This window comes from Manihot esculenta, chromosome 15, assembly GCF_001659605.2.
Source record: "Manihot esculenta cultivar AM560-2 chromosome 15, M.esculenta_v8, whole genome shotgun sequence".
NCBI lineage: Eukaryota > Viridiplantae > Streptophyta > Magnoliopsida > Malpighiales > Euphorbiaceae > Manihot > Manihot esculenta.
Window position 1 is genome coordinate 2,037,131 of NC_035175.2, and position 236,082 is coordinate 2,273,212.

The 236,082-nt window shown below is 34.5% G+C and overlaps 27 protein-coding genes and 1 long non-coding RNA gene across 56 annotated transcripts; 15 read left to right on the forward strand and 13 right to left on the reverse strand.

Annotated features, from left to right (window-relative positions):
• The first annotated feature begins 3,995 nt into the window (after nt 1–3,995).
• On the forward strand, nt 3,996–5,555 carry LOC110602638 (putative F-box protein At3g16210). The gene is made up of 2 exons (XM_021740209.2): nt 3,996–4,209; nt 4,351–5,555. Exons 1-2 carry the CDS (start codon nt 4,124–4,126, stop codon nt 5,285–5,287), a joined length of 1,023 nt encoding a protein of 340 aa, XP_021595901.1. The 5' UTR covers nt 3,996–4,123; the 3' UTR covers nt 5,288–5,555.
• A 1,719-nt stretch (nt 5,556–7,274) lies between these two features.
• Nucleotides 7,275–22,094, forward strand: LOC110602637 (probable ATP-dependent DNA helicase CHR12). Of its 3 annotated transcripts, none has more exons than XM_043950923.1 (12): nt 7,275–7,702; nt 8,801–8,960; nt 9,179–9,261; nt 9,723–9,911; nt 10,215–10,364; nt 16,447–16,842; nt 18,101–18,366; nt 18,480–18,698; nt 19,532–19,739; nt 19,825–19,978; nt 20,160–20,762; nt 20,974–22,094. In XM_043950923.1, exons 1-12 carry the CDS (start codon nt 7,478–7,480, stop codon nt 21,699–21,701), a joined length of 3,381 nt encoding a protein of 1,126 aa, XP_043806858.1. In that variant the 5' UTR covers nt 7,275–7,477; the 3' UTR covers nt 21,702–22,094. The 3 variants fall into 3 exon arrangements, with proteins under 3 accessions (XP_043806858.1, XP_021595898.1, XP_021595899.1); XM_021740206.2 differs by having other exon boundaries at nt 9,197–9,261; XM_021740207.2 differs by lacking the exon at nt 7,275–7,702 and having other exon boundaries at nt 8,884–8,960; nt 9,197–9,261; nt 9,707–9,911.
• A 1,097-nt stretch (nt 22,095–23,191) lies between these two features.
• Nucleotides 23,192–26,290, reverse strand: LOC110602213 (RAN GTPase-activating protein 2). Of its 7 annotated transcripts, none has more exons than XM_021739672.2 (2): nt 26,110–26,290; nt 23,192–25,114 (listed from the first exon to the last, which is right to left on the reverse strand). In XM_021739672.2, exon 2 carries the CDS (start codon nt 25,097–25,099, stop codon nt 23,474–23,476), a length of 1,626 nt encoding a protein of 541 aa, XP_021595364.1. In that variant the 5' UTR covers nt 25,100–25,114; nt 26,110–26,290; the 3' UTR covers nt 23,192–23,473. The 7 variants fall into 7 exon arrangements, with proteins under 7 accessions (XP_021595364.1, XP_021595363.1, XP_021595362.1 ...); XM_021739671.2 differs by having other exon boundaries at nt 23,192–25,126; XM_021739670.2 differs by lacking the exon at nt 26,110–26,290 and adding an exon at nt 25,666–26,103.
• A 4,837-nt stretch (nt 26,291–31,127) lies between these two features.
• Nucleotides 31,128–33,230, reverse strand: LOC110600815 (2-hydroxyisoflavanone dehydratase). The gene has a single exon (XM_043951062.1). It carries the CDS (start codon nt 32,342–32,344, stop codon nt 31,370–31,372), a length of 975 nt encoding a protein of 324 aa, XP_043806997.1. The 5' UTR covers nt 32,345–33,230; the 3' UTR covers nt 31,128–31,369.
• Nucleotides 33,231–33,737: 507 nt separating this feature from the next.
• Nucleotides 33,738–40,476, reverse strand: LOC110601826 (ARM REPEAT PROTEIN INTERACTING WITH ABF2). Of its 7 annotated transcripts, none has more exons than XM_021739161.2 (19): nt 39,883–40,475; nt 39,569–39,726; nt 38,829–39,001; nt 38,624–38,744; nt 38,474–38,548; nt 38,284–38,378; nt 38,008–38,086; nt 37,597–37,704; nt 36,974–37,102; nt 36,792–36,860; nt 36,510–36,569; nt 36,215–36,338; nt 35,944–36,083; nt 35,494–35,557; nt 35,293–35,372; nt 34,876–34,940; nt 34,679–34,796; nt 34,465–34,589; nt 33,738–34,008 (listed from the first exon to the last, which is right to left on the reverse strand). In XM_021739161.2, the coding sequence occupies exons 1-19, from the start codon at nt 40,130–40,132 to the stop codon at nt 33,879–33,881; spliced, it is 2,163 nt and encodes a 720-aa protein (XP_021594853.1). In that variant the 5' UTR covers nt 40,133–40,475; the 3' UTR covers nt 33,738–33,878. The 7 variants fall into 7 exon arrangements, 6 of the variants coding, with proteins under 6 accessions (XP_021594853.1, XP_021594854.1, XP_021594855.1 ...); XM_021739162.2 differs by having other exon boundaries at nt 38,008–38,083; nt 39,883–40,474; XM_021739163.2 differs by having other exon boundaries at nt 33,738–34,149; nt 39,883–40,473.
• A 16,227-nt stretch (nt 40,477–56,703) lies between these two features.
• On the forward strand, nt 56,704–63,890 carry LOC110601705 (protein TIME FOR COFFEE). 4 transcript variants are annotated; one of them, XM_021738947.2, is made up of 12 exons: nt 56,704–57,089; nt 57,179–57,664; nt 57,795–57,982; nt 58,099–58,411; nt 58,628–59,045; nt 59,165–59,225; nt 59,316–59,408; nt 59,498–59,786; nt 59,895–59,961; nt 60,075–60,141; nt 60,247–60,606; nt 60,700–63,890. In XM_021738947.2, the coding sequence occupies exons 1-12, from the start codon at nt 56,990–56,992 to the stop codon at nt 63,100–63,102; spliced, it is 4,845 nt and encodes a 1,614-aa protein (XP_021594639.1). In that variant the 5' UTR covers nt 56,704–56,989; the 3' UTR covers nt 63,103–63,890. The 4 variants fall into 4 exon arrangements, with proteins under 4 accessions (XP_021594639.1, XP_021594638.1, XP_021594640.1 ...); XM_021738946.2 differs by having other exon boundaries at nt 56,705–57,089; nt 58,096–58,411; XM_021738948.2 differs by having other exon boundaries at nt 56,705–57,089; nt 58,096–58,411; nt 59,513–59,786.
• A 3,626-nt stretch (nt 63,891–67,516) lies between these two features.
• On the forward strand, nt 67,517–73,436 carry LOC110601247 (leucine-rich repeat receptor-like serine/threonine-protein kinase At2g14510). The gene is made up of 9 exons (XM_021738313.2): nt 67,517–67,810; nt 67,894–68,440; nt 68,532–68,992; nt 69,158–69,293; nt 69,398–69,469; nt 69,549–69,617; nt 70,045–70,116; nt 72,837–72,908; nt 73,011–73,436. Exons 1-9 carry the CDS (start codon nt 67,732–67,734, stop codon nt 73,051–73,053), a joined length of 1,551 nt encoding a protein of 516 aa, XP_021594005.1. The 5' UTR covers nt 67,517–67,731; the 3' UTR covers nt 73,054–73,436.
• A 630-nt stretch (nt 73,437–74,066) lies between these two features.
• LOC110602704 (histone acetyltransferase KAT6B) lies at nt 74,067–75,118 on the reverse strand. The gene has a single exon (XM_021740292.2). The coding sequence runs from the start codon at nt 74,892–74,894 to the stop codon at nt 74,193–74,195; it is 702 nt and encodes a 233-aa protein (XP_021595984.1). The 5' UTR covers nt 74,895–75,118; the 3' UTR covers nt 74,067–74,192.
• An 11,455-nt stretch (nt 75,119–86,573) lies between these two features.
• LOC110601405 (probable membrane-associated kinase regulator 1) lies at nt 86,574–88,236 on the reverse strand. Its single transcript, XM_021738526.2, has one exon. The coding sequence runs from the start codon at nt 88,159–88,161 to the stop codon at nt 87,139–87,141; it is 1,023 nt and encodes a 340-aa protein (XP_021594218.1). The 5' UTR covers nt 88,162–88,236; the 3' UTR covers nt 86,574–87,138.
• Nucleotides 88,237–90,754: 2,518 nt separating this feature from the next.
• On the forward strand, nt 90,755–103,032 carry LOC110602582 (long chain acyl-CoA synthetase 6, peroxisomal). Its single transcript, XM_021740137.2, has 23 exons — nt 90,755–91,091; nt 91,633–91,693; nt 91,778–91,855; nt 91,993–92,064; nt 92,143–92,224; nt 92,314–92,419; nt 92,511–92,587; nt 93,324–93,368; nt 93,477–93,563; nt 94,800–94,889; nt 95,008–95,087; nt 95,183–95,276; nt 95,434–95,522; nt 95,613–95,701; nt 96,395–96,524; nt 100,898–101,016; nt 101,125–101,248; nt 101,331–101,417; nt 101,854–101,957; nt 102,033–102,118; nt 102,275–102,361; nt 102,456–102,542; nt 102,634–103,032. Exons 1-23 carry the CDS (start codon nt 90,983–90,985, stop codon nt 102,730–102,732), a joined length of 2,082 nt encoding a protein of 693 aa, XP_021595829.1. The 5' UTR covers nt 90,755–90,982; the 3' UTR covers nt 102,733–103,032.
• Nucleotides 103,033–103,825: 793 nt separating this feature from the next.
• On the forward strand, nt 103,826–111,005 carry LOC110601838 (chloride channel protein CLC-d). Of its 7 annotated transcripts, none has more exons than XM_021739187.2 (24): nt 103,833–104,130; nt 104,246–104,464; nt 104,552–104,624; nt 105,244–105,465; nt 105,564–105,610; nt 105,684–105,782; nt 105,887–105,961; nt 106,225–106,313; nt 106,570–106,734; nt 106,826–106,896; nt 106,995–107,074; nt 107,205–107,354; nt 107,550–107,609; nt 107,709–107,783; nt 108,068–108,219; nt 108,519–108,654; nt 108,729–108,860; nt 109,125–109,202; nt 109,280–109,335; nt 109,445–109,531; nt 109,624–109,780; nt 109,885–109,986; nt 110,069–110,115; nt 110,559–111,005. In XM_021739187.2, exons 2-24 carry the CDS (start codon nt 104,288–104,290, stop codon nt 110,653–110,655), a joined length of 2,427 nt encoding a protein of 808 aa, XP_021594879.1. In that variant the 5' UTR covers nt 103,833–104,130; nt 104,246–104,287; the 3' UTR covers nt 110,656–111,005. The 7 variants fall into 7 exon arrangements, 4 of the variants coding, with proteins under 4 accessions (XP_021594879.1, XP_021594878.1, XP_021594881.1 ...); XM_021739186.2 differs by having other exon boundaries at nt 103,835–104,130; nt 104,239–104,464; XM_021739189.2 differs by having other exon boundaries at nt 103,835–104,130; nt 104,239–104,464; nt 110,069–110,110.
• Nucleotides 111,006–112,162: 1,157 nt separating this feature from the next.
• Nucleotides 112,163–114,558, forward strand: LOC110602746 (sugar transport protein 8). Its single transcript, XM_043950825.1, has 3 exons — nt 112,163–113,120; nt 113,225–113,851; nt 113,955–114,558. Exons 1-3 carry the CDS (start codon nt 112,584–112,586, stop codon nt 114,420–114,422), a joined length of 1,632 nt encoding a protein of 543 aa, XP_043806760.1. The 5' UTR covers nt 112,163–112,583; the 3' UTR covers nt 114,423–114,558.
• A 715-nt stretch (nt 114,559–115,273) lies between these two features.
• Nucleotides 115,274–117,552, reverse strand: LOC110601382 (mavicyanin). Its single transcript, XM_021738494.2, has 2 exons — nt 117,262–117,552; nt 115,274–115,787 (listed from the first exon to the last, which is right to left on the reverse strand). Exons 1-2 carry the CDS (start codon nt 117,428–117,430, stop codon nt 115,405–115,407), a joined length of 552 nt encoding a protein of 183 aa, XP_021594186.1. The 5' UTR covers nt 117,431–117,552; the 3' UTR covers nt 115,274–115,404.
• Nucleotides 117,553–118,272: 720 nt separating this feature from the next.
• Nucleotides 118,273–122,738, reverse strand: LOC110602760 (sugar transport protein 13). The gene is made up of 5 exons (XM_021740358.2): nt 122,516–122,738; nt 121,724–122,046; nt 120,191–120,315; nt 119,277–119,568; nt 118,273–119,155 (listed from the first exon to the last, which is right to left on the reverse strand). The coding sequence occupies exons 1-5, from the start codon at nt 122,649–122,651 to the stop codon at nt 118,436–118,438; spliced, it is 1,596 nt and encodes a 531-aa protein (XP_021596050.1). The 5' UTR covers nt 122,652–122,738; the 3' UTR covers nt 118,273–118,435.
• Nucleotides 122,739–134,646: 11,908 nt separating this feature from the next.
• Nucleotides 134,647–142,076, forward strand: LOC110601494 (protein TIME FOR COFFEE). Of its 5 annotated transcripts, none has more exons than XM_043951526.1 (12): nt 134,647–135,039; nt 135,129–135,614; nt 135,744–135,931; nt 136,030–136,348; nt 136,564–136,981; nt 137,088–137,148; nt 137,239–137,331; nt 137,410–137,698; nt 137,805–137,871; nt 137,980–138,046; nt 138,171–138,530; nt 138,621–142,076. In XM_043951526.1, the coding sequence occupies exons 1-12, from the start codon at nt 134,940–134,942 to the stop codon at nt 141,033–141,035; spliced, it is 4,863 nt and encodes a 1,620-aa protein (XP_043807461.1). In that variant the 5' UTR covers nt 134,647–134,939; the 3' UTR covers nt 141,036–142,076. The 5 variants fall into 5 exon arrangements, with proteins under 5 accessions (XP_043807461.1, XP_021594335.1, XP_043807462.1 ...); XM_021738643.2 differs by having other exon boundaries at nt 137,425–137,698; XM_043951527.1 differs by having other exon boundaries at nt 136,033–136,348.
• A 3,178-nt stretch (nt 142,077–145,254) lies between these two features.
• LOC110601637 (vacuole membrane protein KMS1) lies at nt 145,255–150,542 on the reverse strand. Its single transcript, XM_021738850.2, has 8 exons — nt 150,134–150,542; nt 149,176–149,387; nt 148,814–148,892; nt 147,727–148,026; nt 146,719–146,876; nt 146,356–146,472; nt 145,894–146,073; nt 145,255–145,762 (listed from the first exon to the last, which is right to left on the reverse strand). The coding sequence occupies exons 1-8, from the start codon at nt 150,189–150,191 to the stop codon at nt 145,586–145,588; spliced, it is 1,281 nt and encodes a 426-aa protein (XP_021594542.1). The 5' UTR covers nt 150,192–150,542; the 3' UTR covers nt 145,255–145,585.
• Nucleotides 150,543–151,687: 1,145 nt separating this feature from the next.
• LOC110601639 (60S acidic ribosomal protein P1) lies at nt 151,688–153,128 on the forward strand. The gene is made up of 4 exons (XM_021738851.2): nt 151,688–151,890; nt 152,066–152,142; nt 152,526–152,741; nt 152,825–153,128. Exons 2-4 carry the CDS (start codon nt 152,074–152,076, stop codon nt 152,876–152,878), a joined length of 339 nt encoding a protein of 112 aa, XP_021594543.1. The 5' UTR covers nt 151,688–151,890; nt 152,066–152,073; the 3' UTR covers nt 152,879–153,128.
• Nucleotides 153,129–160,706: 7,578 nt separating this feature from the next.
• On the forward strand, nt 160,707–164,914 carry LOC110601518 (probable linoleate 9S-lipoxygenase 5). Its single transcript, XM_021738673.2, has 9 exons — nt 160,707–161,346; nt 161,468–161,757; nt 162,142–162,382; nt 162,479–162,817; nt 162,898–162,983; nt 163,068–163,175; nt 163,282–163,586; nt 163,678–163,941; nt 164,038–164,914. The coding sequence occupies exons 1-9, from the start codon at nt 161,130–161,132 to the stop codon at nt 164,804–164,806; spliced, it is 2,619 nt and encodes an 872-aa protein (XP_021594365.2). The 5' UTR covers nt 160,707–161,129; the 3' UTR covers nt 164,807–164,914.
• A 1,171-nt stretch (nt 164,915–166,085) lies between these two features.
• Nucleotides 166,086–166,914, forward strand: LOC110602112 (photosystem I reaction center subunit II, chloroplastic). The gene has a single exon (XM_021739535.2). The coding sequence runs from the start codon at nt 166,174–166,176 to the stop codon at nt 166,789–166,791; it is 618 nt and encodes a 205-aa protein (XP_021595227.1). The 5' UTR covers nt 166,086–166,173; the 3' UTR covers nt 166,792–166,914.
• Nucleotides 166,915–168,045: 1,131 nt separating this feature from the next.
• On the reverse strand, nt 168,046–169,734 carry LOC110602111 (uncharacterized protein C24B11.05). The gene is made up of 7 exons (XM_021739534.2): nt 169,557–169,734; nt 169,393–169,458; nt 169,194–169,291; nt 169,049–169,086; nt 168,859–168,946; nt 168,564–168,773; nt 168,046–168,436 (listed from the first exon to the last, which is right to left on the reverse strand). Exons 1-7 carry the CDS (start codon nt 169,603–169,605, stop codon nt 168,197–168,199), a joined length of 789 nt encoding a protein of 262 aa, XP_021595226.1. The 5' UTR covers nt 169,606–169,734; the 3' UTR covers nt 168,046–168,196.
• A 430-nt stretch (nt 169,735–170,164) lies between these two features.
• On the reverse strand, nt 170,165–173,266 carry LOC110601323 (thermospermine synthase ACAULIS5). The gene is made up of 10 exons (XM_021738417.2): nt 172,896–173,266; nt 172,225–172,291; nt 172,026–172,120; nt 171,786–171,888; nt 171,313–171,401; nt 171,066–171,222; nt 170,910–170,985; nt 170,764–170,822; nt 170,536–170,672; nt 170,165–170,457 (listed from the first exon to the last, which is right to left on the reverse strand). Exons 1-10 carry the CDS (start codon nt 173,039–173,041, stop codon nt 170,370–170,372), a joined length of 1,017 nt encoding a protein of 338 aa, XP_021594109.1. The 5' UTR covers nt 173,042–173,266; the 3' UTR covers nt 170,165–170,369.
• Nucleotides 173,267–183,133: 9,867 nt separating this feature from the next.
• On the forward strand, nt 183,134–185,807 carry LOC110601188 (primary amine oxidase). Its single transcript, XM_021738234.2, has 4 exons — nt 183,134–183,936; nt 184,153–184,537; nt 184,620–184,733; nt 184,808–185,807. Exons 1-4 carry the CDS (start codon nt 183,155–183,157, stop codon nt 185,549–185,551), a joined length of 2,025 nt encoding a protein of 674 aa, XP_021593926.1. The 5' UTR covers nt 183,134–183,154; the 3' UTR covers nt 185,552–185,807.
• A 1,829-nt stretch (nt 185,808–187,636) lies between these two features.
• Nucleotides 187,637–190,424, reverse strand: LOC110602601 (primary amine oxidase). Its single transcript, XM_021740157.2, has 5 exons — nt 189,490–190,424; nt 189,000–189,384; nt 188,807–188,920; nt 188,179–188,717; nt 187,637–188,082 (listed from the first exon to the last, which is right to left on the reverse strand). Exons 1-5 carry the CDS (start codon nt 190,305–190,307, stop codon nt 187,878–187,880), a joined length of 2,061 nt encoding a protein of 686 aa, XP_021595849.1. The 5' UTR covers nt 190,308–190,424; the 3' UTR covers nt 187,637–187,877.
• Nucleotides 190,425–191,184: 760 nt separating this feature from the next.
• On the forward strand, nt 191,185–195,182 carry LOC110600777 (heat shock 70 kDa protein 8). The gene is made up of 2 exons (XM_021737643.2): nt 191,185–191,389; nt 193,267–195,182. The coding sequence occupies exon 2, from the start codon at nt 193,269–193,271 to the stop codon at nt 194,985–194,987; it is 1,719 nt and encodes a 572-aa protein (XP_021593335.1). The 5' UTR covers nt 191,185–191,389; nt 193,267–193,268; the 3' UTR covers nt 194,988–195,182.
• A 2,138-nt stretch (nt 195,183–197,320) lies between these two features.
• Nucleotides 197,321–200,646, reverse strand: LOC110601167. Its single transcript, XM_021738204.2, has 7 exons — nt 200,389–200,646; nt 199,987–200,104; nt 199,578–199,666; nt 199,431–199,477; nt 199,244–199,332; nt 198,595–198,728; nt 197,321–198,213 (listed from the first exon to the last, which is right to left on the reverse strand). The coding sequence occupies exons 1-7, from the start codon at nt 200,491–200,493 to the stop codon at nt 197,518–197,520; spliced, it is 1,278 nt and encodes a 425-aa protein (XP_021593896.1). The 5' UTR covers nt 200,494–200,646; the 3' UTR covers nt 197,321–197,517.
• A 9,480-nt stretch (nt 200,647–210,126) lies between these two features.
• LOC122721940 lies at nt 210,127–211,205 on the forward strand. The gene is made up of 2 exons (XR_006348788.1): nt 210,127–210,326; nt 210,515–211,205. It is a non-coding gene; the product is annotated as an uncharacterized LOC122721940 (long non-coding RNA).
• LOC110602188 (5'-nucleotidase SurE) lies at nt 210,566–217,111 on the reverse strand. 2 transcript variants are annotated; one of them, XR_002485930.2, is made up of 10 exons: nt 216,764–217,111; nt 216,403–216,497; nt 215,675–215,739; nt 215,224–215,267; nt 214,856–214,933; nt 214,544–214,697; nt 213,769–213,945; nt 213,116–213,175; nt 212,827–213,028; nt 210,566–211,782 (listed from the first exon to the last, which is right to left on the reverse strand). XR_002485930.2 is itself a non-coding variant. In XM_021739643.2 (10 exons), the coding sequence occupies exons 1-9, from the start codon at nt 216,910–216,912 to the stop codon at nt 212,918–212,920; spliced, it is 933 nt and encodes a 310-aa protein (XP_021595335.1). In that variant the 5' UTR covers nt 216,913–217,108; the 3' UTR covers nt 210,566–211,782; nt 212,899–212,917. The 2 variants fall into 2 exon arrangements, 1 of the variants encoding a protein (XP_021595335.1); XM_021739643.2 differs by having other exon boundaries at nt 212,899–213,028; nt 216,764–217,108.
• A 12,093-nt stretch (nt 217,112–229,204) lies between these two features.
• Nucleotides 229,205–232,422, forward strand: LOC110602247 (probable serine/threonine-protein kinase WNK9). The gene is made up of 7 exons (XM_021739716.2): nt 229,205–229,403; nt 229,515–229,552; nt 229,690–229,917; nt 230,036–230,256; nt 230,358–230,515; nt 230,601–231,036; nt 231,141–232,422. The coding sequence occupies exons 1-7, from the start codon at nt 229,329–229,331 to the stop codon at nt 232,172–232,174; spliced, it is 2,190 nt and encodes a 729-aa protein (XP_021595408.1). The 5' UTR covers nt 229,205–229,328; the 3' UTR covers nt 232,175–232,422.
• Nucleotides 232,423–236,082: the final 3,660 nt, after the last annotated feature.

A 236,082-nucleotide genomic window follows, 5' to 3' on the forward strand; every position in this document is an offset into this window, starting at 1 on the left:
AACCATTTCATGTATTATTAACCCTTAACCCCTTCTTAAAACTTATTTAAAACATAGGAAAAGCAAAGATCTAAACTTACCTCTTGGAGATTTAAAGGTAGCAGCAACCCAAACTTGGAGATGAGAGAAAATTGATCTCCGGAGGTCTCTAAGGTTTAAAACTTAGATTCAAACTCAAATCTTCAAAAACAAAAGAAAACTCATGAATTTTCTGAAAAATTTGAAGGAATTTCAACAAGAGCATCAAAGGGAGGGCATGGACCTTTCTCTCCATTTTCGGGCTGAAGGCCTCTTATAGGTAGCAGGAGAAACCACCTTCGGCGGCCGAACAAGAAGGTCCAGCGGCAGCATGGAGGAACCACCTTTGACGGCCGAACTTGAAGGTCGGCGGCCGAACCTGGGGTTTGCTTGAAAATTTTCCTTTTTCTTTTCTCAAGATTAAAATTAAAAATTCAAATTCATTTTATGAAAACCTTAATTTTACCCTTCTAAGAGATTCTAGTTTCGAGATTCTGGATTCCAACGGGGATTCTGTCGGAAAGTTGAAATTTCGACGCCGGAATTTAGCTGGGTATTACAAGTTAGATGCTTTACAAGTAAAATGTTAGACAAGTAACTAGCTTGGCACATCTTGTAGACAACACACATAAAAATAATCTAAGCATGGGAATATAAATAAAATTTAAATAGAAAGGGAAAAGAAAAGCAAACAAATGGAAATAGCAAAAAAACTCTAAACTTTATTAATTCAACTAGTTATTGGAGTGGATTACAAAAGCAACAAGGGAAGGGGGAGCAGAACTGACTAGATCATTTACAAGGTTATTATTTATAGAATCACCCTCCAGCAATCTAGAGGGCAAAAGAGGAGAGTTCTTAGGCAAGGGGTTGTCATCCTCTCCATAGCGGACCTCCTCACCATCATAGTCGAGTTCAGGGGCTCCCAGATCTGCCAATAGAGTGGAGGGGGTATCTCGAGCTGCTTTAAGACCCTGGTTGAAGCCTAAAGCGAACATGTGGAAGGCCTCTTTGTATACCCTCTCCTTTAGCTCCACTGAGGACTTATACTCCTTTAGTTGCACTTCACAGGCTTGCTGGATTTTGTTCTTCAACTCTGTAGAATCCCTGTACTCTTGCAACCGCTCCTCACAGGCCCGTTGGACCCTGTCCTCGACAGCCGGGCATCTCTTAGCAAAGAAGTACACCTCTCCTCTAGGGCAGAAATCTATTGGCGGAGTTGTTGCTGCTGAAGTCGAGACTCCTCCGCTGTAGAAGTCATGCCCCTCAGCTCCTCAATATACTTATTGAGCTCTTGCTGGAAGACAACAACACGAGCCAAAGCCCTGTCGCGCTGGGCCCAACCTCATCGTGCTGACGATGGGTCTCCTCCAAGGTGGACAGTTGTTCAAAGGCTTCATCTCGCTTAGACTCCGCCGTAGAAGCTCGTTGGGAAGCCCTAGTAACCTCCTCCCTCATGTCTCCCAGTTGCTTGGTGAGGTCCTCGATTTGCTCTTGGAACTCGATAATATACCCGCGAGCCTCACCAGTGGTGACTATATTCTCGTCTTGCCGTTCCTCAGTGATACGCTATTCCATCGAGCTTTGAAAGGATCAGTTCCAGGCGTTGATTTCCATGAACACGCCAAAAGCCTACCATAGAAAAGCAAAAGCAAGGTTAAGAAAGCTAAAAGATTAAAAATACTCTCAAGAGGGCAGATAACTTACTATGAGGAACATCTCCTTCACACTGTCCCCAAGGTCTTCTGGGGAGCGCAAGCTGAAGACTGCCTGTTACTTGGTGGAGCTAGCCAGATGGCTAGGACACCCCTGAACATCCTCTTGCACAACATCCTGGCGATAGAGGCCGGTGTGGACTCAACAGTTGCCTCAGTGGCGTTCAATAACTCATTATCTGGGGCATATGATAGATGCTCCATTGCCTTTTGGCCTTTATCGACAGGGGGAGAAGGAGCTTCCTCGGTAGGTTCAGAGGTCCGAGCACGCTTAGCAACCTTGCCCTCAGTTGTAGGTTCGAAAATCTAGGCCCGCTTGGCAGTCCCGCCCCTGATTACGATAACTCCCACAACTTATATAGGTGGGACATCTAGGGGAGCAATCCTGGTGCCCTCTTCCGAGCTACTCTCAGTTGACTCGCTAAGCGTGATAGGCTCTATAAGGGTTTCCTTAGGAGCAGGAGAAGTCTTGGTAGAAGCCGACGCTTTAGAGGGAACCAACGTCCTCGAGGGAGCAGAGCGAGAGCCCCCTGCCGCGGGCACCAAAGCCAAAAAAGGCATTGGGGCAGTGGCAGAGTGACAAATGACCTCCCTAGTCACCTCGGCTACAGTCTTGTTGGCCTTAAAAGCGGCTAGAGTCGCCTTCATGCTCTTTCAGGACAAGATGAAATTCTTGGGGAGCTTGATGGTGTTCTTTATACTGCATAAGCTGAAAAGAAAATACCAATTCAGTTAGAACCCAAAATAACAAAAAAAAAATAAAGGAAAAGAAAACCATAAAAGAATACCAGCTTCTCGGCAGTGCTGCATGTTGCATATAAACATGCACTTCTCGATATCATACTTCTTTTTTACAGAGGTCAGTCAGAGAAAGCAAACTTGGTCCACTAGGCTTAATCCAGGAAAGTCATTACAGCTCTGGGGGACCTCCCCCCAGGTGAGTTCAACATCCTAATTGATCTCTAAGCTCTCTTTTAGCTCAACAACAACGAAAGCCTCAGCCCAGCCTTTTATTGAGTCCTTATACCAAGCAAATATAGACAACTCAGTTCGAGGACCAAAGTAGTAGAACCAATGGATAGACCTAATGAGTCGGAAAAAGGAGCAAAAAACTCAATAGAAAGGGCAAAACCCTAGCATAGGCAAGCGAAATCAAAACAACTCATGAATAAGATGGAATTAAGGACAACATCCGATGAGTCACCCTAAAATGACGAAAGACCTCAATGAAGAAAGGGGTAAAAGGGAATGTCAGCCTAAAATCATGCTGTTTAACAAAAAAGACTAGATTGTGCCCTTACTGGGCGTCTATCAAACCCGCCTGCGGTGGGTAGGGGAGAACAATCCTTTTATTAGGTAGGGGTGCCCTAATCCTATATATGATGGTGTCAGAATAGTCGTTGGAAAAGTAATGAGAAAGAGAGGAAGGGGTGATAGAGGACACCAAACCCACTACATTAAAAATTCTAGCAGAAGCTATGAAAAGAGTAAGATGTACTTCAAATCAGAAAGGCAAGAATTATATGGAAGAGAAAGGGTAAGATAGCAGAAGCAGCGCAAGAGGCAGAGCAGCAAGTGAAATCAAAAGTGTAAGTTTGAAATGGGTAAAGGTGAAGAGGAGATGTTTTGACAAGAACTCTACTAGAGCCATGCAATAATAATTGGAGTTTCAGGATTTACCTCTCATTAATCATGAAATAATTAATGAGTAGGTAAATGAGCTCTTGATAATAATCGGCCCCTAAACACCCCGACTCAGGCTGGCCCGTGTTGGAAAGGCCAAGCCTCAACCTCATTAAGGCCTAGCAATTAGGCCTGTCTCACGTATAAGTCCAGAACTCGCTTTGATGGCTGGACCGAGCTCAAACTTACGCATGAGAGGCCTGACTCTACTTATCTCTTTTGTCCCGTAAGACAACAAATTCTGTGACGCTTGAATCGTATTCAGATAGAGCCGGATGAAATTAAATAGTCGTTTGACGATGAAAAAAGACACAATACGTTCATACGTATAGCCAACATAATTGTGGCAGAAGGGTACAAACGCAAAACAGCGGTTACACATCTGTAAAAGATAAAAAAGAATAAAGAAAGTAAGGGAACACACCATATCAAACTTATTAAAATACATTTTAAACCTATTATTTATTGAATTTCAGAGTAATAATAATAATAATTATTATTATTATTATTATTATTATTATTATTGAAATGGTGAATGCAATTGGATGATCGCTAATTTATGGAATTTAACATGGCTTGTTTGTTTACACGGTAACTCCACATGACATCTGATGCTGCTTCTTTGAGACTTGTCCCCCCGAGTTTCCGACACTGTTTTAATCCTCGACAACGCCTAGCAATAGCCTCATCCTTCTGATCGATCAGACATGACGGTGGCAGCCAAATATCTTCCCGCTGATCTCGTCTCTGACATCCTCTCTAGGCTGCCGCTAAAATCTCTGGTCCGATTCAGGTGTGTATCGAATCCTTGGCTTCACTTTATCACCCACCCTAGCTTCCCTTACCGGCTCCTTTATCGCCATCTCGACTGCGATCCTCTTTCACCTTGCCCCCACAACCAGAGCAATCTCATTCTCTCTTATAACAATCGCAGAGAAACTGAAGGATCGGAATCTAAATTGTATTCTTTCGGTGGTGGGCATCAAGAAGATTCTTTCAGAGTTGCTGTGGCGATTGATTGTCCTCTGATCAGAGGAAAACCTTTCGAGATCAAAACTGGTTGCTGCCATGGCATGCTCTGTTTATCCATTGAAGATAACATCCTTGTTTTATGGAATCCATCTATTGGGGACTGTAGGACAATACCCCTCCCTGAGGAGATTGGCGTCTGCGGGGGAGTATGCGGGCTCGGTTTCGATCCGAGCATCGATGATTATAAAGTGGTGAGTTTCTGCGAAAAACAAGTTTTTATTTTTTCAATGAAAACGAGCTTATGGAGAAATCTTGGTGAGTTACCTTACTCTCTTTTCTATGAGGGGGTTCCTGCAAATGGATGTCTTTACTGGGCTGCTAGCAAGTCCCACACATTCGCAGATCGAATTATATGTCTGAATCTATCAGACGAAACATTTAGGGAGGTTTCTCCTCCTCCTTTTGATCCATCCATTTCTCGGCCTATTTGGTTTCAGGAAGAGGATGAATTTGTTGTAGTGGCTGAATTGAACTTACTTCTTTGGGGGGATTCGGTTTGTGTATTTCGCCAATATGAACAAACACTGTGGGTAATGAAGGAGGAGAAGGAAGAAAATGGTGGGGTGAGAGTGATTTGGACAAAAATGATGACCATCCCCAAAATCTCAAATCAAGAATCTCGTTTTCGAATTTATTATCATTTGCATCCAAAATGCTTCACCAAGAGTGGTAAACTTGTAGTCTCTGTGATGCGCAAGTGGTTTGTGATGTATGACGGACAAAGATATCATGACCTTCATATTGAAGGCCTCGGAGATGGCCACTATCAGAAGGCTATTGTCTACACTGAAAGCCTAATTTCACCTAACAGCATTCGTGGGATGAATGATATAGACTGAGCTCCTTTGTCTTAGGCAACTATATGAGTTTTATTATGTTTTCTTTTGACCAAGTATTTGAAGATGTAGAACTTGCTGTTACTGCTGAAAGATGTAATAGGATTTTGGATGTTTCATCTTCATCTGCACCTTACATTTTCAATGCAAGAGTCTGCTGTAGCTACTGCCTGCCTGTATCTTGCTCTGTATGTAGCTTCTATAATCTGTATGCTATAAGCATCTGCCTTTTCTTTTTCAAAAAAAAAAGCCCCCTAAATTTATTAGAAGATTAATGTTGCATTCTGGGGAACATCCTATTAAGCAGGAGACTTTGATTTTACTGCTTAGTAGTAAGATCTTGTTTCTTTCCCTTTTTGCATATCATCTGTGCATATGCAAATTTTAGTGTCATGTGTATATACATGTACATTGAACATCAATAAAATTTTAAACCCAATTAATTTTAAATTAAATATCATAAAAACATATTTTTGTTAATTTGTTTTTAATCGTAAATGCAAATTGCATTAAAGTCAAAGTTTGCAGTAACATAATAAGGAATGAGCCCACCCTAGAAATAGAGCTCAAATTTTAGCGCCGTCCTCCTAACTAATAATCCTAGATCTTTATCCCAAATACCTGCAACTGAAATGAAATTATACATCCGAAATAACGTTAAGAAGACATGATTCTAAGAAGACATGATTCTAAGTGGGTACTTGACATATTCTCCCTCTTCTAGGTCCAACAAAGCAATCTTATTACCAACTGCTTAAAACGCCATCCTACAAGTTAAACTGGTGTTTGCAAAGCAAAACTGAAGCTGTCAATGTTGTTGCTGCCGGCTGCAGGTATATCAAACTAAAACTATTAGAAGAGAAACACAATTTGTGCTAAACATACATTGCATGGCTGAGTAAATCAGACGCAAACCTATAAGAACTCCACAAATCACATTAAAACCAATGTTTTCAATTATTTTCAGGGGACTCAAAGAGATCAAATGCCAGCTACTAGTTGAGGGAAAGAGCTGACTAACTTGTAACGCTTAGTAAGCACTAACAAATCAATATCACCAACATAGACAAATATTTTGAACCAGCTCTCAGCATAAACCCTTGTAAGGACGAGATAGATCAAAACACAAACCATCTTCAACTAAATTTCGACATCGATGTCTCCAGCTATAGGAGAAAAGAATCATAGGCTCTCTCTAATCTTGAATAGGTCTCCTGTAATCACTGATTAGTCTCGCTGTTGTTGTATGAATCTTTAAAATGTAACATTTGAGCAAGTGATTCAATGATTATTTGAGCACACTAATAAATCAGCCTTACTTTTCAAGTTAAAAGTTTTAGTTGATAGGGCAAGCTATTAGCTTAATTTTCATATTATTAAAATTAAATTCTTATGTTTTCAAAAAAAAAAGTTTATTATAAAAATAATTTAGTATAATATTAGTCACTGATTCTAAGAGGAGGAGTTTCAATCTGGAGCGTTAATTTCAAAATTAGTCATAATTGTCATGTCTCATAATTAATCTCACAAAAATAAAAGTTAAAAAAATCGTGTAAATCTTACCATATTTAATTATATTACGTCAAAATTGGTTCATAGATATTATTTGCTTATTTATTATGGCATAAATTTTGTTATGTTAATATTTACATATTTGTAAATACGTTTTTTTTAATATAGAAACTGTAATGATTTTTTAATTATAATTAGGAATAAAACCTTCATAGAGAAAATTATAGATAAACGTTTTTAATAATAATACATTTGCTGAATAATATAATACTATAATCCTAATAAATTATTGTCGAGAAATTTGTATTTTTTTCCGAATTAGAAGACGGTGTGTGCCTATGTATGCTGGATTTGCCGGAATAAAGTAAAAACATAGGGGGCATAATGGCTATAAAAATATACCAGCAGGGGCAAATTTGTCAATTAAAAAAACATAAAGACGTGTTTGGTCAAAACAGATATAAAGAAATAATAGCCCACCGTAACTCGGCCTCAATCTCTCCTCCCCCTAACACAAAACCAAAAGAGAGAAAACGCCGAAGGGAAGGTTTTTTTGCCAAACCCAAAGATAGAAGCGAATTATAGAGGGCGAGCCAACCAGTGTAGTCTAATGTTTTACATCCTTTAATCCTATTCATAACAAATACCGTTAAAAAAACGACCGTTGAAATCATTCCCGCCATGGTGGCTCAGCTTGACCACCCCCCACATCAACACCTCCAGGAGCCACAACTCTCTTCAGACTACTTGGAGAAGACAAAGTCTCTGATCTGTGCTTTGAACTTTGTCTCTCGGGACCTCCCTCTTCCTCCCGACCTCTTCAACACCGTCTATTCCATCTATTCCGGTCCCCAAAATGTAGACAATGGTACTCTGGACGGTGTGACTCACGATGAGGACGAATCGGTACGTGTTCTTGACATACTATTTTGTTCTTTTGGTCTGGATTTGTCTATTGAAGGGGTTTATAAGGTTTAGTTTGGATTCAATTGTGAATTTGAGGGGTTTGGCGGCGTTATTCGGATATCCTTTTCTGAATTGTGTGTGTCGCTATCCGGATTCTGTGTCCTTGGAGAGAAATTTAAGATTTTAGCACTAGAATTTTCTACTATATGAGGAATATTTTGAGTTTAGGGTTGTTCAGGGATGATGGATTCTTGTGAACTGTGGATTGAGTTTTGTCTGTGCCTCAGTTCTTGTTATCTATGGTTGTTTTATGGTACGATTGTGATGATTTTAGGGATTTTTTTACTTAAGTTACACCCGTTCCTAACCCTTGCCGCCATAATTTTCTCAATTGAATTTGGGCGGGGAAGAGGCTTTATGAAATTTTGGGTTTCTTTCTGGTTGAAGTGAAATTTTAAGTTTCTTTGTGCTTGATAGCTTTTATTTGTTGTCTGTAATTGATAACTACCTCTATGTATCTCAGGTGCTACATTTGATTCTAAATTTCTACTGTTTGTAATTGTATAGTTATTAAGCTTGTAAAGCTTGAATTTTTTTTGGTCCCTCTATACTATATTTGTACGGAAGGATTCAATAAGAGATCTGTTTAATGTCTTTCTTTTTTGCTAAAAGTTTGGTGTCAATTATTTGAATAAAAGTTGAATTTGTGATTAGATTTATGGATAAATATTTCATCTTTTATGTAGTTCAGAACTTGTTTGAAGTGGAAGTAACACCTTAGTGAACATTTTGAAGCCAGGCTCAAATATTGTTTTTATTTTAAATTTCTTTTTATCATCTGTGGGCTTAATCAATAATTCATGACTGTTAAGAAATTATAAAAATACCTGTACATTATCAAATTTATATCTCACATTTCAAATTTCTACATCCAAATGCAAAGCTAATTCTTTTTATGTAAGAGTTCCTTTCTTTCGCTTTTTTCTTCCTTAATTATCTTCTTGCTATTATATAGTTTGAATTTCATGTTGAAGTTGGTATCCATTTGTAGATGTCACTCTGATTTGTTTTTGGAATTTCAATTTAACATTTTTGCAGCAAGATGACCCTGGGAATCCTATGGAAGGAGATTTGATTACTGAACTGGAGGATGCAATAGTAAAGCAAAGGCCTAACTGCATGTCAGGTTTTGTATTGGGGGAATCGAGGGAAAAACGATATCAAGGCCGTATTCTGCATCGCTTACATGAACTTGAAGGTAGTAGTCTTGTAATGATGGGAAATTTTAATTCATTCTTTCTGCTTTTTCATAAAGCAATAATAAGATAATGCTTGCTTGTTGAAAGATTCACATGTCGGTGGCTGCTTTTGTGTTAATAGTAGTGTTCTAATGGTTTTATTATGATAATTTTTTATGTATCTTTGTACATTAATTTACATTGTGGTTGACAACCTCTGGAAATAATTATTTAAAAGATTTATGTTTTGTGTCAGAACTGCCTTCAACCAGAGGGGAGGACCTGCAGACCAAGTGCTTACTTGAACTTTATGGACTAAAGGTAAACTTGATTTGTTAAAGTTGCTGGTATAAAGTGTATTCAAGTTTCCTCTTGCTCATAAGTTTTTGTTTGAGAGAGTAAAATCTGTCACCTGAATTGATTATAAGAACTGCATTTGGTTGTTTTCTGGTGGAATGAAATTTGTTCAAGAAACTAGTTGTTTGAGAATTCAATTTAGAGTCTAAATGTAGGTTCCTGTTTTCTCCTCTTTCTAGAAACATGATAAACTTTATTTCTGATTCTTGGGAATGGTCTCATGTAGAAGTCTTTGAGAAACCTAAAACCAAACTAACTTTAGCTAACTATAAGTGACTGATTTCTTTTTTTGGTATTTTGCTAGATTTACTGCTAAAGAAGCTTTCTGATTGATGTGTTAGTAGAAAATTATGTATATTTATTTTCTTTGGTGGTTTGAAGCATGACATTTGTTTTGTCCTTGAGCAAGGACTTTTTTCTGGCAGCTAGCAGAGTTGCAAAGGAAAGTACGAACTGAAGTGAGTTCAGAGTATTGGCTTCGCTTGAATTGTGCATCTCCTGATAAGCAGTTATTTGACTGGGGTATGATGAGATTGCGTCGACCTTTATATGGCATAGGAGATGCTTTTGCCACAGAAGCTGATGATCAGTTCAGGAAGAAACGGGATGTGGAGGTTATTATGCTTTCTTCTATTCTTCTTGTCTTTTTTTCCCTTCTTCCGCTCTTGCTCATAGTCACACAAACATATGCACACTTCTTTTCCTGAATTAGACTCACATCTAAAGGGGGAGCTTGTGAATCAGGTTATTCTAGACGGTAGATAGTACTAGGAGTGTGCTGCTCCCTATTCTGGCAATCTAGGAGCTTTGGATAAAAAGATACATCAAATGACTAAGGATAAAAAATAATGCTATTGAGTGTCAAGCGTGGAGTTACATGCTGTGTGATGCCTGATGTAATGAAAAAATTGATGCAGAGGCTATCAAGGTTAGAAGAAGAAGAGAGGAACCATATAGAGACGAGAAAAAGAAAATTTTTTGCAGAAATACTTAATGCAGTTCGAGAGTTCCAATTGCAAGTTCAGGCATCTTTTAAGCGCAGGAAGCAAAGGAATGATGGGGTCCAGGTATGTTGTTGCCTCTATTCTTTTGTTCTTTATGTTATTTTTTTCACACTTATATATCTAAAGAATTTTGGAGAATTTTAGAGTATTCTTATATTTCACTCTTAATCTTTACAATTGGTTTACATTACTATTTATACACAAAAAATTATAACTAAATAGGAAGCAAATAATCAAATAATAATTACAGAGATAATTAAGAATCCTAATCAAATCAAATCATATCCTTAGAATCAACAAATAAGTCAACACTCCCCCTCAAGTTGGTACAAAAATATTGCACATGTCCGACTTGCAAAACAGATTATGGTAGATCTTATTATTAAGCTCTTTAGTAAACACATTTACAAATTGCCCTGTAGAAGTCACGTGAATTAAGTTCAAGGTACCGTCAGTTAATTTTTCTTTAATGAAGTGCTGATCAATCTTAATGTGTTTCATGCGGTCATGTTGGACTGGATTTTATGTTATACTGATTGCAACTTTGTTGTCATAATACAAAGTTATCTTGTCTCTCTCGGGCAATCATAAAGTTTACACATACCTTGGACCATTGCTCTGTATGCTACTTCAGCACTTGATCGAGTAACAATACTTTGTTTTTTGCCCCTCCAGATGACAAGATTCCTTTCCACAATTGTGCAGTAGCTAGAGGTGGATCTCCTGTCATCAAGAGATCCGCCTAATTTGCATTTATAAAAGCTTCAATTCGGAGGTGACATATTTGGAGTAAGGAAACTCTTTCCTTGGCACAGACTTTAGATATTTCAAGATGCGAAGTATAGCCTGCATATGAGTCTCGTGAGGGTCATGCATGAATTGGCTGGCTAAGCTAACAACATAGGCTATATTCGGTCGAGTATGTGAGAGATAAATCATCCTCTACCAATCTCTAGTATCTTCTAATATCCACGGACTCACCAGTTCCTGCTTGCATCTTGTGATTACTTTGAATGGGAGATTCTACTGGTTTACATCCCAACATACTAGTTTCTTCCAAAAGATTCAGAATGTGCTTATTTTTTTTTCTGATCTAGCCATCTCAATACCTAGAAAATATTGTAGTTTTTCTAGATTTTTGATTTCGAATTCTTGAGTCAACAATTTTTTTAGTTAAGTCATTTTCCCTTTGTCATTACCTGTCACCACTATATCATCAACATATACAATAAAAAGACAATAAGAAGGGTGATCTTATCCTTGTGATATTTAATAAACAGAGTGTGATCAGCATTGCTCTGTTAGTAACCAAAGGACATTATGGCTCTGCTAAACTTGTCAAATCAAGCTCTAGGAGATTGTTTTAGCCCATACAAAGCCTTTTTTAAACTATACTCCTTTCTTTGTGTCTTCTCATCAACTAACCCAAGAGGGATCTCCATGAACACTTCTTTCTCTAATCTCCATAGAGGAAAATATTCTTCATATCAAACTACTATAAGTCCAAGTCTAAATTGGCTGGACAAGATAATAAAACTCTGATTGAGTTCATTTTTGCAACTAAGGTAAATGTCTCTTGATAATCCACTCCATAGGTTTGGGTGAATCCTTTAGCAACCAATCTGGCCTTAAATCGTTCAATTGTACTATCAGCTTTGTGTTTCACTGTGAACACCTATTTACAGCCAATAAGTTATTCCCAGGTGGGAGAGTGACAATTTCTCGGGTCTTATTTTTGCCAATACTTTCATTTCTTCAATCGTTGCTCCCTTCTATTTAGGATCTGTAAGAACTTCCTTCCAATCCTGTGGAATAGACACAGAGGAAATAGATAAGGCAAAGGCTCTATAGGAGGGAGACAAGGATTCATAAGAAATAAAGTTAGAAATAGGGTATTTAGTACAAGATCTGATCCATTTTCTTTATGCAGTAGGTTTATTTAAGTCATTGGAGCATGTAACTCATCAGAAGAAGATTTTTGACTCTGAGTAGACTGCATAATGGCTTCTTCTGCCTTGTCTCTCCTCGAATACCTCTTTAAATCTGGCTTGTCCAAACGTCCAATTCTCTCCCCTTGATTAAACATCTCCCCTTCTCTACTAGAACTTGAACTCTCTTGTTGAACCATATCATTCAAAATCACAGAATTCGGGATCATCTCCTTTGCTCATTATTCTCCTTATGAAGAGGTGAGAGGATGGTACTGAAGTAGGATTCAGTTTCTTAGAAGGTAACATCCATACTGACAAAGTATTTTCTAGATGGAGGGTGATAACAACTATATCTCTTCTGTGTCGGAGAATACCCAACAAACACACACTTAAGGGCCTTGGAGTCCAACTTTCCCGCTATAATACGATAAGGAATAATTGGACAATTTCAATATATTTCTCCATTGAAGTAAGTGTGTATATATGCAGATTACAAAACCTTGTTAAGGCAACTCCTAAGAATCCTCTATCAATCAATTAGCCTATGATTATGTAATCTCCTATGATTATGTACAGATTATGTTCACACTCTAACACTGCCCCTCAAGTTGGATCATAGATGTTTATCATGCCCAACTTGTTAGAAAGATATTCTATTCGAGGCTCATTTAAAGATTTGGTGAGTAGATCACCTAGTTGCTCTCCTGTCTTCAGATAACTGGTGGAGATTAAATTTTTTTGAATCTTTTCATGGATGAAATGACAATTAACTTTAATATGCTTAATCCATTCGTGGTATACTAGACTGGAAGCAATATGAAGAGCAGCCTGATTATCACACCAAAGTTTCACGGGTGACGCAACATCCATACCAACTTCCTTCAGCAGATGATTTATCCACATAATCTCACAAGTGGATTGAGCCATGACCCTATATTCTGACTCGGCACTGAATCTGGATATCACATTTTGCTTTTTACTTTTCCAAGACACTAGGTTTCCTCCAATAAATACACAGTAGCCTCTAGTCGACCTTCTATCACTTTTGGATCCCATTCAGTCAACATCAGAAAAACACTCAAGTGCAGTATGCCCATGATCACTATAGAGTATATGGAGTCTAGGAGTTCCGTTTAGATAACATAGAATTTGTTTTAGAGTGGTCCAATGTTTCATCGTAGGTGCAGACATAAACTGGCTTACAACGCTTACTGCAAAAGCAATATCTGGCCGAGTCATCACCATAAGGTAGTTCAGCTTTCCAACCAATCTCCTGTACCTCTCTGGATCACCATAAGCCAAAACCCTATATTCCTATACCTTCAAACGAATTAAAGAAATATAACAAAACCTAACCTAGTGAACAGTAGCCATCGTGAACAGTACCCAGCGTGAACAGTATCAAATATGCCACCACCCAACACCCAAGCAGCAAACGAATCACAGATCTGATAAGGGGACTACAAGGCGACTCTGGCGTCCTCCCTAGGTGGGCAAGGAGAGACAAATATTACCCTAAATGGGTAACCCCAAAAGAACAGGAGCCTTAAGTCTCCAAAAAAAATTTAAAACTCAACGGGAGAGGAAAAAAAAATTAGGTCTCTACTTGAATGGCTCTGATACCATGTAATAAGATAAGGAATAATTGGGCAATTTCAGTATATTTTTCCATTGAAGTAAGTATGTGTATATATACAGATTACAAGACCTTGTTAAGGCAACTCTTAAGAATTCTCTATCAATCAATTAGCCTATGACTATGTAATCTCCTATGATTATGTACAGATTATGTTTACACTCTAACACCCACTGTACTAGTATGGACAAAGCAAACACATTTAAATACTTTTGGTAGAATAATGTATAAATTTTTCCCTTGTAGAACCTCCAAAGGACTCATAAAGTCAAGGGCCTTGAGGGACATTATATTGATAAGATAGGCAAATATAAGGACTGCATCTCCCCAATATGCTTTGGGAAGGTTCATGGTGAACATAAGAGATCAAGTTACCTCCAATAGATGCTTGTTTTTCTTTTCAGCACTGCCATTTTGAGTACAAGTATAAGGACAACTGGTCTGGCAACTGGTTTGGTGTACTATCCCATTATTCTCCCAATAAGCAAAAAAACTACAATTCATGTATTCTCTTCCATTGTCGGTTCTCAAACTTTTCACCTTAGTATCAAATTGAGTACAAATTATTTTATGAAAGGATTGAAAATAAGAAAAGATATTACTTTTAGCTTTAATCAAATAGACCCAAGTTATTCGAATGTAATAATCAATAAAGGTGACAAACCATCGATTATCAGATAAGAAGACAGTTTGAATAGGCGCCCAAACATCAGAATGAATAGTCACAAAAGGAATTTGGCTTTTATTATAACTCAAAGGATAAGAGTTTCTAGTGTGCTTAGCATACTCACAAGTATCACAAAATAAAGAATCAAAATGAGTTCTAGCAAACAAACTAGAATAAAATTTTTCTAAGACAAAAAATGATGGATGCCTTAACTTCTTGTGCCACTATATTATTTCCTGATTGACATCTTTATTTTCTCCAATACAGGCCTAAGATATCGGAGAATCTAGATCATCTTCTAATATGTATAAGCTATCATGCAGCCTACCATTGCCAATCCTCTTACCTATGAGAAGATTTTTAATAACATAATGATCAAGAAAGAATTCAATTTTACAATTAAAAGTATTGGTGATAGCACTGACAGATAAAAGGTTGACAGGAAAACGGGGAACATGAAAGACAAATGATAATTTAACATTGAGTGTGCAAATAACAAAATTTGTTTCAAATATGGGAGTAAAAGAGTCATCTTCTTATTACCAGTGACATAGTCCTGGAGTCCTCTAGCCTTGATAAACAACGAACAAGGCCTTGACCAAGCAAGATAATTGATTCCATCAGGTTTTACGGGACTAATTTGCGAGGAAGGATTATTAGGGTTAGGAATCGAGACCTTTTTACCTTTTGCCGTGGTAAAGATAAATGAACTGTGAAAGAATAGTACCCAAGGTTGGACACACAAGAGAGCCCAACCGAATCACCAAAAGACCGGGTAGTGGCACAGGAAGGCCAGAAAGATGGTCGAAATCATCGCCAGAGTGATTAGAGAGGTGAAGCAGTGTCAAACAATGTCTCATGTGCCGGGAAGGGAGGGCGTGTGAGCCTCACGCGCGGGTTTTCCTGCGTCGAAGCTGAGCAGTCGAGCCGGCGACGGTCCGGCGATTCTCCTGGTGCCGGCGGTGAGAGGTGGGAAGGTTCTTAGGTGGGTTAGTACCAAAAAGGTAGATCTAGAATTTTGAAACCTAAAGAGGAAAAATTGAATTTAAACTTTAAAATTAGGAAAAAACTCTGATACCGTAAAGAATTTCGGAGAATTTTAGAGTATTCTTGTATTTCACTCTTAATATTTACAGTTGGTTTATATGACTATTTATAGACAAAAAATTATGACTAGACAATAAGCAAATAATCAAATAATAATTACATAAATAATTAAAGAGAAATGATTAAAGATCCTAATTAAATCAAATCATATCCCTAAAATCAGCAAATGAGTCAACAATATCTTTACATTTGAGTGAAGAGAATGCTTAACATGGCAGATGGATGTCAAAACAGTTAGATGCCCCATTAGCTTGAAAAACAATAACTAAAAGGAAAGGATTAATAATCACGTGCTACTTTAAAGCATTCTTGACTAATACCAGTATTCCCTCTTGTCTCATAAAGATTGGCATACTTCTGTTTTCACATAGTTTAAGAAGATATAGTTAATATAATTGAAACAATAAATTTTGTTTAATCTTTCCTAATATGGCACTTATCTTGCTCCTTTAAAAAGTAAAAGATTTTTTGTTACTATATTCTAGGAACTAATTAATTTTAATTTTAGAAATTAAAAGATTTATATGTTACTCTATTGCTCCTTTAGTGAATTAGTAAATAAATTACTATTTAAAAAGAAATTGGCCTATACATAGTAATTAGTAAATAAAACTACCTTCTCAAAGAGAAAGTGGCCTACAATTTGAGACATATTAAAAAGAGAAAGTTAGTCTATTTAAGTTGATTCTTTCTACGCATCACTTACAATATGGAATTATATAGTAGTAAATTTTGTAGGTGTAAGGTATAATATCTTGATTGATCATTATTTTTCTTAATGTAACTTATAAATGTCTATTGTAGGCATGGCATGGAAGGCAAAGGCAGCGTGCTACTCGAGCTGAAAAACTGAGGTTCCAAGCCCTGAAAGCAGATGATCAAGAAGCTTATATGAAATTAGTAAAGGAGAGCAAGAATGAGCGACTTACAATGCTTCTTGAAGAAACGAATAAACTCCTTGTTAATTTGGGGGCTGCAGTTCAGCGCCAGAAAGACGGAAAACATGCAGATGGCATTGAACCCTTAAAAGACTCAGAATCTGATTCTCCTGAATTGGACCCTTCAAGGAATGAAAGCCAAGGAGATACACCTCCTGAGGAAGATGCTAACATCATTGATTCTGATAGGAATGATGACAGTAGTGATTTACTTGAAGGTCAGCGACAGTATAACTCAGCCATTCATTCAATTCAGGAGAAGGTAAACAAGAAAGCCTTACTCTCTGCACCATTTCAACTCAACTTTTTCTATGCAGGTCTTCTTTAGTTGATTTCCATGGTCTAAAGTTGGTAGTTTGATATTTCTCTTCAATAACTGAACCTCTTGTCATAGTATTTAGTGTGCAAAAAAAAGCCTTGTGAGAGTGAGATATTGCAAGTGCTTGCAAAAACTTTTTTGGATCAAACCCTATATTGGCAGTTCCATAGTAACAGTTTCTTTAAGGTTATCTTGGCCAATCAGTCAACCTTTAAAATGGTTTAACTCATTGGAATTTCTAGACACAGGTGCCTGGTTTCAATTGTAACAGAAACTAATGTGCATTAGGGTTATGTCCTCGTAGTCCTTTCTGAGATCATGTTTAAGTGAGTTCGATCTTGAATAGCAGCCTTCCCCCCTTTACTAGAGATTAACACATTATTTACTTGTATGGATCATTTTTCCAGTTGGACAAATTTTCGTTATTTTGACAAGTAGTCATGATGAGCTAGTTAATTCCAGCCTTGAGTGCTGTCAAGTTGGAGAGCTAGTTAATTCCAGCCTTGAGTGCTGTCAAGTTGGAGGTATGTGAATAATGTGAGGATTGATTAGGGAATCTGGGCTTTCCTTGTAATAGGCTTGGGTTTTAGATGAGGTATCTAAGGTTCTACAGTGATTTGGAGTGGTAGGGCTTGCAAAAATAAAGTTGTGCAAAAATCTGATGAATTGAAGAAGGCCATGGTGCATGTTTTATATTCAGCAACTAAATATTGAGAATGTAGGGCCAGTTTTGAGAGGTTTGATCAGTGGAGAAAGAGGGATAAAAATGGATACTTTTAGATGTTGATTTAGAGTGATTAACGAAGGAAAATTGGAGGTTGCCAGTGTGTTGTTAGTTTTTTGTATCTGGGTATCAGCTAAATCTAGAGAAAGAGAAAGAGAAAGAGAAAGAGAGAGAAAGAAATGTTAAACAAAATAAGAAAAAAGATGAACGGGATCATACGTGGCACTCATTCCTTCAAACACATACAAAAACTGCTTTGGTCTACTTCCCCACAAAGATATCATACTTGGCAGTTGGCATGCATGCCTTTGAACGCAAACAAGAGCTGCCTCAGCCTACTTTCCCATGTGGCCTAGCTAGAGCTGGGAGGGTCAACGTTATTTTGTTCTTATGTAAATATTTGATGTTGCGTAATGAAAATTGCAACTCGCAATTGTTGCTAATCTGAGCATCTAACTGATTTATATTGTAAATCAGGTAATGGAGCAACCATCCATGCTTCAAGGTGGACAATTAAGACCATACCAGTTAGAAGGACTTCAATGGATGCTCTCTCTGTTCAACAACAATTTAAATGGAATTTTAGCTGATGAGATGGGATTGGGGAAGACCATACAAACTATTTCATTGATTGCATATCTGAAGGAGAAAAAAGGTGTCTGTGGGCCATACTTGATAGTGGCTCCAAAGGCTGTCCTACCTAATTGGATCAATGAATTTTCAACATGGGTTCCTGAGGACGAGTATGTGGAAAGCATTTCTTGATTTTACAATGTCTTTCTTTGGATGCCAAAGCTGGTACATGCATGGCATGTACCGTTTGCTTTGAAATTGCTCACTTTTCTTCCTGGTCCAGGATTAAAGCTGTTCTTTATGATGGGCGTCTAGACGAGAGAAAGGCATTGAGAGAACAGTTGTCAAGAGATGGAAACTTTGATGTGTTGATCACACATTACGATCTAATCATGAGAGATAAAGCATTTTTGAAAAAAATTTACTGGGTTTACATGATTGTTGATGAAGGGCATCGATTAAAGAATCATGAGTGTGCTCTTGCACGAACTCTTCTGTCCGGGTACAGTGCTAGATCTACACAATCTTGCTTTATATTACATTTTAAAATTTGAAGTTGTCATGAAGAGCTCTCCTTTTGGTCTTTCAATAGTTTTAAATGGATCTCTTCCGAAGTTCTTTTCTTTGCCATGCACAACTGTACAATCTGTCTTAGCTTATGTTAGTGTGCTTTTTTTTCTTCGAATTATGGCATGTACTTAACCAGTTCAGTTTCCTCTTTATGTCAATTGTGATGCTTAATCATGTTACTGGCTGCCCAGCCTTGTGCTGAAGGTGGTTTTTGGATAGCAAAAAATGCATTTGGATTATAACGTGTTTTGCAATGAAATTTTGTTGGAGGAGCAATTATTTTTGCTTGTGGACTGCCTGAGGACAGAGGATCTATTCCAGTTCCACTTCTGACTGGCCGGATTTTCAGGCAGTATAAGGAATTTAGGTGGACTGTTCCCATTTCCTTTTTTTTTTTCTTTTGCTGTTCTTTTGTGGTTTTGACTGGCATTTCTGATCTTTTTTGTCCAAAATTGAAAATAAATATGAATAACATTCAAATTATGATCTACCCAGCAATATGATAATGCTTCCTATTTTACTTTGTGTGGTTGTTTTTTTCTTTTACCAATGTAGCTTTAAGGTCACTTGTGTCATTTTTTTTCAGGCCCTAATAACGTTCTATGTATATTTTTGTCAGAAATAAATATACTTTTGCAGAAATTAACAGCTTCCTGACTAATTCAATGACTTGTAACCTTATTTTTATCAGGCCAATATTGTTCTGTATGTATGTTTGGAAAAATATGATAAAAGCTTTCTGACTAAATTTTAACTTGTATGCAGCTACCAGATTCAACGTAGACTTCTACTAACTGGAACTCCAATTCAGAATAGCTTACAAGAATTATGGTCTCTGCTTAATTTTCTCCTCCCAAGTATTTTTAACTCAGTTCAGAACTTTGAGGAGTGGTTCAATGCTCCTTTCGCAGATAGAGGTGATGTGACGCTCACTGATGAGGAGCAGTTGTTGATCATTCGGCGTTTGCATCATGTAGGTGTTGCTTATGACTTTTTTGGAAGTCTTTAATATTCATTTAGGACATAATTAACCTTATTTATCTCCTGTTTTTTCTCAGGTTATTAGGCCATTTATATTGAGGAGGAAAAAAGATGAGGTGGAGAAATATCTCCCTGGGAAGTCCCAAGTTATACTGAAATGTGATATGTCTGCATGGCAGAAAGTTTATTATCAGCAAGTTACAGAAATGGGCAGAGTTGGTCTACATACTGGTTTGTATCTTTGTTTTCACCTCATTGTATGAAATTAAATTACACATTACACATTACACACACACACACACACACACACACACACAAAAAAAAACAACCTAAGCTTTGCTATCTATCATCAAGTGTCTTAGCACTTGCTAGTTCATGGAACATAACTTGCTATGTAAACAACAATTTGCAGGCTCTGGGAAATCAAAAAGTCTACAGAACTTATCCATGCAGCTCAGAAAGTGCTGTAACCACCCATACCTTTTTGTTGGAGAATATAATATATGGCGCAGGGAAGAAATCATGAGAGCTTCTGGAAAGTTTGAACTTCTTGATCGTTTACTCCCAAAACTTAGAGCAACAGACCATAGAGTGCTGCTTTTCTCACAAATGACCCGTCTCATGGACATCCTTGAAGTTTATTTGCAACTACGTGATTATAAGTATCTTAGACTTGATGGCTCCACAAAAACTGAGGAAAGAGGAACTTTACTAAAACAATTCAATGCGCCTGATTCTCCTTATTTCATGTTTCTCTTGAGCACACGTGCTGGAGGACTCGGTTTGAATTTACAAACAGCTGATACTGTAATAATATTTGATAGTGATTGGAATCCTCAAATGGACCAACAAGCAGAGGATCGTGCACATCGTATTGGACAAAAGAAGGAAGTTAGGGTCTTTGTGTTGGTTAGTGTGGGATCAATAGAAGAGGTAATCTTGGACCGTGCAAAACAGAAGATGGGAATTGATGCCAAAGTAATCCAGGCAGGACTTTTTAATACAACATCCACGGGTATGCTAATGTCATTCAATTAATTAGAAATATCCATCATATCTTACCTGTTTGTGGAATTAGTTACTTTCATACACTGTATGTTGTCAAAAGTATTCTTATCTGTTGCATGCTTAAGATTATGATATTTTACACAACCCTGCAAGGCCCTTTTCTTTTCTTTTGGATTAATGGAGCACTTGTTCACGATGATATGTAATTGACTGTGCAGCCCAGGACAGAAGGGAGATGTTGGAGGAGATAATGCGGAGAGGAACCAGCTCACTTGGAACAGATGTGCCAAGTGAGAGAGAAATTAACCGCCTTGCAGCACGATCACCAGAAGAGTTTCGGATCTTTGAGAGGATGGATAAGGAAAGAAGGCAGAAGGAGAACTATAGAGCTCGTCTCATGGAAGAGCATGAGGTGCCCGAATGGGCATATTCCAAACCTGATAAGGAAGACAAAGCCAAAGGGTTTGAGCAAAATAATATTGCTGTCTTGGGAAAGCGGAGAAGAAAGGATGTTACCTATGCTGATACATTAAGTGATTTACAGTGGGTGAAGGCTGTTGAAAGTGGACAAGATATATCGAAGCTATCAAGTAAAGGAAGGAGACGGGAATATCCTTCATCTGAGGGCAATGAATCAGCTATTAATAGTGCTGGAACAGAAAAAAGGGCTCTGGAATCGAGGAATGAATTCATGCCTACGGCAAGTGAGGGAACAAGTGAGGATACTATTGGCTCCACCCCAAAGAGATTCAAGCCTGACGGAGGAATTCATGAAAATCCTGAATATCAGGGGGTAGAAAATCAAGGAGTCAGAGGAAACAATTGGAGTGGGCATGTATTTACGTGGAATGCCCATAAGAAGAAGAGATCTAGCTATATCATACAGAGTTCATTTTCTGATTCCAGAAGGCAGAATTCCAATGGAAGGGGAAACAGCTGGGCCTGATTTAGCCTACAAAAAAAATCCAGTAATGGGGAATCCTGAAAGGTCCCCTGACCCTGGTTATCTTTTGTTATTGATGTGAACAAGCGAGGCTTGAACGGGTTTCAGTTGTGTCACATGTGGCTGGCTTGTGAAGTGACCTCTGTAACTGCTTGCCTGTTGATTATGCACAACTAGTCTCTGTTCCGTCGTCCTGCAACTCGGCTTGCGCAAAGCAGCCGCCAATGCGTTTGGCCAATTTAAGACTTCTGACCATCATTGGCTCTCTGTAGGATCTGCTTCAGACTAGATGGGAATGCAAAGCTTCTATTTATTTATGGGTACTTGTAACATTACGTATCAAGAAGAATGGTATGCTTCCCTCATTTGTCAAATATATCTTTTATTTTTATTGAAGAGCCCCATCTATTTGAAGTTGATGCCCATCTCGCAAGACTATACTGTGATATGCCCAGTATATGAGAGAGGGTTTTGTTAGGAATCTTTATAAATATAATAATTTGATTTCTAAAATAAGTTTACTCAAGAGTGAGAAGGACGATAATCATTTTTTTTATTTGTTTATTTTACTCTTATTATGTTATTATCTTAATTGATAAATAATTATATTTTTTAAAAGAATGTGACTTCTTAATTTCTATATCATAACAATAATAATAATAATGACAATAAGGATGAGCACTTTTGTCATTAATAACAATTAATATCAACATGTTAAATAAAATTAATTGGTTTTATTATTACACTAATTAGTATGTGCCTTGTGTGTGTATATATATATATATAAATCAATACCAAGTAAAATTACTATTAAAAAATAAATCTATCAAATTTTAATAGCAAAGAAAAAGCCTTCATAAATTTAATATAGATATTTACGAGATATTCTCTTAAAATTCACATTCTATACATTTTAGTCTAGGGCGACTGTGAAGGATCATTAAAGCAAAATTGATAAGAAATTGTGAATTAAGTAATTAAAATCAAAGTTTGTGACGAGATTCAAATTTCTGCATCTAATGTTTACAACTTCTGGTTCAAGTGAACGGTTTGCGTGGAGCCCCAGTATTGATTCTAATGGAAAGATATAAACCAGATTGAGTGGGAAAAAATTGGGCAAAATCCAACCATCTCAAATCAGATCTCCTATAAACGTGTGCTGAATGATAGGGAGGCACTACTGAAGACGATCTTTTACAACCATCTCCAAGCTTTAGAAGATGCAGAAACGAGATAGAAGTAGTTGAAAAATGATGGTAACCGCCATTCTGGAAAGTCGAAAGTATGATCTCAGCCAAGTCTAATTTCAAGTTTCAAACTTTCAGATTCTCGTTCATCCTTGATCGATAAGAACCAACGCGCCGCATCTTATGGATTGATGCTCAAAAATGTCTCTAAGTTTCGCACTCTCTCCTGTCGAGCCTCGAACATGCCATGAATATGTTAAAAAATCACATGGAAATTTTTTTTAAAAAAAATAGAAGCATATCATGTGAAAAATATAAAATGTCTATTAAGAAAAAGAAAAAGTCTAAGCATCATTAGCTAATCTACTACAGAATCTTGATATCCCACTAACCAAAATGAGATAAATGGCTAACGAAAAAGATGATGGAATGATCCCACTAATCTAATTGCAGCTCACAGCCACTGCTGTGGTCAGCATTCTAAGATTGCACAGAACAGTCGGTCCAAAATGCTGTCATCTTCTCCTTCATTAATTAGCTTCCAGGGACTTCTGCTAGAATAGAATCCCATGAGACTTATGAGAATCTTTAATCCTCTCTGTTAACTTCAAGATTACTCAGTTTCGATTCCAAGTCATGCTGATCACCATCATGCTCTCCATATTCTTCTTCTTCATCATCATCACCTCCTTCAGGACAATTATCATCCAAGGGCCCAAGCAAGTCCGGGGAATTCTTAAAAATCTTCTTGACCTCATCAATGCCTTCATCAGAGATGCAATTCGCATCTATATTCAGCAATTTAAACTTGGGCTTCTGCACCACCACTTGTGCCAAGACCCGAGCCCCAACCCTTCCTAAGGAATTGGTGTTCATATCAACTTCATTCAACTGAATATGACCTTCCAAGGCCTTGCTAATCTGGATAGCACCTTCATCCTTCAGCTCATTTTCAGACAAGTTCAACTTGCAAAGGTTCTGCTTCACTGCTATACAAGCGGACAGATCAGGAGCAGCTTCAGCTGTTATGTCATTTCCAGCCATGTCCAACACTTCAAGTAGGGGTGCCGATTCCTTGAGAGAATTGGCTATGGCAACAGCACCCTCATCTTCCAAATTCAGATAACTTAAATAAATCTCAGTCAGACCTGCATGCTTGGAAAGAGCTTTACACAGAGCGACTCCACCTTCCACACCAAACATGTTGTCTCGCAGGTCAAGCTTCTTCAAATGAGTGCAAGTCTCAAGTGCTTCTGCCAAGGCAATTCCTCCTTCTGTGCCTACTCTCGTAGAAGAGCATCGAAAATCTTCCAGTAAGGGAGAACGTTTCAGAACCTCAGAAATGGCAAGAGCCCCTGGATCTCCTGTCATATTATTATGGAAATGAAGGATCCTAAGCTTCTCTGTGGAAGGAATCAATTCACAAACTGCTCGTGCAGCTTCCTCTGAAATGCCATCATTCATTAGATAAAGCTCCTCCAAGCAACTCTGTGATTGAAGTAGTGCCCCAAAGGCCCTCACACCCTTTTCACCCAAGGCATTGTTTGAGAGGTCCAAAGACCTTAGAATGCTACCTTCCAGAGCAGAAGAAAATATATTCATAACCTCCAGAGCTTCCTCCTCTGGCCTTCCAGCAATGAAATCTGACAAATCAACTTCCTTCAATTGATCCTTCATGGAAATTAAAATGGGCTGAGCAACACGGGCAGCTTCCGGACCAAAGCTTCTGTTACTAAAGCATATCTTAGTATATGAATTTCCCGGTTCCTTTAATGGCCCTAGTATATTCTCAGCCTCCGATGCCTCAATAAAGGATCGTGGGCCTTTAGATATATCAAAAACTTTATTAAGGGATGCAGCAGGTTCCTCTGAAACCAGGACTTCTCTTTCCTCCTTTTTTGCAGGGCCTCTTTTAAGAACTTCCAAAATTAGCTTACTACACTCCTTTGCATATAGCTGCACGGCAGACCCTCCATCACCATCTGGCTCCATTTCATAATGTTGGTTTGCAGTGACAAAAGCAACATCTTCAATTTTTTTTGCATTTTCCTCAGCCTCCTCTTTGCTCAGAGTTCCATACTTCTGGGTGAAAATTGACTTTGTAGTGAGATTTCCTGTAATGCGCGTCACAAGCATTTGCCTTGTGTTTTGGCTAGGTGGCCATAATTTAATTGAAAATGGGCGGTGTTGCGGCTTCATTGTTGCAGCATCCATCGCAAAATAAAGAACCTACAGATGGGGCTGCAAAACATCAGCACTTTGCTCTTCAGTTGAGTCTTTTTAAAATATATATATATATATTCAACAAACCCAAGGAAATAAGGGAAAGTAAATAAAGGATAAAAATAGCTAAGGATACCCTAGACAAATAACCAAAGTCAGCCTTAATCCTAACAGTTGGGTCAGCTTCAGCTATTTGGATCCTGGTCCTGAACTGCGGTTGTGTGAAAATAAGTCCTCCATAAGGAGAGAGAGAGAGAGAGAGAGAGAGAGAGAGTGAAGGCAGCCAGTACCAGTATCCAAATGAGAGCCGCCTGAACTGAAGACCGCCAGAAACTCAATAGGGCTCAAAATGGTTGCTAAAGCAATAAGAAAAATGCAACAGGAAGTTATGAAAATATTTGAAAAACATAATTAATCAAATGTAAGGGTTGCTATAGGTTGAATTCCACCAACATTAAACCATTGGTCCAAGGAAAGGGATGCTAATAATTGTGCCCTATACTAAACAGGTAGAAATAATGGAAGACTCGGTATTTCTGTGAGTGCGAGTTATGTACCACTATTGATTTTACTTCATGCGCGGACAACTGTTTGTCCCAGAGATTTAGTTCCATTAAAATCTGATGCTCCTATCAACAAAATGTCGGAACACCAATACATGCGTAGAAACAAATTATCGAATCTCAACTGCAACTATTAACAAACAGCGTACGAAAAATTTGCACCAGAAATACAACACAAGAAACGAAAGGAAAACAATACAAACCAAGAAACCCTAGCTAAAGAGAGAGAATGTGAAGGAAGACCCAAGGAACTAAGAAATGTGGTGTTATTATCGTAAAAAGATCCCCAAAGGAAACAGATCTAAAAGTAAAGTCATACATTCCAAATATCGTAACTGTTAGCTAAAGGAAAACAAAAAGCACAAGGGGACCAAGAGCCGACCAAAACCCTAGATATTTCAGAAATGGAGCATTTGAGAGTGGGGGGAGTGAGAGTACCTGTGTGATTCTGTTTGGTTTGAGGAGGAAAAAAAAAGGGTTTTGAAATCTGAAATTAGAAAATGGGCTAAAAAGAGGGAACGGTCACTGACAAAATTATATATATATAGAGAGAGAGAGAGAGAGGGCAGTAGGGAAAAGGGGTTGCTTTTGGGAAAATAAATGCTCGCTGCTGAGTTCACACCAATTGCATATCTCCAATGAGCTATTCCTCAGCTGTTTAGTGAACGCGCTTATAATAGGAAAGTTCCGCGTTCATAAAAATTGAATAGTATCTTTAAAGAGAAGTGTGGATCACTTGGTTTGAGTAGTATTTGATTCAAATTAAAAAAATTAATTAGATCAAATTGATTTAAAATTTTAGTTCAATTTTTTATATATTTTAGTTCTGTTCGGTTTTTAATTTTAAAAATTTTAATTATTTCAGTTTGGTTCGGTTTTAATCAGAAAAAAATTAAAAAAATCAAATCGAATCGATTAGTGATAATTATATAGAAATTAAATCATATTAAAATTAAAATATTTTAATTAAATTTTAAAATATTAAAAATAAAGTGTAAAAAATAAAAAAAATTATTAAAAATTAAAACCGATCAAACCGAACAGAATCGAACCGAATCAGACCGGTTCGGTTCGATTTCTGACCAAAATCGGTTCGGTTCGGTTTTCATAAACATTAAAATTTCAGTTTTCGGTTTATTTGATTTGGTTCGGTTTTAAACTGAACCGACCGAATGATCACCCCTAATCACGCGGATAAATATTGGCTAGTCAAATTATTTGTTAATATTAATAATTAATAATTTTTATAGTAGTCGATTCTCTCAATTTTCACGTTTTGGTGTAATTAAATGTTAAATATTACGATCTACATTGTTTTTTGAAATTAAGAATACGAGGTAGCAAAGCTTTGTTGAATCATAAGAGACCAATTTAATTAGAAAAAGGTGATACTTTTATGTTTTCATGCTAAAATTATTGGGGTTCAAGGGAAATAATGATTATGAGATGTCATCCATGCAAAAAATCTATTCACTCTGAATAAGGGAGTCCTTTTCAAGCATTCAAAATTTTTCAAGTTTTTAAAGCCACCACGAGAAAAGTTTGTTATCTGGGAGCAGGGGTTGGGCTCCGACAGTAGGCGGACCACCATCCCCATCTTTATTCAACAACCACCAACCACAAAGGCAAAGCTGTCATGGAGTCACTATGTTATATGGTCTTGTGCTGCAATCCAGTACTCTCGGAACTTAACACAAAAATTTTATCCACTCATTACCGGATAACTTGTAAAATAAAACTGGAAGTTCAGGTAGATATCTTATTTTCTTCTTATAAATTAATCATTAGCTCTCAGTGGACAAAGATGTACCAGTTGCAAGAAGATCAAAGCAACTCAAACAAAAGGAAATGAAAAATCTCCCTTCACTTGACAAGAAAACAAGCCAAGCCCTTCATCAAGCTCTTGGCATTCTCAGTATAATTCAAAATATGGAAGGCATGATCCTCTCCCTCCTCTTCAATCAGCTCCACCTCTCCTTTCCACCCACTCTCCATCAGCTCATCCTTTTCAGCGACACTCACAAGCAAACGACAACCTCCAAGTCCTGCCAAGCTTGGAGCTCCTTCAACAACTGGATTTATCATTGGATTATCAATTCCACCAGGAGCGGATGGATGTAGAAATTATCCAACCCTGTGTAGCAAATTTTGCTCACGGTCTATACTAGATTCTGAGCCAACTGGTTTTGAACCCCAGAAGTAAAAATGGGCGAGATAAGTGCCCAAGATTTTAACATCACCATTCAGGCCTTCAATGCTAGCTCGCAAGGCCATGTTATTGCTATTGCAGACTTGCTATCACAAAAGAGTTCTGTGGATAGTACACTGAACCAAACACCTTGAGTTGTTTAGCACTTGGTTTAATACTTGTCCAAGCCTCGAATGGTGTTTTTCCTTGAACCGCAACACTAGGAAGTCCATTCTGAAGGTAAACTGAGGGTTAACAGCCTCACCCCATAATTCCTTTGGAAGATTTTTCTCATACAACATGCTTCGAGACATGTTTAACAGAGTTCTATTCTTCCTTTCACAAAAGCTGTTCTGTTGAGGCGAATAAGGAACAGTAAACTGATGGTGGATGCCTTCTTATTCACAAAACAGCTTGAATTCCTTAGAGGTGTATTTTTCCCATTGTCAGATCGCAAACTTTTAATTTTGCAGCTACTTTGGTTCTCCACCAGTGACTTAAACTTCTTAAACATCTCTAAAGCTTGAGATTTGTAAGCCATGAAACAACTCATGGTCATCCTAGACATATCATCAATAAATAGGATGAAATGCCTGTTTTGGCTCAAAGAAGGTGTCTCCATTGGCCCACAAATGTCAGAATGCACGAAACTGAGTTTTTCAGCAGCTCTCCATAATGAATAAGTTGGAAAATGGCCTTCTATGTAGTTTTCCAATTTGTCAGCTTTCGCAAACATCATTGCAAGTAGAGATTTCAGGCATATAAGTCACCAATCCTTGTTGAGACAATAATTTTAGTAACTTAAAATTTGCATGGCCATATTGTTTGTGCATGAGCCATGTTTGATCCACGGATACTTTGGAAGCCAACGAAGGAGTCGAGTTAAAATTGACAAGAAAGCTATTGTTGATCATTGGTACCTCCATGAGAAGATCACCATCAGGCTATGTGATTGCACAAGAATCTCCAGCAAATAGCAGAATATGGCCACATTTCATGAATTGTCCAACGGTGAGCAGATTTTGATCCAATTCTGTCACCAACAGAATGTCATGAATATGTTTGTCACCAGTCTCTGAAGCAGAATACTTCCATTGCCAAGCCTTAACGTTGTTTTGAAAGTTGGAATCACATTGCAGAAAATGGATGAATATGCAGTCATGTGATTATTACAACCACTGTCCAGCAACCATTCCTTTCCTGTGCTTAAAATACTTGCTTGAGCCATGTATAAATACTCTTCAGAAGTATTTTCATCAGTCATAAGAGCCTGCTGCTTATCATCTGGTGGCTTGACTTCTTGGTGTGTCAATTGTTGCTACCTTTGCACCTTCTTTCTGCAAAATTTGCTGATGCGCTCGATTCTGTTGCAGTTGCTGTACTTTGCAACTTTCCAGCATTTGGTCTCATGGTGATTTGACTTGTGACAATGTGAGTAAGGAGGATATTTCCTTTCTTGCTGGTGCTTATGGATTTGATTGTTTGAGGACTTCAAAGTTGCTGGTTTGAAGCTTGATTTAGATAAAAATGCACCCTCAACTTTTTTTTTCGTTCTAATGCATGCTTGCTGCTCTTGAACATGGAGTTTGCTGATCAGATCAGCAACAGATAGTTTGGTGACATTCTGAACTTCTTCAATGGCTGAAATTTTGGATTCAAATCTTGCTGGTATGCTGATTAAGATTTTCTCCACGATGCTACTCTACTCCACTTCTGCTCCAGTTAAATGCATTCGATTGACCACCTCAAGGACTCTTGTTGTGTAGTCCTTGCTTGTTTCAGTATCTTTCATCTTCATGTTTGCCATTTCTCGTTTTAAGGCTATTAACCTTACTGACTTGACACGTTCACTTGCCTCGTTCTCTGTCTGCAAATAATCCCAAATCTCATTTGGTGTTATAAAAGCCATTATGCTTGTGAAAATGTGGTCTACTACACTAGCATGGAGTATTGTCAGGGTTTTATCTTTCTTTGTTGCTTGTTCTTCATGCATCCGAATTTGGTTTACAGTGGGATTGTTTCTGAGAGGAGGACGATCTGGATCTTCTTCTACCGTAGCCCACAATGCAAGTAATCTCAGGTAAGCTTTCATTTTCACTTCCCAAACTTGATAGTTTTTTCCAGTAAATAAAAGAATGGAGAACGGTGAGGAAGAAGAGGCCATAACTGATTTTTTCCGCTTGCTTGACTTTGGCTTCTGTAGAATGTTTTAGATCGAAGATGAACACCTCTTAGATTTTGAAGGATTTAGGCTCTTGAGAGCTTAGAGTTTTATACCATTTGTTATGATAATAAGCTAAAGTGTTTGCAACAAATGTAAAGAGTGAGAAGGAAAGATTGATCTTTTAGCTTTGACCAGGGATGGCAATGTATCCAGTGTTTTTGGGTACCGATCCGACCGAAACCTAATAGAATATATTTGGATAGTTATAATTGGATTTGAGATAGGTTCGGATTTTAAAAATAATATCCGTTGCGAGTTCAGATCGGATTCGGTTTTATGTACAGATACCCACTATCTGAACCGGTTTATATAAATAATTAATTTAATATAAAAAATATATTTTATAATAATATTTATAAATTTTTTTATATATTTTTATTTAAAAATTTAAATTTAAATATTTTATATATTTTCATTTTCACTTCCCAAATATTTTTTAAAAGAAAATTATTAATGAAAAATATTTTTTATATAAATTATTAATTAAAATATATAAGATTAAACGGTTCAGATTTTATTCGGATAATAATAATCGAGTTTAGAACGGATTCGAATAATTTAAATTAATTTTTAATCAGATTCGAAACGGGTTCGAATATTATTAATATAAATTGGATTTGGATTCGGATAGTTTAATTTTCGCGGGTACCCCACGGCTTACATCCCTAGCTTTGACAAATCTGCATTTTTATAGTAGAGGTACAACTTGCTTATAAAATAAGGAAAATCAACTTTTTACCATACTTTCAATATTGTCATAACAACTACGACAAGAAATTAGATTTCCAATAAAACAGCCGATAATCTAAAAATAACAAAGTACAAAATTACATAATTTGGAATCTGAATAAGTTAACTATATCAGCTAACTGATTTGTATCTAAAAGCACCCAAAAGTTTCACTCCAAAGTCTCAATCTCTCATCACAAGCTCACCAGCTGCTTCCTTGCTAATTTGAAAGGTTATTTTATCAATCAATGTAAACCTTGTTTTCATAGATTGAACCTTTAACAGCGTAAGATTAAGCATTTTCATACAATTCTGTGAAATATAAATTTCAAGGCTTTAGAGATCTTATTTCCTGGTTTGAAAGGAGAACGATCGCAACATGAAACACATCCTAATAACTACTACACTAAATTTCAACCACAAACACAATCAGATTCCAAGCTGAAGAAGGGAGGGAATAACAGAAAAGGGCCACACATAATATAAAGAAACAGGAAATTGTCTAGCGTCTATGCTTATTTATTGACATACCCTGCATCCGAATAGCCAAGGATCTTTCACTTTAGCAAAAAAGAAGCCAAGCTTTTGATCAAATTCTTAGCACTCTCAGTCTCACAATTCAGAATATGAAAAGCATGACCTTCTCCCTCTGCCTCGTTGAATTCCACCTCTCCTTTCCATCCACTTTCCTTCACTGCTTCATAGTACAAAATACCCCTATCTCTCAGCAAATCCTTTTCAGCAACACTGATTAGCAACCGAGAACACCCAAGTCCAGCCAAGTTTGGGGCTCCTAAAGCAACTGGGTTCATCATTGGATTGTCAATGCCACCAGGAGCCGACGGATATACCAGAGCCCAAAGCAAGTTCGTTACCAGCTTCTCGCGTTCTTCTCTGCATTCTGAACCTACTGGTTCTGCGCCCCAGAAGTAAGGGTGGGTGAGATAAGCACCCAAAATCTTGACATCTCCAGGCAATGCTTCATTGCTAGCTCGCATGATTAAATTGTGAGCGATGTTGGCCCCTGCGCTATCACCACCGATATAAAGTCTCCCAAAATCACCATAATTTGATATCCACGGGTCTTTAGTATTAATCCCCTTATCGGCAAAGTGCGATGCCACCCATTGAAGGGCAGCCCAGCAGTCTTCATAAGCAGTAGGGAGAAGATGTTCGGGGGCTAACCTGTACTCTACTGAGATAGCAACGACTTCGGCTTGAGAAACCAAACGGTTCATGTATTTGGTTTCGTTTAAAGAGAAGGCAGAATCGATGCAGAAGCCTCCACCATGAAAGTAGACCAAAATAGGGAGCTTTTGTTGAGTGGGTTCAATGAGTTTTGGAAGGTAGAGTCTTGCTGAGATGGGAGGGTTCTGTGAGATGGTGACGTCTTTGGATGAGACACCGGTTTCTGGGTCTTGAGATGACGGAGGCACAATTGGAGCTCCCATTAGTCGTTCCACAGAGCCATCCTTGTAAACTCTGACAAAAGGGGCTATCTCAACCTCTACTTCCTTGTCAATGGAACTCATCGGTATGCCTGAGAAAGGTCTAAAAACAAAGGGCACGAGGATCGTTGATCGATTGAAATGTCTGCAATTTATAATTGCGCTCACCTCAAATTTCTGAGCGTCGTGAATATCAATGTTTTCACCATGAGACGAATCGTTAACCTGTCTATTAATCAGTTTCACTTATTTGAGCGGGCTAAAAAGCCATCCAACAAATTTTTTTTCCGAAAAAAAAAAACTATTTCTGGGGTGGAAAATAACAATTAAGCTTTGAACTAAACAGAACGCAATAAACCCGATAGTATAATGGAAATCTCCACTCTTGAGTGGGAGACAGACTTGTATAAAGTTTAAAAGTAGGATTATTACAGAAAAAAAAAATTGCTTTAATGATTAAAGCATTACCTAATCAGTCTCCGGTCAAAAAGAAGTGCTCTCTTTTCTCAGATTGCCACCTTTCTCATAGTACCTCCTCGTGATTGGCTTACCACCAAACAAATGCACTTAACATCTCATAATTAGCATATACTTCAACTCTCAGTAGTTTTAGTTGAACCTAAATTTATCGTAAACTGTATATATATTAATACTGCGTCTCAAAAAACACTACATTAGTCCTGGTTAAACCACATGTTAATGGAGTTTTCAGTTTTTATAAGGGTTATATGATTTGTGGCACATATGAGGGTGTACTGCAACGCGTCGGTCATCGTTGGAGGCTCTACGGGGCAGCCAAGATAAGACAATCTGTTATCAATAGACCAACTGCCATCCTACACATTTGCACGATCTATTAATTAATTTTTCTGGACGCAACACACCCGTTCATAGAGATGCCACGTTGATTCATACGATGACGAGTTTCCCTGTGGCAGTCCATTCTCTCTGAGTTGAAAAACTGGCGTAGATTGTCCCCCATGCCTTGTTCGCCGTTCAGGACAAAAATAAAATAAAATAAAATAAAATAATAACCTATGAAGAAGGAAAACTGGCAAATTTGTTTTTATTTGGAACCGATCTAGAAACCACTAGACGAAAATTCCGCGGGACGCTCCCATCACAGTTGATATTAGTTATATTTTTCAAAAAAATATATAAAGTATTTAAAATTAATTTACCATATATGAACGTATTCTGATTATAAGAATGTTAAAATAATAAAACAACTTCTTAATTTTTTAATTTTCTTTCAACGAACATATAAGATTATAGTTCTAAAACTTCTTTTTTCAATTGAAATTCAGTATCAAACAGATCTAAAACACCAAAAAATTTTGCTTCTGTAATGAAAAATGTTCAATCCAATTTGGGAATGGGAATGCTAGGGAACGTCACCTTCAAAAATAGTATTATTTAAAAAGTAAGGTTTTTTCTTTTCTTTTTGGGTGTGGCTATCTTCACACAAAGCTAGCACTAAACATATTAAACCACACGAGCCGTTAATGAGGTTTAGATTTTGGACCTGAAATTCTGCCCCAGAGAAATCAACTCTTACACAGAATACATAACAATACATGGCAACAATAATGTCGGTGAAGAACATGCCGATCAACATTCAAGAAAATGGAAACAATGTTACAATGTATACACGTGGAACAGCACTCTGGTATTGGGGAAGATTATGAGCCATATTAACCATCCTATAAGAACCTTCAAATGGCTTGACATCGATGAGATCTACCAATCTGTACAATGTTATCTAGTTAGAGATCAAGAATCAAATACCAGCAATCTACAACCGCAAGTTACGTGGGTTAATTTTGGTAAGTGCTTTGGCAAAGTAATTCCGAATCTCAGGTATAATACGCTGGATCAAATGGGAGTGCCTGCAAATTTCAGCACACAAAATAAATTTCCACCACCATAATTTCTCATTCTACAAAGGGAGTGAGATTTCTTTAGGATCTTACAGAACTATTGCACTGTTTCTCACTCAGAAATCTCACAAAGGATGTTAAAACCGTATAACTAGTGACGTAGAAGGAATGGTTGATCCTAAATTTTGTCATTTTTCATGTATGTATTAGGGGATTGCTAGCACTTAAGGTACCACTTGGCCTTAACATTAGTAGTACCAACTCACGGACAGGAAGGAGTATTAAAGAGAACAGGAAAATAATGGATTAAGAGGGACATGTTACCTGGGCTTAGCATTCAATTTATCAAAATGCTCCAAGATAAACAAAATGCATGTGTGCCTCAACGAAATAGCATGAAAAGCTTCTGAAAGTTCATACATGCTCGCAACATTTTCCAGTGATATATCCTGAGAGAGAGAGAGAAACAGTCATTAGATTTTCATTTTAAGTTCGGAAGCAGATCACATTCACACGTGGACAAGCCTTCAAAGCTCACCTGTGCTATTGTATATTCACAGAGTCTCTTAAGCCCCTCCAAAAGATACTGATCTGCAGCCCTTAGCAGATCTTGTGCAATATCTAATGAAATATCTATTGATCCTGTGTAAATGAATCTGTTGAAAATAAAACCTATTAAATAAACAATCTGAAGAGACTTGTTTAAGAAACCATGAAATTTGCAATTCATCAAACCTCATCATCAACTCAAAAACCTCCCATCTAATGTTTGGAATGTCAATATCCCTTGCATCCTTCTCCTGTGACACATGCCAAGAAAAATTTTTTCAGACAAAAAAAATGCATATAGCACATATGATATGAATGTCATCCCAACCATCTTCCTCCTCCTTCAAGTACTGCTTAAACAACAAAGTCATAAAGAAGACCAACTCTGGGGTTGGCAACAACTAAATGCATAGTAACCTCTGTAATTATCTGAAACAAAGGTCAGTCAGTATATTATCCCACTGGATTCAATTCAGACTCCAGAGTTGCAAGAAAATAAAAAAGCAACCATCTGTTGCCCCCTTTCTGGGCCTTGACCCTAAAAAAGGGCCCAAGGGGAATGTTTGATGAAATCACGACTGACATTCTGACAAGCTTACTCACCAGGTAGCCTCCATCAAACATTGCACGAAATGCATCTGAAGAAGCAAGCAGGCAAATTCTATGGGCACAGAACCGTCTACCTGCAGAGCACAAATAATATGATTTCGTAAGAGAGAGTTCATGCTAACAAATCTAATATACTAGCAGGCTACAAGACAAAAATTCACAGAAGGTAACTATCAAATAATTTTCATTTACAACCTTCGACCAGAAAGGTAACATCAGACAAAGTAGAATTGTTTACATACTGCTCCCCCAAATATACCTGCATGAAGAAAGATGTTATCATATGCATGACTTTCAAAATAACATAACAAAAAGGAAAAAAAGTATGCATCCTTGTCACATTTAGAAGTCAACACAGAACAAGCAAATAATACTAATAAATTGTTATACCAAATCTCCAACTGTTTTTATTTTTTGAAATTTCGTCCACCTATATCCTTGCCTAAAAACCTAAGGATGGAACAAAGTTCAAGGGATAATTATGATCACAAATAATAAATTGGTAAACCAAGGACCTTATTACAATAAATATCTGCTTTCTTCAAATATGTGGATTTATATATTAACATTCAACTTGAATTTATGATGTCACATCATAAAAAAACTGAATAAAATAAACCTAGTGGTGTTGGATAGCAAACTCGCCTGTGGTGTTGGAGAAGGTGGGGCTGCATCCACAGGGGAGAGAGACATTGCTTTATTTGCCAACCTGTAGAGAGCGACAGCGCCATCAATTTGTTGCTTTGGGCTTGTAGAGCCTAGGAGACCAAGCAGCAACTCCAATCCTGCATTAGAAAGATCAGCAATCGCTCACCAGCATGATCATCTTAAGTTGATAAACACTATTCCAATCCAATGATTTCATTTTTCTATTTTAAATTTGAAAACAGGGAGAACTAGGAAGAATATGGCATGCCATTGTTATCAATGAATATGGTTCTCTGATCATCTGGGGAACAAAGATGTGCAAGAGCTAAAGCAACACGTCGTTGGACAGCTTTCTCTGCTACACGCATTAGATATAACAAATGGTTTAGAACCTACAGAAGAAATGTATAGAACACAAATATAGGGTTAACCCTGATTTGGTAAAAGGAAAAACACCATGACAGTTTCAACAGACAAAATATAGTTAGAGATAATAAAAGAGGAGAGAGAGAGAGGACTAGATATTGCGAGAGCCAATAAAAGGATAAAGAGAGAAAACTCACTCGTCCGTGAATCTTCTCCTCTAATCTTTTCAAAGTCTTTGATACACAATCTTTTGTTGCCTGCAAGTGTGATTATTAATCGTTAATTGTTCGTGGAAGGTCCAGAAAAAGAGCATGAACTGGTAAACATCTAGGTTCCTGCATGAATTCATGCTTTCAAGCTACCATGTAGTTAAAGCAAAATAGAATCAGCAACATGGATTAGGCACATAAAGGAGACTAATCATAACAGCTATATTAAACTGTTGAGATTATAAACGATGAAATAATTAATGAACATACTTGAACAATAAATTCCCCATCCTGCAGCTTCTGGACACCTCCCACCCTAATAAAATCGGACACATTATCCTATAGGAAAAATGAATGAACAATAAGACTGTATCAAGTTAAAAGGCTAACTCTCAAATATATTCTGGGATTAGGGTCCTTGCATTCATCGGAACTCATAACCTATAGCTTACCTCATTGTCGGCAAGACCATATAGGGCAAATGCAGCATTATGTTGAAGAGATCCATTTTTTGAATCCAGAAGCTTCAGTAGTGGCACTAAACCACCATTATGAGCTATACCAGCTTGATTATGCGAGTCCTGCAAGCAAAAAAGAAAACTTCAAGCTAAAAAGAACCATCCAACCAGAATTCAGCTGAATTGGCCAATGTAGTGAGGAAGTACAGAAATGCACAATTTATGTGTAAAGCCTACATGGGTAAGCTAAAATGGCAAAGAAACATGCTTTTACATCTATGCAAAGCAAATATACAAAATACATTTTCTCAAATTTTTCCTTTTCAAAAATTAATATCTTTTATAATCAACAATAGCAACAATTAAGACTTAATCCCAAGCAAGTTGGGGTCAGCTAAATTGATCGTTCAGCTTTATTTGCGACCAATTGAATATCAATATTCAAAACTTGCAAAAAAAATATCCATACTACTTTCCTCCTCTGTGTCATTTCCATATCATTTATTCAGCTAAATAAATAAATATCCACAGGCAAGAAGGCTGTAGCTGTTTCATAATCTCATTAGGATCTCTAACCTTTGATGAAAATGAAGAATGCATCAGAGAGAGAATATAACCTGTGCCAACCTCCCCAGTGCAAAGGCTGACATTTCTCTCAGCTGTACATCTGGAGACTGAAGCATCTCTATCAAAGGTTGAACTGCACCCCTTTGTACAATGTGAACCTAAAAAACATCATGCTTTTAATCTAAAGCAGAAAAGGTGGTTGTTGTTGGTGGTGGTGTGTATGTTTTCTTCTTCTTCTTTTTTTTTTTTTTTCTGGCAGGGCAAGGGTGATTGAGTTATCAATCCATCCATCGATATAAAAAAGTAAACTCTTTTGTTTATAACATAAACTGCTGGAAACAAATACTTAGAAACTAGAAATAATGGATAGTATTTATTTCTTCATTCTTTTTTGTCAACAATAGCTGTAGAAAGTGCATAATTCCCTCAAGGAAAGGAAAACAAGGCAAGTTTAACTCTACCTTGCAATCGGAGTCTGTTGCAGCAAATTGTCCAAGTAACAAAGCAGCCTCCCTCTGGCTCTCAGAGCAGCAGGAACTGCTTCCGTGAAATAAATGATAAATTGCAAAATAAGTTTTTTTTAAAAAAAATCTTCAAATGAGGAAAATAATATAACTGGCATTAAAACATAAATATGCACAAAAAATTTAAAGAATGAACAATGTCCACGCGCGGTCAAAACAAATGGAAAGGCATTTCAAGGGTGCCAAAAAAAAAAAAAACAGGATTTGACAAACCTAAGTAAGCCAATAACAGGTTGCAGAGCACCAGCAGCAAGTACTTCTTTCTTTATACTTGGGGATGAATGCACCAGATTTCCTATCACACCAACCTGAAGAAATTGACGTTTTCGAATGAGATTGTTTTTTTCATGACAATAAAATTCCACATAAATGAAAAATTCAAAATTCACATCACATGACATACAGCTTCATAGTGTATAGCAGCATCCTCGGACCGTAGCATTAGAATGAGGGTGGGAAGAGCATTACATTCAACAATCTGCAGAATCAAAGTCTTGTTTACTGATACTAGACTCAACCTTATAAGTCCAACTTCCAAATCAAGGTTTATCACCTGCTTTTTATTCTCATCATTCTTGAAAGCCAGAGTGCGTAGTGCCCCAGCAGCAGCCCTTTGCACCTTTGTGTCAGTGAATTCAAGCAACTCAACCAGAGGAGGAATCCCACCTTCCACCCTGTAAGACCAATTATAATGAAGATAAGAAGAGAACAGTGTTCAATCAGAAATCGAAACAAAATTACCACCAGAATGAGCAAACCTAACACGTGTCTTAATGCTGCTGTTCTCATGAGCTAGATTGGTGATAGCATCAGCTGCCCTTCTAATTACACTATTTACTGCCCGAGAACTAGAACCATCCTTGTGCCTCTTCAACAGGTCCACAAGAAGTGACAGAGCGCCAGCATCAACTATGAGTTGCTGATGCTCTGGCTGTTGACAGGAAAGATGTAAAAGCAGAATTAGCGTTTAGTATGGAGGAAAAATAAAATTTTAATTAGATCACGTCCAGAGCATTTCTTAAAAAATATATATGCTTGATATGCCACCGTTGTTTGCATGTCTTAGCTTCATTTTTCAGATCACATTGTCATGGTTGTGCTTATAGGTGCATATTATTCATATAATATTCTTGCAAATGTTAAAAACAAGAGATGAACGCATACCACAGGCAACTAGAACTTTCATGCAACGGAACAATGGGAAGGATACTGACTGTTTTATTCAATAGAAGGCATATCAGATTTGTAGCCGCATCTAAAAAATTACAAAGACTATCCACAATATATCAAGTCCGCATGAAATTCTCTATGTAGAAAATTCTCTATTTAAATTTATATATATAACTAAGACCATAGCATAACTGTTGAAATGGAGGTAACTTCCAAGCATGATTGAACTTCGCTGGACAGGAACTGAAACCTCAAAACTAAAGATGCTACTAAAACATGTAAATCTTAAATATAAAAATAGGCAGGAAAAGAACATAGAAGTAGTGACCTTGACGGCAAGCAGTCCTAGAGCGAAAGCACTCCCCTTTTCCACCTCGTGCTCAAACGGTTTCGGATTACGGTCAGCTTCATTCGTGTAAGGCGCTTGAAGATGCTTGATAAGAGCTGGAACTGCACCTCCTTCAACAATTACGTTCACTAATTCCTCTGGAAAACAATGACCACCAAAAACAACACTTTTCAATCTATAAGCAACACATGCAAAAGAACACTAAAACATAAAGAGAGATCTTGATTTCAGAAAAGTACAGTCTGTCGGTTCAAGAAATGAAATATATAGGACGAGAGAGGTGGAGGAATTACCGTTTTTGGCGAACTCTGCAAGGACGTGAGTGGCGCGCTTGGCAGCTGCCCGATCGGCCTCGTTCCAAGAGAAGGTCGAGTTAAGGATATTTACCTGCGCAGTCACCTCGTATAAAAGTGCTTCACGCGCATCGCCGAAGGGGACCGCAGCTGAGATCTCTCGCTGCTTCTCTTCTATCTCTTCCTCCAGTTTCCGCTTCTGTCCCTTCCTCTCGGAGAGACTCTGATCTTGGCTCCTCTGCGGCTCCATCAACAGCTGGAACGCGCGGAGATTGAGATAGACCGACAGAAAGAGGCTAAACAGAAACGGGAATTTTGTCGAATAGATTGAAAGATTGAGAGACCGGGGGCATTATGGGAATTTAGGTGGGGGAAAAAAAAAGGCAAGCTGAAGAGTAACTTTCTCGATTTTCTTTTGTTTTCTTCTCCGGTGGGAAAATTGAATGTATCGGATTTTCTGGTTTTAGAACTGGAAGGGTGAAAACTGAAGCTACACCTACACGCCTCACCTGCTTTTCATTTGGGGGAAACGTCTAACTTACATTCCCGCCGGAAAAAATGTGGACAACTATGCGATATGCTAACACGCGCACTCTAAGGTGAGTGGATGCAAATTGAGGATTCTACTTTTTAAAATACATTAACCATAATTTAGATTCAAAAATTTTACTAGAGTTAAATTATATATTTCACCTATGCCACCACGCATTTTATTAATATATTTTTGTTTAATATACATAGAAAAATGTAAAATTAATTAAAATTTAAAAGATAAAAAATATTATAACTGAATGACATATTAAGAAAAGTAATATTAAATTTGCTATTTTAATTTTATTAACTATGTTTTTCTTAATTTTAAAAAAAAAGTAAGTATGCTTAATAGAATATTTTTATTTCCTTTGTCTTAAATAATATCATATGATATAAAGTTTATGAAAAAAAAAAGAAAAGACGACTGGTAATACCAATGTAGCATCTCCATAATTTGCTCATTAGTGTTTGCATAAATATTTTTTTTAATCAGATCATAATATTATTTGCTGGTAAAATATAAATAAATATTATTATTTTAAATGTATATAAGGAGACCTACGCTTTTTAAGGGGTAATAATTAAAAACCAGGCTTTTTTAGAATAACAACCGAGCTTTCAAATATGATGTAATCATGGTTTTCGTTGATCATGGTAAAAACCTGATATTTGAAGGCTTGAGCCATTTTTGAATTGCAATGTGTATGCTAAAATGACTGCATTGTGATTGACGGAATTGCAATTTATTTGAGATAGCCAATATATTAGTATCAACGTACCTCCTCCTGCGGTTCTATGGCAATTACTCGGCAGCTACTATAACGTCGAATAATTTTTCTAGTTAAGATTTTAATTTTAGGCTATTAGACTTATTTTCTAGCTAATTTTTTCGGTAATGGTGTTATGACTTTTTTTATATGAGTCTTGATGTTTTTTATGTTTATATTAAAGTCTAAAACTATTTATCACTTATAAAAATTTATTTTTTTAAATAAAATAACCTCCACTTCCACGACTTTTAGTTAAGATTATAATAAATTAATTAATAAAAATTATATATGAAGACAATCCAAGGTCTGTGTTAAAAAAGTTGGATTTAGTTCTATTTGAATTCAATGAATGAATCTACTCCATATACAAATCCTGAACTTGCTTGGTGCAGACCTACATATAATAGTCTTGTCACAAATAACTCATTAGTATTATGGGACAACAAATTCAATGATATTTGGATCATGTTCATATGACGTCAGATAAAATTAAATAGCGGCTTAATAATAGAAAATGATATAGTACGTTCGTGTGTATGATCGACGTGACTATTATACAAATGCACAATAGTAGTTACATATCATTAGAAAACAAAAGAGAAAAATGATAAAAAGAAATTAAGAAAGAGAGAAGGGATAAAAGGAAATTGAGAAAGAAATTAAACTTATCAAAATATACTCTAAACCTATTTTTATTGGATTTCGGGCATCAATATAAACTAATTTAATATTTTGTAATGCTTTTTTTTTAAATAAATATTTTATTGGAAAGAGTTTAAAACTGAAGTTACAAATTTTTTTTTTAAAAAAAAAAGAACAAATCTAAGCGTCGAAACCCATGCCCAGAAACTTAAGCCACAGAAAGAACTAACAACACCATCACAATTGTTGCCATCATCCTCACATATAAGCCATGTATAGCATATTAAGGATAAAGACTAACTATAACAATTTTATCTATTTTTAGTATTTGAGTTATAGCTGTATACTTATTTTTAGTATTTGAGTTATAGTTATATACTTATATTGTATTTAGTTAGTTGTAGACTTGTATTATATAAATTTCTGTAATACGTTCAGTAAATAATATAAAAACCCTTTTCTCTATATGGTATCAGAGCCGCAATATGCTCTCACGAGTTTTCTGATCCAATTTTCTTAAACTTTAATTAATGGCTTCGTCATCTATTACTGTTATTCAATTAAATGCTCAAACGCATTTTCCTATTAAACTTACTCAGGATAATTTTCCTGTTTGGAGAAAACAGATCCAATCAACCTTAATTGGTCTTGATTTACTTGATTTTATTGATGGTTCACGGGTTGCACCATCACAATTTCTTTCTGAAAAAGACAAAACAGCCAACCCAGCTTTCGCCTTATGGTTTCGATAAGATCAGATCTTGATCAGTGCTCTTTTAGGAAGTTGTTCCGATACTATTCAACCCTTGATTTCTTCAGCCAATACTGCCAAAGAAGCATGGGATCGGCTTCACCAAAGTTTTGCTAATGTTTCTCGTTCTAGAATTTTGTCCTTAAAGACTAAATTAGCACAGAACTCTAAGGGAACCAAACCGATTGCTGTTTTTCTCAATGAGATGAGGGCTATTGCAGATGAGCTTGCTCTTACCCAGAATCCGGTGAGTGATGATGATTTAATTGTTTATATGATCACGCGATTGGGAGATGATTACAGTCCCATAGTTGCTGCGTTAAAAGTTCGTGAAACCCCAATAACTTTTTCTGATCTCTTTGAAAAACTTACTGATCATGAACGATCCTTACAAGAAAAAGATTCCACAACTGTTTCAGCTACATCACAAGTGATTGCTACTGTCAATTACACTCAACGTTCTAGAGGGCATTCACAAAATCAGAATGGCAATTATAATCGATCTCCACAACACTACAATTATTCTGGAAATCGACGTGGTGGTCGTGGTTCTTACTCTGGTGGTCGAGGTCGAGGTTCTTATCGACCTAATGTGGTATGTCAATTTTGTGAATATACTGGGCATACTACTGCTGAATGTCGCAAATTGGCTCGTTTTCTTAAGGAGAATAATATGTCTTTGAAGACTGATACCTCTCATTCTTTAGCACCGATACCTGCAGTTAATGTTACTTTTGCTATGGCTGCTCCTTCTCCACAACAATGGTTGTTTGATAGCGGAGCTTCTCATCATGTTGTGTCGAATCCAGCTTCTTTGCAAAGCTATTCTGACTATGGAGGTCCTGAGGAAGTACAATTTGGTGATGGTAAAACGCTTGTTGTATCACATACTGGTTTTGTGCAAATTCCTGCTTACTCTAAGAATTTATCATTGCCTAATGTGTTATGTGTGCCTAATCTGCGCAAGAATTTGGTTTCAATTGCTAAGTTATGTCGCACTAATAATGTTTCTGTGGAATTTTTTCTATCTTATTGTAATACCCGGCTAGATTCAGACATCGGAATTCCTACCATCCGGGGGAGTTCGAGGATGTCAGAGGTCTCTGGAAGGGTAAGAGAAAGTTTTCTAAAATATGTGCAAGTGTTTTAAAGGTTTAGCGTAGAAAAGGATTGAGTTTTGAAGAGATATGGCCAAGGAGGCATTTTGCCATGTTCGGCCCCCTAAGGTTAAGTTCGGCCGCCTAAAGTGCCCAATGTTCGGTCCCCGAAGGTTATGTTCGGCCCCCGAAAGTTGCATAGTTTTGCATGCGATTCGGCAGCCGAACCTGAGGCGGTTGCTCATCTATAAGTGCACCGAGTGGCAGAAAAAGGAGGAGGTTTCTTCTCTCCTTCTGACCTAGGTGAGGTCTTGATCTCCTTAAAGTATTTTCATGGTTTTTCTTCACATCTTTCACGGTTTTAATGAGTTTTACCCTTGTTTTGAAGAGTTGTGAGCTTGAAACAAGGTTTTGGAGTTTGAAGCTTTTGAAGCTTGGTTTCTCCATATCTTTGAGTTTGGATCATCTCAGCCTTTGTTCTTCAAGAGGTAAGTGTTGATCCATGGTTCTTATGATGTTTTTATGAGTTTTGTAAAGGGAAAAGGGAGCTAGGCATGAGTTTGCATGAGATGTGCATCATAGGGTTTATGAATCCTTTATGTTTGATGTGTGTCTTGTGAGCTTGTTTGTTGGAGTTTAAAGTTATTTGAAGCTCCCTTAGGCTTGTTGAAGTGTTTATGCATGTTTTAGAAGGGTTAAATGCATGTGTTGAGGTCTGAACAGGTGATGGAGGGACTGGCAGGCGTCCTTGTGCACGAAACTGAGTTCTGGCTAAACTCAGGTTCGGCCCCCGAAAGTCCAAGTTAGGCCGCCGAACATGCCTGACTTTCGTCTCTGGAGGAGACATTCGGCCGCCGAAGGTGCTGCCGAAGGTGCCCTGTCCAGCCTTCCTTTGCTTGTTTTGCATGCATGTTTTGTGATGTTTTAGAGGGTTTTTGGAGAGATGTTCCTAGTTATGTTAGAGTATGTTTGGTACCTCATTTACGTCCATCTGTGTAGGATTGGACCGAGGAACCGAGGAGGCTCCAGAGTTAGAGTTGGCCCAGAGTTAGCCAGCATTGGCTAGAGGTGAGTGGAACTAAACTACATATTTTCTCTTGAGAAATGACACGATTCTAGCATGATCCATGCATCATAAACTGCCATGTTATGTATTAGGTTGTATTGCATTAGATTTCACGACGATGATGCATTGCATATACGTTGTTGTTTATGTGGATGAATGTTGGATGATCCTTAGCCCTTGACAGAGAGCAGATACAGATTTATGGCATGAGATAGCCATACCAGGTCGCCCCTGGATAGTCCAGGTCGCTCCTGGTACTATGAGTGAGACAGCTGGGCTGTCAAATCAGAGTTAAGTGTAGACCAGGTGAGACCTCGTCTCCTTGGCACAGTTGGTCATGTTATGATATCAGAGCGATAAGTGTAGACCAGGTGATGACATAGTCTCCTTGGCACAGTTGGCATTATTATAACATGTAGTTAAGGGTTATTGGTGACAAATTCATCCTTGAGATGATATGTTTGTGATGTGATGCATTTCATGAGAGCATGTAATGAATGAACTGTTTTTCTTGTTCCTCCTCACTGGGCTGTAGTAGCTCATCCCACTCCCTTAACCCCAGTTTTGCAGGTTCTGAGATAGCTATGGGAAGTTAAAGTCAGCAAGAGTACAGAGGGAAGATATGCATGAATGTATGGTTGTAATAAAGTAGTGGACATGATGTAACTCAAAGATTAGTGGTAATGTAATGTGTATAGATATGTACTGTTGTATACTGGATAGACTTGTGCTTTTCCTAGTATCCTTGCTATAGTGTGATGTATGATTAATCCCTTGTACATGAATCCTGTTTTACGTTTCTTGATGAGAAATGTGTGAGTTAGGCTTAATGTATGGCTTTGATGTGATACCAGTGGATTGTGTTACAGAGTAAAAGGGTTTCAATCCCTTGATCCACAGCAAATAGTAGTCCCTGGTATAGGCCCTGAGGGCCATTTCAGATTGCTATATCTGAGTAGCAGTAGTTAAGCCTACAAAGTTTTACAGGATTGTTGAGTATCTTTGTATCATGTATGGGATTTATCAGGTACACAGAGAGTATTGTCGACTTGCTACGGGTCCCGGCGGCCTTAAGCCGATCTGGATCCTAGTGCCAGTGATGGTTCGGACCGTTACTGAGTGGTACCGGTTTCCGGGTCGTTACAGATTGGTATCAGAGCATAGGGCCTCAAGAGTACGGTGTGTTGGGATATCCCACATCGGAAAGAGGTGTTGTCTTGTATAGGAAGGAAAGCACAATAAGTTAAAATCATGTCCACTAGGATAGTATGTGGAGTCCTGTCTTGCATGCTGATGTTTCGGACCGTTACTGAGTGGTACCGGTTTCCGGGTCGTTACACTTATTTTGTTGTGAAGGATCTGTACACGGAGGCGTCTCTGCTACGGGGAGAGAACATTGATGATATCTACTGTGCAAGTTTTTCCAGAGTTAATTCTCAACGTCCTCAGCTGAATGTTACTACTCGGTGTCTGTCTTTGCTTTCTGAATGGCATCACAAGCTTGGTCATCCCAACAATAAAGTCTTTTTGTTAGTACTTCGAAATATTGGTCTTCAGTCTATGTCTAACTATGTTTCTAGTTTTCATTGTACTTCCTGCTCTATGAGCAAGAGTCATAAATTACCGTTTTCTGAGAATTCTCTTATTAGTAATAAGTCTTTGCAACTTGTTTATTCCGATGTTTGGAGTCCTACACAAAAATCTATTGATGGCTATGAGTATTACGTTACATTTATTGATCACTATTCTAAGTATGTTTGGCTATATCCCATGAAGAAGAAATCTGATACTCATGATTTGTTTATCCACTTTTAGAAATTGGTTGAAAATTATTTTCACACTAAAATTGTTTCTGTGTTCACTGATAATGGTGGGGAGTATCAAAAGCTTAAGCATCATTTTTTGTCTTGTGGTATTTCACATTATACAACACCTCCACATACGTCAGAGCATAATGGTACTGCTGAACGTCGTCATCGCTCAATAGTTGAAACAGGTCTTGCTATGTTACAATTTTCGTCTTTACCTTCTAATTATTGGTCTCATGCTTTCCAGGCTGCTGTTTATTTGCTCAATCGATTGCCTTCGTCCGCTATTTCGTTTCAAACACCTTTCTCTAGATTGTTTGGTATGTCTCATAATTTTAAGAGATTGAAATCTTTTGGTTGTCTTTGTTTTCAATGGCTAAGGCCATATAATAATTCTAAACTTCAGTGTCGTTCATTGCCTTGTATTTTTCTTGGATATTCTCCAACTCAATCTGCATACAAATGTTACGATCCAAAGGCTAATCGTTTGTATTTGTCTCGTCATGTTCAATTTGTTGAGCATATTTTTCCATCTGAAACTTGCACTAGTTCTCATCAATTTACAGATTATTTTCGAGATGCTTCTTGTACAGGTTCGACACAACAACAAAATTCATCACCTGTTGCACCAACTGCAGTTGCTTCGGTTCCATTGGCAATTTCTATTCCAAGTGATTCTGATTTGTTGGTTTCGAGTACTGGTTCAGAATCTATTACAGCATTATCAGCAGAATCTGATCAATCTGCCATGCCATTAATTAGTACTGAGACTCAACAAGTTGAACCTTTGATGACTGAATCTTCTACTACTGATTTAGATTTGCCACTACTGATTGTTTCACAAGACTCAGTTCCAGCTCCTGTACAACGGCAGCAGCGACAAAGGAAGCCTAACTCAAAGTATTTTAATTCTTCTTTTGTTAATCTTACAACTAAATATCCTTTACAGGATACACTCGAGCCAAGAACAGTTAAACAAGCTCTGGCAAGTTCACTTTGGCGGCAGGCGATGGATTCAGAGTACAATGCTCTTTTGCAAAATAAAACTTGGGAGTTGGTTCCGAGAGACAAACATCATCTTATTAGTTGCAAATGGGTGTTTCAGATTAAGCGTAAACCGGATGGTACTATTGATAAGTACAAGGCACGTTTGGTTGCCAAAGGATTTCTTCAGGAACCTGGGCGTGATTATTTTGATACATTTAGTCCGGTTACAAAACCGGTCACAATTCGGGTAGTTCTTACTCTTGCAATTTCTAAAGGATGGCAGTTAAGGCAATTGGATGTAAATAATGCCTTTTTACATGGCACACTTTATGAAGATGTCTACATGCAACAACCTCCAGGATATGTGCAACCTGAGTTTTCTGATTATGTTTGCAAACTGAAGAAATCTCTTTATGGTTTGAAACAGGCTCCACGAGCTTGGTATCTTGAACTTACTTCTTTTTTGCTCAAACTTGGTTTTTGCAAATCAAATGCTGATGCGTCCTTGTTTATTTTTTCCTCCAATGGGATTACTGCATATTTTCTAGTATATGTTGATGATATTGTACTTACAGGTAATAACAATCATTTTCTGAATACCTGTGTACAGAAGCTATCTGCTCAGTTCTCTATCAAAGATTTGGGAATATTAAATCATTTTTTGGGGGTTGAAGTAATTTCTACAGCTGCAGGATTATTTCTTTCGCAACATCGACATATTGCTAATTTGTTAGACCGATTTGATATGGCTGGAGTTAAAGAGGTGAATACTCCTATGTCTACAGGAGACAAGCTGATCTTAAATGATGGTTCTAGTTCGACTGATTCCACCGTATATCGCCAAATTGTTGGATCTCTTCAATATTTGGCAATTACGCGTCCTGATGTTTCTTTTGCAGTGAATCGGCTGTCACAGTTTATGCATGCACCGACGCAAACTCATCTTCAAGCACTGAAACGTGTTTTGTGATATCTCAAAGGAACCATACATTATGGCTTATTTCTCAATCGAAATTCCACTCATACTCTGTCTGCCTTCTCTGATTCTGATTGGGGTGGTGTCCTTGATAATGGGCGGTCTACAACTGCTTATGTTCTATATCTTGGTTCTAATATTATCTCTTGGAAATCTAGTTGGCAAAAGATTGTCTCACGATCTTCTACAGAGGCTGAGTACAAAGCCTTAGCCAATGCTGCAGCAGAGGTATTTTGGGTTCAAAGTTTATTACAAGATTTAGGAGCACCAATATCACAACCACCAGTCCTTCATTGTGATAATCTTGGTGCGACTTACTTCTGCGCCAATCCAATCTATCATACTAGGATGAAGCATCTTGCACTGGATTACCATTTTGTTCGCGAGAAAATTAATGCTGGATAGTTAAGGGTTCTTCACATAAGTTTAAAAGATCAAGTTGCTGATGTGCTTACAAAGGCTTTGGAAAGAACTCAGTTTTGTTATTTTAGAACCAAGATTGGAGTTTCCAATGGCGCCTCAATCTTGCGGGGGCGTATTAAGGATAAAGACTAACTATAACAGTTTTATCTATTTTTAGTATTTGAGTTATAGCTGTATACTTATCTTGTATTTAGTTAGTTGTAGATATTAAGGATAAAGACTAACTATAACAGTTTTATCTATTTTTAGTATTTGAGTTATAGCTGTATACTTATTTTTAGTATTTGAGTTATAGTTATATACTTATCTTGTATTTAGTTAGTTGTAGACTTGTATTATATAAATTTCTGTAATACGTTCAGTAAATAATACAAAAACCCTTTTCTCTATATAGCGTACTCTAATTATATATATATATATAAGTGACCCACCCAGAAGAGAGGACAACCCACACAATGAGCAAGGAAAAAAGAAAAGTTCTGATGAGGCATAAAAAGGAGCTAAATAACATTGGACGTGGACTAAACTCATTAGAATTAAAAGATAATTTATCATGTACCTTATTCACAAAGAATTAAAAGCAGAGAAAGGAAAAAAAAAATTTGAAAGGGTAATCAATAACTATTTTGCAGTAAGCAAGCGGCCACCCAAACCCAATAGACTCGTGCACGTGACAAGTTTGAGTTCACGCGAGAGCTGCTACGGTCTTTCTCTAACTTCCCAATGTGCACATAGCCTCATACAATGGATAACATCAATGAGAATTGGACCCACCATATTGCAATAAATAAATACTATATGAGACTATTTAGAGAATAATCTGGCTGATAATTTTGATTTTAGGAGTGGAGAGCTGCATTTAGCTAGTATAAACATTTTTATTATATAAAATGTCAAACTCATTAGTATTTTCTATCCTATTGTGCCAGAAACTTTTCAAATTTCTAGCAATTTCTTGCGAGACAATTCCATAGCCTTGGTCTTCATGTGCTCATTAATTGAAATTTGACAAAGAAAGATCAGGGAAAATTTTTTGACAAAATATACACTTACAATATTTTACCATTTAAAATTAACTTATTCAACCCCTAGATTAGAATTCAAATATGAATAATTTTGTCATATTATGAAAATTTAATTAAAAATCATTAAAGTTAGAATCAGCCAGTAATTATTTTGGACTTTGTTAATTTTTTAAAATAATTCAGTGGCATTATTAATTTATATTTAATTATTATTATTATTTATTTTTATAAAATTAAGTGTTAATATATTATAATTTTAATTTAATTATCTAATAACTAAGCGTGAATGAGTTTATATTTAAAAAATGGGCTTTGAAGAGCCCAAACAAGTAGATCAGGAAATGTCGGTTACAAAAGTCCTACAAGCCTAAACCCATCTTCAGAACAGAATCCAAATAATAAACCCTAAATAACCAAATTAAGATAAAGAAAACGCCTTTCGTAACTGGACATATAAATTGGAGGAATGGAAAATCCCATCACCTCAAAGCACCAACCTACAATAAAATTGGATGGTTTTTTAGATCTCATGTCGGTTTATAGATAGGTATGTAAGCTTATATACCACCACTAATTAGTTTTATTAAAATTATCATGATTTTGATTTAAATTCAGTGGTTGCTATTTATATATGTGATTTTTATCCATATAAAAAAAAGTAATAACCTAAGGAGAATGCCGATGTGCATAATGTGGCATAAATATTGGGTTGAGATATTTCCGAGAACATGCTTCATGAGCTAATATTTTAGAATCCCACATCGATTATGGATGGGTGTATATCGGTTATGGATTTATATACCACCAAATAATTTTACCAAAATTGTCATAATTTTAATTTAAATTCAATGGTTACAATAAATCAATGGAAGAATCGATATGCATGATGTGACATGAATTTTTAACTTAAAATTTCAAGCTAACTGATATTTCGAAATTTAATATCAATTATAATTGAGAGATGAATATAATTAAAAAAATATATAACTTTCTTTGAACTGCATTGAGTTTTTAAAAACTCTCATAAATAATTTATTTATTTATTATTATTATTATTATTTGAATATTGTGATATCTCCAAGGAAATGTAAAAATGAGAAAGGTATGGTAAAAACGAAAAAAAAAAACAAAGGAAGGTGGGTTATGAAGCAAACTCATTTTATTGGCTGGTAAATTTTCAACATAAAATGACTAAATGAACTAAAATGGTTTCAGACAAAACTTGATTGACAAATCACATTAGCACAAACAGAATTTACCAATGAGTTTAACAAATTACAGGAAAAGATCTTTAGACATAACATATCTATAGATACTATATATAATGTTCCTTCACAGCTTCAAGCACCTTTAGATAGTTGGTGAGGGTGGAAAACATATCACCATCAATGCCACACTACCACTAGTCAATAAAATTCATAATTTTCTCAATTTGTTGCTTAAATTTTTTCTAGATGCCGATTGTTTTGCCCATACGTCAATGAGAGTCATCTGATTCGTCCATATACATCCTTTGGATTTTTTTTTTCAAAAAAAAAAAAACTAATTTCAGCAAGTATTTTATTAAAACATGCTATTAATCTTAAATTATAATATGGGAAAAAGAGCATAAATCTCATAATAATTGTATTATTAGTCTAATTAAAATTTTTTTATAGATATTTAAATATATAAATACTATACATTATAATACATATAAATATATGATATTAAAATGTGTTTAAAATTATATTTTTAACATGTGATTTATTTTTAAAATAAATTTGAGTTAAATTGAAAGTTAACTCCGAGCTACTTATATTTTCTCAATACTTCAAATTTTAATAAATTTTTTTTTCTGAATTTATTTTTAATAAAATAATATTTTGAGTTAAAAACAAAACTTGTTGGAAGCAATCGCTTTTGAATTGATTTCCAATATTTTAAATTTAAATGTTATTTTATTTTCCTTATAAAATATTATACAATAATAAATAATATATGGTTAGAAAAATAGTTAATCTCTAAAAGTAGACAATCTCCAAGAAAATTAAGGGTTAATTGGATCGAAAAATCCTTGAGCTATTGCTTAATCATTCATTCAAAAGACACAGAAAAAGAATTAGAAAGATAATTATTGTGAAAATGAAAATTTAACCAATCAGCACTTGACACGATCCCAAAACAAATCATGTAAGGCAGACGTGATAACAACCCAAAATACCACAACATTGCACTTTCTCTAGTGTTGCACGTGGTTTCAAATCCACGTGGCACATCCAACGTCCCTGATCCCTAATTTCTCCTTTTTCTACTTTAATATATGTTTAATACTTTTATTTTCCTTTGGAAAAAAAACAAATATTTTTATTTTCCAATAATATAAGCTTGGATCTAGTGATTTTACATACAACTATTAAATAACACGTCATCATGAAACAATCCATCATGAAAGTTAGGTTTGATGGTCACTGTATTTATAAACTGAATGTGAAAATTTGATATTTAATTTGGGATTAATTAATAATTTAGGTTTATTATATTCCATTAAATAAAATAATAATATTAGGTCAAAGAAATCCAATCTAATTCTGAGGATGGGCTTGTTTATAGCATAGATAAGATCGTTATTATAAGACAATACCATACTTTGATTATTATAAGAAAAAACACAAAGAAAATGTTGCCCAACTCATTGTATCATAACCACAACCTTTGTCTCACTTGCGATTTTAAAGTTTAGATGAAAATTCGGTTTTTTTTTCTAAATTTATTGAGATTAATTTAATTGGTAAAATTTAAAATTTTTATTTATTAATTAAACTTTAAAGGTTGCACTTTGAAACAAAAAAATGAATATTAAAATATTAAATTAAAGAAAAGTGGAAATTTTTCTAAAATATTTGTCTTTTTCTTTACTAACAAAGGTGTAAACAAGTGACGATATTTAAAAAGAAAAATAAATAAAAGAATGCAATGAAATGGAGAGTGGGTCCACATGACTTACATGCCAGCGTGTAACTACTTGGTGATCAATTTATTTAATTATTTTAAATCTCCCCCATTCAGGTATTTTTTTTAATAAATATAATATAATACACCCATAATTTTAGTTGTCATTATAATAATAATATATCTTACACATCTTTTTAAATTACATAGCAATACCGCATTAAACAAATAAACAATGTTCTATATAATAAACATTTCGTAGTTGTTTGCAAATTTTTATTAAGAAATGTTTCTCATATTTTATTCACCCGCTAATTAAATAGCAACTGACGACTCCACCCAGAAATAACATTAATATATACATAAATCTTTTATAATACATCATGCTTATTATTTTATGAGAAAATTATTGTTTATACCAAATTATAAAGTGAGAATCAAACTCATCAATTTTTATATATTAAATTATATATTTATATAAATTCAATTTAGATAATATTTTTTTATATTAATTAAAGTATTTTATTAATTAATAAATAAAATTTTTTATTCAATTATATATTAAATCGAGTATAATTTAAAATTAATTAATATATTCTTATATTAAAAAATTATATAAGTAAACCCTTGAGTATAATATAAATCACGTCATAGAATTGCAAGTTTTTATTTGAAACTCTTATTCGCTATCATGAAAAAACATTTATAGAAGACTTAAATAAATTTGTCTTCTTTATTTTAATTCATAAGAATTGACAATTATTAAAAATTATCGACATCTTTTATAAAAATTCAATTGGATATTGTATTAGATTTATAGACAATTTAATATAATTATCTATGGCCTTGTAAAAGTAGTAACATTATATGCTAGTTTGAACTTTTTGATATGAACTTTAAATTTTCATGTGTAATGTTCTTTTTTTTTTTTGAAATGATAATGTTCTTATAAGTTATATCCAAATGTTTTTTAGATTTTTTACTCAATACCTTGTAAAGACATATGGTGAATGTATTCGGGAGGCCTTTTGACTTTTGAGTTTATTATAATATAATTTGTTAAATTTTTTCTAAATGGTAATTAAAAAATTTTATGTTTAAAAAAATAAATAAAAAAAAAGACAATAAATGATTTTTCACGGGCGAGAAGACAGATAGCATCAGTGAATGCACAAAGGGCAAAATATTTCATGTGCCAAGAATTCTTGTAAGATGGGCAAGCATAATAATAGACAATAGGGACACCCTCATGGCAGCACTATGATAAATTTAATGCGATGGCGTTTTCCATAGTAATTTTTTACTTTAATTTTATAATAAAAAATTGTGCATAAATAAATTTTAATAATTAAATATAGACTTCCAAGCGTTTGACTGGATGATAAATAAGGCGCATAGATGGATTAATATATTTTATATTGAATATTTTATAGACCATATAATTATTAATTATTAGTCACTTAATCCTAAACCGGGTCTCCTTCTCATAGTGAAAAAAACTCGGGAATGGAGCGTACATTGACAGCTAGGGTTATATCTTACAGGGACTGCGATGACGTTGCATTGTGATTGTACACGTGGCATCTTTACAGGATTTCATGATAGTGGGAGTGCAAGGGCCCCACAATGGGTCCCAGTTGATAAAAAGCGACAAAGGAACGGGAGGGATCAATTATGGTGGGTCAACCCATTTTAATGTAGGGCTCTGTCTGACGTGGCCAGAAGTGTCTCACAAAAAATTATTTCCTTTCTCGCAGTTAGGGATAAAATAACAGCACTTTGTTGGAAAACTTGTTGCTACTGCCAACTCCACTAATCACATATTCCTGTTTTATCAAGAGTTAATATCACACTGCATGTAACTTTATCTTTACTGGCAAGTGAGAGCGAAAAGGACGAGAAGTTGAAGGAGAAGGTGGAGGAGTGATTAACAAGAACCAACGCTGTCGACGAATAAGTAAAAGAGTAGACGTGTACGTGTAGAATCTATAATAATGACACGTATCGAAAGCACGTCATCAGGCATTCTAAATTCAATTGATCCACCGTATTTCTATTTAAAAGTTAAATAAATCTAATTTTAAATTTTAAATTAATTAAATCCTTATATTATTATTCAAGAGCTAAATATATTTTTATTTAATATAATAATATTTTTAATAATAAAATATTTTTTATATGATAAAATTTAATTTATATTTTTAATAATTATTTATTATATTTATATATTTTTAAAATTTTTATAATAATTAAAATATTAAATTCTTTATTAGTATAAGGTTTATTTGAATTTATTTCTAAATTTTTAATGTATTAAGTGAACTCTGTCATGGGAGCGTTGCTGAAGCGAGAGCTTTAGAGTTTTGCCATTCAATTTAGAGGAAATAAAATATTATTTTTTAAAGAAACTAGACTCTTTTTTTTTTTCTTAAGAAGAAATTATACACTTATCATTGTTTTTCTTGTCTACAGATTTTGGGGAGGGAAGTGTTGACGGTTGCTCCATGTAAATACTTAATAAAGCATTATTTCAATAAACAATTTATATATAAATTAATTAACAATTTCTATGAACTATTTCAATTATTTGAATTATGTATAAATATTATTATTACAAGTTATAAAATAAACATACATATGATTGACTTTTGTAGGAAAATAGTGGGACCCGGCACACGTCAGCTATAAGTTGCCACCATCTCGCGAACGTGAAATTAAGGGCAATGGGAGGAAATATAATTTATGGATGAGAGGGGGGAGAGGGCAGCTAATGGGTGCGGGGCCCACGTGGAAGTTCCGTGACCGTGACTCGAGTTTCCAAACCGGGTCCTTTTTTTTTAATCCGTCGGATGGAATGCGATCGACGGTGAAGACTGCGCCAAAATGCACTGGAGCCTATTGGTTCGGTGCCAGCTCGGATTTGTTTGTTGGTTGGAACATGGGGTTTGGGATTTTATTTAAATGATGGCATGGCCATGTCAGATAGGGATCCAACGGCACAGATGCTTCATCTCACTCACTGTGCCAGATCGGATCCGTCCAATTCCCCAAATCTGGTTGCTTTCACGTGGACCCTCTTGTCTTTTTTGGAGATATATTGTAATTTAATCTTTATTAATAATTAAATCTGAGGATTAAAAAATAAGAAAGAAAAGAAAATAAAGAAACGTGGAACCGAAATAATGAATTTGACCGGTCGGAACGATATTTTCTGCGGTCACCTAGATTCCTTGTGAACGTTAAGTTGCTTTTACCAAGGTCTCGGTTACCGGCTATAGCCAGTCACGACATCACCTTGGGAAATTCAAGGGCTATAATTATTTTTTCTTTTGTTTCAACTTGATCGCGATTCGTGTAACCTTCTCACTGTTTGCATGGTATGGTAGGATTTTAATATTTAACTAATTTGGCAAGTAATTATTTTTTATTTATTGTCTCAACAAAATTCAGATGAGTTTCAAACCTTTAAATCGCTGAAGCATATCAAGTTAAATTATTCTTGTTATAATAATAATAATAATAATAATAATAAATAATCAAGTAGGCAGTATCGAGGGATGAACCTGGAAGCCTGAGGTTGGAGACAAAATATGACACGTGGCGATATTATGCAGAAAAGTTAATAGTGCACGGAGGCTAGATGTTGGAACGGTCCAGATTGTGCCATGCTGGTTTTGGTTAGTATCATCCGTTGGATTCAGCTTTCATCGAACGTCTCAGATGAATTTACATGTATTGTAGCAAACAATCGTGGCCGTCCAACTGGGGCGAGAGTGGGTTTGGCTGAAAGTGAAATAGCTGAAAAGATGAGAGAAGAAGATGTGAGCACAAAAAAAGGAGAGAGGAAGATTTGAAGAGAAAGAGAGAGGGGCAAGGGGCGTAGGGAGAGGATAAGTGAAAGCAAAAAATCTTTCAACTCTTATTTGTTGAATATCGTTTATTATACGGGGATAAGAAAGCTTAATACAGTTCTCAATCTGCAATTCCGGTGACCTACTTTATGTTTCCGGCTAACAATGCTTGGTTCCGGTGATGAGAGATCAAAATAATACCATTCTGTCAACAACGGATTTTTTCTTTCAAAAACTAAAACAGAGATGGAGAGAAATAGAGAAGCTAGAAGAGTAAGTATGGCCGCTACCAATGGTTTAGCACCTAGAAGACGACATAGAAGCGGCGGCATAAGAGATTCTCCAGGTTCAAAATTTTTATCAGATCTAGCTCTTTGATTAAGATGAAAAGCTGTCCTCTCAATTAACTTTTGCTGGGCTATTGTGTCATTGCAGAGAATGATGGGCCGGTGGAGTTGCAGGAAACGGCGAGGCTGCGAGATCGAGTGGCTGGGAAAAAGGATCGAGATCGGGATAGAGAGAGAGAGCGAGACCGAGACCGTGACCGTGACCGGGAACGTGACAGAGAGAGGGACAGGGACAGAGACAGGGACAGAGATCGGATGGGCAGTAGGGGCAAGAGAAGAAGAGGAGACAGGTTGATGCACGGGAGCAATAGGGAAGAAGGTGGCGATGAGAGCTCAGAGGAGAGTGTAAATGACGATGAGGACGATGAAGATGATGATGGAGGTGGTGTAGGTAGCTCCATGAGGATGCTTCCACCAAATCCTTCATCGCTATCTTCATCTTCTATGTCGAATCATCACCATCGGAAAAGCTTGCCACCGCCAGCGAAAGTTTTGAGAGCCGCGCCGGCGACGGCCCTATGGAAGGCACCCGATGAGATGATTGGCGTGTCGGTTCCTAGAAAAGCTCGGTCAGGTTGAGATATGGAAGAGATTTAAATAGAAAAAATGTTGATTTTAGTGGATGCGTAAATTTTCTATATTCTACCTTTTGATTGGTAGATTTAAGACTATTGAGGTGATTTTTCTGCTGTTTTATTTTGCAGCCTCTACTAAGAGGTCCCATGAATGGGCTTCAAGTTGTGGAGTAGGTACTGAGCAAATTCACCGGCAAGCTTCCACATCTCCGGTGAGATCCAGTGGACCAAGCGTTGCAGCGATGTTGGCTTCGGCGTCCGCCTCCCCTGCTCCAGTCTCGCCGTCTTCTTCTAATGCTTCGATTAAGAAGAAGATGGTGAGTCCTGGATATCTCATTATCTGGCATCTATGCTCTTGATGCCTGGATTTTGATTTTTTTTTTTCTTTCTTCTTCTTTTCAGTGAGTAACGATTATTTTTGCCATTGTAGAAGCCTAATGGGCCGAAGCAGAGACCACCAAAATCTTCTACCAAGTTTACTTCCTCAGCTCAGGAGGAGATTGAAATTGAGATCGCTGAGGTTTTGTATGGATTAATGAGGCAGCCTCAAGTACCTACAAAACAAGAGATTCTTGTAAATGATTCCATTAAGTTTGATTCAAGGGAAGTGAGCAACCATAAGTCAAACGGTGATGCCAAATCCAGAGTTTCATCACCGATCTCCAACTCACCTTCCACCGTACCTCATTCTTCTCCAATTCCCCCAACTAATTCTAGCTCATCTGCCACTCTCATGTCTGCAACAGGTAGAGTTGCTTCAGCGATTGAGCCATCCAAAGCTCAAGCTGACTCATTTTCTTGACTCTTCCTGCCAATGCTCTCATTAGTTGCTAAGAAACCGTAAAAGGGGAAAATTTAGAATCGGAGCAAGATTCAGTATTTAAATTTCGTCTTTCATGCAGCAATTTGGGACTTAGGGACTTCGCTGATTTTTTCGTATATTTTTTAACACAAATATGCAGCGCCAAGGAGAAAAAAGCCGCGACCAGTCAAGTACGACGACGAGAATCCATCGGTTTATCCTGCGCGGAATAGTTCCATTTCGTCGACAATCAAGGTAGATATCGACCAGCCTCCCAAAATCGAAACTTGTTCTCCCAACTTGGATAAGAATTCAGGATCGGCAGCTGAAAATGGCGTGATTCTGCATGATACCACAACTAGTCAAGCTGTGCCGGTTTCTACAGAATCACAGCCGCAGCAGCAGGAGCAAGTGATGCCTGAGAGTAATTCGTTGTTGGATTCGAAGCCCTCTGTGCAAGAATCGGAGAGTAGGGATTTAGCTGTAAGCAAAGAGAAGCCTCAATCGCCAAAGGGGGAATTTTCTCATGCTGGTCTTAGATTGGATGATGATCGTGAGAGAGTGACAGCGACTAAAGCGTGAGTGTCGAAAAATTAATGTCTTTGTTGTTAATTTCATTTTCTCAGTAATTTCGAAGGATGGGCTTTGATTTTTCTTTTTCTTTTATTTTTTTTTTGGGGGGGGGGTTTAATTTCAGGATTTTGACGGTTTCTGATATTGAAACCCAGCGAGAAGAGAAGTTCCAGATAGATCTGATGGTAGGAACTGTTTAAAATTCTCAGCATGAATTTTCTTTCTGTGCAATTCTGAAGGTCTTCTATGTTTTTCTTCTTGAATTTTGGTTACAGGCTCCACCTCCAGTAAGATCATCTCCAGAAAGGGACAGTGAGGTTGTTTCTGTGACTGTAGATCCTAAACCTGTAATCACAGATTTGGAAACGGTGAATTGGCCCCACCTTTTGTGTCTAATTTATCATTAAACAGTCCTGTTTGGTATGGTGGATTATGTGCCATTAATGGCGTTGATTAGTTGCTTCATGTGCAGGAAATGAAACCGGCGGTTAAAGGAGAAGATAAGGCAGTGAAAATGGGAAAAGATGTGATCGAGGAACTGGAGGAGAAAAAGACAAAAATATTAGCCGAAGAAATTGAATCACATAAGCCAAATGTTATTGTTAATAAAGAGAGGAATATTGATCTGCATCTTGATTTAGAGAAATCTGATAAAGATAATGGCGTCGTTGCCGGAAGTGGTAGCAAGGCCCACCAACTTGTTCAGAAACAACCGCAGCAGCAGCAACCAAGCACCAACAAAGCTGGTAATTGGTGTTTTGTTTAGATATTTTTTCCTTGTAGAGAATATTCTGTTCTCATGAAATATTTTCAAACTGGATTGCTGATCTAGTTTCTTTTTCTTCTTATCCCAGCTCAATCAAATTCTCTTCCTCTACCCATATCAATGGCTAACTGGCCGGGTGGGCTTCCTCATATGGGGTATGATCGGGTTTTTTTGGCTCTGCTTCTTTTGATCTTTTCCTCTTTCAGTTCCTACTCCATCAATGCTTTAGATTCTCTTCTCTGGGGATTGACACTTGTGAAATAAGCAGATATATGGCACCTCTACAAGGAGTAATATCCATGGATGGAAGCGCTGTAACTTCTGCAGCTATACAGGTAACACTCCTTGTTTCTTTTTACTGAAGTCTTGGGTTTTTTCTTTGAATCTTCTCACATATATGGTCTTTCTCAATTTTTTTTTCTCATCTACAAATTTTGTAGCCGCCACATTTGCTTTTTGGTCAACCAAGGCCGAAGAGGTGTGCAACACATTTCTACATTGCTAGGAATATTCATTATCACCAACAATTTACAAGGATGAATCCTTTCTGGCCAGCGGCAGCTGGTTCTGCTTTACAATTTGGGGCAAAGGCCTGCAATGTCAATGTGGTGCCATCAACAGATTTGCATGCCAGTAAGGGTATGAGTTCTGTGCAAGACAAGGGTAATAGTCTGGCAATCTTTCCTGGTCATACTGGGAAAGAGAAGAGCTCTCAAACTTCAAACGTTGTAGACACTGCACAGAGAAAGCAGATTTTGCTTCAGCAACCTCTAGCCCCAGGAGCACCTAGCAATATCTTGGTAAGCTTTCCTTTCTCAGTTGACATATTTTTAACAGAAGGGTTGAATTTTTTTTTTTTATAACTATCGCTTTACCTTTTTGTTGATTTTCAGCATGGGCCTGCCTTCATCTTCCCTTTGAACCAACAGCAGGCAGCAGCAGCTGCAGCTGTTTCTGTCCGTCCTGGGCCATTAAAGTCTCCGATGGCAGGTACCACAGCTTCATCAAGCGCCTCTAATTCTGCCTCTATCAGTGCTGCCACGACTGCTGTTGCTGGTGCCACAACAATGAGCTTCAACTACCCAAATATTTCAGGCAATGAACCCCAGTACTTGGCAATTTTGCAGAACAGTCCCTATCCAATCCCAATTCCTGCTCATGTAGGGGCGACGACAGCTTATAGAGGAACCGCTCCTCAGCCGATGCCTTTCTTCAATGGTTCTTTTTATTCCTCGCAAATGATCCATCCTCAGCTTCAGCAACAGCAGCCACCAATACCGCACTCTCAACAAGGCCAACAGGTTCATCAGAACTCTAGCATTTCTAGTGGTTCCTCATCATCACAGAAGCATTTGCAGAACCAGCAGCAGAGGCCACATGGTAGTGGCATTAATAGTGGTAGTGGAAATTTACAGGGCTTTCCCAATTTGAAAAACCAGCCACCGCAGTCATCCCAGATTCAACAGCGGCAGCAGATGCAGAACCAGAATGTCCCTCATCAAGCTCGTCAACTTGACAGTGAATTAGGTGGTGAAGATAGCCCTTCCACTGCTGATAGTCGAGTCTCTCGTGCGAACATGAGTATTTATGGTCAGAATTTCGGAATGCCCATGCACCCACCAAACTTTGCTTTAATGACTGCATCAACAGTGGGAGGTGCCACTGCAAGTGGCAATCCGGGTGAAAAGAAGCAGCAGCAGTCACAGCCTCAGAGTTCAAAGGTTGGGATTGAACCTTCTCAGGCTTTTGCCATGTCATTTGCCTCCATTAATGGAGCTGCTACTTCTTCCAGTCTTGATATTTCATCAACTGCACAAAATCACGCAATCCTGCAAAGTCTCCCGGAGGCTGCGAGGCATGGATATCACTTCATGGCAGCTGCTGCAGTTGCCCAAGCAGCACAGCAGAAGAAGAATTACCGTGTTTCTGAAGAAGGGAAAACCGGTGGAGCTGATGGTTCAAATGTGGAAGAGGAGAGAAAGGTCATACCTGGAGGAAAGGCTCAGTTGAATTCTGGGCAATCAATTGCCTTTACCCGGCCTGATTTAACAGATACATCTGGTTCCACAATTCCTGGAAATACTGTGATTGATAGCTCAGTGCGAACTCTTAATCTTGGGTCTGCTTCTGCACGGGCCACTGGTTCTGTCATGCCAAGCTCTATCAGCACTATAAGTGCTTCTAATGTGCAACAACTGCAACGGAATCAGCAGCAGCAACAGCAGCAAATGATTCAGCTTCAAAAGCACCAACAATTTGCCGCTGCAGCAGCTGCTTCTTCTCGGAGCAAAACACCAGCAACAGTTAATGGAAGTGTGTACACAGATCACATTTCTTCGTCTTCCTCAATGGCTGGCAAGTTCCCTAATTCATTATCCGGATTTCCTTCCATTCTTGTCCAGAGCGGCAGTAGTCCAGCTCATTCTCCGCAGTGGAAGAATTCTGTTAGGACCACCACTTCCCAAGTTCCTTCCCCATCTCTTTCCTCCACTTCATCATCCTTAAAAAACCTTCCCCAACAGCAAGGCCGTGTCCAGCAAGGCCATGCACAGATATCATTTGCATCCAACCCAAAACCATCAGCTGCCCCTCAAGGGCAATCAGCTCCAAGTAGTACCCAATCTCCTTCTCCTCCGGTGGTAGTTGGCTCTCCAACAACTTCCTCAATCTCTAAGAGTGCTGGCGGGAGCCCAAGGACAACATCCACTTCCACAACTAACAAAGGAGCGCAATCATCTACTCTGTCATCCCAGCAGGGCAAGAACTCATCAGGGCCCACACAAAAATCATCTCCCGTTGGTGGGAAAAATATTCCTTCAATTCTTGGCCATCCCCATAATTCCCCCTCTACAGCTAGCTCCGCTACCAAGTCTCAGTTGACACCGCAGCAGCAGCAGCAACTACATGCATTGCAGCAGACCCAGATGCTATACAATGGAAGTTATATGCAAGCCCAGGCTCAACATGCTGCAAATTCAACACATGCAACATCAGTAGCAAGTGGACATTATTTCCAAAGACATCGCAGTGATCAGCAGCAACAGCCACAGGTCTCATCAACTGGGATGTTGTGTTCTCCTGTGATAGTTCCCAACACCATCACTACTGATCCTGCAAAGGCAGTAGCTGCTGCAACTGCAGCGAGCAATATGAAAGGTGGTGGCTTACCTCCACAAGGTCTTCATTTTTCTGCTGCACAGTCCTCTGGGAAGCCACATCTTGTACCTGCTGGGTTCCCTTATGTTCATGCTGTTCAGGTGAAGCCAGCAGAGCAGAAACAACCTGCTGCAGAGTAGAATCGTGTCTCATGTATTTAACTTGGCAATCCCCAACACAGGAAGCTATGAGAGCAAGTGAAGCTGAACAATTGGTGGATGGGGATTGTGCACCACCCTGTGGTAATGAAAAGAAATGAGAGAAGTGATGAATGTTCAAGGAAGCATGCCTTCGGATTAGATCCACATTTTTGAGACAGTGGAAGGGGACACGCATCTCGCAAATTTGTGCCTTGCTTGAATGTCCAGAGATCTCCGTATGTTTGTGTTAATAGGCTGAAGTGGTTTAAGTCTTCAGCTTTCTAATGAAAATTCAATTTATTTGGTGGCAAAGGTTCTGGACAGTGAAACCAAGGGAAAGGTTTGCCAGCAAGTGTTTTTGTATGGTTCAAGAGGTAATATTCAGATGATTGTGAAGATTGAGAAGAAGGGTAAGAGAAAAAGGATCTATTACCTTTCTCCTTTTTGGGATAGCAATGGAGGATTTTTCACTCTTATTAGATTTTTCTCTTTTTCTGGGGCTCTGGGTCTAATTTTATTTTCCAGAAAGAACAGTAGACTATATCTTTGAACATATATATATATATATATATATATATGCAATGGAGGGGTGTGTATGTATATGTCTGGCACATATAAAGAGTAAACCCTCTCAGTTTTTTTTTTTTTAATTGAAAGAATATCTTTCTTTATTGGTTCTTTTGATGCCATCACCATGTATTTCTTTCCTCGTTCTGCCCAGTTCCAGTTTTAGTGGTGGGAAAGACTAAAGAGATGCAGAAATTAATAGCAAAAAGGGTTGGTTCCAACTTTGAGTCGTGGAATGGAGAATAGACTTTGAAGGGGCAGTAGTACTCCACTCAATTTTGCTAGGAATTTTTTTAAATAAAAATTATAATTATTATTTTTTTGTCCATGCGGGCCAATGCAAACTTCCCCACTTTGTTCTTTAGTGTGTAAATATATATACATGGAGATAGATACTGTCTCTCCTTTGACAAAAGTGGGTTGTTGAAAAGTGTCTTTATTTTCATATTTATACCTTCAATTTTTAATTTTAAATTAAAAAATTTATTTTTTAATTTTATTATAATTATAATAATTTTTTAAATTAATTTTAACCATATTTATATTTAAATTGAGTTATATAGGACATTCTATATAATTATTTTTATTGTATAAATAATTTAATCAATTTGAATTAAATTTTAATTAAAATTTTAAACTTTTAATTATCTAAATTTCTTAGTTAAAATTTTTATTGAAGTATGAAAAAATTGATATTTTTTACTTAAGATTTTTATTTAAGTATAAAAAAATTGAGTATATCAATTATATGATTAAGAAATTTTATATAATTAAGAATTTAAAATTTTAATTAAAATTTAATTTCAGCTAATTAAATTATTTATATGATAAAATAATGAGCTGTATAAAATTATAATAAATTTAAAAATTAAGATTTTTTTTTATTCAAAAAAAAAAAAGATTTTTTTAATTTAAAATTAAAAATTTAAATTATAAATATAAAACTTTGTAAAATTGGTGTTTTTTTTCTTAAAATGTGATCGCTTTATTTTTTACTATTTTATTTTTTATTATATATCCATGCTCTCTCTTTTTTTTTAGAGAGAAACTCTCTCATTTCTCTTTATTTTTCTATGTTTGAGGAATTGTTGGTGTGTTTTGCGCTCTCTAAATAAAGACAACTTTTTCTTTTTTTATATAGGGAAATTTACTTTTTAGTCCCTGAGGTTTAACGTAATTAACACTTCTGTCCCTCTATTTTGGCGACCCAACACTTTTGGTCAAAGAGTCAAAAGAAGAAGAAGAAGAAGAAGAAGAAGAAGAAGAAGTTGCAGAAAAAGGAGGAAGAAGAAGAAGTTGCAGAAAAAGGAGGAAGAAGAAGAAGTTGCAGAAAAAGGAGGAAGAAGAAGAAGTTGCAGAAAAAGGAGGAAGAAGAAGAAGTTGCAGAAAAAGGAGGAAGAAGAAGAAGTTGCAGAAAAAGGAGGAAGAAGAAGAAGTTGCAGAAAAAGGAGGAAGAAGAAGGTTAATTTTGTCAATTCACGTGTCCCAAACGGCTATTTTGGACGGAAGGTAAGTGTTGGGTCGCCAAAATAGAGGGACAGAAGTGTTAATTACGTTAAACCTCAGGGACTACAAAGTAATTTTCCCTTTTATATATATAAAAAAGTAGATTTGGTATTTTTCTACCTTTTTCTGGAATTTTTGTAAACAAATAATTATTGTTTTTATTAGTTCTTAACGTATCAATGCTTAGAGTGAGGATGCTTTTATGAATCTGCCTTCAGTTTTCTCTTATTCTCTGTTTGTCTTTTCTTTTTCATGCACTGTCTTCTATAGTTGAATTTGGAGTTTTCCTTAATCAATCGGATGCATTGAAAAATGGATTGTGTTGACTTAGATAACTTTCTTCCCTTCCAACACCCTCTATGCGTATTGAGTTTCTTCCTTTCTCACTCATTAGCTACCGGTGTATCTTAGGGCTCGTTAGCCTTTTCTCTCTCTTGCTAAACAACTGAACCTCGAAGTCAAAGGGTGTCAATGAGCTCTCTCCTCATCTCCTTTCCTAAGCTTAGCTAAAGATTCTCGACCATGTGCTTATTGTTTTAGCTGTTTTCTGAACTTCGTAATCTCTATGGAGCTCAAGAATGTGTGTCGATGACTTGGTATTTTTCCATCCGATATGATCTCAAGAGATAACAATAGTAAATTCTTTTAGAGATTCTCATGTTTGCCAGCTAAAGCTTCATTGTATCATAGACTGACCTTAGTTTTCTTGGTCTTGGGTTTTATCTTAGGTTTTTGAAGCATATAGTTTGTTGGGGTTGGATCTTTTTTTAGCCCAAGTGCTTAATGTATTTAATGAATTATTGGCTATTTTAATATATGATTATCTTTTGATAAAAAAATCTTTATTACAAAATAAATCCCTCTTATTATAAGATCTGCTCTTGGCATTTGTTTTTTCTTATTTTGGTGGTAGATCTAGTGAAATTTGGATGGTGTTCTTACAGAATTATTGCTTTTTTGCTAGAGTTCCTTAGGTTGTATTCTTTAAGGGTTGCGTATAGGTTTAGCAGTTCACTATTTATTTCAATAGATTAAGATTTGGAGGTAGTTGCTTACAAAAACTAGTTTCATAACGTGTTAGAGATGTTGTAGAGTATGCTTTCTCTGTTGTCACTATTATTGGTTGAATTGCCAACATTCTTCCTTGACTGAGGTTGAGTTTTGTTTTTCAGTGTTATTCTTATTACTTAGTTTCTTAATTGCTTAATTTTAGGGCTCAAGGTTTGTCTGTTTTCATCTCTTTTGACGGTTTTTATTTTGCCGATGTTGCTTTAATATGTTTTATATTTTTGAGTTTGATAGTTTGAATTGTTTTACCGTTTATAATTTTCACTGTTTGTTGTCGATGGTAAAAAAGATACTTTAGTCCAAAAAAATTATTTTAGTCCAAAAATAATGTTTTAGTCCAAAGATGCTATCGGATCATTTCTCAAGTTAAGATTTTGCCTTTAAATTCAAACTTTTCTTTTATATATATATATATATATATATATATTTGGTGGTCCGGAGGCTTTGTAATTTTTGGATGTATTATTTTGGACTTTGTTCTTCTCTTTATAATGAATTCATGTATTTTCAAAATAAATAAAAAAATCAATAGACAAAGGAATATGGTATCCTAACCTCGTGACACACTCGCCTACACAAGTTTTATTTATGTGCCTCCACTCTTCCATTGCTTACCTTTTTCTGAAAAAATTAATAAAATAAAATAAAATAAAAATAGCTCAACTTTCCTTTAAGGATTCGGTTGTCTGAAAAGTGGAGGCAAAAGAAAATAGTTGAAAGAAAATGTAGAATAATTTTTTACTTTCTTCATTTGCAACCAAAGGAGAGAATAAAAGATGGATGAAAAATGCTCCTTATCTTTTACTAAATATTTTATGTTTATTTTGGGAAAGGAATGGAAAGAAAAATAAAAAGAATAACAAAATATAAGTGCATGTTAATAAATTTATGAAAATATAATTATTCATTGCAATTTATATTTTTCAAAATAAAAAAAAATAAATACATTTTTATTTGTACTTTTTTACTTTTCATCCATCTAAACGTAGAAACAAAAAACTATTTTATCTTTTCAATTTTCTATTTTTTTTTCTTACTATATGTATTTCTATATAATTCTCGCCCAAAATTAGTTGTGCAAATTTAATTATTACCATAATTTAACATACAATAAATATTTTAAATTATTGAAATATTATATGTATTACTGTAACCAGAAAAGTGGTTAAACGTTTGAGAATTTCGTTTTCTTTTATTTAAAATAAATAAATAAATAAAAGGAAAACGTTTGTAACAACTACAGCATAACTACCCAGTTAGTTAGTCTCCACCAAACGCACATCCAACTCGGCCTAACAAAGTAACAAACACTTGAACTGCAGCCTCTTCACCTTACCATTCCTCTCCTTTCTTTTCCTCTCCCTCTTCCCCTTTTATTCCTTTCTTGCAAGACTCTCCAAACACCCATTCAAGCACCCTCCAAACAAAACACTACTGACATTCTCAATAATTAATATTCTCTGTGCCATTTCATTCCAATTCTCCGCTATGCCTTTTCTTTCCTTCCTCTTCTTTATAATCCTTTCTCTTCTGTCTCTTTCTTTTTCTCAATTCCCTCCTCCCAGAGGTAATAGTTGACGCTCCTTTTTCATTTCTGTTCGTGAAGATACTTTCTTTTTCTTTTTCTTATTTTTCTGTAAAATTTTCCAGGTACTCTAATTAATTGCGGCACCACAGCCCCTTCAGTAATCGCCGGCCGCCAATGGCTTCCGGACGCCGGTTTTATCTCTGTAGGGACTCCCAAGAACCTCACTATTCCTGTACTTTCTCCTATCCTCTCTACCGTCCGATCATTCTCTATGAAGAACAATGCTCACCGCAAGTTCTGCTACGTGGTTCCGGTTTACCGTGGCGCCAAGTACATGATCAGGACAACGTACTTCTATGGAGGGATCAACGGCAATGCTGCGCCTCCAGTGTTCGATCAGATTGTGGATGGAACTTTATGGAGTGGGGTGAATACAACGGAGGATTATTCCAACGGCATGTCGTCATATTATGAAGGGATTTTTCTGGCTCAAGGGAAGACCATGAGTTTGTGTATTGGGGTAAATTCGTACACTGACTCAGACCCGTTTATTTCCGCATTGGAGTTCGTGGTTTTGGGGGGTTCGTTGTATAATTCCACGGATTTTAAGCGATATGGCCTTAGCTTGGTTGCCAGGCACAGTTTTGGATATAATGGATCCATAATTCGGTGAGTTAAAATAATAGTTAATAGAAAATTGGATATTGAAGAAACGGTTTCAATTCGTATGCTCAGGCTTGATAGTTTTGGCTGTTTCCAGATACCCTGATGATCGCTTTGATCGGTTTTGGGAGCCATACGGGGACAAAGATCTCACCGTATCGGAAAACATAAATGTATCCGTTTCCGGTATATGGAATCTTCCTCCGTCGAAAGTATTTGAAACGAAGTTGACGAGTCAATCTGGGCCCCTGGCGTTGAGGTGGCCTCTGGCTCCCCTTCAGAATTCCTTGTACTACATTGCTTTATACTTTGCAGATGATCGTAAATTATCAGTTGGGTCTGCCAGAGGGTTCAATGTCAGCATAAATGGGGTAACATATTACAAAAATTTGAGCGTGGCACAAGCAGGCACTGCTGTCTTTGCAACGCAGTGGCCTCTTGGCGGCCTAACATCTGTAACTTTGACTCCTTCAGCTGCTTCTAGCTTTGCTCCATTGATCAATGCTGGAGAGATTTTGGGGGTTATGGTGATTGGAGGAAGAACTCTTACAAGAGATGGTATGGTTCCACTTAATGTTTTAAGATAGGTGGAGTGGAAGTTGGAAGTTCATTTAGTATGTCTCCTATAATAAATTGTTGTAGGATGTTCTTCCAAGTTTCACCGTATTTCTTTGTCTGTCATTCTCAAGGATTGCAGTGGTTAAATTATATTTCTTGTTCCAGTAATCGCTTTGGAAAAACTGAAAAGCAGTCTCGAAAACCCTCCATTTGACTGGAGTGGTGATCCCTGTATGCCTCGTCAGTATTCATGGACTGGAATTACATGCTCTGAGGGTCCCCGTATTCGTGTGGTTACATTGTTAGTCAAACTTAGTCATCACTCATGACACAGATTTTTTTTTTTAAGTAACAGTTGTTATTGCTTCACAAACAATTCACTTTAACTTTCCATCTCGTTTCCAGGAATCTGACGAGCATGGGCATTTCAGGATCAGTGTCACCAAGTATTGCCAGATTGACTGCATTGACGGACATGTAGGTTGTCTAAATTAAATTCATGTATGGATGGAAATTGAACCGGAATTAATGTATGATGTTATGTTTTTTCGGACAGCTGGCTCGGAAATAACAGTTTCTCAGGTTCAATACCTGATCTCAGTTCATTAACTATGCTGCAAACATTGTAAGATCCCCCCTCCCCCTTTTTTCTTCTTGTTATTATTATAGTTGTTGTTGTTATTTTGTGCTCAAACGAGAATCCAGATGGAATATAAGCACATCACGCAGACACGCACCATTTCAATGGCATTATGGTTTCCAGATTGAACCTATTTCCCTTGTAGTTTTAGTGTGATAGAATACTCGAAACACCCTTTAGGGGGTTTAATTATAATGTACCATGCTGTATGCGGTAAGTACAACGTGATTGGTTTTAGTTTTAGAGTGATAGGATACTTTAGGTGTTTAATTATATTGTATCATTCTGTGTGTTGTAAGTACCATCTAACTTGTTTATTTTTTTTTTTTAACGTCGGGGGGCAAATATTTTGAATGCTGATTGTGTGTAGTTTCTTTTGGACTTCTTATCTGACTTTACTTCCTTCTTGAAGGCACTTGGAAAACAATCGATTCACTGGAAAGATCCCCTTCTCAATTGGAAGTATTAAGAATCTACATGAACTGTAAGTCTTACATGCACATTGAGAGAATATGCAGACTTTGGGTCTCTATTTGTCATTGTATATATTCTTTACTTGTCTCTGCTACTGGTTGCATAGGTGTAGTAGTCAATATCGTCGTCTTTCGAGTCATGTGCCATGCAATAAGCTTTTAATTGTTTCCTGATTGTAACTGTTTATGCTAATTATACTGAATCAAAGTCCTTTAGAAATCCTATACTAATAAATGATAGCTCTAAATTCAGGTTATCTTAAGAGTAAGAATGCTGGCTAAACCATGTAAGTTAAGGAGGAATGCCTTTTCTGTTGCCAAGAGGTTAATCTCTTGGAGTAGGAAGTTTGTCAAATTCAAGTTGTTATATGTCTAGTTTTATCTGACATAAGTTGGATGCAAAACTTATAGCCTTGTTACTATAAAATCCTCACCTTTTTACCATTTGCATTTTAATTTACTAGTTTTAATTTCAGCACAATAAACTAAATTTTTAAAATTTTAAGAAAATTTATCTAATTTTAAAATTGAATTTGGGGGAGTGTCTCTTGCTGATCTGGCATGCTTAGGTGGCATTTATTATTAAAGGGTGTAACTTACATGTTACATCATTTAAAATATAAAAAATTTATCTCTCTCTCTCTCTCTCTCTCTCTCACCATTCCTCCTCCTCATCTCTCTCTTCTCTCCCCCCTCCCCCCCTCTTTCACACACAAAAGGTTATGGTTTTTTTTAGTACAAAAGGGAGATAAAGACCACAAACAAATTGAACCATTATGTGTGTGATCTTTTTTGAAATGTGACCGTAATAATTAAGTTTGTTGTTGGTTTTTCCCCCCTCTATACCAAAAAAGATTGATAGCTTTATGTAGCTTTGTGCGTATGTGTGTGTGAGAGAGAGAGAGAGGGAGAGGGGAGGGAGGGAGGTAAAAGCTTTTTTTTTTTCTTTTGTAAGTGATATGGCGTATGTGGGTTCCACTATTTAATAATAAACAAACTCCACCTAGGCAAGGCATGCTACATTCTTAGAATATACTTCCTCTAAATTAATTCAAAATTGGATAATATTCCTTCGGATTTTAAAAAATTGGCCTGTTGTGCCAAAGTTAATACTATTAGATTAAAATGCAAGAAGTTGAAAAGATGAGAATTTTTTTTTGGTAATTTGGCCGAAAATATATGGATTACACCTTTTGTCTCTGCCATATCTTATGATTCCTTTTATGGTTAAGTCAATTCAGTCATGAAAAGGCGTTGCATTTGTTTTCTAACATGATTTAGGACCTCTTTCATAAGCTTTGTCAACTTTGCAGCATCCTCAAATCTAGGTGAAAATGAAATAATGAATTATATGATCAAAACTTGATCATTGGCTCTGACCAATGGAACTATTCACAGTTAGCTAGTGCAAACTTACATACCATAACATGCACTGTGGTTCTAAAACCAACTTTAAAATGTTTCTATGATTGATAAAGCATTGGAAATGATGTTGAAACCTGAAAGCTTTCACTATTTTTGAGAAGGTGTTCATTGTGTCAAAATCAAGCTGACCAGTTATGGGAAATATATATACTGTACTTCTAATAAATTTCATGCCCAGTTGTAGACCTAATTTCAGTTCAGGCCTAAAATTGAGTACTGGAAAAACATTAGAGTTATTAAGTGGAGATAAGATGGACCCTTAGATGTTAAGAGAGAATAACAAGCAATACCCTGAAAGCATACAAAGAAGCAATACTGGTAGCAAGTTAACAAATTATTGATCTTCAACTAAATCTTAGCCTGATCTTAGACTTTTGAATTTGAGCAAGTCAACTCTTTGAAGAAATATTGTCTTGGGTTCAGTTATTGCATTTTTGTTTTCTCCATGACTACGATAACCTACATGGAAACCATATCATTGTTTTTTTTTTAAAAAAAAAAGAAATTATCAGCTAAAGATGAATTTCTTGCACCATATTTATTTTGGAGTAGGGGGTAAAGGATTTGTGACATATAAGTGCCACGTAGGTTGCTATTTCAGGGAATAATTGAGATGCATGGCAGCATGCTTTCTTTGAGTTGGTATAATACCAATTGCTGGCTTGAGACATACCCGTGCCAGTGCAAATTGAAACCATTTTTTTTCTTGCAAAATCTTTGGATCAAAATGCCCATATTGCATGGAATTTTGACTGATGTTTGAGTAGTTCAATTATGCATGATTTAGTTCCCATTTGATGGCTACCCAATTTCCATGATTGGACCCATGCCCCAGATCTATTGCATATGGTTTCTTGCCTATATGAGAAAGAATGATCTCAGCTAAAATTATGCTTTGCTCGTAAAGCCATCATAGTTTTGTAGCGAAAACTGCAGGCTTTCCATGTGGTCTGCATTTGTTGTTGGTGTGAATTGGAAGGATACTACTATTGAAGCATTTCATTGTCCTTTCCATTTTTATCTGGTTGACTGGTTTGGTCAAGTATGGAAATTAAGTATGCGTTGCTCTTTGCTCTTTTATAAGCTTTCAGTCATTTAGCTGCTGTACTTCAATTATTCTGCTGACTTGTTTTCTCTTTCTTCTGAAGATGCCTTTTTTTTTGGAATGCTGTGATAAAAATACATTGAATAACAGCAAAGTCACACATTTATTTTTGTGTGATTTCCTTACGTAATTTTTTTATAGGATGTGTAATATGTTCAGCTTTCATTCATTGTACCTGACTTGGTTCTTTCATTTGTACAGATTTTTACAAAACAATTATCTGACTGGTGAAATTCCAAACAACCTTACTGGAAAACCTGGGCTGGATCTTAGGTAAAATTTTGTTCTTGCTACGTGATTTGTCAGTTGGTATTAATCTATAAGCAGTATAACTTGCCAATTTTATTTGAATAATTAAATTGTTCTCAATGTTAGGACCTCTCCTGGAAATCAGTTATCATCACCAGCACCTTCTTGAGCAAACAAAATCAATGCATCCAAAGCAAAGTTGACCAGGATGCATTTATCATCAAACTGGATTTCAATCATAACGTGTTAATATATTTTGTCTATAAATCTGAGAGTTTTGAAAATTTTAAGCTGTAAGTTTTGCGGCAACAACTATCTCTGGTTTGAGGTTCACCTTATAGAAGCTCCTCGTTCAAGTTGGGGATGCACAACTGTGTACTTGGAAGTGGTGTACATATCAATTCAATCTGATTCTTTTTATCTTTTAACACAGCATAGCTGAATGATGCTATCAACCTTTCTGTAAATACAAGTCCATATATCATTTGCTGTGGTTTTAATTTCGTGTAATTTAGTTGCAGTTGCTATATAACGATGACCCCATACATTCTATTTGTTGCTAGGCCACGAGGAATCTTTTTCTTGTTCTTTTTCTTTTTCCTCTCTTGATGCCATCATCTTCATCATCGTCAATTTTTATTTATTTTTTGTTATTGTTTATAGCTACTATGGATTTTGATATCAGTGGGTGAAATCTTTCATCAAGTTCCTTCCTATATGCCAGTGTTCAATTTAATGGGTTGTGAAGTTTCCTTTGTTTACAAAGTAAGCAAACAATAACAGCTCATAGATATTCAATAATGGGTAGGCAGAATTACGCCACATGATCCTCCATTTAGTTTCAATTCAAGACCATTGATCAGATTCCTCTGGCCGATCCTCACATGTGGGCATGTGCCCTGATCACTCACCTGCTAGTTCTGATCCACAAGTCATTCTACTCACAGATAGTTCTGAATACCCAAAGAAGAAGCTAAAATTAATTTTTAATTTCATTTAAGGCCCTTGTGCTGGCCTCTGCTTAGTATATTTTTGGAAAGAAGGAAACTGGTTGTCTTATCCCCCAAAAGAGGGGAAAAAAGGGAGAGCAACAGCTAAAATCAACATATTTGGTCAATTACTTATGCAATTTCATCACATTTACATTATAATTTACCAGATCCATCGTAATTAACAATGAGCTAAACATAGAAACAGATAGGCAAAGTCTGAAATTGAAATGAAATGAAAGAACTGATAAGAGAAATCAACATATTAGACACAATCCTATAGAACAGAGACAAGTTTGGGCTACCCACATTCTCCACATCACCTTTCTAATCTCCCCTTCTTAAGGGGAAACAAAGGTGGCAAGGAACTGCTCTTCACGTGTGTGCAAATAGGCACATTTACCATTGGCCTTATCCTAATAGTGGTTGATCTTGTTCTCTCCAATCCTTTCTTCACCCTTTTCCCTTGCTTTCCAGAGCCAGCCTTCCCTTCTTCTGTGGTAACGATATCGGCTAGGGAGCTGGAAGAAGATGATGTTGAGGAGGAAGATGATGATGGTGATAGATAAGGACGTTGCTTCTTTAACCTCAGCAGTTCTTTCCAGAGAACAGTACATTTTGGAGGCCTTGGAGATGGGTCATCATCAAGATACCAATTTATCCTAGGCTCCTCCTTGTTCACCTCCTCCTCTTCTTCTTCTTCTTCTTCTTCTTCCTCCTCCTCATTCTCTTTACCCTTGAGACTGATTTTATGGAGTTTATCAGACTGCTGCATTTGCCAGAAGGGAAGTAACTTCCCTTCAAAAAAAAGCTCGTCTGCAGTTAACATGGTATGGCTACTCATGTTGCTTGAGAGAAACTCAAATTCTGCATTTCTTGCCTTTTCTCTTTCCATTTTTTGGTCTTGTGGGTTTGGAGTAATGGAAATGAAGTTGTTTTCATCAAGAAATTCTGCAGAGAAAGAAATTCGAGGACTAGAAGTTTGATCCATGGATGCTTGAACCGTTTCTAGGGAGACCATTTTTTTTTTTTCCTTTCCTTTTTCTTAGAAGAAGAAGAAGAAGAATTTAAGAGAGTTTAATTGTGAAGTTGGCGTGGTAGTAAGAGGTGCATGGGATTTGTGATATATAAGGGGAAGAGGATGCTTATTAGGAGTAATTGTTACTGTTAGTAATAATTTTTAGAGGGTGAGATTATAAAAAATGATTGTGGTCTGTTGAACTCCCAGCAACTGAGCTTAGGATTATGGGGACATCACAATCACATCCACTCCTTCCAAACTAAACACTAGAGCTTCATTCATTTACTTTTTCACCTTTTTTTTTTAAACAATACTACATTTTCAAATATATATTAAATTTTATGATCTATATTAATATTTATAATAAGTTTTTTAACCTGCGATAGGTTTTGCTTAAACCTAATATCAATGGATAATAATGAAGTCGGATCAGTCAAAGATAAGATTGACTCCAGGAAGGATTTTTTTTTTTTTTCATAACTTCAAGCGCATGTGGATGTGGTCACATGCGAGTAATTTTTTGCCATGTGACAGCAGAATCAAGGATGTATAAGATACAAGTGAATGACCAAGTTAACCTTCTAAAAGTTTGGCCTCAGGAGGTAGGACATGCAATTTTCCATTCAATTCAAGGGCATTATTGACCTATGGAGAAATATGGGTCAATGGCCAATGCTTAAAAAGCTTCCTGGTCTAATTAAATACAGACAACTAGTTATAAACATAAGAGTAATCTTTTTTGTTATTATATTAATTTTGATTTTTGATTAATTTCAATATTGTATTATTTGAAGCAATAATCTATCTGTAGCCTTGCCTTGGTTGTATTATTGAGGGAGACAACAATGTTTAAGCTTTAACAGACCCAATAAACAACAGACCAAACATGTGATAAACAAGCTAATTTTACATTATTTACTGCTTTTTAGCTTCTGGAAGTAGATGTCTTAATGAGCTTTTATGATCTTAATTCTGGATTTTTTTACTGAATCAATCAACTGTAATGTCACAATCAAATCTTTCTAAAAGAAGTTGAACTTACTATTTCTGTCACTCAATCACTAAATTCATCACATAAATATAATTAATCAAAATATATTATATATTTTGCTTTCGTTTCATAACTTTTATTCATTTTTATAATATTTTAAAATTATTATTCATTATCTTTTTTATATATAATAACATATAAATTAACTATTATAATTTTATTTAATTTTATTTTTAAAAAGTTTCTCAAAAGTTATTGAATATTTAATAAAATTTAATATTTTTAAAATAGATAAAAATTATGAAATAGAAAAGTATATTAATTTAAGTTTTTTTAAGCTATTATATATTAATTTGAATTTTTTGAGATTAAATGAAGAGAAAACGAATTCCCTTCTCTTTAAAAAATAAAATACTGCATAATTTATTTATATTTAGTAAAATATAATAATAATAATAATAATAATAATAAGAAACGCTCTCAATCTCATAACCATAAGTTTTTTTTTTTAAATGTTAAATTATAAATCACTTTTATTTTTTAAAACAATAGATTATAAGTTAAGAATAATATTATAAGATGAGAGAAAAAAAATAGAGAAAAGAATAGAAAAGGAGAGCAAGGGCTAGGATCGTTAGAAGGGAAGGCCGTTGGTTTTCGATTGTTTTTGGGCTTTTTCTCTATTTTTCTTATTTTTGTTTTCTCTTTACATCTCTTCTAATTTGTTAAAAAATTTTTTTTCTGCCTTCAAATAGGGATCACTTTCATTTTCTCTAATCTATCCACTTTAGAAATAGTCGACGGTTTTTCTTTTTTAATTTGCTTTGATTTTTCTTTTATAAATTTTATTGTTCATCACGAGATTATTTTTTAAATCTGAATAAAGCCAATGATTTTACTTTTACCAGTACAAAGTACTTCCTTTGTTGATAGTCGCTGGAATTTCTGAAACCGCATTGATGCATCTGGTGATTACGTTTTCTTTGGCCTTGATAATAGGTGTCTTCTTTCTTGTCTTGAGTCGTTACTCGTCTAGTCGAATCCCTTTCGTCTTAAATCTGATTGCATACAAAATTATTTTTTGTACTTTTTTATCTTTTTTTCATATTGCCTCATTTTTCATTTAAATTTAGTGTTGATGATAGTGATTTCTTTTTTCTTTCGATTTGGTCGATATGTCAAACAATGAGACGGCGGTAGATATTAAATTCTTGTGCTGATTTGATCTTATTTGAATTTGAGTCATAGATTTTAAATTTAAGTTTTTGAGTATGAAATTTGTATACCAAATTTTATTTTATTTTATTAAAATTATTTTACTTATTCTTTTACATTTTGTGGTTGAACTCTAATCTTTTTGTATTAGTAGACTTTGGTAAATAGAATGGTATTGTATTATTAAAAAAATATACAAGTTGAAGAATAAATTTTTTGTTTAAAAATAATTGAATAATATTTAATTTGTAATAGTGTAATATGTATTAAGGATACATTATATCAGAAAATTCTAGATGTTTTGACAAATTAAAAGTGATTGACAATTAATATAGTAAATTAAAATTTAAATCTCTATTCCCCCAGTCCCCTCTTTACAAATAGGAAAAAGAAGTGACTCTGTAGGTCATTATAAAGATTTTTTTTTCAAAAAAAAAAAAAACAACTCCAAAGGCAAAGCAAGCCAAGTGGGTCATATGTCTGTGAAAAATAATAATAATAAAATTAATTAATTAAAATGCATGGTTTTTAGTCTGTTTTCATGCAAAGCCTAGCTGTTAACATCACCAAACACCTTGTTTTTAGATGTTATTTCATATAAATCTTCCCTCTTTTTTTTCATGTAATTTAATTAATATATAGTTGTTGAATTGTTTTGACTTTGACCAAACTTAGAATATGTGCCAACACTTAATTATTATTACTTTTTAATTTATAATCACTCATCTTTTTAATCAATTTTTGTTTTCTTCAGCTGATCTTAAAAGACTTTTCATGCATTCAAATAAATAGTTTTTAATTTTTTTAGTAAAATAAACCTTTTTAGTTTTTAATCGGATAAGGAAGTAATCAATAGGACCTGAAAGTGATGCCATCCAAGATGTGTACCCTCAAGTCTCCTATATGGTTTATCCTGAGACACGTGGATAAGAGAAGTGAAGAGAGGAGAGGACCACGAAGATTGGTGGGAGGGAGGAGAGATCTATGACATGTGAGCTGTCTCTGCAAAAATGTGAAACTTTGTATTAAATGACAAGTGGTTAATCCAAAGTTTGATGTTAACATTAGATTTGAACTCAGTTCCAATGCCACAGCTTCTGTCTCTATCACTGTGCTGCTTCAGGTGCAGCTGCATGCCCCGCGCGAAAACTTAGGCTACTTGTTTCCAATTTTCATCACTACCTATACTTCAATTTCAATTTCAATTTCAATTTCAATTTTTACCTTTTTTTTATATTTATATTTTAATTTTAAAATTTTAGCCAATAAAATTTGAGATTTTTTTATTTAATAAATTTATTTAAAAAAGAAAAAGCTAATGAAAAGAAAAAAACTTAAAATAAGTAGGATGAAAAGGTAGCAACTAACTAATCACAATCGTCCAAGATGTAGATTGAAAATTATTGTCCAATGAGTTTAATTCAATTTTGAAAATTGAAAACGTTAAAAAGAGATAATTCATCCCCGTTTCTTCATGTCTGTAAAGATCCATCAGTAATGTGATTTTTTTAAAGAGAAGATTTTTGACAACTTTAAAAATGACAAAATAGAAAAACAAACAGATATTTTTTATTTAGATATGATCTGAACAATCAATTGAATGTTAGCCAAGAAAAGGTAAACAGATATTTATCAATGTTCCTCATTTTTAACATGTTCATGTATAAATCAATCGCACGAACCTAATTAATTTCACCGCCAAAAATATCAAGTATAATTTTTTTATTATTTTTATGTACACCAATCGATAACCATTTATTAATAAAAGGAAAATACATGCTACTGATGGGTAGGGACCCATGAGAGTTGGGGTGGGGCATGCGTACCATATCAAGGCCAAAGGAAATATCGTGGTCTGAAAATAGATGTGGACGGATGTCCTAGCCGTATTATCTATATCACCAAAAGGTACTTGTACCATCGAATTCATTGTAATTTGTAACCATACACGTGGACCTATAGGACAGATAAGGATATGGAGGCCGTTTGATTTCTTATACCAATTAAATTTGTATTAGTGTTTCCATTTTAAAAAATTTGAAATCGAGCTGAAATGTTTATTTCTATCTTGATTTTAATCGAAGCTGGTTTAAATTTATTTTAATAAAATTTTTATGATGGATCAAAACAATATATATGTTTTAAAAAAATATTATAGTTAAATTAATTTTACTGTGTAATGTTTTAAAAAAATTATTTATCTAAATATATAGTCAAATAAGTTATATTATATATGTTTTAAATGAGTAATTACTGAGTTAGAGAAAATACTTTTTTTTTTGAATTGAAAATTAAAATTTAGAGAAATAAAATTTAAAACTTTTCAGATTTATTTAGAAATACTTATTAATAGGTTAAACATATGAGTATAGAAAAAATATTAATTTATCAAAGTCAATAAAAATAAAATTTAATATTTATTTAGAGTATAATAAATGAGAATTTAATAAATTAATGAAAGAAAATTTTATTTCCAAATAGTCAATAATAAAATTTGTATATAGTTATAATGAAAATTTTGAATATATGAGAGCAAGATTTTATTTTTTAGTGAGAATAATATTAAAAATAATAAATATATATAATTAAAATTACGGGGGCTTTGCCCCACTTTAAATCTACCCCTATTTCAATTTACCTATCTCTTTGATAATTTTAAAATAATATTAATTATTAATTTTCTAAAATTTAGAGTAAAAAAAAGATTTTTGAGTCTGTAAACTTAATTTGGGTTATGTTATCTTTTATTATTATTATTATTATTATTTTATTACGGTTTAGTGATGGATAAACACCACTTTATTATAATGCCATATATTTTTATCACGCAAAATTATATGTACGGGTGTATCTGTCTGTCCATTCTCGTCAAACATCTATTTAATTTTTTTGATGCGCGTACTGATATGACCATAGTACAGGTGGACTTACTCTTTTTACTCTCTATTAAATCAAACAAACTAGACTCTTTTCAAGTAGGTCTGAACTCTTGATCAGTCTAGTATGCTCTTGCTGCAAATTGAATAATGTGTTGATAGATCAGTTTGATTTGAGAGCTTTAATGAATTTTGAGTCTATCTCTTTTTTGAAGGGCTCGACTTCAATCTGAATGTCAGAAACTCATCGGTCATCGATTATTATTTTTATATATACTCTTATTAATTTTTAAATTATTTTATATTAATATAAACAAATATAATTATTTAAAGGATATTTTAGATAAATTATTTTTAAAAAAAATAAAATTATTTTTTTGAAAGCAAGTATTAATAAAATTCCATTAAACAAAGTCAAACAAAGAGATACATCATCTCAAATAGAGAGACGATTATACCTGATAATTTCTCTAGTCAAAGTATAAATAGTTAGAGTAGCATTACGACGAATCCATCTACCAGAAATATCAGTTATAGAGTCTAATAAAAATTTACAATCATTCAAAATCAAATCACTGCGTAAAATAATTTGGCAAAAACACTCCTCAAGTGCCTGTCTAAACCCCTGCATAAGATAATTTGGCAAAGATACTATTTTTTTCTCATATCTCGAGCATAAATCATTAAAATCTCAAGAGGATCGAAGAAGCCGGCAAAAACAAATATTCGTTTGGAAGAGGAGCTCAAGATTGAAGCTGCCTCTGTAATTTTTATATATATATGTATTCCTTTCACTACTGCAATTTACATATATATATATACAGAGTCATAGTCCTAAGTAAAGAAGGAGTGTGTGTTAACAATTAGTTAAAAGAACTATTCTAACGGGATTTTACAGGATTTTACAGATATAGTCGGGATTTTACAGGATTTTGCAGATATAGTCAAATGGCATATCACATATCCTTTATACCCCCTCCTCAAGCTGGAGGTGATGAAAAATCAACCAATCCAAGCTTGGAAACAAAATCATGATAAGAATGGGAAGGTAAAGTCTTGGTGAACATGCCAGCCAACTGCAGGGATGAAGGAAGGTATGGTGTGTGAATAAGACCAGCTTGTATTTGATTCCGAACCACATGACAATCAATGTCAATATGCTTGGTGCGTTCATGAAACACAGGATTGGCAGCTATATGAATAGCAGCCTTATTATCACAATGAAGTGGTATAGGTTTAACAACAGAAATATGAAAATCTGTCAAAAGAGAAGTTAACCATTGAAGCTCGCAAACGGTAGTAGCCATAGCTCGATACTCAGATTCAGCAGAAGATCGACTAACTGTAGATTGCTTCTTAGTCTTCCAAGAAACCAAAGAGGTGCCAAGAAAAATACAATATCCTGTGATGGAACGACGAGAATCTGTACAGGTCGCCCAATCGGCATCAGAAAATGCCCGAATTTTGAGATCATTGGTAGCTGGTAAAAATAAGCCAATAAAACTTGTACCCTTCAAGTACTTAACCACAGTAAGAGCAGCCTTGAGATGCATAGCGCGTGGAGCTTGCATGAATTGGCTAAGTTGCTGAACTGCATAACTAATATCAGGGCGTGTCATGGACAAATAAAGTAAGCGACCAACAAGTCGTCTATAACTCTCAACATCTTGCAATGGCTGTCCCATGTCCGCCGTTAATTTAACACCTTGGATATAAGGACTGCCTGCAACCTTGGCATCTTGCAAACCAGTATCAGAAATAATATCAGTGATGAACTTATGTTGAGTTAACATCATGCCAGTATCAGTGCGTGCGACTTCAATGCCCAAAAAATACTTGACATCACCGAGATCCTTAATGGTGAATTTCTTATCCAAATAATGCCTCAAGGAAGAAATTAGTGCAGCAGATGGACTAGCAATCAAACAATCATCAACATAAACCAAGAGAGCAATAAAAGTATCTCCGGTACCTTTCGTAAAAAGACAATGATCAAAAGAAGACTGTTGAAACCCCTGGGACAGCAAACTTGCGGTTAATTCTTTATTCCATTGTCGGCCAGCTTGCTTCAACCCGTAAAGTGATCGTTGCAACTTACAAACTTGCCCGACTTCAGCTTTGTCATAACCAGGAGGAACTTGCATATAAATGTCCTCATCAAGAAAGCCATGCAAGTATGCATTATTAATATTTAATTGCTTAACGTGCCATGAATATGCAGCAGCCACAGTCAAGAAAACACGCACAGTAACAAGTTTGGCCACCGGAGAAAATGTTTGATTATAATCTAGACCCAATAACTGATTGTACCCCTTGGCAACGAGTCTAGCTTTGTAGCGGTCTATGCTTCCATCTGCATGATATTTAACCCTGTACACCCACTTACAACCAACAGGTTTAGTATTAGGAGGCAAAGCAGTTAATATCCAAGTATTATTTTTTTCTAAAGCATCCAATTCAGTACGCATAGCATTCACCCAATTCAAATTATTTTTAGCATCATTATAATTGCAAGGCTCTTTAACTTTAGATAGATTGGCAATAAAAGTGACGTGGGAAGAGGAAAAATTTATGCGGGAAGTGGAAGAAGTATTGGTAACATAATCATCGAACCAGGCAGGAGGTTTCTTTGACCTTGTACTGCGCCGAACCTGTGATGGAGGTGCAGGAACTATTTGCAAAGCTGTCTCACCTTCCAAAGAAATGGGACCGTCATTACCCGAAGGAACATTGGTGTCAGTAACTGTGGATTCTGTACTAAGTGCAGGGGCAGAGTCGACAATTTGAATATCAGTGGCGGATGATGGTGGTGTATAATCAGTATCAGAAATGCAAGTAGGCAAAACAAAATTTGTGGCATCTGTAGGTTGATCAAAATGAAAAGGAAAAATATTTTCCATAAAAATAACATCACGTGAAGAAATAATGGTTTTGGTGGTGAGACAAAATAACTTATATGCCTTTTGGTTTTGAGCATATCCTAACAAGACACATGGAAAAGCTCTTGGAGCAAATTTTGTTTTATGAGGTACAGTATTTGTAGCATAACAAAGGCATCCTATGGTTCGAAAATACCCATAATTAACCTGTTTACCATGCAATCTTTCATAGGGAGTCTTCCATTGCAAATTTTCGGACGGCAAACGGTTAGTGATATGAGTTGCTGCTAACAATAATTCAGACCAAAAATGAGGTGGAAGCTTAGATTGAAAAAACAAGGTTCTAGCTATGTTTAATAAGGTGCGGTGTTTCCGCTCTACTACCCCGTTTTGTTGTGGAGTATAAGGACAAGTACGTTGATGCAAAGTGCCTTGTTCCTGTAGAAAAGAACTATATGCAGAATTGACAAACTCAGTCCCATTATCAGTACGCATAATCTTGATCTTCTTGTCATAATGTGTGAGCACATAACAAAAATAAGACTTCAAAGCAATCAACACCTAAGCTTTTGTTTTTAACATATATGTCCAGCAAAACCGACTATAATCATCAACAATAGTGAGCATGTAAACAGCATTTGTAACTGATGTCAACTTATACGGTCCCCATAAATCAACATGGATAAGATCAAACACATCTGTAGTAGAAATAGAACTAGTAGGAAATGATAATCTAGTTTGTTTTGCAACTGGACATACAGGACACATCAGCTCAGTGTAATCACATTTAACTACTCCATCCACATGCTTCAATCTCTTAAAAGAAACGTGTCCTAGCCTTGAATGCCAAAGCATTGCCAAATGTTTATTATGCTCAAAACAACGATTAACAGAATTACAATTACTAACTCTATTAAAAGAGTCTGCTGTCAAATAATAAAGATCGTCAAAGACAGTTCCTTTGGCCAAAACCTCTTCAGTCTGTAAATCCTGGAATAAACAATATTCGGGAAATGAGTGCACAGACATTCGACAAGTCCGAGTAAGCAAACTCACAGACAACAAATTGCAGCTGAATGAAGGGACATAGAGAACATTGTACAAAATAATTCTGGAATTTAGTTTAATGGTACCAATATGAGTAACCGATCTGGTTGAATTGTCAGGTAACCTAATGGTTTTGGGTGGGTTCAATTGAACAACTCGATCATAAAAATGGAGATGAGGTGTGATATGATCGGTTGCGCCACTATCAACTATCCAATTTTCCTTGCAATTAAAATTAATGCTAGAAAATACTGAATTGAGCAAAATACCTGCAAAGTTCACTTGTCTGACATCCCCATCTTCCTGATCAGCACTGCCACTCTTGGATTTGATAAATTTCTGAAATTCATGTTGAAAGAATTCTGCCATCCCTTTGTCAACATTTTCTGCTCCCTTTTGCTGCTGCACTATTGATTTCAAAGGGGTCTCATCCACTGCACCTCGAATGACATTGTTAGCTCTGTGGTATTTACTAATATCAATACCCTTCTTTTCCTGCATAGTAAGAAACCAATCTGGATACCCATGAATTAGAAAACAATCATCCACAGTATGACCTCCATTCTTACATTTAGTGCAGTATTGTTTCTTCTTTTCTTCTTTACGGAAAGAAGAATAGCTCCTATTATTTCCAGAACCAGCATTATTTCGACCACCTGAATAATTTCGTCTAGCAAGCATTACTGCAGCTGTCTCAGTTGAAGTCGAGCTATCTGTTTGGACTTCTCTTTGCTTTTCAACGCTCATAATCATTGAATATGCTTTATTGATAGGTGGCAACGGATCTTGGAGAAGAATCTGATTTTTAACATTATCATATTCATCTCCTAATCCCATTAAAAATTGCATCAATCTCCTATTGTTTTCATAATCTGTAATAGCAGTACCTGTTTCACAACAAACAGGCAATGGAGCCAAACATAACAATTCATCCCACTTCTTCTTCAAATTCGTGTAATATTCTGTCACAGTACTGTTGCTCTGCTTGTAACCAGCAATATCTCGCTCAATCTGATAGATCATTGGCCCGTTACTTTCGCCGTATCGTTGTTTCAACTCATCCCAAAGAGCCTTTGCGTTCTTACAAAACACAAAAGCATCAGATATATCTTTTGACATGGCATTTAGCAACCATGAAACCACCATACTATCAGCTGTCATCCATTTATCGTAATTTTCTGATTCAGGCGCTAGTGCTTTAATCTTCCCATTGATAAATCCCAGCTTTTTCTTAGCTCGAAGAGCTATTTGTACCGACCTACTCCAAGAAAGGTAATTTGGTCCTTTCAAGGGAGTACTCACAAGACTAAATCCTGGAGCCTCAGAATTGCTCACATAATAAGGATCTTCTTCAGTATTCTTGGTATTGATAGCGGCAATGATTTTTGCCAAATCTTCCGGATTCATCATCGTGAAATTGTAAATTAAAACCTAACAAATATCGAACCTGGCTCTGATACCATCAAGAGGATCGAAGAAGCCGGCAAAAACAAATATTCGTTTGGAAGAGGAGCTCAAGATTGAAGCTGCCTCTGTAATTTTTATATATATATGTATTCCTTTCACTACTGCAATTTACATATATATATATACAGAGTCATAGTCCTAAGTAAAGAAGGAGTGTGTGTTAACAATTAGTTAAAAGAACTATTCTAACGGGATTTTACAGGATTTTACAGATATAGTCGGGATTTTACAGGATTTTGCAGATATAGTCAAATGGCATATCACATATCCTTTATAAAATCTCTCGAACAAAGTCACGAAAGAGAGTTTCTACGTGATAAAGCTCGAATAAGGTTTCAAGACTGACGTCGTCGTTGCGATTCCGGAAACCCATTATAACTAGTAAACCTCAATTGAAAATTACCTTCCGAAACAACCGAATCAATAAAATTTGAAAAAAAACCAACCACAGAAACAGACTTATAATTCTCCCACATTAACGAAAGGTCTCCTCCAAATTATTGTCTATTGACTGAGAAGCAATCATCACTTACGATTGTGGGGTGGAATCTGAGGGTCTAGCTTATGATTGTGGGTGAAATATGGGAGCTCTTAAGAGAGACAACAACATTTTCTTTTTCATCAATAGTCAATTGATGCAGATCGTCTTCCATGGGGAAGGCGAGACCATCGAACCATAAAAAGACCACAGAGAAAAATTTGCATCGAAAAAAAAAATATAAAACTTATTTAGTATATTTATTTGGGTGCATAAAAAAATAAAATTATTAATTAGTAATATTTATTTGAGTGCATAAAAAATTTGAGAAGAAGGGCTCTAAGCTAAATGGATTACAATTTAATGCATCATTACAAGCATTTGTTTCATTAAAGGTTGAAGTAGTTCAACATAAATTTTCTGTCTGTCTGAAAAGCTATAATTTTTTCATCCGCTCAAATTATCTTTTTTTTTTGTTGAGATAATTATTTATTAACTTTAATATTTATCAGATAAAATTTATTAATTTTAAATAATACAATAATATAAAATGATTATATATTAGATAAAATAATAAATTTATTATTATAATAATTATATTTATTAATTTAAGACGTAAAAGGTACTTGGGTTGTACCTATAAATTGCCAATTGGATATACCTAACATATTTCACATTTAATTCATATTCACATATATATATATATATATAAATGCAAATTTGAAATTTGAAAAGGTGGCAAAGAGAAACTGCAACGCTGCTTCTTATAATACTAGTCGCAATATTTTTCTTTTAATAAATACACCGTCCTATCCCGTATCAGAGATTCCAGAGAGCGAGCCTGAACCTTCATTTACTCTTCAGCACATGGACCCACAAATAATTCTTCTTTCTTAAACGACAAAATCATATAAAACTCCGCCTCATCATAAAACCCAACCCAAAAAAAAAAAAAAAAAGTCTAAAATGAGAGTAGGTGCATCCCCATTTCCAAAACAAAGCAACATAAATCACCAAGCACAAAAAGCAAGACCCCCAGGTTCCACCCCACAATTTCTTCAAGTTTATATAATGCATCAAGCTCACACACAGAAAACAAACTAGAAATTGACATATTGAAGCTTAAAATAATACTGGAATCTGGAAACAAGTTATTAGTTAAACAGCACTATTATCGACCTTGTAAAAGCACAATTAATTACTGCTCCACATGCATGTCACTAGAACTGATTGAATTAAATTTAGCTTAATTTCTTCAGTTAAATCTTAAACATTAATTAACAATATTTAATTAGATTTCATTACTCATCATAGTCTTGCTTTGCATCATGGAGTTCTTGCAGTGAGCGATTGCACCTTGAATGGCACTCTGCAATTCTTCCATTGATGAATTATCTGCGTAGTACATGCCAACTCTGCTGCCTGTGCCTGAGCCTGCGAACCCATTTCTACATAGCACGCCAGAGTGGCTGGGTGATGACCTCATGGATGATGGGCAGCTTGAAACGCAGCTTCTCCTTCTTGGGTACCTCAGATTTCCTGAGAAAGAGTGAGAAAATCCTCGGTTGCTTTCTTTGTTTGCGTTCTTGACAGAGTCATCAGATCTTTCTGATTTGATGGAGAATGAGACGCTGCTTATAGGTGCTGCTGGCATTGGATTTACTCCTGCCATTTTTTGCTGTTGTTTCTGAGAAAGTTTCTCGTATAATGGCTTCACTTTCTTCAAGTACTTCCTTATCACCTCCTTTGCTGTCGCGCTCATTCTCTTTACTGAAGAACCAGACACCGCATCGTTTTCACGGTTTTTGGGCTCTTTCTTGAACACAGAGGAGAATCTCGACAAGGAGAAGTATTTATTGCTCTTTTTGATCTGAGAACTCAAATTAACGTGGCTTTGAAAATGAGGGTAAACGTTGTTAAGCCGCTTGAACTCATCGTCTTCGGTGACAGAACTGGGTCTTGAAGAGTCACATTCTCCGAGCAAGACAAGATCACTACTGAAGGAGGAGGTGGATTCATTGGAGCTGCCGGTAGAGTCGCGAGAGGCAGTGGTAGTGGTATCTGAAGAGGAGGAAGTGCTTGAAGAGGCTAAGAGTATTGTGCGGACCATGGAAATACGAGGGGAGAGATGCAGAGGCAAGAGCTGGCCCTTGTAGAAGAGCTCATCAGCTGGGCATATAGCTGTGGATGATTTGCGTGGAGACAAAGAGATTGTGAACTCAAAATCTGAGGAAGAAGAGGAAGAGAAAGAATGAGAAGGTGATGAAGGTAGAGTTTGGGACGATCTCAAGTCTTTCTCTCTTCTCTTCCCCATCTTTGCTGCTACATTATCTGCATCATAAGATCAGCAAAGCCAGAGAGAGAGAGAGAAGCAAAATTGATTGAGAGGTAAGATCGATATGATTATATAGATGGAGGCTTTGTTTGACCTCACTCTCCATTCTGGAGAGTGGAAAACAAGCGCCACCACCCACCAGTAATTGTGGTCCAAATTTTTTTGTGCTGTACGTTATTTAGCTGTTAGTGTATCGAATTCCTTGATCTGGGTAACGGTGGGAGGGGTCACATGGGAGCTTGGAACGTCTCTTTCCCCCATCTCTCTCTTGTGTTTGTGTGATTGCATTTGCATGCAGCGGAAGCGTCACGTGCCCTAAACGTGAAAGGTGGGGTTAGATCGTGGGTGATAAATAACGTTTTTTTTATTTTACTCCGGGACAGAATCCTCCATTCAGAATGCTGTAGTTAGTGTGATGAGTGCGAGTGATCATCATCTTCAGTACCTGCTGCCCCATTTCACAGTTGTATAGTCCACCTTCAATAGGCATTTTTTACCTGCACATCGATCTCTGGCTTTTTCAATAACAAATATACAAATTAATGCTGGAAGTTTTTGTTATTAAAATAGGACAGCGATAATAGAGATCTCACTCATCCTCTTGCTGGCTCTCACTTGATAGAGACGCAATGATTTTAAGGTTAATCACATTTTCCAAAACACTGCCTCTAGCTAACAATTAACTACTCATCCAAGGGTACGGACATTGACTTAAACGTGGAGTTGGATGCTTAAACCAATGCATGGCATGCACATACAAGCAACAAGCGAATCAGTCCATTTCTAGTTTTTTCTTTTACTGTGTCGACTTCATGATTAAGCATTTGATGCGTTACTTAGTTCTTACCTTAATTACATCGAATTAAAAAGAGCTCAAATCCAAAAACAACATTCATTTCAGCCGTTCAAAGCACCGAAAGGTTTAATATATGGTTGTAATAAACTAGGAAGTGATAACTAACTGAGCCTGTTGGCTCTTAAGGAACATTCGTTCTTTGATTAGGGTAGCCATTGGGGATTTCAACTCAAGGTTTACCAGAATTTAATTATTAAATAGTATGATTTCCATTTTAATAAAATTTAACAGTTAAATTTTTTTTATTAGAAACAATAATTGAAACAATTAATTTATATGTCCCTCTTCCATAATGCAGTCTTGTGGGTGGTGCCATTGCCAATAAGAAGAGTTAGTCTCATCATGGTAACCAAAACGCATGACCTAATATTCAAATCCAGCAGGACCCAAACACAACTAAGCAGAGCTCATTACCAAATCTTGGAGCATAGATACACCTTTAATCTTTGTTTGAATTCTATATATATGCTTTTATTTAATTAGCTCAAATAAACTTTATTATGATCGATTTTTTCAGTATAAAAAAATTTACATGGTGATGCCTAATTAAGATATTTCAGGAAGGGATTTGAGAATAATGTATAGGTTGATCCAAAAATTGAAAATGATTTTCTAAACAAATTTGGTAAAGCTTGTTTTGTATACCCCATTAATTAATTATTACATTCAAGGTCATCAATTATGCAATATAATTTTTTATGTTACTTTTAAGTTTTTTTAATTAATATTTCAGGTTATACGTTGAGTGTATGCAAGGAAACCTTCTGGTCTGTATTAATTTTATTTTTTTTGAATTTTTAATAAAAAATTATTTTCAACAAAAGAAACTTTTTATATACCGTTTTAGAATTTTGATTTTTTTAAATATTGATGTCATTAATGCTATGCCTTGTCAAGTTGAAATTAATATATCTGGGAATACTAATTGGGCCGAAGTGAAATCTCATTGCATGTAAATCCGGTGGAACCCCAATTAAAAATCTATGGACAGATAATGGGCCCGTCATTTTCCTGAATCACATCACATGTCACACTTGTCACCGAGCGGGATATTATTTTTATTTTTATTTTTATTTAAATAAATTTATTAACTAAAAAATATTAAATTTTACGATATGTTATATTTATAGTAAAAAAAATTTTAATTTTAAATTAAAAAGCTTTAAATTTTCAATTATAACAATTTTTTATATTAATTTTTAATTTATTATAATTATATTAATCTTAATCATATTTAAAATAACTTACCAAGATGCAATGTGTTATCACTTTTATTATATAAATATATTAACTAAAAAATGTTTAGTATTAAACTAATTATTGTTGTTAATCATTATATAAATATACGTTATTATATAATTAATACATAAATGATATGGAAAATAACTACTTAATACATAAAATTTAAGCTTATTATAAGCACTAATTTAGAAGCTCTTTAAAATCATCTAAGCATTGAAAATGACTTCATTCACGATGAACGGGTCAAAATAAGTATTATATATATATATATTTTCAAATAACACCACTAATAGGACCATTCTTAAATAAATGTTAATAATTTTTAAGGATATTCTGATTTTGAGCACGAGTGGTCGAGTGCTGATTGAAAATAATTATATCTGAAAAGGGCAAAGACATAACTAGACATGCATGTAAGGACAGAAGTGTTGAATTCTGCCAGCAATTGGAATTTCATATTGAACATATATGAAAAATAAATTTGGGTTTCTCAATTGCATGGTGTATTGAATCTCAGAAAATCCAATCATCATCCTAAAAAGACGTGGCCCTTTTGCCTTTTCTTTTCTTCAATCTCTAACCGTTATTATTCTCTCTATTGACTCCCCGAAAACAAACAGAAAACGTTAATTTTGTCGCTGGAGATCTGTTCTTGCTGCTGCTGCTAACAACATCACGTAGGTACTGATATATCCAAGTAGCATGGGCTCAGCTCAACGTCGCATTCAAGCCATCAACTCCCATGTTATTGCTGCCGTCGACACTCCTTCTCAGCTCCGTCTCAAACCCGCAGCTGGCGAGTTTTTCTCTGGTAACTCTCTCTTCAAATGCTATATCTTCTCAATGCCTGCATTTGGCATTGCCATTTATTATATGCAATCTTCGATTTCTGCGATATCAATCGTTGGTCGTGGAAAGCAGAGATTCCTTTGTTTGAAGAAAGGGTTTTCTGCAATCATTATTAATAATACAGGGTTTACTGTTACACTTTTATATAATGTTGGTTTTAGTTAGAAGTATATATTGGTTATCATTAAGATCGGATCACTATTTTTCCTTTTTTTTACTGAAAAGATTACTATTATCCGGAGTTTGTGTTCTTTGCATCATATATATTTATTTTCCTCTTAATAATTTGAGAAAAATGATCTATGGGTTTGTTTGGAAACGCAGCTTTCTGGGTTTTAATCATTCCCTTGGCAGTTTTAAATAATTATGGTCTTAAATATGTCTCACTTCTTCCTAGTTGGCTGCAGCTTTGGTTTGTGTATATATCTTTTTTTCCTGTCATGTTTTTGGTGTCTGTATACTAATTTTTAATACGGTCAATGCTGATACTGATCTCTCACCAGAGCAGGGTTACAGTGTTGTGCTTCCAGAGAAGTTACAGACGGGAAAATGGAATGTATACAGGTATATATTTGACCCAAATTCTTGACGTGTGGACCGCATTGCCCCTGAGATTCTATTAGGTGCTCATTTTTTTTTCCCTGGCAGGTCTGTCCGTTCTCCTCATAAGCTTGTGAGCAGATTTCCTGATAATCCTGATATTGGTACATTGCATGATAATTTTACGTAAGGATCCTTCTTTTTTCCTGACTTATTTATTCTTGAAGCTTCTTAAGTTCCAGTTAACTTGTCTGCGTCAAATGTAGAGCATTCAATTTCCTCTGTTTAGAAGCTTAATTGTTTGTCGAACATGGTGACTGTAGGCGGTCTGTTGATGCTTTCCGTGATTACAAATATCTGGGAGCACGAATTCGGATTGATGGAAAAATTGGAGAGTAAGTCCCATATGAAGCCAAATTAAGTTGACACTTTTTAGCTTATCTCATCTTGAGTTTTGATTAATTTTATACTAGGTATAAATGGATGACATATGGAGAAGCAGGTACTGAGCGGACAAGAATTGGTTCTGGCCTAAGGTATCAGGGAATGTCAAATGTGAGTATCTGCTGAAAAAATAGATTTTCCATTGCATTTGCATATTGGTCCTTTTTTTTAATACATGATCATTGGCTTTAATGTGACAGGGATCTTGTATTGGATTATATTTTATCAACAGACCAGAATGGCTCCTTGTTGATCATGCCTGCTCTGCGTACTCTTTTATATCAGTTCCTTTATATGACACTCTCGGTCTGTCAATTGCTGACATTGAAGTTTGATTTTATTTTTGCCTGATCCTTTGGATCTTGAAATCAATAAATCAGTCTTGTTTTGTCTGCAGGTCCAGATGCTGTCAAGTACATTGCAAATCATGCTGATATACGGGCTATATTTTGTTTGCCCCAAATTTTGACCCCTGTGAGTTAAATTTGTGCTCTTAGGCATGCTTGAAGTGATCTTTTCGTGCTTTATGAGGAACTTCAGAGTTTGGGCCTTTTGTGGGATCACAGTTTCTGTTAATTAAATTTGTTAATTAAATTTGTTAATTGTGTTCCATGATATACACTTGGTGCCTTCAACTAGAGATAAAATTTTCCAGTTTAAGGAATGAGATATGCAACAAAAGATATAAGTTTCTTTATTACTTTTCTTGGATGCAAAAGATTAATTTAAAAAGTAAAGGTGATCTTTTCTTAAATTTTGAAATTAAAGTGTGGGTGGGTGTATATGTATTATATGAATATGCATATGTATCTTCTACTTGTTTGCTTTAGTAGCTGTAAAATTGGCAATTGGAGCTTCATTGAGAAATTTACACTTAATTTTTCTTTTAATCTTTGCTTATTTATTTTTTTTTTGTTTGCACGATATTGTTGGTGGGAGGAGCCTTGATGCTTCTTGTTTTGATTGTACAAAATTCACATAAATATAATTCATGTTTCTAACCTTTCAACCTCTCGGTATTGATCCCTTTAATGTTTTGAATCAGTTTTTGTGTCCAGCTGAGTCCCCTTATTATGTAAACAAGTAATATCACTGCTGCTGCTTATACTAATTTTTGTGTATCACTGTTTTTCCAATTATGCTATTTATGAAATGAATGATAGTGAGTTTCCTCCTACAATATTTTCACTATATTCCTTCAATTTTGCAGTTGCTGAGTTTCTTGTCTGAAATTTCAACTGTTCGTCTGATTGTGGTAAGGAAACCTGCCTGATTTTTGTTCACTTTGAACAGAATGGTAGTAAATTCCACACATTACCAAGTTTGGTCTTGAGCATTTTCATTTGCATTTCCCCTTAAACAGGTTGTTGGAGGGATGGAGGATCAAATGCCATCTCTTTCATCATCAACTGGAGTTCAGGTTATAACATATTCAAAACTTCTTAGTCAGGTAATTGACATCCTTTCTTGTCGATATGCCCTTGATTATTTTAGATGACATGAATAAAATGATGCTTATTGTTAAATACCTTCCATTCTAATGATTTATTCCACAAGTTTAATCTCTCAGAATATAAACCTAACATAACCTTTAGTATGTCATTCTGAATTAGGGGTGTAAACGAACCGAGCCGAGCCGAGCTTTGAAGAGCTCAAGCTTGGTTCGTTAAAATTTTTTCGAGCTCGAGCCGAATTCGAGCTTTACTCATATTGAACTCGAGCCGAGTATTGAGAAGCTCAAACTTGGCTCGTTTAGCAAACGAGTTTAGACGAGTCGAGCTTTTATCGAGCTGAGTCGAGCTTTAATCGAGCTGAGTCTCAAATAGTTCACGAGTAATTTAATTTATTTACATGTATAATGAGTTTTAGTTTAAAACTAATAAGTTTAAAACTAAAATAATTTTAGTTAAATAAGTATATCTACAAATTAGCATGTAAACTTATAAAGATGAGTTTTTAAATCTCAATGATCCAAATATATGCAAGTTTAAGAGTGTAACTAAACTATATAGAGCTGAATTTTAAAAAATTTAGATTTGGCTCATTAAAGTATATGCAGGGTTTGAGTTTATTTCTCTTATGATAGTAATTTCAGTTTGCTTAACGAGACTGTTCACGAGCCTATTCGCGAGCCTGCTCATGAACTCAGAAACGAGCCGAGCTCACAAGTCTTAACGAGCCGAATACTATGGAGCTCAAGCTTGGCTCGTTTACCAAACGATCCTAAAAATTAAGCTCGAGCTTGGCTCGTTTAGAAATCGAGTCAAGCTCGGTTGAGCTTTTATCGAATCGAACCTCGAATAGCTCACGAACGGTTTGGTTCATTTACACCCCTATTCTGAATATTTTCCATTAGCCTTCATGAAGAGCTTGAACTGATATTAGATACTGCATAATTTGATTTATATTTATCAGAAGTTTCTTTAAAGGTTAAGGAAGCATTACCCTGTATGATTTTATTCCGACCTTTCCAGCATTTTCCAGTTGTCTGCATCATTTTAACTACTGCCTCTTGATTTATTTATGTTGCATTTATAGTGGTAGCTAGGCCTGGCCAAGCATCACCTGTAAATCAAGCACTGTTTATTATCAAATTGCTTCCAATAGTATTTGTGATCTTGCAGGTTTGTTAGTTTTTCTTTATCACTAAAATAATTACTTTCACATTTGAATTGCTGACTTTTAGGGCCGCAGTAATCCTCATCCTCTTTCTCCGCCAAAACCTGAAGATGTTGCTACAATTTGCTACACAAGTGGTACAACAGGGACACCAAAGGTATGAATATGAGTTCTCCAAGAATTTCAAGTTTCTGATTTTGAAGCTAGATGTTTCTGATTGGTTTAACTGAGTTTTGCAAATGGAACTCAATTTTATTGTGATAAACTCTGTCAAGGGAGTCACATTGACCCATGGAAACTTGATTGCACACGTTGCTGGACTCAGTGTTAAGGCTAATTTTTACACATCAGATGTGTGAGTACTGCAAACTTTATTAATCACATAGTATATTGTGACTGAAGTTCCAACCTAATGCTTTCTCTTGGCTGAATTACATGTGATTTTGCCAGCTACTTGTCATATCTTCCTTTCCCACACATTTATGAAAGGGCATTCCAGGTCTTGTTAGCATATTACGGAGTTGCTGTTGGATTCTATCAGGGAGTATGATACTTAACATTTCTGCTTTTTAGATCTTGAATTTGTGCTGTTATATTATGCTTTTCATAATGGTTACCTCGATAAAGTAGCTCATGTTTTCAGAGTCATTTTGATCCAAGTAGTCCGTTCAAATTTTAAACACACCTTCCATTGAATGCAGGATACTACGAAGCTAATGGATGATGCGGCTGCTCTAAGACCCACAATCTTTTGCAGTGTTCCTCGGCTGTATAATAGAATATATACTAGGTGAAGTCACTGAACATTACTGCTCAATGCAATCTTTTTTATTGCACTACTGTCTTTAAATGATGATTGAGCCGAAAACTTTATTTGCAGCATTATAAATTCAGTAAAGACATCTGGTGCTTTAAGGGAAAGGTTATTCAATGCTGCCTACAATGCTAAGAAGCAGGCACTTCTGAATGGTAGAGAATAGTATTTTATAATATCTTTGTTGCTTTAAGCTTTTCCTATTGTGTTCTATTCTTTTATACCTACATTGTGAAATTTCATTTTTCACTATACTATTACAATATGATTTCGGGAAGGAGAGAGCAAATTTTGAAAAGTATAAATATATGTAGACCTTTTATGAGGATAAGCATTATAGTTTATGAATTTAAGGCTGATCTTGCAATGCAAAGTCATGTTCATTTCATTGTATGAAAGGTGGATTGTGGAGGTGCCGAGGTGCAGAATAGAGCACTAAATGAACTGCTCAAGAAATATTAACTTTTAATCTGTGCTTGAAACAATTAAGCTAGTGTAAAGCAGACATCTAATGTGCACGAGTCTATGCATCACAATTGGCTGGGCTAGAAGATTGAATTTGTTGGTGAGAGTTCATAAATAAGTCTTATATATCCTTCACTAACACTACCCTTAGCCTTATTGATCATGACTTTATTATTTGAGCTATTAGCACTAAGCAAGCATCTGTGACATGACCAATACCTCAAAGTTCTGGGGCATGTTGTGTTCTGAGTAACTTCAAATGCAGCATCAAGGGATGGACCTCCAAACTTACAATCTTTATCATTAGATTCTGATTAGTCAAAAGTAAGTTCTCTTTGTTGCTTAGATGTTTATCAGCTGTGCTATATGTAATACTGGTGCAGGCGAGAGTCCATCTCCAATGTGGGACAGATTGGTGTTCAATAAGATAAGGGAGAGACTTGGTGGAAGAGTTCGTTACATGGGATCTGGTGCTTCACCCTTGTCTCCTGATGTCATGGAGTTCTTGAAGATGTAAGATGATTAATTTTTAGCTTTTCAACAATTACTAGGGTGTGGCTTTTTTTTTTTCATCCGTCCATTTAGCATGATATATTTTGTAAGAGAAGAGTACATAAATTTTTACAAAATTATGCATGATTTTATTCTTTTTTTGTAATAAGACAAGGAATAATTGGGTAATTTCTATATATTTTCTCTACTAAAATAATTCTATTTATGTACAAATTACAAAGTTTTGTTAAGACAACTTCTAAGAATCCTCTATCAATCAATTAGTATCAATTAACCTATGATTATGTAATCTCCTTTAATTATATACAAATTATATTCACACTCTAACACTCCCCTCAAGGTGGAACATAGATGTTTATCATGCCTAATTTGTTATAAAAATATTCTATTTGAGGCTCATTTAAAGTTTTGGTGAGTAGATCGCCCAGTTGCCCTCCTGTTTTCACATAACTAGTGGAAATTAATTTTTTTAAATATTCTCATGGATGAAATGACAATCAACTACAATATATTTGGTCTGTTCATGGTATACTAGGTTGGAAGCAATGTGAAGAGTAACTTGATTATTACACTAAAATTTCGCAAGTGACGCAACATCCAAACCAATTTTTCTAGCAGATGATTTATCCATAGAATCTCACAAGTGGATTGAGGCATGACTCTGCATTCTAACTCGGCACTAGATCTCAATACCACATTTTGCTTCTTATTTTTTCAGGACATTAGGTTTCCTCCAACAAACACATAGTAGCATGTAGTCGACCTTCTATTACTTTTGAATCCCGCCCAATCAACATCTGAAAAAAACACTAAACTGCAGTATGCCTGTGTTCACTGTAGTATGCCTATGATCACTGTAGACTATACTGAGTCCAGAGATCCCTTTTAGATAATATAGAATTTGTTTTAGAGCAGTCCAATGTTTAGGTGTAGACATGAACTTATTTACAATGCTTAATGCAAAAGCAATATTTGGCCGAGTTATCACGGTAAGGTAGTTCAACTTTTCAACCAACCTTTTGTACCTCTCTGAGTCATCATAGGGGTCGCCATCATCTTTTGTGAGACATACATTAGAAATCATTGGTGTGCTACAGGGTTTAACTCCCATCTTTCTAGTTTTTGCAAGTAAATGAAGGACATACTTCCTTTTAAGACATGAAAAATTTCCTTTTTACTTCTCAAGACTTTGACTCCCAAGAAATATTTAAACTGATCCAAGTCTTTGGTACAAAAACTCGCAAGCAATAAGGATTTGAGGGAAGAGATGCCTGCAATATTATTCCCTCTAATGACAATGTCATCAACAATATTTGAATTTTTGTAAAAGACTAAGTAGTCACACTTACTTTTTTTCAACCTAAATTCTTGAACAACTTCACTGAACTTGTCAAATTATGCATGGGGATTTTGCTTCAGTCCGTACAAAAATTTCTTCAAATGCTAGACTTTTCCATACTCCCCCTGAGAAATAAATCCAGATGGTTGCTCCATAGATACCTCTTAAAAATCACCATATAAAAATACATTCTTGACATCTAACTGGTATAAAGGCCAATGCTGAGAAGCAATTAGAGAGATGAACAAGCGAATTAAGGTCATTTTGGCCACAGGAGAACAAGTGTCAGAGTAGTCAACAACATAGGTTTGAGCTTAGCCTTTAGCGACAAGATGGACTTAAAAGATAGGCCTTAAGCCTTGCTACAGAACCATCTATATTAACTTTAATAGCAAAAACTCATTTACAGTCTACAGCCTTCTTGTCCGGGGGTAAATTAACTACTTTTCAAGTATAATTTTCATCTAGAGGCTTGACTTCCTTAAGTATTGCATCTCGCCATCTAGAATGGATCAGGGCCTCCTTTACTGACTTAGATAAGGAAATGGAATCTATAGGACAATTAAGGAGATAGAGGAAGGAGACAAGTGATCATAAGAAAGAAAGTTAGCAACAGAGTAGGTAGACTTACATTGTCGTTTATCTTTATAAAGACTAATAGAAAAGTCAAGGCCACTGGGTAGTGAATCTGATGACGAAATAGATTCTGATACAGGACATGTATCATCAGGTATTGTTCTCCCTTAAACAACTGGCAGGAGGTTGAGTATTAAAAGGAACTCCACCATCAAATTGTTTGTAGGAGTTCCCACCATCAGATATGATTCTATAGATAAGCCACTCATCGTCCTCAACCTGACTAGTAGAGGTTTGTGCAATAGTAAAAAAAAAAATTACTTTAAAAAGGCTATATCTATAGAGACTAGATACTTGTTAAGCTCTGGAAGACGAAAATATTTCAAAAAAATACACTTCAAAGCTTTAAGTCAAGATTAGTCACATGAGGTCTGACATTCGGAACATAACAAGTGCTGCTAAAAAGTCATGATTCCAGAGGAGATAATGGACTTAGGAAAGAGGACATTATAGTAAGTATCACCATTTAGCATTGGAGAGGACATGCGATTGATGAGGAAGCATGCAATGGAGACAGCATCAGTCCAAAATGGCTTAGAAACTTGCATTTGAAACAGCAGAGCTCGAGCAGTCTTAAGGTGATGTCAATTTTTTCCTTTCAGCTATCCTATTTTGAGCGAGTGTATCAATACATGACGATTGGTGGAGAATACCATGTTGAGTCGTATAAACCTGGAATGATTCTGACATATATTCTTTAACATTGTCGCTTCATAAAATTTGCACATAAATATTAAATTGAGTTTTGATTTCAGCACAAAAGATAGAAAAATGATAAAATACTTCCGAACAATGCTACATAAAAGAAATCCAAGTCATTTTAGAAAATCATCCACAAAAGTGATAAAATATGAAATATTTGAATCCAGGCCTAGACCCAATCGGACATGGCTTGCAAACATCCGAATGAACTAATTCAAAAGTAAATTCAGCTCGTTTATTGACTCTAGGACTTAAAGAGTTTTGATGATGTTTTGCCAAATGACACGACTCACTCTAGCGAAAAAAACTCATGAAATTAAGGGTATAGTTGTTCCAACTGACAATGTGCTTTGAACAGAGACACGATACTGGAACAGGCACCAGACCGAGGTACTCATGCATCCAAAATATAGAGGCCACCAGATACATGTCCTTTACCAATAATTTGCTTTATCACAAGATTCTGAATGAGACAATGATTATGAAAAAATAAGACACGATAATTTAAGTTTTTGGTAAATTTACTCACAGAAATTAAATTAAAAGCAAGATTAAGTAAATTTAGCAAAGATAATAGAGTAATAGAAGAAGTAGCTTTAACAGTCCCACAACCATCAACATTATAAGTTGACCCATCAGTTATGGTAACAGGAGAAAGTACTGTATGAGATCAAAAGCTGGTAAAAATATGAGGATTACCTGTCATGTGATCTGTGGCACTAGAATCAATGATCCATTTGTGTGAAGAGGAGATAAGGTAAATTTTACCAATCTCAGCAATAGCAGTGGATCCTTTCAACTAATTTTTTGCAATTTTGATAGGCGTTGGGATGATTTTAATAATATGGATCTTACTATCAGAAGCCATTTCAAACAAAATTTAGCATAGAACACCAATTCACTTCACAAAATACTTCAAGACACGAAATCAAACCTTAAAACACTACACCCAACCTCAAAAAGCTTAAACACAGGTAAGGAATGGAGGATCTAGAATTTGCTTTGTCACAACAGAGGAGAAATTCAACTACAGTAGCGTCCAATGACAAATCCGTTGCCGGAAACTGAATGGAAACCTCGAGGCGACTTCGTAACAGGAACCCGAGGCTTGCCAGACGCACCATGCTCCTCCATGTACTAGTGTGTGACAAATTAAACCGAACCTTCAAATGGTGCGTGAGATCCACTTTTTGACAGGATGACCACCGGACTTCAGGGAATGGCCAGAACATACTTGCGCTCCTTGGAAAGCCGAAGGTGAGATCAAACGGGCACCGAATTCCAGTAACTCAACCAAACAGTTCCCTCTATCGAGAAACTAAAAAAAACAAAGGACCTTTAAACTCAAATGCTTTAATACCATATAATAAGATAAGAAATGATTGGACAATTTCTGTGTGTTTTCTCTATGACAATAACTGTGTTTATATATAAATTATAAGGTTTTGTTAAAACAATTTTTAAGAATCCTCATTCAATCAATTAGTATCAATTTAGTCTATGATTATATTAATTATGTACAGGTTATATTCACATTTTAACATCTTTAAAAATTAAAATTTTGTAAGTTAAAAAAGAAATGAGTTTTTCCATTTTAAATAAGAAATTGTATTTAAAAAAAAAGAATTAAATTGAATTCTTGTGAAATCTTTTATTCCAAACAAGAGTTTGTAATAATATTTGTTTCACTTTGTAGCTGCTTTGGTTGCCGTGTAACTGAAGGATATGGAATGACTGAGACTTCTTGTGTTATAAGCAACGTAGATGAGGGTGACAACCTAACTGGTCATGTTGGTTCTCCTAATCCAGCCTGCGGTGAGTTCTGTGGAGTATTATTACAGCCCAACAAGTTGGCTTCTCATAGTTCATCATGTGTTCTTTTGCATTGGGATAAGGTCATTATTATTTGTTTTTCTGTCTCAGAAATAAAACTTGTGGATGTTCCTGAGATGAAGTACACGTCTGAGGATCAGCCCTATCCTCGTGGGGAAATCTGTGTGAGAGGTCCCACTGTTTTCCAAGGCTATCATAAAGATGAAGCACAGACGTACTCACCTTCCTGTGGTCTGGTATTTTGTTATTAAGTTGGTCATGTACTGCAAGTCTCTTAACAAAATGATGTCATGCAGGAGAGAAATAATTGATGAAGATGGATGGCTTCACACCGGAGACATAGGACTATGGTTACCCGAGGGTCGTCTGAAGATTATTGATAGGTGAAATAGTCTTTGGTTGAATTGTTAATGATTATTGAATTAACGCCATATTCTGTAGAATCCCATAAGCATAGAATCATTGTACTTGAGCTTTGCTACAGAACTTAAGTCATGTGGAATTATGCAGCCCAAAGATCACTTACTTAGTGACTATAATTTGAGCCATTTATATTTTGCTCGTGGAAAGAATAAGTTCAACTTGACTGGGGTTTTAGTTACCATTACACCATCGGAAAGTATTTCTAAGATGCCAATTTTTTAAAAAAAAACTTTGGTAATCATGGAAGCTTAGGTGCTTTTGCTCCTTTATGAAGTGTGTATTCATGGAAAAAAATTGTATTTATCTATTCAGTGCTTTTTCTGGTTGGAGCTTGCACTTATGTTTTGGAGCATGTGTGGCTTTCAGCAATTTTAAAACACTTGTATGTCGGTGCAGGAAGAAGAACATTTTTAAGCTGGCACAGGGAGAGTACATAGCCCCAGAGAAAATTGAGAATATATATGCTAAATGCAAATTTATTGCCCAGTGCTTTGTGTATGGTAGGCAGATAAGTTCAATTATGGGACTCTCTCTACATATTCTCTGCAAGCTAAATCTAATATTTGTATTGTTAGGGGACAGCCTTAACTCCTCTCTGGTAGCCGTTGTTTCAGTGGACCGAGCTATTTTGAAAGCATGGGCTGCTTCTGAAGGCATTAAGGTGGTATATAGTTTTAGAAATTTGCATCTGTAGGTGAAATTTTATTTTTTGTGTTCTCTTTTGGAAGTAAAATTACATGCATGGTTGATGTATCTAGGGAATTTGTGGATGCTTGTAACTATAGGCTAATGGTTTCTTGCCAATTTGTGAGTGTAGTATGACAGTTTGGAGCAACTATGCAATAATCCAAGAGCAAGGGCAGCTGTCCTCGCAGACATGGATGTTCTTGGAAGAGAAGCAAAGGTAATTGAATGAATGAAATTACAAGGCAATCTGTTGTTGTTATGTCTTGAAATTCTTGCTTTACCCTTCAATTGATTGGCCAAATTTCTGGCAGCTCCGAGGTTTTGAATTTGCAAAAGCTGTGACTCTTGTGGCGCAACCATTTTCAATAGAGAAAGGTTTTTTGACTCCAACATTAAAGGCAAGTGCTCATCTCTAAACCTGTAAACAGCTAAAAACCGTAGGGAAAAAGACAAACTAGGCAGCTCCTTATTGAACATATTTACTTTCAGATAAAGAGACCTCAAGCAAAGGCATTCTTTGAAAAGGAAATATCAAAAATGTATGCGGAGCTTGCCACATCTGTTCCATCCTCCAAAGGGAAGTTGTGAAGTTGACAAGAAAAGCATAGAAATATAGAAGCGGTGCCAAAATTTCACGGCCTCCACACGACAATAAGATCACCATCTCCATATGTGACATAGTGAAAGGCCTGGAGCTGAGCTCACTGTTGAAGCATTCTGTACTACGTTCCCTATTTGTTTTTTGTTTTTTTTTTTTTTTTTGTCTCTTGCTCTGTGGAATAGAGTTATTGTAGAAAGTCTGATTATTTTGTTGTGTTCCTCAGTCCATCGAGGCTTTTACACATAATTTTGTGTATAAAATAAAGAGGAAAATAACCATCAGTGGCAGATCCGAGTTTGGATGTCGTTGACCATTAAATTCATCTAATTTCTACGTTGGTATGATTTATCAGTAGATGGGCAGGCCTACCAGTCAGCTTCCTGTCAGGATCCAGATTTCATTTATGTCCCACAAAGTCAGTCTACATAAGGTCTTCTCAATGAGATTGTGTTAATAATTAAAATCCTGTATGAAAAACAAGAATTCCCCATTTGAATTACTGGTAGACGTAACCAAATTTGTTAGGTAAAGGGTCCTGAGTTGGTTCAAACTTAAAATTTCAGAACTTTTTGTTGGATGCCGCCTACAGATGGCTCTACAATGTAATAATGGTAAGTGATTTAAATGATTGAATAAATAAACTCAATTAAAACAAAACAAATATGATATGAAAGTTATTCTAACTAAATAAAAGAGTAAAGCAAATCGTCCACGATATCCAATGCATCGATTTAAAGAAAAGTTTCTGCTGTTTATTGAACAGTGGAAGAATGATTATTACAGGGATCCCACTTGGGTTGGGTTTGAAGTGGAAGTGAAATCAGCAAGCGCTGAGATATTTGGTTTGGTGGGTTGGATTGGAATCTTGCTCTACTTTCACTTATTGTGGATTTCATTTCTATGCTTATACAATCGGACATAATAATGCAATGTTGCCACTAGACTTTATTAAATAAAATTAGATGACTTTAGGGTTGTAAGATTGTTGTCTGTCCACTGTTCATAAGGTACAAATCTTGTATATATATATATATATACGTACATTCTTTGAAACGTGCAACTCATGTGTAGTTAATCTCCCCATCAGGTGCCCTAGAGTTGTACACGTGGATTCGAATCTGACTGTAGCCAAGAGATCTCCCATACAGCTTGCTGTAGGAGAACGTAACCCCTCGCCCCCGAGCGTACCTCTGCTGTTTGCATAGAGTTGGCAAATGAAAATTTAAGATCAAGAGTCAAATTTTAACAGAAAACGCTAGGACGAGAACGGAGAGAAGACGCGAAGTCACCGAGGATTCTACGCCATAGTCAGCCTTTTATATCTCTCTCGCGATTTCTCGTCTCCAACCACCTCTTGATTGCTATCTTTCTCCTGTTTTAACGCAGTAATTTTATTCTTTTTCCATTCTTTTATCGGTATATGATCTGTATATATTCATTCTCAAATGGTGCACAGCTTCCAATTCTCTGATTTCTAATTTGGTGCCAATTAGGGTTTAGGTTAGGGTTTGATTTCGAGGCAGAGAGAGATAGAGATCGATAATGTTATCGAATCATCTGCAAGATGGAATAGAGACCGCTAAGCTAATGTGGTCTAGGATTCCAAATTCAGAGGATGGTCAGTTCGAGGGGGTTGGCCTCTTAAATTCCAGCGATGCGAACGCAGTCGAGAGCCTTGACTATGAAGTTATAGAGAATTACGCGTATCGAGAAGAGCAGGTTTGTGTATGTGTAGGATTTTTTTTTTTTTTTAAAAAAAAGAGAAAATTGTTTACTGATCTTAGTTCGTCGTTTGTGGATTTGCAGGCGCAGAGGGGAAAGCTTTATGTCGGTTATTACGTGGCCGTGAAGTGGTTTTTTGCTTTGCTTATTGGCATTGGTAAGTGCTGTTTAGATTTTGGGCTAGGATTCATGCTTATTGATTAGGAAAACTCGCCTGATTATATTGCTAGTATTACTTGTTTGGTTTTGCTGCTGTACAACTCTTTATTGATTACTGTTAATACATATTACCAGCTGTGTGCTGTATGGTCTATTCATATTAGAATTGAGTATTTATGATGGAAAGCTAAATTGGATGAAACATCTTACCCAGTGAATAAGGATATCTTTTGGATTAGTTTTCTCAGAGATGGCTGTAACATGACATTCACTACTTGAGCTTTTAATTATAAATTAGAGATAAATGATCTAGGATTATAAACGTTGGGCATAGTTTTCACAAGCTGTTCCCTTGTTATTTTTTAAAGTAAGCTAGAGCCATGATGTGTACTGTCCAATAAGATTTCTCACCTAAAAGTATTGCACTATTTAGGCTGAAAAAGATGGGCTTAACTTTTTGTAATGGATTGAATTAGTCTCTTTTTGAGTGATTTTATTGTAATACTTTAATTTATGGAAAGAAAATTTTAGAGTTCAAAGATATATATATATATTTTTTTCACTAAGGAGTTCAAGATCATTTAGCTATATATCTGATATCTTTTTATTGCTTTCAGGTACAGGATTAGCTGCAGTTTTCATCAACATATCTGTTGAGAACTTTGCTGGCTGGAAATTTTCGCTGACTTTTTCTATAATACAAAAGTCATATTTTGCTGGCTTTGTAGTATATGTATTAATTAACTTGGTTTTAGTCTATTCGTCTGTATATATCATCACACAATTTGCACCCGCAGCCGCAGGATCTGGTATTCCTGAAATTAAGGGCTATCTGAATGGTAAGCTGCACATCTCAGTCAGCTTTGTCTCACTGTCACTGGTTTTGAGTTGTTTCAGCTGTCATTCGTTAAGGTGCTGATTGTTATTAAACATGCAGGAGTTGATATTCATGGAATTCTACTTTTCAGAACCTTGATTGGAAAGGTATAATTGCACTCCTTATTTCTTGGTTGAGATTTTAGTTTACCTGGATTTTAATTTTACTTTCCTGTTTTAGATATTTGGAAGCATTGGTTCTGTAGGGGGTGGTCTTGCTCTAGGCAAAGAAGGTCCTCTTGTTCATACTGGTGCTTGTATTGCTTCATTGCTTGGACAAGTAAGAATTTACTGCTTGAATTTTACTGTGTTGCCTGGTCAAATATAAGTTTGAGTAACTTTTAGTGTTTGACCTACAAGTTAAGTATTTCCTCATCAATTTAGGGTGGGTCCACCAAATATCATCTGAGTTCCAGGTGGCTACAAGTTTTCAAGAGTGATCGGGATCGTCGTGATCTTGTGAGTAACTTATGCCTTCAATGAGATTTAAGCTTTAGCTTTTTTGCAACAGCAGATTGTATCTTTTCGATTTGTTTGCGTAGTATTAGATATTCTTGGCAACCCTTCTACATGCCTGTATCCTGGTAGTTCTGGATTATGTTAACTTGGACATCTTTCTGTTTCTATGGTCATGTAATTCTGATCTCGCCATTTCTTAAAGAACAGAGGTGGCTCACCTCTATATTACACTTATTTTTCATCTTTTTAATGTTTTGAAAAAGGTGACCTGTGGATGTGCAGCTGGAGTTGCTGCTGCTTTTAGAGCCCCAGTTGGCGGTGTATTGTTTGCACTGGAAGAAGTTACATCATGGTAAGATATTTTTATTTCTTGATTATATAGTTAATAACTTAATTTATGCTTCTATGCCAAGTATCATTGGGGGGGATTCAGTCAGTGTTGGATGGCATCAAATTTACTGTCCTATTCCTAGTATTGTTTTTGTCTTTTCTTTTAGGTATATATATTACCGTATGTCAGTGTTCTATAAACATTTACGTTTTTACATGGTTTGGCTTAATTTTAAATTTGAATGATTCTTACATTTATTTCTGTTTTGCTATTGAAGGTGGAAGAGTCAACTTATGTGGCGTGTCTTCTTTACTTCCGCTATTGTGGCAGTGGTTGTGCGTACTGCAATGGGATGGTGTAAGAGTGGAAAGTGTGGGCATTTTGGCTCAGGTGGCTTTGTAATATGGGACATATCAGAGTTGAGATCAAGACCCTTCTCTTTGTGTGTGTGTGCATGGTTATCCCTGCTGTGAGCTTTTATTGGTTATCTAATATTCCTAAGCCCCATCTGTTATTCATTTTTTTCTTGACAGTGGGCAAGAGGACTACTCCTTTGGGGAATTACTTCCAATGGCAGTCATTGGAGTTATTGGCGGTCTACTTGGTGGGTAACCATATTCTAATATTACTATTTCTCCTCTTTAAAAATTGCAATTGCATATAATTTTTTATGGGTTATTTTCTTCTCTTTTTAATTTTCAGGAGCTCTATTTAACCAGCTAACACTTTACATAACTCGTTGGCGCCGGAATTCTTTACACAAGAAATCAATCCAAGTGAAGGTAGAATTTAGGATAATCATGGGATGTTCATTTTGTTTCCTGCTCCTGCTTGTGTTGATTCTTTTGTTCATGCACTGTTATTTCTTGTTTTACTTCATATATTCAAACTGGAATTATAATATTGTTACAGGTTATTGAAGCATGCCTCATCTCTGTGATTACTTCGGCTATTTCTTTTGGACTACCACTTCTAAGAAAATGCAGTCCATGCCCTGAAGCAGATGCTGACTCTGGTATTGAGTGCCCAAGGCCTCCAGGAATGTATGGGAATTATGTAAATGTAAGATCTGACTTAGAATTCACTCTATTAGCTTTCCTTTTTCTGTATTTTTTAATTATTTTTTTACACTTGGCACACTTGTCTAAGAAATTTTCATGATTATCCTGTTACTTGAGTGTAATAGTTGGTTACAGTATTTTATGCTTTGTGGATATAGCTTTTAAGGCGTCCTTATCTATTTTATGACATATGCAGTTCTATTGTGACAAGGACAAGGAATACAATGACCTTGCAACAATTTTCTTTAATACTCAGGTTTCATTAGGATCCTAACAGCCTCTTTCTTGCTTTATATTGTAGTTTTTCACATCGTTTCCATGGTTTTTGTTTTACTACGTTTATATCTTGTTGCAGGATGACGCCATAAGGAATCTGTTTAGTGCAAAGACCATACATGAGTTCAGTGCTCAAAGTTTATTGACATTTCTGGTAGTGAACTCCTCTTCCATGAGAAACTTGTCTTGTCTTCTTTTTTTTTTCCACTGGTGCAATTGATTCTCAAGTATTGAGCTTTCTGCCCTCTCTGGATTATGCTATTCACTTTTACATCAATATCAATCTATTTATGGGCAAGTAACCTAGGAGCGTGTATGATCATTTTTTAACATCTATAAGGTTACTCTAGTGCAGGTTGTTTTAGATGATGCATAACATATATTTTAATTAAATGACATGTAATTGAATGAGTTGTTGAATCTTTATGATATTTGCAGGTAATGTTTTATACTCTGGCAGTGGTGACATTTGGCATGGCAGTTCCTGCTGGTCAGTTTGTTCCTGGAATAATGATAGGGTCAACATATGGACGCCTTATCGGCATGTTTGTTGTTAAATTTTACAACAAACCCAACATTGAGGAGGGAACGTGAGTCTCTTGCTTTAGTTCTGTGAAATTTTCAACAGTAAGCCATGTATTTTATTGGTGTTGTTTAGCACTCATCTTCATATGCACTCTCAGAAGCTTTGCTTTTTGGATTGCAAATAAACTATGACCAAAAAAAGGTGGTTTCTGTGGATTAAAAAATTTTGCACTGTAAAATTTGTCCCATTTATTATTGCTTAACATGTCTATGGGACCTCTTCCTTCTTTGTTCGAGGAACTATTCCTCTGATATTGTTAGCTTCTTACTAAATTGTGATGTATGTATCCTGGTGTATTTCTAGATATGCTCTGCTGGGTGCTGCTTCTTTCCTTGGAGGTTCAATGCGAATGACAGTCTCATTGTGTGTCATCATGGTTGAGATCACAAACAACTTGAAACTTTTACCTCTGATCATGCTTGTTCTCCTTATATCAAAGGTATGCTTTTGAATTGCTTTGCATAATTATTGATGGATGCTCTGTGAAGTTACAATAGTCTTTCATCACTGCAGGCTGTTGGTGATGCTTTTAATGAAGGTCTGTATGAAGTACAGGCCCAATTGAGAGGCATTCCATTACTGGATACCAGACCTAAGTACCAGATGAGAAAAATGACAGCAAGGGAAGCTTGTGGAAGTCAGAAGGTTACTTTTAGTCAAATGCTTCTCATTTTTGTCCGCATGTTCCCAAGGTTTCTGTTTCAGATATGATCATGAGTGTCCAAGCTTCAAATATAAACATAAGTAGAAGCGTCCTCTGTATATTCTTTGACTGTTATTTACTAAATTTGAACACTTAAGCCAATTTATTCTTTTAATGACTTTCTTGATTCTTCTTCATTTTCTAATCCCTTTTGTACTGCATATTTTTTTGAACTCATTGATTGCTTTTGATCCCATCTTTTGAAGGTTGTCTCCTTTCCTCGTGTTGTTAAGGTCGCAGATGTAGTTTCTATTTTACGGAGCAATAAACACAATGGCTTTCCTGTAAGTTTTTCTTCCTTCTGTCATATATTGTTTCTACTCAGGGTTGCTAAAATATATGCCAATCTTTTACAACACAGGTAATTGATCATGCGAGAAATGGAGAAACCCTTGTGATTGGACTAGTGCTTCGCAGGTGCAACTCTTAATTCACTTTTGGTTTATGTTATTTATTTGTTAGAAGCGGAGGCTGTACATTGCACTAGCTGAACAAGCTAATTTTTAATCTTTGGTTTTCATGGAAGTCATTTGCTAGTGCTTCTCCAGTCTAAGGGAGATTTTCAGCATAGTCCTTTGCCTTGTGATCCTAGAGCTGGATCCAGGTCAATCAGGTAACTGGAGACTCGGTGATAGTTCTTTTCATTTTTAGTATTATTTGGGTTTGAGCTTCACTTGCTCAAGATAGTCGTTTCTGTTCACTCAGGCACAGTTTCAGTGAATTTGTGAAACCTGTTTCCAGTAAAGGAATTTCTATAGAAGACATCCATCTTAGTTCAGATGACTGGGAAATGTACATAGATCTTGCTCCATTTTTGAATCCTTCTCCATATGTTGTCCCTGAGGATATGTCATTAACCAAGGTGAATGGCATTTCTTCTATTCTTTTATCATGTTGCAACCTGTAAGTGTGGTTTGTGCATCTCCATTTTTGTATGATAAATTATGCATTTTTCCAATGGAACAGGTATATAATCTTTTCCGTGAGCTAGGATTGAGACATATATTTGTTGTACCCCGTGCTTCCCGTGTGATTGGCTTGATTACCAGAAAGGATTTGTTTATCGAGGTATGCTGATGTCATTAGCTTTTTATGTGTTTTTACTTTAACTGGACCATGTAACCATTGCCTCTGATGGTTTGTATTGTAGGATAATGAGGATTCAACCAGTACGGAGCTCCAATCAACTAGTGTAAGGTCTCTATGCTGCTTTACTCGTGTTTATTTCTAATTTTCTATACATCAGAAATTGTGAATTTCTTTGAGGGCAAGATAAATCTTATTGCTTGGGCACTATCTCCAATGTATAAACATCAAGTTTCTTTAGAGGCCCATGGACTCTGTTGATTATTTTGGTGCCAAATAGTCGCGTATTGTGGCTGAGGCCCGAAATTCATAGATGAATAATGGTGCCATCATTAGAAGTTTGCGTGGTAGACAGGCAAGAGAAGTTCTTGTGTCCATGAATTGGATGTAGAAAGTGATGGCAGAACTGGGTTTGGATTTTCAGATGACTTGCTAACTGAATTTACTGCCATTACTGGCATAAACATTGTCTGCATAATTATGCTGGTGAAGTGTTGCATTGCTTGGTTTATCTTCAACATCTTGATTTTGTTTCATTGATTATCTGGTGGCAGAGCTCCTCATTTAGATAGAAGAATGTTCACTAGGAATATGGATATGGAGCGCCCCCTTCTCAACGGTCTTCTGGTCCAAAATCATGTGCCTGGTTGAAAATGCTATGCAATTCTTGGGATCAGATTCCTGGCTGATACAGCTTACTAATCATATTCTTTCCATGATCCAATTTTTTCCCGACATCAGATTACTTCTTCAGTATCATCTCCAAAAATCATACTAGTTTTGTAGGTTTTATGTTGTCCATTACTTGATACTCCCTTTCATACAGGGGTCATGTACCACACCCATCTATTATTTGTACTTGTGTCTGAATGCAAAATGATGGCAAAGGAAGGTTGGAGAGGTTTTGGTGCATTGTAAAGTCCTTGATCAACGAAAAATGCTATACAAAATATTGCTACGCTTTAACGCATGCAATTGAATTTCTTTTTATATTTGGTAAACCTGAAAATGTGAATAATTATGTGACTATCAGTTTGTTAATTTTATTTATACGGCGGTGAATTTTTACAGGATTTTATTTTATGAAAAATGAAAATTTTTATATTTTATCCTAAAAAAATCAGTTTAAGTTTGACTTGAGATGGTTTTATACTGGGCCTGTTCTGGTTTTGGTCGGTCCAAACCTAGAACCCCATATCAAATTGCGGGTGATTATCCCAAGCGTTCAGCATAACCCCTGGACTTCTGCGTTTCAATTTTTGAGACCCAACAACTTTTCTTTAATCTGTTTTCCAAACAAGTTGTAACTTAGTCTGTTGCAAGTAACGGCTGTTGATTTGGCAATTTACAAAGCTGTAACGAGAACCAGAATTGTTGAAGTTGCCTACTTAATCGCTTATTTTGATTGACAGGTGAATGTGCATTTACCGCTTTTCAAGATCGTCCATTATTATTCCTGAATGGATGGTAGCCTGGTAACGAAAAAAATTATAATTTGTGGTTTTCAGTTTACAATTTTTTATTTTAAAGATAAGTAGGAAAAATAATACCACAGCACTTACAACTGAATAATTTGTAATTAAAAACCAGCAACAGCAACGAATGCGCGTAATTTTTTTTTTCCTCTTCAGATTTTTGTTTCCACCAATGGGTAAGTTGATAACATAATCTCGATTCTCCTTAATTAATTTCCCTTCATCAAGTTTTAGCACTATTGTTAATAATAAAATTTAATGGAAAAGTATTTGTTAAAATTATAAAGATTATTTAATATATTTCTGAAAATATAGAAATTTAATTTCACTATATCATAATAATTTTGATGATTAATAAAAAAGTTTTTTTATATATATAATCGGCTTAGATTTAAACACTAATTTGAGATCTAACAACAATAGAAACGACTAATATCAATAAACTAGAACCTTTTAGTGAAAGGCTAATATTATTTTAGACCTATAGTTTTATCAAAATTAAATCATCTAAACTAAAAAGACTTTATATTTTATAAAATTATTTTTTTATCAAATAAAATATTAATTAATTTATTTTTGTATTGTCTATAGTGACTAAATAATATATTGATAAAATAATATATATAATTAAAATTATCAAGTATAAATATTTTACAATATTATTTACCAGCTTATGGGCAAAAAGAAGCCAGATGAGACTACAACTATTTGTCCAAATTAAGGAGATACAGCCGGGAATCTATAACCTTTATCTGTAATGACAATCTTATCAACTAGTATGATTCCCTTGGTGTCAAAATCCAGACATGTTTACCTAATTTTAAGATCGAAGAAGTTACAAAAAGGAGAAGTTACAGTCAACTGGCTCTCCTAAGCATACGGGATGTCTAGTATTGTTCCAATCTTCAGTTATTACATGTCCTGTCTTTGAGTTTCTAATTTTGACAGTTCTTGCATTGTATATAAGCTCATTATTTTACGAGCATTTTAGCAAATACCCAGCACTTGCTTGCTTTGTTTATCGCTTGCCTAATCCTCGCTTAGTTTTAGTCATCTCCTTCTGAAAAAGGTTTCTGGGGTTAACTGTTCTTTAGAGAAGCAAACATGCCAGCCGTTGTAATTGCTTCTGATGGTGATATGCCGGAGTTCGAAGGCAAGATAACATTTACGGTAATCGTATGTGTGATGATTGCAGCTTGTGGAGGTCTCATGTTTGGCTATGATATTGGAGTTTCAGGTAATACACTTTTTTTTCCCCTTCAGTACGCATCTGTTTGCATGCGAACAATCAATGGTTGTTTTTGTTATGTGGAATTTGCAGGTGGGGTTACAGCCATGGATGACTTCTTGGAAAAATTCTTTCCTGCTGTTTATGAAAGAAAGAAACATGCCCACGAAAACAACTACTGCAAATACGATAATCAATTTCTCCAATTGTTCACATCTTCCTTGTATATTGCGGCTCTAATAGCCAGCTTTTTCGCTTCAAGAACTTGCACAAAATATGGCAGGAAGCCAACCATGCAGCTTGCTTCTATTTTCTTCGTAATTGGAGTTGCTCTAAGTGCCTTGGGAGTCAACATCGAAATGGTAATCATTGGGAGAGTTTTTCTCGGCTTGGGAGTTGGATTTGCCAATCAAGTAAGCTGGAATTACATGATGTTTTTTTCTTCTAAGAATGTTTTTCCTTGAAAAATAATGGTTCGTATGCTAATTAAAAGAGCAATAAAAAATCATTTCTACAGGCAGTTCCTCTGTTTCTATCAGAGCTAGCTCCTGTCAAGATCCGAGGAGCACTAAACATTTGCTTCCAACTCTTTGTAACAATTGGAATCTTGATTGCCAATGTGGTTAACTACTTCACTGGAAAAATCCATCCACATGGTTTTAGAATTTCTCTTGGACTTGCAGGCCTACCAGCTTTAATGCTAGGACTAGGTTCATTAGTTATCGTGGAGACTCCAACGAGTCTTGTGGAGCGCAATAAACCAGAAGAGGGTAGGGCAGTGCTTAAGAAGATCAGAGGCGCAGACAATGTTGATCTTGAATTTGATTCCATAGTGCATGCCTGTGAGATTGCTAGGCAAGTAACCGACCCATATCGTAGACTCATGAAGAGGCCAAGCAGGCCACCACTAGTGATAGCCATCTTGCTACAAATATTCCAGCAATTCACAGGGATCAATGCCATTATGTTCTATGCACCTGTTCTCTTCCAGACTGTAGGATTTGGAGATGACGCTTCTTTGCTTTCATCTGTTATAACTGGCAGTGTCAATGTTCTATGCACTATGGTTTCAGTCGTCGCTGTAGATAGAGCTGGCAGGAGGATTCTGCTGCTTGAATCTTGTGTGCAAATGCTCGTTACCCAGGTTAATTAATTTCCAAGTTTCCCTTCCCCTCCTCTCTCTCTCTCTCTCTCTCTCTCTCAATAGTAGTTATTTCAAGTTCTCAGACATTTTATTATATATGCAGACTATCATTGGAATTATCCTGATGAAGGATTTGAAAGCTACCGGCGATCTACCAAGTGGAGAAGCTTTAATTGTGGTGGTCATGGTGTGTGTATTCGTTGGTGGGTTTGCATGGTCATGGGGGCCTCTAGGTTGGTTAATTCCAAGCGAGACTTTCCCTCTTGAAACAAGAACAGCTGGGTACTCTTTCGCTGTGAGCTCTAACATGCTCTGCACCTTCATCATCGCACAAGCTTTCTTGTCGATGTTGTGCAAAATGCAAGCAGGGATCTTCTTCTTCTTTGCAGCTTGGATCATTGTAATGATGTTGTTCGCCTTCTTTTTCATCCCGGAGACAAAGGGCGTCCCTGTAGATGTCATGGTTGATAAAGTATGGAAGCAACATTGGTTCTGGCGTAGATTTTTTGATGAAGAGGGAGATGAACACGTCAAGGAACAGCCTGACCTCATTCCTCCATACATGACATGAACATAAATCAAATGGAAATCAACCATCCACAGTAGAGAGACCAGAACCGTTCTGAATTCAGAATTACGTCAATTATGAATGCCATTGTACCGCGGTTCCAGCTTTTAAGGGGAGTTTTAGAATATAATCCTGTAATGTAATCAATGCTTATTAAAATTATTGTACATAGAATTATTGATTCAATAAATTCTTCTTATCTACAGTGAGGAAAATTTATTAGTTTTTTTGCACTTTTTAATTAAAACAAATAAGGGATTCCTAATGTACACTTAGGTCGTCAGCTTTTAGCCACTCTTTAACACGTAGGGAAAGTTGTACAATTTTTTTTAACATGTAATTGATAAAAAAAATTTTAATTTAACTTAAAGCATTTATTGAAATTTGATTCTATTTACCAAATATCATATATAAATTATACTGGTTATTATTATTTGCCCTGATTAATTAACACTTTTTATTTCTCTCCCCTCTCTTTCTCATGTTTCTTCCTCTCCCTTCAATCTTTTCTGATAATCCAACCAACCATGGTGATTAAGAAAAAAAGGTAGATGCATTCATTTTGATTTCAAGATTGTGAATTAATGTTTGTCCATTGCAAAATAGATAGAAACGGTCAGAGAGAGAAAGGAAGAGGGAGACAGGGGTAGGTGGGTGGACGGCTAAGTATTAATTATTAATTAAATATAGTAAAGATCATAAATAAAATAGTAATTTAACTTTTGAAAATTATAATAAATAGTCTTTTTTTTTTCCTTCATTAATTATTTTCCATTTTGAAATGTATTGCTTCAGTAAGCTTCGGTCTTTTCAATTGAAGTTGATAATCTCAGATAATTATACGAGAATGTATAGAACATAATGGAAATCCCTTTAGCAGCTCTCATCAATACACTTGATCAAGATCTAATACAATTATTGTATTACTAATCGACCCAACTCATGAGCCCTCTCAAAGTTTCACCAAGCACACTTCTACTTCTACTCAAGCAAAATTGAATACGAAAGTTCCCAGAACAGCAACTGTCAGAGCAAGCTTACCAAAAGGCTTGAATAAAATGGCACTACTGGGGGAAGGGCCTGGTACTCTGGCGGCTGGAACTGGAGGAGAGAGCGTAGAAGGAGGAGAAGAAGAAGAAGCAGGAGTTGGAGCCATGTCTTCTTCGTTACGAGGCACGTTAATGTCAACCTTCTGCCCAGCTTGGCAGTGGCCAGGGACACCGCAGAAAAAGAAGTGGTGGCCACGAGTTTTTAAGGTGATTGAATCGTTGCCTGTGGTATAGGTTGCCAAAGGGGCAGAGGCGTTGCATGCCTTGTACATGGCGTGTGTTACTCGCATTACGTTGTGAAACTGAGAGTACTTAAAAACTGATTACAAGCAAAAGAAACATGTTAGTAAGTAGAAGCTTTTAGATACTACAACCCATGAATTACAATAAATTCTTAATATTATAACTAATTAGTGCCAAATGTTTAAATTTTATCAATGATAAATCTCCTCTATTTAACAATTTATTAATTTTGTTTACAAATTATAAAAATTAAATGCTTCTTTGTATTAATTTTTAAAAAATAATAATAAAATTATGCAATTTAGTATTTCCTTTAAGAATATATAGAAATCTATTTCATCTCTCAAAAGCTAGTTTAAAAAGAGCCTACAAAATTTCATAAAAGTATATTGTCAAGTATCTTAATCGGATTATTATAATTTAATCTGTCTATACTTATTTTTTTTTAAAAAAAAAAAAAATACAGTGTTGCACTTTTTTTTTTTCTCTCTCGGAAAAACAAAAGTTTATGTCCGAAAGTTTTGTAAAAAGCAACACTTTCATGGAGAACAAAAAAAAATAAACATTTAAAACTATACTAGTCTTTTTTAGGTAATTTTTTTAAAAAACCTATAAAGAGACTAAAGTTAGGAAAGACAAATATTAAGATGCTGACTTTAAAAAGAAAAACCACTAAAGTTCACAAGTCTCTTTTTTAACCCCTTTCTAAATGTTTCCATTTCAAGATTGTAGCAGTAAAAAAACATCATATATACGATCAATCGGCAATGGATGCGGACACTCTACCAAAATCCCATCAATTGTTAAATGGGTCCAAAGAAAGAGGGCCTAGCAGACATTATCATACGAGTGCACAGAATAAAAGAACAATGCTTGTAGCTTGCAGCCTGTAATAGTATAAATATTGTCTGCAGCCTGCCAGTCTGTTTATTGGCTTGGTTTGGTCTTTGGTGGGATGGGATGTGGACTTTAACAGTGAAAGCCATCATGCACTGAAGCATGCCAAAACAGGTGGAGAGCTATCGTGGGACATTATGTGGAAGCACTGTGGCCCACCGTATCATCATTAGACCCTAGCAAGTGGAGACACTCGGTTCATCAACACATCAAATAACAAGTGTCATCCACGCTGTCTCCTAACCTAAGTTCTATAGTGGTTAAGTGCATTTTCCAGGCCAGAATTCCAAAGGACAACCTCGGAAATTGCCCATATCTCGGGCACTATTGAGATTAAAAAAAAAGTACCAGAATGCCAGAATTTTCTTTCTCTTGGGTCTTTCGGATCGAATCAAAGAGAACATTGGGAATTTGCCGGAAAGAAAGAAGCATATGAATATTCAACTGCAGCAGATCATCCACTGAAAAAAACCATAAACTCTAACAAAGCTAGAGACGAGTTTATTTGAATTAATTAAAGAACTCAGAGATAAAGATCTAAGAGAACATTAGAAGCAAGCATGGAATGGACATGGAAAAGGGATCAAGACAAAACAAAAATAAGAAAAAATGAAAGCCAATTCCCAATGTCAAGATTCGAAGAAATTAATTACCAATAGTGTCGCCAACTTGAAAGGTCTTAGTAGCAGCCCACTGTTTGTAGTCAACATTGCCAATGGTGGTCCAACCAGCTGAGTCCCCAACTTTGTATACAGCTGCATCTATCATCCGAAACAACGCCATCGCCAACATCAAAACCACAGCTCTCTTGCCCAAATCCATGGCTGCGAACTGTGATTTGAAGATTCCTGATGGTTTTCGTTCGGGTTCGGGTATGAGAAGTGGAGAAGTTTTTTTTCCTACTTGAGGCTTTTATAAATCTTTTGGACTTACATGGGTTTGGACGTTGGTCCTTGTAACATCATCATTTATTGAATTCAGTTGAATGAGACTTTGGTACCTTTACTTTTTATTATTTGAAATTTTAGGAGCCTTTTTATGGTAATTTACAAAAATGGTCCTGTTTGGGGGAATTTGCTAAATTATCTGTATCAAAATTTTTTAATGAATTGATATGCTTTATTTAATTATCAACATATATGCTATGTGAAGTAGCTGAATTCCAAGTACCTTTATATTCTTAATAGAATTTTAAATTAAGAACTAAAGCTATGTTGTTGAGATGCAAGAATTATTTTTGGTTGCCTTAAACATTTTTCCTGCAGCTGCTTTTATAACTTTGAAACGCTTGAAAGGAAAGAATGTTGGGATGGGAACTGCAAAGGAAAGCTGCTGGTTGCTGGCATATAGGTATTTTTATTGGTTAGTATCATAATGGCCATACCCACCATATTATTTTTTCCTTCCTGTTCAGCAATAATTTAAAATATTGTTGCTTTCTACATATGGATGAAGTAAGAACCTTGCTACCTACACTATCCCATAGCACGTTACATGCACATACCTGCTTTCTCGATTATTATATTTCTGCATTTGTCTCCGCTAGTCCAATAAATTGGCAAACATGGGCCGATTGGGATGCCCAGTTCACTTTGAAGAAAGGGCCCAATGAGGCATTTGTTTTCACACTTTGAAAAAGAAAAATGGATATGCTGCGTAAATAATTAATACAAATTTACACATAGATACTACCAATAGAGAAGAAACACGTGTTACAAAAACATATATGGCATATCATTCATGATATTGTATGTTTCCTATACATGTACATAGTCTAATGCGTAGACCAAATGTGTCTTGTTAAGTTTACTATACCTTAAAACCTCTCTAAAATTCAAAACTGGTTGACAGGTTAAATCCAATCGCACAGCCATTTTTCTGTGATTTCTGATCATTAATTTCAATTCCTACATCCTCATTGTCATCCATGAATCTCTTCCAGAACCAATGCTGCTTCCACACTCTCTCTGTCATCTCTTCAATTGGAATATTTTTGGTCTCCGGTACCAGGAAAAATACGAAAAATGACATAATAAACACCCAGCTGGAGAAGAACAAGAAGATGCCATATTTGAAGTGGCAGAGCATGGAGAGGAAGGACTGCGCTATAACAAAAGTGAAGAGCAAGTTGATACAAACGGTGACACTCTGACCAGCTGAGCGGGTCTCCAATGGGAAAGTTTCGCTTGGGATTAGCCATCCAAGTGGTCCCCAAGACCAGGCAAAGGCAGAGACAAAAGTGCACACCATAATAACCACCAATATTGCAAACCCACGATGAAGATTAACAGAGTGGTCTGTAACCTTGATTCCTAGGATTACTGCTATTATCACTTGAGAGACAAACATTTGGATGCCAGCCTCCAATAGCAGCATCCGACGGCCTACTTTGTCCACCGAGTAGATGGATACAACGGTAGAAATAACATTGACAGCACCTGTTATAACAGCTGAATACAGGGAAGCATCGTTGCCGAATCCTACTGTGTCGAATAGAACAGGAGCATAGAACATTATCGCATTGATGCCTGTGCATTGTTGGAAGATCTGTTTCAACCATTCAAATAAAGTTATCATGACTGGTAGATATTAAACATATTGTTATATGATCTTTGGATAATTTAACTATTGTGCTTCTTAACCAATGTCTCACTGAGAACGTACTGACCTGCAAGGCTACTGCTATAACCAACTGGGGGCGGTTCCTCCTCTTCATGAGATTCCTGAAGGGATGCTTCACTTCTTTGGCCGCACGGCTTGCCTCAACAAGCTCCTGGAACTCTGGTTCAATATTGTTTGTGCCTCGAATCTTTCTCAGGACTGATATTCCTTCTTCCAAACGGCCACGCTCAATGAGGCTGTTAGGAGTTTCTGACACTATGAGAGACCCTAAAGTCAAGAGAAGTGCTGGAACGCCAGCCAATCCCAACGACAGTCTCCAACCCCATCCTCCTTTAATTCTGTTCATCAACAACAGCAGCAGTCAGCAACAATATTAGAACTTAGCCGAAACTGGTGCTCGTAACCTAAAATTAATTAAGCCCAACTAGACAAATCGTCTCATAATTGATGCGTCGTTTTGTCTAAATTAATTTTTCTTATTTGAACTCTCTAGATATGCCTTCTACGTTTCATAGTTACTGGCCCCCATTTCTCATAAATCATAATATGAACTTTGCTCAGTAGAACAATCTGAGCGACACTTGATTAAACAGAGAAGAAAACAACTATATCATAATTTTCAGAGAGCAAATAATTATTCTTTTCAAGTATCAGAAGCAGATACAGAACCACTGTTGTCAATAGTGGGGAAGGCTGGATAGAAACATGCAAAAGAGGAGTCGTCAGCAGAAAATGAACAACAAGGCGAAAAAATAATTTTCATTTTTTTGACAATCCCCATAAGTGATACGTGTATTGTGACTGTGGGCATCGTGCTTATAATATTCTGGGTAACGGCGACTAAGAAAAATTAATTATTCTACAAGAATATAACTTATTTGTTTGTTTCCTCGCTAGAATTCAGGTTCCTTTCGCAAGGAGATAAAAATAAAGTCATTAAGAGAAAGAACTGAAGCTTACTTAGCTGTCCCGTAATTGACAAGGTTAGCAAAAAGAATCCCGATAGTGACGTTAAGCTGGAACAGGATGTTTAGGCCTCCACGTATTCTTGTGGGTGCTATCTCTGATAGGAACAGAGGCACAGCCTGTTCAAATTGAAATTTTAATCATCAAATAAACAAATCAACTTATTTGTCGTTGCTTAACAAGTATATATATTCCTATGATCTTTATTAATTTCATATGCATTATTATATGAGATTTTCTTTGTCTTACTGAAATAAAATCAGATTTCATGCTTCAAAGTCAAACGATGGTTTGAAGCTCAATTGATAACTTCAACTTTTATACTTCGAAGACTGATCTTAAATTATTTGACCCAAAATTTCTAAACTTTCAACTCAAATAATACTGGAGTTACAAGACTTCATAACTTTGAAAATCCTGTAAATATAACTGAACTAAAATTTTATTAATTCATATCTTGCATTATTGATCAAGTATCTAATACTAACCTACACAAGGAAAGACAAATCCTCCAAATTATATCCTACCATTCATTTTTAAATTGAAGGGCAGCTATTACGTGTGCTTTATGTTCATTTTCAGGCAGCTGAAAGGTCCATGAAAAGACAAAAAAGATAAGATAAAAACAATTCAAAAATATGTCTACAGCGCAAGCGAATTAAATGGTCTAACTCTACAGCCTTGGCAATTCGCCATCACGTTATTCGGGGGGACAAAAAAAAAAAAAGAGACTTTTCAGAGGAAAATGATTCTCAAAAGCAAAAAGGAAGATACAAAGAAACAAGTGGGTTTTGCAAGCAACTTTTTCCGGACAAATCCAACCAAACATCTTTTTCATATGATGCTTTCTTAAACCAAGCCAAAAGAAACAAAAGAGTTCTTTATCACATGTAAGAAAAGTTAAAAACCACATTTAAAGCCCGGAAGTTAACTTAACATATTCAAGTCCTCTAAGGCTGAACTACCTGTTCTGCTGTTCACCACACTCCACACAGTTTGTATTTGGCTGGCTGAAAATTAAAGCCTTCGGTAAACAGAAAACAGGCGTATCCCAAAAATTTTCTTTTAGTGTTGAGCTGTGCTATTATTCATGTGGCACTCTCCATAAAAAGGTTTTTAATATGATCTACTAAATGTTATAAATTAATTTGTAAGATTTAAGAATAGATCTTCACTAATGTTCGTTAAATCATATTTTAATGAATTAATATTGAAGAGATTAATAATTCAAATAAATAGATTAAATTAGAATTTTAGGATTTCTTAATTATTATAACTAATAGAAATACTTTTTATTTAAAATATGATTGATAAATATAGAGAAAAAAAAAACTACAAGTTGAAATCCTAAGATTATCACCTTCCTCAGAAAGCACCCAAACAAAATGATCAATTCCCATGTTCCACTGTTGACTTGATTTTGTGAAAAATGACAAATACGCATTATTTTCCAATTTTGACTAGCTAGCTAGGTTCCTGATTCTTGGAAAAATAAGTAAGAAATAATTGTGTAATAAAGAAATTAACCTGATTAGCAAAACCGACACCACAGCCCAGTAAAATCCTGCCAATGATGAGCATGGCAAGGTCTTGAGCTGCAGCATTAAACACCACACCAACAATGAAGAAAATCCCAGCAATCAACATGGTTGGTCTCCTGCCTAACTTTCTAGTGGTGTAGGACGCAAAGAAAGTTGCTATTAAGCCAGCCAAGTAGAGTGAAGATGTGAACAATTGCAACCCTTGGTTATCATACTTGCAATAGTTGCTATTGAGAGTAGGATCCTTCGTCTTGTTATACACAGTGGGGAAGAATTTTTTCAGGAAATCGGGCATCGACGTAACTCCCCCTGCATCATACATCGATAAGTAATTAGTTTCATATAAAATCTTTAAATAACAATTTTGAGGTTTTCTTTTTTTTAAATTTCTTGGTTGAAGTGTAATCGATAACAGTCATAACAAGCTTCAATATGGATTCAAATTATTCATCAACTTCTGACTTAAACGAGCAGCTACAGAGAGCTTTTTTTGGGTCAGGGATTCTCATATATTCTGACCAAGTATATTTTTTCTGATTCCGAGACTACCCATATGTCATTCTCATAAGCACAGGAATTATATAGTAATCTTAAAGGCAACAAGACCATGTCGGCATCGTGGAGCTCCCCTCTGACGGGAGGAAAGTTACTTTCTTCCTTATTTTACAATACTTTTCCATTAAAACCTCAAAAACTTTAAAAATCAAAGTAAACGAAAATAATAATAATGATTATAACAATAACAACCTCCATTTCAAAAAAAAAAAACAATAATAACCTGAAACTCCAACGTCGTAACCAAACATGAGGCCACCGGTGGCAGCCATTATGCAGGAAATGATGACGATCGGCGTTATCTTAGCCTCGAACTCCACATCTCCGGACGGCGCGGCAGCGAAACCTCCAGCGGGCATGATTGTGGATCAAAATCGAACAAAAACTAAAGAGAAAATCTCTTATATATGGGCTTTCACAAACTACTGGGCACAACTTGTATTGTGATGAAGAAGATGATGATGCAAATAGGTGCAGACTGCAGGGTTTATATAGACGCGAAAAAGAGTAGAAATGACAGTGTACGAGTAATGGATGGCGTTGGTAGGACAGCCTTCACCCTTCAGATCTTTCCACGTGGCTAATCCTATTTTTTTATATACATAAATAGTTTTTTCTACGGCGCGTTTCTAATCAATCAACGGCTCTTATTACATCTTAAGCTCAAATTTAGATATGGATATAGAATTTCTTTTTTTTTTTAATCATCGTGTGTGCGAAATGAAACTGACGTGTAGTTGAATTTATTTGTGAGAAGAAGGGTTTAAGTTTAAAGATTAAATGAAATGGTGACAGAAGAAGTTAAATATAAGATAAATTAAGAAGGACTATGACTGAAAGTTGTGAATTTAATTGAAAATTAAATAAATTGATACCATCTCGTGAAAGTAATAAAGTAACTACGTAAATAAGCGTATAATTCAATAATTCCACTTACATAATGGTTTCATTTAGAATGGTTTCTGATATTCTTAGATTCAGATAATAAAATTTATAATAGTCGTTCAATGGTTTCATGACACATAATGGTTTTTTTACTATAGTGTCATGTGCCTCTATTATATAAGTCTCAACATACAAAAACGTCAAACGTCCTATTTATGTTAGGTGACTATTTAATTTTCCTGACACATGTAAAAGCAAGGCTACGAAATGATTGGACTTACTGTCCCTCTCACGTCACATCATCGGACTGAGTCTGTAGTGAGTGGACTTAAATTTATGGGTGATCTGATATATTCTATGAATCTGAATCAAAACTTTGGACTTAGACTGTTTTTTGAGGTCCGGCCTTATAACGAGATGATGAAACTCAGCGGTGATCAATTTTTTTTTTTAAAATAATAATATTATTTTTTAAAATTTTATTAATACTATTAATAATATTTTTTTTCATATATTTTTTTTTCACAATTTTTTCTATCTCTATGATATATTTATAATAATAATACTAATTCTACTGACTAAAAGATGTAAATAGTATTTTTATTATTAATTTAGTGAAAAAATATCGATTTATATTAATTTATGACACATTTTTTATTATCATTTTATATTTAATAGTTTATTTTATATTAAATAGTTTTATTTTAAATTATTATATAAACTATTAATATATAACATTTAACTGTTAGTGAAACAATTAACTGTCTATTAATAAAATAGTGAAAGGGTGTTCAAAATTCAAATCACACATATAGTGAGAATGCCTAACAACCAGCTTTTCCAAATATGATAGGAATTTCCATCAGCTGCTTTAACAACAATATTTTGAACAAGAAAAGACAGCAAATTCATCAGAATGCTAATAATATATGGGATAAATTTTGAATTGCCTCGTGCAATTCCACATTCAAAGAAGCCATCAATTGCTCCAATGAAAAAAGAAAAAAAAAATTACAATACATATGTTATCATTGAATTAAAGTCTATTCCCTCAAATTTGCTTTGTAAATTCCAACCAGTTTTTGTCATCTTAATATTTAGATAAAATAAAATTGGACTTTATATGAGGTCTTTAATCATTGAATACAATAGATTTTAGGATAAAAATAAAATAAAATAAAATAATGTTTCCCTGCTACTAATAATTAATTAATTACATGAGATAATGTGAGATAGACAATGACATCATTGGATGATAAAATGTCTGGACTTTGGATTTTTGGAGACACCAATTTTGACCAGGTTTGACTTTTGAGTGGTCCAAAACCCTGAAAACAGCGTTACAAGGAGTAAACCAGAAAATTGTTATCTACTTATAAAACATTTTAACCGCACTGTTATTAAAATAATAAATTCCATAAATTGTTAAATATTTAATCAGTTTTATTTTTTTTTTAACGATATAAATTATATTCCTAGGCCAAGATAAGAATTATAAGGCCCAAAGTTTAAATATAACCAAAGGCCCCTAGGGTTTTAAAAATAAAATACAATTAATTAAGTCAATGAACTCTAGGACTTAACCCTGGATCGACATTCCAAATTTGTTTCACGCAACACAACACTGCTCCTCCGTTGCCACAAGAATTTCCAATCACCATGAAGCCCAATTAATTGCGCAAAAGAGCCATCTCTTGCAATCATAGGTATAAAATCATAAGAGCCAACTGAAGAACATAGGACAAATAGCCATCATAAAACTAAAAACTCCAAAGCAAACCAATAGATCTTTTTCTTGCTTCTAAGATTTATATACAACAGGAGGAAAAATAAAACTTATCAAGATTATTTATTCACAATTCAGTCTCTACCAGAGAAAGACTATTTCATGTCCAAATAAAATAAAGGGTAGTTAAATAACTAATAGAATAAGTATAAAGTTTTTCGGAGAAATATTATTATCATTTGATTCTTTTGATATCTCAAACGAAATGAAAAAATGAGAAAGGTGGGTTTTAAAGTAAACTCATTTTCTTGGCTGATGCCTTGGTAAAATTTTAACATAAAATGACTAAATTAAATAAAATGTTTTCAGCCAATGAATGATCATGTAGTATAGTATGACTCATTCATCATCGATTGACGGATCACACATGCACAACCAAAAATGCTTTTTTTTTTTAAAAGAAAAAACATAATGGAGAAAGGTAAGGTATACCCATAGTTTAAATGTGATTAAACTTTTTATTTTTTAGATAACAATGCGCTTCATATATCATTAATTAGAGAATATATAATTGTATTAATTCATAAATAGTCTGAATTTGTGTCATAGAATCGGGCCAGGGCTTAGATGGAATTGTGAAGCATGGTTATGGGCTCAGGAAGAGAGGTGTCATTGGGCCAAAGAACAAGGCTTAATCTATCCATTTTGTTATTTACCATTTATGCTTTTAGTTGTTATTTACTTAATGAGCTGATGGAATATTCCTAGCTGTCAAGTTAGTTAGTAATATGATTATATATGAGTCAGTACTGAACGGCATTGTCAGTTTTTTGGATGAATACAATTATTCTCTTTTCTCATCTCAAATTCTTATCTTAATTTCTTCTCTCTCTTTTCTCTTTCTTGTTCTACAATCCTTCTTAATTTACAAATCTATAACAGTGGTATCAAAGCTTAGTTGCTTAATTTCTACCATTAAGCAATCGATCCGGGACTATTACAATGACAATCAAGGAATTAGAAACCCAATTTCAACAATTATCTGCTAATCTCGCTGAACAGTCTACAATCATGAAGCAAGTAGTGGAGAATCAGCAACGATCAACCAAACGGATGGAAGATCTTGAATCCAAGTTCACGTTATTGATGGATCAAATCTCGCAAAATAGAGACTCACCTGCTGCTGTTACCGTTAACACAATAGCTTCAGGATCTGAGATTCAATCCAATACAGGTAAAGGAATTTTACCTACACCCAAAACAACCGACAAAGGAGGATACAGCCCGACCTCTACAAAGGGTAGCTACTCCTCTAAGGGAGCAAAAATGCCCAAGGTGGAAATCTCAGATTTTAATGGTGAGAACCCAAGGAACTTTATTCGGAAATGTGAAAAATACTTTCGGTTTTATAGTATTGCAGAAGAAGAACAGATTGAGATTGCGACGATGCGATTTGGTGATATAGCTGACAATTGGCTTCAAGGATGGGTCAGCGATCAAACCAATTCCTCATGGTCTCAGTTTTCCAAAGATTTGTGTGAAAGGTTTGGAGAGAAATCAAGCATGGAAATCGTGGCTGAGTTTAACAAACTGCAGCAGGGCGCTGAATCTGTGGTATGTTATCAAGAAAGGTTTGAGCAACTGAAGGCAATAATGCAGAAATTCAATCCTGGGCTATCGGAATCATACTTTATTTCGAGCTTTATAAGTGGGTTGAGTGAGGAACTCAGAGCTATGTTAATGGTACACAGACCAATCACCTTGAATCAGGCTTTCACTCAAGCAAAATATCAGGAGCAATCGTTTGAAGCTGTCCTTAGGAGGCATAAACTGATTCCGGGTAAGATTACTACGGGGAAGTCAAGCTATCCTATCAGTTTTCCATCGCCAAAACCCACAATCCTGCAACCGAAAGAAGAAACTAATAAGGATTCGGGAGGGAAGACCAATACATGGGAACAAAGAAAAGCTGCCGGGTTATGTTTTAAATGTGGTGATAGGTTCAGCCCTGGACATCAGTGCAAGAACAAGACGCTCTTGGCTATGGAAGCCAATATAGATGACATTGTTCAAGAAGAACTTACCTGTGAGGAAACCGAAGGAGAAAATCTCAAAGGAGAACTGTCACTCGCAGCGGTAACAGGTCAGAAATCGCCCAATACGCTGAGGATCAAGGGAAACATTCATGGAGTTCCTGTGGTAATCTTGTTAGACACGGGCAGCACCCATAGTTTCATGAATGCTGGGATAGCTGCGAGAGTGCAGGCAGCTATTGTCACGACAGCTACTCTTTCGGTCACAGTAGCTAATGGAGAACAAATACTCAGCCAAACAGTATGTCAGGGAATGAAATGGAATATGCAGGGACAGGAGTACGCCTTTGATTTACGGGTTCTTACAGTGGTTGGGTATGATATTGTATTAGGAGTGGATTGGATGATCATGTATAATCCTTTGCTTTTTGATTTTGTGGGCATGACTCTTACTTTCAACAGAGATGGGAATGAGGTTAAATTACAGGGCATCCAAGACCAAGGAGAGCTGCATTGTGTGAGTGGGAAGAAGATGACAAGGCTTATCAAAGAAGGGGGAGCGTTACTACCTGCTCAGCTATTCTCCATCAAAATTACAGAACCCACGGTGGAAAATCAGTTGAACACCGGAATAGCAGAACCAGTTCAGGCATTATTGCAGCAATATGAGACCATTTTCGCAACACCTACGGCTCTGCCTCCGGAAAGATCACATGACCATGCTATTAATCTCCTGCCCAACACAAAACCTGTTAACATCAGACCTTATCACCACAACTATTTTCAGAAAACGGAAATAGAAAAACAGGTAAAAGAAATGCTCAACACTGGAGTGATTCAATGTAGTCACAGTCCTTTCGCTTCTCCAGTCCTGTTAGTTAAGAAGAAAGATGGAACTTGGCGTTTTTGCGTGGATTATAGACAATTGAATGAGATGACAGTCAAAGATAAATTTCCAATACCTGTCATAGATGATCTACTGGATGAATTAAATGGAGCAAGATTCTTCAGCAAAATCGACTTGCGAGCCGGTTACCATCAAATTCGAGTAAGAGTGGAAGATGTTTACAAAACAGCATTCCGAACTCATCATGGGCACTACGAATTTAAGGTAATGCCTTTCGGCTTGACTAATGCTCCTGCTACCTTCCAATCCTTGATGAACCAAATCTTTGAGCCTTATTTGAGGCAGTTTATTCTAGTCTTCTTCGATGATATTTTGATATATAGCAGAACTCTTGAGGAGCACTTAAACCATCTAAAGAAAGTCTTTGACATACTTAGTGAACACAAGTTGTTTGCCAAACAGTCAAAATGTTCCTTTGCTCAGACTAGAGTTGAATACTTGGGTCATGTAATTGATGAAAACGGTGTACACACAGACCCCAGTAAAATAGAGGTTATGCAGAATTGGCCAGTACCAACAAATCTCAAGAGTTTGAGGGGATTTTTGGGGTTAACGGGCTACTATCGGAAGTTCATCTATCAGTATGGGGCTATAGCTAGGCCATTGACCAATCTTCTCAAGAAAGACGCGTTTGAATGGTCGAATGAAGCACAACAGGCTTTTCTTGAACTGAAGAAGGCTATGGGTTCAGCACCAGTTTTAGCTCTTCCTGACTTTGCTAAAACGTTCGTGCTTGAGACTGATGCAAGCAGTACTGGTATTGGCGCGGTTCTAATGCAAGACGGTAGGCCGATAGCATTTATGAGCAAACCATTGAGCCAACGAAATCAGGGGCTGTCCATTTATGAAAAAGAATTGTTAGCCATCATACAAGCCGTGCAGAAGTGGAGGCACTATCTTGACTGTGGAGAGTTCATAATTAAGACCGATCAAGAGGCAATCAAGCACCTGTTGTCCCAGCGACTACACACCTACATCCAACAAAAAGGGATTACTAAGCTTCTCGGTTTGAACTACAAAATCTGTTATAAGAAAGGGAAAGAAAATAAGGCCGCTGATGCCCTATCAAGAAGAGACTGGACAGAAATGGGTGAAATGAACTTGCTCATCTCCACAGTGGTTCCTACTTGGGTCCAAGAGGTACTTACCAGCTATGAACACGATGAAGCTGTTAAGGAAATGATTAGAATCCTCCTAATTGATGCGGTTGCTAAGCCACATTACTCCCTGCAAGAAGGCCTGCTTTACTACAAAGGAAGATTATATATCGGTCAAGATAGTAAATTGAAAGATCAGCTGCTAAATAATGCTCACAACTCTGCATTGGGTGGGCATGCCGGTGTAGGAGGAACCCACAAGAGGTTGAGTACCTTATTTTACTGGCCTAATATGATACAATCAGTCAAGGATTGGGTGGGTAACTGCGACGTGTGTCAACGATGTAAGTCAGAACACGTAGCTTATCCTGGACTGCTACAGCCATTGCCAGTTCCCCAGTCAGCGTGGCAACACATTTCTATGGATTTCATCGAGCAACTTCCTCGCTCCAATGGCAAAGACACCATTCTGGTGGTGGTTGATAGATTTACCAAGTATGCCCATTTCGTCCCACTGCGGCATCCCTTCACAGCTCAGAGTGTAGCTCAACAGTTCTTCGACACTATTTTTAAGTTACATGGATTACCCTCCACCATTGTGTCGGATCGGGACAAGATCTTCACTAGTTTGTTTTGGCAGGAGCTCTTTAAGCTATTACAGACTAAGTTACAGTTGTCTACATCGTATCATCCGCAGACTGATGGTCAAACTGAAAGAGTTAATCAGTGCCTTGAAAACTATCTCCGATGCATGTGCTTCCATAAACCGACAGCTTGGAGTAATTGGTTGAGCCTCGCCGAATGGTGGTATAACACCAATTACCACTCCAGTCTTAAAATGACTCCATTCGAAGCTCTTTATGGGATAAAACCTCCGGTCTTCCATTTCATTTCTGATTTTCACACACCTTCTGCCGCGGCTGAGGAATTTGTTCAACAAAGGCAGCATATGACTTCCTTAATCCGAGATCAGTTACTGCTTGCTCAGAGTAGAATGAAACAGCAAGCCGATAAGGGTAGATCGGAAAGAACCTTTGAAGTTGGTGATTTCGTATACCTGAAATTACAACCATATCGGCAAAGCTCAGTCTCAGTTCGCCGAAATCTCAAATTAAGTGCTAAATATTATGGCCCATATCAGATCTTGGCTAAAATAGGAGAGGTGGCTTACCAGTTGAAGTTGCCGGAAGAAGCTAAGATCCACGACGTCTTTCATGTATCACTGCTGAAGAAAGCCGTCGGAAATCCTCTTGTGACAACTCCACTTCCCCTCTGTTCGACAGATGGCACTACTAAGGTAGAACCGGCAGGAATTCTTCAGGTCAGAGAAGTCATTCGGAATGGTCAACTGGTTAAGCAAGCACTCGTGCAATGGGTTAATCTACATCCAGATGAGAGCACATGGGAGGATTTGACTTTCCTCTATTCTCAATTTCCAGAACTTCACCTTGCGGACAAGGTGTCTCTTAAAAGGGGGAGTAATGTCATAGAATCGGGCCAGGGCTTAGATGGAATTGTGAAGCATGGTTATGGGCTCAGGAAGAGAGGTGTCATTGGGCCAAAGAACAAGGCTTAATCTATCCATTTTGTTATTTACCATTTATGCTTTTAGTTGTTATTTACTTAATGAGCTGATGGAATATTCCTAGCTGTCAAGTTAGTTAGTAATATGATTATATATGAGTCAGTACTGAACGGCATTGTCAGTTTTTTGGATGAATACAATTATTCTCTTTTCTCATCTCAAATTCTTATCTTAATTTCTTCTCTCTCTTTTCTCTTTCTTGTTCTACAATCCTTCTTAATTTACAAATCTATAACAATTTGCTAGGCCATAAAGATATATATATTTTTTTTACTTTTTTAAATGGGTCTCACAATTTGTGATTTTAAAAAAATTTATGTAAAATAATAAAAAAAATATTAAGAGTCTATTAAAAATATTTTTAATGAAAATTAGCCCACATTCAAATTAAATCTGAAAATTTAGAGTTAAAATTTTTATAATTGAAGATGTAAGAAAAAAAAACTAGTGAAAAAGCTTAATTTAAACAACTATTTGAATAAAAAATGCTATTAACCTGATATTATAATATGGGAAATAAGAGCATGGGCCACTCTACACTTTTTAAATAAATACTAAATTTTTAATTTATTCAATTTAATTTTAAATTCAACCCGTACGACACTTATCTCACCTAAATTCCATCTTTGTGGAAAAGCAATTGCCCGCAAAATTCGTCTGCCTCCCCCGCCCCTTGACACCAAATATGAATAATGAGAACGGGGAGAGCAATCCCTACTACAATATATTTGCGGCTAAATTGAGTATGGACCTGGCTTAAGGCCCACGACCGTTTAACGGTTTTCTTTCCTTTTGTTATTTAATTATTTCTTCCGAGTGGTGAGTGGTCCATGTACCTGCTTCATTGTTCAGCCCCACTTTCGGTTGGTCTTCCCTCTTTTGAATTTAATGGCTAATTTATTTTCATTATATAAAATGATAAATAATATCTCGTATATAAAAATAATAAATTTCTAAAAGTACACAGTCTCTGAGAAAATTGGGAGATCATTGGATCGAAAAATCCCATACCCAATTGCAGCTATTGCTAAATCATTCATCCAGAGACGGGAAAAAAATAATTAGAAAGATAATTATGTAAAAGAAAATTTAACCAATCACCACTTGCCACAATCCTAAAAACAAACCATTGAGGGAGACATGATAACAAGCCAAAATACCACAACACTGCACTTTCTCTAAGTGTTGCACGTGGTTTCAAATCCACGTGTCACACGAATGTCTCCGATCCCTAATTTCTCCTTTTTTACTTTTATTTTTTTTTTAATTTTCCAGTAATACAAGCTTGCATTTAGTGATTTTACATATATTTTTTTCTAAATTTCACATTTTTATTGCATTTAACAAGATCTAACATCTAGTATGGTAACGGCACAATATTTACATTTTAAAGGACTATATATTTAGATATCAAAATATTTATTAATGCAATATTATATTCAGTGTAATGATAAAAGTAATAATCATATTTTAAAATGTCAATGTTACATATAAAAAAAATACATTTTTAATAATTTTAATATAATTATGTAAAATTAATTATAATTTAATTAAATATAAATTTAATAAAAATGTAATTATTAATTATGAAATTTGAACTTATTGATTTTATTTAATTGGAAGTATAAAAAAATCAATTTCTATTTTTGTAACAATGAAGAGAACTAAACGCAACAGTATCTTAAAAGACTCATATTTAATCTATTTTATTTAGAAATAAAAATTTCAGGAGGGAACTGTAGCCCATCAGTAGACTATTTCAAAAATTAAAGAGGTTAAATCAAACCAATAACAATCCAGAGCCCAACCCAATCTGAAAGGAAAGTAAACGAAGCGCAACCCGCAGCCCACATCGGCCAACGATCCAAACCGATACAGGATGCACTGGGGAATCGTTCCACCGCTCGCAGCCCATCGTTCCAACAAGTCATCATGAAAGTTAGGATTGATGGCTTCTGAATTTATAAACTGAGTGCGAAACTGTGATATTTAATTAGAGATTAATTAGTAATTTCAATTTATTATATATGGGTAATATAATTATACCCCAATAAATAAAATAATAATGTTAGGTCAAAGAAATCCAATCTATTTTTTTGAGGATGGGCTTCTTTAAAAAATTAATGTTAGGTCTTATTTGTAGCATTGATAGGATCATTATTATAAGACAATACCATACGTTGATTATTATAAGAAAAAACACAAAGAAAATGTTGCCCAACTCATTGTATCATAACCACAGCCTTTGTCTCACTTGCGATTTTAAAGTTTAGATGAAAATTCGGTTTTTTTTTTCTAAATTTATTGAGATTAAACTTTAATTTCCCCTTTCTTCAAAAAAGAAAAAGAGATTCAAATATTAAATTAAAGAAAAGTGGGAAATTTCTCAAATGTTTGTCTTTTTTTTCACCTGTCAAAGGTGTAAACAAATAACCAATATTTAAAAAGAAAATAACTAAAAGAATGCAATAAAATGTAAAGTGGGTCCACATGACTTGCATGCCAGCGTATAAATATTTGGTGATCAATTCATTTATTTATTTATTTTTTGAAATAGGGGTGGTAGTAGAACCTTTCACCTCACAAGATTATAAGGATGCACTTTTCACCAGATTAAGTCTCAGAGTCCAATTCATTTATTTATTTTAAATCGTTCCATTCAGGTATTTTTTTAATATAATGTAATGCACCCATAATTTTAGTTGCCATTATAATAATAATATATCTTACGTAGCTTTTTAAATTAGATAGCAATACCAATTAAACAATAGTCTATATGATAAACATTTCTTAGTTGTTTTCCAATTTTTATTAAGAAATGTTTCTCATATCTTATTCATCCACTAATTAAATAGCAAGTGACGAGTCCAGCAAGAAATGAGATTAATATATATTATCTTTTATATTACATCCACGCATATTATTTTATTATTAAAGTAAATAAATTTTCCTTTTCAAATATATATTAAATTGAGTATAATTTAAAGTTAGTGTATTTTTTTTATATCAAAGGATAGTATTTTAATACACAATTTCTATATAAATTAATCAACAATTTCTACACGTCAGCAATAAGTTGCCACCATCTCGCGAATGTGAAATGAAGGGCAACGCAAAGAAATATAATTTCTAGATGAGAGAGGGAGAGGGCAGCTAATGGGTGCGGGGCCCACGCTCCTTGGAAGTTCGTGACCGTGACTCGAGTTTCCAAACCAGTCCTTTTTTTTATTTTATCCGTCGGATGGAATGCGATCAACGGTGGAGACTGCCCCAAAATGCATCCAAGACTATTGGTTCGGTGCCAGCTCGGATTTGTTTGTTGGTTGGAATATGAGGTTTGGGATTTTATTTAAATGATGCTATGGCCACGTCAGATCGGGATCCAACGGCATAAATGCTTCATCTGACTCGCTGTGCCAGATCGGATCCGTCCAATTCCCCAAATTCGGTTGCTTTCACGTGGACCCACTTGTCTTTTTTGGAAATATACTGTAATTTAATATTTTATTATTAATTAAATCTGATGATTAAAAAAATAAGAAAAATAAAGAAACGTGGAACCGAAATAATGGATTTGACCGGTTGGAACGATATTTTCTGCGGTCACCTAGATTCCTTGTGAACGTCATGTTGCTTTTACCAAGGTCTCGGTTACCGGCTATAGCCAGTCACGACATCTCCGTAGGAAATTCAAGGGTATAATTATTTTTTCTTTTGTTTCAACTTGATCGCGATTCGTGGGTAACCTTCTCACTATTCGTATGGTATAGTACGATTCCAATATTTAATTAATTTGGCAGGTAATTATTTTTTATTTGTTAGAATAAAATAATAATAATAATAATAATCAAATAGGCAGTAGCGAGGGATGAACTTGGAAGCTTGAGGGTTAAGGAAAAAAGCTGACACGTGGTGATATTATACAGAAAAGTTAATAGTGCACGGAGGCCAGATGTTTCAACGGTCCAGATTGTGCCATGCTGGTTTTGATTAGTGCCATCCGTTGGATTGAGTTTTCATCGAACGTCTCTGATGAATATATATGTAGTATAGCAAACAATCATGGCCGTCCAATTAGGTCGAGAGTGGGTTTGGCTGAAAGTAAAATAGCTGAAAAGATGAGAGAAGAAGATGCGAGCACAAAAAGAGGAGAGAGGAAGATTTAAAGAGAAAGAGAGAGGAGCAAGGGGCGTAGGGAGAGGATAAGTGAAAGCAAAAATCTTTCAACTCTTATTTTCTTGAATATCGTTTATCATACAGAACCAGCTAAGAAAGCTGAATATAGTTCTGAATCTGCAATTCCGGTGACCTACTTTACGTTTCCGGCAAACAATGCTTGGTTACCGGTGATGAGAGATAAAAATAATACCATTCTGTCTACAACGGATTTCTTCTTTCGAAAATTAAAACAGAGATGGAGAGAAATAGGGAAGCTAGAAGAGTAAGTATGGCCGCGGCCAATGGTTTAGCACCTAGAAGACGACATAGAAGCAGCAGCATAAGAGATTCCCCAGGTTCAAAATTTTTATCAGATCTAGCTATTTGATTACGATGAAACGCCGTTTTCTGAATTAACTTTTGCTGGGTTATTGTGTCATTGCAGAGGATGATGGGCCGGTGGAGTTGCAGGAAACGGCGAGGCTACGAGATCGAGGGACTGGGAAAAAGGATCGAGATCGGGATAGAGAGAGAGAGCGAGACCGAGACCGGGACCGGGACCGGGACCGGGAACGTGACAGAGAGAGGGACAGGGACAGGGACAGAGATCGGATGAGCAGCAGGGGCAAGAGAAGAAGAGGAGACAGGTTGATGCACGGGAGCAATAGAGAAGATGGTGGCGATGAGAGCTCAGAGGAGAGTGTAAATGACGATGAGGACGATGAAGATGATGATGGAGGTGGTGTTGGTAGCTCCATGAGGATGCTCCCACCAAATCCTTCATCCCTATCTTCATCTTCTATGTCTAATCATCACCATCGGAAAAGCTTCCCGCCGCCAGCGAAAGTTTTTAGAGCCGCGCCGGCGACGGCCCTATGGAAGGCACCCGATGAGATGATTGGCGTGTCGGTTCCTAGAAAAGCTCGGTCAGGTTGAGATATGGAGAGATTCAAATAGAAAAAGATGTTGATTTTAGTGGATGCTTTAATTTTCTCTATTCTACCTTTGGTTAGTAGATTTAAGATTATTGAGGTGTTTTTTCTGCTGTTTTATTTTGCAGCTTCTACTAAGAGGTCACATGAATGGGCTTCAAGTTGTGGAGTAGGTAGTGAGCAAATTCACCGGCAAGCTTCCACGTCTCCGGTGAGATCGAGTGGACCAAGCGTTGCAGCGATGTTGGCTTCGGCGTCCGCTTCCCCTGCTCCAGTCTCGCCGTCTTCTTCTAATGCTTCGATTAAGAAGAAGATGGTGAGTCCTTGATTTCTCATCATCTGGCATCTGTTCTCTGAATTTTGATTTTTTTTTTTCCCTTTCTTTTCAGTAACGATTATGTTTTGCCATTGTAGAAGCCTAATGGCCCCAAGCAGAGGCTGCCAAAATCTTGTACTAAGTTTACTTCCTCAGCTCAGGAGGAGATTGAAATCGAGATCGCTGAAGTGTTGTATGGATTAATGAGGCAGCCTCAAGTACCTACAAAACCTGAAATTGTTGTTGCAAATGATTCAATTAAGTTTGATTTGAGGGAAGTGAGCAATCATAAGTCAACCGTTGATGCCAAATCCAGAGTTTCGTCACCGATCTCCAACTCACCTTCCACCATACCTCATTCTTCTTCAATTCCTCCAACTAATTCTAGCTCATCTGCCACTCCCATGTCTGCAACAGGTAAAGTTGCTTCAGCGATTGAGCCACCCAAAGCTCAAGCTGACTCATTTTCTTGACTCCTCCTGCCAATGCTCTCACTAGTTTTTAAGAAACCGGAAAAGGGAAAAATTTGGGATCGAAGCAAGATTCATTATTTAAATTTCGTCTTTCATGCAGCAATTTGGATTTTGGGACTTCGCTGATGGTTTCATGTATTTTTTAACATAAATATGCAGCGCCAAAGAGAAAAAGGCCGCGACCAGTCAAGTACGAGGACGAGAATCCATCAGTTTATCATGTGCGGAATAGTTCCATTTCGTCGACAATCAAGGTAGATATCGACCAGCCTCCCAAAATCGAAACTTGTTCTCCCAACTTGGATAAGAATTCAGGATCCGCAGCTGAAAATGGCGTGGTTCCGCATGATACCCCATCTAGTCAAGCTGTGCCGGTTCCTACAGAAGCACAGCCGCAGCAGGAGCAGGTGCAAGTGATGTCTGAGAGTAATCCGTTGTTGGATTCAAAACACTGCGTGCAAGAATCGGAGAGTAAGGATTTAGATGTGAGCAAAGAGGAGCCTCGATCGCCGAAGAGAGAATCTTCTCAAGTTGGTCTTAGATTGGATGATCGTGAGAGTGTGACAGCGACTAAAGCGTGAGTATCGAAAAATAGATGTCTTTGTTGTGATTTCGATGTTCTCAGTAATTTCGAAGGATGGGCTTTGATTTTTTTTTTTTTTTCGGGGGGGGTTTAATTTCAGGATTTCGACGATTTCTGATGTTGAAACCCAGCGAGAAGAGAAGTTCCAGATAGATCTGATGGTAGGACCTGTTTAGTATTCTCAGCATCAATTTTCTTTCTGTGCAATTCTGAAGGTCTTCTCTGTTTTTCTTCTTGAATTTTGGTTACAGGCTCCACCTCCAGTAAGATCATCTCCAGAAAGGGACAGTGAGATTGTTTCTGTGGCTGTAGATCCTAAACCTGGAATCACAGATTTGGAAACGGTGAATGGTCCCAACCTTTTCTGTCCAATTTATCACCAATCAGTCCTGTTTGGTATGTGACGTTAATGGCGTTGATAGTTGTTTCATGTGCAGGAAATGAAACCGGCCGTTAAGGAAGAAGATAAGGCAGTGAAAATGGGAAAAGATGTGAACGTGGAACCGCAGGAGAAAAAGACAGAAGTGGTAGCCGAAGAAATTGAATCCCATAAACCAAATGTTATTCTTAATAAAGAGAGGAATTTTGATCTGCAACTTGATTTAGAGAAATCTGATAAAGATAGTGGCGTCGTTTCCGGAAGTGGTAGCAAGGCGCACCAACATGTTCAAAAACAACTGCAGCAGCAGCAACCAAACACCGACAAAGCTGGTAATTGGTGTTTTGAGTAGATATTTTTCCTTGTAGAGAATATTCTGTTCCCATGAAATATTCTCAAACTGGAATGCTGATCTAGTTTCCTTTCCTTATCCCCCAGCTCAATCAAATTCTCTTCCTCTACCCATGTCAATGGCTAGCTGGCCGGGTGGGCTTCCTCATATGGGGTATGGGTTTTTCTGGTTTTGTTCTTTTGACCTTTTCCTCTTTCCATTCCTACTCCATCAATGCTTTAGGTTCTCTTCTCTGGGGATTGACACTTGTAAAATCGGCAGATATATGGCACCTTTACAAGGAGTTATATCCATGGATGGAAGCGCTGTAGCTTCTGCAGCTATACAGGTAACGCTCCTCGTTTCTTTTTACTTGAGTCTTGGGTTTCTTTCTCTGAATCTTCTCTCACGTATATGGTCTTTCTCAATTCCTTTTGTTTTTTCTTTTTATCTCTCATCTACAATTTTTGCAGCCTCCGCATTTGCTTTTTAGTCAACCAAGGCCGAAGAGGTGTGCAACGCATTACTACATTGCACGGAATATTCATTATCACCAACAATTTACAAGGATGAATCCTTTCTGGCCAGCGGCAGCTGGTTCTGCTTTACAATTTGGGGCAAAGGCCTGCAATGTCAATGTGGTTCCATCTACAGATTTCCATTCCAGTAAGGGTATGAACTCTGCGCAAGACAAGGGTCATGGTCTGGCCATCTTTCCTGGTCATACTGGGAAAGAGAAGAGCTCTCAAACTTCAAACGTTATAGACACTGCACAGAGAAAGCAGATTTTGCTTCAGCAACCTCTAGCCCCAGGAGCACCTAGCAATATCTTGGTAAGCTTTCCTTTCCCCAGTTGGAGTATTTTTAACAGAGGGTTTGAATTTCTTTTATAACTGTTGCTTTTCCTTCTTGTTGAATTTCAGCATGGGCCTGCCTTTATCTTCCCTTTGAACCAGCAGCAGGCAGCAGCAGCTGCTTCTGTCCGTCCTGGGTCAGTAAAGTCTCCTGTCACAGGTAGCACAGCTTCATCAAGCGCCTGTAATTCTGCCTCTATCAGTGCTGCCACGACAGCTGTTGCTGGTGCCACAACAATGAGCTTCAACTACCCAAATATGTCAGGCAATGAAACCCAGTACTTGGCAATTTTGCAGAACAGTCCATATCCAATACCAATTCCTGCACATGTAGGTGCGACGACAACTTATAGAGGAACCGCTCCTCAGCCAATGCCTTTCTTCAATGGTTCTTTTTATTCGTCTCAAATGATCCATCCTCCTCAGCTTCAGCAACAGCAGCCACCTATGCCGCACTCTCAACAAGGCCAGCAGGTTCATCAGAACTCGAGCATTTCTAGTGGTTCCTCATCATCCCAGAAGCATTTGCAGAACCAGCAGCAGAGGCTGCATGGCAGTGGCATTAATAGTGGTAGTGGAAATTTGCACGGCTTTCCCAACTCAAAAAACCAGCCACCACAGTCATCCCAGCTTCAGCAGCGGCATCAGATGCAGAACCAGAATGTCCCTCATCAAGCTCGGCAACTTGACAGTGAATTCGGTGGTGAAGATAGCCCTTCTACTGCTGATAGTCGAGTCTCTCGAACAAACATGAGTATTTATGGTCAGAATTTCGCAATGCCCATACAGCCGCCAAATTTTGCTTTGATGACTCCACCAACTATTGGAGGTGCCAGTGCCAGTGGCATTCCAGCTGAAAAGAAGCAGCAGCAGTCACAGCCACAGGGTTCAAAGGTTGGGATAGAACCTTCTCAGGCTTTTGCCATGTCATTTGCCTCCATTAATGGAGCTGCTACTTCTTCCAGCCTTGATATTTCAGCATCTGCACAAAATCATGCTATCCTGCAAAGTCTCCCAGAGGCTGCAAGGCATGGATATCACTTCATGGCAGCTGCTGCAGTTGCCCAAGCAGCACAGCAGAAGAAGAATTACCGTGTTTCTGAAGAAGGGAAAACCGGGGGAGCTGATGGTTCTAATGTAGAAGAAGAGAGAAAGGTCATACCTGGAGGAAAGGCTCAGTTAAATTCTGGGCAATCAATTGCATTCTCCAGGCCCGATTTAACAGATACATCTGTTTCCACCATTCCTGTCAGTACTGTGATTGATAGCTCAGCGCGAACTCTTAACCTTGGGTCTGCTTCTGCACGGGTCACTGGTTCTGCCATGCCAAGCTCTATCAGCACCATAAATGCTTCTAATGTGCAACAACTGCAGCGGAATCAGCAGCAGCAGCAGCAGCAGCAGCAAATTATTCAGCTTCAAAAGCAGCAACAATTTGCAGTTGCAGCAGCTGCTTCTGCTTGGAGCAAAACACCAGCAACAAGTAATGGAAGTGTGTACACAGATCACATATCTTCTTCTTCCTCAATGGCTGGCAAGTTCCCAAATTCATTATCTGGATTCCCTTCCATTCTCGTCCAGAGCAGCAGTAGTCCAGCTCATTCTCCACAGTGGAAGAATTCTGTTAGGACCACCACTTCCCAGGTTCCTTCCCCATCTATTTCCTCCACTTCATCATCCTTAAAAAACCTTCCCCAACAGCAGGGCCGTGTCCAGCAAGGCCATGCACAGATATCATTTGCATCCAACCCAAAACCATCAGCTGCGCCTCAAGGGCAATCAGCTCCAAGTAGTACCCAATCTCCTTCTCCTCCAGTGGTAGTTGGCTCTCCAACAACTTCCTCAATTTCTAAGGGTGCTGGTGGGAGCCCAAGGACGACCTCCACTTCCGCAACTAACAAAGGAGCGCAATCATCAATTCTGTCATCTCAGCAGGGCAAGAACTCGTCAGTGCCTACACAAAAATCACCTCCAGTTGGTGGGAAAAATATTCCTTCAATTCTCGGCCATCCCCATAATTCCCCCTCTACATCTAGCTCTGTTACCAAGCCTCAGTTGACACCGCAGCAGCAGCAGCAACTACATGCATTGCAGCAGACCCAGATGCTATACAATGGTAGTTATATGCAAGCCCAGGTTCAACATGCTGCGAATTCAACACATACAACATCAGTAGCAAGTGGACTTTATTTCCAAAGGCACCGCAGTGATCAACAGCAACAACCACAGGTCTCATCAGCTGGGATGTTGTGTTCTCCTGTGTCAGTTCCCAACACCATCACTACTGATCCTGCAAAGGCAGTGGCTGCTGCAACAGCCGCAAGCAATATGAAAGGTGGTGGCTTACCTTCGCAAGGTCTTATCCATGCTCAGTTTTCTGCTGCACAGACTACTGGGAAGCCACATCTTGTCCCTGCTGGCTTCCCTTATGTTCATGCTGTTCAGGTGAAGCCAGCAGAGCAGAAACAACCTGCTGCAGAGTAGAATCCTGTCTCATGTACTTGGCAATCCCCAACACAAGAAGCTATGAGAGCAAGTGAAGCTGAACAATTGGTGGATGGGGCTTGTGCACCCTTGTGGTAATGAGAAGAACTGAGAGAAGTGATGAATGTTCAAGGAAGCATGCCTTTCAGGTTAGACCCACATTTTTGAGAAGGAAGTTGAGAAGGTGGGAAGGGGACACGCATCTCGCAAATTTGTGCTTCGCTTGAATGTCCATTGATCTCCGCATATTTGTGTTAGTAGGCTGAAGTGGTTAATCTTCAGCTTTCTAATGAAAATTCAATTTATTTGGTGGCCAAGAGAATGGACAGTGAAACTAAGGAAAAGGTCTGCCAGTAAGTGTTTTTGTAGGGTTCAAGAGGTAATATTCAGATGATGGTGATGATTGAGAGGAAGGGTAAGAGAAAAAGGATCTACTACCTTTCTCCTTTTTGGGATGGCAATGGAGGATTTTTCACTTTTGTTAGATTTTTCTTTCTTTTTCTTGGGGGTCTGGGTCTAATTTTATTTTCCAGAAAGAACAGTAGACAATATCTTTGAATATATATATATATATATATGCGATGGAGGGGTGTGTATGTATATGTCTGGCACATATAAAGGGTAAGCCCTCTCAGTTCTTTTTTTTTTTTTTTTTTAATTGAAAGAATATCTTTCTTCATTGGTTCTTCTGATGCCATCACCATGTATTCTTTCCTTGTTCGGCACCAAAGTCCAGCTCTAGTTTCAGTGGTGGGAAAGAGTAAAGAGATGGAGAAATTAATAGCAAAAGGGGTTGGTTCAAACTTTGAGTTGTGGTATGGAGAATAGAATTTGAAGGGGCAGTAGCTCCTCCACTCCAATTTTGGTAGGATTCAATTTTTTTTTTTTAAAAAAAATTTATGCATGTGGGCCAAAGCAAAACCTCCCCACTTTGTTGTTTAGTGTGTAAATATATATACATGGAGAGATAGATACCGTCTCTCCTTTGACAAAAGTGGGTTGTTGAAAACGGTGAGTGTCTTTATTGTCTCGGTATCTTGCACATGTCTTGCGTACATTTATATATTTTTTTCGTGGATGTGATCGCTTTATCTTTTAACTACTTTATTCTTTATTACAAAATAATTCCCTCTTAATTGTTATATCTTATTTTCAATAGTATCTAATATCTATCTTCCTTGAGATATGCTCGGTTTCCAATTTTGGCCCCTTTCGTAGTGGGTCCCGTCCAGGCAACTGCCTTGACCCCACTCTCTGCCTGGTGACCTGGTCCTACTTGTCAACTGGGCTATGTGTTCTGACATCTTGACTGTAGATATGACTGTAAAGGTATTCTCATCTGCACACGTGTTCTCACCTGCTTTTAATTTTTTCTTTTTTTAAAAAACTAATAATTAATCTAAACAGATAGTGAAGAATCGGTGGGGAAGGTGACTTTATGCTGCAAAACATGGAATCAAAATTGCCCACTAGAAAAGAAAGGAGTTTCACTGGGAAAAAAAAAATAATAAAAGAAAAGAGTTTCAAAAGGGCAAAAAAGAAGTTGAAATTTATCAATATGTACTGATTAATAAAATATACTTTTTGAAAACAATTAATTGGTAGGATCCAATATAATTTTGAAAAGGGTGAATTTTCTTTTTTTTTTTTTCTGAGAATTATAATATAATTTTCTGTTTTTATAATATATTAAAAAGGTCCCCACAAAGAGAATCAATTAATGGAAAGAACAGGCCCCACTCTAGTATTTCGAAAATGGGTTGAGTATTGCAAGATTACGTTATCCCACACAGAGATTAGGTTATCCTGACCTCCTGGCCCCATATTCACCCACACAAGTTTTGTTTATGCTCTCTCTACTCTTCAATTGCTTAGTTTTCCCATTGGAACATTGGATGTGTGAAAAGGACAAGCAAAAGAAAATATAGAATATTTTTTTATTTCTTTTATTTGAAATAATAAAATATAATAAAAGATGGATAAAACTAACCTTATCTTTTACTAAATGTTTTCTGTTTATTTTGGGCAATAAAAAAATAACAAAAAATTAAGTGCATGGTAATAAATATATGAAAATATAATTATTTTTTCAATTTATATTTTTCAAAATAAAAGAAAAATAAATACATTTTTATTTCAATTTTCCTTTTTACTTTTCATCCATCTAAAAATGTGAGAAATAGTATTTTCTATTCGCTATCTTTTTTTCGTCTTACTACAAGTATTTCAATATAATTCTCCCATGTCTTATTTCGCACTAATGACAATTTTTTTTTTTGAGTTTTCTTGAAAATAAGATTTAACTTTTGCGGTGATTATTAATTTTTTTTGTTATAATTTTTATTTTAACAAATAATTATCAAAATTTAAAAGTCTAAATTTGAGATAGTCTGATCTAAAAAACGATAGGTCTAAACTCAATGAGAACTCAATACACCACTTTAAATTTTATGTTGGCTCAAGTTATATTCTTAGGCTAAATGTAAATCTACTAGTGGGATTCTATTCTCGAATATCTATTAAGTTCATAGAAAAATAAATTCTGTGATATCAGAAATTGTATTTAAATAATATCGAATGAAATTAAGAGAAAAAAGAAAAAAATGCAGTACATTTATATATATTGCTAGCATGAAATTAACAGAGTGTACGGATACAGAATAATAAATACACATTTAAAAAAAATAAAAATAAAATAAAAGAAAAATAAAGAGAAATAAAAATCCAACTTTATCAAAACACACTTTTTAAGTTTATATCCATTTTTGGATCTCAGACATTATTGTTTTTTTTTTAACTATCTTTATTTTTAATTTAAATATTTTTTTAGAGTGAAAATAGTTTAAAAATAATATAAATACAAATCATATCAAAAAATATATATAGAGAGAGACGTGTGCGGAGAAGGTGTTGACTACAAGTTTGGTCAATATTTGATTATGACATATGAGATTGATGATCATATTAGTGCTGAATTTGTAACCCATACTAGGGAGCAAGAGACATGCTAATTCTCAAAATATTATGTCTATTTTTGGAAACACATGATTTAAAAAATAATAATAATATTAGTACGACATGTATTCTAAATTTTATTGATTATATCTTAAAATTTTTATAATAATTTTATCCTTAATCCGTGGATAATAAATTTATTATCGATTACGATTAATAAAATTTAGAATACAATAATTTTTTTTATATTTTATTGTATAAATTTAAATATAACTAGAGTTGAATGTAGATGTGGGGTAGCATAAATTTAAAAAGGTAAGGTAAAAAGAAGGTTTGGTTTTTATGGAAAAGTAATGAAAAAATGATTGTATGAAAGGAATAATATATAAGTAAAAGAAAATGGGAAGATTGAAAAGGAAAGAAGAGAGAAGAATGAATGTGGGCAACACCTCACCTTACCTAGAGGTATCATAAAAGAGAGGAGAGGGGGACCCTACCCTTCACTCACTCATTCAAAACCTTAGAGAGACTCATTTCTTTGCAATGGACTTTGAATGATAAGCAAACAAAAATCACCCTTGTATCTTGATGGGACAATTCCATAAGGTCTGGTGAATTTCAGTTGCTATTCATTAATTTAATTGAGCCCCATTTCCAGTGATGAAAGGAAAAGTAATGAAAAAATAATGCAATATTTAAATCTATATGAGTAGTGGGTCTGATTTTTAGAATCAAAGCAAATATTATTATTAAGTCCAGAGTCGTACTTGTAATTAAGCAGTAGTTCTGTATTTGGAGAATCATTTTTATTACTAATTTAAAACAAAAAGAAATTGGAATATTTAAAGCTTTTCTTCAAGAATCAAATCATATGACACATTTCCCTCATATTTTATTTTATTACTAAGAATCTTAATTAATCTCAATTCTATAATTAATAATATTAGTATGGTCTCTTTTAAAGCATTTGTCTATATTTTACTGCGGAGTGGTTACCGCAGTAGCGGCCTAGTGGGGGGACACACGCCCAGAAGAGGAGAAAGGATAATATAATAAATATCAAGAAATGGGAAATTCAAACACAGCTTTGCCCATTCTTGTAATTTTACTTATAAGATAAATCAAGAATAAAAATAGTAATTTAGCATATTTTATAACCTGTTCTTTTGAGGCTTGACTCGAGTAGGGTTGTCTTGCAATGCTCATGCACAACGTAAGAGTAACGTCAACGACTTGAATCTTTAAAGACTAAAGAAAGATGAGGTACTCAAGTCCACCAACAAATGACTTAGTCTTGCATTCCAAAGAATTCTTTTATGTGTCCTTTCCCAATTTCCACTATTTTGCTTAACAATGGGTCACAAAAATACCCAAAACAATGGCTTTATCCAGTGTTTGTGACACGGGCCTATTTCTATACATGTTACCAACAGGATTTCTTCCTGATGTAAATAGATTTTTTGGGGTGACTTGCGAAAGAGCTGTCACTTTTTCAATTCTGTAATTATAATATGGTGGGGGAAAAAAAAAAAAAGAAAAAGAAAAAGGAGCAACTTAGGATGTTGCCAGTTTATCAAGATGCTTCAGGTCAGATCCTAATCTGAGTGTGTTGAAGACGAGAAATTATTTGTCAATTCAGCTACTTCCTTCTCCTGCTGTTTTTTCAAATACCTCTGTGCAGTTGCGGTAACAATCTTGAAGAAGAAGTTCAACAGCATGAGCCAGACAATGGTGTTCCATAATGCAGCAAATGAGAAATCCCATTTTTTCACCTGGAATGACAAACAATCATATCGGATCATTAAACAACATATGCAGAGAAATTAAAAGCGTTTGCTTAAAACGTTCTACGGCTAATCCAAACAAGGATGAACTTGATGGTTAAATAATGCATCCAGAATACCTTGTTATTTGACGGCAGTGGTGGTGCAGGTGACATATATTTTTCTTTAACTGCATGCAGTTTGGATATGAGGCTGGGCAGGACAGAATCCAAACCAGGTATAAAGCTGAGTACCCAGATCAACTCATTTTCTATCCAGTCAAGGAGTTGATTATTACAGACAGAGATGATAAAAACTGTCTGCAGAACCACCAAACAAAAATAATTTAAAAATCATAGACATTAGCACTTCAAAATAAAAGCAAGCATCTAACGTCTTTCAAGAAAGCAACAGAAAAGATTTCATTCTTTAGTCCCCTTCCACGTCCAATCGTTTAGAGCAAAAGACTTGCAACCAAAAGTTTGAATCAATAGAGTATCCTAGAAGCAAACTTTACTGCAGCTTCCAAGCAGTAAAAGCACCAAAAACCCATCAAAACTATCAGACGCTCAAAGATCTAAAGACTAGAAAACATTACAAACCTGTATATGAGTTTTCACAATTGCCTTTCCAATCAATGTTGCAAGAAAAAACTTCCAAAATGAAATCCCAAACTGTCCACACATAATGCCAGCCAGGTCGAATAGGGGATTTGGCACCTAAAAGATGTTTTAGTTCATCAGCAACTTGTACATTAATAAACGATGAAAACAACAAAAACAGACAATAAATCAAGGTCAGGTTTTACTCGACAACTCCTGTTATACAATGCACAGATAGTAACAATGCTTTTGAAACGGGTAAATTGAGTAGGCCACAACAAGAAATCGCTCATAGGAAACACCCATCATATCAAATATCTAGAAAACGTGTACTGGAAAATATGGATGGCAGGCCAAACTAACCGAAGCAAGTACTAAAATTGTGAAGAAGTTCAAATGTTGGGAATGTGACAGAAACCAGCGTTTGATTGTATTGAGGTGAGTAGCTATGATCCCATTATCTTCTGACGAGGAAGCATTCAATTCTTCCATTGCATCCAATTTACTACCTGACATACTAGCTGCATAAAAATGAATGTATTAATACCCAATAAAACTCAGTGATGTAATTCTATCTTCATATATAGATTCAGCAGTTACATAACTTTTGACAGTAAAAAGAAAATTGGAGGACCAAAAGAAGAAGCATTGGTTGTATGCAATTTTACAAATAGAAATGCAGTCATTCAGGAAAAAATGAATCATAGCTAGTATCCACTAATAACCACACACTTGAGAAAAATGGAGAAATAGCTTTAGAATGTTTCATCTGTATCAAATTTCACCAACTTAAAATACAGTTCAGTAAAAGTGGGAAAAGTGCCATAATAATTATATGATAACATGCATATTCTTAAACCAGCATTCATTCAATAATATGAAATCTGCATATCCTATTTTACATAGCTTCAGTTTTCATGAACACACGGGATGAGGACATGGGACTTTTCAAGCATTTAAATTAGAAATCAATTGTCCACTTCCTTTCATGGCAAGGTCTGCTTGACATATGCTACTGTCATAGCAGACATGATGCTAGATACCCTTCTACACTCATGCAACTTCTTCACAGATACAGAACTCATTTTGAAGTATCTTGCCATTAATGACACAAGGAGAAAGAAAATGCCTGATCTAAATAAATTTTCACATTTCAGAACAATACCCTATGGCATTTTGGCTTCAAAAGCAAAAAAGGGTATCAGAAAATCCATTTTTATACTATGATATCAAACTACGCTTGTCAGAAAATCAACCAGATAAGTGTTTCTCTTTGTATGAAACCCCAAAGTAACTCCTTTGAAAAAATTCTTTATTGGATAATATGGCAGTTACACAAAGAAGATAACAAATGTGAAACATAAAGCATACCTGCTCTTGAGATAAAATAAGGAGGAAGCTCTCCAAGTGCTGTCCCCAATCCCCATAAAACAGCTTCTACCTGCACCTGTGGCAGTATGCTACTAAGCGGAACCCTCAACCCCTGAGATGTTGGAAACACTGGGTCTCCAAATTCCTGGCAAGCTTTGTCGAGCCATGAAGGACCTCTTTTCAGCTGTATTGTATCATACATAGCGCTTTTTAGATCAACTCGGCCACACTGCATTGCTTTTATTGTAAACAGGGCAATATGAGGACCCAGATAAAGGACAAATGTGTGCAAACCAGACCCTGGAAATTAGAGAAAACAAATCACGAAAAGTGGAAATTTAGGATTTGCAACAGGACTATACAATCAGAATAGTGTGAATAATAAATCTGAAATTATAATTATTAACAACTAGTTCATCCCAATCTACAAAGAATTTCTTTGATAAACAATTGTAAATTGGTGTCCAAAAGATCCTGCAATAAACTAAATCTACACAAACTTTACAAGCAAAGCACACCTAAAATGAATCAACCATACAGCTTGAATTTCATATTCATGACTTGAACAGAAGGATAAGACAAGACCCTCATCTTAAAGCAATGTTGAGTTTTATGATTGAAGTACTTCAGTGTACAAGATTTTATTTACACATGAATCATCTTCAATCATAAGACATGGGACCTAGAAAAATAACCAAAGAAAAACACCATAACCACCATGGTTTTCAATCAACAACAATTGCATCCTTATATGCTCATTTCGAAAACTGATATTAGGTAGAAACAATAAAGAACCTAGCCTATAGCTTCCAATTTTCACGTGTCCTTTGAGAGAAATTTCATCACCATTAATGAAGGGTCAAAATGCTGAGAATGTTCCTTAAAAACAATAGTAACAAACCATACCAAATTAAGGCTATTTTGTTATTGACTAACCACTGAGCATCAAAAAGGATTTTCCTTGTCAAAACCTAGTATAGTAATGGCATCAAATCAAAAGTTGCATCCAAATTTAAATAGGTTATCCTTAGACTTTGTTTTATCAGCATGGAGCTCTTGCTGTTAAATCTGTATACATCTTGCTTACCAAGACCAATTGAGGATGCAACACCAAGGATAATCCACCACAATCCAAACCGCAGATAAAGAGAAAGTTCCTCAATGTGCTGTGAAGAAACGTCCAAGAGTAATGAATATTTCCAGTTATCTATCTCGTCAGCAATAAATTTAAGAAAGGAGTTAATGCCAACCAAAGTAAAAAAGAAAAAATATTTCTTATCTACATTTTATTCGCATGTGGTGATGAGATTTCAGTACTTTTTTTATTTGTTTCAATTAAATTACAACGATAATATAAAAACAAAAAAAGAAGCCTCCCAAAAAATGAAGAAGTATATGCCATGCTTTCACACAAACATATGACAACCCAGATCAATCTACAAACAGTACCTTTTCATGAGGACCATCAATGGTAACAAGGAGAATTCCCAGTGTTACCACCACAGTGCTTATAAGCATTAGCCAACCACCTTTTGCCAAAAGATATATCACTGATCGCTTAAAATACTCAACTATAGCCAGAATGAAAAACTTGATTGTTTTGAAGGGTTGTGTTGTCAGTGTCAGATTTTCTAGCTCCAGTTGATGCCTCTCGTGAAGATCTGCAAAGGTAGAAAACAAAATTTCCATTTCTTCAAATCAAGCCAATTTGTTATGCTCCTTCTATTTCACAGACTTGATACACACACACAACAGTGACAAGCGACTGTCAGTTAACAGCAATAACATCTAATACCAATCTTCAAGATATCAACTTTAACCAGAAAACAGTGTCTATTAGACCAGGTAAATCCATTTGTACCAAAATAAAAACAACGCCATTGAACATCAACATAATATATTTTGGCTGATATATGTAGTCTTAAGATACGATTAACAGATTATCCTTCCTTCCTTTCTCCTGGATCTAATAATTTTGTTGTTTTCATCTGTTTAATAACCTAGCTACAAGCATTAAGATTCCAGTGCCTTAAAATACCCACAAGCTAACTCAAGATTAATAGGGAAAAATTACAGAACCATTCAACTAACAGCTAAAAATACTTCAATTTAAACCAACCCATGAAGGAAAAAAATCTCAAACTTCAAAAACAAACTACGAAAAAAAATATAGATTTTAAAATAAACTGTATATCCGATTACATGAGTGAGAACCCAGATTCAAGTTCCCATTAAAAAGAAGAGCTAAATTTGAAATTAAAAAACAAAAAAAGGACTTGATATCATTACTCGTCCCAATTCTCATAACAAAAAAACGACTTAGATGCCACAAGCACAAAATTAACAACGACGATGACGTATATGTATATGTATGAAGGAGGAAAGAGTTTAGAGCCGAAGGACTTGCCTGCGATTGATATTTGCATATTTTGAGAAGAAGATGTTGCTCCTTCGCCGGAACCCATTACCGTCACATACTATAATAAAAATCCAAAAACCTTTTCTATTTTATCTATGACTCTCCCAATACAAATAATAAATGGGTCTGTTTTGGGATAGATTTCGATCTGGCAAAATCAGCAGATGGGCATAAACAGAATTAATATCTGGGATTTGCAGCGAAAAATTTAGTGTTAAAATTGCTGGCTTGGAAAGAAATTGGAGATCCAAATACCAAAAATAAAGACAAAAAATCCAGAGAACATAGTGAAAGAGGAGAGTTCGTGTTGAGATCTGGCAGCGGAGCTTTTATCGCCCTCTCTCTGTGAGATAAGAGGAATTTCTCTGCACAGCTCGTAAAATTTCTGCATACGCTTCTCTTATTTATTGTTGAAGAGAATAAAATAGTAAAAACGAAAAGAGGGAAAAAAAAAAAAAAGAAAATTATTATTTAATTCAAAAAACTCATTATTAATTTTTTATTTTTTAAAAAAGGTATATTAAAATATCTTATACTTTAAAAATATTAATTTTTCGTTTATAAATATTTCACGATTTAACCCTTTTAATATGTTTATTAATTTATTAATTGCTATGTTGTTTTTATAAAAATATTTATTAATTAATTTTTAATATTAAAATTTTAAATTTTTTATTATTAAAATTAATAGATAAAATAATTAATAAATTTTTAATATCTTAAAATAATTTAACATATATTTTTTAAAAAAGTCTGATTAATGATAAAAAAAAATTACTATTGCACGAGATAAGAAAACAATTTTGTTAATGGGAAACGTATGAATTCTGAATTACCATATTACCCCGAATATGCTGTTTTTCTATTATAAATGATACTCTTTTTTTCGTGAGGATCATATGATAACTTTACTGCTCTTCCGAGTTTTTGTTTTTCATTCTTATTTCAGACAGGCTTGAAAAATGGACTCGCGTATGATCTTAATTCCGGAGATTTCGGGACTGAGTCCATCTGTAAATTCCTGTTTATGGATTTTTTTAAAAAAAATGCTATAACGGCATCGTAAAAAATACATATACAAACATTTTTTAATGTGTTAAAATCATAAAAGATAACTAACATTCTAATAATTTAAGTTTTCTTCAACAATACAAAGTTCACAAGTGATCATATTACAAGCATCACCATATTTTTAATTAATTTTTTTACTGATTTTAGGTTAATAAAGAGGATGGTGATTTTGGATGACTTATGTTAATTTCATATTCAAATTTTAATTAAAAACCTGAAAATAATGTCACTTTTAACTTTTTTTTTTTTTTTTTTACAATGTTCGAAGCATCATACAAAATTCTTTACACAGAACAAATGGAATTTGAAGATTCGATTCCAAACTCTAAACGATATCTAAGAGATATCTCACCCCTCTACACTGGACCGATTTAGCATCACTTTTAAATAGATCAGCTGGATTCTATTCTATCAACTTTAAATTCAAAGTATTGTATTTGTATAATGTTCAAATCGGGTTGAGTGGATCGGGTCTAATGGTTTTACCCAATTACTGAACAGCCCTAGTTCGGACTTCAGAGGACTTTGTCCCAAATATCACAGCCCATCTCTCTCTACCTTTAAAAACCCAATCCTCGCAGCGTTTCTGAAACCCTAGATTGGACTGCATCACTTTGCAGAAGCGCAGCCAAGCACACAAGGAATCTCCCTGTCGCAGATCTCATAACCTCGAGGTGACTCTTATGCCTCTTCGTCGTCTTTTATTTACAATTTTCTAGCTTTTTTCATCTCTGGCATGTATCTCACCATGTTCGCTTAGCAAATGTCATTGCTGTAATTTCTTCTTTTGTTCATAGGAACCTTTAATTGTTGAAATTTATTTTTGTATTGGTTCTCGATCTGATGCAGATAAAACAATGTCGGTTGGAGAGGTTGCTTGCACTTATGCTGCTTTGATTCTCTACGATGATGGTATACCCATCACTGTATCCTTACCGAAACCCCAGACTCTTATTTGCTGTTTTAGAAATCTAGCATTTCTGTAACTTAGGTCTACTGAGTTTAAGATTCAGTTTTTAGTTTTCTGTATGTCGCAATTGCTTAGTTTGTTTCATATTTTGACCTTTTATGTTTGAATCTTAATGTGCATCAGGGCATCTTTGCTTTTCTTTTGGGTTTATTTTTCCTCTCTATGTAATGTATGCTTGAGAGGCTCTGGCTATTGGAGGCCATTTTGTTCTGTAGCTATGAGCTAAGAAACTAGAGCGTATTGTTTGCTTCATACATGACTAACAACAAAATTGATAAATTTCCACTTGGATAATTGTATTGTGTTCTTGGAATTTTTTCCTTTAACTTCTGTTAAAAGGCAGAGAAGATTGCACAGTTGGTCAAAGCAGCTAATGTATCAGTTGAATCTTACTGGCCAAGCTTGTTTGCCAAGCTATTGGAGAAGCGCAACCTTGAGGACCTCATCATGAATGTCGGGTCTGGCGGCGGTGCTGGTCCAGTGGCAGCTGCAGTTCCTGCTGCTGCTGGTGGTGCAGCTGCAGCTGCTGCTCCTCCACCTGAAGAAAAGAAGAAGGTAAATAATATCATTTCATTGTTTTTATTTTGTCCATTTTTTGTTTTAGAGTTGTTATCTATTTTTTTGTTTATATTTTACAGGAAGAGCCTGAAGAAGAGAGTGATGACGACATGGGATTCAGTTTATTTGATTAGGAGAGCTCTTTTCAGTATGCTCAAGTCACATGTTGGTCTTGGTAGCTCAAAAGTAGCTCTTTTTTTTCGTTGGATATTTTGGCTGTTTTTCAGTATAAATGCCTTTTTTTCAAGAATGTAGTAATTGGAGAGTGGTGTTTTAACATCATATGCTTTAGCTTCTAGATATATACAAGTATTTGTTTCTTGTGTTTGAGTTTTGAACAGATATGTCTCCACTCTTAAATTGTTCAATGGACTCCAAATTTTCGAATTGCTACTGCATCTTAGTGTATGGATGTGGAATCTGATTTGTGCTATGTTTTTTTTTTTCTTTTGTTTGAGATTGTGATTTGTGCTTTGTTGTGTCCTATTATTGTTGACATTGAAATTTTTGTTCCAACATTTGGTTTTAACATTGTATATAAGATGGTGTTTCTTTGGGAAATAATAGCAAAAACTATTGACTTCCTTGAACATTGATTCACATAAATTTGTTTCATTTATATGATGAGGTACAATTCAAAAATATTTTGGAAATTGAAATCTGTGTCTAAGAGATTCAGAGATTTTATGTTTTTGGTTTTTTGAATTGTCATTACCTTAATGAATTCACTGCTACATTCTTATAACATGCATTGCTATTGCCTATTTGCCTTATATTCCAACGCCGAATTGTGTAAGATTGAAGTCTCTTATGTCATAAAAAAGCTGCTTCCTAGTCCTAGTAATCTAAACAAAGTTGAAGAAAGGGAAATCCAGATGAAGATTTGTTCTTATTTAGGTAGGAAGTTCTTTTTTAGATGGCTTTTTTAGACCTAGAATAGGTTCTCTCATATAAGTTTTGTATTTTCTTTCTTGCCTTTTTAAGGCTTAGTGAATTATCTTGGGCGAAAAAAATTATTGTTGCACTTGGATACTAGTATATGTGCTTTTTTCTTTAAGCTTGAAATTTCTTCTAGTTCCTAATTGCAAGTCCACATGTATTTTGAATCGTTGAACTCCTTTAGCAATAATATGCCGTCTTGTTGCTGAAAATGCGGTATGTTTAAAGATTAAGGTGACTTAAGCAAGCTGTCCCTTCCTTTTAAAGCAATAGAAGTAAATGTATTCAGGACATTGTTTGTGCTTATATGCATGTAATTTAAATTTTGAATTCCCTAAAACGGCTAAAATTTTTTGATTTTTGTTTTTTTAGAGGAAAATGTAGATTACAAACTAAACTAGACCCTACCTAAAGGAAACGCAGCACCATGAAAAAGAAATGCAAAGCGAGCAAACGGAAGCTTGCCATATAGGAATAGAATCCATATCAACGGTCAACTATCACTGTTAATTTTCTTTGCAAGTTGCAAAAGTCAATAGTTTTGATGGATCTCAAACTCGGTTGCCTTCTAAGAATAGAAAGCTAACAATGAAATAATCATTTTCAGGTGTCCTGTACAGTTGCTTCGATTTTAGTTTATTTTATTTATATTTTATTCTTATTACTCTTAATTTTGATTTCTACAATTCACTTAAAGTTGGTTGTATTACATTCACAAGTAGGATGAGGTGGTATTTTCAATTATTTATATTATAATACATAAATAAAGATAATTTAGCGGATTGATAGTTATTATTTTTTAATTATTTTATGTAAATTTTATTGATTAGAGGTATCAAAAATTTTTTTAAGTTGAAAAATTACTTCACAAAATACTTTTTTTTTTTATTTTTTTTGTGTGATTTAATGTTTTTACACGATAATTAAAAAAAAATTAAATCACTTAATTTATAATAAAATATCTATTAATTTGATTAAATTATCTATTGAATACATGTTCTTTATCAATCTGTCAAAAAACAAAAGTGAGATAATTTGGCTAAAGATATAATGGTAATTTCATTTCATTTTGATTCCTATATTCAGAGCGAGCAAGGTTTTTTTTTGAACCGAAATGAAAAATCATATCGAATTGAATTAAAATAAAAAAAATTAATAAATTAATTTTTTATTAAAAATTATGTCGAAATCAAACTAGAACCATAAAAAAAAATCAATTTATATATATATTTTATATATTATATAATTTTAATATAATTATAATATTATTTAATTATTAAATACTACTTATTGTAATTACTGTAATTAATTTAATTAGTTGATTATAATTTGTTCTATTTAAATAAATTATAATATATATATAATATATTAATAGAATTATACTATTAAAATATAAATTATTAAAATAATTATATATATATATATATTTATAATAATAATAATTATTATTATTATATATAATATAAAATTATTATACTTTTAGTCATTAATTAATTATTAAATATTTATAATAGTATAATTTAACTAATTTAATTAGTTAATTAAAGTTAATTATATCTAAATAGATTAGATATATTATTATTTTAATATTAATGGAATTATACTAATAAAAATTATTAAAATAATTATATATTTATGCATATATACTTATAATTATTAGTAGTCGTATACATATAATTATTATATATTTTAGTCATTAATTAATTATTAAATATTTATAAAAATATAATTCAGTTAATTTAATTTATTAAATATACTTTATTCAATTTAAATTAATTATATTATACACTATTTTCATATTAATAAAATTTATATTATTAAAATATTTTTAAAAAATCGTTAACCGAAATAGAAAATATATAGAATCGTATTAAAATTATATTAAAATTTAGTTTTAATTATAGAAATTTAAAAAATCAACTCTTAATTTCAATTTTAATTTCTATAGAAAATTGTTCGGAAACCAAAACCGCTGACCCTAGCTGTAACACAAGAGAATTCTAGTTACGAATTTTTCCTTACGCTTCATATCCACCACAAGAATCACCGGCTTCAATCTAATTTCCCGTTCCATTTCAAAAAAAAAAAAAATCAAATTCCCCGTCGTTTTTCTTCTTAATTTTTATTAAAATATGAATTCTCGATAATATAGTATTTAAGCACTACATTATTACAACTACTATTATTATTAGATAAAGATTTTAATTTAATAAAAATTTTATAGACTGAAATAATAATAGTAAATTACATAAAAGCCTGACATGGCAAAGGTTACATATGATTATTAAAAGAGGAGCTAAAAACATTATGATTATTATTATTAGTAAGCTGGTCGGCCCAGCAACCCAATGAAGATCAACATTCGGCATCTCCAAATAGGAAATTGGATCTCTGTTGGCCCAACCTAAGTCTTTATTCATTCATGTCCGATAATGAAAAATACTTATTTTTATTCTATAAATTAAAATTAAATAATAAATAAATTATTTTAAATTAGTTGTTGTTTATATGCCTGCCTTCATCCTTGGGTGGCTTACAGAGGCTTTAATGATAACGTCTTTACTCATACCTTCCATGCTACACAAGAAAAGGATATTCAACTTTAATCTAATTAAAGCTCCATACTCTTTTCAATTTCTCTTAATCTAAGAATTTTAATGTAAACTCAAGTATAAATAAATTTGAAAAATTAGTTTTTTTTTCAAAAAAAAAAAACTTTTGAGCTTAATAAAAAAATAAAATAATATCTAAATAAATACAAGCATAGTATCATATCGGATAGACCCAACAAGAAAAGGGAATAGAATGCAGAATCACAATTGAATAATATTCTTTTTTCTTTTTTTATAAAATAAATAAATAAATAAGCAAATCCACAACTCAATGCCCATTGGCTAAGAAATGGGAATCCAATGGTTACGGCGCACGTGGTAATTGGCCATTCCCCATTTCTATAAAAAAAAATTATGTACTTTTTTAATAAAAAAGTAAGATCATTTTATGAGAATAAAGTTCATTATTACAAAATCAACATAATATTATTTTACTTAAAATTATTTATATTATTATTATTTAATTATCTTTTAATACTTTCATTTTATTTATTTTAACCTTAAATTTACATATATTTTTTAATTAATAATTACTTTTTTAAATTTAATTTAATTTAATATTGAGTATTAATATTTAATGCATTCATTATTGATATTAAGAAATTTATTGTATTATTTTGTTAAATTTTTAAAAGAGAAAATTCATCTTTATTTATATTTTTAATGATAAAAAAATTATGTAAAATTTAGATTTTGAATCTTTAAATATATTAAATGTAATAAAACTTATTGTTATTTATAAAAATAAATATTTGTATTTAGTTTAGCTTATGAATAATAAAAACACTGAAGAAAATAAATTAATTTAAATTTATTATTAATTTACTTGAAATAAAATAATTTAATCCAATTTTATTATTTTAAAATTTATTTTAAATAAATAGTTTATTTTTCAATATCTTTTTTGAAATAATTAATTTTGGGAGAATTTAAATGACTTGGCTTTTTTCTTAGTTTTTATATTTAAAAAAATTAACAAACGAAGATGAACTAAATTCCATTAATAGAATTCAATTATTTTTAAGAAATATATGATGTAATTTTTTTTCTTTTATTTTGTCATTAGCCTTTTATTTCTTATAAAATATTTTTTTATGAAAATATATGTATAGATAATTTTGAGATATTTAAAAAATATATATCTTTTTATATTTTAAATTATAATCAAAGCATAAAAACAAATTTTCTTAAATAATTTTTTTATGAAAAATATTTTTTATAAAAATAACTATTTTTGACACGGAAATTATTTTTCACAAAGAATGAGAGTCTTGTACGAAATTATAAATGCACCCACGACTTTGTTCTTCTCTTGCTACACACTAAAGCCAAGTGGTCCAGATCTTATTATTTTGTTAGGTGGAAGGAAAATGTCATTCTCGCATTAAATTTCAATTGCCTAATATCCTCTAAAATTTCTATTCCTAATTTAAAATTTGGGCATGTTGATATTCATAAATGACAATGTCTTCTATGACATCTGGATTTGATTCTTGTTTCAACCATATTAATATGTTAAGGTAACAAACATAGAACCCCACAAAAATTATGTTTTTAATTGCATGTGATGTCTTCACAAACACACATGATAAAGAGATGTTGAACTTTAAAAATATGAATAACACATGACATGATAAAAAGGATTAGGGTGTATCGAGAAATTCCAGAGGAATCAAATAGAATAATAAAAGTAAAACTCACCCAACGAGGATGCCAGCAAAAGAATCAGAGCCTAGGAGATACAACAGGTGTGAACGGAGGAGCGATTGGTTTGGCACTTTCTATGTTGGAGTTGGACACTCTTGACGTTGGAATTAAAAATTAATTCTGTTTTTCAATACTATATTTATAAAATTAATTCTGTTTTTCAATACTAACGGCTTTGTTAATAATGTCTTTAATCTCAGAACCTTTGAAGTAAGTTTTGGAAATGAAAGACCCCCTAAAGTTTTTAATTTTATTTGGATGGTACTTTTAATGCTGTATTATTATGATGTATTTCAATGATGTCATGTGTTAGTCTATAATGTATATCCAATTTATTAGCGTGGAAATGAGACTATAATATATAGTTTGATTCAATGTTTTTTTACTCGAGAAGTTTGAATGTAAACTGATATAGAATGGCAGTATTCAGGTGTTAATTCATTAATGAATTGATTTTTAGTTGTATTTGTTCTGACCTATGTTGATAAATGCAAATTAACTCTCATAGTTTGTTGGACATTATGAACTAATAGGAACTCTATTGTGTGGGAACATAAAGGACAACCTCTCTATTAAATTTCTCATATGGCATCACGGTTTTTATAAAATTGGACTGTTGCTGATGCTTCTTTTTTAGCTAACGCTGCTACACCAAATTCAGACCATCTGTATTCATGGCAATGGTCATCGGAAGAATAGATGAAGATCAATGTGAATGCATCTACCGGCCTGAGTCTAAGTTTTGTGGGTTTAAGTGTTGTTATACTAGACTCATACGAGGAGTTTGTGGCGGCTAAAATCTGGTATTATCCAGATTTCTTCTCAACAAAAATACATTTGAGAAAATACAAAAGGTATAAGTATTGTTGAAATTTTAAATTGAATAAAGAGTGAAGGTTAACATCGGGTTGTGATTAGATCGGATGCTTTTTCAGTTGTTCAAATAATTAATTTATCATAATTTACCATTATATCATCATTTAATTTGATTGTCAGTGATTGTAAATTTCTTTTAAGTGAGATTATTGATACTAAATATTATTTTAATATAAGTCTATGAATGTGATTGTCCATTTGTTAGCAATGTGTGTCCATTTCAAGTTAGATTTGGAAGTTTGGTATGTTAATCCACCTCATTCTATTGTAATTTCTTTAATGCAATAATAAAATTACAAATATTTTTTTTTAAATAAATTTAAATAATTTTTATAAAATTATATAAAATTTTAATTTATTTTAAAATAAAGAATTTTTAAATTAAAAAAAAATTAATTTCAAATAAAATAGTTATTAGAAAATAATTTAATTGAATTGAATTATTATAAAGTTTAAGATGAGGGTAATTTTTTTAATTATTATAATTACATTTAAATTTAAAAAGGATAATAACTTTATTATTTATATTACTTTTAAGAGGCAGTTAAATAAAATTTAAAATATATAAAAGTATTAATATTTAAAACTTTAAATTGAGTAGATTATTTTGTATTTAAATTCAAAATCTATTATATTTTTTTATTAAAATTTAATGACATATATATATATATATATTAAAATTATTTTATTTTTTATGTATATTAAAATTATATTATTAATTGTGCAAGAGAGTTTCAAAATTTGAAATTTTAATTTGATAATTTTTTAAAAAAAATTAAATAGTGTTGATTTATATTTCATTTTCTATTTACATCTACATTTTTGTATTAAAATTTAATGAATTTTCAAATTATGTATAAGCAATTACTATTAAAAGAGCCAAATTTTAGTATAATCAAATTATATAGTATATGAAGAATTAATATTTTTAATCTATTTAATTTTAAGATTAAATTATAATTTAATTTAGTTATTTCATGATTTCAAGGGTTAACTTAATTTAAACATTAATAATTTTAATATAATAAAAGTGTTTATGATTATAATAATATATAAATTAAGGATAATTATTAAAATTAATAACTTTGATAATGCTAAATACTAAGTGTTAAATCAATAATTTTTTATTATAGATTTTTTAAAGGGGATTATAAGTTAATGACATGTCACATTAAAATATTAAAATAATCATTATATTATTGATATTTATATCTCTATTTATTATATGTATTAAAAAAATATATTAAAAATAGCAATATAAAATTAATTATTTTAACTCTATTTATCATATTTTATTATATGAAGAAAATGAATATTTATTTACTAGGTTGATATGAAAGAATGTGATTCTTTGATTATACAGTAATAAAAGCACAAAGATTTATCCAATCAATTTATTTTAGTAGTTTTTTTATTTAAAATAAAATTTAAAATTTTTCAAATATAGTTATTATCAAGTTAAATATGTGAGTGTAATTTATTTTAATAATTTAAATTTAAATAATTTTTTTATAATATTTTAAAATTTTTAATTCAAAAGAGTCCGACGTATCATAAAATCTTATTATTGATGTGAATAAAAAAAATTTATTAGATTATTATTGAGAGAGAGTGTCCTACAAGTCATTCAAGCAACGTATCAAAAATATTATATGGAGCTTTCTAAATGTTTTCATCTACAGTTTAAAAATTCCTTTTTTTTTTTTTAATTTTTTAAAAAATCCCATACTAAAATAGAGGAGATAAAGAATTAATGACTCAAATTTCTCTTAAAGATGGACCCACAGTCTTAAATTACCCCTTCCTTTCTTGCTTCCTTCATGTAAGATTGGAAAGCCATAGAGTTTAAGCAAGTAAAGATTCAAGAAATCAACCAAAATATTAATCTCAAACACGCAAACCCACACCACAGGCAAAATCCCTCCAAAATTCACTATTTCTCCCGGTCCTTCATTCGAATCTACACTTTAGCTTCGCATCTGGACCTCGCCTTATATCCAAACCTTTCTCATCTCCCGCTGTTCACCGGCTGCAATCCAACCCATTCACATGCCCAAAGTTTTTTCTATTTTTTTTATTAGCTTCTCCCCCCCCCCCCCCCCCCCCCCCAAATTAGCCTATTATTAAATTTCCGTACTCTGCCTATATATGTTATTCTTTAACTGCCATTCCATTCAACGTACACTCTGCTCTCTATGTTATTCTCTTTCCCTTTTTTGAGCTCTTTTCAGGGTATTGTTCCGACTCAGAGATGTTGCAGAAAGTTATGGAAGTGTTCTGCGGTCCGCCTAAAACTAAAGCCAAAAGCACAGCAGAAGGAGGACGGAAGATCAAAGGGAAAGTATTGTTGATGAAGAAAAATGTTCTCGACTTTAATGACATTAAGGCTTCATGTCTTGATCGGTTTTACGAGTTGTTTGGCAAAGGCGTGTCCGTACAGCTTATTAGCTCTGTCCGTAAAGACCCAGGTTGACCCATCCCCCCCTTTTGTCTCTAACAGGAGAAATATTAGGAAATATTTGCATTTAATAGCACCGATTAAGTATTTTTAAGTTAAAACTGTGATTTGTTGTTGGTTTATGCGTTTAGCAAATGAGCTGCGAGGGAGGCTTGGAAAGGCAGCATACTTGGAGAAATGGGTAAGTGGAATTACCACAATAACAGCTGGAGAGACGGAGTTCGACGTTAGCTTCGACTGGGATGAAAGCATGGGGGTCCCTGGGGCTTTCATTATTAAAAATCATCATCATAGCCAGTTCTATCTCAAGACAGTCACGTTAGATGATGTTCCTGGACATGGGAGGCTACATTTTGTTTGCAACTCCTGGGTCTATCCAACCCATCGTTACAAGTATCATCGAGTGTTCTTCTCCAACAAGGTAATTCAATTTTGGATTTGAATTAGGAGAATATATACATATATATTGATCATGAGCATTCCTACCAATTAACCCCAATCCCTATGCTTAAGGGTTATAAGCTCTGTAACTAGGCTGGTTCCTGTGGAAAGGAGGGTTTTGTTTCTGGGCTGGACTTATGGCCCTGAGTTTCTATTTGTTCTGTTTTTAAGGCCCATGGTAGTGATCATTGAGTTTCAGTGAATATTTGACTACGAGAATAACAGTTCCTTAAATGTTTAAGTTGCATAGTTTTGAGATGTTGCGACTTTTTCTGTCTATGGTTAATGCACTAGACATGCTCTATCAGTTTTGTTTATGTCCTTGTCTGTGGTTCCACTAATAAGTTGGTGATTTGTATGTTAGACCTACCTTCCATGCCACACACCCGATACTTTACGCAAATATAGAGAAGAAGAACTCATAAATCTGCGTGGAGATGGAAAAGGGGAGCTAAAGGAGTGGGATAGAGTGTATGACTATGCTTACTACAATGATTTGGGAAGTCCAGATAAGGGTGAAGATTATGCACGCCCTGTTCTTGGCGGATCACAACAGTATCCATATCCTCGAAGAGGAAGAACTGGTCGAAAACCAACAAAAACAGGTTAGAAATATAATAACTATGTTTCAAAATCCTCTGTACATGAAGCTTAATACTGTACGTATTCGTTTTGCTGATTTCAATTTATCGTTGTGACAGACCCCAATTCTGAGAGCAGATTGCCGCTTCTAAGTCTAAATATATATGTTCCAAGAGATGAATGTTTTTCTCAATTGAAATTTTCAGACTTTCTTGCCTATGCTCTGAAATCCTTGGTTCAAGTTTTAATTCCAGAGTTCAAATCGTTATGTAACAAGACTATCAACGAGTTTGATTCCTTTGAAGATGTTCATAATCTCTATGAAGGGGGCATTAGCCTTTCAAGTGCCATCACAACAAAAAAGTTAAGGAAAAACATCCCATGGGAGATGTTCAAGGAACTCTTGCGTGATGATGGTGAACTATTATTCAAATTCCCAACGCCAGATGTGATCAAAGGTATTTATACATTAGTTTGAAATCCCATATATTAAAAAAATTTGTTGCTACCCTATGAAATTCTGACAAAATAAATGCAGTGGATAAGTCTGCTTGGAGGACAGATGAGGAGTTTGGACGAGAAATGCTTGCTGGTGTCAACCCAGTCATCATCAGTCGCCTTCGGGTACATACCAACTTATGTCAAATTAGATACCTTTTTCTGTTTTATTGTCTTTTAGCCTTCTTATTTACTAAAATTTATATGCAGGAGTTTCCTCCTAAAAGCAAGCTAGACCCTAAAGAATTTGGGAACCATACTAGCACAATAACAGAAGGACAAATGGAAGAGAACATGAATGGGCTCACAGTAGATCAAGTAATAACCACACTTCATTTTTTTTTCTTTGTGTTTTTGTTCATGCTAGAAAACTACTCTAAAATTAAATAAGCATTTCCTTTTTAACCTTTATCTTTATACATAGGCAATAAAAAGCAATAGACTGTTTATATTAGATCACCATGATGCCTTGATGCCATACCTGACAAAGATAAACTCAACAACCACAAAGACTTACGCTACAAGGACAGTCCTTTTATTGCAAGATGATGGGACATTGAAACCATTGGCTATTGAATTAAGTCTACCACATCCACAAGGGCAACGGCATGGTGCTGTCAGCAAAGTTTTCACTCCAGCAGAAGATGGCGTTGAAGGCTCAGTGTGGCAGCTGGCCAAAGCATATGCTGCTGTAAATGATTCTGGATACCATCAGCTCATTAGCCACTGGTATGATTCGAGAATGAGGCTATTTGGTATCATAGAATAAAATGAGTTCTAATGTAGAACACAAACTTGAATGCTGGTGCCTTTTTTGCAGGCTAAACACCCATGCTGTAATAGAGCCATTCGTAATTGCCACAAATAGACAATTGAGTGTTCTTCATCCAATATATAAACTTCTGCAACCCCACTTCCGCGATACAATGCACATAAATGCCCTAGCTAGGCAAATCCTGATCAACGCTGGAGGGGTACTCGAGAATACTGTCTTTCCAGCGAAATATGCCATGGAACTGTCTGCCATTGTTTACAAGAGTTGGGTTTTCCCAGAGCAGGCGCTCCCTGCGGATCTGCTTAAGAGGTAAATCACAGAAGTTTTAAACTGTAAAATGGCCTTGCATACACGCTTATCATCTTATGTGAAGCGAAACTTCATCTTGGTTTTGCTACATTTCAGAGGAGTAGCAGTTCCAGATCCAAGTCAGCCACATGGACTCAAACTTCTTATAGAAGATTACCCTTATGCTGTTGATGGTTTAGAAATTTGGTCTGCAATCAAAACTTGGGTTGAGGAATATTGTGCTTTCTACTACCCAACAAATGAGATGGTTCAAGATGACAATGAATTGCAGTCATGGTGGACAGAAATTCGCAACGTTGGTCACGGTGACAAGAAAGATGAACCATGGTGGCCTGAGATGCAAACACAATATGATCTTACACAAACATGCACTATTATCATATGGATAGCTTCAGCCCTCCATGCAGCTGTGAATTTTGGGCAGTACCCTTATGCTGGCTATCTCCCTAACCGTCCAACTGTAAGTCGCCGTTTCATGCCTGAGCCAGGCACCCCTGAGTATGATGAACTGGAAAGAGACCCAGACCTTGTCTTCCTTAAAACAATAACAGCACAACTACAAACCCTTCTTGGTGTGTCCCTCATTGAGATTTTATCAAGGCATTCGACTGATGAGGTCTACCTTGGGCAGAGAGATACTACTGAGTGGACTTCAGATCCTGAACCAAAAGCAGCATTTGAAAGATTTGCAAAAAATCTAGAAGAAATTGAGAAGAAAATTATAGATATGAACAACGATAAGAAATGGAAGAACAGAGTTGGGCCAGTGAAGGTGCCTTACACCTTACTTTATCCTAACACCACAGATTACTCTAAAGAGGGCGGACTTACTGGGAAGGGAATTCCCAACAGTATCTCTATATAATTTTAGATCAATCAGCCATTAAAAAGTTGTAATTCCCAAGTGAATTCTATTTGGTCAAGGGCAATAGACCTATACTGGAACTCTTGCCTGATATGGGCTTTAATGCAATTCTATTGCAGCTAAAAATTAAAAAATTAAAGAAAAAAAAATTGTCTTCACACCAAAATCTTTAAGTTTAATAATCATACGTTTAAAAGCTACAATAACGATCAATATATTTTTTTAAAAGGCTAATCAAGCAAGTGAAAAATATTCAATTATGTATGATATACAAGAGGGTAAAGAATGAGATGCCTCTACCTTGTTCGCATTGTATGGAAAACGGTGCGTTTAACGTTACCTCTGCGCCTTATAATTTGTTTTGCTGAACCACGTTTAAGGTTACCTCCATCCCTCACCATCTTAATCTTATCATCCGGATTTATTAATTTTAGTTTTTTTTTAAAAAAAAGTATATGTTATTATTGCCATTTTAAAATTTTCCATAAATTTTATTGATTGTTAAAAAAATAATATAATTTTTTAATTCAAGAAATTTAGTTAACTTACCTGGAAAAAAGAGATTTAATTATCTTAAAAATAAATATTGGGATTAGCTTAATAATGCTTAACATATATAACAGCGTTAATTTCTCAATTAAGCAATTCTTTTTACTTGGAATACCATTATATTTCAACTCAAAAAATTATTTATGTATTTATTTGTTTTTATTTTTATTATTGATCTGATTGAAATTTATATTTGAAAATTTTCAACCTTAAATTTTATTTATTGTGCTTTTAAATATAAAGAAAAACTAAACATTTTATTATGATTGACAAAAATAAACCATTAATTTGTTTTGGAAAAAAAAAATTTCAAATTGCCAAGCCCAATCTATTGTTTATTGACAACAATACAATCTATCTTTTAACCAAAAAAAAAAACCGAAAATTCCCAGTTTTCTTTTTAGAAATTATGTTAAATGATATTTAAATTAACTTTGGATTATTTACTTTTTGAAGTGATTTTGAGAAATTCACTAATAAAATGAATTCATGTCTAGTTATATTGATGTTTATGTTAAAAGTTTGATACTTCAAATTAATAGTTTATTTTAAAATTTTTTTTGTCTGAATTTATTTACACCAGAAAACACATAGGTTGGGCTTGGGAGGATTAAAAGAAGGAAATGAGGTGTGGGTAAGGGGCAAGCCAACGTATCAAAATCAGACATTCTAATTGGTCCAAACTCTACCATCTTATCCATAGTTACGCCACCACCCACCTAAATCAACCACCCTTTTTCTATCTTCTTCGTCACAAACAGCTCCACGTCGTAGAAATCATTGCTTAGCCTCCCCAGAATCTCGGATTCCTTGTAGCAATGGCAACTCAAGCTTCTCTCTTCACACCCACCATCATCTCCACCCTTAAATCAAGCAACCATGTGATGGTGCCATGGAAACAATCCTCCTTTATCTCAATCCCTACCTCTGCTAAAAAATACTCCAACCCTCAAACAACCATCAAGGCTACTGCTGCAGAGGGAAAAACTGAGGAGGCTCCTGTGGGATTCACACCACCAGAGTTGGACCCAAATACCCCATCACCAATATTTGGCGGCAGCACTGGTGGGTTGTTAAAGAAGGCCCAGGTGGAGGAGTTTTACGTGATCACTTGGGATTCACCGAAGGAACAAATATTTGAAATGCTCACTGGTGGTGCAGCCATTATGAGGCAAGGTCCTAACTTGCTTAAGCTGGCAAGGAAAGAGCAGTGCTTGGCTCTTGGGACAAGGCTGAGGTCCAAATACAAGATTAAGTACCAGTTTTACAGGGTGTTTCCAAATGGGGAAGTCCAATATTTGCACCCGAAGGATGGGGTGTATCCTGAGAAGGTGAACCCAGGGCGTCAAGGTGTTGGCCAGAATTTCAGGTCAATCGGAAAGAATGCGAGTCCAATTGAGGTGAAGTTCACTGGGAAGCAAGTTTACGATTTGTGAGGTGAGTAAAGACTATGTGATTATTTTACATTTTATTTTGTGTAATTGTATTCCTTTCTAAGGAGCAACAAGAGAAGCCAAACTTGCTACTTAAATACTTGAACATATATTTCTTTTGTATTATGAAGCTCTAGCCTAGCATAGTAAAATCGTTTCACATAGTAAAGAAGCATCAGACAGATACACAATCTGGTGGAACATCAGATTGAGCTATCAGCCAATTGCAGGGTAAGCGATGATCGACACAAAGCTAGCTTTGCTGCACAATCAGCTATTATATTTGCTTTCCTACTCAAAAGAAAAAGGAAAAGGATAAGAAATTGAACAGCTTTAACTGACGCTTGTTGTGAACTCAAATGCTAAACTCACAATATAATTATATTCGTTAATGGAATACAATAATACCTTAGGGAACGATAATTGCCAGGTTGCTGCAACACAAAACAACAACCAGTCGCTGCAGGGTTGGAAAGTGCTAAATTTCTGGGTTCGTAAATTGATCCATGGCCGCTTCCTTTCCTGAACAGCTTTAGGCGTCCATGGGCTGTTATCTCATCTTCTGTATGGATCGTGTCGGATATAGGCTAGGTTCTCTTATTGGGTCCATTGGCCCATTCTTATACTATTCATTTAGTTTTATTATTATTATAACAAGGCTAACTAAGATTTACTAATTAATTAGTGTTAATGTAATAAATTATTATGAAGTTGATAAGGACGTGGTGGGTTCATATACACGTCCATTTCCAATTTTCTCCTTCCATCGCTATCTCTAAGTAATAATAACTAATAAAAAAAATATCAACATCAACGTGAAGTTGTGAAGGCACATATTATAATCACCTAGTGATGCCATTGTTCTGGTTCTTATCATTCGTGTTACCTAACAACAATATAAAAATCTTTTAAAAGAATTAGACTAAAAGATTAATTATGAGTATATAGAACATTGAAAGATACAGCCATTTATGAATGCCACACTACAACCCCTATTATATTATTTTGTAGTGAATCCAATTATTGATGGTTCTCAATTATAAATAATTACATATTAGCCGACAAGGTGTGATGGTGCATGTTTGGTGGCTTAAGCTGACTCAACGACACTACATTACATTGGAAGATTCTCGAATTGCAAGCCCATAGGATGATTTAGTTTTTTTTCTTCTAATTTTGAAAGAAAAGGTTGAGCATTATTGATGTGAACATTATCCTGTATGGTAAGTATTCGGATGAAGCATTGATCCAACAGAATGGATTTAAAAGCGGTACAGATCTTATTTTATGGACATACCATTTACATAAACACGTCTGCACATTTGATGATTTACATGGATTTTGGAACTTGGTACATGTACAGTTTTTTTACAATGAGACAAAGGTCGTGATTGGGATTTGATGTGATTTAGGCTCCAACGATTGTGGTTGCAAGGATGGAATCTAAGTCACTCCTGGTGCGGTTGATGCTTTGATCACCATTGTCCTTTCCAACCCCCCAAATTTCTGGAATTACTTGTGCCAGTTTGTTTACATTCTCCATTACATAATCTGCTTCTTTGCTCTTCACCGTTTTTCCAACCAGAACTGTACCGAGCCCCATAGCTTTCCCTGCTGCCACATTGCGCACGTTATCATCCAGGAACAGCTGCCCTCACAACACAATAAACGACACAACAAACCCCGTTTTAGTAGCTTTTTGAGGGAAATCAATTGAATTTATCAAACATTATGGGAAATGGGAAATAGGAAATCATTGTGCTTTCGCAGCATACCGTGCGGCGAGGGTCTACATTGGCAGCGTGGAGAGCAATCTTCATGGCATCCATTGAAGGCTTAAGAAGAACGGGGAACTCGTCAGGACGCGTCGATTGGGACAGATTTGGATTCATTGTCTCAAAGCATATGATTTGATCGAAGCAGTCTTCTATTCCTAACCTTTTTAGGACCTTAATTGCGTGAATTCTATCGGAATTGGTGAAAATCTGGAGAACAAAATCATGAGGAAAAAGTGAATCAAGGAAACAGAAAATTTAAACTAGGTCTTTTTTTTTTTTTTCTTAAACTCACAATTTTTCTTTGGGTAATACTTCGCAAAAGGTTGCGTAATTGGCTGTCTGGCTTGATCACATCGTAAGGCAACCTTCCGTGCACGAAACTAGACATGTAAAAGAAACATCAATTGTTTTAATCTAAAAAATCGATATTTTGAAGCAAAAATGAAGTGTATATATATATAAAGGAGAGGTTTCCTGATCACCTGTGGTAATCATCAGCATCGATATCATAGCCTAACGCCTGGAATTTTTGAATTTTACAAATTAAATCAGAAAAAAAAGAGATATGAAGGCGAAAAAGGAAAGGATTAACTTTGCTAATAATAAATAGTTTGAAAGAGCAATTACCCTCAAACCGGCGAGAGAGCTGCCATAAGTTTTAAAGAGCTCAACTCGGAGTCTGGAAGCTTTGTCCTCTGCAAATCCGCACTTCTCAACCAGAAAGTCTGAAAGAAAATGCGACACAATGAACAGTCAGGAGGACAGGTTTGTTTTGTATTTAGAAATCAGTTTCAAAATTGAGAGATTATGATAATGCTTCATGTACCGTCAATGTTCTTCCTTAAAGGTTCAGCAATTCCCAGTTTGGAAGAATACAGAGTATCATCTAAATCTGCTTTGAACCCAAAAAATAAAAAATAATTCAAAACAAATTCATAAGAAAAAATTATGCTTTTGATAAAATGATCGTAAATTGTAGTAGAAACGTACCGAAGATGAGGCAGTCAAAAGGAGAGCTGGAATTGGTGCAACAATCCATTTGCAAAGACGAAGATGAATAGAGGAGTTGAAACGACTGAGTTTTGCAAAAAGGATTAGGAAAGTGGACTTAACGTAAAAGTGGAATCAAGGCAGAGGACTTGCAGAAAGGCAATAAGAGGGTTATTTATAGGGGATGGGGAAAAGACGGAGAGAGATGATGCTGAGTCAGAGTCCAAATCTCTTACCCTATACGGACTCGCCAGGCTGGCCATTGTATAAATTTTCACTGGTAGATAAGGGCCACGTGGATTGATTGCCAAAATAGCTTTCCAACAATGAAAGTTGTCCGATGGATGAATTTGTCCTTAACGGAAAACTATATAATATAATATAGTAAGTTAAACATTCACAAGGTGTATTAACAAATTTTATTTTAGGAGATGGGAGAGTTGGAATTCGAATTTGAATTTAGCGTTCAGCTTGATGAGTTCTGCTTTTAAAAATACTTATAAACTTACATCAATTTTCCATTTGTGCTTAGAGCTATTTCTGTTTTTCAATCGAATTATAATTTTACTCCCATTGTTCCCTTGAAGAGTCATTACTTATATAATTAATTAAAACACAAACAAAAGATCCATATTGCCATTAATTAAGGTACATAGATAGCTACACAAGCCAAAAGGGGGAAATTAAAAGTTCATAATTTAGAAAGATAAAATAAACATATCAAAAACAGGAAGAAAAAAAAAAATATATTTCTTAATTAATCGACTTTTGTGCTTTTGGTAGGGGGCTCTCCTTAAATTTTATATCAACTGCTTAAGCATGATTCTGATTGCAAGCACTACCATGCCCATATATGAATCTTGCTGCTCCCTCTGTGTATACATGAGTCTCATTGTTCAGTCTGCAATAAAATCAATACAATAATCAGCCTATCCATTCTTAATTGTGGATCAAATACTAAAAACAAAAATGGACTTACGATTTGCGAACGGCTTTGCTCAATATAGAGGCTGATGAAAATGTTTTCCCATCAAGGTACCTGTTTTCCCCTCTGATTTTCTGTTTAATTCTGAGGTCAAACTCATCAGCACTCAGCACCAATGGGCTATCTGAAGCCTGTTATTATTATTATTTTTTTAATAACGTATGACAAGTGAATGTAATTTACTAAAAAAATTAGAGAAAAGTTAATGGAATTTGTTAATACCATGACCCATCCCCAAGTATCAGCATAGGAAGGAACATGAGCTGAATAAGGTACCACATCTGCACATGGAAAGCAATGACAGGTTCTCTTGACTTTGTCTCAGAAACAGACAAAACAAGAAGCAAAATTTCTAATTTTTTACTTACACTTGAAGACCTGCTTTAAAGTATTGTAAATGCAAGAGAACACTTCTGTATGGCTGAAAATTCCTGCTGGCCCTGCCTGTAAGTTTTAATTGCAACACATTATTAAATAGTTAATTTCTTTGCAAAAAATTGGAAAATCAGATCTCCTTTCTCTACCTGTGTGACAAATATGCCACCTTCGTTAAGTTTGGGTTTAACACACAACTCATAGAAGGATTTGGTATAAAGTTTATAACATGGGCCTCCTTCTATTGGGTCTGCCAAGTCTCCTATTATCACATCATAGCATTCTTTCCTGCTTTCTATCTCCCTCCTGCATAAAAACCATAATAATTTTTACTCTTCTTCCTCTTGTTAAAGATAAAAAAAAAATCTGGAAAAATTATTTAATTTGCAATAAGACCTGGCGTCGTTGATGATAATCTCCAGTCTTGGATCACAGAAAGCTTTTTTATTCACAGCCAAGTAGGCCTTGCAGAAGTCTACCACTTCCTGTTCCATGAATTTACAGGTTTTTCTGGTCATTTATTTTAATTGAATAACTGCTTAAGATGAATTACTAATTTAATTAATTTTTCTTCTTTTCTTTTCTTTTCTTTTCTTTTCTTTTCCCTGAGTGATTAGACAATACAGTCCAGCGAAATAATGTTAGAGCCGAAAAGTAAGAAAATTAGACTTGTATTCATATTTGACGGTAAACATAATAACGACAATTGTCATTTTCATTGGAAAGTCGGTTTGAACAAAATCAACAAAAAATATAAAGAGAAAATGGATAAGTAAATGAAATTCAAAATAAAGAAGGTGAGGAATATGAATAACTCAAAGAAAATGATATATATATATATATATATATAAAAGAATGGAAAATGTTACCTCGTCAATATCACACATGACAACCTTATCCACAGTGCTATGTCTGAGTATTTCCCTTGCTGTCGAACCTTCACCCCCTCCCATTATGAAGATTGTCTTTGGACTAAAATCAAGAGTAAATAAAAAACATTATCATTAAACAAAGTAAAGTAATTATTAATAAACAAGCAAATCTAATCATATTCTATTACGTGAATAATGAATTAAATAGTCTCTCTATTTAATGGAAAAAATAAATACTTTGGATGATAAACAAGTGCAGGATGAACAAGACATTCATGGTAGATGAATTCGTCCACTTCTGCGCTTTGAAGCTTTCCATCAATCACTAAAGCCTGTGTTGCACAAAACAAAAGCTGCATATAAGAATAAAAACTTTAACTAGTTTTGTATTTATTGAAAATAGAAGTTTTGTTTTCCCAATATTCTTAATATAAACCTTTCCGAATGGCTTCGTATCCAACAGAGCAATTTCCTGATATTGAGTAGCTCCTGTGTGCAAAATGCTGCAATAAAAAACAAAAAAAAAAGATTGATTAAATATTTGAAATGACATATAGAGGTGGTGAAGTCTTTTCTTTTTTTTTTCATCAATAAAGCACTTGGTTTTAACATTTCTTTATTGAAGCTTGTCTATCTTTTTCATGACCAGGGCTTTGACTCTTACTATCTTTTTTACTTACTTAACAGGATCAGCCGAAAGATTATGGACTTGTCTCGCATAAATAAAAACCATAACGATGTTTCTCTTCATTATATTGTCTGCTGGATTATTTCTTCAAGTTTGTCAAAATAAAGGAACACATATCTACCAACAAAACCGCCACTAACTAAGAGCTGAACCGTCCTAGAGGGAAAAGGGTAATTAAGGGGCAAAAGGAAAAAAAAAACAGTGAATGGTAAGAAGTGATGGTGAATCTACACTACAGGAGCAAAACGAAGGAAATGAGATGAAACCAATGAAGAAGGAACAAGGAGAAAGATCAGACTTTAGCTTGTGGCTTCCAACTTCTATATGAGACTCCCCTATTGGATTGTGTAAGAATATAGTCAAGCCAGACGAGAGTTACTTAGAGTATGATAATAATAGAAATGTATGGACATATATACCTATTGAGAGCAAAACAAAATCTCAAGTTCTCTTCAATCTCTTCTTCGTACCAGCAGCTCTTCCTATACCCATTTAGAGATGAATGGGCTTTCCCATTCACTCCATTCCCATTGCTAATCCCATTAGAACAAGCAATGTCACCCATTTTAGCTTGTGAAATCTGTAAACTAAGCAGGTGAATAAAGCGAGAGAGGGAGAGAGAGGGCAAGTAATGCAGAGTGGGGAAATGGGGTAGGCAGGCACACAATATAAATGCGAAGGTGGCAGGAATATGGAAAAGGGGCTATGATTATTAGATATTAGTAGGGAAGAGAGTTGGGGGAAAATTTATGGAAGTGGGTGTGTAGGCCTAGGACATTGGATAGAAGAAAGCTATATCTTGTATACCAAATATCCTCTTGGATTTTCGTGAACTGATATATACAGATGTGAAAAGGCCAAAGGAAAAGTGAAACAACATAGTATCATTTTTAATGTTCATTACTTCGCGTGCTTATGCGCCATGTTTTCAATTTCAACACATACATAATAATAAGTCCAATTAATTTTAAAAAAAATTAATATTTGCATATATTTATATTTTAATTTTAACTTTTTAATTTTAATTTAATTCCCTAATTTTTTACATTTTAATATAATTTTAATCAATTTTTAAATTTGATAATGCATGTGGTAATTTAATGATCTAACTAGTATGTTGTGTATTATTATTTGATGATCACCGAGTTTCATCACTCTTTGACAACGCCGGTTTCAAGAAAACCGTACTAACCCAAAGTTTATGGAGCCTCTTTTAGTTGACCGATTCAACATCTTAAGTCTTGGCCTAAATGCGCGGGACAGACTGGATCGTCCGTGAGCCCATTTTTTATGAGAAGAAATACAATCCGGTGATTTGACGTGATGAAGGATGGCAGACCCAATTACTTCACAGCCCTACCCGCATAAGCGCCGAGGAAAATTAAATGGCCGTCTGGCGGGGAAAGAGAGTCTGACACTTTCGTACGTACGGATCTGCGTGACAGAAACATGTGACACTGTAATAGAGAGACCGTTAAACGTCATTAGCAAACACAATGAAAGAAATAAAAGGGAGGGACACTTCCTCTCCATCTAAGTTTACACATATACCGTAAAATCCTATTATCTGAATTTCAGAACATCATTGTTATTATTTTTTATATAAACTAAAGACAAAATGATTTAAAAACTTAACATTTACATTATTTTACATTGTAATCCAAATATTTAAATTTTAGTGTAATTATCAAACATTTGCATTTGAGATTAATTTTAGTCAATTTTAAAAAATTAAAATATAAAAGTTTAGATAGAATATAAAATGTAATATTTTATTATTTTTTTAATTATAAATTAATTTTAAATATGAAAATAATTTTAACTGTAAAATAATATATTTAATTTTAAAAATAATAGTAATTCAACCGTTAAATAAACAATTGACAGTTTCAATAATAGATAGATTTTGTTTTATGTTAATAATTATGAAGATTTTATAATAGTGATCAAACGTAATTTCAACACATTTTTTATATTATTCTTAGTATTTAATTAAATATTTTTTTAACTAATTTTGTAATTTTGATTATGTTTTGCAAAAAAGTATAAAGATAAGAAGATTTGATGAAAAACAGTTTAAAAGTATAGAACCTGACTTTACCGGTTAATTTGGACAAACCTTCCATTCTACTGCACATAAATCAAGAACTCCACAGATGTCCAAACCAACTGGACAAATCGACAGATTGCATAGAACCTGACAATAGCGAAAAAAATTCTCAGATTTAAAAATAAGAAGACCAAGTCTTCTCATTAAAAGTTGTGGAACACACATGATTTCTCCTCCTTCAGTATGACATCAAATCCTTCTCAAATAAGAGGTTCTATCCTTAGAAAAAACATATTAGAAAAATGATTCCTAATTAAAAGCAAAGAAGGATTCATAATTTAAAGTAAAGAAGAATTCTTATTTTCAAAAGGACTCTACTAGATTTAAGCACCTATATAAGCCCATCATTGAGAATAGCTGCAGAGAACCATTTCTTCTCCAGCACCGAATCTGCTTCTTCTCTTCTTTTCTCTTTTGTATTTTCTTTCAAAAGTTATAAGTGGTTAAACTTTTTTATTTCTAGTTGAAATTAGAATGAAATTTCAGTTTCTATATGAATTTAGAGATTTAAACTCAATTGTTTCCCAAAAAGACTCTACTAGGTTTAAGCACCTATATAAGCCCATCATTAAGATAGCTGCAGAGAACCATCTTTTTCTCCAGCACCGAATTTGCTTCTTCTCTTCTTTTTTTCTTTTGTATTTTCTTTCAAAAATCATAAGTGACTAAACTTTTTATTTTTAGTTGAAATTAGGGTGAAATTTCAGTTTTTATATGAATTTAGAGATTTAAACTCAATTGTTCATATTTTATTCTTCAATATTTATGCAAATTATGTTCTTTATATTATTATTGTTTTGTTATTTACGACTCTTTGTTCTTAATTTCAAAGCTATTATATTGTTAATTTGAATGCTTGAAATCTGTAATTGCTTAAATTATTCAAACACAACTAACAATTAGTGTAACATCTAAAAAGTTGCATAATCTAATTCAAACTCACAACTAAAAAGTTGCATAATCTAATTCAAACTCACCACGCGGCTGGTTAATTACAATAAGGTTTTTCTAATACTTAAAACAGTTGATAAATTAAAATTTCAAAAACGTTTTTTGAGCAATTTGTTGGCTAGAAATTAATTAGCGAACGTTTCTTAATTAATTTAAAACCTAATAAGAGATTGGTTATGAGGAGTGTTTTCTATAACTATAACTAATTTATTGAAACGAATAAAAGTATTTTTGTATCGATAATCAATTTCCAAACTGAAATTGATCCCATACTTCAACTAGAATTTGTTTACATTTATTTCTTTTTTAATTATCGATTTTTTAAATTAGTTTGATTTTTATTTTTTCTCATTATCAAATCTCTTTTATTTTTATTATTTATTTTTTCTAGTTATTATTTAAAAATTTTTAGTGTTAATTTCATGTGAATTTGATTTTATTATCACTATATGTAATTTATATTTATTGATATTTAATAGGTTTTTTTTTCAAAATTTATATATTATTTTTAATTATTTTATTATACTATTATTTTAAATTAAATAATATGTCTGCTATAAGGTGTTTATAATTATTACTGTAAAATAAAATTAATTGTAAACAATATATTTAAAAATTAGATTTTTATTTTTAATTTTAATTTTAAAAATTAGTCAAAATTACACTAAAACATGAATGTAGACTAATTTATCCAAAATTTAAATATTTAGATTAAAATGATACAAACATTAGATTTTTTTTAATTAATTGATTAATTAAAAAATAAATATAATATGGGAACGTAAAAAAGGGATCCTATCAACTTGTTCCGACCTAGGATAATAAGCTCATGTACAGTAGTAGCATCTAAATGTGCAAATGTCGTGGCAGGAGCAGGATCAGTCAAATATAAATATGTGCAAACGATTGAATTTTTTGAGTAAATTAGTCTAATAATAATAATATCAAATATATAATACATTTCTAGCTTTATCTCATTTTTCTTGAGATTTTGTTAATCTTTCAAAAATAAGACATATGATATTCTTAGAAACATACTTTTTTTATATATAAATATTTTTTGTTGTATTTTGAAAGTAACTCTAAAGTCACTAAAATGCATATTTTATATCTGTTTAAATTAAAATTTTATGAAAAACTAAAAAAAAAAAAGAAAAATTTTGAATAAAATATTGTCCGTTAAAGTGTTTGATGTCAATTTTAAATTTCGAAAAAATGAGGATAATTTATAGTACAATTTGGAAGGCAGTAGCATAATACTTATAATCATGAAATATTTTTAGTTTTTGTGATAAAATTTATAATAATTTTGTTTATATAATTTTTAGCATAATTTTATTATATTAAATGTAAATAAAAGAAAATAAAGTTCCTAATATCCACTTGTTATGAAAAAAAACAAAATTTGTGTCAAAAAACGTGTTTTAGGTTTTTTTTTCAAAAAAAAAAAATTCATTGTGACAGTTCATACATGATTCTTACTAAATAATTATTCTTGCATGGGTTGAAAAGAAAATCCAAGTTGCTCGCGGAAAAAGAACAAAGCAATGTAATTAATTATTATGAGCGTGAATTGGCAGGCTATAGAAACACTTGCAGTGGCCTAATATGAAGCTCTGCATTATATGTTTGCACATAATGGTACATATCCGTTGGCAAAACCTAAATATGATGATACGAGGCATTAGTTTCAAGGGTTTTAGATGTGAGGTGGAGAAATTATCCCATGGATATATGCATGGAAGAAGATGACAATCATAGTGCACATATGCATGATTATAATCTAAAATCTAAGAGAGAAGAAGGGTCAAGCAAAAGGATAAAAGATGATGATTATTAGAGGTGACAATTACCGAAAATTCTGCTTATATTCTTTTCTTCAAAAATGTGTGCAAATCTTGGTTGGAGAGAGAGATGGGGGGCTAAGAGCGTGCAGTGGAAATAATCATCATATTCTCTTGCTTCAGAAAAGATGGAGGGCGTGCCATGGCAGGCGCACTCATCATCACCACCATCGCCATCAAACCACATCATCCTCCCAACACCATGAAAATTTTTCAACCCTACCTTAATAAAAACAAACAATAACTCCATCACTATTCACTTCACCACTTGAAATTTTTTTTTTTTTTTTTAAAATACCTCTATATAAATCCTGCCTTGTGGTTTGCCAGGTGTAGACCAATGATCTTCACTTTTAGCCCCATTTTGTGGGGTCCAACCACAGGTAATATTAGCATCAGGCTTCCCTCAAGGATAGACAAGGAGGGTCACCTTTGTGAAAGATGGTTCGTCTTTGTGTCGACTTGTTCAATTGCACAGAGATCAAAATCATGAACTTGGGATTTTTTTGGGGGTGATGATAGATTCACCCACCTCATGTTCTGGAAAAAAGTTTATGATAGTCTCAATGTCCCCAAAAACCAATGATATCTTGCCTTCTTTTTTTTTTTTTTTTTTTTTTTTTTTGTTTCCCTCGATCTTTTACTTGCTTTGCTCTCCCCCTCATGACCTGTAAAAATTATTACATCTCGCAAGCTTCAACGTACCCATCAACTAATTTTCTGTGCTGCCTAAAGCCTTATCTACTATACAATGTGACAACATGCAAGCCTCCTTCATAAAAGCATTATTGCACATGAACATGGATATATACCAATTTGCTCATTTAGACACAGTATAAGGATTAGTTCAGCTAAACCTGGGAATTCAAAACCATGTCCGATTTGTATGAAAAGTTAACTTTCCATTTGATTACTTAATGCAACCTCCTTCTACATCAATGGATAACAGGAACAACTGTCTGAAATGTCTACGCTCTTCGAAAAAAGAAACCAGCTGGCTGGAGAAAAACATTCCTCCGCCTCCTGCTAGCGCGAGCTAACAATGCCTCTCTAGCTTAATAAAAGGGAAACACGACAAGCAAAAGATCTAGGATAGCTTTTCTTGTCCTCTCACCTAGTGGGCTTCACTCCTTGCCCATTTTCTATCTTTATAATTAAAATTATAAATTAAACAAGGCCCAACAAGTAGTTGGGCTGGATTCGATCTGTTCTTACAACTCCTTTTTCAAAAAAATAAAATTAAAAAAAAAAAAAACAATCATGACTACATGGTGATATTATAATATTTAACGGTAAGTTCAGTGGATAAACACGTATATTTTTTTTTGGAAAACTTAGATTCAAATCTTTATATCTTTAATCTCTTAAAAAAATAATAAGTTAAATAAATATTAATATAAATTTACAGTAATTTTTTCCAAATGTCACCTAAACCAATAATGTCACGTATTAGAATGACATTTCCACTAAATGTTTGTGTAAAATCAAAATTTCAATAGATGCTTTTATTGTCGATAAAATCAAGAGAAATTGATAGAGTAAAAAGTAATAACAGGATTTTAATGCCTTGGCAATTAATACATTCATTTATTTCTACTATTTTATTTAAAAAAAATAGAATTTTAATAATCAGAATTTTAAACCTTATTTATTTTAAAAAATCATTTTATGATAATAGCTGTTGACTAAAATAACAGAAGGCAAGTGGCCATCGATAAATGGAGAATTATATAATACAATAATAATTTTATAGATAATTCTATATGAAAATTGTATAATACAACAGTCATTTTATGTAGAAAGATAATTTTATAAATGATACGTATTTTAATAATAGTAGATCCTATAAATATGAAAGTGAACTAAAAAATAAAATTATCAAACAATTTATATTGTTATCAAATGAATATGGTTATGATAATATATAAAATATAGGTACATTTTAAATTAAGACGCGTATTTATAATCTTATTAATTTTTTAATCGAGTGGTTCTTTAATATAGACCAAGCACACCGTGCATGATTTAAAAAGATTAAAGTTAAATGTTAACTTTTCAAATACTCGATTTTCTCTTATTTTAAAAAAAAAAAGACTTGATTTTCTCATCGGTATATCTTTGATATTATAAATGCGCATAAAATAAATTAAACAAATGTAACTTAAAAAGTCTAATATTAAATATCTACCTCTTAAATATTCGCCCTTTTCCTCAGCACTTTCCAAAATTATAAATGCACGTGCGATCGACTAAACATTTGTGATGCATACAATAAATAGAATATAAATTAAACGATTTAAAATTTATTAATTAATTATCCGTCATTAATGAATCATTTAAAAAACTAGTAAAAACACATTTGTGTTATCATTTAACATTTGTGACAGGAGTGGTCAATACAATCCGAAGTTTATGCTCTTAACCAATTCAAACTCAAGACTACTACTTATTTCACTGATTTCAGTATAAATGAAAAAAAAATATAACTTCTCCAACATAACACTTAATTTTTTCACTTAACATTTATCCACTTCATTTATTTTTCTTCGAATTAATTTTAATTTATTAATTTTTTTAATGAATCAGACCATTTGTTCGAGTGTACAAATCCTGTTACCTAGGATACCGAATCTTCTTTGATTTTAATTTTTATTTTTTATTAGAAATTAATATATTATATTAAATTTTAACTTTTTATGTATGTTAAAAATTTTCAACTATTAAAGCTTATTTTTATAAAAAAACAATCCAAAATTCTATGTATATATATAAAATAAAATTTGTTAATCCGTTCAACATTCAATATTAAATATACATTCATATCTATATCTAATGTAAAATTATATTAATGATTATTAAAAAGTAACATATTAATATGTGAAATATATCTCTTAAATTTCACTTAAATTTGAAATATAAATAATGTATTTCTTATAAAAATTTGATAATGTATGAAATATATATTCACATTTAATATAGTTTTAAAGTCTTTTATCGATATTAAACTTTTTATAAATATTTCACGTTTTAATATAGTTCTAAACGTGAGGAGAATGTTAAATGCTATAGTAATTTGAAATAGAAATAATGTGTCTTAGACACTCGCGTTAAGCTTGACCAATCAGAATTTATTATCTTATTTATTAAGCATGTCCAAAAGTTATTACACTAGATATTTTTTTTCTTATTTATTTTTTTTTAAAAATTTTTTATGTACAAATTATTTTTCATATGTATATATTCAAATTTCAATTGCTACAACTTTGTAATATTTATTGTTTAAAATATTTTATAGTTTAAATTACATAGAATTCTTTTTCTGCTTTTATTTATTTTATTATTGGTGCACATCACATAATTTTCAAAAATACAAAAAAATATCAATTAATTTGTTCAATTATAAAATTTATTAATTACTATTAAAAATTTATAAATAATGTTTAAAATAAAATTATGATGTATTGAAAAGTTTATTATTAACAGGATTTTATAACATTATTAAAAGCAAAACAAATTAAATTATATTATTAATATATAATAAATAATATACTGATTAACTTCTTTGTATAAATGCATTACATATCAATAAAATTTGCATAATATAAATACTAAAATTAATTTCAATAATAAATTCTAATTATAAATAATTTAATAAATTAAGAATATTTTTAGTAATTCTATAATTTCCCTCACTTTCCTACTATATATATATATATATACATATATAGGTTACGGATAGAAGCAATGCACATGTAATTTTTTAATTATTAAAAAATAAAATTAAATATTTAAAAATAATATTAATGAATACCAAATGGACCTTAAAATATTTAAAACATCATGCATTTCCAAGAGATGAAAAAAAAATTTTAAAGTTCAAAAGATCAAAATCAATATTAAAGAAAATTTAAAAAAAAGTAAATATGGATGAAAAAATTTTTATCCTCCATTTGGAAAGAAATTATATAAAATAAATATATTTTTTAAAATTTTAAATTTATGTTTGGGATTAAATATTTTGAAAATTAATTATAATTTTCAATCAACAAAAACTTAGGCGAAGGTAATTTATAAACTCTAAAATTAAGTTTTAGATATTTTATTTGTAATATGTTTACTTACACATTAAGAAAAAGAAGTTGGGAAAGACCAACATTCATTTTGATCCTTGTTTAATTTTTAAAACATGTTTTTATTTATTTTAATGATAAATATATTTATGAAAAGTATATTAAATTAAATTTTGAGAGGTATTAAGTTGTATTTTTTATTATAAAAAAATATATTTATAAGTTATTATCTAGTGTCAATCGAAAAACTCACTAATTAATATTTTAATTTTAAAAAATATATTAAAATGTTATTAACATTTAAAATGTTTACTATTTTATTTTTAAACATTTTATTTTTATGTTAATTTTACCGTTAAATATTTGATTCCTTAATTTCTATAATTTTGAAAAAATTATTAGTTAGCCATTTAAATTTTTAAAAAATTTATTAATTAATTTTTTTATATTAGAAATATTTTAAATTTTTTTATCATACATAACGATTAAAATTAATAAAAAAATTAATTAATAAATTTTTAAAATATTAAAAATATTTTAATATATTTTTTAAAATTAAAGAACCAACTAATTAATTTCTCCGTATCATAAAAAGTAAGTAATAATTTAATTCTTTTTAAATATTAGATATTTTTCTGCAATCACTAATAAGCATGTTGAATTATAATTAAATATATAATTATTTAAAATTTATTTATTTATAAAATTCAAATAATCAATTTTCGTAATTTAATTTTTTTTAATAAAAATTCACACAAAACTTATTTTAAATATTTTATTTTTATTTATTTGATGAGGGAGAGAGTATTTTTTAAATATCATTGTTTTGGTTGGTCAAATTTTTATGTTTTTGATGAGGGTGAAAGTATTTTCTAAATGTCATTGTTTTGATTCGACAAATTTGAAAGGAATAAAACTTTCTCATTAAATTAATTATGATTATTGATCTTAATAATTTATTTGACAAAATAATAATAGAGGCTTATCTTTTATAATTTAAAAGGATTAAATATATAATTTGGCAATTTATATTTTCATAAAATTAGTATTCTCGACATGTATTGCACATTATTTTTACCTACTATACTGTTATTTATTGATTTTAATAATTAATAAAATTTAATTATTTATTATTATAATAAATTATCATTAGTTATTGCATTAAAGGTTTAACAAAAAGAATAAATTATTAATCAAATCAAATATATCCCTTTATCATATGTATGGATTTTATGAAATAATAAAGCTAAAAAAATTAAGAAACGTACAAAATTACTATTTTTTTAAATCAAAAATTAAAGTCAATTATAATCACTTTTAAAACAATTTTATTCTATTTTACTATACTAATAATTGTATACTACACTTCATTAACAAAAAGGTAAAAAAGCAAAGTTGATATTACCATAAGTCCATTACTCTCAGATTTTAAAAATAAAATAAAAAAACCACCTAAAATGGTCAACCAAACCAATCATATTATAATATATTAATAAAAATTAAAAAAAAAAAAAAACTAACCACGAAATGCATTGTCAATACTAGTTAAAAAAATAAAATTTATTAAATTTTTATATTTTTGATTTTATTGGGTTGAAGTACCAACTCAAGATGATGAGACAGTAATCCAGTGTACCTGAACCATCACCTATGGTGATATAAACTCTATTTATAGACAACGAAGAAGACGTAGTTTTTGCGTAATGGCCATGGCTTCCACATCCAAATTATTCTTCATTTTTGTCTTATTCATCTTCAGGATCGATCCCAACTCAAGCTACGAGCAGCACCCGCTTGACCCTCTAAGCCCAGAAGAATTAGACCTCACCCGAACCATCGTGAAGGACTCATTCCCTTCCTCAAACACCACCACCTTAACCTTCCATTACGTAGGCTTAGATGAGCCTGACAAATCCTTTGTTCGTTCTTGGCTCGCCAAACCCACCAAGACACCGCCACCCCGACGAGCTCTAGCCATCACTCGCTTCAATAAACAAACCCATGAATTTATAATAGATTTGGCAAACCGCTCCATCATATCTAAAAATGTTTATGCCGGATATGGCTATCCTACACTTGGTTCGGATGAACAAACAGAAGCAATTCAGTTGCCATTAAAGTATGAACCTTTCATTGAATCCATTAGAAACAGAGGTCTTAACTTGTCTGCCATTGTTTGTTCTGCATTTACAGTAGGGTGGTTTGGTGAAATTAGGAACAGAAGGGTGATAAAGCTGCAGTGTTTTCATATGAATAACACTGTTAACTTGTACCTTCTTCCAGTAGAAGGGATCAAAATAGTTGTTGATCTGGACGAAATGAAGATTATTGAATATATTGACAGGGAAAAGGTTCCAGTTCCAAAGTCTGAGGGAACTGATTATAGATTATCAAAGCAGAAGCCGCCTTTAGGTCCACGTATAAATCAAGCTGCCACCATACAACCTGATGGGCCTGGTTTCCAGATTGATGGCCATATTATAAGGTAACTCCCATCCTGAATAGTCCAAATGTAGATCAGACTTGCTCTTTATTTATATATATAGTGAACAAGAAGAAATTTCAACTGCATGTATAATTAGCCTATTGTTTGGATTATTACTATTTTCTTCGGAACAAATGTTATTTGATTTTTTGCCAAACTTATATACGTACGTATATACGTTGAACTAATACGAATATTGAATTTGATGATCTTCAGATGGATGAACTGGGTTTTCCATTTGTCATTTGACTCACGAGTTGGTCCAGTAATATCTGTAGCAACAATTTATGATCCAGAAAAGCAGAAGCATCGCAGTGTGTTATACAGAGGACATATATCTGAGCTCTTTGTGCCGTACCAGGATCCGACAGAAGAATATTACTTCAAAACATTTTTTGATTCTGGTGAATTTGGGTTCGGTCAAAATACAGCTTCACTTGTGCCGCTCGTAGATTGCCCAAATAATGCAGTATTCATGGACGGCTACTACGCCGGACCAAATGGCCAACCGGTTAAAGTTCCAAATGTTTTTTGCATATTCGAAAGGCATGCAGGTGATATCATGTGGAGACACACTGAACTTGGCATTCCTGATGAACTGGTAAGACAATTTACGATTCAAAACAGAAAAATATATATAAAACAAGATTTTTAGTTTTATAATTTCACGTATTGTTTTGCAGATAACTGAGACAAGGCCAGAGGTGAGTCTAGTTGTGAGGATGGTTACCGTAATCTCAAACTATGATCATATACTGGACTGGGAGTTCAAGCCAAGTGGTTCTATCAACATTCAGGTATTATACTCTAAAAAAGGTTCATTCATGGTTTATATATAACTTAGCTTCACGATTTATATATGCTTGAACAGGTTGGTTTGAGTGGAATCCTGGAAGTAAAGGCGACAAAATATACTCATTCAGATCAGATAAAAGAGGAAGTGTATGGGACATTTATAACAGATAATACAATCGGCCTGCATCATGATCATTTCTTAAGCTACCGCCTTGATGTTGATATTGATGGAGTTGAGAATTCATTCATTAAACACAATTTGGTAGCAAAAACTGTGACGGACAATACCACACCAAGGAAAAGTTACTGGACAGTTGTGAGTGAAACAGCAAAGACTGAATCCGAGGCAAAAATTCGTTTAGGCCTAGAGCCTGCTGAGTTGGTGATTGCGAATCCGAACAAGAAAACTAAATCTGGAAATAGTTATGGTTATCGTTTGATACCAGGGGCAACGGCACGTTCACTTCTGTTAGAGGATGATTACCCACAAATAAGAGGTGCCTTTACAAAATACAATGTGTGGGTTACTCCATATAACAAGTCTGAAAAATGGGCAGGAGGACGCTACGTTGATCAAAGCCATGGCCAAGATACATTAGCTGTATGGAGCCGTAGGAACAGGGAGATTGATAACAAGGACATAGTGCTATGGTATATGATTGGAATCCACCATGTCCCTTGCCAAGAGGACTTTCCACTGATGCCTACATTAAGCTCTGGGTTTGAGCTTCGGCCCTTTAATTTCTTTGAAAGGAGTCCAGTTTTGAAGGTGATACCTCCTAAGCCAATAACCTGGGCTAACTGCAGCGCCAGCCTGTAGTCTGCTTTGCTGTCAGAACGAGCAACTGGAAATATATATAACTTTCAATAAAATTTCTAAGAAATAGTTTATCAAGGCTCATGAGTGATCATTTATATCTGTTTTGGATGCTTTTGTGGGAAGAGCTTATAGATATCATAATAAGAAGTCTGCAGCTGTTGAAGCTGAACATGTTAATAAGGTTGCTGCTGAAACAGAATGTGCTTGATGAATTCAAATTCAAGCAGTTGGCATTTTATCAGCAAATTGATCGTTATTTTTCAGTTTTCAAATTTTTAAATTAATGCTTTGAATTTAAATTTTTGGCATAAATTTGAATATAATCTTCACTGTATAAGAAATTGATTCATAGAATAAAGCATTCAAACAAATATTATCGCTAACTCATGAGATTCGAGAACTCTCTCTAAAAGATCTCATTTGCATAATAAATTCTTAACAGAAGAGTAAAAAATCAGTGTCGCGTGAGGAGAATTTTTAAATTATAAGCAGGTAAAATTACTATTTAAAAAATTTATTAATATATTTTTAAATTTAAAATTACTTAATTAAAATATTTTATATTTTATTATAAAATTAAATTTTTAAATTTTTTTATCAAATAAAATTTTAATCGCTTTTAATATTTAAATTATTTAATTCATATAATTTTATTCATACATATTATACTATTTAATGTTTTTTATTCTCTATTCTTTTTTATATGTATTGAGTTGGAATAATTAAATTTAAAAAAAAAAATTTAATAATAAATAGTATATTAAATTATTATATTATTGGAGATAGCCTGTATAATTGATTGATGACTTATTTAGAGGTACACTTACCTTTAAAGATAATTATTTTTTATTTTTTAATTAATATTTTATTTTAATAATATATATGAAAGTATTTTTTTAAAGATAATTTTAATTAAATAAAGAGCTAAAAAGTTCAAGGCTTATAAAGGAAGGTAGTATATACGAAAGTAATATTAAAGATTTATAAGCTTTCTAATATTTTATGATTTGAGTATCTAACAATATTGAATAATTAATTTTTAAAAAATTATATAACCGACATCAATAAATTTAATATTAAAGTTTTGTTGTTATGAAAATATTAAAATTAAACTCTTCATCAAACATAATTTTTATAAAATCATGTATGAATTTTTTTTTAAAATAGGTATTTTTGTAATTAAAAAAATTAAATTTTTTTATTATAAATAAAAGAATTGTTAAAAAAAATTAATTAAATTAAATTATTATAAAAATTTTTATTCTAAATAACGGAAAAAAATTAGTAAAATTCGACAGAGTTTGACGATCCTTCTTCTGAAATTCTTCAAGTCGTAAAAACTTTTCTCCATTAATCTCCTCTGTGCGGCTTAGGTTTGTGTTGTAGGCCAAAAGATCCCTTAACTACTTACTGTTATTATTGTTTTATAGTGTTTAGGTCCTTTTCTCTTGGCCTATATTTGGCAAAATGTTAATGAGAGGAAAGAAAATAAGAAAGGAAAATTAAAAAAAATTCTTTCACTTATTTTTCATTCTCTTATTTGGATAAAAGGAAAATAAAAATAAGAGAATTGTTTGAATGAAAAGATAATATTATATGTGAAATTATTATTTTATCCTTTTACTTTTACAAATTCAAATTTGAATTATGTGTGGATTTAATTATAATTTAATTTTAAAAATAAATTCTCTCTTCAATCTCTTTCCATTTTATCTCCAAATTAGATGGATTATGTCAAAGAAAAATAACTATTTATTTTCCTTTTCACCTCTATTTTCCTTCTCTCTTCGTTTTCCATCAATCCGAACGTATTGTTAGTCTCGCGTGCTTAACATCCGAAATACGGAGCTGCGGCGAGGTGCGTTCACGGTCTTGAATTGAAAATACTAGATGCGTAACAATCTTGATTAAAACAATTCACCAGAGGCAAATTATATAACACTAAAATAAAAGAAAAAAAATCAAAATCTTTTAGTTGTCATTCCATATATTTGGATTTGGTACAAGAATTTCAAATATTGAGTATTGACCTAAAAATTCCATATTTGGCAAATTCGTTATCTGACCATTAGTAGCGCAGCCGACACTAACACAATATGCTGAAGTGGAATCAAGCGTCTGATTCATCAAATTTAAAATGAAGCTTATAAATAACTTCGAGTTTCAAACAAAAATTTCATTTGTGGAAGCATTTTCCAAGATTTCATTAAGTCCAAACGATCAACACATGCAGTCCTACAGAGTACAGAGCAATAAAGAAAGGGAGGAAAGCCATTAATCTTGAGTGCATTATTAGCAAAATCCATTAATCCACTATCTAAAGCAATCATCCATATGCAGAACAATTCAGCCACTGAGTTGGTGAAGCCGGTTTGACTTTAAGCGCGGGATTTCTCTCAAAAAAATTAGTTGGCCGGAGTTCAAATCCACAGCTTAATGTTGGCATCACCGGAAAATCTTCTTGACTCGGAATGTGATGAATGCCCACTGTGTACCACAGCACAATGTCCTCATTTTCTATCGTCCTGTTCCTGCATAAGCAACCAAGAATCTGCTATTAGAATTAATCCAACAATTGTTTTTGAACATTATCATATTAATACAGATTAAATGAATCAAAGCAGTACCTGTGGCTCCATCTAGCTAGGGTATCATCCCCTCTGCTCCGATCTGTAAATAGTCCCCCTGCCCATTTTTCAGACTTGTTATACGGTGTAACCCAGACATTATAGTTGGTGAAGGCTGCACGAATCTGCTCATAATCATCATTTGATAAGAGGGGACTTATGATTGATCCAGGGATTAGACGGTAACCAATGGAATTCCCAACATGGGTCTTCTTGTTGGGATTAACTACTAATAGATCAGCTTGCTCCAAGCTAAGTTTAATCCTGGCATCAGATTCTGTTTTAGCTGTTTCACTAACAACCCTCCAGTAACTCTTCCTAGGCAACTTGTCATCATTCGCTTGTGTCATTTGCATCCTGGATTTGACAAACGAATTTGCGTACCCATCCACATCAAGATCAAGGTGATAAGTAAGGTAGTGATCATGGTGAGTACCCAGAGTATTTTCTGATAATAGTGTACCATACGCTTCCCCCTCTATTTGGTCTGTATGGGTGTATATTGATCCTCTTACTAGTAGCAAACCAGTCAGTCCAACCTGTTTACGAAAAAAAGAAAACAAAGAAATTATGATGCATAAGAGTCTAATTCCTTTTGGGTTTCACTTGAGCAATAGAAATGATCTACCGTGACTTTGATAGAACCAGTCTGCTTAAATTCCCAATCATTTATGTAGTCATAGTTGCCCACTGTTGCGATCATCCTCACCACCAAGCTCACATCTGGCCTAACCTCCCGCACCTGTGAGATGATCATTCTGTCCCATTCAATCAAAGCCAAAAAAAACAAAAAAGGCAACGTAAAAATTTCCATCAGTTACCTCTTGGTCTTGTATTATAGTCTCAGTGTGACGCCACATGATATCCCCAGAATACCTCTCAAAGATGCAAAAGACATTAGGCATCTGCACAGGCAACCCATTTTGGGCAGCAAAATAAGCATCAATGAAATAGGCATTTGGTGGGCAGTCTCTAAGGGGCTGAAGTGGGGTTGCAGACAGACCAAATCCATATTCACCAGCATCAAAAAATGTCCTATAGTACCATTCTTCAGTTAAGTCCATATACGGCACGAACAGCTCTGATACAAATCCTTTATACAGGACTTCGCGATACTGCTGCTTCTCAACGTCAAATATTGCTGCCAAAGATATAACTGGACCTGCTCTAGCATCGAAACTCAGATGAAAATCCCAATTGGCCCACCTGGTTGTTCACATAAAAGAAAAAAGTTGAAATTCTATAAAACTTTAAGGAAAGTAAATTCACTTGTGGGAACAAAAAGGTAAGCCTTTGGCCCCTCACTCTCACCTAACCCTGTGTCCGTAAATCTCAAAGTTTGGACCTTGAGGTTGCACCACCGTGATCTGCTTCATCGGTGGCCCAAAAGGCGGCATTTGCATCGATTCTCTGTAATCAGTCCCCTCCGCCTTTGGGACTGGAACCATCAATCTATCTCTAAAGTGCGTGATTATCGACTTTTCAAGATCAACTGTCACGGAAATACCCTCAATTGGCCTCATATACAAATTAACTGTCCCATTTAAATAGTAACATAGCACCCTCACAATCCTTTTGGACGCTTCCTTCTCTCCAAACCATCCAGCGGCATAACTCCCACAAGCCACCTCTTCAATCTCGAGTCCTCTCTTTTTAATTGATTCCAAAAAGGGTCCATATGTACGCGTCAAATTGACGGCTGCTTTTAGCTCTTCGAAAACAAGCAAAGGGTAGCCATAGCCATCATAGACTTGATCAGAAATGATCTGATATAGTGATAAGTCAACGATGATTTCACGAGTGACATGGTCTATTCTGGCTATTACAAAGGCTTGGCGATGTGGAATTTCCTTCAAAGGGTTTCTTAGCCATGAAAGGACAGAGGATTTGTGTGGTTCTTCTAGGCCTACGTAATGAAAGTTGACAATGTGAAATGATGTGGGGTATGAATAATGGACAATGGCCTGGAGCAGTGTAATCTCTGCCGGAGTTAGTGGGTCTAGTGGATGTGAGTACTGGCTTTGGTGACCGGGGATAATGGAGAGGATGAAGAGGAGAAGGAAGAGGAGAGTTTTGAAGCATGGGGACATGGGTGTCATGACTGTACAGTCATGGAACGTTTCGACCATTGACGTAAGCTTTAAGAAGGTTTAGTTTCTTCTCTCGGTGAGTTTTGTATTCGTTGGCATAAGAATTTAAAAGGTTGAGTCTCTTATTTCAGAGTCGTTGTCCTTGCTGCAGATGCTTGGTCTTTACATGGAAAAAGGTTGGATTCTTGTTTTTTTATGATTAAATTATGGAGATGGTGACGAAAAGTTTAGCTCATTAGCGTCTGTTTTGCAGGGCCACACTATTCACTCTTTCAGTTTCACCAACCGTTTACCTGCATCAATTGTGCTTATTCTTTTTAGTTATCCTCTTTCTCTTCCCTTAAATTCATCAAATATTCAACAAGATATGATATGAATTTAATAACTTTTTTATGTGGGTATTCATACCATATAAAATTAAGATGTACATGCATCCTTTTCTTTCTATATAAGATCAATATATAAAGATTAATATAGACAAGTGATGAAATTCATATAAAAATTAGATGGGATTATAGATTATTATTTTATTATATTTATTTTAAATATATTAAAATTTATTAAATATAAAAAAATATTTTAATAATTAATAAGATATTATTTTAAAAATAAGATAAAATTAAATAGAATTATAATAGTTAATTTATATATTAATATATATATAAAAAGATAATAATTTTAAGAGTAATTTAATTAAATCAACCTAAATACTATAGGAAATTTTTATTTAACTTGTATAAAGGGAAAAATAGAGCCATTTCCCAATGGGCCATAAATGAGCCATCTTTGGGTCAAAAATGATTCGCCAGAAAACCAAAATCAAAGCCCAAATGCAAAGTCCAGCAACCCAAATGCCATCCAATGATAGATTAATAAAATTGTTATTTTATAAATAAGAAAAGAAATTTTCTTTTGACAAAAAAATAAAAAGGAAAAATTCTGAAAAGCTCTCACTCGGTCTAGGAAGCTCTAGAACTTGAGAAGAGAAGCAGCTCTATACTATTAGTCCCTTGCAGGTCACAGCTCTCAGACTCATTAACGCAATCTATCTAGCAGCTTCTAACTCTTTCCTTCTTATTAGCAACTTCCTTTTTCTCCTACATTTTGCTTTTCCGTATCAGGTTCGTGGAGCTCTCTCATCTTTGTATATGGGCTTAACTTCAATTGCACGGTTCTTTCTCGTTTGTTTTACTGCAATTATATTCTGGTCATGCCATGTAGTAGTGATCCTTGCTTTGTTTTCTTGTTTGTTTCTTTAATCAACGTAAGTTAATAAGTTAATAACTGCTAATGGAGTAAATGATCATCTCTGAAATTGGGTTCTTCTTCTTCTGCTTTGTCTTCGAAAAGATGGATTCTTTCAAGCATATATAAGTTCCTTTCAGTTGGTGATATCGCTTTTTTGTTGCCACTTTGCTTCCATTTAACGAATTCTTGGATATTGATATCTGTATCAATATTTGAATATTGATGACTTCTCCAGAATACGTACGTTAAGCTTTTAGAGTTAGTTCTCGAAGTTTATTCATCGATTTGTTTCTCTGCGTAGATAGCTTATAGATATTGCTCTGCAAGAACACTAAGTAAAGACTGAATTTTTTACATAAAATGAGTTCAAAAAAGAAAAAGAGAAGGGGCTAGCCTACGGGTGTCTGTCAAAATGGCAACAAGACTGCTGGGGAGTATCGGTGTCTGTCAGAAAATGTACTTAGTAATAGTTTCATGGTAAATTCACGATGAAACCATTTATACATGCGTCTTGAAAGCCTAATGCTATTAATATTTATTTCACCCCTTTACATGACTTGGCTGGGGGTCTCACCATTTGAGATGTATCCGTAGATTTGATTAGGACAACCTTAGAGGTGTTTGTTGAAATACCCAGGTGAGTGAACCATTTTTACTATTATTTGACGAATGGGGGCGCCATGTTCTTCATGTTGTGTAAATTGTTTGTGATGTCCCTATATATAGAAGAACACCATTGATGCCTGTTGTGGTGGTCTAACCAATAAAAGGTACGAGATTCATGAGATGGCTTAGGCAAATGTATATCAGGTGTATTTAGTGGCATAACAAGAACAGAATCAATAGAGTGCATTTCTGGCTTCAATTAGACACTGGAAATCTGGTTGTGGACAAAACGTGCTGAAGATAATTGCACTTTCTTAGAAGTTTCTTTTGCATTGAGTTATATGCCTTCTCATAAGCTTGGTCTAGACAACTTTCAGTGGTAGTGATAGAGCTGGGAACAGATTCTGTAGGGCAGGAAGTATTTTTGTATTGCTCAATTGATTGCCAAAGCACTCCCACCAACTACCAGGACTCAATACCAATCTAACAGTGAAGAAAATTAAAAAGAAAACAGGTAAGATGAAAGAAAAGAATGCCCAGGAGAACTCTGCCGTTCAGAGCAATATCCCTGTCCCAAGAAAAACTGCTGAATTCTTAACCAAGTTTCTGTGTGCCCTTTCCTTCTTTTCCCTTCCCTTCCCTTCTTATCATCTCCCGTAGCTTCTTAGAATCTCCATTTGGCTTCCTAGTTCCTCCTTCTCTAGCAGAAATTTTTTTTCTTTGATGCAATATTCCAGAATCTACCGATGCATCTCCTTTTCCCCTTTTCCCCTCTGAAGTATACTTTCAATTTTTCTAGGCAAGTCTCCTTTTCTTTTTGGCCCACATCATTAGCCTGATTCATTACAGGAATCTTTTGGAGGTCCCTAATCGCATTTCGCTTGTATAAATAAAGCCAATAGAGTGTTCTATCTTTCCTTATGTGAGAAAGAGAAGGATACGAAGTGAGAAACGTTAAAGTTTTTTTTCCCTACTATCATTAATATATTTATTTATTTCTGAAAATATGGAGTCAAGGTCTGAACTGCAGTTTTGTCCTTCATGTTTTCCTTTCATTGATCTTCGTAACTTATGGTTGTGGTATGTATTCTTATATTATTACGAAGTGTTGTTTGTCATTGCCATAATATTTATCAAAATGCAGAAATGGCGGAACCACAGTACACTGTGGCATCTGATAGTGAAACCACAGGAGAGGAGAAGTCTACATCTGCTTTTCCTGAACTTGCAATTGGAATTGACATTGGCACATCACAGTGCAGTGTTGCAGTCTGGAATGGCTCCCAGGTAGAGCTCCTTAAAAATACTAGAAACCAAAAATTAATGCAATCATATGTATCTTTCAGGGAAGATACTCCTTCAGGAGGAGTCAGTAACCAACTGTCCCATGAGCATGAAATGTTATCTGGAGCTGCAATCTTCAATGTGAAACGCCTGATTGGTAGAGTTGACACTGATCCGGTTGTTCAGGCAAGCAAAAACCTTCCATTTTTGGTACAGACTTTGGATATTGGTGTCCGCCCATTTATTGCATCATTGGTAAACAATGCTTGGAGATCCACCACTCCTGAAGAAGTTCTTGCAATATTTCTGGTGGAATTACGAGCGATGGCTGAAGTTCAGTTGAAACGGCCTGTGAGAAATGTTGTTCTTACCGTTCCAGTGTCATTTAGTAGGTTTCAACTGACACGGATTGAACGTGCTTGTGCCATGGCTGGTCTTCATGTCCTCAGGCTGATGCCTGAGCCAACAGCTGTGGCATTGTTATATGCACAGCAGCAGCAACAGACCGTGCATGAGAACATGGGAAGTGGAAGTGAGAAGAATGCCCTAATCTTCAATATGGGAGCTGGATATTGCGATGTTGCTGTGAGTGCTACTGCTGGAGGGGTTTCACAGATTAAAGCCTTAGCAGGAGCTCCTATTGGAGGTGAAGACATCCTGCAGAATGTGATGCAGCATGTAATGCCAAATTCAGAAAGCCTTTTCTTGAGTCATGGCATCAGTGAGATCAGATTGATGGGCCTGCTTCGAGTTGCAACCCAAGATGCAATCCACAGGCTTTCTTCCCAAAGCAGTGTTCAGGTTGATGTGGATTTGGGAAATGAGAAAAAGTTATGCAAGGTTATCACACGTGATGAATTTGAGGAAGTGAACTCCAAGGTGTTTGAAAAGTGTGAGAATCTCATAAAGCAGTGTTTACGAGACTCAAAAGTAGACATAGAGGATTTGACTGATGTAATACTTGTTGGAGGATGCTCATACATCCCAAAAATAAGAAATCTTGTCAAGGATACATGTAAAACCAAGGAACTCTACAAAGAAATGAATCCATTGGAAGCTGCAGTCTGTGGGGCGGCTCTTGAAGGAGCAGTGGCTTCCGGAATCAGTGATCCTTTTGGAAATTTGGATCTATTAACAATCCAAGCTACCCCTTTGGGCATTGGGATACGAGCTGACGGAAACAGTTTTGTTCCTATAATACCTCAAAATACCACAATGCCTGCAAGGAAAGAGATGTCCTTTACAACCACTCATGATAACCAAACGGGAGCACTAATCCTTGTTTATGAAGGCGTAGGAAAGACGGTAGGAGAAAATCATTTACTGGGCTATTTCAAGATTGTAGGGATTCCTCCAGCACCCAAAGGAGTGCCAGAGATAAATGTGTGCATGGACATTGATGCCTCAAATGTGCTGAGAGTATTTGCTGGAGTACTGATGCCAGGGTCTGAACGTCCAGTGGCACCTTTTATGGAAGTAAGGATGCCTACTGTTGATGATGGACATGGTTGGTGCGCTGAAGCCTTGCACAAGGCTTATGGGTCTACCCTAGACCTAGTTACCGTGCACAAGAAGGTGTGATTACCATGATAATGATCTGATGACAAAATTTAGGAAGAAGAGCGGCTTGTGAGAATGACATTATGTTACATATTGGCAAAATGTGAGGAAATAAAACTTGTTCATGTAACTTTATAATGTTCGTTTGTGTTGTAATTTAAATTATCTTTCAATCTAGTGGGTCGGAAGTTAGTTATGATAAGCTCTATTTTTGTTGCTTGCTTGTGATGGTGAAAACTGAAAATTGCCAAGACCTATTGATTTCCTTTTTCCTTTTCAACAAGGCTGATGTTTTCTGGACAAAGTCTCTACGATTCCTAGTTCAAAAATTGGCAAACTTTCAAACTACCAGTAAAGGCAGCAAACCCTTCAGCTACTATGCACAAATAATTGAATAATTTTTTTTAGGAATTTTTTTTTTCTGAGGAAATTTATTAGTTAAGAGTATAATTTTTAAGTCTAAAAAGTACGTTATTACATTTTTAAATGCAACTATTAGTGTTTCTGTTAGTATACATTGGTAGATTCCATTTGGTACCAAATAAACATTATAAATGTTTTTCAAATTAGGTTCCTGTGATATTGTGAACAAATTAGCATTAATAGTTGCATTTTAGATTATGAAAATGTATTAATTGGTTAAAAATTAGAGGATGAATGAACAAATTCTTTTAAAATTTTAGAGATTTAATAATAATTTTCTCTAAATTTAACTGGATGGTCCGTGTTCAAAATCCAAACCGAGTGGCGGTGGCCAAAATGGACAGCCAAACTATTGGAAATTTTCCCTATTTCGTAGAATTAGGGCCCAAAAGATTATAAAGTGAAGAAAGACAAAATTTTCAAAAAGCCTAAATAGAAGTTCTACTTATACTGCATTCGGCTCAAGGCCCATCCGATCGTAAAAATTTAGAGTTCTGAACTCTCTAAAGCACCGCAAAGAACAATATCATTGCATAAAACCAAGACTAAACAATCAAACTAGAGCAGATTTATAATCAAGCCCTCGTGCTATACCCAAGGGTGAGGAAAATTCCACATTTTAGAAAGGGAGAAAAGAAGTGACAGGGAATGAAAACTCTCTCTCCATATGTAAGTCAGGGGAGGGGGTGGGGATTCGTTCTTACCATGAGAGCGATGTTTAGGTTCTTGATTCTGTTGGTCAACAATACTAATGGTAACAACATTGCGTTATAACTTCAAATGGATATTTATTAATTTTCAGCACAATTTTTCTTCTTGCTAATTGATGGGGTTTTAACTACAAATCAAATGGTAAAATCGATTTTAATAGCTCAGAGAAAAATGATTGTTCAAAAAAAAAAAGATTGTTTCCGGAACCCAGCTTAAGTGATGTAAGAGAGAACCACAGAGGGACATGAATTGAGTAAATTAAGCATTACAAAAATAAAAGAGCCTGTGACTGTCCTGTGCCCTGACCTTTAACTGAGAAGTTGATATTATTTCTGTGATGAGTTGTTTCTTTGGGTTGTGTGCATCATAAAGCAAGAACAAAATCCACAAAAATCGGTGTCCATCAGAGCCAGAGGTTTTTGAGGAAAAAAAAATAATAATAGATCAGAGGTAGTCACTCTCTCTCTCTGGTCCGAGCCACCTTCCTTAATGAGAAACACTTTCATACCCACAAACAACAAAGAATAAACTCCAAACAGAGACACTCGTACTAGAATCACAGCTTTAGTTTTGTCCCAACTGACAACCCTCCCGAGCTAATGACAAATACCCAATGGAAAACAATGCAACGCGACACAGTCCAAACAGAAAAACTCCAACTCTCTAACGTCACTTCTAACTAAGAGTACCTTGATGCCTCAACGACACTTCCTAAACGACAATATCCTAATTATTATATTTGTATGCATATGCTGAATCCAATTCCCAATACTCTCATACCTACGCATACATACACTAGAATCAGAAGCTCCTTTTTTACTTCATTCTCCCTAATAACATAAACACGACACATATTCCTACCACCAACTCTCCGACGTTGAAACAATCTCTTTTATCTATTTTATATTTTACAAAGCTATATGCACTGGCCTATTCATTAACAATATACTATTACAAATACAAGACTCGAAAGCTCAAAGCAAATGCTTTTGATTCGAAAGAGAAATGTTTTCAACGCTTGCATGGTTTTTGCTGGTAGTAAATTTCCAATGCAGTGTTCTCCGTTTCGACCACGCTATCTTCGTCCGAAAACGTAGACTTTTTTTGCTGATTTATATTTGAATGTCTTAGGTCTCAGAGCTCAAAATCAGACATGGTGCACAATTATTCACAACCCACCTCGCACGTAGTCTCTTCTTAATATTAATTTGGTCAATCAATGCACAACCATGAATCATCTACTAATTAATTAATTAATTAATCAAGCATCATTTCAACAAATAATTAATCAATTATTAGCACTTGTTTCACTGCCATTGACATTTCACACTTTAGTTAGTGTAATAGTAAAATACTAAAAAAACACTCCTATGTACTCTCTCTCTCTTGCTTTCAGCTTGCATGGGCTTCTTTTCACTTAGAACCGTTGCGATACCGACATGTGTCGACGTTTGAGATGCGGAGAGACGATGGAGATGAGACCACCAAGTGGGGGCCGCATCTTTGACCTGTAAATCATCTCATCATACGGTCGCCTATAGAACTTCAAAAATGGGAAGAACGACTCTCGAGATTTTTCGTTTCTGTTGACGTGGCACTCCTTCTTGAAAAACATGGCCGGTGATTGGAGGAACGATGGCCGTGGGGTCCGCGGGTGGGAAATTTTTATGGGCTCACTCGCGGTGACTCGCTGTGGCAGCGGAGTTGATGGGAACAGATTTTTCTTGGTGGGTCTGCCGTAGCTTCCACCGTTGAGAGTGCTGAGTGGCGTTCTGGCAGCCGGTGATGCGAAGGAGAGAGACCTACCGTTGAGAGGAGAGATTAAAGCCGGGCCCAGAGGATAGGGGCTGGTAGGTTCAAATTTGGATGTCGATGTGTCCGTCAAGGTTAGGTACCAAGGTTTGAGCGAGTCAAAATGGTGGGACACGGTGAAGGAAAATCTTGAGGAAGAACACGATCCAATCTTGGCCGTTGATTTGATTGACGAAGGATCGAATCGAAGGGATGAGGCTCGTGGGTAGGAAGAGAAGTCACTGAACTCCAACGATTCTTCAAAGTCCAGCGACGATACCACCATAGTGACCGTTGACAGCTCAACAAAGGGACGGACACCCTGCATCCATTTTAAGTTTATGATCACATTTACTATATATTTTTAAAAAAATAAAAAAATAAAAATTCTCCTCATGTACATGAACTATTAATTTTATAGAATTATAAAGTATATATTTAATTTTTGAGAAATGATAATAATCACGTGAGGACGTGTATGAACAGGAAACTGAACGTAAAAGCAGATAAGATTTGACTTTAAGCTTGATGGCCCAGCTACCTAATTCATGCAAAAAAAGCAGAGCTTATAGTCAAACAGTTGCAAGCACTGAAGATCCAGCAAGTTTCAACAGTGACTTTGGTGGAGATAATGAATGAGGACAAAAATATTTTTTGGTTGATATAAAAAAACACCGCCTAATTAGGCAGAATTTGAATTTACCTTCCATATATAAGAAAATAGGGAAGGTGGGTCTACTATGAAAGCCTTGTAAAGCCTGCATGGATAGTACTCGGCCACAATTTTCAGTGTCGCCAGTAATAAGTTCATAAAAGACGATGCTGATCTGAAAAAGCCTGCAATTAGAATAAACAGAAAAAAAAACCATTTAATTACTATGCAAACCCATTCTGAGATTTAAAGCACAATTATGCATTGTTAATTAAAGCCCGAGCAGCGCAGGTGATTATTTTAGTATTGCTTTTTGCGGCAAAAGCAGAAAAAGAAAAGGGGAAATCCTGGGTACTCCTGGTGAGGATCAAAATCCTAAGTACTCCATCAGAGAGATTGACCGATTCTGTGAGAGAATAAAAACCGATGAGGTTCAATTCCCGAGAATACCCCTACAAAAACTGACCAATAAGAGAGCCATGAACGTGATGCTTAAAGGGGCACTCCGGACATTGTCCGAGAATATCTCAGATCCCTGCCGGTTCTCCGACATGGCTGCTTGTCTGGTCTCATTAATTAGGCTGCTTTACAAGCGTGCAATACGTGCAGAGCTTGTAAAATTACTTAAATGTACGTCGACCTTTAAAAAAGCTTTTGTGTTCTCGAAGGGCGATATGGCCAAATGCTCAAAAAGACTTACTTGCGTCGAAGAGGAGTACAAATTGTTCAACGTTTTTGGCCATGGATCCTATGGCCACCTCAAGCGTAAAAACTAGCAGCCGAGTAAACCTGCAATTTAGGGAGTAATTAATGAAGAAGGAAATGAGCAAATAATTTAAGCCCAAGACAATGGAAATTAATATTGTAGCTTTTTTTGGGTTACTCACAGTTTCTGAGAATGGAGTTTCTGGTAATCTTGCTTAATGCGAAAAATCTGAACAAGAAGACAAAAAAGAAAAACTATCTCAGCTTGTGCATTCAGTTAGATTCCATATTGAAGAAAAGAAAGAGAGAGATGAGAGATTTAGAATCACCACAACAGCTCTGGATTCTTCATCATGCCCAGCCACATAGGCAACTCCTTCAGCGAGCTCAGCTGAGAACTCATCTGCTATCAGTTGCTCTGCATTCAAAAAAAAAATATATATAAAACAGTAATTAAAAAAGCGAGGGATTTGCTTTTAATTAGTTAACTTGTTCTTTATTTTGAATTAAGGGCATCAAAACATTATTCTTTTTAGAAGATAATTGAGGGCATCAATGATTACGGGGTGTTTTACTTTAACGCTCAATATTCAAAGGAAAACAAAGAAAAGCAAGATTCTATCGTAATGAAACAAAAAGAAAAGCAGATGCTTGTGAAAAAAGAGTAGGAGCAGACAAATTGATACGAGGCTTTCTGAAGGGAATAGAAGAAAGAGGAGAAAGAGAAGGGTCCAATACCAGTGCCTATACTCTCTCTCCAAGAGAGGCAAGCCCTCAGGTGCTTAGCAGCCTTCTTCACATTATCACCTTTTGCTTTCAGAAAGCGCTCTACACAGGCATTGTTGCAGAACTTCTCCTGTGTTAATATATAGGAATCACACATCAAACTGATTAAAGCTCAAAGAGAGAAGTGCAGCTCAAGTATAAGCAAATAATTACATGCACATATGTAGCCTTTATGTTGGCTGATGAAACTTGAAGACATTAATAATTTATTAGTTGAAAATGCAGATTTACAGCCACTACAGTAGAAGCACTGCATAGCCCAACAGGGTAACTCATAATTGTAGAGACGAAAAGAGAAAACTAGTTAAGGGAAATGCAGAGGCAGAGAACAGTGGAAAAAAACACAAAACCCACCTGTTTCACTGTGAGTGGAGCTTGTTTCCTTAGAAGCTCGAGAACAGCCTCAACTCTTTCGTTACCCTTGTGATCTCTAAGCTGTTTCTGTTCTTTCTTGCCCATTTCGAGAAAAACTGAGCGATATCAATAAAACACTACCAATATACCAAACTTCTTCTTCACGCAACCATTAAAAACTCCCCTTGCAGTGGAGAGAGAGAGTAATTGAAAGGGAAACTAGCAACTTTGAATAGACGGAGAATGGAGGAGGATAGCTGGATAGGCTATATATATATATATAGCGAACGACAGCGAATAACGCCGTTATGTAAAGGACAAATATTTAAAGAGTTTCAACGTCAACTTTGGTTTCTTATAGTCAATGATGCGCAAGCAATTCTCAACGGAAAGCGTTACTGCCATCTTACCTGTTAATAATCTCATTAACTATTACTCTCTCTCTCTCTCTCCTTTCCACCCAAAAGGAAAAAAAAAAATTACTCTCTGCCCCCCCCCCCCCCCCCCCAGTTTGCCGTTATAGGACATGCATTTAATTTCACTCTTGTTTAAGATAGAAAAATATGAAAAAAATCTCCCTATTCTCTTCATTGAAATACTCTATTTATGGAAATAGACTACTAGTACTGTAATTATTATTGTGATATTAATGAATCATTGGATATTCGGTCAATAAATATCTGTCTATTTCAAACTAAGACGATTATTTGAATGATTTTAAAATTTTTTTTCATTTAATATATTCAAAATGAAATAATTATGAAGTAGTCTTGCAGAGAATTTCAGCTTAATGAAATAATAATTAATATATAAAGTTTATTGTAAACAGTAATTACAACAGTAAAATGAAGGGTTTATTGAATGAACCAATAGTATTAGTATATTGAGGAAACAAGAGTTGTACGAGGAAGTTGAAAGGATGAATAGTAGATGGCTAAGTAGTAGTACTGTACAGACTACAGAGGCTAAGGATTGATTGGGAAAGGACTCTCGTGAACGGATATTTCGGGATAGTAGGACGTGAGTGAGTTTTGGCTATATATAGTTGGCCAAATTAATTGTTTCTTTGCTGTGTGTAATAAAACAGTAGTAGGTTTGATGTGAGCTTGATTTGTTTGTTTCCCCAGAAAAAGAGAAACAAGGGTTCCAGGGAAATTAATCAACCATCTCTGCATGCATATATAATCATAAGATGGCTGCTCCCAGCTGCCAATGTATACTTAGTCTATTCATCGCTCCATTCCAATTCTACCTTGTGAGGAGATGTTTTTGTTACGCCTACGTACTTCTTCCATGTCTACTGGCAGATTACTGTATAATGTGTAATTTAAGTGTACATACTATTAGTAGATTGAGAAGCACATAATTCCACAAGACAAAAAGCCTCAACTCCCACCATTACGTTATTGCTACGGCAGATACTTGATATTTACTATAAAATTTTACCAAAGTAATAAGCTATTAAATATATTAATTTACTAATTAATTATTATTAATCCATACAGATAATTTATATCCATAATTATATATATTATTATTTAAAAATATTATATTATACTGAAAATGAGCTATATCATATAAAAATACATATAGTTAAAATGTTTTCTCGCATTTATTCAACTGAAGCCAGTTGCTAAAAACACCGTTAAATTTCAAGACATTCTCCACGTGGCCCACTTTTTTTTTTATAATTCTAACTTTCCTCTAATTATTAAATTTTGTTCATTTTCTTTACACAATAATTGAAACTCGAAACACCGTCTAGTCTGCCTCGACGCGAGGAACTAGCTACTCCCAATCCCATACTCCCAAGTCAACATGGAAACCTCACAATAACGTACACCTGTACCGCATACTATCATTCACATTTCCCTATCTCACGCGCGTATGGAGCACGTGACTACCAGCGAAAATGTGAAAAGCTGAGCATCACGATCTCATCTGAGGTGTCAGAACATAATGTAATATAATATACTAATTGCGGGTGTAAAAGCCAATAATCGTCTTAACTGGGATTTAGTTTAATTTTAAAATAAATAAATAAATATTAAAAACGCAGTTTAATTAGGGTTGTAAGACAGAGAGATTTCCAAGTGGGGAAATTGTAAGCTTTATCGTAGTAATTAATTAATTAAATATATATATAGAGAGAGAGAAGTTATTTAGTGAAAGATTTGTTTGGGTTGTCTCCATTCAAATATGTAATAGATTCTCGTAAGGCTTTGTTTTTATTTTAAATATTTTATTAGTATTAATTAAAGAAAAAGAAAGAGTAAAAAATGGATGAGAAGGTAGGATGTGAAGATGAAATGCATGAATAGTGAATTCCACGTGGCGAAAGTTGTAATAAAGTTGGTACTCTTAAATCCTTTATGTCACCAACCACACCCTTTGTCTTTAGATTTCAAAATTTGAAACCTCCAAAACCAAAACCAAAACCAAAACCAAAACCAAAACCATCCATGTGTGTATAGATTATCTAAGCTAACCATAACCCATTTGTATATAATATATAATAATGATTGAATCATTACCCTTTAAAATTCAAACCATGCATAATGCTTAGTTAGTGCTTGCTTTGCTTTCCCACTCTTTTCTGCTTATAGTAATAATAAATCTTTTATTATTATTATTATTTATTTTAGGGCATTATTGGAAGAGATATGGGCAAATGGCCAAAATGGAGTGGCAGTGAGCAGTTTGTCTCTCATTTGGACACAACTGAGAAAACGGATATGCTGACTGTCTTTATGGAAATAGGCCCATGCAGAAGTTTGCTTCTGAGATAATACCATTTTCTTCCTTTTTTTCTCATTTGCTCTCTCTCTCTCTCTATATATATATATATATTTTATTTTTTATTTTTCTTCCTAATTCATTCATTTAATTTCCCATCTGCTCGCATATAATTATATTATATTTGTTGTTCTGTAAAATAATAAAAATGATAATAAAAATGCAATTTATTTCCTGTGATGATGCAACTTTTTGTTGATGAGGTTCAAAGAATTGACTAATAATGATATTGTGGCTGCAAAAAAAAGCAAAGCTGAACCAGGAAAAAAGCTACTCCACTACCACGGAGATTTTGGACTCAAAATCATCACAATATATCTCCTATTTAATTTCTATGTTTTAAATTATTCACAAAATTATGCTGATATTTTCAAATAAAGAAAAACCCATTTGTCGTATAGTGGAAGTTAATTAATGCATATAATTACTTTTGCATATTCCATACAAAAAATATAAAAATTTTATTGTAATTTAAATTAAACTCGCAAATTTCATATAGATTATTTGTGTAATGATTAAGAGTAAGTGATAAAACATTTTCTTAATTGAATTTCAAATGAAAAACAAGATTTTCCAACCTTTTATTCACATTGTATACCGTAGGGAGAAGTAGGGTTAGCGTTGCTAAAAGGCGATAGACAAAGAAAAAGGAAATATGATTGCAAATTGGAGAGAAGTGAAGGCATACATTTTTAGGAACCGTTAGAAAAAGGTGGCAAAGCGAGCACACCACAGCAGCAGCTTTTATAATGGGGAACTATCATCTATGGCCCTTCTCAATTGTAGGCTGTCTTCTTGACCAACACCTCATCTCATCATATGCTTCAGTCATGGGACCCATAACCCTAATGGGCCCCCCCACTAGCCTCATTTTCTTATCTTCCACTGCTCTGTTTTTGACATCATGAGTTATTGGTAGTGGCAGTTGAAATACAAGTCATACAATTTTTAATTTTAAAATTTACTTTTAAAGTTTTTAACCATCATTTACACAGTTAACAGGGATTACCGAAAGGGATTTTGGTTTTTTGGGGGTGGGGAATGATACTTGCATATCTCGATGAAAAATGAGTGGTTGACAGGTTCGTTTTTAAAAAATCAAATCAGACAATAATTCAAGTAAAAGTAATGTTTGTAATTATTATATAATCTTTTAGCTTTAATTTTTTGATTTGGGTAGTGGGATTAATGGTTTGATTTGATATAAGAAAAATAATTTTTTTAAAAAAAAGAAGAATATGTAACAGTCAAGTGATTAGACATTAATTTGTCGTGGAATTAGGTAAACTGTTACATTCATCTCTTACCACACAAGTAAATGCTTCTCGTTTTAGAAATTAAGATTCAAAATATTAACACCATGCTTTTTTTTTTTGTCAGTTTCTTAATCTTGACATGAATATTTCTTTTTCTTTTGATGGTTGCCATAGGCTTGGTTTATCTTATGCACAAGTGTTATGGCATTGACTTGCTTTTCATTCAAGTCCAAGTAGATAGACATAGTTTTAGTTTAGTTTTTTATGGGAATATGTCAAATCCATAATTGATCAAAATTATTATTGAACTGAACTGATTGTGGTCAGTTCAATCCAATTTTAGAAAAATATAAAATCAAATCAGAATTGAGACAAAAATCTAAATGTGGTCCTAACTCGTCAGCTCTTAGGATTAGAAACTGCTAATCTGGTTTGAGTATAAAGTTAACATATACAGGACGACTATTTTCATAATTTGTTCCTTATTTTACAAAACTGTGAATCTAATAGGATAAATTTAAATAATATGGGGTGAGAGAAATTGTAGAGACATATGATCGGAGTCCCACCATTGCAACCTCATTATAGTGTAAGAGATTCTGAAGATCAGGAAGACAGAGTCCAGTCCAGCTTTAAATAATAGGGCTGCAACAGTTTAATGTTAATGGGAAGATCCCTTTTGGAAACTATGACTGTTTCAGTTTCAATAATACAGCTAAGGTGGTGGTAAATGTTTCAGATGAGGGTCAGAGGTCAGTAACAACTTAAAATTATCAAATTTCAATAATTCAGGATTTGACTATAAAAACTAAGGATGTGGTTTTGAAACCCTACCACTGAAGAGGAAAAGGAATCTATCATATGTGTTTGTAAGGTAGCCAATTGTTGTATTTGGATTTGGATAACTAGTTTTAAAGAGGGTTCTATGAATTTTTGCTTCAATAATAATTTAGCTGTGCAAATCCGTACGAATTTAAAATTTCAAACTTAAAATGATGTAATATTCACATTCATACAGAATACAGATATGTTGAAGATGAGATCTCTGCTCACTGCATCTGCATGCAATATCACAAACAGATTCTGCCCTTTTTTTTTTTTTTTCTAAATTAGTAAAAAACTATGTAACTTTTTATATTGGGATGTTGCTCTTTGGAGTAGATATGAAATTGCACTAATGCTAAGTAATTTTCAAAAGAATGTTAATTTTTTATTTATTATTAAAAATCAGAAACCTATGTAGGTCAGTATAATTGATTAAAACTTAAATAATCGAGACTTTACGTATTTGATAAAAAAAAAAAAAGTAAACCATGCTATTTCCTATTCTCATAATTAGCTTATCGTCCCTTTGACAGACTATTTGGGGAAATCAGATGGGCTTGAACTGCAATGGAAATGTAGGTACTCTACTCTAGTCCAACTATGAATAGGCCCAACCTTTAAAAATTGTTAACATTCGGTCTTTGAAAATCTCATCGGCTACTCGGCTTCTAAATTATAATAAATAAAACCAAGAAGAATCGGTGCAGTTTCTAAAAAGGGAAAAAAAAAAAAATCAGTGCAGTTAATAAAAACATATATTAATCAGGATTCTCAAAAAAAATACTTTTAAAATCGTCTGAGATGATATTTAATTATATAAAATTAGTCTAACTGATGAAATATAGAAATGGAAATAGTTTCTTCCTTATCAATGAGATTTGAGTCGTTTGGAAATAAAAGTTAATTTCAGTTTATAAAAATAATCAGAAAAATACTTAACTGTGAAAAAAAAACAAAAAAAAAAAAAGAAAAAGAGAGACTCTGACACTATATTTTTATTTTTCTATCAGAAATTACCAAAGGAACAGGAAGAATGATCGTCAAGCAATTAGAGATATCTAATTGCTTGCAGAGATTTTTCTAATAACAAGTTCAGATTTGATCAGTATATGTACTACCCCTTTAATTCTAACCACACATGTGATATTATATATAATGCAAGTTTAAATAATAATAATAATAATAATAATAATAATAATAATAATAATAATAATAATAATAATAATAACTAATCCGTAAACACAGAGAAGGATCATGGTTTAGGGTTTTTATTCGATCGATTTAATTTAAAATCAAATCGAATCGAATAAATTGAAAATTAAAATTTTAGTATTTATAAAAATCGAATCGTTTTAATTAGAAATCAAAGTGAACTGAACCGGTTTGATTCAGTTCGATTCAATTCGATTTGATAAATTTTAATTTTTAATAAATTTTTTATTTTTTACCTTTATTTTTAATATTTTAAAATTTAATTAAAATATTTTAATTTTAATATGATTTAATTTATCTATATTATTAAAAATAACATATTATTATCACTAATTGGCTCGGTTCGATTTTTTCGATTTTTTTTCTGATCAAAACTGAATTAAACTAAAATAATCGAAATTTTTAAAATTAAAAACCGAATCGAATCGAATTAAATAAAAATACCGAACCAAAATTTTAAATTAATTCGATTCGATTAATTTTTTTAATTTGAATCAAATACGCTAACCCCACCCATGGCCTGGACGGTGATCACATTGTTTATACGAAGTGGGAGACACCCATCTTATAATATTTTTCATTGGAAATGAAGCTAAAATTACAGAACTTATAGAGTTTATAATCAATGTTTGTTGATTTTCTAATAAAATCATAACATTCTATTAAAACAACTTTGTTTTTATTTTTTTTTACTTTTATAATTTACTATTTAATTAATATACTATTAAAAAACTCATTAATTACTCAATTAATTTTAAAAAATAAATTAAAATATTCCTTAATTTTTAAAAAAATTTAAAAATAACTTTTTTATTAATTTTAATCATTAAATATTTTACTATTTAATTTTTTATTTTAAAAAATTTATTAGTTGGTATTTTAATTTTATAAAAAGTCTACTAATTAATTCAAAATATTTTAAATTTTTTTATAAACTACTAAAATTAATAAGCATTTTAAATGTTAAAATTAATTCTTTTATAATACTTAAAATAATTTTTTTATTAATTTTAACAATTAAATATTTTACTATTTAATTTTTTAATTTAAAAAATTTATTAGTTGGTATTTTAATTTTGTAAAAATTCTACTAATTAATTAAAAATATTTTAAATTTTTTTATAATACTTAACTACTAAAATTAATAAGCATTTTAAATGTTAAAATTAATGAAAACACTAATTAATAGATATGTTTAAAAATTTAAGTATTTTTTAAAATTAAAAAATTAATTAATGGATTTTTCGAAATTAAATAGTAATTTTTTAGTTTTTTAAAAATTGTTCCAAAGTTAAAATTCATTTTTTTTTCAAAGAAACTATAATGCCGAAATGGAGAAGCCATTGATCGGCCGTATAATCTCCTTCTACGTTGATTATAGGGAAACGTTGGAACATTCTAAATGCAGTGAAGAGGTCTTAACTTTCCACTAAGGCCCCGATACACTTTTTAAGGCACCCAAAGGGACAGGTGGAGATTCAGATACTTGTACAAGACTCTTCACTACAACCTAGTGTTTACTTCAATCACAAAGAACCCCACGAGTGTCTCACTCTGCTACATACCCTATAAACAATGCTGACGACACCAAAGTGAAGCTTCAGGCAAAAGGGAAGTGAGTGAATTGAAAAAAAAAATGATATGGGGAGGGGAATTTTGGCATAGGAAGTGTATAAAGCACAGATGATTGGTGGGGTGGCTTTACTTCTTCAACTGCAAGGGAAAAATGGCTTGAAAATGACTTTGCACCAATACCCAAAATGTGTGAATTTCATGATTGGCCTGCAAGGGAATGTGAAATTTTTGTCTCAGCAACAGTGGCCTTATTAAGTTCACCCTTGTCTAAGCAAACTACACAGTTTTTTCTGTTTTTCCCCCCTTTTCCCTCCCATTCTCTCACTTACATGAGCCACACCCACTTCTCCAAATGGGGTGGCTGCAATCCCTCCTCTCTCCATTGAAGAAGCTGTGGTTTCGTCTGCATTCAACTCCTAAAAAGAGTATGTTTTTCTCATCAACTAGTATACTTAGCTGCATTTTCAGTTTGTGCATCTTGTCTAGGGTGCTAATCTCTGCTTGTTTCTCTTTGCTCACAGTTTAAACTTCTTAAGCTATGCAATATCTTTTTCCTTTTCCTTCTCTCATCCCTCTCCTTTTTTGCCTTCACTGAGAACGAACATAAAATCGTCCCAGCAATCACCAAATTTTGCTTCATTGTCCATTACGTCTTGTTTTTTCCCCCGTTTTCTAGTTCACATTGACATTGATATATTATAATTGCTATAAACAAATCAAGACCAAACATAGACAACATTTCTTTGATTCTTTCTATTCTGATTACTCTTTAACATATCATTCATCTATAACCAATGTGCTTTCCAAGTTTTTCTAATCTGTTTTTAGTTCCATTTGAATGAACTGTATTCTCTCTCAATTCTAAAAGGATTCCTTAAATTCCTGCAATGTATACAGTTTTGTTAACAGAAATTGTTTAAAATTTCTCAGGAAGAGGGATATACATTCTATATGAGGATGTGAAATCTTGCCCCTACGAAGATGTTCACGTCCTATGGTCAATACTAGTGGAATCAAATGCACCTTCAATGCCATCAAAACAATGAAGGGGTATACTCAGTATAGAATTTACAGAAAGTAATGAGAGATGTCCAGTCAATATCATGTACATAAAATATTTATGATGTTCTTTATACTCTGGTGAAAAGGTTTTTTTGTTTTCTACTTTTGTCTCTTAAGTTTATTGTCATCTCAGTTACAAACTATACTAGAACATCACTTTCCTGGTTTCATTTTTATTTCCCCTTTTTTCCCCACTCTTTTTAACTTTTACCTGGCCCTAACTACCCTAATATTGTCTTTGTTCTAAAATTCTAAACGCGATTAATACTTAATTAAGAGGCGTTGGTTGAAGGGCAACTTTAATCTTCTTCTATTTTAGCTTCTAATTATTGTTGCTTTGTCAGTTTCAGCAGTTGGGGATAGCAGTTTGTTTCTTGTTTTCATATCCTACTGAAGTTGACCTTTGAAAACTATAGAATGGATGGGACAACTTACATGATTTTCCAATTCTTCAATAAATTCTTATAAAATCAAAACACAACTGTTCCATTTAGTTCTGGTCTAGCAACTGGCCAAATGTAAGAACACTAGTTTTTGGGTACTTTTATAATTGTATTGCATCAGGAAACAATTTTCTTCCCCAAGTATCATCACGTTTAGAATTAACAAAATCTACGTAACTTTGAAAAAGCTGCTAAGGAATTTAAATTAATGGAATTAGTCTTTACCTAACAAATATTATTCCCATTCAAGAGTTGCTTTCCAGATACAAACAACTGAATTTTCAATAATTATTTATGTACTAAAAGAAAAACTGAAAATTTTCTTCTATCTTCTACAAAGATGAATACAACCCAAACAGAAAACAAGAGTAAATCTATACCACGTTAATTGTTCAGAAATTAATTAAACAATACTACATTAAGCTTTCCCTTAACCTTTTCTTTTCCAAGTCTTTCTTCTTCTTCTCTCTTTTTTTTTTTTTTTAGTTCATATTGGGATATATTTTAGGTAGGTGCTGGTAATCGTGACATGCTACAAGAAACCTACATCACCCTTACTGATATGAAAAATCGGTTTTTTTATTAGGTACCAATTGAAACTGTTGCTATTTCAAATTTATAACCATTTGAGTCTAGTATGGTCGGTGTCGGCACAAGAACCACCTTTTAAACAAATAATAATAATAATAATAATAATAATAATAAAGAAAGAAGAAAAATGCGAGAGAAAGGGAGAAAGAAGAGAAGTCGACCGGGAAAAGGCCGTTGGGTAGTCCGGCAATTGCAATCTTCTTATTTTATTTTGCTTGCGCCGCCTTTTATTTTTGTTTAGTTAAGCTCTGGTTTTTCCCATCCCCTGCCTAAGTTTTTTGTCTTTTATTTTTTTGTTGGCTTTTCGGCAATGGTCTTCCCTCGCCTCCGTTGATGTTTTAGTTGTGTTTTCTTTTCTTGTCACAGATCCAGGGTTTCCATGGAGAGGACTTTATGGATCTGTGGTTTGGATGTGGGTTTCTTTTTTTTTCTTTTTTCTGGATGCCGCTGGTGTTGATGGAGGTGCTGGAGTCCAGTAAATATTTCGGCGCTAGAGCATGATGTCTCCTTAAAACTGATCCATGACTATTATAGACTGCAACTGTCATGAGCCAACACTCTTCTTCATTTCATGCCATGGACAATTCTGGATTGCCCGGATCAGAGTGGGAAGCCTATGGTTTGTATGGATGCTGGGTCAATGAGCGATATTGAAGTGTTGTTATGTTGTAGTGTCAATTTTGAATGATTGTTTGAACAGTTTTTGCGGCTGTGCCTGTTTCTATTTGTTTTCCCAGCGTGTTTGCTCTGCTTGTTTTCTTCTTCTATTAATGCAAGCTTGGTTGGGCGGTTTTGACTTTGTGCATGATTCTCAAGGCAAGCGACAGCACAGTGAGTCTGGCATCTGTGGCAGTGAGTACCTGCATGTTTGCAACGTGTCCAATCTGAATGTTGGGTTGTGGACTTTGTGGGTTCCTATGCTTTGTTAGGCTTTTATTATGTTCAAGTTTGTTGCTTGTAGCTCTGTTGCAGCTCTGTTGTCCGACGGGTTTTCTAATGCAATAAAAAAATAAGAAGTCAGCAGGAGAACATTAATCTGTTGACGAGGTTGCTCTTCATGCCACTATCAGTTTCTCAAGGCTTCCAATAATAAAAAGTTTAGAATCTTGTGGTATTTATAATAGTTTTGTATAACTCGAGTCAGTTATGATCATAATTTTCTTTTTTCTTTTTCAAAAGAATAAAGCCATTTATTTATTAATTAAAAACTTTTAGTGACATTTGACCCCCAAACCAATTATATTTGTGAACTATTCTAAAAGACTTCATTAATAGGTTCGGTGATATAAAAGCTGGTAAATATTAGCAACACTAATGACTATATTGGCCACCGTACATATCGAGTTCTATTGGAACTTGCAATAACTTGAAAGCAAATGCAAGAGTTATTATCAAATTGGTGAAAAGCTTCTCAATAAATCAGAAATCATGAGTTCCATAAAGCTTTTATGACACTTTTTCTGGATAGGAATTTATGACATTCCTAATTGGAAAATGAGTGCAATTATATAAAACCTGGCAAGCAGGAGACGGTAACTGATGACAAACTCTCCCCTTTCCATAGGAATCCATAGAAATTCTTCAGCAGTGTTTCAGCCTTGAAAAGCCTTTCAATTAGCCCCGAACCAACAGTTCTGCACAAATTTAACAATTTTTCAGCCAGAAAAAAGGTAGACAAATTACAAACAATGCTCCTATCTGGGAGTAATTATTTAGTGTCCCTGCTATTTCATGTAAAATTACTATGTGGATGACAAACCGATTATATTGTGATTAGTTACGTTTTAGAAAAAACATGTCTCTGGCATATGGGTAAAGCATTTTACGGAATCACTAATAATAGTGTGACTTTATAAATGATCTGCCATTCTATATATGCAAATGTACATGGAATCAAGGTGATACCTAATACTTTCTCCCTATCCGGATACAGATCCTCTCATGTTTGTACAAATATGACTTGTCATGTTTAATCAATCTCAACCTTGGATTCAAAATGAATGGTTGGGATTTTATTTCTTCATAAATAATAATTACTCATTGAAAAAACCATCCATTTTGACCGTTCAAAACATGTTATGCTATGTTTGATCCAAAACTTAACTCATTCATTCTGAAGTAATGCTCCTGTATGATACACTATTGCAAGGACAGTCAGTAACAATAACAGCATCCTGAATCAACTGGCAGACATCTAAATATTCAGTCACCAAACTTACTGAATAATTTTCTATAGATGCATCTAGTAACAGATTGCCTTGTGCAAAATCTTGTATGGTTGATGTGCTAAATGACTTACAAGTCTCCTTGATTTATATATGTTAAATGGCAGCTACTTTCTTGCTTTTTTTTTTATTCCTTATCCAAATTTTTTATCCAATTCAGGTTTATGATGGAAAGAGAGAAATTTTTGGTTATCTTCTTTCTTCTGCTACTGTAAGACATTTTCAAACATGACAATAAGTTTATTCTACAATGACCTAATTCGATGCTCACACAAAGCTTATGAAACAAATATCTAAATAACTGTATTGTGACTTGTGAGCACAATAATCACAATAATAGATGGAGAAACAAAGGTGAAAGTGGTATATAAACATACAAGTGTACTAAGGTATTCATGAACAGTGATCATTCGTTCAAAATAAGGAAACAAATTAAATAGAAAATTTTCTCACATCGTCTTTTATTATGTCGTATAGTCAAGCCTTAATAAATGAAACGAACAAGGTTATGCCATGGTGTTTTACCACGTGAGGGGTCCCAGCATTATAAGGCTGATGGAGATGAGAGGTCAACCGTGCGTGGCAACCAATCATTAAAGTACTCTAGGCAGCTAGTCTCTACTTGAGAGAGGGCACCAAGGGGAGTTACAGTAATCTGAAAGGATTACAAGTATTCTGTTAATTATATACAATGTTGTCCCGATTACTTTCAACATATAAACAAAGATGGTGAGATACGCACATATCCTTCCTGAAGAAATTTGTGATCGGTATCAGTATCATCAACTTGCGCTCCCTTTACCTAGAAGGAATGAAGGGCCCAACATTTCTTAAATTCAAGAATGCAGCATTTTAAAAAGAAAAGTGTGAAAAAGAAGGATTAGAAATTTTAACATCCCTATAAATAGTGTCTTTCTAATGAGAGCATGTTATCTGAACTATCCATAACAAGTAGCCAAAATCAACTGTATTTTCTTTCCTATATACCCAAAAACACATAGTTCAAACTAAAACAGTTCAATAGTTTAACATCAATCCTTGTTCAATTGATTTTATACTCTATGTGTCCCCTTTTACTAATTCAATTCTCTTCATTGAGAAGGATTTTTTTCCCCTTCCAAATATGAGCAGAAACTGATCATAGGATAAAAGAAAAAGGGATAAAGAAAATCTGAAAAGGGAAAAAAGTGATGAAGGTTAAGGAGAACACTGCAATATGTTATCCCAAATGACAAAGAATCTCACCCATCATTGTCCAGGAAAAAAATTAAGCTTTAGAAGAAAATTGCAGACAATAGTGATAATATGACAAGGATATCAAATTGAGAAGAAAAGTATATAAAAAAAAACACTTTTGAATAAATGGATAACCATTTAATAAAGGAAGGTACCCACTTCTCTTCTAAACCACATTTGTTCTTGGGCTACATTTGATGCACCAGTTTCTGTTTGCACAGCTGCATTTGTGTCCATTGTCATTGTTGATAACATTTTCCCTCCTTCAGTTCCAGAAGTAACTTGCTTCCACCCCATCCTGAATATGCTCTTACCCTGCTTAGTCAGCTTATAACCCTTATAAAGGCACAAGAAACAACCAAAATTCAGAACCACGTTTCAGTTGCCTAATAGAATCACTAATGCCCTTATAGTAAGCTACTAAGCTAGAATGTATGCAACAAAAGAAAACAATACAAATGGAATGGCTTGAAATACCACCCCTCCTTTTCCTCCTCAGATATCCCACCAAGAAACATAATACTAAATTACTAATATGATCAGCAGACTGTCAGCTAAAAAGCAAGAATCACATAGATCCAACCTACATGTGCAAGCGCACCATGCATGTATATTTAAGGTTAATGACTGACAATTCCACTGGTTCAGAACCATGCAACAAAATAATATATAAATAAATAAAAGAATATGTCCAAACAGGATTGAATTTACGGTTTAGTCAACCTGCAGGAAGGATTCAACAAAATGAGGTTAATTATTTTAAAAGATCTCTTTCACTTTTTTCTGTTAATAGTTCCTCAAAAGTTTTGGCTTCCTATTCTGCCATATGTTTCCATCACTATTCACCAATATTGAAATGAAAAGAAGATGCATCTAAAAGAAATGTCAATGCTAAAAATGCATCCTTGAACCATAATATTTTACTGAAATTTACCTTATGTTTAGCAACACTTGTTGGCAAATCTATATTCAGAAAACAGCGTGAAGGATAAGTTTGATTCTTAATCTCAACAAGCACAGCACTTATGATCGGTATGCAAGCTTCAGCTGCAAGTGTGAAGTCCTGGATAGTGCTTTTACCTCCAACCCTGCGGGTACCAAAGCCATATGAGAGAACAAATTACCCTTTTTGCATGTTAAAAGAGCAATAACAACTCCTGAGGTTCAATTCAAATGTAAAATAATTAATAGGAACAAAATCCTTCATACTGCTCAGGATATAAGAATTAAAAATATGTCTGCATACCACTCATACGAAATGGAGATAGAAGGTATATCATTGAAGAAGGCCTCCCGAGCACCAGCAACAGTACCAGAGTAAACACTGCAATTTTATTGAGGGATCCCTAAGCATAATCCAGGCAAATAACTAAAACAAAGATACATTAATGGCAAGTTACCATCCTAGTGGTTACAAGGACACTATCTTTTTTGATCTCCTAACATTAGGAGATGCTTCCTGCCCCCAAACTTAATTTCTATTCTCTTTGCTTAAAAAATCTTCACTTCTAAAGAGAGGAAGCGAAGGAAGGAACTACAGTGAGGAAATGGAATTCAGCAGCTGAAACACTTTATTAGGAAAATAAGAGAGGCATAGAAGTTTAAGCCACTAACATATGATAGCCACAGTTGCTCCCCATGTTTATACCACTGATTACCTGCATGAAGAAATAGGAAATTATATTAGCACCTTCATACAGCAGCTGATCAACAACCTAAACATGTAGGATGTGATAAATATATTGTTCAGCACAACAGAACGTCCAACAAAGTGTACCAAACTAAGAAAGATATGAGAAGTCTTGGAATGTCCAACAAAGCCAACTAAACTAAGAAAGCTATGAGAAGTCTAGATTAAGGAGCAATATTGTCTTGTTATTGGTGATTGCAAATCCTGAGCTATCAAAATTAAACCATACAATCCATTTTGTAGGCTCAGAAAACAATATAGAAGAAGAGGATTTATATACAAAAATGGGAGCAAAAAAGTTATAATCCTAAATAAATCCATTCTAGCAGTAGGTTGATTCAGATTTCATAACTACAAATTAAATCACAGAGCTACCAGATCAGGAATTGACGGAAAGAGTGCTTTGGAGACTCCTAAAGAAGCACAATCAGCCGGAGTGCCTGCAAAATGCATATACAGCTTCAATATTTATAGAAAAATCACTTAAAATGAATCTAACTATTTTTATCAGTAAAAGCTGCAGATGTTGATTGATAATCTATAATTACTCAAGATGAATCTAGAAACAACAGGCAGTAATGGATTGATGGCCTGTGTTCTTAGGGCACGGATCATCCCTCTCAACTCAAGAATTTCCTCAGAGAAGACAAAAGCTCAAGGGTCAGTCGATGAACTCCAGGGAAATTGAAAAGACAAGGCAGAATTTTCATGAGAAAATTCATACTTTTCTTTCACTACTAACATAAATGAACTACATTGAAAGCGAAAAAAATAGCAGAACATAAACACGACCTTGACAGAGTTAATATATGAAGGCGCTCAGAATAATGATAACTGTACACGATCACTAAAAGATTACTAGTTGTACAACTGCTTATGCTCAGCATTCTGAAGGCTTTTATTCCACTAAACAAATAGCTTTCTGCATATTATGAGGAAGTGTTTCAAACATCACTATTGAGAGTGCAAAATCAGTCTCAAGAAACTCTCATGCGAAAGAACGATCAGGAAAGAATTGGAAACAGTTAAAGTTCACACATGTTTAGCTCCTAATACTTAAACGAGAATTAACTTAGATGAGGCGTATATAAAGAGAAATAAACCAGAAACTGCAAAGGCTGTTGCTCCTTCAATATCTACTCGCCTAGCAGATATAGGATGGCGCCAAGTAATAGAATGACTGACGGCGGATTTTTCCCTGGAATCGTAACCAATAACATCATATCAGTGATCAATCCATTCGAAATAGCACATAAAATCTAGAAACTGCAATACTTAAATTCTTCATAAAAAAAAGTTTCTGAAACATTTTTCGTACAACAATGTCATACATAGCTTATAATTACATAAATATCATTCCCTAGTATAAAGAGAATACTGTAATTGAAGTCATAATCGAGCAATAGCACCTCAGAAAGTAAAATATATGTGTATATGAGGATAAAGAAAGAAAAGGTAACGTACGAATCAGGCGCACAAACCAGGACGTGGAAGCGGTGAGTGGAGACAAGGACGCGAACCAGAGAACGGAGTCCTGGTGCGTCAATACCATCGTCGTTGGTGACCACGATCGTCGGCATCTGATTGGAGTTCAAAACGGAAGTATCTTCCATTTCTGCGGATAAATGTGACAAGCAACAGAGATGCTGAGAGAGAAGTGTAGTACACTTGAGAATGGGAGGAAGAAAGAAAGAAGAGGGCGTTTTGCAAAAGCCAAAACCAATAATGAAAGTATCTGGTGAGTTAACAAATTGTTAGCGACGCGCTGCCTCTATTTTATCCCTTCTCAGATGCTAATCAATTATGGCAGCCCATTGGCGTGCGAATATTCTCTTGCTTTTTCTTTTTTTAAATCGATGAAAATTCTCTCTCCCATAACGAAGAGTAGTATATATATGTTTAAGAATACGGAGATAAAATAAAAATATCAAATTGGTTCAAATGGCTAACTTGTCTCTTGAAATTGAATCTTTTAAATTTATCTTTTCGATAGTTGCCCTTTTAAAGGTTTTAAAAATGTTTTAAGCATTGTAAAATAAAAAGATAAAATAAAAATTAAATTATTAAAGTTAAAAGTAAAGAAGCAAAATTTTTTTAATAATAATCTTTATTCGTGAACTAAATGAATAAAAAAAGAAGGTCAAGAATTTCACTCCCATCATAAGCAAAAGAAACTGTAGCTCATCAAGTTTATGAGCAAACAAATTTCTACCGTGATGGATATAAAAAAATCTAATAATATTTGTAATCTCTAATTAGAGATTTAGAATTCAAAATTAAAAGACTATAGCTAGAAAAATCCTCACAAGAATCATCATTTAAAACTTGAATAGCCATGAAACTATCAAACTCAATCACTACTCGTGCTATTGCTCAACCTTCATCCAACTTAGAATCTCTCTAATACCAACCATCTCTGCTTTTCGTGGGTTTAAAATAGTTATAAAAAAATACAACTTTACTAGATAACACGAGGCTCTGAGCATCTCGAGCAACAAAACTAACATCAACGCCTTTCGTCTTATGAATTGCTATATCCACATTGATTTTCATCCAATTATTCAGTGACGGTGACCAAATAACAATTCAGACAGCAGAAATTGATTTGTGCTGCTGCACTTGAGACCAACGAGAACAATAATTAAATACTCTAAATCAAGTTCCAAGGATCGAAGTTTGAAGGTTGTGCCAAAGGAAATTATTCTCAGTCTCCCAAATACTCCAACATATCATAAAAGATTGCCCAATTGCAATTAAACAGACCAGTAATCCTCATTAACCATTCTTGAAATGAATGGACCACAAGGCTAAATCAACTAGATGCGAAGCACTCTATACCTGCATAGCAAACTCGGACTACATCAATACATGCAACACTATTTCAATAGAATCTTGATAGAGAGGACATATATTCTATACTGAAATATGCTTCGAGATCAACAGATCACGCACCAGCACTAGACGCCTTTCATACTAAATTTTTAACTTTCAATGGCATCGGAGTATTCCAAACCTTCTTTCACATCACTCTCAACCATTATTTCAGGATCCCATGTCAGGAACCTGTAAGCACTATGCACTGAATACTGTCCTTTTGCTTCAAACCTCCAAAATAGTGAATCCTGAGCTCCTCCTCGTGATGACGAAATAGAAGTTATCAAGGCTCTATCCTTTTCATTAAATACTCGCTCAACCAATTGCAGATTTCACGTTGAATTCTGAATTAAATCACTCACATAATACACTCCATTAGTTATAAAAAATTGAAACATAACATACAGATTTGCTCTATTCGGTAACCAAGCTTCCAACCAAATCGGAACCTTTTGCCCATCCCCAATTCTCAACACCACCCCCTGCTTTCAACAATTCTTGAGCCACATGAATGCTCCACTAGACATAACTAGGATTAGATCCTAATTAAGCATCCAACATAGTAGAAGGGGAATACCTTGTTTGTAAAACTCGCGCCGCCAATGAATCAGGCCTCTGAATCAAATTTCATCCTAACTTTCCTAAAATAGCAATATTGAACTGCTACAACTTCTTAAAACTGAGACCTCCAATTGATATATGCCACGTAAATCTCTCCCACAACATCCAGTGCAACCCCCTATCTTGGCCTTTATTTTTACTCCACTAAAAGCGGATCATTATTTATTGAATATCCTCACAAACACATTCCAGAATAAGAAAAAGACTGATTACATAACTTGGTAAGGCTTGTAATACTATCTTAACTAACACTTCTTTCCCGGTCCTCGACCATGCTCTATGCTTCTACGAATTCAACCTACCCCATACCCTATCCTTCGAGAACCGAAAAATCTCATACTTATTACATCCAATATTCATAGAAAGCCCTAAATATATACCAACTCCATCATTTTTCGCCACTGCCATCAAACTATAAATTGTCAATCTTTGTGGTTGTTTAACATTTGAGCTAAAACACAAATATGACTTAGAAAAATTAATTAATTATCCAGATGTAGCAGCATACTCATCCAGCAAACCCTTAACCACTAACACTTCCTCTCTATTAGCCTTAAAGAAGAGCAAACTATCATCTGCAAAAAAGAGATGGGTACCTCTGGAGCACTGCCCACAATACTACACCCATGCAACACACCTTAAACAATTCTTACTTGAATTAAACAAGATAACCCTTCTGCATATAATATAAACAAATACGTCGAGAGTGGATCACCCTGTCTAATACTACGCCCTGGTGTAATTGGACCTAACAGTTGTCCCTGATGCAAAACCTAATACAAAACTAAGGATACACACCACATAATTGAATCCACAAACTCAGAAGCAAACCCCAACGTTAACATCATGTCCCAAATAAAATACCACTCCAATCGATCATATGCCTTGCTAATGTCTATCTTTAGAGCTACATATCCATCTCTGCCTCGCTTCTTAACCCTTGTATAATGGAGAATCTCATACGCAACAATAGTATTATCCTGTATACTCCGACCAGTAACAAACGCGCTATGGGAACTAGTAATAATACGATAACCGATTGGTAATCATTTTTTAAACAATCTTGTATAATACCTGACACAACACTATTGGTCATAGATCCAACATAGATTCAGGCTCTTTTTTCTTAGGAATAAGAACAATAGCAGTCTTGTTTAACTCTTATGGAAATTGCTTATCAGCTAGACAATTAATACAATATTGCGAAACACTCGGCCCAATAACCTCCAATACTTCTAATAAAATCCCGAATTGAACCCATCTAACCTCGAAGACTTGTTTGCATACATCCCAAAAACTGCTCTACGAACTTCATCCTCAGAATAACGATCAAGTAATCTGTCATCCTCTACTTTCGACACTAATATAGGAACAAAACGAGTTATACTCCCTGAATCTAACTCATGTGCAGTAAACAAATAAGTAAAATAACCTGTGATCACTTCGCCTAGTCCAGTGTCCTAATCACGCCAAATACCAGCAGTATCTTTCAACCTCTTTATTGTATTCTTCTTCCTTCGAGCAGAAGCCTTCAAATGAAAAAATTGAGTATTTTGATCTCTCGCTTGTAGTCAAAACTCCTTAGCTCGCTGCTGCCAGTACTCCTCCCTATTGCGCAACAAATCAAACAACTACTTATGAGCTTCCTGATATCCTTGAAAACTGATTGGATCCCTTAAACCCTTCAATCTGCCAATAAAAGCTTTACACTCCTTAATTTCCCGTAGCTGAAATGAATTAAATTCACAACCCCACCACTTCAAACTATCACGACAATCTGCCAACATGTCTAAAAGAGTTGAAATCATTACCTCCTCCCAACATTCCTCCACAATCCTCAAACACCCATCCTCCCTTGCCCATTGATTTTCAAAATGAAACAAATAAGAATGGGCCCGAGGTACAAAAACTCAAACCTGTATATAAATTGGTAAATTATCATAAGAAGAAAAATCAAGACATTCAGCTTTTGCCACGTTAAACTGCAATCACCACGCTTCTGACACAAGAAGTCTATCAAGCTTCTCCTCAACCAAATTTGAATTAAACTGTCCCTTGTTCCACGTAAATGCATACCTAGCCATTGGAAAATCTCCCAACCCCGCATCCAGTATAGCATCTCGGAACCCATAAACCAAAGTATTAGGAAACAGTGGGTGTAATACTCGGCTAGACTCCGGCGTCGGAATTCCAACATTCCGACGAAATTCCCGTTAGAATCCAGAATCTCGGGTACCGAAACCTCTTAGAAGGGTAAAATAAGTTTTTCACAAAATGAATTTTATGGTTTTACTGTTGGTTTTTGTGTTAAAGAATTTTAAAAGAAAGAAAAATGCTTTAGAGGGGAAAAACCAAGTTCAGTCGCCGAACATGGTGCTGCCGCGGGAGCTTTCCTTTCGGCCCTCAAAGGTGGTCTGACCAGCCATCAATAAGAGGCCTCCAGTCCGAAAATGGGAGAGTTTCTCTCTCCATTCTCGGGTAAAGGTGATTTCTTGCCCTCTCATTGTTGATTTTGTTGTTTTTCTTTCAAATCCTTCAAAATATTCATGAGTTTTCTCTTGTTTTTGAAGATTTGAGCTTAAAACTGAGTTTTGAAACCTTGGTGACCTCCGGAGACCGTTTAGACTCATTTCCATGTTGGGGTTGCTGTCACTCCTAGATCTCCAAGAGATAAGCCTAGATCCTTGTTTTTCTTACGTTTTAATCAAGTTTTAAGAAATGGTTAAAGGTTGGAAATGCATGAAATGGTTAGATCTAATGCTATAGGGTTTGAGTTGTGTTTTTAATGAATGTTTGCTCTTATGTGTTTTCATTGTTGTTTGTTGGGGTCTAGGCTAGTTTTTATGCCCCTTGTGCATGTTTGAGTGAGTATGCATGCTTTTGAGGAGTAGGGTGTGAGGATTGGAGAGTTGGGTGGCTGTATGCATAGGACAGAACCGGGTTCTGCCTAGCTGGAGAACCCAGGTTCGACCGCCGAAGCAAGGTTCGGCCGCCGAACCTGCTTGTGGAGGCAGCCTTTTGGCTGTCTAACCTACCCCCGAAAGCATGGACTTTCGAATCTGTGAAGGGGTTTAGGGCGCTGAACCTGCCCCCGAAGGTTGCTGACTTTCGGATCTGTGAAGAGTTTCGGTCACCGAACCTGCCGCCGAAAGTCCCCTACCCAGTCTTCCTTTGCTTGTTTTATATGCATGTTTTGGTATGTTTTAGGGGGTTTATGAGGAGTTATTTAGAGTCTTGTAATAGCTATGTTTAGCCCCTCATTGGAGTCCATCTGTGTAGGATCGAACCTGGGAGACCGTAGAGGCCAACAGTGAGTCTGCTGCTACAGTGTTAGGCAAGCGTCAGCCAGAGGTGAGTAGAACTAAACTAATCTATTGTTTTAAAGTAATCGAACTTTTTAAGCATGTTCATGCATCACGAATGCCATGTTTATGTATTAGACTGTTTTGGATTAGAATTCACGAATATGATGCATTGCACATTTTACTGTTGATGTGGATGGATGTTGGATGACCCACTAGCCCTCGATATGATATGATATGGTATGATACGGAAGTCCAGGTCGAGACCCATTCTACGCCCCTGGCAATATGTAAGAGAAAGTCCATGTCGAGGCCCATTCTACACCCCTGGCATTTATGGATATGTTATGTTATGTTTAAGCGAAAGTCCTGAGGAGCTCCGTCGAGGGCCGGGCACATTGGATTATGTAGAGGGTTATTAGTGACAAGTCCATCTTGATGTGAATTGTTTGTGTTGTGACGCATTTTATATGAGCATATGTTTATTAAACTGTTTTTATGTTCTGCTCACTAGGCTCTTGTAGCTTATCCCTTTCCCCCTAACCCCAAGTTTGCAGGGTCGAAGATATCACGGGAAGCCAGCATAGTAGCTGGTATAGTTTAATGTAATAGAATAGTTGTGGACATGTATTATTTAACGGATTAGAATTGTACTTGGCCCTAGTATATGTTTTTCTTGTAAATCCTTGTTGTTCATGATCTTTATGTAAAAGTTTTAATTATGAGTTGTGTTTGAACCAAACTTGAGACATGTAATGTTTACCATACTAGAGCATTTAATGAGGGCTCTAGTATGGATTTTATGTTTTCAGTATGATGCATGTACAGGTTGAGCTTGGTTTTATGGAATGTTTATGTTTATGCTGTCATGTATGATCATGAATGAGATTTTATCAGGTACACAGGATGTATAGTAGGCTTGCTACGGGTTCCAATGACTTTAAGTCGATCTGAATTCTAGTGTCGGCAGCGGTCCGGTTTTCGGGTCGTTACAGTGGACCACCCTTCTTCTTATCTTGAGACAAAATTACATTAAAATCTCCGCAGAAAATCCAAGGAAGAGAAGAAACTATAGCCAAACTTCTAATAAGCTCCCACGTTTCAGCTCGTCTCTAACGTACCGGATGCGTATAAACTCCAGTAATCCTCCAAGCCCCTAACCCCTATACTTCCACTTGCATATCCAAATGGAAACAAGAATGACCAAGCAATTAAATATTTAAAACCGACTTCCGAAAGAAAACAAGCCCACCTCTATGGCTAACAAGATCAACAAAATAAAAGTCATCATAATCAATAATTGATTTTATTTCCTCTAATTTATTAATAGAACATAAAGTTTTGACAAGAAAAATAAAATGTAGCTTTTTCTCTCTAATCATTTCTTGTAGAATCTGTACTGCACATGAATTGCCAAGCCCACAATGGTTCCAACTTATGCAACTCATTCTTGTCGGCGGGTCTGAGTCTTAAAATCCACTATTGAATTATTCCTTGGCCCCATACCATAACTAGTTTCATCATCCAAAATACGTAGCACATCAGTTTCCATTACACCTTGCTCTGTCCTCCTCATCTTAGGATCAGAGATAGTAATCCCCTCACCCTGACCTGCATTGCCTTCTTTCACCCCCCACACCCTTCTCACTTCCAGAGTTACCAGTAAGAACCTTAGACCTTTGTTCCATCTCTACATCACCCTTCTCAGCCTGATATCTAAGTCTCCCACACACCTTCCTCCACCCTTCCTTCCTCCCTTAACCATTTGGTCCCAATATTAGTAACACCACGGCGAGTCTGAGAATGAATATTGGGATTCAGCTTACGTACAAGTGGCCCTTCCTTCCGATTTAACAACAACCGGCAAAACCTCTCTGTGTGCCCAAGGTAAGCACAAAGAAAACACAACGAATGAACCTTATCATACTGCAAGTCAGTCGTAAACCAATCTTCATTCTCCTTCCTCGACTTTATAGTCTATTGAATAGGTCTTCGAACATCATGTAAATACTTCAGCTGCATAAACTTTTTCTGAGGTTTCTCATAATTTTTCGGGTCAGCCTTCACAAACTCTCTTAATGCATTCCTAATTATCTCCGTCACATGCTTAGATATAAACCCAGAACATAAGCCAGATACCTTAATCCATAAGTAAACATCAAACAAAGGCCTGGACCTCCTAAGGATGCGAAATACCAGCAACCTTCCCCAACAGCTATAATTGGTTATCAAAAGACTAAGGAGACATCTCCAATTCATGTTCTAAATCAACCTCATGATAGAACCGGAATAAATAAGTACCATCCTCCTCTTCAGTAAAAGTTAACCTCATAAATGGTCTCTACAATGACGCTTGGGTATGTTTCATTGCAACGAAATTAATATTGACGTCAACTGAAAGGTAGGCCATCTCAATAGATATTGTAATCATATCAAATAATTCAACATAAAAAGATAATATTGATAGCAAGCGATAAAAGAAAAAAATGAAAACAAAACCCTAAAAACATGAAAAACGAGAAAAGAAAGACTTATCACCAACAAGAAATAAAACTCCTCAACGAGAGAGAAAAATTGATAAATTGAGTTTAAACAGAATAATTTTGTGTTTTACTAAATGAAAATAATTTCGCATAAAGAAGCAAATCTATTAATTTTAGTATAAATCAGAAACGATAATTTATCCTTGTTATCTGCCGTTCTCCTTTTCCGTGTTATTCATTTTTTCTTCTTTTTTCGTTAAATCACCTGTGCTCCGAGACAACTGACCTTAGGGACGGTCTTAGCCCACAGTTCAAATCATTTTATTCAAAACAATTGGCCCATGCTCTGTGTTTAATGGAAACCAAACAACTAAACGGAGACTTCTCAAATTTGGGCTCTCAATTGGACACGGGCATTCAAACAAACGTAAACGTTACTAGTTTTTGGTCACGCTGAAAGCATGACCGATTTTTTCCAAGAAACGATTTTAAAAGAATTTTTATAAAATTATGTATTATTTTAATTTTTTTAAAATAATTTTTTTTCATTTGAAAAAAAATTTTAAAAAAATCATTTTAAATAAAAAATTATTATAAAAAATAAACTAAATTAAATTTTTATAAAATTTTTTATTTCTAACAGATGATGTAAATGACCCAAATACCTTGAAAAGTACAGCTCCCAAGTCCAATCAAATCCATTAACAATACAACCTAAATCAATCAAATCCATCAATAATGAAAAAAAATTAGTTCAATCAAACCAATTTGGTTCACCGCGTACCCTAAATTTGAGGTACAAATGAACAAAGCATGTGTGTTTTTGCCTTGCAACCGCCCACAGATAAAGGGCAATGCTTCGGCAATTCGTGTCGATTTCTTGCATAGCCCTCGACACAAACCAGACGTACCTAAATGCCGATGGACTTTTCATACACAGGACACCCAGGATTTTTGGATGTTTTCGGACCAGTGTACAACACACAGCCTTTGATCCCTAACACACAAAACACATTTAATGTTTGCCAATTCATTCCTTCTTTTCTTGTTCATGGACTTAAATGTCCCATCACGCCTTGCTTCTATTTGCAGAAACTCTCATTTATTGTTGATTTCAATAATACTTCAGCTGACCATTTCATGTGCAATAATGCATCCTGAGTTTAACAAACGTCAATTATATGTTTTCTAAGAACATAAAATTTTATAATCGTTATATTTTAATTTTCAATGAAAAAAAAATCATAATTCAATTATGGAAGCTCACCCCCTGGTGGACATTCCAGAAACGCAAAAGCAGGGAGGAAAGAGGGGGATTGCAATTTTAACGGAAAAGGAAAGATAGGAGGGGGGAAGGGAAAGGAAAATCTTGATTTTAATAATTTAATTTATTCATTTGAAGGTAAATTAGAAAGGAAATTTACAAAATATATGTTTAATTTATATGGTTTACCTTTTCATTTTCCATTTCCCATATTTTTTTATTATTTCTATTTTCGTCACAATCACCGGCGGTGAAGGGTAAGACGTAAAGGTTCTTTTGAAAATTTTTAAATTTTTTAGAATTATTTAAATAGTTTTACTTTTATGTAAAAAATTTACAATTAGATGTTTATAGGTTTAAAAAATTTATTAATTAATTTGTATTTCAAATTATCAATTAAAATATTTTATATTTTATAAATTTAAATTTTTTAGTCATTTTATTAAATAAATTCTTAGTGGACTTTAATATTTATACTATTTAGTTTATATATTTTTAGCTATATTATAATATTTAATTTATTTCTTTTTCTATTATTTTTCATTTCAAAAATATTTACTTCTCATCTATTATTTTTCATTTCAAAAATATTTACTTCTCATCTTTAAAATTTCAATACTCTAAGTAGTATTTTTTTTTAAAATTATTTATTCAATATCTAATTTAATTTTATATACTATTTTTATTATCAAGAGTACATTTAATATGATGTTAAATGATATTTATATACTATGAAATAATACTTAACTTTATTCGATTATTATTATTAGTTTTGATTAAAATTTACACTAAATTAATATATTATTTTATATATTTATTATGCTATCTTTTCTAATGCAACATCCCGAATGAATTATATCTAATTAAATGAGCTAAATTTTGACATTTTATAGGACAATATTCATAATAAATTATATCTATTAAATGAATTAAATTTTAACTTCTTAAATTTATTTTATTTTTTATTTTATTATATCAAACATAATAAAGATTAATAGGATAACAGTTAATATCATCCTCAATATTGAACCAAACATCATAAAAAAAATTTTTAGATTAATTATTACTCTAAAAAAATACACTATTAACCATTAAATTTTTTTTTTAACCTCATACTAAAATATCTAAGAAATGATGATTTTTTTTATTTATCTTATTTACTTAAAGTCTATTTATGATTAAAATTATATGTTAAATTATTTAAATTTAAAAAAAATAAAATTTATTTTTTAAATAATAAATGTGTTCTATAAATAATATTAAATTATTTGATAAATTTCATGAACTATTTAAATTTTAAAAATAAAATTTAAATTTATAAAATATAAATTTAATAAGTAATATATTAAATATTTAAATTTTAATCAATAAATAATATATATAACATTATTATAATTTTATTATAATATAATTAACTTTTATAAAAAAAATTTCTTCTTAATATATATGTTTTATTTTTTTTAATAGTTTATCTAAATTAAGCCCTAACTTCAATTTTTACATCCGCCACTCACGTTGTGGAGCTATCCGAGATTTCAAATTTACAATTTTAATTAAGAACTAGAACCACAAATTTTTTTTTTTTTTAAATATTATCTCAAAATTTCATTTCACTATCTAAAAGGTGTAAAATAATAATTGCCACAATTTTTTTCTTTTTCTTTTTATTTTTTTGAATCCAAAAGCCACAAATTATGTACAAAGAGCTTACACGATTCAAGAACCAGCTAGTATTTGCACGCTTCTGTAAACACGGCCTAACTTACCAAATTTAGGGTCTCTCTTTCGTATATGAAAATTTTCTAAATACTTAACACATTAATTTTTTAATTTATTAGAACATCTGTTCTCTTTCACTAATTTCATTTTAATAATTAAACCTAAATTACTTGGCTAAGAGTAATAAAACTCACCAATGCCTTAATGCTTTTCAGTTATTATCATATTTATTATTATAATGAAGGAGAAAACAAAATTTAATATTTATTTCGTTTTATAATTTTTATTTATTTTTTTTACATATAAAAAGATATTTTTTTTATTAATTTTTAATTATATTTCTCTAAAATATTTTAAATTTTATTAAATATTGAAAGAATATTTAAATATTTATTAAAAGAATAATAATTAATGAGAGATTATTTTATAAATAAAATAAAATAAAATAGATTATAATTAATTTATATATTAATATAATATAAAAATAAATAATAATTTTATAAATAAAATAAATAAAAATTATAAAACTGGAAGGGCAGTGAAAACACGAAGAATCTTATAAAATAAGGAAGAAGAGACCATTAAAAAGAAACAGAAGAAATGAAAAGAGCAAGAAGAGAATTTTATACCTTTATTGAAATAAATTTTTTTAAAAAGCTCAATTTATTTATTTTAAGGAGATTTATAATTTAATTTTTAAATATTATTATTATTAATAAATCAGTTTCTCTATTATAGTCATTTCATTTATTTTTATTGTTAAAAATATTTAAAAAAAATTAAATTATCTCTTCCTCCTCTTTCTTCTTTTGTTTTTTTTTTTATTCTTCTTTTTCTTTTTTAATTCTTCTAAAAAAAGTTCGGAGGAGATTTTTATTTTTTTTCTTTTTTATCATTTTTTTTCTTTTTTTTTTTCTCTTTTATTTTTTTTTCTATTTTTTAAAAAGAAGGAAGGAAATTATTTCTTTCATAAAAAAAATTATAAAAATATTTTAATAGATAAAAAAAATAAATATATTTTAATAAATATAAAAAAAAATTTTAATAAATTTATAAAAATATAGAAATTGACGTACTAATAATAATAATATTCAAAAATTAAATAAAGAGTTTTATTTGAGAGTAAAATTAAATTTTAAATTTTTTTTATTTTTAATAGAAAAAAATTAAAATAAAAAAAATATTTTAATAAATTTTTAAAAATATAAAAAATAATTTATTAATAATAATAACATTTAAAAATTAAATTATAAATCATTATTTATCTTATAAAGAAGATGGTTCTAACATAAAAGTCTCCGGACATCTTCATGTCTCCAGGACATTGTTTTGCCACTGATAGGGAAAAAAAAAAACAACGAGCGTTGTAATATCAAATCTTGGTTGGTCCAGGTTTTGCAAGCTGTTGCTGGCAAAATCAGTTGTGGTTTTAACAGCTCGTGGAAAGAGAGTTAAAAGAGAGTGAAAAAGAGAGGCTGTACTGTCAGGTTTTGTCTTTAAGTGGGTGCAACCTTGTGATATCTTTGCCTCGTTGTCTCTGAGTAGTTGGCCATTACCTTGTCCTTTTGAGTTGATGGACTCACCGAGGTACCTCTTTTTTCCCATTTCCTTTCTTTCTTCATTCAAATTAAATATATTTCTTTCCAAAATAATACAATTTCTTTCCCTCTATTAATATTGTTTAACTCGCCGATTTATCTTTCCTTCTCTTTCTTCACTCTTTCTCTTATCTACAGAAACATTGTAGCTAAGGATAGAAACAAGGAATGAACAGTCCTGCAAGCCTTAAGCCAGATTCTGACGAGTTTGTTGAAATTGATCCTACTGGGAGATATGGAAGAGTAAATTACATCTCCTGTTTCTTGCATTCTTTTTGTTGTTCATTTCTTTTTCTGAAAAAATCTAGCCGTGAATGAACTTGAGACGTGGTTTTTGACTTCTCTTTTGTGCAGTACAATGAAATTCTTGGAAAAGGAGCTTCAAAGACAGTGTATGGACTTTTTTCTTACTTTTGAGCAAAACCCTCTCAGTTTTCTTATCTTCTTTGAACCTTTCTGGTGGATTCGGATTAAAATTTACTTCTTTTCTTTTTTTATTTTTTCGAATGTGATGTATTTTTTGTGGCAGTTATAAAGCCTTTGATGAGTATGAAGGAATTGAGGTGGCTTGGAATCAGGTGAAGCTCTATGATTTCCTCCAAAGTCCTGAAGATCTTGAGAGGCTCTACTGTGAAATTCATCTGTTGAAGACCTTGAAACATGAGAATATCATGAAATTCTACACTTCTTGGGTTGATGCAGCTAACAGAAACATCAACTTTGTCACTGAGATGTTCACCTCTGGTACTCTCAGACAGTAAGCTCTAATACAAGCTTCTAAAACTCTAGTTTTTCATTTTATTGGTTCTGTTCATTTGGGTCTTCGAATTTTCAATGTTGGTGAATCTAATTTTTCATATGAATTCTGTCTTTAGGTATAGGTTAAAACACAAGAGAGTAAATATTAGAGCTGTGAAGCATTGGTGTAGGCAGATATTGAAGGGGCTTCTCTATCTCCATAGCCATAACCCTCCTATAATCCACAGAGATCTCAAGTGTGATAACATTTTTGTTAATGGCAACCAAGGAGAAGTCAAGATTGGTGATCTTGGGCTCGCCGCAATTCTTAAAAAGTCCTATGCTGCTCGTTGCGTTGGTAAGCAAAAAACCAAAAAAAAAGGATCTCTCATTTCCTCCAAACCAAAGGGGATGGTTCTTTTTTTCAAAAAATAATTTCTTCTTCTTTCTTTTACTCAGGAACGCCAGAGTTCATGGCTCCGGAGGTGTATGAAGAGGAATACAATGAATTAGTTGACATATATTCCTTTGGGATGTGTGTTTTGGAGATGGTTACCTTCGAGTATCCATATAGTGAATGCAACCATCCTGCTCAGATATACAAGAAAGTTATATCTGTACGAACTAAATCCTTTATCTTTATGTTTCAGATCGAGTTCTTTCTATAGAACCCCTTTTCACAAAATTGAATTTCTGATCTAGGGGAAAAGACCAGATGCTTTGTACAAAATAAAGGACCCTGAGGTGCGACAATTTGTTGACAAATGTCTAGCAACCGTGTCAAGCAGACTCTCTGCCAGAGAACTTCTGGAGGACCCTTTTCTCCAAATTGATGATTATGGATATGATTTGAGGTACTTAGATTACCAGGGTGATTCAAATAAAACAGTTGCTCTAGTAAGACAACCTTACTATGGAATTAATCACACTAACAACTCTTTGACTAATGGTTATGCCCATTATCTTGGTTATGATCCTGAGAATGAACTGGAATACCATAATGTTGAATATGAACCAAGTGACATTGATCTCTTCTCTTGTCAAGAAGATGAACATCTTGAAAATGTTACTACAATCAAAGGTAGAAGGAGAGAGGATGACGGCATCTTCTTAAGGCTCAGAATTGCAGATGAAGAAGGTTAGTTAAGTTGTAAATTTCTAGTCCAAATATGCCTCCACATGATAATTGAGATCATTAATTCAGCATATGAACCGTATCAAGAACTAGATTCTTCTATGCAGGTCGCATTCGAAACATCTACTTCCCATTTGACATTGAGGTTGACACTGCTCTTAGTGTTGCAGCTGAGATGGCTTCTGAGCTTGATATTACTGACCAAGATGTATTGAAGATAGCAGATATGATTGATGGTGAAATTACAAGCTTGGTACCTGAATGGAAAAGGAGACAGGAGAAAGAGGAAACTCAACAGTGTACAAATGCGAATTTCTGTCAAAATTGCGCTTCTCACAGTTACATGTTGGATTATGTGTCATCAAATATTCCAGGAGCCAAGAACTTGCAGGTTCTTCAGTGTTCTAAGCATGGATGTGCCAATGTACATGGCCGATTTGAGGAGATCACATACCAAGTAGAAGGGCCAGAAAAATGTTCCAGCACTGACTGTGCTCCAGTGGAGTCGAGCCAATCCAATGGCATAAATTATACGGATATCTGGGCCCAGCGAGATGCACCGGAATCAAGTTCAGAAGGATCAAGAGAGATTCATTGCGATGATGAGGGAAATGATGCAGTGGACCAATTACTCCTTGAAAAGGAAGAGACGGTCATAAATATGGGTAGCATTTGTGAATCCAATAGAACAATTTGTATCTCTTCAAGCTCTTCGGCAGCTTATGCTCACTGGGATGATTATGAGAATGAAATTAGGAAAGAACTGAGATGGCTTAAAGCAAAATATCAGATGCAGTTAAGGGACCTGAGAGACCAACAATTGAGAGTCAAGGACGACCAGGATCATAAAATACATAATGGAGTTCATGTGCCTTCTACTTTGGCTAAAGTAAAGAGAGAGAAATATAAGCCTTCCCTGAAATCTCTTCCCTCGGAGAGGCATCTTAGTTCAACTTTTCTTACGGATGCTGAGAAGAGATGTGCCAACTCAGAATACCAACTAGTCCAAAGTTTTGAGGCGATCAACAGGGAACACAGCCCTGAGCAAACGGTGACTGCTAAGAGTTTCTACGCAGGAGATTTACTTCCATATCCTCTTCACAGGGCAACCTCCCTTCCAGTTGATGCTCTTGATGTTTAATGCTGCGCAGTTTTCTACCCACTTCACCAATTGTGCACCATCAAGATATATCATCAAATAGAGATTTGCTTCTCTCTATTGACAAGGAAACAAGGAAAAAAAGAGGCGATGAAATTAGCTGTACATGCAGAGATGTAAAATTTACAGCTTTTACGGTCTTTATCTACATGGGATATGTTCACTTGGGTAAACATCAAATGTACATTACAAATTAACATCCAAATGAACAAGTTTCCTCAATTTTCTGACATCTTGCATTTCCTAAATAATAAGAGATATTCCCCTTGTGTTCCTCTTATCTGCATTGGATGCTATGAACTTGGATAAATAATTACTCCTGGAGTCCTGGTTGGCCAGTAGAATTCTTCTGGACAGGAAAATACCAGCAATGTGATCACGTCAGCCTTTGTATTATTGATGTATTCTCTCTCTTCCTCTGGAAATTAAAGTTAAAAAAAAAAAAAAAAGCCTCCAAAAAGTTCTAAAACTGGGAACATTGGATCATCGACAAACTTTACCACTCTCTCCATAAATAGCTGTTGTGCATACAAAGTAAACTTCGAAAGCACTGGTAATTCAAGAAAAATTAGACGGTAGTTTCAAAAGTAAAGGTAAAATGGTCCCAAGTCTTTCAATGCTTTCTGTAACTCAATAAGTAAATATCACAAACCTAACCGACCGGATGTCACGGTTTCAGATTTTAGCAATAGCATAGAACCGTACGGCACTTGACTTGAACACTTTCAAGCCAAGTCAGTTTAAGAATCACCTAATACCCTGTGAATATGAGTACCCTGATTAGTCAAGGTTATATAAACGAACAAAGAAGTCGACAGGCAACATTCCATCAGAAGTCTCACAGTAGGCACAAAAAATAAGAACTGAATATGAGAATTCATAAACATACTTATTTTATTTTAAGGCCAAAATAATAATTATACATTATTATCGACGTAATTGTTATAATAATTCTCACCTCCTTTGTAGACAGGGGACGGTCTATAAGGAGTGCACAACTCAGTATCTCCGTAGGTCTACGGTACCCAACCTAGCTGGTGGCCAATTAGTCACTCCTCTCAAGGAAGATCAACATGTCTCATATATCACCCTTCAAAATAAATACATGAGAAGTAATTATAACAAATTGTCTCGGCCCTTATCTTCCTAATAATTTGTACTAATTTATTGTTTTCTAGGAACTCCAATATTAAAAAATTACAGTTTTAGTTCCTAAAAACTCTATGAACTTTGACACCTGCCATGGGATGAGTTCTGCATATCCAAGTTGACAACTTGAGCTGGAATCTAGATATTTCAAGGGCATGAGGATGATTACACCCATGCGATAGATGTACGCCGACAATATCTCCTAACTACGGCTAAGAAAAGAAAGGGGAACTTGTGGGCTGCTAATGGAAGAATCCATGGGCCTTCCAAATGGGAAGGGAAGAAGAGTGACGACACTGTTGGCTGATAATTTCATCTATGATCAAACTAAAATAATCCCAACTTGTAATAAAGCCAATCAATAATGATGACCATTGTGCATGTACTATAGAAGCATATACGAGGGAGTAATCAATGGAGAGAAGAGGAAGGGTTAGTTGAATAGTAGAGATAGGAAAGAAGTGGGATTTCAACTCTTGCATGCTCCTTCCACCTACTTTTCTAATAATTCATTAAAGTAAATTATGAATTACTTGCTTTTGGGAACTTTAGGTCTATTCTAAATCATGGTTGTGAACTATAAATTAGGGAAAAAGAGGTTGGGTCATGGAGAAAAGTAATCTAATATTACAGAGATTCCTTTCTCTCTATCCCCTTTTTTTCTTGCCAAACTCTGTATCCCATTTAGTAATTCTCAAAAGAGTCCTTGCAAGATTGGCTTCAACGATACTGAATTTACTCCAGAGACCGAGAGGGGTAAAAAAAAGGTAAAAAGGAAAAATGGTATAGGCAGCAGTGAGCAGTGCATATAGTCACTTAGCATAGCTGCACTGAATCTGTTATCTTCAACGCTCAACCTCCTATTTTTCTTTGTCTTTTTGGTTAAATTAAGGACCAAAAATTTAAAGTTCCCATTTTTAGGCTTTTTATTTTTATTTTTTTAAATTGTATGGGAAGTAACTTGTCTTTACTAAATTAAATAATGAAAAAATTATTATTTAATTTTTATAATATAACAAAATCTCATTAGTTATGATATTTTAAAAAATTGTATTAAAATATTTTTAATATTTTAAAAAATTTATTAATTAATCTTTTTTTAATTTTAATCATCAAATATTTTACTGTTTAGTTCATATAATTTTAAAAAATTTATTAAATAGTTATTTAGATTTTTAAAAATCTATTAATTAGTTCATCCGTATTAAGAGTATTTTAAATTTTTTTATAATATTTAATGGTTAAAATTAACTAATTGATTAATTAATAATTTTTTTAAAATATCATAAATATTTTAATAAAATTTTTAAAATAAAAAATTTAATTAATTTTATTATATTATAGAGACGAAATAGTTAATTTTTCTTAAATGATTTTTTATGAAGGTTATTTCTTAAAATGGTAAGCTATTTAAATTAAACAATAGCTACTAGTTTGAGCAAACTTTTTAAAAGTAATTGGATTGTGAATTTGGACTAGCCAATATAGTCCAAATTTTTGCAGATTGGCTAGTCTACTTTCGTAGGTTTTTTGACAGTTGATTCTCCCCTGGCTTTATATTGTATCCTCCTTCAGGACATCTGTGAGCGGTCTTTTTGCAGGTTATACTGGACTTAATTGTCTTAATCCTTCTTTTCCTTCAAAAAAAAATTATTCGGGCTCTCCAGGTGAAGCTATTCATTGCTAAAATTGTTTTTTTTTTTTAAATAAAAAAAACACTCTTTATATGTCCTTGACTGAAGTAGAATTAAACATAACAGTGATTACTTCGTTATCCCTTATCCCTGTAATTTGATATAAAAAACTAAAAGAGAAATATTTAATAGCAAGCGGAGTGTTACAGTCGGTCGTTTCAGTTTTAAATTAAAAAATTAAAAATTAAAATTAAAAATTATTAAAAATTAAATTAAATTAATTATTAAAATATAATTAAATTGAATCAAATTAATAAAAATTGATTTAATTTGATTATATTAAAATTAAAATTTATAAATTTAACAGTATAATTTTAAATTATTAATTGGAGTAAAAAAAAATTGGAATTGAGCTGCTATTTAATAAATTTAAATAAATCAAATTAAAAATTAAATAATTTAAAAAATACTAATTAAATTACACAAATATTTTAAATAATTAAAATCGATCACTTCAATCTGATTTTTCAATTTAAAGTGAGATATACTCTCCGCTGATAGCAAGGACGGTCACAGTCCAATTTCGGATAGATAATTTTCAGCTTTATGGCTGTAGAGCTTGGAAGGAGACATAATTCAAAATTTAGCTCAAGATTAATTAAAGCAAACTGGAATAGCTAATTTCAATCATGTTTCAATATAAGTTTAACTTTTAAATTATAATAATTCAAATCTAATTTTTAATCCAACCGTGATCAAGACCGCAACGCTCTGGATAGCATTTCAAATGCCATTATTATTTATAATTTTTATCTATTTTTTTATATATATAAAAGTATATAAATTTTTATTAATTTTTTAATTATATTTATTTTTAATAGCTATTCATTTTGAATTAAAAAATAGATCGAATCGAATTAATTTAAAATTTTAATTTAATTTTTTTATTCATTTCAATTTAATTTAATTTTTAATTTTAAAAATTTTAATTATTTTAGTTTAATTTGATTTTGATAAAAAAATTGATAAAATTAAAATAAACGTTTCATAATAATAATTAATAATAACAATATATTATTTTTATAATATTGATAAATTAGAATATAA

What these genes read in the sequence shown, in the direction of transcription:
- LOC110601826 (XM_021739161.2), bottom strand. Translation starts at nt 40,132, where the DNA reads ATGGAGCCGCAGAGGAGCCAAGATCAGAGTCTCTCCGAGAGGAAGGGA. An exon ending in TAGGACTGCTTGCCGTCAAG is followed by an intron (nt 39,002 to 39,568) that starts GTCACTACTTCT and finishes TCCTGTCAACAG; the next exon opens with CCAGAGCATCAGCAACTCAT. An exon ending in AAATTGAATGCTAAGCCCAG is followed by an intron (nt 34,009 to 34,464) that starts GTAACATGTCCC and finishes AACATTGTACAG; the next exon opens with ATTGGTAGATCTCATCGATG.
- LOC110601167 (XM_021738204.2), bottom strand. Translation starts at nt 200,493, where the DNA reads ATGGGCAAGAAAGAACAGAAACAGCTTAGAGATCACAAGGGTAACGAA. An exon ending in AAGAATCCAGAGCTGTTGTG is followed by an intron (nt 199,478 to 199,577) that starts GTGATTCTAAAT and finishes CTTCTTGTTCAG; the next exon opens with ATTTTTCGCATTAAGCAAGA. An exon ending in TATTTTCTTATATATGGAAG is followed by an intron (nt 198,214 to 198,594) that starts GTAAATTCAAAT and finishes AAATGGATGCAG; the next exon opens with GGTGTCCGTCCCTTTGTTGA.
- LOC110602111 (XM_021739534.2), bottom strand. Translation starts at nt 169,605, where the DNA reads ATGGATTGTTGCACCAATTCCAGCTCTCCTTTTGACTGCCTCATCTTC. An exon ending in TTTTGACTGCCTCATCTTCG is followed by an intron (nt 169,459 to 169,556) that starts GTACGTTTCTAC and finishes GGTTCAAAGCAG; the next exon opens with ATTTAGATGATACTCTGTAT. An exon ending in GCTCTCTCGCCGGTTTGAGG is followed by an intron (nt 169,087 to 169,193) that starts GTAATTGCTCTT and finishes CAAAAATTCCAG; the next exon opens with GCGTTAGGCTATGATATCGA.
- LOC110601838 (XM_021739187.2), top strand. Translation starts at nt 104,288, where the DNA reads ATGTTATCGAATCATCTGCAAGATGGAATAGAGACCGCTAAGCTAATG. An exon ending in AGATCAAGACCCTTCTCTTT is followed by an intron (nt 106,735 to 106,825) that starts GTGTGTGTGTGC and finishes TTTTCTTGACAG; the next exon opens with TGGGCAAGAGGACTACTCCT. An exon ending in TGTATGGGAATTATGTAAAT is followed by an intron (nt 107,355 to 107,549) that starts GTAAGATCTGAC and finishes TGACATATGCAG; the next exon opens with TTCTATTGTGACAAGGACAA.
- LOC110602112 (XM_021739535.2), top strand. Translation starts at nt 166,174, where the DNA reads ATGGCAACTCAAGCTTCTCTCTTCACACCCACCATCATCTCCACCCTT.
- LOC110602188 (XM_021739643.2), bottom strand. Translation starts at nt 216,912, where the DNA reads ATGGAAGATACTTCCGTTTTGAACTCCAATCAGATGCCGACGATCGTG. An exon ending in CTGGTTTGTGCGCCTGATTC is followed by an intron (nt 216,498 to 216,763) that starts GTACGTTACCTT and finishes TTACGATTCCAG; the next exon opens with GGAAAAATCCGCCGTCAGTC. An exon ending in AGCAACTGTGGCTATCATAT is followed by an intron (nt 214,934 to 215,223) that starts GTTAGTGGCTTA and finishes ATAAAATTGCAG; the next exon opens with TGTTTACTCTGGTACTGTTG.
- LOC110601405 (XM_021738526.2), bottom strand. Translation starts at nt 88,161, where the DNA reads ATGGGGAAGAGAAGAGAGAAAGACTTGAGATCGTCCCAAACTCTACCT.
- LOC110602704 (XM_021740292.2), bottom strand. Translation starts at nt 74,894, where the DNA reads ATGGTCTCCCTAGAAACGGTTCAAGCATCCATGGATCAAACTTCTAGT.
- LOC110601247 (XM_021738313.2), top strand. Translation starts at nt 67,732, where the DNA reads ATGCCTTTTCTTTCCTTCCTCTTCTTTATAATCCTTTCTCTTCTGTCT. An exon ending in TTAACTATGCTGCAAACATT is followed by an intron (nt 69,618 to 70,044) that starts GTAAGATCCCCC and finishes TCCTTCTTGAAG; the next exon opens with GCACTTGGAAAACAATCGAT. An exon ending in AAACCTGGGCTGGATCTTAG is followed by an intron (nt 72,909 to 73,010) that starts GTAAAATTTTGT and finishes TCTCAATGTTAG; the next exon opens with GACCTCTCCTGGAAATCAGT.
- LOC110602247 (XM_021739716.2), top strand. Translation starts at nt 229,329, where the DNA reads ATGAACAGTCCTGCAAGCCTTAAGCCAGATTCTGACGAGTTTGTTGAA. An exon ending in CTACTGGGAGATATGGAAGA is followed by an intron (nt 229,404 to 229,514) that starts GTAAATTACATC and finishes TCTTTTGTGCAG; the next exon opens with TACAATGAAATTCTTGGAAA. An exon ending in CAGAATTGCAGATGAAGAAG is followed by an intron (nt 231,037 to 231,140) that starts GTTAGTTAAGTT and finishes TCTTCTATGCAG; the next exon opens with GTCGCATTCGAAACATCTAC.
- LOC110602760 (XM_021740358.2), bottom strand. Translation starts at nt 122,651, where the DNA reads ATGCCCGCTGGAGGTTTCGCTGCCGCGCCGTCCGGAGATGTGGAGTTC. An exon ending in GTCAATTACGGGACAGCTAA is followed by an intron (nt 119,569 to 120,190) that starts GTAAGCTTCAGT and finishes GTTGATGAACAG; the next exon opens with AATTAAAGGAGGATGGGGTT. An exon ending in TTATAGCAGTAGCCTTGCAG is followed by an intron (nt 119,156 to 119,276) that starts GTCAGTACGTTC and finishes TGGTTGAAACAG; the next exon opens with ATCTTCCAACAATGCACAGG.
- LOC110600815 (XM_043951062.1), bottom strand. Translation starts at nt 32,344, where the DNA reads ATGAGTTCCATTGACAAGGAAGTAGAGGTTGAGATAGCCCCTTTTGTC.
- LOC110602637 (XM_043950923.1), top strand. Translation starts at nt 7,478, where the DNA reads ATGGTGGCTCAGCTTGACCACCCCCCACATCAACACCTCCAGGAGCCA. An exon ending in TCATTCGGCGTTTGCATCAT is followed by an intron (nt 19,740 to 19,824) that starts GTAGGTGTTGCT and finishes GTTTTTTCTCAG; the next exon opens with GTTATTAGGCCATTTATATT. An exon ending in TTTTAATACAACATCCACGG is followed by an intron (nt 20,763 to 20,973) that starts GTATGCTAATGT and finishes TTGACTGTGCAG; the next exon opens with CCCAGGACAGAAGGGAGATG.
- LOC110602746 (XM_043950825.1), top strand. Translation starts at nt 112,584, where the DNA reads ATGCCAGCCGTTGTAATTGCTTCTGATGGTGATATGCCGGAGTTCGAA. An exon ending in GAGTTGGATTTGCCAATCAA is followed by an intron (nt 113,121 to 113,224) that starts GTAAGCTGGAAT and finishes TCATTTCTACAG; the next exon opens with GCAGTTCCTCTGTTTCTATC. An exon ending in TGCAAATGCTCGTTACCCAG is followed by an intron (nt 113,852 to 113,954) that starts GTTAATTAATTT and finishes TTATATATGCAG; the next exon opens with ACTATCATTGGAATTATCCT.
- LOC110600777 (XM_021737643.2), top strand. Translation starts at nt 193,269, where the DNA reads ATGGCGGAACCACAGTACACTGTGGCATCTGATAGTGAAACCACAGGA.
- LOC110602213 (XM_021739670.2), bottom strand. Translation starts at nt 25,722, where the DNA reads ATGGAACTAAATCTCTGGGACAAACAGTTGTCCGCGCATGAAGTAAAA. An exon ending in ATGAAGTAAAATCAATAGTG is followed by an intron (nt 25,115 to 25,665) that starts GTACATAACTCG and finishes CCCCATCTGTAG; the next exon opens with GTTCTTTATTTTGCGATGGA.
- LOC110601518 (XM_021738673.2), top strand. Translation starts at nt 161,130, where the DNA reads ATGTTGCAGAAAGTTATGGAAGTGTTCTGCGGTCCGCCTAAAACTAAA. An exon ending in TCGAAAACCAACAAAAACAG is followed by an intron (nt 162,383 to 162,478) that starts GTTAGAAATATA and finishes TCGTTGTGACAG; the next exon opens with ACCCCAATTCTGAGAGCAGA. An exon ending in CATCAGCTCATTAGCCACTG is followed by an intron (nt 163,587 to 163,677) that starts GTATGATTCGAG and finishes CCTTTTTTGCAG; the next exon opens with GCTAAACACCCATGCTGTAA.
- LOC110601382 (XM_021738494.2), bottom strand. Translation starts at nt 117,430, where the DNA reads ATGGATTTGGGCAAGAGAGCTGTGGTTTTGATGTTGGCGATGGCGTTG. An exon ending in TCAAGTTGGCGACACTATTG is followed by an intron (nt 115,788 to 117,261) that starts GTAATTAATTTC and finishes GCTTGTAATCAG; the next exon opens with TTTTTAAGTACTCTCAGTTT.
- LOC110601705 (XM_021738946.2), top strand. Translation starts at nt 56,990, where the DNA reads ATGGAGAGAAATAGAGAAGCTAGAAGAGTAAGTATGGCCGCTACCAAT. An exon ending in AGAGTGACAGCGACTAAAGC is followed by an intron (nt 59,046 to 59,164) that starts GTGAGTGTCGAA and finishes GTTTAATTTCAG; the next exon opens with GATTTTGACGGTTTCTGATA. An exon ending in TAACTTCTGCAGCTATACAG is followed by an intron (nt 60,142 to 60,246) that starts GTAACACTCCTT and finishes CAAATTTTGTAG; the next exon opens with CCGCCACATTTGCTTTTTGG.
- LOC110602638 (XM_021740209.2), top strand. Translation starts at nt 4,124, where the DNA reads ATGACGGTGGCAGCCAAATATCTTCCCGCTGATCTCGTCTCTGACATC. An exon ending in AAATCTCTGGTCCGATTCAG is followed by an intron (nt 4,210 to 4,350) that starts GTGTGTATCGAA and finishes TAACAATCGCAG; the next exon opens with AGAAACTGAAGGATCGGAAT.
- LOC110602582 (XM_021740137.2), top strand. Translation starts at nt 90,983, where the DNA reads ATGGGCTCAGCTCAACGTCGCATTCAAGCCATCAACTCCCATGTTATT. An exon ending in TGCCCCAAATTTTGACCCCT is followed by an intron (nt 92,588 to 93,323) that starts GTGAGTTAAATT and finishes TCAATTTTGCAG; the next exon opens with TTGCTGAGTTTCTTGTCTGA. An exon ending in AATTTTTACACATCAGATGT is followed by an intron (nt 95,088 to 95,182) that starts GTGAGTACTGCA and finishes TGATTTTGCCAG; the next exon opens with CTACTTGTCATATCTTCCTT.
- LOC110601639 (XM_021738851.2), top strand. Translation starts at nt 152,074, where the DNA reads ATGTCGGTTGGAGAGGTTGCTTGCACTTATGCTGCTTTGATTCTCTAC. An exon ending in ATGATGGTATACCCATCACT is followed by an intron (nt 152,143 to 152,525) that starts GTATCCTTACCG and finishes TTCTGTTAAAAG; the next exon opens with GCAGAGAAGATTGCACAGTT. An exon ending in CACCTGAAGAAAAGAAGAAG is followed by an intron (nt 152,742 to 152,824) that starts GTAAATAATATC and finishes TATATTTTACAG; the next exon opens with GAAGAGCCTGAAGAAGAGAG.
- LOC110601188 (XM_021738234.2), top strand. Translation starts at nt 183,155, where the DNA reads ATGGCCATGGCTTCCACATCCAAATTATTCTTCATTTTTGTCTTATTC. An exon ending in ATTGATGGCCATATTATAAG is followed by an intron (nt 183,937 to 184,152) that starts GTAACTCCCATC and finishes GATGATCTTCAG; the next exon opens with ATGGATGAACTGGGTTTTCC. An exon ending in TTGGCATTCCTGATGAACTG is followed by an intron (nt 184,538 to 184,619) that starts GTAAGACAATTT and finishes ATTGTTTTGCAG; the next exon opens with ATAACTGAGACAAGGCCAGA.
- LOC110601637 (XM_021738850.2), bottom strand. Translation starts at nt 150,191, where the DNA reads ATGGGTTCCGGCGAAGGAGCAACATCTTCTTCTCAAAATATGCAAATA. An exon ending in TTGATGGTCCTCATGAAAAG is followed by an intron (nt 148,893 to 149,175) that starts GTACTGTTTGTA and finishes GTTTCTTCACAG; the next exon opens with CACATTGAGGAACTTTCTCT. An exon ending in CAATTTTAGTACTTGCTTCG is followed by an intron (nt 146,473 to 146,718) that starts GTTAGTTTGGCC and finishes AACATCTTTTAG; the next exon opens with GTGCCAAATCCCCTATTCGA.
- LOC110601323 (XM_021738417.2), bottom strand. Translation starts at nt 173,041, where the DNA reads ATGGGTGACATTGCTTGTTCTAATGGGATTAGCAATGGGAATGGAGTG. An exon ending in TTTTGTTTTGCTCTCAATAG is followed by an intron (nt 172,292 to 172,895) that starts GTATATATGTCC and finishes TTTTTATTGCAG; the next exon opens with CATTTTGCACACAGGAGCTA. An exon ending in GCACTTGTTTATCATCCAAA is followed by an intron (nt 171,889 to 172,025) that starts GTATTTATTTTT and finishes TCTTGATTTTAG; the next exon opens with TCCAAAGACAATCTTCATAA.
- LOC110602601 (XM_021740157.2), bottom strand. Translation starts at nt 190,307, where the DNA reads ATGGTCGAAACGTTCCATGACTGTACAGTCATGACACCCATGTCCCCA. An exon ending in ATTTACGGACACAGGGTTAG is followed by an intron (nt 189,385 to 189,489) that starts GTGAGAGTGAGG and finishes GTGAACAACCAG; the next exon opens with GTGGGCCAATTGGGATTTTC. An exon ending in CTAGCTAGATGGAGCCACAG is followed by an intron (nt 188,083 to 188,178) that starts GTACTGCTTTGA and finishes TTGCTTATGCAG; the next exon opens with GAACAGGACGATAGAAAATG.
- LOC110601494 (XM_043951526.1), top strand. Translation starts at nt 134,940, where the DNA reads ATGGAGAGAAATAGGGAAGCTAGAAGAGTAAGTATGGCCGCGGCCAAT. An exon ending in AGTGTGACAGCGACTAAAGC is followed by an intron (nt 136,982 to 137,087) that starts GTGAGTATCGAA and finishes GTTTAATTTCAG; the next exon opens with GATTTCGACGATTTCTGATG. An exon ending in GAATCACAGATTTGGAAACG is followed by an intron (nt 137,332 to 137,409) that starts GTGAATGGTCCC and finishes TGGCGTTGATAG; the next exon opens with TTGTTTCATGTGCAGGAAAT.